Source organism: Bombina bombina, chromosome 4 (assembly GCF_027579735.1).
Source record: "Bombina bombina isolate aBomBom1 chromosome 4, aBomBom1.pri, whole genome shotgun sequence".
Lineage (NCBI taxonomy): Eukaryota > Metazoa > Chordata > Amphibia > Anura > Bombinatoridae > Bombina > Bombina bombina.
The window spans coordinates 317,337,534-317,604,099 of NC_069502.1; the positions used below are offsets into that span (position 1 = coordinate 317,337,534).

General features: G+C 38.5%; 1 protein-coding gene across 1 annotated transcript; it reads right to left on the minus strand.

Annotated features, from left to right (window-relative positions):
• Positions 1-99,180: 99,180 nt before the first annotated feature.
• MINDY4B (MINDY family member 4B) lies at positions 99,181-208,872 on the minus strand. The gene is made up of 12 exons (XM_053711725.1): positions 208,760-208,872; positions 208,612-208,639; positions 205,755-205,904; positions 193,057-193,176; positions 191,294-191,388; positions 179,967-180,132; positions 161,275-161,340; positions 160,786-160,856; positions 140,355-140,427; positions 138,849-139,022; positions 138,579-138,759; positions 99,181-99,323 (listed from the first exon to the last, which is right to left on the minus strand). The coding sequence occupies exons 1-12, from the start codon at positions 208,870-208,872 to the stop codon at positions 99,181-99,183; spliced, it is 1,380 nt and encodes a 459-aa protein (XP_053567700.1).
• Between the last annotated feature and the right edge of the window lie 57,694 nt (positions 208,873-266,566).

Sequence of the window (266,566 nt, forward strand, 5' to 3'; positions counted from 1 at the left end):
CTGTCATTAAATTAACTAAATAAATTAATCCTATATAAAACTAAATACTTACCTGTAAAATAAACCCTAATATAGCTACAATATAACTAATAGTTACATTGTAGCTATTTTAGCATTTATATTTATTTTACAGGCAACTTTGTATTTATTTTAACTAGGTACAATAGCTATTAAATAGTTATTGACTAATTAATAGCTACCTAGTTAAAATAATTACAAAATTACCTGTAAAATAAATCCTAACCTAAGTTACTATTAAACCTAACTCTACACTATCATTAAATAAATTAACTACAAGTACCTACAATTAAATACAATGAAATAAACTAAACTAAAGTACAAAAAAAACAAACACTAAATTACAAAAAATAAAAAAAATTACAAGAATTTTAAACTAATTACACCTAATCTAAGCCCCCTAATAAAATAACAAAGCCCCCCAAAATAAAAAAATGCCCTACCCTATACTAAATTACAAAAGTAATCAGCTCTATTACCTTACCAGCCCTTAAAAGGGCCTTTTGCGGGGGCATGCCCCAAAGAAAACAGCTCTTTTGCCTGTAAAAAAAAACACAATACCCCCCCCCACATTACAACCCACCACCCACATACCCCTACTCTAACCCAAACCCCCCTTAAATAAACCTAACACTACCCCCCTGAAGATCTCTCTACCGTGTCTTCACCCAGCGGGCCGAAGTCTTCATCCGATGGGGCAGAAGAGGACATCAAGACCGGCAGAAGTCTTCATCCAAGCGGGGCAAGAAGAGGTCTTCCATCCATCAGAAGTCTTGATCCAGGCGGCATCTTCTCTGTTCATCCATCCGGAGCGGAGCGGCAGCATCCTGAAGACATCCCACGCAGAGCATCCTCTTCTTTCTTGATCCGACGACTAGGTGACTGTACCTTTAAGTGACGTCATCCAAGATGGCGTCCCTTGAATTCCGATTGGCTGATAGGATTCTATCAGCCAATCGGAATTAAGGTAGGAAAAATCTGATTGGCTGATTTAATCAGCCAATCAGATTCAAGTTCAATCCGATTGGCTGATGGAATCAGCCAATCAGATTGACCTCGCATTCTATTGGCTGTTCCGATCAGCCAATAGAATGCGAGCTCAATCTGATTGGCTGATTGGATCAGCCAATCGGATTGAACTTGAATCTGATTGGCTGATTGAATCAGCCAATCAGATTTTTCCTACCTTAATTCCGATTGGCTGATAGAATCCTATCAGCCAATCGGAATTCAAGGGACGCCATCTTGGATGACGTCACTTAAAGGTACAGTCACCTAGTCGTCGGATCAAGAAAGAAGAGGATGCTCTGCGTGGGATGTCTTCAGGATGCTGCCGCTCCGCTCCGGATGGATGAACAGAGAAGATGCCGCCTGGATCAAGACTTCTGATGGATGGAAGACCTCTTCTTGCCCCACTTGGATGAAGACTTCTGCCGGTCTGGATGTCCTCTTCTGCCCCATCGGATGAAGACTTCGGCCCGCTGGGTGAAGACACGGTAGAGAGATCTTCAGGGGGGTAGTGTTAGGTTTATTTAAGGGGGGTTTGGGTTAGAGTAGGGGTATGTGGGTGGTGGGTTGTAATGTGGGGGGGGGATTGTGTTTTTTTTTACAGGCAAAAGAGCTGTTTTCTTTGGGGCATGCCCCCGCAAAAGGCCCTTTTAAGGGCTGGTAAGGTAATAGAGCTGATTACTTTTGTAATTTAGTATAGGGTAGGGCATTTTTTTATTTTGGGGGGCTTTGTTATTTTATTAGGGGGCTTAGATTAGGTGTAATTAGTTTAAAATTCTTGTAATTTTTTTTATTTTTTGTAATTTAGTGTTTGTTTTTTTTGTACTTTAGTTTAGTTTATTTAATTGTATTTAATTGTAGGTACTTGTAGTTAATTTATTTAATGATAGTGTAGTGTTAGGTTTAATAGTAACTTAGGTTAGGATTTATTTTACAGGTAATTTTGTAATTATTTTAACTAGGTAGCTATTAATTAGTCAATAACTATTTAATAGCTATTGTACCTAGTTAAAATAAATACAAAGTTGCCTGTAAAATAAATATAAATGCTAAAATAGCTACAATGTAACTATTAGTTATATTGTAGCTATATTAGGGTTTATTTTACAGGTAAGTATTTAGTTTTATATAGGATTAATTTATTTACGGCTAGATTTGGAGTTTGGCGGTAAAAGGGCTGTTAACGCTCCGCGGGTTTTTTTCTGGCCGCACCATAAATTTAACTCTGGTATCGAGAGTTCAAACAAATGCTGCGTTAGGCTCCAAAAAAGGAGCGTAGAGCATTTTTAACGCAAATACAACTCTCGATACCAGAGTTGCTTACGGACGCGGCCGGCCTCAAAAACGTGCTCGTGCACGATTCTCCCATAGGAAACAATGGGGCTGTTTGAGCTGAAAAAAAACCTAACACCTGCAAAAAAGCAGCGTTCAGCTCCTAACGCAGCCCCATTGTTTCCTATGGGGAAACACTTCCTACGTCTGCACCTAACACTCTAACATGTACCCCGAGTCTAAACACCCCTAGCCTTACACTTATTAACCCCTAATCTGCCGCCCCCGCTATCGCTGACCCCTGCATTACACTTTTAACCCCTAATCTGCCGCTCCGTAAACCGCCGCCACCTACGTTATCCCTATGTACCCCTAATCTGCTGCCCTAACATCGCCGACCCCTATGTTATATTTATTAACCCCTAATCTGCCCCCCACAACGTCGCCGACACCTACCTACAATTATTAACCCCTAATCTGCCGAGCGGACCTGAGCGCTACTATAATAAAGTTATTAACCCCTAATCCGCCTCACTAACCCTATCATAAATAGTATTAACCCCTAATCTGCCCTCCCTAACATCGCCGACAGCTACCTTCAATTATTAACCCCTAATCTGCCGACCGGAGCTCACCGCTATTCTAATAAATGTATTAACCCCTAAAGCTAAGTCTAACCCTAACACTAACACCCCCCTAAGTTAAATATAATTTTTATCTAACGAAATAAATTAACTCTTATTAAATAAATGATTCCTATTTAAAGCTAAATACTTACCTGTAAAATAAATCCTAATATAGCTACAATATAAATTATAATTATATTATAGCTATTTTAGGATTAATATTTATTTTACAGGTAACTTTGTATTTATTTTAACCAGGTACAATAGCTATTAAATAGTTAAGAACTATTTAATAGTTACCTAGTTAAAATAATTACAAATTTACCTGTAAAATAAATCCTAACCTAAGATATAATTAAACCTAACACTACCCTATCAATAAAATAATTAAATAAACTACCTACAATTACCTACAATTAACCTAACACTACACTATCAATAAATTAATTAAACACAATTGCTACAAATAAATACAATTAAATAAACTATCTAAAGTACAAAAAATAAAAAAGAACTAAGTTACAGAAAATAAAAAAATATTTACAAACATAAGAAAAATATTACAACAATTTTAAACTAATTACACCTACTCTAAGCCCCCTAATAAAATAACAAAGACCCCCAAAATAAAAAATTCCCTACCCTATTCTAAATTTAAAAAGTTACAAGCTCTTTTACCTTACCAGCCCTGAACAGGGCCCTTTGCGGGGCATGCCCCAAGAAGTTCAGCTCTTTTGCCTGTAAAAGAAAACATACAATACCCCCCCCCCAACATTACAACCCACCACCCACATACCCCTAATCTAACCCAAACCCCCCTTAAATAAACCTAACACTAAGCCCCTGATGATCTTCCTACCTTGTCTTCACCATGCCAGGTTCACCGATCCGTCCTGGCTCCAAGATCTTCATCCAACCCAAGCGGGGGCTAGACATCCACTGAAGAAGTCCAGAAGAGGGTCCAAAGTCTTCCTCCTATCCGGCAAGAAGAGGACATCCGGACCGGCAAACATCTTCTCCAAGCGGCATCTTCTATGTTCTTCCATCCGATGACGACCGGCTCCATCTTGAAGACCTCCAGCGCGGATCCATCCTCTTCTTCCGACGACTAGACGACGAATGACGGTTCCTTTAAGGGACGTCATCCAAGATGGCGTCCCTCGAATTCCGATTGGCTGATAGGATTCTATCAGCCAATCGGAATTAAGGTAGGAATTTTCTGATTGGCTGATGGAATCAGCCAATCAGAATCAAGTTCAATCCGATTGGCTGATTGGATCAGCCAATCAGATTGAGCTCGCATTCTATTGGCTGATCGGAACAGCCAATAGCATGCGAGCTCAATCTGATTGGCTGATTCCGATTGGCTGATAGAATCCTAAAAATAAATGTAATTTATATTGTAGCTATATTAGGATTTATTTTACAGGTAAGTATTTAGCTTTAAATAGGAATCATTTATTTAATAAGAGTTAATTTATTTCGTTAGATAAAAATTATATTTAACTTAGGGGGGTGTTAGTGTTAGGGTTAGACTTAGCTTTAGGGGTTAATACATTTATTATAGTAGCGGTGAGCTCCGGTCGGCAGATTAGGGGTTAATAATTGAAGGTAGCTGTCGGCGATGTTAGGGAGGGCAGATTAGGGGTTAATACTATTTATGATAGGGTTAGTGAGGCGGATTAGGGGTTAATAACTTTATTATAGTAGCGCTCAGGTCCGCTCGGCAGATTAGGGGTTAATAAGTGTAGGTAGGTGTCGGCGACGTTGTGGGGGGCAGATTAGGGGTTAATAAATATAACATAGGGGTCGGCGATGTTAGGGGCAGAAGATTAGGGGTACATAGGGATAACGTAGGTGGCGGCGATTTGCGGTCGGAAGATTAGGGGTTAATTATTTTAAGTAGCTTGCGGCGACGTTGTGTGGGGCAAGTTAGGGGTTAATAAATATAATATAGGGGTCGGCGGGGTTAGGGGCAGCAGATTAGGGGTACATAAGTATAACGTAGGTGGCGGTCGGCAGATTAGGGGTTAAAAATTTTAATCGAGTGGCGGCGATGTGGGGGGACCTCGGTTTAGGGGTACATAGGTAGTTTATGGGTGTTAGTGTAGTTTAGGGTACAGTAGTTAAGAGCTTTATAAACCGGCGTTAGCCAGAAAGCTCTTAACTCCTGCTTTTTTCAGGCGGCTGGAATCTTGTCGTTAGAGCTCTAACGCTCACTGCAGAAACGACTCTAAATACCGGCGTTAGAAAGATCCCATTGAAAAGATAGGCTACGCAAATGGCGTAGGGGGATCTGCGGTATGGAAAAGTCGCGGCTGTAAAGTGAGCGTTAGACCCTTTAATCACTGACTCCAAATACCAGCGGGCGGCCAAAACCAGCGTTAGGAGCCTCTAACGCTGGTTTTGACGGCTACCGCCGAACTCTAAATCTAGGCCTTAGTTAATTTAATGACAGTGTAGTGTTAGGTGTAATTGTAACTTAGGTTAGGGTTTATTTTACAGGTAAATTTGTATTTATTTTAGCTAGGTAGTTATTAACTATTTAATAGCTATTGTACCTAGTTAAAATAAATACAAAGTTGCCTGTAAAATAAATATAAATCCTAAAATAGCTACAATGTAACTATTAGTTATATTGAAGCTATATTAATAGCTAGTAGGGGGCTTAGATTAGGTGTAATTAGTTTAAAATTATTGCAATATTTTATTATTTTTGCTAATTTAGTGTTTGTTTGTTTTTTTGTACTTTTCTGATGGATGGAAGACCTCTTCTTGCCCCGCTTGGATGAAGACTTCTGCCAGTCTGGATGTCCTCTTCTGCCCCATCGGATGAAGACTTCGGCCCGGCTGGGTGAACACGACTCAAGGTAGGGAGATCTTCAGGGGGGTAGTGTTAGGTTTATTTAAGGGGGGTTTGGGTTAGAGTAGGGGTATGTGGGTGGTGGGTTGTAATGTGGGGGGGGGATTGTGTTTTTTTTTACAGGCAAAAGAGCTGTTTTCTTTGGGGCATGCCCCGCAAAAGGCCCTGTTCAGGGCTGGTAAGGTAATAGAGCTGTTAACTTTTGTAATTTAGTATAGGGTAGGGCATTTTTTTTATTTTGGCGGGCTTTGTTATTTTATTAGGGGGCTTAGATTAGGTGTAATTAGTTTAAAATTCTTGTAATATTTTTTTATTTTTTGTAATTTAGTGGGGGGGGTTGTACTTTAGTTTAGTTTTTTAATTGTATTTAATTGTAGGTACTTGTAGTTAATTTATTTAATGATAGTGTAGTGTTAGGTTTAATTGTAACTTAGGTTAGGATTTATTTTACAGGTAATTTTGTAATTATTTTAACTAGGTAGCTATTAAACAGTAAATATCTATTTAATAGCTATTGTACCTAGTTAAAATAAATACAAAGTTGCCTGTACAATAAATATAAATGCTAAAATAGCTACAATGTAACTATTAGTTATATTGCAGCTATATTAGGGTTTATTTTACAGGTAAGTCTTTAGTTTTATATAGGATTCATTTATTTAGTTAATTTAATGATAGTGTAGTGTTAGGTGTAATTGTAACTTAGGTTATGATTTATTTTACAGGTAAATTTGTATTTATTTTAGCTAGGTAGTTATTAAATAGTTATTAACTATTTAATAGCTATTGTACCTAGTTAAAATAAATACAAAGTTGCCTGTAAAATAAATATAAATCCTAAAATAGCTACAATGTAACTATTAGTTATATTGAAGCTATATTAATAGCTAGTAGGGGGCTTAGATTAGGTGTAATTAGTTTAAAATTATTGTAATATTTTATTATTTTTTGTAATTTAGTGTTTGTTTGTATTTTGGTACTTGTATGATGGATGGAAGACCTCTTCTTGCCCCGCTTGGATGAAGACTTCTGCCGGTCTGGATGTCCTCTTCTGCCCCATCGGATGAAGACTTCGGCCCGGCTGGGTGAACACGACTCAAGGTAGGGAGATCTTCAGGGGGGTAGTGTTAGGTTTATTTAAGGGGGGTTTGGGTTAGAGTAGGGGTATGTGGGTGGTGGGTTGTAATGTGGGGGGGGGATTGTGTTTTTTTTTTTACAGGCAAAAGAGCTGTTTTCTTTGGGGCATGCCCCGCAAAGGGCCCTGTTCAGGGCTGGTAAGGTAATAGAGCTGTTAACTTTTGTAATTTAGTATAGGGTAGGGCATTTTTTTTATTTTGGGGGGCTTTGTTATTTTATTAGGGGGCTTAGATTAGGTGTACTTAGTTTAAAATTCTTGTAATATTTTTTTATTTTTTGTAATTTAGTGTTTGTTTTTTTTTGTAATTTAGTGGGGGGGTTTTGTACTTTAGTTTATTTAATTGTAGATAATTGTAGGTACTTGTAGTTAATTTATTTAATGACAGTGTAGTGTTAGGTTTAATTGTAACTTAGGTTAGGATTTATTTTACAGGTAATTTTGTAATTATTTTAACTAGGTAGCTATTAATTAGTCAATAACTATTTAATAGCTTTTGTACCTAGTTAAAATAAATACAAAGTTGCCTGTAAAATAAATATAAATGCTAAAATAGCTACAATGTAACTATTAGTTATATTGCAGCTATATTAGGGTTTATTTTACAGGTAAGTATTTTGTTTTAAATATGATTCATTTATTTAGTTAATTTAATGATAGTGTAGTGTTAGGTGTTAGTGTAACTTAGGTTAGGATTTATTTTACAGGTAAATTTGTATTTATTTTAGCTAGGTAGTTATTAAATAGTTAATAACTATTTAATAACTATTGTACCTAGTTAAAATAAATACAAAGTTGCCTGTAAAATAAAAATAAATCCTAAAATAGCTACAATGTAACTATTAGTTATATTGCAGCTATCTTAGGGTTTATTTTACAGGTAAGTCTTTAGTTTTAAATAGGATTCATTTATTTAACTATAGTAAACTTATTTCGTTTTATTTAAATTATATTTAAGTTAGGGGGTGTTAGTGTTAGGGTTAGATTTAGGTTTAGGGGTTAATAACCTTATTATAGTAGCGGCGACGATGGGGGCGGGAGATTAGGGGTTAATAATTGTAGGTAGGTGGCAGCGATGTTAGGGAGGGCAGATTAGGGGTTAATAAAATGTATTATAGTGTTTGCGAGGCGGGAGTGCGGCGGTTTAGGGGTTAATACATTTATTATAGTGGCGGCGATTTGCGGTCGGCAGATTAGGGGTTAATACTTGTAGTTAGATTGCGGCGACGTTGGGGGGAGGCAGATTAGGGGTTAATAACTATAATGTAGGGGTCGGCGGTGTTAGGGACAGCAGGTTAGGGGTTAATAGCTATAATGTAGGCGGCGGCGATATCGGGTCGGCAGATTAGGGGTTAATACTTGTAGTTAGATTGCGGCGACGTTGGGGGGAGGCAGATTAGGGGTTAATAACTATAATGTAGGGGTCGGCGGTGTTAGGGACAGCAGATTAGGGGTTAATAGCTATAATGTAGGCGGCGGCGATATCGGGTCGGCAGATTAGGGGTTAATACTTGTAGTTAGATTGCGGCGACGTTGGGGGGGGGCAGATTAGGGGTTAATAACTATAATGTAGGGGTCGGCGGTGTTAGGGACAGCAGATTAGGGGTTAATAGCTATAATGTAGGCGGCGGCGATATCGGGTCGGCAGATTAGGGGTTAATACTTATAGTTAGATTGCGGCGACGTTGGGGGAGGCAGATTAGGGGTTAATAACTATAATGTAGGGGTCGGCGGTGTTAGGGACAGCAGATTAGGGGTTAATAGCTATAATGTAGGCGGCGGCGATATCCGATCGGCAGATTAGGGGTTAATACTTATAGTTAGATTGCGGCGACGTTGGGGGAGGCAGATTAGGGGTTAATAACTATAATGTAGGGGTCGGCGGTGTTAGGGACAGCAGATTAGGGGTTAATAGCTATAATGTAGGCGGCGGCGATATCCGATCGGCAGATTAGGGGTTAAATAATGTTATTATAGGGTTTGCGATGTGGGGGGGCCTCGGTTTAGTGGTTCATAGGTAGTTTATGGGTGTTAGTGACTTAGTGTACTAAATGGGTGTTAGTGTAGTAAAAACATACCGAATTTCGGAACGGAATAGAACCGAATTCAGCCGAATCCGAATAAATCCGAAACAAATTTATTCGGATCCGAATAAATCCGAAACGAATTTATTCAAATTTTGCCGAATCAGATTCGATCCGAAACGAAATTCTAAAAGTCCGAATCGATCCGAACCGAAAACGAACCGAATTTTTTAGCGGTGCACATGTCTAATTATTCCTAACCCCCCCCCCCCCCGGTTAGCCAGGTTAAACAGATTTCCTAGGAGATATCTATCTAAATATGGATGAGAATCATTATCATACAATTCAAGACCTCTTGGCCAATTTGGCTCAACAAATGGACAGCAACTATACCCATTTATGATCTCTAATTAAACTCCAGCCTCAGGAATGTGGGAAATCGGAACCTAATATGGCGGCTGTTACAGAGCAAGACAAGCTACGCAGCAAATTGCAGTCCTTGTGCGAGACGTAGCCTGTTCAAAATTACTCGATACCTACATAGTTGGCATACGTGAAGCAGCAGGGTGCTGATCGTGACACTGGGTGCTTTGAAATACCTCATTCCACAGTCATTCAGCTTTGGCTTGTGAGCACAGCGGAGGTGACACCACTCCTGGATCGTGCGGATGCGGCCGACCCCCCGCAACATAGTATGGACCGACGCTTTAATCCGGGGCTGACCTGTACATGGGAACTCTCCCTAATAAATACCGGAACCCTATCTAAGGTGACATCAAGTCCTTACACTCATCTCCGCTCCTTGTTCCAGGGAGATGGGTTACAGATGTGCATTCTTACCCGCTGGTATTACTTCCTACATTGCCCGACCACCATCCTATCTATTACAGCCCTGCATCTGCGGCCAATCATTTTGGGATTGGGTAATACAGCCATTGCTCCTATATATGATCCACATGGAAAGGACTATGTAGAATTTGTATTCCCTATTTACGCCTCCCAATGATGACTTTTTAGTCTGAAATCTATGTGTTTGGGGGTACTAATAGACTTGAATAGTCGGTGTTTGGTAAAGCCCAGTATACAGGACATTAGTAAGCTCACCAACTCTCCCTTGAAATGTGCTTTTCTTACATCTTATGTTTGGTATTGTCCCCTAGGCTGTTCTGAAACATTTAGATATTTGTTGTCTTTTTTATTGTGCTTTATAGATCTATTAACCTGTGAACCTATCTGGTTAGCGCTTATACAGCTCAACCTTACAGCTGGCTAATTACAATAGCTTTCATCCTAAGTTTAATCTATATGCATAACATTGTATGATTAGCTCTTGTTTAATTTTAGAGAACACTATATTCTTAGAGTGGCCAGAGTTGGGGTCCCAATCGAGAGGAGGATTACCCCTTTCAGCCCCTTTTTTAAGCTGTTAGAACCATACTGAGGATCTGCATAGTCAGACACCACTAAATGTACATTCTCCAGAGAGGGAAACCCCTAGCTCACCCATTATCACAATCTTAAATGGGAGATCCTATTGCTTACCCCATTATAGAACATTAGGGTTATATTTCCTCTCTATTGAAGCCATTACCTTCATCCCCATCTTATAATAAGATTGACGATAGCTAGAAAATTCAGTCAGAATTACACTACAAAGCTGTAGTCCCCAAGAGAGGTCTCCAAAAAGACAATTCCATTAGGAGTAAGTGTAACACCTACCATCTAGTCAAAACCTATAATTGATTTAGTACGCCCCTCCATAAAATTTACCTTTTTCGTATTTAATTGTTCCATGGTTAGGAGGGACCAAATATCTATAATACTAAATTAGCTCCATAATTATCCTCACCACCCCACATTTTTATATCATTTTATATTTGACAATATCTGCTTAACAGTACTACGGTCCATAAGTGACCACTTTAACTCAAGCAGTGCTTACCCGCTGAAAAACTATTTTGCTCCTAATATAAGTTTATATCCTACTACTATATTTTTTAATTCTAATAAGTGTCAGTGGGCCCAATAGGGTCCTTGATATGACTACCATGGCCCATCAGTTTTTCTTACATCAAAGGGTCCATGAGTGACCAGCTAACTAGTCTTTCATGAAAACTATTAAATGTATAAAATAGAGGTTTCAGGTAATATTTTACTACTTATTATGTTTATTGTTTTTTCTTTTACTCATCTCATTGTATTGTGGTCTATGACAAACTGTTGTCACTTACGGCATGTGTCATTTATTCTATGTTTTCTTTTCTGCAAAACCTCAATAAAAGATTATTAAAAAGGAAATGTTATTTTAGCTACAAACTGTATACCTGATTGTAATGTTACTACCAATTTTTTATCCCATCAAGGATGAGTAAATTATTCCTTACAGGTTTGCATATTTCATTTTATTTGTGCTGTTCTTAGGAAATAGTCTGCATAATCATTAATTAACTTGTTTATTCTATTACCTCTCTCCCTTTAGATTTTAGTGACTCCATATTTAACTTTGACTAGGTGTTAAAATTATTTTTTTGTTACATGCACATTCAAGATAAGTTTTTTGTAAGGTTTCAGCATGATCTGTGTTTGTTTGAATTCTGTTGTATTGACACTTAGGGATTCCCTTCTTGGGGGGCGATTTATCAAGCTCTGTATGGAGCTTGATGCTAGACATGTGCGTTTTGATTCGTTCCGAATCCAAATTCGGACGAATTTGTTAAATTCGTAGATTCGGATTGATTTGAATGTATGGGTTACACCTAATATACAGTACATAATACTAGTCTAATACACAACACATCCCACCTAACACATACCGAAATTCCGAATTTCCAAATCGAAACGAATCCAGACGAATTTATTCGAATCCGAATGAATCCGAAACGAATTCATTCAAATTTTTCCGAATTCGAATCGATACGAACCAAAATTAGAAAAAATACGAATCGATCCGAAACAAAACAAATTTTTCGACCATGCACAAGTCTACTTGATGCCCCTTGTTTCCGGAGAGCCTTTAGCTCGCAAGAAACAGAAGTTATGAAGCAGTGGTCTAAAGACCGCTGCTCCATAACTTGTCCGCTTGCTCTGAGGCGCGGACAGAAATCAACCCAATCGAATACGATCGGGTTGATTGACACCCCCTGCTAGCGGCTGATTGACCGCAAATCTGCAAGGGGCGGCATTTATCGATGTGCAGATACGCTACATCGTATCATGTCTGCTCGCACTATGATAAATTTACCCCTTAGTGTGTTTTGGAAGACACAAAGATACTGTGTTTCTTGCTAGCATCTTCCTTTACATTTGGGTTGTAATTAGATTATCCCAATTCAAATAAAACATCTAAAAATTCAATAAAAATGTTTTCTGAATGTATAGGGGGCATTACAGTCATTCATATATAAATATTCTATAAACTTGTGTTGCTATGAGGTTTCAAAATAAGCATCTGGTCATCCATAAAGTAGTCATACATGAATATGTGTTCACAAGTAGCCTCTATCCATGCTAGAAGGATGTTGAATAAGAAACTCAATTAAATTAATGGAATGAGATGCATGATTGTATATTATAAATTAAATTTGTTGTTATCCTGGTTCATGTGAAATACTGGGCTACAGTGCAGTAATATATTTTTGCTTCAAAAAGCCTGAGATGTTGCATTTCTTATTTGCATATCTTACCCTAGATTCCTCTTGTGCATTGGCAATAATGTATATGGATTTTTACCTGGGTAAAGGCAAGTGGGGATACTTGCCTAGATGTGCTAATTGCCTGTGCAATCATTTCTATTGATTTACTTTTGAGATATAGAGGATTTTAATCTCATGCTTTCTAACTCCACCATAATGTTAATGAATATATATATATATATATATATATATATATATATATATATATATATATACATACATATATTTCTATTCATTCACTAAGTTCCATGCTCACACTTAGGAAAAATCATGCACTTGGGTGCATAATGTAAATTGTATAAGTAACTGTAGCAATCACCAGATTAAATTAAAATTTCAATTGCTTGTGTTTATGGCTGCAACTTCATATCTCAATATACTGGTTCTTTAATTTTTCAGTCTGATGAAGAATGTCTCTTTGCTCATCTTGGTTGAAAAATCATTATGCTATTATGTTTCATTTTGTTTCCTCATGCTTCTTGAATATGTACAATATCTTCTAAGCACCTTGTCTTAATCTTTATGGCTCATCAGAAAAAAATCATCTACCCAAAGATATAATTAGAAACAAAAGAAATGCAAGATCTATTACATAGAACACACTAGGCTGACTAAAAATGAGTTTCATAAGCTTTAACCTCTGTAACAGTGCATTGCAATATAGCCATAAAAGTAATCACGATAATACTTGCCCGCAGCTGCTTACTTAACCTTAGAAGAAAGCGTATTAGAGCTGATTCAGTTACCTCAGGAGGGAGAAGAACATAATAAAATTCAGGATGATTAGAATGTTGATGAGAGGAATTCTGCAGATATCTAGGCCTGAAGAAATCTAAGAATAATGTGTTCAAGGTAACACATCAATTATTGACTTATTATTTATTTTAGAATTGGTTTTAAATAAAACTAGTCTACACTAATACTTTTGCTCTGCAATTTGGCAGGTTATATTTAGAAGACTTACAATATCACATATCTGGCACTACAAGGACTATATAATAATGTAAGGAGAAAAAAAAAACATCTAATGTAAAATATCAACAATATTGTTCTATTGGTCTAAAAGTTAACTCAAAATATCCATAAATAAAAATTCATAAATAAAGAAATGTCAGTGTACCAGCAGAGTTTATTTTTCCATACAAATTAGCTGTGTTGATGTAATTTAAACAAAAAAACTATTTTCTGTAAGGTTACAATACAAATTATGGTTATAGCAGACCAAGCATTTTTAGAAAATAACTTTAGATTGTACAAATATCCTTACATGGGAAAATGCCACTATATGAATTGCAAAAATGTAACATTTTTGTGTAATTTTCTATTGTTGTTTATGGTAAATAGCAAAATGCAAGTCTTTATTTCCTAAATAATTCAAACACAGATTTTATTATCCCACATTAAGGACTCAATGTACTAAACGTCAATTTGCTCGACACTTGAGATGCAGATAAACTCGCTTTAACTCACAGCGAGAGAAATGATGTCCGCTACCCCTATGTACTTTATTTTATTATTATACTTTATTTATGAAGCACCAACATATTCCGCAGCTCTGTCCATGGGTACAATTCATTTAAATAAAACAATGATATAAAACTTGTAAGAGACAAGACAAAATTTGAGAAACAGGAGGTGAGGACTGCAAGAGTGAGAAAGATTTTAATACAGAGTTAGATGAGGGAAATGTTAGGTAACCACTGCGGAATCTGTTGGCGCTCTACAAATAGCTGATAATAATAATAAGAGGAATTAATTTATTACTGAGTTGGGTGGTAGGCTTCTCTGAACAAAAAAGTCTTCAGGGAGCATTTAAAATAAAGATTAGGGCAAAGCCTGACAGCACGAGGGAGAGTGTTCCAGAGGTTAGGTGCTGCATGACAGAAGTCCTGCAATCTAGCATGGGAAGATGTGAGGACTGCAAGAGTGAGAAAGATGTTAATACAGAGTTAGATGAGGGATATATTAGGTAACCGCTGTGGAATCTGTTGGCGCTCTACAAATAGCTGATGATAATAATAATAAGAGGAATTAATTTATTACTGAGTTGGGTGGTAGGCTTCTCTGAACAAAAAAGTCTTCAGGGAGCATTTAAAAGAAAGATTAGGGGAAAGCCTGACAGCACGAGGGAGAGTGTTCCAGAGGTTAGGTGCTGCATGACAGAAGTCCTGCAATCTAGCATGGGAAGAGGTGATAGTCTAAGATGCAAGGAGCAGGTCATTGTTAGAGCTTAGTGGGATGGAGTATACTGGCTCATTAGAGAGGATAGATGGTGGGGAGTGTCGGTGATAGCTTTGTATGTAAGGGTGAGAATTTTGAATTTAATTCTGCTGTGAATGGGGAGCCAATGAAGGGGCTCGCAGAGAGGTGCAGCAGATACAGAGCGACGGGAAAGGTGGGTTAGCCTGGCAGAAGCATTTAGGATGGATTAAAGGGGGAGAGAGGCGGGAAAGAGGAAGGCCAGTAAGTAGGTTATTGCAGTAGTCAAGTCAGGAAATAACAAGGGAGTGGATTATTTGGTTTGTGGTGTTAGTGCTCAGAAAAGGACAAAATATTGCATAGGTGGTTGTGGCAGGATGAAGAAAGCAATTAGATGTAGGGGATGAAGGATAGATTTGAGTCAAGTGTAACTCTGAGGCAGCGGACTTGGGAAGATGGTGATGCCGTCGACAGGGATAGAAAAGTCAGAAGTCAGCGTAGAGCTGGGGGGGGGGGTTAGAAGGAGCCCAGTCTTGGACATGTTAATATTTAGGTGTTGAGAGACCATCAAGGAAGAAATACCAGATAAGTAGTTGCTGACATGAGAAAGGACAGAAGGAGTGAGAGCAGGGGTGGAGAGGTAGATCTTGGTGTCATCAGCATAGAGGTGATATTTGAAGCCATAACTGTTGATAAGTTTATCCAGTGAAGAAGTATAAATGGAGAAGAGTAGAGGACCCAGGACAGATCCTTTAGGTACTCTAACAGACAGAGGCATTGGAGAGGAGGAGTCACCAGCAAATGACACAGAAAAAGACCTGTGAGAAAGATAATAGTGCATCCAAGAAATAGTAGTGTCACAGAGGCCAAAAGAGCTAAGGGTCTGTAGGAGGAGGGGGTGGTCAACTGTGTCGAAGGCAGCTGAGAGGTAAGATAAGTATAGAGTAGTGGCCATTACTTTTAGCAGAAAGAAGATAGTTAGTAACCTTGGAAAGGACAGTCTAAGTTGAGTGTTTGGGGTGGAATCCATATTGCAGGGGGTCAAGCAAGGAGTTGGTGGACAGGAAGTGGGTTAGGCGGTTGTAAACTAGTTTCTCCAGGAGTTTTGATGTTAGTGGAAGCAGTGATATGGGGCAGTAGCTTTCAGGAGAATTAGGGTCAAGGGAGGGTTTTTTGAGTATGGGAGTGACCTTTGCATGTTCAAAAGAAGATGGGAATGAACCAGAAGTGAGAGATAGGTTGAAGATCTGAGTAAGATCAGGAGTGAGGGTAAAAGACAGGGAGGGTATTATATGGGAAGGGATAGGGTCAAGCGGGCAGGTAGTGAGGCGTGAGGAAGATAGTAACAAAGAAAATTCAACATCAGTAGCTGGATGGAAGATGCAGACGATGGCAGAGGGAGTAACTGGGCCTGGAGTTGGAAGATTGCAGGTTGGTGTTGGGATGTTGCTTCGGATTGTACGTGTTTTGTTTAAAAAGTAATCTGCCACGTCTTGAGCACTAAAGACAGAGGGGGGGGGGGGAGCAGGTGGGTAGAGGAGAGAGTTAAAGGTGGAGAAGAGTCTTTTAGGGTTTGAGAAAAATGTTGATATGAGAGAAGAGAAGTAGGTTTGCTTGGCTAAGTGAAGGGCAGAAGTGTATGAAAGCAGAATAAACTTATAGTGGATGAAATCAGGTTCAGGGGCCGATTGAACAATGTGCGGATGGACATGATCCGCTGCACATCGATAAATGATCTGCCACACAGCATACAATGTCGGCATTTATCATTGCACAAGCATTTCTTGTGAAATGCTTGTGCAATACTGTCCCCTGCTATTCGCAGCCAATCGGCCACTAGCAGGGGGTGTCAATCAACCCGATTGTATCTGATCAGGCTGATTGCTGTCCGCTGCATCAGAGGTAGTGGACGAGTTAAGGAGCAGCAATCCTAAAACCTGAAGGGTCGCACGGAAACAGATGCATTAAGATGCATACGGGGCATGATAAATCGGCCACATAGAGTGAGTTTTCCTCCAGACACGCTCAGCAATACGGGAACATTTTGCTGAGAGTGCCAAGGCTGTAACTGATGGCATGATGTTTTGCGCAGTTGGGGAAGAGCAAGTGTCTAGTGCAGAGCAGAGAGTTTTGTTATAGTGGGCTGTAGCGAGATCAGAGCAGGTTATAGTAGAAATGTGAGGGAGGAGATCTTGAATGATTTTTGAAAATTGGAACGGATCCACAGCGTGTAGATTTCTGCAGGGGCAGGATTGAGAAGTGGGTTTAGCTGTTGCATTAACGTTATAGGTGACCAGGTGATGGTCTGAAATGGTAAAAGGTCAACAGGTGAGGTCAGATATAGAGCAGAGGTAGGAAAATACCAGGTCGATGGAGTGTCCATCATGGTGAGTAGGGAATAGGGTGGATTTGAGAGACTGAAGGAGGATGTGAGTGAAAGAAGTTTATAGGCAGCAGGGGCAGATGGGTTGTTAACCGGAATGTTGAAGTCACCAAGAATAAGTGTTGGTATATTTGTAGAGAGAAAGTGAGGAAGCCAGGTGGCAAAGTTGTCAAGGAATTGTGATGTTGGTCCAGGAGGGCGATAGATAAATGCCACTCTGAAGGAAAGAACAGGCAAATACAGTGGACTTTAAAGGAGAGAGATGGGATTAGAGGTAGGTACTGATAATTGCAGGAGAGGGAGAGCAGGATCCCAACACCACTGCTATGTTTCTCACCTGGCCTTGGGGTATAGCTAAAGTGGAGACCACCATGTGTGAGAGCGGCAATGGAAAAATGGTGTCAGAAGAAGATAACCATGTTTCGGTAATTGCAAAAAGGGTTAAAGAATTTGAAATAAACAGGTTATGAATGGTTTTAAGTTTGTTGCAGACAGAACGAGAGTACTAAAAAAAAACTCCTAAAAAATGTTGCGTCTAATCCGCTGTGAGCAGTGGCGGACGACTGATAACTTTGACGCCTCGCTCACCACGATTAATCTAATGTACTATTCTGTTTGGAGAATTATAAAGCCAAATATTTGATAAACTTTGTAAGCTGCATGATTTATTGAAAAATATAATTCACTGTTATGGTTTCATCTGGATCTGAAACCTAACCAACAAAATCAAAGAACCCACATTTTTCTTACAAGCGGAATGTGGTTCTAATTGATATGATTCTAGAATCCTGACTATCGTTTTGGTTGTCGTGTAAGAAAGACAAATTTTGCATCTAAATTATGTTAAAGTACTGTACGTCTCAGAAAACATATTTTTATGGCCCATGAAGGTTACTTCGCAGATAGGCTGCATGTATTTTGTAGCATTACAATAATGACGCACTTTTTTCATGATTGCATTGCAATGCTTAATTTTTGACATCTAAATTATTATTTAACTTAATAAAATTATATTAGAACATGTTTTGATATCTATTTATATTAATTTAAACTTATATGATAGGCTATTTCAGCTGTAAAATTAAAATCAATTGTGTAATTGATATGCTTTAAATTAATCATGTATCTCCTTGGCTTACTCAATCAATAATTTAAGTAAATAGAGAGGTATGACCCTCTTATATAGCTATTGACAGGCGTCTTTGTTGTACCTCTTACTGTTTTGTATTGTGCTCACCACCTAAAAGGTGCAGAGGCAAAATACACGAGGTGGATGCAAGAAAAGTATCAAGCGGATAAATTGATTTATTAGTAAATTTGGATTATTGCGAGTTTGGTGTTGAACAATGCTTTTTTCATTACAAAAAAACGGTGAAATAAATTGGGAGACAAGTTTGCTCACAAGTTTAAAAATGCGGGTTTTGACATAGTTGATTACTTTGTAAATACGATTTTTTATTTGTGCATGTATATTTATGCGAAAAAACTCGTTGACTGCTTAGTACATGAGGCCCTAAGAATCAATTCACCTTCACAAAATTTTTTTTTTTTTAGGATTTTATGCCTATATTGTTTCATAAAAATCAGAAGATAAAGAGCCAGATTACAAGTGTCACACTATTTAGTGCTTTTGCTTTAGCATAAACTTTACTTTGCTAGAAGTAAACTTTTTGTGTGCGTCAGGTTGTGCACGTATTACAAGTTGAAAGTATAAGTTTGAGTGTGAGCAAAACTGATGTGTGGGTGGGAGCTTACGTGGGAGGCGGGTGGGCGGCCATCGATGCTCTGTGTGGAGTGGAGGGGGCGGGATCGTGGGCGGGACCTACGGGGGCGCGCACGGGAGCGCGCGCGTGCACGCGGGGTGGTGGGCGGGCGGGCGCGTGCACGGGGCGGGAGCGGGTGGGAACCGCTACACTACAAAAAAAAATAAAGTTAAAAGTAAAAAAAACTAATCATTTTTTAAGTATTAAAAATGTAATCTAAGGGATCTGGAAGGGGTTGGGGGTTGGTCTTGGTGGTGGTGGGGAAAGCTACACTACAGAAAAGGGCATTTTTTTTTTAAAAAGGCACATTTTTTACAAAACTGGGTACTGGCAGACAGCTGCCAGTACCCAAGATGGCGCCCATTAAGGCAGAGGGGAAGGGTTAGAGAGCTGTTTGGTGGGGGATCAGTGAGGTTGGGGTCTAAGGGGGGATCCTACACATCAGCATATGTAAATATGCTTTTTTTTTTTTTTTTTTTTAAAAAAAAAGGGCCAAATACCTTTTATTTTAGTACTGGCAGAGTTTCTGCCAGTACTTAAGATGGCGGGGACAATTGTGGGGTGGGGGAGGGAAGAGAGCTGTTTGGGAGGGATCAGGGGGTCTGATGTTTCAGGTGGGAGGCTGAGCTCTACACTAAAGATAAAATTAACCCTGCAAGCTCCCTACAAGCTACATAATTAACCCCTTCACTGCTAGCCATAATACATGTGTGATGCGCAGCGGCATTTAGAGGCCTTCTAATTACCAAAAAGCAATGCCAAAGCCATATATGTCTGCTATTTCTGAACAAAGGGGATTCCAGAGAAGCATTTACAACCATTTGTGCCATAATTGCACAAGCTGTTTGTAAATAATTTCAGTGAGAAACCTAAAATTGAGAAAAATGTAACGTTTTTTTTAATTTGATCGCATTTGGCGGTGAAATGGTGGCATGAAATATACCAAAATTGGCCTAGATCAATACTTGGGGTTGTCTACTACACTACACTAAAGCTAAAACTACCCCAAAAAGCTCCCTACATGCTCCCTAATTAACCCCTTCACTGCTGGGCATAATACACGTGTGGTGCGCAGTGGCATTTAGCGGCCTTCTAATTACCAAAAAGCAACGCCAAAGTCAAATATGTCTGCTATTTCTGAACAAAGGGGATCCCAGAGAAGAATTTACAACCATTTATGCCATAATTGCACAAGCTGTTTGTAAATAATTTAAGTTAGAAACCTAAAGTTTGTGAAAAAATTTGTGAAAAGTGAACGATTTTTTGTATTTGATTGCATTTGGCGGTGAAATGGTGGCATGAAACATACCAAAATGGGCCTAGATCAATACTTTGGGTTGTCTACTAAAAAAAAATATATACATGTCAATGGATATTCAGAGATTCCTGAAAGATATCAGTGTTCTAATGTAACTAGCGTTAATTTTGAAAAGAAATGGTTTGGAAATATCAAAGTGCTACTTGTATTTATGGCCCTATAGTTTACAAAAAAAGCAAAGAACATGTAAACATTGGGTATTTCTAAAATCAGGACAAAATTTAGAAACTATTTAGCATGGGTGTATTTTGGTGGTTATAGATATGTAACAGATTTTGGGGGTCAAAGTTAGAAAAGGTGTGTTTTTTTTCCATTTTTCCCCATATTTTATAAACAAATTATAGTAAATTATAAGATATAATGATAATAATGGTATCTTTAGAAAGTCCATTTAATGGCGAGAAAAACGGTATATAATATGTGTGGGTACAGTAAATGAGTAATAGGAAAATTACAGCTAAACACAAACACCTCAAAAATGTAAAAATAGCCTTGGTCCCAAACGTACAGAAAATGGAAAAGTGCTGTGGTCATTAAGGGGTTAAAACAGTTTTTATTGAGGTTATACAGTATATAAACAGCAGTAAGGTTACAATGTAATCAGTGACATATGCATAGTAGCATCTTAATGATACAAATGGTCACAAATGTACAACCAGTACATTATAAATAAAACATGGGTTCGAGGATCTAATAGGGGTTATGTAACAAATAAAAGGTATATAGAGTCACTCTTGGACCCTTAGTAATATGATACATAATTGTGACTTAACTAAAATATGGAACAGCAAAGTAATAAGGAAGCAGCTTGTCACATGAGATAACAATTATAGATATCAGTATATGTGTATCAATATATTTTATAATATAAGGTAAAATTTCTATAGGGTGCATTTCCCTTTGCTTACGAAGTAAGCACTATGGAGTGGGGGGGGGGGGTTCTGGGGATATTTGAATAAAACATTTAGCAAAGATTACATTAACCAAGTAGCGGGATTTCCTAGCTATGAGAGAGGAACTGTGTTATAATAATAAGAATTGAAGGGAGAACCAACTACTTATTTATATAATGGGTGATTTTCTTGGTACTGTGATATTGAGCAGTGGGCTAATCCACACCTCAGACATGAATGTCTGAAGCCAATAAAGCTACTAGATAGCAAGCGAGTGCAAGAATACACAACCTATGTGGCTTTGAATATTATCAAATTAGTTGGATAACCTGAAAAATATGTTGGGCATCTATACTAGGGTACCATAATAAAGATTAAAAAATAATATTTAGTCCCTATGGGGGTGGTAAAGTCGGTCGGTAGTATCTATCCTCCAATAAACTACTGTATAGTAATATGAAATCAAATTGGACCTTCATCAACAATTGTGTGGCTTACACTTACAGTATAATATAAAATAGGACGGATGCTTATCCATAGTAGTGCGGGTATATGAATGAGGTTCCAATTTGACTGACCATTAGCCAAACATTAGGGAACATATATTGAGAATATTTACCTAGGCGATATTAGGGTCTAGTGAAACCTATATTGACTTATAGTTGCACATTAGCCTTCCCAATAATACATTAGGTCCCACCTCCCAGGTATGGGCCTTCTACCTAGGCAGCAGGCAGTTCAGGCAGAATAGTAAACCGGCAATTCCCAACGTTGGGTTGCCAAAATATTGGTAGCGACTAAGACTATAGAGCTTAGAGTCAGGTCACCAGCCCCATAAACTAGGTATCATTATTAATATGGAGAAGCAGTAGTTAAGAGTGTAATACTCTTAATTGGGGATGTATTACGTCCATTAAAACAAAGAATAGCCAATATAAATCATAAGGTAGGCTCCAAGAGATGAATAACAGCTGCGTGACTGTAGCCTATATATATATATATATATATATATATATATATATAGAAAGTTAACCGAAAACATAGGGCCATATTTACCTTCTTTGGGGATACTATAAGGAAACTCTGTTAAAAAAATATAGGTTCAATTATACTTATTTAGTTACTAGAAACCCCTAATAGAAGGTGACAAAGATATAGTAAAGCTTAAACCTGTATAGTCATAAAATGTAAATAGGAACCCATGTCCTGGGACTGGACTCTTAAAGGGCAAGTGATCTGAAGACCCACTTCAACAGTGCTTTGTGCGAATGCTAGTTATAATATTGAGTAAATATTGTTGTAATGATAGTGAAAAATATATCAATAAGGCATTAGCTGTATAGAGTTCAAACAATAAAAGTTGCGGTATTAAACACGGAATCTCACAAAATAGATTAGGTAGCAATGACAATTATGTCCCATCACTACTATACTGTGACTATCATCAAAACTAGACATGTACTAAATCATGGGAGTAGCATGCGAAGACTAGGAAGTACTAGGTAACAGGCTAGCAGCAGTATAAAAAAGAAAAAGATTTTACAAACATACATTTCTGGCTGTAAGAGACTATTTCCCTGGTCTTAAGGGGAAGCAGTGTTGTATATACTAACTGTAAACATGGGGATCTACAAATGTGTACACACACTTCTCCAGGGGTTAGTAACCCTGTTGTACCACATTTAGAGTATTTATATAGAAAGGAGCTCCGAATGAACTCTTAATGTCAAGCCAGTTTAACATAAAGTTTAAAGGGAACATGAAATGTAAGATGTCATGTACTATAAAACGTACCAATTTGGAAGTGCACCATAAAAAGCAAGGCTGAGCAGGAAACATCCTTCATTGTTTCCCAGCTAAACCCCATGTATGACTCTTTATATAGAGCGTTGCTGTCCCCCAGTGGAGAAGAGTAATCTATGCAGTAGTCTCCTATGTAATCTATTTACGATGCAATGCAAATTTACCTACATTTACAAAGTAAGTATAGAGGGATAGGTGTGAGTCTCCAGTTATGTAGCATGTAGGTCATCTAAGGGACTGGGGTTAAATGAAAGGTATAATAGAAGAGCTATGCCCTTAGGTGATAATATTCTAAATTATCATACAGTGCCCAAGTCGTTTCCAATTAGGGTCTATTGGCCTAACCCACGTCGGTACTCAAGTCCACTTGACTCTCTTGATAAAAGATCTCCGGTGCAGTAGTCTCTTTCTTCATCCCCTGCACAGCTATTAATATGCGGCTGCTCATCGCCTGGCTGTAGTAGGTAATGAGCTCAGTTGTTGCAGTAAATGGGAGGAGTAGCCATACCATACCATCTCTGAAGCCTTTTCTTCAGGTGAGTTAGCTCCCCTCACAATCAGGCCACTCTGAAACTGCATGATCATATCAGGATCAAGAAATCACTTGTACCTGGTGGGCGCTTCAGCTGTCAGGTTTATCAGATGCTAAGCCTTCCTCGGTCTGTCTGCTCCGTTATTGGGTGGGGTGATTGAGGTAGCAAGAGATGGCTTAATCTCCTTGTATGTATTAAATGTGATGTTTGTGCTCACCGCCTCAATAGTGGCTTGAGTCTCGTTGGTCTCCGTTGCTGTGATCCTCTTGAGGGTCAACTCCCACAACTGAGTTTTACGCCGTCCAGATAATAGTTTGGGCTCAGTATCAGACAATGTGAGCTCTAGGATCAATCTCTCCACTACCTGTAGTAATCACTCAAGGAGGGTGTCCAGGAGACTTCCCTTATGGAAAGTCATGTCTAATAGTAATCCTCTACGTGGGCCCAAAAATGGCCGCTCCGGAGAACCCCCGATCATAAGCTCCTTGAGGAGTATGTGAGTCCACACTACTTGGCAGTGTCCTTTTCAGTCTAGAGCTACAATTTCCAATTATATGTGCACTCAGACGAAGTAATTACACAGAGAAAGTTAAACTGAACGGTCAAATTTGCGTTAATTTGTGCTGTATAGCTGGAGCTATGGTAATATGCGACCGTTCAGTCTCAAAGCAGGCTCCGCCCCATCATATTTTTCAATATTTTACATGTAATATTTTAAGAATGCGCATTGAGGTTAGCAGTTCTTCATGTGTGCTAACCCGACACCATGTTAGACCTAAGCTTGCGGTAGCAATTAGCGCTCAAAAAAGTCCCCCAATTGCCTCCCAAAAAATGTGTGATGTATCCCTTTTTTATTATTATAAATGTAGCATTTAAGGAAAGAAAAAATCAGCACAAAGCAGTTTTTGGTGCTAAAGTTGGTGGGTGTGGGGTGTTAGAAAAAAGATAGCGCTGAAAAGTGCCTTTACATTACGGTCTATGGGGAACTATCGGCTAGATTTGGAGTTTTGTCGGTAACGACCCGAAAATCTAACGCCGGCTTTTTTCTGGCCGCACCATAAAAATAACTCTGGTATTGAGAGTCCACATAAAGGCTGCGTTAGGCTCCAAAAAAGGAGCGTAGAGCATTTTTAACGCAGCTTCAACTCTCGATACCAGAGTTGCTTACGCAAGCGGCCAGCCTCAAAAACGTGCTCGTGCACGATTCTCCCATAGGAAACGATGGGGCTGTTTGAGCTGAAAAAAAACCCAACACCTGCAAAAAAGCCGCGTTCAGCTCCTAACGCAGCCCCATTGTTTGCTATGCGGAAACACTTCCTACGTCTGCACCTAACACCCTAACATGTACCCCGAGTCTAAAAACCCCTAACCTTACACTTATTAACCCCTATTCTGCCGTCCCCGCTATCGCTGACCCCTGCATATTATTATTAACCCCTAATCTGCCGCTCCGTAAACCGCCGCTACTTACATTATCCCTATGTACCCCTAATCTGCTGCCCTAACATCGCCGACCCCTATATTATATTTATTAACCCCTAATCTGCCCCCCACAACGTCGCCTCCACCTGCCTACACTTATTAACCCCTAATCTGCCGACCGGACCCGAGCGCTACTATAATAAAGTTATTAACCCCTAATCCGCCTCACTAACCCTATAATAAATAGTATTAACCCCTAATCTGCCCTCCCTAACATCGCCGACACCTAACTTCAATTATTAACCCCTAATCTGCCGACTGGAGCTCACCGCTATTCTAATAAATGTATTAACCCCTAAAGCTAAGTCTAACCCTAACACTAACACCCCCCTAAGTTAAATATAATTTTAATCTAACGAAATTAATTATCTCTTATTAAATAAATTATTCCTATTTAAAGCTAAATACTTACCTGTAAAATAAATCCTAATATAGCTACAATATAAATTATAATTATATTATAGCTATTTTAGGATTAATATTTATTTGACAGGCAACTTTGTAATTATTTTAACCAGGTACAATAGCTATTAAATAGTTAAGAACTATTTAATAGCTACCTAGTTAAAATAATTACAAAATTACCTGTAAAATAAATCCTAACCTAAGTTACAATTAAACCTAACACTATACTATCATTAAATTAATTAAATAAAATACCTACAATTACCTACAATTAAACCTAACACTACACTATCAATAAATAAATTAAATACAATTCCTACAAATAACTACAATGAAATAAACTAACTAAAGTACAAAAAATAAAAAAGAACTAAGTTACAAAAAATAAAAAAATATTTACATAAGAAAAATATTACAACAATTTTAAACTAATTACACCTACTCTAAGCCCCCTAATAAAATAACAAAGACCCCCAAAATAAAAAATGCCCTACCCTATTCTAAATTACTACAGTTCAAAGCTCTTTTACCTTACCAGCCCTGAACAGGGCCCTTTGCGGGGCATGCCCCAAAGAATTCAGCTCTTTTGCCTGTAAAAAAAAAAACATACAATACCCCCCCCAACATTACAACCCACCACCCACATACCCCTAATCTAACCCAAACCCCCCTTAAATAAACCTAACACTAAGCCCCTGAAGATCTTCCTCCCTTATCTTCACCATACCAGGTTCACCGATCCGTCCTGAAGAGCTCCTCCGATGTCCTGATCCAAGCCCAAGCGGGGGGCTGAAGAGGTCCATGATCCGGCTGAAGTCTTCATCCAAGCGGGAGCTGAAGAGGTCCATGATCCGGATGAAGTCTTCATCCAAGCGGGAGCTGAAGAGGTCCATGATCCGGATGAAGTCTTCTATCAACGGCATCTTCAATCTTCTTTCTTCCGGATCCATCTTGCAGACCTCCGACGCGGAACATCCTCTTCTCCCGACGCCTACTAGCCGAATGACGGTTCCTTTAAGGGACGTCATCCAAGATGGCGTCCCTCGAATTCCGATTGGCTGATAGGATTCTATCAGCCAATCGGAATTAAGGTAGGAATATTCTGATTGGCTGATGGAATCAGCCAATCAGAATCAAGTTCAATCCGATTGGCTGATCCAATCAGCCAATCAGATTGAGCTCGCATTCTATTGGCTGATCGGAACAGCCAATAGAATGCGAGCTCAATCTGATTGGCTGATTGGATCAGCCAATCGGATTGAACTTGATTCTGATTGGCTGATTCCATCAGCAAATCAGAATATTCCTACCTTAATTCCGATTGGCTGATAGAATCCTATCAGCCAATCAGAATTCGAGGGACGCCATCTTGGATGACGTCCCTTAAAGGAACCGTCATTCGGCTAGTAGGCGTCGGGAGAAGAGGATGTTCCGCGTCGGAGGTCTGCAAGATGGATCCGGAAGAAAGAAGATTGAAGATGCCGTTGATAGAAGACTTCATCCGGATCATGGACCTCTTCAGCTCCCGCTTGGATGAAGACTTCATCCGGATCATGGACCTCTTCAGCTCCCGCTTGGATGAAGACTTCAGCCGGATCATGGACCTCTTCAGCCCCCCGCTTGGGCTTGGATCAGGACATCGGAGGAGCTCTTCAGGGCGGATCGGTGAACCTGGTATGGTGAAGATAAGGTAGGAAGATCTTCAGGGGCTTAGTGTTAGGTTTATTTAAGGGGGGTTTGGGTTAGATTAGGGGTATGTGGGTGGTGGGTTGTGGGTTGTAATGTTGGGGGGGGTATTGTATGTTTTTTTTTTTACAGGCAAAAGAGCTGAATTCTTTGGGGCATGCCCCGCAAAGGTCCCTGTTCAGGGCTGGTAAGGTAAAAGAGCTTTGAACTGTAGTAATTTAGAATAGGGTAGGGCATTTTTTATCTTGGGGGTCTTTGTTATTTTATTAGGGGGCTTATAGTAGGTGTAATTAGTTTAAAATTGTTGTAATATTTTTCTTATGTTTGTAAATATTTTTTTATTTTTTGTAACTTAGTTCTTTTTTATTTTTTGTACTTTAGTTAGTTTATTTCATTGTAGTTATTTGTAGGAATTGTATTTAATGTATTTATTGATAGTGTAGGTATTAAATATAATATAGGGGTCGGCGGTGTTAGGGGCAGCAGATTAGGGGTACATAAGTATAACGTAGGTGGCGGTCGGCAGATTAGGGGTTAAAAAAATGTAATCGAGTGTCGGCGATGTGGGGGGACCTCGGTTTAGGGGTACATAGGTAGTTTATGGGTGTTAGTGTACTTTAGAGCACAGTAGTTAAGAGCTTTATAAACCGGCGTTAGCCCAGAAAGCTCTTAACTACTGACTTTTTTCCTGCGGCTGGAGTTTTGTCATTAGATGTCTAACGCTCACTTCAGACACGACTCTAAATACCGGAGTTAGAAAGATCCCATTGAAAAGATAGGATACGCAATTTACGTAAGGGGATCTGCGGTATGGAAAAGTCGCGGCTGAAAAGTGAGCGTTAGACCCTATTTTGAGTGTTTACGAATACCGGAGGTAGCCTAAAACCAGCGTTAGGAGCCTCTAACGCTGGTTTTCACGGCTAACGCCAAACTCCAAATCTAGGCCTAAGTGTTCTCTATAAATATATATGTATATGCTTATATACATAAATATTTATATTTGCTGCCCACAACATTAGAGGAATGAATTGTTTTTTGAATATTATTTTTAATCATGATCTTGTCACATAAAACATTTTAATATTTGTTGGGATATCTTGTAAAAATTGCAAAATAATAGAAATTAAAAAGGGACTTGGCATGGAGCCACATATAATTTTTCATCCTCCTCTCTGTATGAGAGAGAAAGGCCATTTTAAAAAGGGTGGTATGGTATATGATTGTCATGCTTTCACCTATCCTTGCTTTCCCTTTAATAGGAGGTGTCTATCATCAGGTATAAAAGTTCCTCCCACAGTCTAATAGTTGCTTGATTATTTTGTTCTACTAGCTCAGAATTATCCAGCTCCTGCATATTCTGGTATCTCTGTTGTGCAGACCTCACCTCTCTCACCAGCTATCACCTTTTGAGCATCCTCTCTCACTTACCATCTCATTGGAGTAATTTCTAAGGATCAATCTGTCTCCCTGAAACTCCTGCTCTCCCAGAGCTGACAGTTTCACACTTCCGGTTTCGGTAACACTGCAGGTGTGACGTCACACGCCGGAGCTGCACACAGACTGTCTCAACTCCAAAGGATCTCCTCCTGTTACAGAGTATCTGGACTTCCACTAAATAGTAAGAATTCTTACCTAAATACTCCTCTCTAATGTTAATAATTACCTGGTACCTAAACTATAACTTGTTAACAATCTTTACTAATATTGTGCTGCATTTGTCTGTATCTTTTATATTGGTGTCCTACACTTAGTATCTCTGTCATAAGCTGCCATCCTCCTGACTATAGATTTACTTGTGTAGATTTCCACCATATATCAATGCAAGGTTTATTTCTAATTATGAACAAGTTTTCATATGTTGCCACCTATTATTTAGGAATAAATCTTCTACACACCTATTAAACAAAACTCATAGAAATCCTTATTAGTTAATTTATATTCTACTACAGTTGGATTCAACTAAAGGATAAATATTTCTTCCTACAGGAATTAGGAAATTCAGCAATTCAGGTGAATATCCTGACATAATAATCAAGCCACAATAATGAATCCAGTAGACTTAGTTACTCATGTGCAGACCTTAACAGATAAGGTAGAAAACATTACTCAAGCCTTAAACTCACTCCAGCAAGAGAACACCACTTTAAAAAATTATATTAAAGAGATTGCTGAAAAACAAAAGGTATCCCATACCATTGAACCTAATGTAAACCCACCTGATGTCTTTTCAGGGGATAGAAAAACATTCAGGGAATTCAGAAATGCCTGTTATCTGCTCTTTACTCTTAAGCCTCACACTTATCCTACAGAGCAGGTAAAAGTCCTTACAACAATCTCATATCTTAAGGGTGAACCCCGCAGTTGGGCTAACAGTTTCTTTGAAACTAACGACCCCATTCTACAGTCCTTGGACACCTTCTTTCAAACCATGTCTCAGCTATATGATGATCCTTATCTCCAGTTAACTGCTGAGAATTCAATGAGAGCCCTGAGACAGCATAAGAAACCTGTGGAGGACTATATAGCTGAGTTTAAGAGGTGGTCCAAGGATAGTGGATGGAACGAGTTATCCTTAAGAAACCAATTTAGGTTAGGTTTGTCTGACTCACTCAAAGACGAGTTAGCGAGAGTTGAGTTACCCCACACATTAGATGCATTAATTAATCTAAGTATTAGCTTAGATAGGCGTCTTCGTGAACGAAGGCATGAACGAGGCTCAGTTGAATTCACTACAAAACGTCCCATCACATCTGGAGCCTCACATTCTTACAATAGACCAGTATCACAGTCTACTCCTGAAGCTATGGACATTGGCGTAATAAGAGGTCCCTTGAACCCACAAGAAAAGCAAAGAAGAAAAAATAACAACCTCTGCTTGTACTGTGGTGCCGCTCAACACACTGTCAAGGACTGTCCTCTTCTGATTCGTCAAAGGAAGGGTAAGAACATAGACATTACCTACTGTTGTAGTTCAGAACAATCTTCAACCACTCATTTCCTCTTACCCCTTGTTTTACAGTGGGAGAACCATCGGCTAACCAGTCAAGCGATTATTGATTCTGGAGCAAGCGCTAATTATATTGATTCACATTTTGTCACTGTAAATAAAATTCCACTAATTAAAAAGCAGAATCCTGTTTTAGCTCGTGTTATTGACGGAAACCCTATTTCCTCTGGCCCAATTCTTTTTCAAACCATTCCACTGTTGTTAGCCATACAATCCTCACACATAGAATATGTTTCTTATGATGTAATCGACTCCCCGCTTTATCCAGTAGTTCTGGGATTCTCCTGGTTAAAATTGCATGATCCTGTAATATCTTGGTCTAATTCTACTATTCATTTCACATCACCTTATTGCACTACAACCTGTAACACTAGCCATCATATATTACATACTCAAGAAAACGAAATACCCACAGAGTATTCAGATTTCAAGGATGTATTCTGTAAAAAGGAATCTGAAAATCTTCCCCCACATAGGAAGTATGACTGCCCGATAGAGTTAATTCCAGGTGCAGACATCCCTTGTGGGCACATTTTCCCTTTATCCAAAGTTGAACTTGATTATTTAAAAAGTTATCTTGAAGACAATTTGAGAAAGGGCTTTATCAGACCCTCCTCCTCTCCTGCGGGGGCTGGTATGTTCTTTGTAAAGAACAAGGATGGAACTATCCGTCCCATAGTGGATTATAGGGAGTTAAATAAACGCACAGTAAAAAATCGCTACCCCCTTCCACTTATACCCGAGCTTATTGAACGTCTAGAGGGAGCTACTTGTTTCACTAAGTTGGATCTAAGAGGTGCATACAACCTCATTAGAGTTAGAAAAGGGGACGAATGGCTCACGGCATTCCGTACTCGTTATGGTTTATATGAGTATGTCGTGATGCCATTCGGCCTCTGTAATGCTCCAGCAACGTTTCAATATTTAATTAACGACATATTTAAAGACCTATTAGATGTATTTGTCGTCATCTATCTAGACGATATCCTTATATATTCAAAAAATCAGACCGATCATATTAAACATGTAAGAACAGTACTCTCTAGATTAAGACAACATCACTTATACGCTAAGCCTGAAAAGTGTATATTTAATTCTAAAACCATCACATTCTTGGGTTATGTAATTTCAGCAGAAGGTATTAACATGGAAAATTCTAAGATAAAAACTATCCTTGACTGGCCCGTACCCACTACCAAGAGACAAATACAACGCTTCATGGGTTTTGCGAACTTTTACAGAAAGTTCATCAAGAACTTTGCTCAGTTAGCAAAACCTCTCACTAATCTAACAAAAAATAACGTTAAATTCCTTTGGACTGAATCAACTCAGGAGGTATTTGATATATTGAAAGAGAAATTCACAACAGCTCCCATATTATCCTACCCTGATCCATCACTCCAGTTTGTCTTGGAAGTAGACGCCTCAGACCATGCTGTAGGAGCGGTACTTTCCCAACGTAAAACCTTAAAGCATCCTCTCCATCCAATTGCCTATTTCTCCAGAGTTATGAATAATGCAGAGCTTAACTATGCAATTGGGGAAAAAGAACTCCTGGCGATAAAATCAGCATTTGAACACTGGCGACACTTATTGGAGGGAACTGAAATTCCTATATTGATCTATACAGATCACAGGAATTTAGAGTTCCTGAAAACCAATCGCACCTTAACATCCAGACAGGTGCGCTGGAATCTTTACTTTAGTAGATTTAATTATGTCATCACTTATAGGCCGTGTAATAAAAATCAAAAGGCAGATGCCTTATCTAGAATTTATGAAAAGCCAATGGAAATTCAAGGTCCCCAAACTATCATACCAGCTGAACATATTATAGGTCTCACGGATGACTCCGTAACACTCTTTAAAAGACACCAACTAAGTGATAATGAAATACCATCATCTCAGGTATCTCTATCCAATGATGGCCTTCTTTATCATGGACAATTAGTTTATGTTCCAAAAACATTAAGGTCTCAAATTCTTAAAACCAACCATGACAACCCCTTGGCTGGACACCCAGGAATAAAAAAGACCTCCGAAATGATAGGCAGATACTTTTGGTGGCCTAATATTAACAAGGACATCAAAGAATACGTCCTATCCTGTAGAATTTGTACTGTGTCAAAACCCAGACACCAAAAACCAGATGGTGAGTTACAACCTCTACCCACTCCTAAACGTCCTTGGACGGATATAGCTCTCGACTATATAGTGGATTTGCCTAAATCATCAAGTTATACTAATATTATAGTTGTCGTTGATTTGTTCAGCAAGATGGCTCATTTTATTCCATCAACCAAACTACCCACAGCTTCTGAAACAGTTCATCATTTGATTCAACATGTCATAAAACTTCATGGAGTTCCTCTCAGTATAACCTCTGATAGAGGCTCCCAATTCACTAGTAGATTCTGGAACCAACTCTGTAAAGCACTTAATATACAAAAACGCCTAAGTACCTCATTCCATCCTCAGTCGAACGGACAGACGGAACGAACCAATCAATGGTTAGAACAATTTCTACGCTGTTTTACTAACGAACACCAGGATGATTGGTCGTCTTTACTTCCATATGCAGAATTCTCTTACAATAACTCCGTACATTCCACAACTAAACATTCTCCTTTCTATATCAACTATGGATTCCACCCCCACTTCCACTATGACGCTCTCAAGAATGGTTCAAGTCCTCTAGTCAACCAATTTGTCAACACCATTGCTGACACCTTTCTTTCTATTGAAAATAATATCAGACAGACGAAAGAATATCAAAAGTTTTATTATGACCTCAAACATTCACCTTCTCCTTCCTATGCCATAGGTGACAAAGTATGGTTGTCAACAAGGAATCTTCGACTTCCTTACCCATCACGTAAGTTGACTCCTCTGTTTATTGGACCGTACGAAATTGAGTCAATAATCAATCCAAATGCTGTTAAGCTTTCCTTACCGGAAAACTTCAGGATACACCCGACATTTCATGTCTCTCTTTTGAAACCGTTTATACCTATAAGGGAGCAGGAAACCCCCTCTGTATCAGTCCCTTCACCTCAGTCCACGGAACAGGAATATGAAGTAGGGTCTATTAAGGATTCTAGATGGATGAATGGCACTCTCCAATATCTGGTCCATTGGAAAGGTTTCCCAGCTGAAGATGATACTTGGGAGCCTGCCTCTAATTTATCTGCCAGACGTCTGGTTTCTCGTTTCCATCGTTCTCATCCTGATCGTCCTGGACCTTGATCCTCGGTGTGGATCCTTGGGGGGGGAGTACTGTCATGCTTTCACCTATCCTTGCTTTCCCTTTAATAGGAGGTGTCTATCATCAGGTATAAAAGTTCCTCCCACAGTCTAATAGTTGCTTGATTATTTTGTTCTACTAGCTCAGAATTATCCAGCTCCTGCATATTCTGGTATCTCTGTTGTGCAGACCTCACCTCTCTCACCAGCTATCACCTTTTGAGCATCCTCTCTCACTTACCATCTCATTGGAGTAATTTCTAAGGATCAATCTGTCTCCCTGAAACTCCTGCTCTCCCAGAGCTGACAGTTTCACACTTCCGGTTTCGGTAACACTGCAGGTGTGACGTCACACGCCGGAGCTGCACACAGACTGTCTCAACTCCAAAGGATCTCCTCCTGTTACAGAGTATCTGGACTTCCACTAAATAGTAAGAATTCTTACCTAAATACTCCTCTCTAATGTTAATAATTACCTGGTACCTAAACTATAACTTGTTAACAATCTTTACTAATATTGTGCTGCATTTGTCTGTATCTTTTATATTGGTGTCCTACACTTAGTATCTCTGTCATAAGCTGCCATCCTCCTGACTATAGATTTACTTGTGTAGATTTCCACCATATATCAATGCAAGGTTTATTTCTAATTATGAACAAGTTTTCATATGTTGCCACCTATTATTTAGGAATAAATCTTCTACACACCTATTAAACAAAACTCATAGAAATCCTTATTAGTTAATTTATATTCTACTACAGTTGGATTCAACTAAAGGATAAATATTTCTTCCTACAGGAATTAGGAAATTCAGCAATTCAGGTGAATATCCTGACAATGATTTTGGCTCTTTTAAGAGAGCAGATTAACTAGATAGCTGTGACTCTTGTTAATAATAGTCTGCTAATTGTGGAGACAGATATGGTGTATTCTGTTTAAAGTATACCCACTGGACATTAATACTATTGTGTCTGTTACATGCAATTATTTCAAGTTTAGCTTCATTTTCAGTTTCATTATTTTTATATATCAATTTAAAGGGACAGTAAGCATTAAAAATATTATTGTTTAAAAGGATAGATAATCCCTTAATTTACCATTCCCCAGTTTTACATAACCAACACTGTTATATTAATATACTTTTTACCTCTATGATTTACCTTATATCTAAGCTTCTGCAGACTGCCTTCTTATCTCAGATCTTTTGACAGACTTGTATTGCAGGCAATTAGTGCTGACTCTTAAATAACTCCACGGGCTTGAATACAATGTTATCTATATGGCACACATGAACTAATGCCCTCTAGCTGGCATTCAGATAAGAGGTTGCCTTCAAGGGCTTAGAAATTAGTATATTAGCTTTCAACTAAGAATACCAAGAGAACAAAGTAATTTTGATGATAAAAGTAAATAGGAAAGGTGTTTAAAATTACATGCCCTATCTGAATCATGAAAGTTAAATTTGGACTTTACTGTCCCTTTAAGGTTGATAAGCAACTGAAAACACAAAATGTTAGTTATGACTAAGTACCTCACGTTAGCAAAGAGATGGTGTCGCCTATGTTGAGGTGCCGCTCTAGGCCTTAGTTGTCTTTGTCAGGTCTCCGGTATAAAAAATACAGTGTTTGATAAAGTTTTAAATGGCCCCTCAAGTGATGGAGGACTTCAGCTTTCTAAAAAAGGAGGTTTTGCTGTAAATGTGCCCCCTTAATCTGCAGTTTATAGAAGATTCAACTGGAGCTCTGAGAAGTGCGACCGCTCTGCATCGTTGTGAAGACACGCCCCCCCCTTATAACTTTTTTTATGCAATATTTTTTTTAAAAAAACTTTAAATTGTATTTTTGATGTGTTTTTTCCCCACTTTTTAGTATCCAGAGCTCTGAAGTTGCGATGGATATCCCAACACACCTAAATTAAATTGCACTGAAGCAAAAGAGCATTTACTTTCAACTCGCAATACGTGCTCTACTTATCACATGCGCAAAGAGCTGTGATAAACCACTTTTTGCTTGCATGCAACAGTTAGCGCGCCACTCGTAACCTACTCCTAACTCAGTAAGCTAGCTCAGAGTGACTTGCTCAAACTGTTTCCCTGTTAAAGTGTTAAAGTAAGTTTCTCTGTTTAAGTAAGAAGTTTGAATACAAAGGAGTTAAAGGGACATTGTACACACATGAAGAAACAGTTTATTAAAAAGATATTGCATAAAGTAAATAAATGACCATATTTACTCCCAAAATTACAGTTATAAACTTTGTATTATTTACTCTCTAACTTTTCGATGGTAGCCTGTTTGCCACGTGATGCAGGCCCTGCAGCCAATAGGCTAAAAAAAAGGCAAATTAACTATCCGGGAGTACATGTCCATACACAATGAAACCAGTAGCCATTCAAGACAAGGGGATAGTGTGCCCTCAATGAAAAATAAATATTAATCAATGGGGCTACTAATAAAAAGTAGTTATTGTTCAGGTGCTCTGTAGCTGTGAATGAACTTATATAGAGCTTAGCATAGCTTTCACTCTAGTGGTGAGATCATTGGGATTCCAAGCATGCACAGAATGTACAGACACATGGGAAGTGAGCAGGGCTATGTAAGTAAACACTCTTACAAAAGTGATTTTTAAGCCTTAGGGTTTGGTTATGGGGTTAAAAATCAGTAAAAGTTCATTCAAAGTATTGAAAAACAGTGCAATTTTACTGAATTGCACCCAGAAAGACTGTGTACACAAGTACTTTACAAAACAAGGAGTAACGGAAAGAGACCGGCAACATCTGACCTGGGTATACCCCAATAGATTTCGAGTTTGAGCGAAGATTTTGGCGATAATGATTCAGGTGTGACAATATCAGGGAGAGCTGTACTGCCTAACAATCTAATGAACAGTTCTCCAGTCACAAGTCTGGGCCCAAGACAGATGCTAATTGTAAGAGACTCTATCTTAGGGTAATATATTATTCAGATCCCTTAAATAGAAGAGTTTGCTGTCTTATAGGTGATTGTATGAGGCATATTGTAGAGCATATTAATAAATTGCTTTTGGGATCTGGGTCTGATCCAGCATTCGGTGCATATAGGTTGCTTTCAGTCCCTTGCGTGGACCTGAGGAATTGATTAACAGGGAAGAAAAATGTCTGAATTCTTTAGCTGCTTGAAGATAAAATTTCAAGGCCCAGATCACTTCCAAGCTATAATCACTCTTTAGCATTTTATGGCACCGGACAAATGAAATGGGACTACAATTTCCTGATTGATGTTTTCTTAAAAGACAACATTAGGGAGGGTTTAATCTTCAAACTACTTTATCATTAGAAAAAAATCTGTTAAGGATAATCACAAGAGAGAGCAAAAAGTTCAGACACCTTTTTGGTCAAGGAAATGGCTAAGAAAAAGAGAACTTTCCAAAACAACAGTTGAATGTCCAAACCATGCATAGTTTCAAATGGCTGAGCTTAAGGAACCCTCAAAACCAAGTTAAGGTTCTCCAGAGAGGAATCAGGCTTGATAACAGAACTTATCCTGACCAAAGCTTGAACAAAATCTTAAATATCAGGAAGTCTCAAAATCTTCTTGTGATACAAGATTGAAAAGGCAGAAATTTGACCTTTAAGCGTACTGGCTGAAAAAAATCTATTCCATACCATCCTGCAGAAACGGAGAAATTTGAAGAATTATAAAATAATAATTCTTAGATTCACACCAGAAAAAGAAAACTAAAATTCTAAATGAGTCCCAATGGAAAATTCTTAGATTACACCAGGAAAGGAAAACTTTCCAGACTTTGTGATAAATTCTTCTTGTAGCAGGATTTCTGGTCTGAATAAAATTGTCTATCACTTGATCTGAAAAACCTCTCTAAGACAAAGTCATGCATTCAATCGCCCTGTTGTAAAATTGAGAGATTTGAGGTATTGATGGAATAAGGGACCTTGAAATAGAAGGTCTTTGCTGAGAGGAAGATACCAAGGGTGACTGGAGGACATTTGTACCAGATCTAAGCACCAAGTCCTGCAAGGCAATGCCAGAGCAATCAAAATCAATGAGGCCCATTCCTATTTTATCCTGGCTATCCTGGATGAACAATGTAAATCAGACTAAATTATCAGGGAATCACAAGTGCATCTATTAGAGTCAAATCAGAACCCATGAGGTCTTCCCCAATGATTCACAATCTGATGGAATACCTACTGATTCAAGGACTGTTTACTGGAGCAAAGATATTGAAATGACTGAGGAGGTCCGCTTCTCAATTGTCTACACCTCAAAAGTGATTTTTTAAAATCATGCAATGATTGTGCTTTGCCCAAGTCAGAATGTATGCTAGCTATCTCTTTTATTGCCAATTATTATTATTATTATTGGTTATTTGTAGAGCGCCAACAGATTCTGCAGCGCTGTAAACAAAGCGGGAGTACAACAAAACAATTATAGGGATCAAATGGGTAGAGGGCCCTGCCAAGAGTTGCACTGTTGTAGTCAGCTCTTAAGAAGGTGATCTACAAACAGCTGGACTCTTAGGCTTACATGCTAAGGGGGTTCCGGGGATAGCAATAGAGGAGTGGAACTGGTATAAAGTAAGGTTAGCATAAGCCAATGAGCTTTGTGTGCTAACTTGATGATTGATATAAGCCACCTCTGTGACACTGTCGGACTGAAACCTCAGAAAAGACTCCAGTCATAACAGGGGCCGACTCTGGAGAGCTCTGAAGATTACACGGAATTCAAAGATGTTGATCAGTAACCTGGCCTCCCATGAACCCCATATTGTATATTTGATGTTAAGCAATTTAGGAGAGTTAAGCACATCCCAGATACAATATATTTTGAAAGGCATAGTATTCATTTTGTAAGCTATTTTTTTTGTGTTTAATTATGAGTTTTACTTACAAATAGGGCGAGCGGCGATAGGTACACATTTTGCCCCTAGTTATGCCAACCTTTCTATGGCGGTTTCGGAGGAGTCGTTGATGTATGGGTGGCATGACTGGGGGGCTGAAAATTGTATCATATCGTTGCTATATTGACAATATTTTCTTTATATGGAATGTGTCATTAACATATTTACAAACTAATTATTGGAATATCGTTTTTTCTTGGGAATTCAGTCAACAAAAACTATTTAGATCTTGAGATATATATATATTGAAAATAATTAGATAAAATGCAAAAAATTAAAATGATTGATGTAAACAATTATATTGGTTAGACAGTTGCCATCATAGAAGATGGATAGAGAATGTACCTAAGGGACAATTTCATAGGATTAGACCCAATTGTAATGATGACCATATTTACTACGAACAAGCCCTTTTCCTAAAGGGTAATTTTTTTGGAAAAGGGTTTTGAAGATATTAAATTGGATTCTTTAATTGAAGAAGCAAGGAAACTAAACAGAGGTGAGATGTTATGATAGAGAAAGAAAAGGAATTGGGATAATAAGAATAATTACAATAATCAAAATAAAGAATTTAGAGATATTATTGAAAGACATTGTGGTATACATAAAAGGCATTCCATACTTAATACTCTATTAACAGTCAGACTGCATTTAATATTTAAAAAAGCCTTAAATTTGAAGGACCATCTGACTAATAGTTTCATTAGGGATAAAGCTCCAGGAAATTGGTTGACTGATATAAAGGGTTTTAAATACTGTAAAGATTGTATAGGATGTAATACTCTCCTTAACAAAGAACAACTTATTAATAATAAATTAAATACTTTTATTTCAAAGAGGGTAACAAATGCTACAAGATTGATCAATTGATAACTTGTAATAGTAAATATGTGGTATATCTTTTAATATGCAGTTGTAATTTGTTTTATGTAAGGAAAACGACTAGATTTCTTAAGACTATAAAATACTTCATGCTGAAAGCTTCTTTTTTTTTTTTTTTTTTAATTAAATTTTTATTGAGGTGCTCAAAATAGGCATACAAACAGCATAAGTAAATAGCGAAAATAACGTACATATAACATGTTACAGAATCAAAAAACTTAAACAGTACTATAGAGTTAGTTTGTAATGCCTATATAAAGGGGAACCTTCTCAAATGAACACTAGAGGTCCACCAGGGACCGAACATAAGGGAAATAGCTAGGAGTAAGGGAAGGTGAAAGAAAAAAAAGAGAGACCACTCTTGGATCTCTCTATTATGACCTCAGGTTTTGCAAATTAAGTTTCTATCCACTCTTTGTTAGGGACTATACCAGAAGAAAAGCATACAGGCGTTAAACAGGCCTAATCCCTCCAAGTTGTCATTCAAGACGATTTATCTGTGGGGAAGTGATTGTTATAATATTATATTGAAATATATATTCATAAACAAGCTAGTTAGGGTGCGGTACACTGAGGGTTGTTGTTGAAGAGCTATGAGTGAAATGCGGCATAGGCAAGACAAGCCGCGTAGTTAGTACTCCTAGAAAAGGAGGCACATTATGGTGGTGGCGGGGGGGGGGGGGGAGGTGGTAATAAAGTAATATCAATGAAGTAGGTATCTTTAAGGACTTAGAGGTTTGTTGTGAATGAAAAGGAGGACAGATACATATATAAAACAGGAGCCAGGCATTCAGTGTACTGAGTGGGTTGGCTTCAGCATTATAGGGTAGTACAGACATGCATACCTTTATTAAAACATATAGCCCACAGGATGTATAGCATAGTTATATCTCACATCGAGTGCACATAAATAACCAACATTAGTAACCAAGTACTGGGTCTATGAAAGTGTGTAGCGGACGTTAAGCTGTATACAATTCGGAGAAGTAACTGGGGAGCAAATGGCTAAGCGTAGACATTTTAAATAAAAAAGAGGGCAAATGGTAGTCAGATATTTGGGGAGCCAGTATAATATATTCTAAACACTAAGAAATGGAATGACGTACAGAACTCTGCCTCGGCCGCTGACAGGTCCTGTCATCAAAAAGTATGTTGTAAAAGTGTGTGATAGTCATACATGACTTCCCTAGGCTAATTAAAGAATTGAAATAACTATACCCCTGATATAATCAGATTATATTGATAATAGTATTAATATTAATAACAGATCCAGATCTGTGACAGAGATTACTCCGCAGATGTGTCATGATAAATATTGTCTAGTATACCACGCGGTAGTTAGTAATTAAGTAAGAACATAAGCCCCAGCACTTATAGAAAGATATATGGTATAATAAGTTTAACATCGATTTAGATCCTAAACCCAGCCTTTAGTTCCAAAATATATATATATCGTAATGATACCTGGTACTACTGGGGAGTATAACATATAAGAACTTTTGCAAACAAGGTCCTCAAACAAGCAGGACAGGAGCATCCACATGAGCATAACAATGGTTATCTTTCTGTGTATGTTATTATAGGATGACAAAATATGCATGCATAACATCATAAGAGTACATTGCATCAAACAAACTAGGGAATAAATCTGTGAGACATTAGTAAATAACAAAGGAGCTTGAAGGTAACAGCCAGTTCAAGCCAACTCATGGTGGAGAGCTCAGAAATAATCAAACACATCACCTCCATAGTCAGCGTCTCTCAAAAGCTCTCAGGGTTCTAACCAATGCCTGTCCTGTGCAGCCTGGTTGTGATGCCTGGCTGCTGCTGTTCGCGGCTGAGAAGGGCCGACTGAGCTCCTCCAAAGAAAAAGCAGTGTAAGTCCTCAAACCTCTGAGACAGTGTATTGCGGACCTCTGCGCTCGGGCAAGTCCAAGTAGAGCAGCCTAACGATGCGGAGGTTACATCCGAAGTAAGGTGTATGCCTCTCCGGGTTGTTTTAGTTGCAGGCGATGGGAACTGCGGATGGCTGCTAGTGACAGTAAGAAGTGTTTGATGTCGCAGAATGCCGGAGCTCCTAAACGTACCCGGCGAGAAGCCGGTAGGGGCAGATCCATTCCCCGCTTCCAAGGCAATATGCTCAGGGGGCGAGGGACGCCGGGGCCCCACAGCGCCGCCACCCCCCGGCATGGTCATGCAGCTGGGCACTTGTGTAGGACAAGCTAGAAGCTCCCGGGATGCATGATAGAAATGTCCAAGATGACCGACTCCACAGCCTCTTGTTTGCAGGATGCCCGCAGGGTTTTTGAATGTCTATCACACTGGCAGAGCTTTTAGTATTAGGAATAGGTGCGCAGATCTTTGGTATTAAGCAGACTTCATTATAAAGCAGAAATTAAGGCTGAAGCAGACCCATAGATTAACTTTTGTATGCAATGTAGCCAGAGCTGCTGAAATGTGCGTCCTCCATGTTACTCTGCTGGCTCCGCCCCCCCATGCTGAAAGCTTCTTTATTTGTTTGCGGTACTGAGCTGCTCAGGCAGCCCACGGCAGGACGCTATTTGGCTGAGAGGTGACGTTTCCATCTCTTAGCCAATAGCCGTGCGGGAAATCCCCTTTATACCCTTGAAAAAGCCACATGAGCTTGGCTAAACGTACGTTGGGAATACACGCAATCAGTGACGTCACAGTGATGGGCCTTGTCCTGGGACGGATCGGCTTTTATACGAACAGACTGTTACTAGTAACAATCCCCTGCCATCCTTATTGGAGACTATGTATACAAAGCAATTGGTTTAACCCTTTCATGAACGGGTTAAAAAGTCTACATCGGAACAGCGTTCCGATGTAGACAAATTGAAATCACGCGATCGTGCAAAAGATTGCTAGATTTCAAATATGGGATCGGATCTGGGGGGCGGGGGGGGGGCGTCCCTAAAACGCTAGGAACACCCTCCAGACCGTGATCAAATCTTGCAAGCCTAGTAGGCTTCAGGACAGCCGTTTGCGTTTCTGTTGTATTCTGTCATAACGGCTTTAAAGCCCAGTGCCGTTGTGACGGAATGCAGCGGCATAACGGCATTAAAAGGTTAATTGTTACATTGTATCCCAGTGGGACTAATCATCCTGATGTGTATTTTTATGTTTTTAAGCTTTTTAATAAATAAAAAATATTACAAGTGGCATTAAGTGTGCAACTTGTAATCTGACCCTTAGTTTCTCTTATCTATATGAATTAATTTTTTTAACCCCTTAACAACCAAGAAAGTGCAGTCCTTCAAAAACCCTGGTCGTTAATTACCAAGGATGTACCCTGCACGTCCTCAGGGTTTTCAAGTGCTGGAAGTGATTGTGATTGCTTCCAGTAGCTTTTAGGGTATTGCAGTGATGCCTCGATATTGAGGCATCCTGCAATACCCTTTTTTAAGCATCCGATGCAGTGAGAGCCACTCTGTGGCCCTCTCTGCATCGGCCAGCAATGGTGCCGATCGTTGGTGGTGTGGGAGGTATATGAGGGAGGCGTGTGGGCGTCTCATCACTAGAGCAGTTCCAGCCAGCGGGGATCTGAGTTCTGGGAGTGCACGGAAGCTGGAATGCACGCGCGCACAATTAAAAACACAGCAGAACAGCAAGTGTAAGGGGAGGGTATTGAGGGGGGGGGGGGGGCAGCTACACTACGGAAAAAGTGGATTTACCTAAAAAAAGAAAAAGCCCAATTTTATTGCAAAGTGGGTACTGGCAGACAGCTGCCAGCTGTCACGCCGCTGCCATGCCACTGCTCACTATGGTTGTTGCCATAGATGCGACAGTGGTGACTCATTACTATGGCCATGGCCATAGATCCAGCGGTGGTTGTGAGCGTGTGGTGATGACGTCGTCGCCATACGCTGTCTCTCTCTCCTGATGCTGCTTCCCCATACACCTGGGAGGTCTCCTTGGCGCGAACAGGTGCCTATGTAAGTACCTCCTTCACTTCATCTCATTGCCCAAGTATAGGTGTTACTGTGTGTGCTCCTGGGTGCTGTATTACTTATATTTCTGGATTGCCATATCGTTACTGAACTCTGCCTGTCTGACCATTCTATTGGTTTACCCCTGAACTGTTATACTGCTGGATTTCCTTTGTTGCTGACACCTGCCTGTTCTTGACCATTCTATTAGTTTACCCCTGAACTGCTATTCTGCTGGATTGCCTTCCTATTGCCGGATCCTGCCTGTCTTGACCATTCTCTGCCTTCATCTTATTGCTGTGAAGGACTACCCTGTTTACCGTGAGTACTGCTTACCTCATTTCATAAACTCACTCTGTTCTGAGATATTTCCTATCCTTCCACTTGACGCCGGGATAAGAAGACTACTGGTCAAGTTTGGTCTGATAGAGAAATATCCCACGAGCATTACACTAGTACCCAAGATGGCAGCAATTATGTAGATGTGTCAGGTGGAAGGCTGATTTCTACACTAAAGCTAAAATTAACCCTACAAGATACCTAATTAACCCCTTCACTGCTGGGCATAATATGTGTTGTGCGCAGGGGCATTTAGCAGCCTTCTAATTACCATAAAGTAATGCCAAAGCCATAAATGTCTGCTATTTCTGAACAAAGGGGATCCCAGAGAAGCATTTACAACCATTTGTGCCATAATTGCACAAGCTGTTTGTAAATAATTTCATGGAGAAACCTAGTTTGTCAAAAAGTTAATGATTTTTTTTATTTGATCGCATTTGGTGGTGAAATGGTGGCATGAAATATACCAAAATGGGCCTAGATCAATACTTTGGGTTGGCTACTAAAAAAAATTAAATACATGTGAAGGGTTATTCAGGAATTCCTGACAGATATCAGTGTTACAATGTAACTATCGCTAATTTTGAAATTATAGTTAATTTCAAAAGAAGTTATATTGTCATATAACTTGCAAAAAAGCAAAGAACATGTAAACATTGGGTATTTCTAAACTCAGGACAAAATTTAGAAACTATTTAACATGAGTGTTTTTTGGTGGTTGTAGATGTGTAACAGATTTGGGGGGGTGTCAAAGTTAAATAAAGTCTGGTCACTAAGCGTTTAAAATTGTCATTAGGTGTCTTTTCTCTCTATAGGGGTTACACAGCTTTACTTCATATATCTCACCATTTACATGTTCTCCTCCTCCTTTGCTTATCATACCTGTCTAAGGGATTGTTTCCATTGAACTGTAATTAGGTTTGCGCAAGGTCGCAAATCGATAAATATGCTGTTGGAAGCAATTTTCTTTATCAACTGCTTCATATGGCGCGTTATACCACCATGGTTTGGCTGCCGAAAATATTTTTGCGTCCCATAGAAAGTATTAAAAGCCGTTAATTGCTAATTAACACCAGGTTTCCAAGGAAAGCGCGAACCGTTAATACACTGTCAGAGGCCGTTGATACATTGAAAAAATTACACCCAGCCCAACAAATTGTAAAAAGAGGAAAAATTTGCTTTTTGAGGCCTAGTTCACATTTAAAACTTGCAAATAATGCATTGTTGTCCTATGCATAGAAATAGTTGCACATACTTTCTTATGGAAATATCAATATATTTTTACATATAAAAATATATGCAAGCACATATCTACAAAATTCAAACTAGACCTATGCCTAGGCTAGCAAAAATATTACATATATTAATAAAGTTAAAAAAAATGTAATTATAATTAAAAGTAGTAGTTGCTTATATTTTAAAAAAATATGTATTATAAATATGTAAATATTTGGTTTTGTTTCCCTTTAGAGGTGATCACATGTAAGATGCGCAAACATTACGTGTACATTTTATAGTGCAAGGTGAGGTTACCATAGCAACAAACTTGCGCCTAGATTACGAGTTTTGCGCTATAGAGGGTGCGAAACGGACGCAACAAAAGTTGCGTTATTTCACCCTTCATAGCGCTGCCATTACAAGTTTCTGAAAAGCGGCCTTGTGCATGCGATATGGTGGTGATAAGCTCCATGCCGCACAAAATCCAAGAGTTGCTTTAATGTGCTCGTGCACACTTTCCTCATAGACATCAATTGGGAGAGAGTGTTAGAAAAAAACACCTTAAGCGCGGAATGAAAAGCTCCGTAATGCAACCCCATTGATGTCTATGGGGGAAAAAAAGTTACGTTTAAACCTAACACCCTGACATAAACCCCCAGTCTAAACACCCCTAATCCACCACCCCCGACATCGCCAACACCAAAATAAAGTTACTAACACAAAAAATCCTGTTAGAATCTTAGCGGTGGCAACCCTAAATAAATTTAATCCCACAATTCTACTTAAATAAATTAATTAATAACAACAGTAAGGGTGCGCTAAATGAAGCAGCTAAGAGAGGTTAAAAGGCAGTGAATGAAATACAAATACAAATTAATGAAAAATACAATTGTTAACAGTTTAATAAACATAAAAACATATCAAATTAATGAAAAAAAAAACATGTGAAATGACCACCGGTGGAACATAAAAATGCTCAGAAAAAAAAAAAATGGATTGAAAAATGAAATGTAAAAAATGAATGTAAAAAATATTACATGTAGACAATATAATTCTAATAGTGTGTCCCAAAAAAATACGATAAAGTTCAAATGAAAATAGGAAGCTAATATTGTTTATAATTGATATGTCCACAATAACCAATGAATTTGAAGCAAAAATCCTGATATACTTTTCGATGGAGGTATGGGGGTAAAAATATGTTTCAGTTTACGTGCCAATAATAGATGTTTGTTTGAAAGTCACCACTCACCCAGGATGCAAAAGCTGTATTTAGTCCGGTCTTACCAAACTTTTCTTATCCACGGAAAACACCACGTCTCGACCCTCCGTTGAGCCCTTGTTTCATGCAGGTTTAGCGTTGTAGCGTGTAAAGATTTTTTTCCCTATCTGAAAAACCAGTCGCTCTGTAGAATAAAACCTTAAAACAGGCACATCAGTACTGAGTAGGCAGATTTTGGCAAACAACCAGATTACCCATATAGGATCACTTCTGCCCTCCGTCTGAGTGATACATCCAATCAGCAATATTCAGAGCAATGGATCCGGTCAGCACAGTTGAAGTAACAGATGAGTATTCTTCCTTAGAACTTAGGTGTCACCAGCAATCACACCCGAATCATAGAGAATATAAAGTTAGAGAAAATAAAGTTATTAACCCCTAATTTGCCACACCCGACATCGCCGCCACTAATAAAAGTTTTTAACCCCTATTCCGCAGCTCCCCGACATCGACGCCACTATAATAAAGTTATTAACCCCTATTCCCCCTCACCCCAACATCGCCAACACTATAATAAAGCTATTAACCCCTATTCTGCCGCTCCCTGACATCACTGCCACTAAATAAAGTTATTAACCCCTAAACCTCTGGCCTTCCACATCACCGCCACTAAATAAACCTATTAACCCCTAAACTGCCAGCCCCCCACATCGCAAAAAACTAAAGTAAACTATTTACCCCTAAACCTAACAACCCCCTAACTTTAAATTAAAATTACAATATCCCTTTCTTAAAATAAATAAAAACTTACCTGTGAATTTAAAAAAAACTAAGTTTAAACTAACAATTAACCTAACATAACTATTATACTAAAATGAAAATAGCTATGAAAAAAAAGGGCATTTGTGTGGGCATTCAGCTCTTTTACATTGCCCTGAAAAGGGCATTCAGCTCTCTTACATAAAGCCCAAACCCTAATATAAAAAACCCACCCAAAAAGATTTTAAAAAAACCTAACACTAACCCACGAAGATCCACTCACAGTTTCTGAAGTCCGGACATCCAGGCGGCAAGAAGTCGTCATCCAGGCGGCGAGGTCCTCATCCATCCAGGCGGTGTCTTCTATCTTCATCCCAGCGGGTCCATCCTTGAAGACATCCGGCGCAGAGCGCCCTCTTCATATGGTCACCGCCGTACAGTGAATCTTCAATGCAAGGGAGCCTTTTCAAAATGGCGTCCCTTGCATTCCTATTGGCTGATTTGATTTTTTAAATTCAAATCAGCCAATAGGATGAGAGCTACTGAAATCCTATTTGCTGTTTAAATCAGCCAATAGGATGAGAGCTACTGAAATCATATTGGCTGATTTGAATAGCTAATAGAATTGTTAGTGTTAGGTTTTTTTAAAATCTTTTTGGGTGTTTTTTTTTTTTTTAGATTAGGGTTTGGGCTTTATGTAAAAGAGCTGAATGCCCTTTTCAGGGCAATGTAAAAGAGCTGAATGCCCTTTTAAGGGCAATGCCCATACAAATGTCCTTTTCAGGGCAATGGGTAGCTTAGTTTTTTGATAGAGTTAGGTTTTTTTTATTTTGGGGGGTTGGTTGGGTGGTAGGTTTTACTGTTGGGGGTCTTTGTATTTTTGTACAGGTAAACGAGCTGATTTCTTTAGGGCAATGCCCTACAAAAGGCCCTTTTATGGGCTTTTGGTAGTTTATTATAGGCTAGGGTTTTTTTTATTTTGGGGGTCTTTTTTATTTTTATAGGGCTATTAGATTAGGTGTAATTGTTTTTATTTTTGATAATTTCATTTGTTATTTTTCGTAATTTAGTGTTTGTTATGTTTTGTAATTACGTATTTTTAATTTTTTGTAATTTTAGTAGTGTTAGGTTTTTTAATGTGTAATTTAGTTTATTTAATTGGTAGTTATTTTAATTTTAGTAAAATAGTTATGTTAGCTTAATTGTTAGTTTAAACTTAGGTTTTTTTAATTTCACAGGTAAGTTTTTATTTATTTTAAGATATAGATATTGTAATATTAATTTAGTTAGGGGGTGATTGGTTTAGAGGTTAATAGTTTAATTTATTGGTGGCAATTTGGGGGGCTGGTGGTTTAGGGGTTAATCGATTTATTTAGTAGTGGCGGTGTGAGTGTCTGGTGGTTTAGGGGTTAATAGGTTTAGTTAGTGGCGGCGGTGGCGGGGAGCGGCGGAATAGGGATTACTAACTTTATTATAGTGGCGGGGATGTGGGCGGACGGCAGATTAGGGGTAAATACGTTTTAAATAGTGTTTGCGATGCGGGAGGGCCTCGTTTTAGGGGTTAATAGGTAGTTTATGGGTGTTAGTGTACTTTGTAACACTTTAGTTATGAGTTTTGTGAAACATTTTTGTGGCTCAAAACTCATAACTTCTGGTCTCAGATAACGGAATGGATCGTGTCGGTAGGCTGTAACGGAAGCATTTTAGCCTCACTGCACAGCTTGTAATACCGGCGCTATGGAAATCCCATGCAAAAACTTCATTTTTTTGGGTGCGGGATTGACGTTGCGTTACAGGCTAAAATGCTATTTTTTTCAGCGTTAAAACCGTACTGCAAAACTCATAATCTAGTTGTTGTTATGGCACAATTTTCGAGAAATCCGATGTCAGATGGAAGCGTTAACACAACATTAACTTACATCTACACAAAAAGAGAGACTGCATGCACTGTGCACAATATTTCAGTGGAAACCTGGTACTAAAATGGAGCCGTAAATTACTTTTAGCTGTCGGCAACTTTGGTAGCTTACTGCTCCAATTTTTACGTCTCAATGCAAACGAGTCCTAAAAATTTTCAAAATCTTGTTTTAATTAAATGTTTGATATTTGTCTATTCAGAACCTACAGTGTGCATAGCTACCATTATCTATCTCCATTGAGAACAAATGGGTGTACAATGGCACTAAGGCTAGCCCCCCTGAAATTTAAATATATTTTTGGGCGTAAGCCAGTGATCTAAAGTATAGATAGGTGTAAGGTGCTGTGCAGCAATTTTAAAAGTGACAAGTTGGTGAGTGAAGAGCCGCCAGAAGGCTGCACTCAAAATAACATTATATATAATATCATAATAGCATTCAAAGCTTGGTCTAGAAAATAGAGAAACTAGAAAAATTAAAATTTAACTTTTATTCTGGTTATGTTAAAAATATGGGACCCAGTGTGTGTGAACACTTTAAAAACCATTAAAGATCCATTGCCTGGATTCCTGTTAATCAATAACTAACTTTGATAGATATTTAATCCAAACAGGAATCCCACTGAACGGATGATATCTAGAGTAGAGACTTATTGTTATATCACTTGTTGGATAAAGTTACAATAATATTGTAGCCTAAAGAGAGGCTGTAATAGGTCATTTGTACGCTGGATGAGTTTTGTACCATACCATACACTCTTATATTTAACAGATGTGTATGATTTATATTACCATCTTCATTTAGTTAAATATGAATATAGAGCCTTAGGGAAAAACCTGTTATGTTGGTGGATTGGATAGTGTGTTATGCTTCAACACATGAATATATGCTTTTGTGTATCACTTTAAATTACTGAAGGTAATAGTTACATTTTTGGTGCATTTGTGTTCCCTTGTTAAGTTGCAGCAAAGGATTTAAGTCACCGCCACAATTCCTATTGGAAGTTATTAACAATAACATTTAGTTAGAGTATGGATACACCTTATAGTTCCTTATACCTCTAGCTTCCGTACTATAATTCTACAGCAGCTGCCATGTCATTTTATATATGTTTGACAATAATCTAGACAAGTGATGTGCCGTCATAGGAGGTAGGTGAGGCAGCGCCTCCCCTGTCAAATGAGAGAAGAAAAACATTTTAAGGACGTTTAACATTTTTTAAAAAAAATTTGGTCTCATTTGGACAAAGCAATATGGCTATGTTTATGTTTGCTAACTTGGCTGAATCTGATAGATTTGTAATGAGCCACGAAAACCAGCACCACCCAGTGGTGCTTTTTCACAGCTCATTATGCTGAGTTCTCCCAATAGAGGCGGACGGGTCTCCAGCCGCCTATTTTTATCCCCATGGCTATGTTGGCTGATTGTAATGAGCCGCGCTGAAAACCAACGCCACCCAGTGGTTCTTCTTCGCAACTCATACGCTCCCAATACAGGCGGACGGCTCTCCAGCCGCTTCTTGTTATGGAGCCAATCAGCGGAGTGCACTGTGAAAATTAATGAGTCACATGGACTGGAGGGAAGAAGCTAACCTGTAGAGAGTCACGTGTGATGGAGAAAGACACGGCATGGCAGCAAGAGATGACTCAGGACAGGAGGAGAACTACTTGGATAGTGGACTAATTAGAGAGGAAAAGATCTGATTGAGGCTGTCGAGTCTGTGTCGACTGTGTGAGTGAGGCCGAGGACCTTCCCTGGACGGTAAGTGAGTAATTTTACTTTTAGTACAGTTAGCAAAATTCCCTACACATCGTCTCTGGACTAGTGGACTTTGAAGCTTCACCTGTTCAGCAATAGACTGAAAGACTGCCCTGGTGTTAGTGAATCTGCATTGGCGCAAGGAGAAGCGGGCACTGCAAGGATAAAGCCCAGCTGGTACCAGTTATTATTTGTAAAACTGACACTCGTGGTATCCCCTTCACTATAGCTTTAGCACATGTGAACTGACTGGTTGTTACAGGTCAGGAGTGCCGTACTCAGGGGCATAATTTATTTTAGTTTGGATAAAAGTTTGCATACCGACATTTTACATTTTTACTGTGTACTTTCGAGACCAGTCATTTTAATGCAAGTGCTTGTATATATTGCACTTGTTTTCATTTTTAAATCTTTTTGAATCAGAGTTGCGCTCTTCTTGTTTGTGTTGTATGCCACATTCATCATTGGACTGTCACTTCAGCAGCTAAACTATAGATAGATGATGTTATTACAGCACATTTATATAAATTAGTAAAACACATTTTTTTCTCTGATTATCCTCTTGGCTCAGCCTCTCACACTTTCAGATATAACGTCTCCTTCCTTTGCTTTTGGACACTAAGTATATAGAAAAGTTTTTAACCTATTCACCTCTGTGCTTTATAAATTAATATTTTACTGGGATGGATATTAAAACACTTTTTCATATAACCATTGTAAAATAACTTAATCATGAGACATAACAGTAAACAAACTACAGCATTTCAGTCAACAAGCTTATAAAGAATACATAATATTATGTGTGCTGTTGTGCACACTACAGTACAGTGATAACATTAATAATAATAATAATAATAAAAAAAACATTAAACACCATTCAGTGAGTTACCATTTTGTATACATACACAACTAGTGTTGAGTGATAATATGCACTGTGCTGTATGTGGTTTGGTACAGTCATTATTTTCTGTAGTAAACTGAACCATTGCAAATGAGACCAGTAACATGAATTCCACACAGCTTTTCAAGAGCTGTATCCATGAAATTATTTAATTTTCAAATGGTGGCGTTACATGATTGTCAAATATTTTTTCTGCATGGAGATATTTTGCTTTCCTGCACCTATTTGCTGATATTTACAGTGCATATATAAACAAACATTAACTGTGTGTGCAGAGCAGACCTTTTATAATGAAGCGCTTAATTACTGATATATACTGTGTGTACGGTGTATATAAACATTTATTGTAATGCAGAATTTGCAAGGTTTTCAAATAGATGTTAATGTGATCAAATGTATATACTACATGAACAATCATGCTATGCACCATGTAAGGGAACTCTATAGTTGCAAGGGACATAATGTTCTAATAAAATGCTCTAACAAATCTAGCACTTTAATTTTCTTTTCTTTTAACCCACTAGTAGGTATTATCTATTGCTTACATAAAATAGCTAGATAAGATTGATACCATTTTTTAATAGCTTATCCATTTACGCATTGGTATCACTCATCTGGCTTCTTTTCTAAGCACTATTTGTTTTTTTAAATGACATAGAAATGGTATATTATGTGTATTATGTCCTGGAAATATTGCCAATCTCAATGTTTGTGGGTCTGTCTGTGTGTGGGGGTCTGTCTGTCTGTCTGTGTCCAGTACTTGTGTTATGTGCTATTTACCATGATGCTCAGCATGCATTTCAGCTGGATGAGCATCATGAGAAATGTAGTTCCAAAACCTCTGTAGGGCAACTATTGTTGACCCCAGTGCTATAGGTTAACATAACTAACTCTTTTCAGGTGTGAAATACTTGTTGGTGCCAGTAATTTAGTGATATGTATATGTATGTATGTGTGTGTGTATATGTATATATATATATATATATATATATATATATATATATATATATATATGTGTGTGTGTGAATCTTGTGTGTATTATTGCCAGTGCCTCACCAGCCTCTGACTTCACCGCACGTCAGTTGTATTTGTAATTATGGGTAGCCGTTGGTGTTTGCTGCCCCAGATTTCACTGTTACTTAGTCTGAAGGCACTATCTATGTATATGCTCTATTGTATTTGAATTGCTTAGCACGGTACACTCCAATGTTGTGTGTATGACAGAGCTTAGGAGCTCAGTTGAAATGCCGGGTTAATCCCTTTATGCAGTTACTGTGAAGCAACTCTATGCCTCTTTCTCTATTGTATGCGTTGCTGGAACAATTTTCACAGCAGCGTTAGGACTACAAAAATAAATGTCTCTACGGTCTCACTATATTATCACTATGTTTGGTTATTCGTGCATATAGTTTATAGATAATAGGTTAAATAGTAAGAGGTACTCTATCTCATAATATATACTCTTCTGGATATAATTAAGTGCTCAAGCAGCTATAATATAGGAGCCGTTAAATGGCTACCGCCCTTGCGGTCAACGGATCTAAAGAAACATTTAAAAATTGGAGCTCCCGTGTGCTCCTACCCCCCCTTAAGCGTTTCGCCCACAAAGGGCTTTTTCAAAGGCGGAGAGCCGCCGGATGTGCGGGTTTAAGTGCTAACACTAAGCCCAGTCGATAGTTTCTCTGTTAATATGATTCAATAGCAGATCTGTCACTCCCATTGTGTAAACCAATAGGGGCCATGACAGCTTTCATGTAATTCGTTAGATACATTGTTAATAAAAGGTGTCTGTTTTGTAAACATAACTTTGAATTATGACATTATACAGGCTTAGGGGCAGTAGGTTGATTTTAATAATGGTCTCTATGCAGCTTATCTTAATCTGCATTCATCCTTTCACTTCAATCTATTACATTTTGTCTGTACTACTAGTGTTATATCAAGGCTGTATTATAATCCTACCCAAAAGTCCACAAAAAGCATTTATCTTTAATTTCAGCTGCAGAATCCATTATGTATTTAGGCTTACGGTATAAAATTCTAATGCGATGGATGAGTTGTAGCTTCCTATTAGAATATGACTTTAATGTATTAAAACAGTTATTTTACTCATTATTATGACTTCTAATCATTCATGCAGTTTAACTATGTGTCTCATAGCTAACAGCACCCGTTAGTTCTTGGTTCCAAAACGGGGGTTCATTTGTTAGGATGTGTAAAATTTTAATTCTGTTTTAATTTTAGTGTATAGTTGTGATGTGATTGGTCAAAGTTTCGACCTGATGAAATGTCACTGTGATGTGCATACAAAAAGAGGGCTATTTGCATAAAGGAAAAAACATGCAAACAGCCTCTGTGAAAACAAATTCTTATTTGAAATACAGACCAAATGTGAAAGTGTGTGATATTGTGAAACGTATGTGTATTTTAAATCATAAACAAAAACAGAGAAAATAATTTATGTAGTGTGATCCTGTGGATACTTTGTGTAATCCCAGGAATTAATGCATTACTGATTATATATAACTAGAAATATCTGAGTATTTTTAAGAGTGACAAATGATTATTGTGTTAAAGAGAGTGCAGTAAAAGTGAATTACTGTGGTGATTACAAATTAAACTAAAAAATGATACTAAACTAAACTAAATAGTGGTAAACAAATACCACTCCCATTTACTATATTAAATCTAAAATATATTAAAGATACTAGAGAAAAGCTGTGCAAAATATGTTTTTCTGGTGTTCAGTCATTAACTTGAACTTGGTTGTATTAGTGATTTTATTCCTAGAATTGTATTTAAAGATGGACATAATAGTTGTTATTTTCATTAAGTCCATATGGTTGGACTGTATTTAGAAAATATATCCATCTACTTTCTGTTTTTAATAGTATTTTTTCTAGGTTGCCACCTCTAATACCAAGGCTATATCCACTACTAATAATCTTCTGCCCTCTACTGGATATAGGCGTAATTACATCCTCAGATTTCTTCAGCCGACTCACAAACAAAATACTTTGAAGTAACAAATGAACTGACTACTGACAGAATAGATGTTATACTTAAGTGTGAGAGGCAGCATTAGGGATCCAATGCTAATTTGCTTAGGATAAAATGGAATAGTTATTTTTAATTCTACCACCCTTTCTTGTACATTACTGTATTTACACTGGATTCATCCTAAACTGAATCAGGGCCAGTGTCAGAAAAGGGCACTTGCTTATAGATGTAGGTTTACTATGAGGGAGATTACAAGTTGTGCAGTACGGCTATACCGCAGAAATATTGGCCTTTGCAAGCGGAATAGGCAGTTAATCCGTATTACAAGTCGCGGCGGTACGGCTATACTGCTAGCGTTTTAGTCTATACCACAACGATCCATTCCTCACTCAAAAAATGGCTTTTGAGTGTGGAATATTCAGCTCACCCGTATTACAGGTTGTGCGGTCAGGCTATTCTGCTAGCGTTATAGCTTATACCATAACGATCCATTCCGCAATCAAAGACCGGTAGTTATGGATTTTGTGAAACAAAAATGTTTTACAAAACTCATAACAAAAATGTTACAAAGTACCATAACACCCATTACCTACCTATTAACTACTAAACCGACATCCCCCCCGCATTGCAAATTCTATAATAAACCTACTAACCCCTAATCCGCCACCCACCCACATCGCCAACACTAAATTAAAGTATTAACCCCCAATCCGCCGCTCCCCCTGCATCGCCAACACTAAATAAACTTATTAACCCTTAAACCGCCAACCCCCACATTGCGAATACCTAAATAAACCTATTAACCCTTAGTACCTATTTCGAGGTTAGTGTAAGGTTTTTTTTTTTTTGTTTTTTTTTAGATTATGTTTTTTTTTGTTTTTTTAATGGGCACAAAAGAACTAATTACCCTTTTAAGGGCAATGCCCATACAAATACCCCTTTAGGGTCAATGGGTAGCTTACTTTTTTTTAGAGTTAGGTCTTTTTTATTTTGGGTGGGGAGTTGTACTGTTAGGGGGTAATTTGTATTTTTTAATGTAAAAGAGCTATTAAACTTAGGGCAATGCCCTACAAAAGGCCCTTTTAAGGGCTATTGGTAGTTTAGTGTTAGAGTAGGGGGTGATTTTATTTTGGGGTGGCTTTTTTTGTTTTTATAAAGGTATTAGATTAGGTTTAATTTTTTTATTTTGGATAATTTTAGACTTTGTTATTTTTTGTAATGTTAGTTTTTTTTCCTTTCCTAAGATATGATGAGTCCACAGCGTCATCATTTACTGTTGGGAATATCACTCCTGGCCAGGAGCAAGAGCACCACAGCCAAGCTGTTAAGTATCACTCCCCTTCCCACAACCCCCAGTCATTCTCTTTGCCTTGGTGCATGGAGGAGGTGAAGTTTTGGTGTCTAGAGAAAAATTGGATTTCTTTCGCTACAAGCAAGATTTTAACTACTTTAGAAAGCCAGAGTAGGTTTACTCTGTTCTTTTCTCCTTTTCAAGGATTGGGTCTAGCCGTACTCCACATTAGCCTCTTCAGTAGGTCAGTGGTGGCTTTCAAGCAGTTAGGAACTTGTAAGGTGGGCCTTGCTGCGTTTTCCTAACATTGTGCTGCCCTAGTATAGAAAGTAGGTTTACTCTGTTCTTTCTTTTTCTACAGTTCTCTGTGAGGAATGGCGTCCTCTCACACCGGGTAGGCTGTCCTCCTGTCGGACGGCTAGATGCAGGTAAGTGCCTTTTGTCTTCTAAGTATGGGATGCTAGTGCACTTTTCAGGATCTGTAAGCATTATTTGGGACATTATATATCCGAGCTGGGATATTTATTATGGCAGAGTGCAGGCACTTAAAGAGGTGACACAGAGAGAGACTGCTTTCCTTTTTTATCTTTTTTTTTTTTTATAATATTTTTTTTTATTTGAGGTTGCAGAAGTAATACAGGCAAACAGAAAAAAAAAGCAAAACATAGTTTCAATGACATAGGAAAATCACTGTACCATGTACATGTTGAGTGTCATTAAGTAAACAATCGCCAAGTCATGCAAATAGAAGTTAACCTCTTAGTTTTCAATTAATAGATAAATAAAAATCCCCTTACAACATAATAGAAGATCAGGAACAATAATTCCCCTTAATGAAACATAGAGGTCTCTCTTGTACCTCTTGGAAAATAATTTAAAACAGGGTAGGGAATTTTAGGGGAAAGAAATAAAATAACAAAATGGGCCATTTTTGGAGCCCAATTGTAGACAAGTAGCTTGTAATGTAGAATTGAATAAACACAAAATAGTTTGCAGAATACTCTGTTAATAAGGAAGGGAGAACTTTTAGAGGGTCTGACATCTATGAATAAATATGAAATGCAGCTGCAATATTTAGGTACTCAGCCTAATATATAGTGTTGACACAGCTATGGATGGAGTTAGAGACATGGACTTACTCTAAATGTCCCTTTGAGACTATATGGGGGAATAGAAGTGGGTCTATTAGAACCTAATGGGGCCTTTGTAACAGTAAAGCTGTGTATCCGATATGTGGAACTTTACTGACATCTAGTGGTGAGAAGTGGTATCTATGAAAGATAGCTTACTTGCAATACCATCTGCCTAAGGATTGAGAATATAACGGTAGTTAATGCATATGAAAGTCTTGTCATATAATCTACTCAATTTTAAAGTTCAATGGCAGATTTGAACACATATGAAGGTACAGTCAAGATTGTAAAAAATTTACAACTATGTCTGAATGGAAAATGCTATGTATATTTTCAGGACAGACCTAGCTTTGATTAGATTAAAAAAAAAAACAGAAAGCAAAGGTTCTATATATGGCTAAAGAGCCAGTAAACAAAAACAGAAACCAAGTAGATGTCATAAAGAACTAAATACTGCTAATTTGGTATAACTCTGTGTTTCCTATCAAAACTTAGCGAGCGCAAGTTAACTTTAAGCAAACCAGTGGTATGACTTAGCAATATAAACACGTAGACATCATAAGTCCCGTTGATAGATACCTATTAGTAAAATCTCAGACACAAAATTCTCATAAACTTATGGGTACATTGTCTATAACACGGTTTATGCCAATACAGTTTTCAATAGTTCTTTTCAAATAAAACAACCCTAACTAAATACCCAGGATATCAGTCCTTGTCTTCTCGCCTCATCTAGCCCACGGATGGCACTCTCTAGGAATCCACCGGGATCCCAGTAGAACAGTGGCAGGATCCACATTAGTTCAGGCCACCATGCAGGCAGGGTCTGTATCCCCCGATCTTCAGGGTGCTGGGAGGAAAGTCCAGTCTGCGTGTTCAGGTTAGGGAGCATGGCGCTTTGCATCCAAGTTGGGAATGGAATCACGGTTTCATATCCCACACCTAGCAGGGTATTCTCTAAGATATGTTGCCTCAAGTATGGAAGGTGTTGCTGCCAGTATTTGTGTTCCAGTAGCTGGCTTGAATACCCCAACTTTGTGTGTGCAGAGGTGGGGCCTAAAACTTCCGTTACGGGTCCTCCGGTTCTAATTATAGGTAAGGAAGGGCAGCCAGCATCGATCACTTCCTGCTGTAGAGCGGAATCTGGGGCTGTAAAGACGGTAAATGTCTCTCTTTGCTCAGTCAGGGTAACGCTGTTTGCCTTCTGCGCAGTTTAGAGGGAGGAAGTCTTGCTATTAACTGCTGTGATGTAGCCCTTAGTGTTAGCGTCCCGAGTGCCTGATTTCCCCAGGTCAGCATCAGACCTCATATTTTCACCTCCTCCATTAGCATATGGTGAGCGCGTTACACAAGAGGTTTCTCTCTGGGTAGTGCCATGAATCGTCGACTGGGGGATGAGTGTACTTGCATTTTCATGGCTGGGTGGGCTAATAATGCCACTAAAGCACTTATTGAATAACAAATGGAGGCTTTGGAAGTGTTCATCAAGCATACGTAGCAGGGTTTCATCTAATATCTGTGTCTCCATTTGTAGGTGAAGCTGTCCAGTTTCAATTGAACTGGTTTGATGACCCAGGGACCTGGGGGGGTATATATGCGGTAGCTTTAACCACACCAACATTCAGTCAAGAAGCCCTCACAACCTCATGGCTAGTCGTAGTGTAGTCAGCTGAGGAACATAGGTAGGTCCGTTTTGTGTCAGAAATCTCCAGACTCCTCTTGAACAACACAAGATGAAGTGGCTTATGTTTTCCAAGCAAACAATATAGTGAGAGTTAAGAAATAACTCCAAAATAATAGATTAAAATCAGGAGCTCCCCACACACATGTCCTACCGCAACAGCTATAGGCTCCGCCCCCCAAGACTGCTTTCCTTTTATTGAGGACTGATTATGTGGGGTTCATTTTTATTTCAATATAAATGGCAGATATGGCAGACTTTTTTGTTTGCACTTCTAAGTGTACTTTATGAGGGTTAAGTCGATCTGGTGGTACCAGGTTTCTCTGTTACTAGGGGGCCTTATACTAATGCAAATGTTGCATTGTTAGCTTTGACATCTGAAACGAGCAGTGTCTCAGCTATGCAGGTCTGAGAGGGATCAGTATGGATGAGTGAAATAATTCATGTCCTTTTCACATAAGCGCATGGCAGTGCTTCGTTATTAGGCACTGTGCTCTCTCAGACCGCAGTTGTACCTTTTTCCCTTTCCGCTTTTTGTCTTGAATGGTTGTGTCTTCTAAGTTGGGCTGTTTGGTTAATTGCAGGGTAAATCCATGCTGTTTGTTATTTGTTAGAGTGTATTTTCAGGCACCATTTTGACTCTGCCTTTCTTCTGAAACTAGATCGGAGTGGCGCCATTTTCATCAGCTGTCTGATTTTGGCCACGTGACACTGCTTCTTCTCCGTCTGAGAATGGAGCAATGTTTATGGCTGTTGCCCCTTAATTTCGTGACCGAGTATATGTTTAGTCAGTGTGCAATTCAGATGAACTGTATGTCAGTCAAGCCCTACAGACACTATTGCTTTTCAAATCATTAAACCATTCTTAAAGTGACAGTAGTTATATTAATTATTAATGGGAGCTCTTAAAGTGACAGCGCAAAAGCCCTTAATATATCCTATGGGAATTTTTTCTCATACTCGAAACATGTTTTTGTTTCTATATATTTTGGATTCACGCCTATTTTCTATGGTTCATAGTTAAGTCACTTTTTAAATTTTAAAGGGTTTCATTTTTTCACGGAGCTAGAGCTCTGCTCCTAGGAATATATGTCTGCTCTGCCTTGATTTATAAAAGTTCCACTGCCTGTGGCATAGTGGACATACCTTCCTCTTTGATTTATAAAATATTTAATTAAATATTTTTATTTTAAAGGAAAATTCTTTCTTTTTCTTTTTTTTAATCTCATGTCTCTCAAGATGATGCTGTTCAGGCAATGTCACAGCTTTCTCCTTATGCATCATAAGCCTTCATGGCATCACATGCAGTGTCCTGTGGGTCCTCTCAATCTCCTGGAGGAGTGTATTTGCCTGCAGAATTTGCAGCTCAGGTATTCTCTGCGGTATCTGTAGCTTTATATGCTTTTCCTTTCCCACAGAGGAAACGCAAGAGGACATTTAAAGATTCAGATAGTGAGGTTTCTGCTCCACATTCTGCTCCACAGGTTACTCTCTCCCCTAAGTTTGGTGAGGAGGATTCACCGGTAGCTTCTGAGGGTGAAATGCTGAAGTAGTCTCCTTCAGATGTATGATTGAACACCTCGTGTACTGTTAAAGGAGGTTTTAGCCACTGGGACGATAACAATATCCCTGTTGTTATCAACCCTTGGAAGTTTTGTAAACTTTCTCATTTTTATGATGTTCCTTCCTATGAGGAAGTGTTTCCTCCTCTAAAATGCACGGTGCCTTAGGTAGAAGGGAGCTTTTCTACTATGGCTCAGATAATTTTGATCCCTATAGAGGCTAGCTGTCCCTTTACGTATCCATGTATAAGAAGCTGGAGGTTTAGTTGTTTATCTAGAACGATGCCTTGTCTAATCTGACTTGCTGTGCTAGTCCGCGGGGTGTTGCGGCTGAATCTTGCCAGCTGAGAAGCCTACCTGTGGCTTAGTAGCACAGTCTAGGCTTTATAACATGCAAATGCAGGTCTCCTATCAAATTTGACCATGTCTTGTGTCAATATATTTAATGTTTCTTCCAAGTCCAAGCTTCTGGCACTTCCTTACAAGGGTAAGACCTTGTTGGACCTGGTCTGGCAGATTTTTCCTCTGACTTGGAGTGGAAAAGGGTCTTTTCTACCACACATCGAGTGGAACAGACTAAAAGAAAGTTTTCCTTTCCCTCTTTCTGCAGGGACAGTCCAGTTGTTGTTTTTTGGGAATCTCAACCAGTCCTGGTCCAGGGGGTAGCAATCTGGGTTTTCCTCCCAGGGGCAGATTTCTCCTTTCTAGAGTATCTGTACTCCAGGTATGATGAGAGGCATTCTTGAGCTGGGTTCAGGACCTTCCTCTCTGGGAGTGATAGTTCCAGTTCCAGTCGGCAAACGGGATCTAGATGTTTACCTTAAGTTTCTCAGAGTATCCTCTACTCCTTTGATTCAAGAGGGTATGTTCATGACAAACTTGTCCTGAAGGATGTATATCTGCTTGTTCCCATTATCTGGGATCTTCTCAAGTTTCTGAGATTCATCAGGTACCAGGATACTGAGTGGTTGAGGCTTTGAGCTTAACACCCAATGGATGTATATTCACGTGGGTTTGCAATCCACTTCTGGAAGACATTTTTTCCTTGAAAGACTCTTTTAGATCTTAGGAAATTGCTAGAGTGGCCTCCTGTACAATATATGGTTCAGGTGTCATCCTTCTTTCGAGCAATCTCTCTTTCATAGATCTTGTCTTTTTTACGTTCCCATGGATGGGAAGTGAATCTAGGGAAGAATTCCCTTGTTCCACTACAAGGGTCATTTTTTGGGGACCTTATTAGATTCTCTATTTATGAGAATATTTCTAACGAAGGTCAGACAATCAAAGATTTACTCCTCTTACCTCTCTCTACAGTCTACTGTTCGGACAACAGCAAGCTATAAGGATCCAGTAGATAGTTTAGCCATCTTGTAACCAGAGGGTTGGGAGTTTCAATCCAGCTGCTGCTGATTTTCCCTTCACTTTTATGTGGCTCAATGTATGGAGGTAATTGGTCTGAAGGTCCCAGGGATGTCATCCCTTTTCTCGTGCTCATTTGAGAGCTCTGTAGTTTTACATGCTCAGTCAATGGAGTGGTGACCATCTCTCTGAGGATAGATCTGGTTCGGCTTTAAGAGACTCTAGTGGTTTCTTAGGAGTATCTCAGGGCTCAGGTTTCTGGAGACATTCCTGGCTGATTGTGACCACAGATGCCAGCCTGATGGGCTGGGGAGCAGTCTGGTACTCATTAAAGGCGCTAGGATTTTGAACTCATGAGGAGTCTGCTCTCCCCATCAACTTCTTGGAGTGGAGAGTGATTTTTAAGGTTCTGAGGGCTTGTCCTCAGTTGTCCTTAGCTGGTTTATCAGGTTCCAGTCGGACACTATCACCTCAGTGGCTCGAGGAGGAACTCGGGTTCCTTAGCCATGAAGAAGTTGGCTCGACTTTGTTCAGTGGGCGGTAGCTCACAATGGCTGTCTATCTGCCATCCACATTCTAGGAGTGGACATTGGGAAAGAGGATTCCTAAGCAGAATTAATTTTCATCCCAGGGAGTGGGTTCTCCATCTGGAGGTGTTCTCCAGGTTAACCCTTAAATGGGGGAGGGGGCTGGAGTTGGATCTGTTGGCACCTTAGCAGAACTCCAAGCTTCCAAGGTACAATTCAAGGTCAAGAGATCCGCAGGCCACCCTGATAGTTGCGCTGGCGGTTCCTTGGGATTTTAGTCTAGAATACCTGTTCCTTTCTTTGCTCTCCTTCACAAGTCATTGTTCATATCAAACGGCTTTGAGCATCAGTATTTCTATTAGCTCCTGCGTGACTTTGCAGGACTTGGTATACAGACCTAGTGAAGATGTCATCTTTTTCACCTTGGAGGTTTCCTCTGAGGAAAGACCTTCTAACTTAAGGTCCATTCCTTCATCCAGATCTCGTTTTTCTGAAGCTGATTGCTTGGAGATTGAACGTTTAGTTCTATCTAAGCGTGGTTTTTCTGAGTCGGTCATTGAGACCATGTTTCAGGTTCGGAAGTCTGTTACTAGAAGGATTTACCATAAGATATGGCATAAATATCTTTATTGGTGTGCATCCAAGGGCTACTCTTTGAGTAGGGTCAGGATTCATCGGATTTTGTCCTTTCTCCAGGAAGGTCTGGAGAAGGGTTTGTCAGTCAGTTCTCTGAGGAGTCAGATTTCTGCATTATCTATTTTTCTGCACAAGCTTCTGATTGACGTACCAGATGTGCAATCTTTTTGTCAGGCCTTGGTCAGAATCAGGCCTGTCTTTTAGTCTGTTGCTCCTCCTTGGATCCTTAACTTTTTTCTTAAAGTTTTGCAGCAGGCTCCGTTTGAGCCATTGCATTACATAGATATTAAAGTTTTGTTTCTTGTTGCTATCTCTTCTGCTTGGAGAGTCCCAGAACTTTCAGCCTTGCAGTGTGATTCACCTTATCTTATCTTTTATGCGGATAAGGCGGTTCTTCATACTAAGTTAGGTTTCCTTCCTAAGGTGGTTTCGGTCAGAAATATTAATCAGGAAATTGTTGTTCCTTCTCTATGTCCTAATCCTTCTTCTCATAAAGAACGTTTGTTGCACAACTTGGATGTTGTGCGTGCTTTAAAATTTTATTTGCAGGCGACTAAGGATTTTCGCCAGTCTTCTGCCCTGTTTGTTTGTTTCTTTGGGAAACGTAAAGGTCAGAAACCGACTGCTACTTTTCTTCTCTTCTCTTTATTTTGCTTATGAGACTGCTGGTCAGCAGCCTCCTGAGAGAATTACGGCTCATTTCATGAGAGCTGTTTCTTCTTCTTGGGTTTTCAAAAATGAAGTTTCTGTGCAGTAGATTTGCAAGGCTGCACCTTGGTCCTCTTTACATATTTTTTCTAAATTTTACAAATTTGATACTTTGGCCTCGGCTGAGGCTTCTTTTGGGAGAAAGGTTCTTCAAGCGGTGGTGCCTTCTGTTTAGGTCGGCCTGCCTTGTCCCTCCCTAGTCATTTGTGTCCTCTAGCTTGGGTATTGGTTCCCAACAGTAAATGATGACGCCGTGGACTCACCATATCTTGGGAAAGAAAACAGAATTTATGCTTACCTGATAAATGTATTTCTTTCTGGATATGGTGAGTCCAAGGCCCCGCCCTTTATTTTAAGACAGTTATTTTTGACTAAACCTCAGGCACCTCTACAGCTTGTGTTACTCCTTTTTTCTCCATTTCCCTTCGGTCGAATGACTGGGGGTTGTGGGAAGGGGAGTAATACTTAACAGCTTGGCTGTGGTGCTCTTTGCCTCCTCCTGCTGGCCAGGAGTGATATTCCCAACAGTAAATGATGACGCCGTGGACTCACCATATCTGGAAAGAAATACATTTATCAGGTAAGCATAAATTCTGTTTTTTTGTAGTGTTAGAATTTTTAAATTTTTTAATTTAGGCTTTTTATTTTTGGTATAGTTTTTTTTTAAATAGTAATGTTAGGTTTATTTATAGCTTAAGCTTAGTTTTTTTTTATTTCACATAAGTTTTTATTTATTTTAAGGTAGTTATATTGTAACTTTAATTTAAAGTTAGCGGGTGTTAAATTTAGGGGTTAATAGTTTAATTTAGGTAGTAGTGAGTGTTTTGCAGTTTAGGGGTTAATAGGTTTAGTTAAGTATTTGGAATGTGGGTGTTTGGTGGTTTAGGGGTTAATAAATAGGTTTAGTTGAGTATTTGTGATGCGGGGGGCTGCGGATTAGGGGTTAATATTTTATTTAGGTGTTAGCGATGCGGTGGGCGGCGGATATAGGGTTAATAGGTTTATTTAGTCTTGGCAATGCAGGTGGGCGGCGGATTAGGGGTTAATAGGTTTATTGTAGTGTTAGCGATGCGGGTGGGCAGCGGATAAGGGGTTAATAGGTTTATTCAATGTTCGTGATGCGAGTGGGCGGCTGATTAGGGGTTAATAGGTTTTTTGTAGTGTTAGCGATGCGGGTGGGCAGCGGATAAGGGGTTAATAGTTTTATTTAGTGTTGGTGATGCGGGTGGGTGGCGGATTAGGGGTTAATATGTTTGTTTAGTGTTGGGGATGCGGATAAGGGGTTAATAGGTTTTTTGGTAGTGTTGGCGATGCGGGTGGGCAGCGGATTATTTGATAATAGGAGTAAATTAGAAAGTTGCTTAAAATGTCATGCTCTATCTGAATCACGAAAGAAAAAAATTGGGTTCAGTGTCCCTTTAAGTTTAATTTTGACTTCACTGTCCCTTTATCAAGTTGCAAAAGCAGCTCCGGAGCCCAGGCATTTCAGGCTTGCCTGAAATGATTGTTAAGTAGAAGCCACCTAAAAGGTGGCTTATTGAAATCATCTTGATCCATCTGATCAGGATGATTGACAGTCCCTGCTGGCAGCCGATTGGCTGCCAGCAAGCAGGGGGCGGTATTGCACAATCATGTCTGTCTGACCTATGATAAATGGAATGAGATGGTGGAAGGTCTGCTAGCATATGACTACAGGGTTGATTCCAATCTTTTTTATTGTGTTTATCGGCTGTTTTTTGGCTCCCAATACGCATTTTCTATATTGGAGAAATCACATCAAAACAATTTCTGTATTTAAAAAATATCAGAGCAGAGAGGAGCATATAAAAAAGTCACCCATATGATGTGTATGGGTCACAATTCACCCGACCACAAGTTATCGACTAAATATTAACAACAAAATGGACCATAAAAACAAAGGCACTTTATAAATGCTAAAAAACACAGATACTGTCTGATAACACACATCTGATAAAAGCTAAAGATATGTTCAGTGCTTTGTATTGTTTAGGTTCGAAGAACAAGATGGCAACAGAGGTTACCACCCTTTCTAATGACGATTAAATCATGCCAAACAAAAAAGTAACATCATCATCATCAACTACATGAATTGTAAAATTAAATATAAAAACGGGAATAAAACATATCTACAAGATATTGACAGTTGTGAAATTGATATAGATATCAGTACCAATTTATACCTATTAGTAAATAACATTTTAAACATATTTTAATAGAAAATAAAACCATTCTATCCAATTGCAAAAACATGCACATATACTCATTTAACCCCATTAGAAATCACTCACTGATAGAGACCATTTTACTTGTGAGGAGTGGACAAGGTGCAAAGAAAGCACACTGTTGTATTTTTTTACGTGGTTGACTCACAGCCATTATCATTCATTAAAGGGGCATAATACTCATATTTAAATCACTTGAAAGTGATGCAGCATAACTGTAAAAAGCTGACAGGAAAATATCACCTGAACATCTCTATGTAAAAAAGGAAGATATTTTACCTCACAATTTCCTCAGCTCACCAGAGTAAGTGTTCTATTAAAAGTTATCTTTCAGTTACTGTCCAGCTGCAAGTAAAAAAAAAAAAAGTAAAAAATGAACAGCAGCCAATCAGCATCAGCAGTGCTGAGGTCATTAATTGTTTTACTGTGATCTCATGAGATTTCATAGTAAACTTCCTTGAACTGAATAGGAAAATACACTGAATAGGGAAATAACATGAGTGTGCATGAGGCACGCTCCATTGCAGGTCCTGGGACAGGCATATTTTTTTTTTTATATATTTTTTTATTTCACAAAAAAAGGTATAGTCATGAGTACAAGTGACACATAACCCATCGACAGGGCAACATAAAATACAAGTTACATCTTTGCATCTGTTTCGTCATGAGAAAATAATTACATTCAATAACTTTACATGTCAGATCTATATTCACTTAATTTTTACAAACCCATACAGAGAGAAAGAAAGATATAAAAAATATATAGATAGTGACTGTAATCGAGACCAACATTGCTCAATATAACACCTTTGTTGACATTTTCTCTTTCCCCCCTCCAAAATGAAACAAGACATACATATAGCTTATAAAAAAAAAAAAACATAGCATAATATCTTCCTCTCTCCCCAGACATCAATCACGTAAAATTTAGTACCATTCAACCGGTAACATATTCCTTAAAATTAATTATTCAAAATGTCTTGTGAAATTGTCACGTGGGGATAAATTGAATCAGCAAGGGATTAAGTATTATAACTCCTAGCCATTTCTTGAAAAATACTTGGATCTGTTTGCTATGTTGAGTAGATATATTAAACTGTTTTGATTTTTTTGAATTAGTTGACAGTAAATAGAATGTATAAAGACAGCTAGAGTGGGGTCAATTTATTTTTCCAGTATTTCAAGATCAAACTACGGCCCAGAATAATGGAAGTATTTATTAATTTAACATTTTCCCTGTTAGAGTTTGTAATTAGGAAAAAAATAGGTTTAGATTTAAGTTACAGTCTATTCTCTAGGCTCTTATTGAGCCAATATTCCACCTTTCACCAGAACTAATTAATTTTGTGCAGGATCAAAAACAATGCAATAAATCTGCTAAAGGATTATTACATTTAGGGCAATTACTTGATGTACTTAAGTTCCATTTGACCAGTTTCAGAGGTGTAATGTAAGCTTTAAGTACTTTTATATGGGACTCTTTCCAGGCGATAGAGGTGGAAGCATTCTGAACCCACTTATAACTTGCTTTGATAGTGTCCAAAGATATATCACTATATTTAGTGTTCCATTTCCCCAATAAGTTGTTTAAATTTAATTGACCCTGTTTAGGTTACCTGCTCTATAACTAGTCATATAGATATTGATTTTTCCCCACCAGCCTGAATCCTGATTTGTCCTTCTAATTTCTCTTATATAGTGTGTAATTTGAAGATAGGCATAAAAGTTTTTGTATGATAGACTAAATTCTCTATAGATGCTTTTAAAAGATCTCATTTGACACAGGCTATCTAATATTCTTCTCTATAATAAGGTGATAATTATATCCCCTTTAAAAGTTAGATAGCCTTTAGCAAGATGTTCCACCCCTCTATATCTATACAATGGCAATAGTTTACAACAGGATGACGGTTATCTGTACTCATTGCATAGGAAATAATTGTAAGATAGTTTCTGGTAACCCATTTATTAGATGATCTAGTCCTTTAATTTAGGTCCTGCTCTCAAAAGCAAAGTGATGCATCTCAATTCAGTCAAATGTAAATACAGTAAATTTGAACTTTTAGTGAAAAGCAGTTATACTATCAATATGAAATTATATTATATTCTACACTCTGTACTTATGTAAATATGCTCATTTGTTAGGAATTGTAAATATGTTAAATTTGATTGCCCTCCTTTTCTGTGACTCACCTGACTTAACAATTGCACCTGTAATGGGGGAGGGGTTAATACCTTTATTAAGGAAGAGTCTATAGGTGTTGTTAGAGGTCACTGAAGAAGTTACAACTATGAAACGCGTCTGACCTATGTTACTTTGCTGGCGTGTATGCCTTTTAGTGTATTTCAAATAAAGGAGCTTTTTATCTTAAGCTACAGGACTGGCGGTACGTTTTTTGATATTCACCCTTTACCTACCCATATGTGTGCAAGGATTTGGCTGCTTTAAAGTTGTTTTCTTGAGGGAAGAAGGTGAAGTTCCCTGTACTTATCCCCTTTTGCACCAGTCAGACCGGAACCTTTGTTCAAGCTACAGCTCCCATGGGGAGCGCTGAGGAAGTGAGACAGAGCGGTGCTGCAGAGGCAGTGAAGACACAGCGCGGCACACAGAGGAGAATGGAACCGCATACATATTGAGTGCTTGCTAACGGATTTTGGGATTGGATATCTAAAAACTGGTGTACATAAAGCAATCTCTTTTGTGCCCAATTTATAAGCACCTCTGAGTGTAGACCAGGAACACATTTTGGGTTGCCTAGAATAGGATGGAAAGGGGATCTCATAGTTCACATCTAACACTGAGCTATATTTTTACCAGCCGTTAATAACATTTTGCAGTACGTTTACATTTTAATATAGTCTGGCAACTGAGACAGTGGACAATGTAATACTGCTTCCAACAGTGGAAAGACCAATCCTTCTTCCAGAAAAAGAAACGTAAGATAGTTTCCTACAGTTAGCCAATCAATTGCAAAATGTGCCAGTATTACAATATTATACCTTTTAATATCAGTGAAAGCTAGGCCACCTTCTTCTCGAGTTAGTGATCATTTCAATATGTACAGCATGTGTCTTTTCTCATTCCATAAGAATTTGGCACAGTCTTTAGTAAAGTCCTTTATATCTTTATTGTGAATAAAGATAGGTAAGTTTTGCATGATGTATATTAATTGTGGAAATAAAATTGCTTTTATGATTATAATTTTAGCTGACAAAGAGATGGGAAAAGCACTCCATCTTTTACATAGCTTCCTTTTCAACTGTTACTCACAAGCAAATGCATAATGAGAGCTCACAGTCTGTTTCCAGGAAAACTTTCACCCTCTGGTAACAGAGGGGGGAGAGAAAAAAACACATCTCTATCCACTAAACTCCTTTTCCTCCTCTTTAGGTGCCTTTCAAACCTCTAAGGTTGAACTAATTCCCCAATGAATCCCATCTCCTATTGGGAGTTTGTTACAGGGAATTTTTGTGTTAAATTGTATTTTGTTTTATTGTTTGTAAATTGGTTTTGTTGTCAATGCCGAATTATTAACACTTATGTACTTTTGATCCAAGACTTAGGCATGGGTAGGGGTATCCTACTCCTCTGCAGGCCTGCAACCTCTACTCAACTTCTTCATCTGCACGGAGGTGAGACAAAACATCACACAAAGCTCACGCATAATACTTTTTGGGGGACCATGACTGATGACCATAGTTACTTCTCAGATGTGCAATTCTGATACGGTAAGGTAAATAAGCATACCACACAATACACACACAGGCACGCCACATAAAGAAATTAGATTAATTTCCCAAAATTGTAAGGGTCTAAACTCCCCAACTAAGAGATCTATTGCACTTTATTGGTGTAAAAGAGAAAACGCAAACATTATATTTTTCCAGGAGACGCACTATGTAACTAACAAAGAACCTTCGTTCCATTCAAGGGAATTTCCTACGTTGTTCCTCCACTCTAACACAAAAAAAAGAATGGGGTGGGAATTTTATTCCACAGAAACACACATTTTCAGTTACTGGAAAGGTATGTGGATAGGGAAGGACGTTACATCATCTTAGTGGGTTTACTGTTCAACAGACCGGTCACTTTGGCTAATATGTACGCTCCTAATGTAGACCAAGCCCATTTTCTAAAAACAATCAGTTATAAACTGTTGGAAATACAGAAAGGTGCACTCATATTAGGAGGAGACCTTAATAGGCGTTATTTCCATCGTTAGATTGCTCCAATGGTCACAGTGTTACAAGATCCAAAACTAGAAACTTAATTATTAACACGCTGCGAAGCCTCACCCTTATGGACACATGGCGCACACTTCACCTGAACGCACGTAATTATACATTTTATTCTAACCCAGCTAAATCATATTCACGTATAGATTACTGGTTTATAAACCACAGTAACCTGCCCCTCATATCAGAGGCTACCATTTTACCAATAGCATGGTCTGATCATTCATCGATTTCGATTACAATGATCTGGCCATCAATTCCAACTCACCAATTTCTCTGGAGACTAGACGAATCTATGCTACATGACCCTATGGTTGTGACACCAACCAAGGAATCTATATTGGAGTATTTCAGGTTAAATGCTAACAATCAGACTAGCGCCCCAGTGACTTGGCTGGCCCACAAGGCAGTCCTCAGAAGTATACTGTTGAAACAGAAAGCTACTAACAAATGTTTGTCGCTAGCAAAGTATAAAACTCTGCTACAGAATTTGCAAAATGATGAGAATGCACACAAACGCCACCCTCAGAGGCAGGACTTATTGCATGCATTAACCACATCCAGACTTCACCTCCAAAACTATATACACAAAGAAGCATGCAGAAAAGCCCTTTATCTCAAAAATATCTACTTCCACAGGGTTAATAAAGCAGGAACATTACTTGCTAGGGCACTAAAACGCAAATCTCTACATAACTATATATTAAGCATAACAGAGGAAAATGGAAGGGAGGTAGTAGACTCGATCCTGATAGCTAAATCCTTCAGGGTCTACTATGGGGAGCTCTATAATCTTCCTAGTCATGACACTACAAACCACACAGGTTTGTTAGCTCCATATCTTCAGAGTGCAGACATGAACAAAATCCAGGTGACTGATAAAGAAAAATTAGACGAACCAATCAAACTTGAGGAAATTATAAAAGCTATAAATGACCTTCCCTTAAATAAGAGCCCAGGCCCTGACGGGTTCTCGGACAAATATTACAAAACATATAGAGATATATTAGCGCCTCACCTCTTGGAACAATACTCACATATTGATGGAACAGGCCACCTTCCACCAGAATACCTTGAAGCCCAAATTTCAGTAATTCCTAAAGCGGGTAAATTTCCTAAGCTTGTTAGTAATTACAGACCCATATCATTACTAAATACGGACCTAAAAATCTACGCTAAAATATTAGCCAATAGATTAAATAAAATTCTACCCCAAATTATTCGCTCAGACCAGGCAGGCTTTGTGCCTGGTCGTGAGGCCAGGAACAACACCATTAGGACCCTTCAATTAATAGGTCACACTAAACACACAAATACGGACATGGTAGTTATATCCACAGACGCGGAGAAAGCGTTTGATCGCCTAAATTGGGAATTCTTATTTGCCACTCTATGGGAAGTGGGGTTAGGAGAGGGAATGCTTCCCAGAATTGAAAGTCTTTACAAAACACCCACAGCAAAAATTAGAGTCAACAACATGGTTTCAGATCCCTTCACAATACATAATGGAACTAGGCAGGGCTGTCCGCTTTCACCCATATTATTCATTATTAGTATGGAAGTCCTAGCTCAAAGAATAAGATTAAACTCACTAATATCAGGGATTAAAATTCGCCCACTAGAGTATAAACTCTCACTATATGCTGATGATGTTCTTTTTCTCTTTCCTCCCCCAAATCCTGAGTACAGATAGTCTTACAAGAACTCAAACAGTTTGGAGAATTCTCCAATTTCAGAATTAATGAGCAAAAATCTGAAATCCTGAACATTTCCCTCCCAGCATCGGAATTCCAGTTGCTTCTACAATCCTTCCCCCTCAAACAACAGCCAAAAGCGATAAAATATTTAGGGATATACCTTACTCCAACCACAAAATCTCTTCTAGATCTTAACTTCAAAAGTCTCCTTTACACAGTGATATATTTTATGTCTGTGTGTCTTATACCTTTAAGTGGGTTGGAACAACTCTCCCTTTATAAGCTCCTTCTGATCCTTAAACATTGCTTGTTATTCCGTTTTGGACCTTGCTTCCAGTGTTGAACTACAAGCCCCAGCATCCTCTGCTGCTACTTCCTGTCCGGATTCTATTGTGCTCTCAGAGCTTCCTGCAGTCCCACTTCTCAGCGTGTACTCTTTGCTGCTTTCTCCTACCGGATTATCGTGTCCTCTCAACCAGATCCTGTCCTCACTTGCAGTTTTTCCGCATCAGGTACGATCGTTCCTGCAACTCATATGTATGCATACAAACAACTTCTTGTCGTTACTCACTAAGGCCTAGATTTAGAGTTCGGCGGTAGCCGTCAAAACCAGCGTTAGAGGCTCCTAACGCTGGTTTTGGGCGCCCGCTGGTATTTGGAGTCAGTGATTAAAGGGTCTAACGCTCACTTTTCAGCCGCGACTTTTCCATACCGCAGATCCCCCTACGCCATTTGCGTAGCCTATCTTTTCAATGGGATCTTTCTAACGCCGGTATTTAGAGTCGTGTCTGAAGTGAGCGTTAGAGCTCTAACGACAAGATTCCAGCCGCCTGAAAATAGCAGGAGTTAAGAGCTTTCTGGCTAACGCCGGTTTATAAAGCTCTTAACTACTGTACCCTAAAGTACACTAACACCCATAAACTACCTATGTACCCCTAAACCGAGGTCCCCCCACACCGCCGCCACTCGATTAAAATTTTTAACCCCTAATCTGCCGACCGCCACCTACGTTATATTTATGTACCCCTAATCTGCTGCCCCTAACCCCGCCGACCCCTGTATTATATTTATTCACCCCTAACCTGCCCCCCACAACGTCGCCGCCAGCTACTTACAATAATTAACCCCTAATCTTCCGACCGCAAAGCGCCGCCACCTACGTTATCCCTATGTACCCCTAATCTGCTGCCCCTAACACCGCCGACCCCTATATTATATTTATTAACCCCTAATCTGCCCCCCTCAACGTCGCCTCCACATGCCTACACTTATTAACCCCTAATCTGCCGAGCGGACCTGAGCGCTACTATAATAAAGTTATTAACCCCTAATCCGCCTCACTAACCCTATCATAAATAGTATTAACCCCTAATCTGCCCTCCCTAACATCGCCGACACCTACCTTCAATTATTAACCCCTAAACTTCCGATCGGAGCTCACCGCTATTCTAATAAATGGATTAACCCCTAAAGCTAAGTCTAACCCTAACACTAACACCCCCCTAAGTTAAATATAATTTTTATCTAACGAAATAAATTAACTCTTATTAAATAACTTATTCCTATTTAAAGCTAAATACTTACCTGTAAAATAAACCCTAATATAGCTACAATATAAATTATAATTATATTATAGCTATTTTAGGATTAATATTTATTTTACAGGCAACTTTGTAATTATTTTAACCAGGTACAATAGCTATTAAATAGTTAAGAACTATTTAATAGTTACCTAGTTAAAATAATAACAAATTTACCTGTAAAATAAATCCTAACCTAAGTTATAATTAAACCTAACACTACCCTATCAATAAAATAATTAAATAAACTACCTACAATTACCTACAATTAACCTAACACTACACTATCAATAAATTAATTAAACACAATTGCTACAAATAAATACAATTAAATAAACTAGCTAAAGTACAAAAAATAAAAAAGAACTAAGTTACAGAAAATAAAAAAATATTTACAAACATAATAAAAATATTACAACAATTTTAAACTAATTACACCTACTCTAAGCCCCCTAATAAAATAACAAAGCCCCCCAAAATAAAAAATTCCCTACCCTATTCTAAATTAAAAAAGTTACAAGCTCTTTTACCTTACCAGCCCTGAACAGGGCCCTTTGCGGGGCATGCCCCAAGAATTTCAGCTCTTTTGCCTGTAAAAAAAAACATACAATACCCCCCCCCCAACATTACAACCCACCACCCACATACCCCTAATCTAACCCAAACCCCCCTTAAATAAACCTAACACTAAGCCCCTGAAGATCTTCCTACCTTGTCTTCACCATCCAGGTATCACCGATCCGTCCTGGCTCCAAGATCTTCATCCAACCCAAGCGGGGGTTGTCGATCCATAATCCGGTGCTCCAAAGTCTTCCTCCTATCCGGCAAGAAGAGGACATCCGGACCGGCAAACATCTTCTCCAAGCGGCATCTTCGATCTTCTTCCATCCGGTGCGGAGCGGGTCCATCTTGAAGCAGGCGACGCGGATCCATCCTCTTCTTCCGATGTCTCCGGTTCCTTTAAGGGACGTCATCCAAGATGGCGTCCCTCGAATTCCGATTGGCTGATAGGATTCTATCAGCCAATCGGAATTAAGGTAGGAATTTTCTGATTGGCTGATGGAATCAGCCAATCAGAATCAAGTTCAATCCGATTGGCTGATCCAATCAGCCAATCAGATTGAGCTCGCATTCTATTGGCTGTTCCGATCAGCCAATAGAATGCGAGCTCAATCTGATTGGCTGATGGGATCGGCCAATCGGATTGAACTTGATTCTGATTGGCTGATTCCATCAGCCAATCAGAAAATTCCTACCTTAATTCCGATTGGCTGATAGAATCCTATCAGCCAATCGGAATTCGAGAGACGCCATCTTGGATGACGTCCCTTAAAGGAACCGTCATTAGTCGGGAGACATCGGAAGAAGAGGATGGATCCGCGTCGCCTGCTTCAAGATGGACCCGCTCCGCACCGGATGGAAGAAGATCGAAGATGCCGCTTGGAGAAGATGTTTGCCGGTCCGGATGTCCTCTTCTTGCCGGATAGGAGGAAGACTTTGGAGCACCGGATTATGGATCGCCAACCCCCGCTTGGGTTGGATGAAGATCTTGGAGCCAGGACGGATCGGTGATACCTGGATGGTGAAGACAAGGTAGGAAGATCTTCAGGGGCTTAGTGTTAGGTTTATTTAAGGGGGGTTTGGGTTAGATTAGGGGTATGTGGGTGGTGGGTTGTAATGTTGGGGGGGGGTATTGTATGTTTTTTTTTACAGGCAAAAGAGCTGAAATTCTTGGGGCATGCCCCGCAAAGGGCCCTGTTCAGGGCTGGTAAGGTAAAAGAGCTTGTAATTTTTTTAATTTAGAATAGGGTAGGGAATTTTTTATTTTGGGGGGCTTTGTTATTTTATTAGGGGGCTTAGAGTAGGTGTAATTAGTTTAAAATTGTTGTAATATTTTTATTATGTTTGTAAATATTTTTTTATTTTCTGTAACTTAGTTCTTTTTTATTTTTTGTACTTTTTGTAGTTTATTTAATTGTATTTATTTGTAGGAATTGTGTTTAATTAATTTATTGATAGTGTAGTGTTAGGTTAATTGTAGGTAATTGTAGGTAGTTTATTTAATTAATTTATTGATAGTGTAGTGTTAGGTTTAATTATAACTTAGGTTAGGATTTATTTTACAGGTAAATTTGTTATTATTTTAACTAGGTAACTATTAAATAGTTCTTAACTATTTAATAGCTATTGTACCTGGTTAAAATAATTACAAAGTTGCCTGTAAAATAAATATTAATCCTAAAATAGCTATAATATAATTATAATTTATATTGTAGCTATATTAGGATTTATTTTACAGGTAAGTATTTAGCTTTAAATAGGAATAAGTTATTTAATAAGAGTTAATTTATTTCGTTAGATAAAAATTATATTTAACTTAGGGGGGTGTTAGTGTTAGGGTTAGACTTAGCTTTAGGGGTTAATACATTTATTAGAATAGCGGTGAGCTCCGGTCGGCAGATTAGGGGTTAATAATTGAAGTTAGGTGTCGGCGATGTTAGGGAGGGCAGATTAGGGGTTAATACTATTTATGATAGGGTTAGTGAGGCGGATTAGGGGTTAATACATTTATTATAGTAGCGCTCAGGTCCGCTCGGCAGATTAGGGGTTAATAAGTGTAGGCAGGTGTCGGCGACGTTGAGGGGGGCAGATTAGGGGTTAATAAATATAATATAGGGGTCGGCGATGTTAGGGCAGCAGATTAGGGGTACATAGGGATAACGTAGGTGGCGGCGTTTTACGGAGCGGCAGATTAGGGGTTAAAAGTGTAATGCAGGGATCAGCGATAGCGTGGGCGGCAGATTAGGGGTTAATAAGTGTAAGGTTAGGGGTGTTTAGACTCGGGGTACATGTTAGAGTGTTAGGTGCAGACATAGGAAGTGTTTCCCCATAGGAAACAATGGTGCTGCGTTAGGAGCTGAACGCTGCTTTTTTGCAGGTGTTAGGTTTTTTTTCAGCTCAAACAGCCCCATTGTTTCCTATGGGAGAATCGTGCACGAGCACGTTTTTTATGCCGGCCGCGTCCGTAAGCAGCTCTGGTATCGAGAGTTGCATTTGCGGTAAAAATGCTCTACGCTCCTTTTTTGGAGCCTAACGCAGCATTTGTTTGAACTCTCGATACCAGAGTTAAATTTATGGTGCGGCCAGAAAAAAACCCGCGGAGCGTTAACAGCCCTTTTACCGCCGAACTCTAAATCTAGGCCTAAGACTGCTCCATTTTTGTATAAGGCATTTATTTCACACTGTCACCAATTTTGTATCTACCATTTTCCATCATTAGCAATCCGTTTTTGTATTTTACTTTTTGTAACCTAACATTTATATTTTTCTATTTCAAATTTGTTGGCACATATTAATAGTAACCATACTCCAAATCTGTGATCACAATAACATAATAGGGGGATATATAACTTTAAAGTATTAAGTTATAATCCCCTAACTTTGTCATATTAAGGTGCTTTATCCTTATTACAACTTCTACTAGTAATTAGATGTTGTCTGAAAGGAAAGAGCTACACATCTTAATTTATCATATACTGGGTGTCATTCTCTTTAACCGACTGAGTTCTTCATTTTCTTGGTTCGCTTTTAGTGAACATAACATAATAACAAGCCAGAAAACATGGACCAAGCAGAACTCTCCAACCACGTTGTTAACCTGTCACAAAGAGTGGATCACCTCACTCAGGGACTCCGAGAATTGCAGGTGGAGAATCAACACCTCCGTGATATCCTTAAAGGTACAGTAACAATTAAACATGTATGTCCAGATTCTGTACAAGAACCAATAGTATCATTACCAGAACTGTTCTCAGGAGATAGAAGATCTTTTCGTGACTTTAAAAATGCTTGCACTCTGTTATTCTCCATGAGACCTAAAACTTATGGTACAGATAGACAGAGAGTTCTCACTGTAATTTCTTTTTTGAGAGCTGAACCTAGAACCTTGGCGAACACTTACTATGAACTGAATGACCCTATTCTATATTCCCTGGACGCTTTTTTTTTCAGGCTATGGCGCTCCTTTATGATGATCCCTGTAAGTAAATCACTTCTGAAACCGTGATGCGGACATTAAAACAAGGGAAAAGACCCGTAGAGGATTTTATTTCAGAAATCAAAAGACTTTCAAAAGATACCCAGTGGAATGATATTTCACTTTGAAACCAATTTCGCCTAGGCTTATCAGAAGGGCTCAAAGATGAACTCTGCAGAATTTATATTCCTGAAACCCTAGATGGCTTAATGGCCTTAGCCATTAATATAGACTGTAGACTTAGGGAACGCAAGAAAGAAAGGTTCCAACATGACAATATTGTTATGAGAAGTGTACCTAAGGTAATTCAGACACCTAGGGTAACAGACAAAGCAATGGAAATTAACTTTATCAGAGGGCCACTAAAACTTGAGGAAAAGATAAGAAGAAGGGCCAACAACCGCTGCCTTTACTGCGCTTCCAAGAGTCATGAGGTTAAAGATTGTCCCACTTTGGCCAGAAATAAGAAAGGTAAGCCATATGTACCAGCTTACAAAGATTATATTGTTTCCAGTTTTAATACTTACTGTGAACTTCCTCTTTGCTTACAGTGGGAATCCAAACTGATAACGCTGAAGGCCATTATTGACTCTGGGGCTTCCGGAAACTTTATTGATTCAAAGATTGTGTTTGCAAATAAAATTCCTATAATTAAAAAGGAAAACCCTCTTGTACTTCGTTTATTTGATGGGTCTCATGTATCTAATGGACCAATCACACACCAAACCCAACCTATAAAAATCCCCACACATAATGGCCATACAGAACAAATTGTGTTTGATGTTACCCCATCACCTCTTTTTCCAATAATACTTGGATTAAATTGACTATGGGTTCATCAACCAATATTAATTGGTCTACTTCAAATGTTTTATTTGATTCAGATCATTGTACAACAAATTGCTTTTCCACTATATTTCCCTTGCAACCAGTGGTTTCTAGTACTCCGCCTGTTCAATCCATTCCAAAAGCATACCAACAATATGCTGATGTCTTTGATAAAAAGGAGGCAGAATCATTGCCTCCTCACAGACCTTTCGATTGGCCGATTGACGTTATTCCTGGTTCAACCATACCTGTGGGTCATGTTTACCCATTATCTCAGCCAGAGTTAGTTTTCCTCAAGGAATACTTAGAGGAAAATTTAAAAAAGGGGTTTATAAGACCCTCTACTTCACCTGCGGGAGCTGCTATATTCTTTGTTCGCAATAAAGATAATACTATTCGTCCCATAGTAGACTATAGGCAATTGAACAAAATTACAGTGAAAAATCGTTATCCACTTCCGCTCATCCCTGAGTTAATAGAGAGATTGTCTACAGCTACCATCTTCACTAAACTCGATCTTAGGGGTGCGTACAACCTCATTAGAATGAAAAGTGGAGACGAATGGCTCACAGCATTCCGCACTAGGTACGGACTTTATGAATATTGTGTAATGCCATTCTGCTTATGCAATGCCCCCGACACATTTCAAAACTTTATTAACTCAATTTTCCGTGATATTCTAGATGTATATGTTATCATATACCTTGATGACATCTTCATCTACTCAAACAACCTTGCTGAACATCTAGAACATGTTAAAACCGTTCTCACTCCCCTCAGACATCATCAATTATATGCTAAACCAGAAAAATGCATATTTCACACCCAATAGATCTCATTTTTAGGATATAGAATCACCCCAAGGGGTTTCTATGGAAAATAATAAGATATCAACCATAACAAATTGGCCACAACCAAACAATTAAAAAGAACTACAAAGTTTTCTAGGTTTTCAAATTTTTATCGAAAATTAATTAGAAATTTCTCTTCCATCACAAAACCTTTAACCAGTCTTACTGGCAAGAACACTACATTTCTTTGGTCAGCTCAAGCTCAACATTCATTTGAGTATCTGTTAGGTGTCTCCCCAGGGGGGTAAGTGTCAGGTCAGGCCGAAGCCACGGGGCCAGTGTACCACCTGAGACATATGTAGATCATCTGATAAGGGCCCCTTAAAATGACTCAGACCACACAGCATTATGATCTAAAGCCAATTATGTTTATTGCACAGTGCAAGCATTTCTTATAACAGCATACAGGGTTAAGGGGATGACACGTTAGGACCGCGTCATCTTACACAGTTATACAGAGCAAAGTACAATGTGAAGCTGGAAAATGAGTTTCTCATAACAAGAATTACATAGTCATAATAGGCTAACATCTGCCGAGACAACAAGGTTTCTGAACCACCTTATTGACATTATCTTATTCTGGGCGAATAGCCAGAATACATTGTCAAGGCCGAACAGCTAAGGAAACTATCATAACATGCACATAGTTCGCCCTACATAATAACCCATTATAATAAAGTTTAATCATTACAAAATGGCTACTAGGAACAAGATGGCTGCGAGGAACAAGATGGCTGCCATCAGGTTCATATTACCCCTAACATACCATCCTTTTATTCTAACAGAATAACATAAAAATAGACAGGCATAGAAAATTAGTAAAGCCTTATATTATGGTAACAGAACTCTATAAGAATACTAAAGAGAAAAATATTCCTATGTCGTGATATACTTTTATAGGCTAATTGTCACTGCATATAGGTACAACCCCTCCAATACCCTCCATCTATCTTCCAGCCTTCCCAAAACTACCGGTCTACCGGCACAGAGACCCAACCAGCCCCCCATCTACCCCCAAACAACGCTGCATTGTTTATTTCTCCACCTGCATTGCTAGCACCCCCCAATATGTCCAACAGTTCCTTTTCCACAGTAAAGCATGACATAGCAACAGCACAACTGTCTCTAGGTGGCCTCTGAACACTTTAGGAACAGTCTTTGTCCATTTGAGAGCGCTGCACCTTGACACTTTGCTATAATACAGTTCTCCAACAGTTCATTTGCAGTAGGGGTGCTTATCCACGTTTCTTCCGCAGGGAGATACTGGAAATCTGATGGTTTGTTCATGGGGTAGACAAGGCAACCAGTGGATACCCATGGCAAGCAAACACTCGAGTCACAGGGAGTCTAGGAAGCAAACAGAAACAGTACAGGATGAGTACACACCGTAATACAATCACAATTATGTCCAAATAAAATGTCACTTTCATCCTATGTCATTTAAAATCAAACAAAACATTGTTGATATATAATACAAACTAAATACATTGATATTTCTCAGAGAATAATTTACAACTTCTCTATATACTTTTAAATGATACTTCTTGAATACTACGCAAGTGAAAACCTGCCAGACTTCATCAAGGGCCTGAAGGGTTATGCCAAAACTTATGCTAAGGCCTGCCCTGTAGCAAAAATGGAAAAAAAGAAAACAGTCAATAAAAATAAATGAATTTCTTTACAATGTCACTTTGAACTTCTAAAAATAAAAGAACCTTGTGTTGCTTTATTCTGGATGGCTGCTATCTATAATGTTTATAATTCTCCAACCATGATCCTAATATTCAACAATCTCATCTGATATAAACACTACTAGTTTACTAATTATTTTATGCAACCTAAATTCTCTCACACTCCTGTATGAGGAAAGCATACAAACAGAACATCATTTAAAACTACAAGCTCTTTTAAAGGTAAACACATCTTTATGGTAAGAATTACTCTCTTTGACAAACATCAGGAATGACCAAATTCACTTTGCAGATACCATACTAATTAATAAAAGGGGAAAATACATGTGCTTTCATAAACTATAATTATGCTATTCCCTAAACAAACATTTCTCTGTATATTTACTATAAACTTCTAGCTTAGACGTGTCCTCCTTATGTTCTAAAGGGTGAAGGGTCTAAAATATTATGATATGTTCCAGCATTTTCCTTAAACATATTTTTTATACTCAGTGGGCCATTCAATAGGGTACAATACTGCGAAGTTCACAGTTACATTTAGCTAAAGGGTTACGTTGTTAAACACATAAACTACAATGTGCACTAATACCAATAAAGCATATGATGTCTTATACCCAATATGATCAATAAAAATAAAACAAATACAAGAGAATACAAGTTAAACAATACTCCCCTAATTTAATTGGTTGACCCTGTAACAGCATAACAGGACCTCCATATCGAGCGGTAAGGCACAGTCCAGAGAAGGATAGTCTTTATGTCCTGAAGACACACATCAGAGGAAACAGTCATGGATTACCCAGAGTCCAGTTCTGGGGCTGGTACCAGCATGCAAAGCAAAGAATGGATCCAAAGATAGTTCAGCAACTTTTACTGCAGTATGGTGGTTAAAACAAGCTTGACAAAAGGTCTTTCATCTTCATCTTTTATTTCTTTAAAGTTTTACTTGCTTTCAATCTTTAATCTTTTGAAGAGTGCACTTATGGAATTTTGCCTGTACAGATTTGACCTTAATATGGGAACTCAGAAATAATTCAGTTAGTGTCTTTCAATCTCTGAATACAGCATACTCTCATCCTGTAAATACAAATATAGTGTTAAGAACCACATAGAAAAATAAAACATTTTAGGCATCTGAAATTAACACAGAAAGACAATAAAAAGATCTAATCCACCAGGGAGGGAAAAAAAAGGAGTGGGGTCTGGGTGTACAGGCTACGACCGGGGTGGCCATCAAGGTAGATGCTTTCCGTGGCCATATTCCCAATGAAGGAAAGTTCTAGACAATCCTAGGGACGTAGTGCATCCTGCATAGGGGTAAGACAAGGAAATTTAGGGCACAGCTGGTGGTTAGACAATAACATTGTAAGAGGAGATTCAAAACGTTTTAGGTTCACCTCCTAAAAACAATCACCCCCATTACATAAAGATATTCATCAATACTCATCAATACTTCCACCATGTTTGCGTGAAACATCTCATGTGACACGCAAACACAAGATAACAAGAAACTAAACGACAAATCATGCACTCCACTCATGCAGAGACAATTCTCAATAGCAAGCAAAATGAAATACACTTCACTATTCACTATGCTGTCCATACAGCATGCTTCCACACGTAGTCACAAAAGAGAAAAACATAACAAACAAACAGTGAAAACCAATCGTTCTTGTCTTTCACAAAAGAAAACATTAGCTGCTGACACAAATTTCAAACAACCACAAGTAACCTAAAATTCAACACATTTTCTGACATTCACTGGAATGCAACACTCTCAGAACACTACAAACAATTAAAAACATCCACTATGTACAAAACTTTGATATCACACAAAGAAAGCAATCACAGCAGATGCCCAAGAAACTTCAGTTGCAGATTGCACAAATAAAATTGCGCTTATTTGAGAACGATCAGATAACCACGGTAGCCACTGTTAAAGGGACATTCTAGGATAAATGAAAATTTCATTATTCAGATAGGACTTTTAATTTTAACCAACCTTCCTAGATTAAACCAAACATAGGTAGGCTCATATGCTAATTTTTAAGCCTTTGAGGGCTGCCTCTTATCACAGGCTGTATAAATCTCATTACAACACCAAGAGACAAAATACACGTAAGCCATATAAATAAAACTAAAACTGTGATCAGATAAATTAGCAAGTTTTATAAATGCAGTAGAATCAGATAAAATGTGCATCATTTGTTTGCCGTCCCGTATCGCCTTAAGTAGGGGTGTTTATTGTAGACACATTATAGCCCACGGCTTAGCTGTTAAGCAGCAATCCAAGTCATTGCAATAATAGTGGTAGACTAGTTAATAACCAAATAACTATATATATTTTAAAGTGTCACTGAAATCACTTCATTAAATAATATCTCATTTATTTATTGAACGCAGTGGGGGTTATTTTAAATAACAAAGAGTTCTGAAATATCTGTGAGATACAGTTTGACAGCCACAGAAATAAAATTATCATTTTTAAGCTATATTCTGTGACAGAATATAATATAAATACTTGTTTTTTTGTGTAGTTAGCAATTTATAGTTATCATTTTTTATAACATAGAACACCAGTACTGCCGCTTTAAATGTAAAGTGCAAATCGTTCTCTCTGCAACAAAGCCAGAGAAACCTTTTTTTTTTTTTTTTTTAAAGAAAAGCAAAACATGCACAGTGTTATCATTCCTCTCAAAGATAGTAAGGCAAGCTCAAAGTTTCATTTTTACTTAAAGGAGAAACACTGTTTACTGCTGAAAAATATAAAATTCACACTAAAACTTGATAAATGCTAATTAGTTTAACCACAACAACAAAATTATTGGATTTAACATTATGTATAATTTGATATTCACCATTCTGCAGCTCTCTAGCCAAATATAATCAACCGCATATAACACAAAAAATAAGCTTTCTACAAAAGAATACTAATACAATTTCCCCTTTAAATTATTCCCAATGATCCTTATAATAAAAAATGTATACTGACGTTCATTAAATAGCCTAAACAAGCATAAGCAGCATAAGAATGCACTCACAGCGGGATGCAGACTAGTTAAAGGGACATTTTACCCAAACTCAAAAATAATCTTTAATTGAAACTGCTAACACAGTGAAATATACTAGTGTTAGGCTCACAGTAAACCTCATTGTCTTTTCTGTAAATATTCCCTTAAATTCTCAGATGTTATATCAGTTTGACTGTATCCCTTTAAATATTTTCACTCCTCTGTTTTTTTCGGGTTTTTTTTCTGTCCGCTAGTCTCACGGATCCCTACACTAAAATTGTAGACAACTTATCACTTCAGTTTGCATTACAGAGAGAATTAAGTTATGCTGCAAAAAGAAATATCTGCTATCTAAAGAGCAGATTTAAAATAAATATATACAAAGAAAGGTCTCTTAAAATATATTTAGCAAACTACTAATACAGTGTTATTGCACTGGTCCATTAAATAATAAAATGACAATTTTCTATTGCTCCGTCTACGCACTGAGCTCTGATTTTACAGACAAATATAAGATAATGAGATATTCTTATTATCTAAAATTCAACCCATCGCAATCAACTGTGTTTTGAAAGCATAAAACCAGCTACTTCATATATATACAAATAAACTTGCAAATGCAATTTCTCCTATATGTTATACTATGCAGCTTGTATAACAAGTCATGGACAATACATTAATAGCAACACCTTGTTACAGTGGACTGTCCCTTTAAGGACTAACCATTCATCACATAAATCTCATATATATATATCCCAACCATAATTTAGGCTGCTTGTATGATTTACCACACAAATTTCACCTCTGTACTGTAGCATGACCTGCAGATTAATTTACTTGCAACAAAAACGGACGCACTTTTAGATACATTTTCAACTACAGCCTAAAACTATATCTCATTAGGTGCACTAACTCCGTGCACAGACCTTACAAATACAACATACGTTAACCCATTAATCATACCGGAAACAGTTTCATATTTACCAGAGCGTGACAAAAAAATCACACACACCATCGCACTTTCAAAGCCACTTTCAAAGCCGTTACTTCACTTGCAAAAACAATATCATATCTTTACATGCCGAAAAACAATTATCACTTAAAACTAAAACTGCATATGAATACCACATATTTAAAACATGCTGGTGACTTTAAAATACAGGTATATAAAATAACATTACCGAATATCTTCTAAAAACGTCTGATTTCCCAGCAGAGAAACAGAAAGAAACAGTTTTACATTTTTACAGCGATACAGACAAGCTCATTTCATCTCGCATACCAGAGATTCACTCCCTTTTTTCCTTTCTCAGAAAAACATCTATTGCATAGCGTACGAGATACATATATATATATATATAAAAACCCACAAGATTAACTTGCCACCAAGTCCAAAATGTATTTTATTCAGAAACCCCGCAAAATGGCCACTTTTGCACGGCTTGGGACAATCATTTTCAAATAACACATTCTGTTTTTGGTTTAAAGTAAATCTGTTACACGCATACCACAGTGAGAACCTACAGACCATCACACATTATGCATCTCAATATACAAAATTTCCTTACTGCAAGCAAACAAAAAGTCTTACAAACGGAGCTGCTGTAACAGTTTCTTTTCTTTCTTTTTTTTTTTTCTTCTGATCTATGTGCGCGCTCAGTGGTGGCCCCCCTTCTTTGCCTGCTACATTTTTTAACACAGAGATTTCTCTATTTATCACACAGCAGTACTCACTGACAGTGTTTTAAAAAAATATTTCTGTCTTTTGCAGAAACTATTAACTCTCCTTTTCTTTTACCTTATACATGTAATTTTCTCTGTGCATTCTTATCTATAAACACAGGTCAAATACAGCAACGTTTCGGGCTAACAATAAGCCCTTTCTCAAGCCTGACATAAATTAAACAAACCATCATTTAAATAGCCATAATGGCGCCAAACAATTGTGAAAAAATTGCACATATATCGCCCTCCAGTGGTGGACTTGAATATTGCATGTCAAAATACATTTTCTTGCAGTTACAAAAATACAAATGTGTTACAAAATATTATACATTGTATATATTGCAAAAATCAACTTCATAAATAAAGTGCCAAGTGATCCTATAAAAATAAAAATAGAAAGTAAAAAATTAGAATTGAATAATATTTGTGACAACTAAATTCAATGTGAATATACTAGTGAAAATAGGTATATTAGAAATATTCAAATATATTAAAATTTAAAATTAATCACAATACTCATATCAGAATCTCTTAATTACCATATATATATAGAACCACAATCAACCGAATGGACTATATATAGAATAAAAAATTGATATATATGGGAATCCTTCAACAAAGGATACCCATATAACAATAAGTCAGAAATTAAAAACTAATGGATACTCAGTATATAGATAGATAATGCCAAAAATATATGTCCAATAATGTCACTCAAATGACCTTTTTGACTTACTAATTAAGGCATAATCCATTATGATGCTAGATTTAAATATATAACCAAGGAAATTGAATTTATATCACAAATATTATTCAATTCTAATTTTTTACTTTCTATTTTTATTTTTATAGGATCACTTGGCACTTTATTTATGAAGTTGATTTTTGCAATATATACAATGTATAATATTTTGTAACACATTTGTATTTTTGTAACTGCAAGAAAATGTATTTTGACATGCAATATTCAAGTCCACCACTGGAGGGTGATATATGTGCAATTTTTTTTCACAATTGTTTGGCGCCATTATGGCTATTTAAATGATGGTTTGTTTAATTTATGTCAGGCTTGAGAAAGGGCTTATTGTTAGCCCGAAACGTTGCTGTATTTGACCTGTGTTTAAAAATAAAAAGTCACTTTGCTCACTGCTGGAGACTACCTTCTTTTGCTTGAATCGTCTGGGCTTGGTCAGCCCTCTCCGTGCACTAGTGAGTGGTGGGTGCTGTATCCATTCCTATTTCATTTGAAGTATATACCTGACCATTGGAATACCTGCACCACTATGGCTTTTGAAAATGCAAACACTATAAAGGGTCCTAACACTTTTGGGTACTCAGCAGAGGATGCACAGGTGATATTTTCCTCAGTGATGGGGTCTAGTGACTTTCTAAATGTTGCCCCTAAAGAGAGATCCAGCAAATGCTTGGAGAAGGACAGCGTGAAGCATATGGTTCTACAGTTACATGCTGTTACTTTGTCTGAATATTTCAAAGTCAAGCGGATACCTAGAGGCTTGCGTATGTCTACACGTCCAACCCTGTTTGCAGACAAGCCTGAATATTGTGAAAGATTCGAGAGCATCTTAAATAAATGCTCGTTTGACATAATCACCTGGACTGTCGAGTATGCACAGAAGGAAATTACAAGATATAAGGGTGAAGTAGAGAAGGCGAAACAAGAACTACAACAGAGTATACCCCTTGAAGAATATAAAGCATTACTGGACAAGATTACCAAATCTGTGGGTGAATACAAGAAAATCTTGGAGGAGGGTAAACGTACCAAATTTATGCGTGATGAGCAGGACTATGCACAAGGTAACATTTACCGGTGGTCCCAGAGAGGAGATGGAGGCGGACCCCCCAAGCCGAGATTCCAGCGTCAGAGACGTGAGAAGCGTAGAGCACCAGGTGACACTCAGAGTGAGTCGGAATCGTCAGCTTCTTTTTTTACGGTTTTTCGGATTCGGACGCAGACACCGGAGGGGTGGTAGGAAACACCGGAAGCGTTCAACCATCCAATCATGGAGCGAAGAAAGCCAAACAAACCCGGTGGAACAGCCGTGGCAGAGGCCGGAATCCCAACTAAGTATAGCACGGGGCGCTGTGAGTACTAGATCACATTCACAGAATTCAGTAATTCAACATTTGAATCTCTGTCAACATCAAAGTCCGTTACATTATATGTATCAGAAATACAAGAGTCATTTACCAAAAGTCCGCTTGTAAGCGGACTTTTGGTAAATGACTCTTGTATTTCTGATACATATAATGTAACGGACTTTGATGTTGACAGAGATTCAAATGTTGATAAATTAACAACTAAGAGCGAATATGCAGGTTATATTAATAATGACAGTTGGGCTGATGCTCACGCTAAAGATGTTAATATTGTCCACAACATCTCAGGGGTTAATTTAACGAATGAAGAAGTCACTCTCCTTAATAAAGGGCTATCATACTGCCCTATTAACAAAGGGAATTTATTCCAATTGAAACATGAATTACATGCTTTTTTTCGCAGGATTAAACTGAAATTGTTTTTTCACAAAAAAGGTAAAATTGATAATGGGGTAACCCCTTCTAAGAGCAATGAGATGCTTACTTGCCAGACAGTGGGTCTTAGAAAAAATAGCAATTTTAACCCTGTCATTACTGATAATGGAGCCAATACATTCTTTGATTTGGTGCTTAGGGATGTTGAGCAATTATTCCAGACACCTGATATTATGTTCCAAAAACGATTGATGGAATATAAAAATGACTCAGCATCCTTGAAGTGCTTGAAGCAGAGAAAGGAATTGGCTATTAAGGCAGCAGACAAGGGTGGGGCCTTGGTAGTAATGAACCAGGAGGCATATATATCTGAAATTGAGCAACAACTTAGTGATACCTCTGTATACAGCAGGATTGGTTATGACCCCACACATAAGATTCAGAGAGAGATTACCAGTATTCTGGGTAAAGCTAAAAATAATGGATTGATTTCCAAAGATTTGTATGATTTTTTACAGGTTAAACATCCAGTGAGACCTGTTATCTATTGTCTGCCAAAGATCCATAAGAATGAGTTAGAACCACCTGGCAGACCAATAGTAGCAGGATCAGGATCTATTTTCACTAATATTTCTATCTTCTTGGACAAGATTTTACAACCATATGTGGTTAAATCTACATCTTATATCCAAGACACATATGATTTTTAAAAAAAAATTGAACAACTGGATTTGGAAAATACTAAGGTAATTCTGTTTACACTTGACGTGTCCAGTCTATACACGTCTATTAAACACACAAGTGGGATAGAATCAGTTGCCAAGGTTTTGAAAAATGACAATAGATTCAGTTTATCTCAGATACAATTGTTTCTAGAATTATTAGAGGTTATTCTCTATATGAATTATTTCCTTTTCAAGGATGAATTTTTCTTTCAAAAGAAGGGTACTGCAATGGGATCCAATGTCGCCCCAACATATGCCAACATTTTTATGAACAATTTTGAAGAAATTTTTGTCTATGAACATACATTATTTAAGAAATTTGGTGCCACATGGTGGAGGTTCATTGACGATGTGTTTGGCATATGGTATGGCGACATTGGATCCCTACTCTTATTCATTGATGATCTCAATAAGTCTGTTAATGGCATTAAATTTTGTTTGACATGGAATGAGCAGTCTATTCAATTTCTAGACACATGCATCTATAAGGTGGAACATGGATTAAAGGCGGATATTTATTCAAAGCCCACAGACAGAAATAACACTTTGCTGTATGGCAGCTTTCATCCACCTTCCACCTTTAAAGCAATACCAAAAAGTCAATTATTAAGAGTGGATCGCATTGTGTCTGATATTGAATTAAAAACGAAAAGACTGGAACAGATGTCAAACAAATTTGTACAAAGAGGTTACCCGTTTGAACTTGTGAATAAAGAAAAGCAAAACATTATTTCAAGAATTGGAAAGTCTGAACCCACTGAAATTAAGAGGAATAGGAATAAAGATAAGACCAATAGGCTATTATTTGTATCACAATATAGTACCAGGAGTAGTCAGGTGAATAAAATTATACGGAAGTATTGGCACATTCTACAGAAGTGTCATCCTGACATTAATGCATTCCATGAACCACCAATGCCGGCTTACAAAAGGAGTCCAAATATTAAAGATCAATTGGTTAGAGCTGATGTTGGTAGTCATAAGTATCACCAGAAAACTATTACGGGTAAGCGACGCACTGGTTGTTATCCTTGCCTTTCCTGTATAAATTGTAATTCTATGATTAAGGGAGGAGAATTTTTTCATCCCTATACAGGTAGAAAATACTGAATTAAAGAATATTTGACTTGTAGAACAGAGTTTATCATTTATGCCGTTAAGTGTCCATGTTCATTGGTATACATTGGACAATCGACAAGAGAGGCACGTGAGAGAATATCTGAGCACAAGTCAAATATCAGATGTGGCAAGGATGCTCCAGTGTCTGCGCATTTTTTACAAGCAGGACACAGTATTAGCCAATTACGTTTTAAGATCTTGGAACATATACACATGCCTAGGAGAGGGGGTGATAGAGAGGCCTTATTGAATAAAAGGGAGGCCTTTTGGATTAATGAACTTAACACCTTATGGCCTAAAGGCCTTAATAGGGAGTGTAATTGGACAACATTTAAAATGTAAAAAATCATAATTTAATATCAAGCAAGATAAATTGGTTAATCCTGTTAGTAAGCTTAGGGGTTTGCATTTCCTTGGTTATATATTTAAATCTAGCATCATAATGGATTATGCCTTAATTAGTAAGTCAAAAAGGTCATTTGAGTGACATTATTGGACATATATTTTTGGCATTATCTATCTATATACTGTGTATCCATTAGTTTTTAATTTCTGACTTATTGTTATATGGGTATCCTTTATTGAAGGATTCCCATATATATAAATTTTTAATTCTATATATAGTCCATTCGGTTGATTGTGGTTCTATATATATATGGTAATTAAGAGATTCTGATATGAGTATTGTGATTAATTTTAAATTTTAATATATTTGAATATTTCTAATATACCTATTTTCACTAGTATATTCACATTGAATTTAGTTGTCACAAATATTATTCAATTCTATTTTTTTACTTTCTATTTTTATTTTTATAGGATCACTTGGCACTTTATTTATGAAGTTGATTTTTGCAATATATACGATGTATAATATTTTGTAACACATTTGTATTTTTGTAACTGCAAGAAAATGTATTTTGACATGCAATATTCAAGTCCACCACTGGAGGGCGATATATGTGCAATTTTTTCACAATTGTTTGGCGCCATTATGGCTATTTAAATGATGGTTTGTTTAATTTATGTCAGGCTTGAGAAAGGGCTTATTGTTAGCCCGAAACGTTGCTGTATTTGACCTGTGTTTAAAAATAAAAAGTCACTTTGCTCACTGCTGGAGACTACCTTCTTTTGCTTGAATCGTCTGGGCTTGGTCAGCCCTCTCCGTGCACTAGTGAGTGGTGGGTGCTGTATCCATTCCTATTTCATTCTTATCTATAAGCAGTTCCTATTTCTCAACACAATAATAGCCACAATAATAACATGCACAGCCACTTAATATTTTCTACGCACAGCCTCATTTTATATAGCAGCAAAAGCAAGCATCAGATATCAAAATGAGCTTCAGGTGGGTAACAAAACTCTATTATGGGAATGAATATGGGAAACTTTAACACACGTGAGACTCACTCACTGCCACCTTGCCCGGAGGAGCTTATCTTAAAAGCTCTCCGTCAACTGGCATTCATATATTTCTTGCGCGCTTATCACAGACAGGACTCACAATACCTGTCGTATCCCAGCACAGGACTCTACACCTGTCTGGAGGGGTATCACAACTGCCGGCAGGACTATAACCTCCGCAAACCTGTGCTTCAACCACAGGAACCCCTTTAACCCTTTATCATATATTATCAACACCTATTAACAGACTAAATTTAGGTTCAGATTCACAGAAGGAAAGCATGGTACAAGCACTCATACTTACCCACGGCGAATCCCACAAACTGACATCAAAATTGTTAGGTGTCTCCCCAGGGGGTAAGTGTCAGGTCAGGCCGAAGCCATGGGGCCAGTGTACCACCTGAGGCATATGTAGATCATCTGATAAGGGCCCCTTAGAATGACTCAGACCACGCAGTATTATGATCTAAAGCCAATTCTGTTTATTGCACAGTGCAAGCATTTCATATAACAGCATACAGGGTTAAGGGGATGACACGTTAGGACCGCGTCATCTTACACAGTTATACAGAGCAAAGTACAATGTGAAGCTGGAAAATGAGTTTCTCATAACAAGAATTACATAGTCATAATAGGCTAACATCTGCGGAGACAACAAGGTTTCTGAACCACCTTATTGACATTATCTTATTCTGGGCGAATAGCCAGAGTACATTGCCAAGGCCGAACAGCTAAGGAAACTATCATAACATGCACATAGTTCGCCCTACATAATAACCCATTATAATAAAGTTTAATCATTACAAAATGGCTACTAGGAACAAGATGGCTGCGAGGAACAAGATGGCTGCCATCAGGTTCATATTACCCCTAACAGTATCTTAAGAATGCATTCACTACCGCACCAATATTACACTATCCTAATCCTGAACTCCAATATATACTGGAGGTAGATGCCTCCGAATTCGCTATCGGAGCGATCCTGTCCCAAAGAAAATCCCTTAAAGAACCAATGCATCCTGTAGCTTTTTATTCTCATTCTTTATCATCTTCATAAATTAACTACCCAATCGGGGAAAAAGAGTTACTCTCCATCAAAACTTTGTTGGAACATTGGGGACATCTCTTAGAGGGAACAAGTCTTCCTATATTAATATACACAGACCACAAAAATGTACAGTACCTTCAAGCCAACTGAACTCTGTCTAGATTTCATTATCTCATAATGTACCGTCCTGGTTCAAAAAACGGAAAGGCGGATGCCCTCTCCAGGAAGGATTTGAATCCTTATTCTAATGTTACTCACACAACAGTTATACCTCCTGATTATTTTGTGGCATTAACAACCAATCTTTTGCAGACCATAAAACAGTCACAAGAACAGGATCCGCTCATACTCGACCTTAACCTGCAGAAACATGAGAATGGTCTACCACAAAGACTTGTTATACATCTTTCCCATGACTCAATCTTATGTGGACACCCTGGTATACAAAATACCACAAACCTTCTCCAAATAACTATTTGGTGGCCAAACATATCATCGACTGTTAAAGATTATATAAAGGGCTGTTCAACATGCACTATATCCAAGAAAGATCATTCCAAACCCTATGGTTTGTTTATGTCTCTACCAGTACCCAGTCGTCCATGGAAAGAGATAGACATGGATTTTATTGTAGAATTACCTAAGTCCACCTCATTTACCACTGTTTTTTTTGTCAACGACCTTTTTACTAAAATGGCTCATTTCCTCCCTTTACCAAAGATTCCCGCGGCCTCTCAAACAGCAGAACTGTTTTTGAATAATATTGTCAGAATTCATGGTCACAGATAGAGGTAGTCAATTCACCTCTCGATTCTGGACTTCTCTCTGTCAAAGACTTAATATTGATAGGAAACTTACAACTTCATACCACCCACAAACAAACGGTCAATGTGAACGAACCAATCAATCATTAGAACAGTATTTAAGAATATACTGCAACCAACAACAAGATAATTGGGCCAATTTACTAAGTACAGCAGAATTTGCGTACAATAACACTGTCAATCAATCAACTCGGATTTCTCCATTCTACGCTAACTATGGTTTCAACCCAGATTTCCAGCTTATTCCTAATATTCAGACTTCCTGTCCAAAAGTCAATGATGTCGTTAATACCCTGACACAAACATTTCAAACATTGCATGACAACATCATCGAAGCCCAAAAACGACATAAATACTATTATGATCTCAGACATAGACCAGCTCCATCATACAAGGTGGGAGACAAAGTCTGGTTATCAACATCCCATCTCAAGTTAGGAACACCGTCTCATAAATTCACGCAATTATATGTAGGACCCTTTCCAGTTCCGAGGGTTGTCAATCCTAATGCCCTTACTTTACAACTCCCAGATCACTATCATATACATCCCATGTTTCATGTATCTTTATTGAAACCGTACAACGCAAATAGTAGGTCACTACCCACATCCAGTAATGCCGTGCCTCAACCTCAGCCCACGGAAAGCTATGAGGTCTCCAGTATTCTTGACTCCAGATACCACAGAGGCTTATTACAGTATCTTGTCCATTGGAAAGGTTACGACCACGATGAAGACTCTTGGGAACCATCTACCAATGTCTCGGCACCCCGTCTGGTTTCTATTTTCCATCAACGGAATCCGGACAGACCCTCTCCTTAAAACCCTGGAGGGTTTTCCTTTAGGGGGGATACTGTTAAATTTTATGTCTGTGTGTCTTATACCTTTAAGTGGGTTGGAACAACTCTCCCTTTATAAGCTCCTTCTGATCCTTACACATTGCTTGTTATTCCGTTTTGGACCTTGCTTCCAGTGTTGTTGAAATACAAGCCCCAGCATCCTCTGCTGCTACTTCCTGTCCGGATTCTATTGTGCTCTCAGTGCTTCCTGCAGTCCCACTTCTCAGCTTGTACTCTTTGCTGCTTTCTCCTACCGGATCATCGTCTCCTCTCAACCGGATCCTGTCGTCACTTGCGGTTATTCCGTATCAGTTAATATGCAACTCATATGTATGCATACAAACAACTTCTTGTCGTTACTCACTAAGACTGCTCCATTTTTGTATAAGGCATTTATTTCACACTGTCACCAATTTTGTATCTACCATTTTCCATCATTAGCAATCCATTTTTGTATTTTACTTTTTGTAACCTAACATTTATATTTTTCTATTTCAAATTTGTTGGCACATATTAATAGTAACCATACTCCAAATCTGTGATCATAACATAATAGGGGGATATATAACTTTAAAGTATTAAGTTATAATCCCCTAACTTTGTCATATTAAGGTGCTTCATCCTTATTACAACTTCTACTAGTAATTAGATGTTGTCTGAAAGGAAAGAGCTACACATCTTAACTTATCATATACTGGGTGTCATTCTCTTTAACCCACTGAGTTCTGCATTTTCTTGGTTTAGTGAACATAACACACAGTAACGATTGATTTAAAGGCCTGGAAAGATCGTCCCTTTTCATGGTGGGGTAGACTTCAAATTTAAAAAATGAACATTCTCCCCAGATTACTATATGCTATTCAGGCTGTCCCAATCACTTTACCACAGAGCTTTCTTACACAGGCACAGCACACCTTAAACTCTTTTGTATGGGGAAACATAAAGCCCAGAGTTAAAAAATAAACTATGTTACGTCCAGTAAGAGAAGGAAGCTAGGGACTACCTAACTTGGAAGCATATTACCAAGCCACATGCTTACAGAGAACCATAGAATGGCACAGAAATAGGGATTCTAAGGCTTGGATTCCAATGGACTCACATATTCTACATTCCCCATCCCTGGGTGCCTTATGCTGGATAGCAGGCCAAAATCGTCCTCCTTGGCTGAAGGCGTACCCTCTTTTACACCATATATTTGAGCTATGGGACTCTCTTATTAAAAAATATCCAGGAATTTTAACACTGAGATCCCCCATGTCCCCCATCTCCCCGAACGCCGAATTACTGGGAGGTGTAAGGTTTGATCTACACAACCTGACTAATTGGGAGATGGGATACACAGTTCCATTATATACACTGACCAGTGACGGTAAACTTAGAGACAGACCAGAATTAACAGAAATACTGGGAGGGGGGGGCTTTTGCTAAATGGCTAAAATACAACCAGATACACCATTTCTTACACACTCATCCATTTAAGCAGTCACTCACAAGAAACCTAACCCCATTTGATCAAGTATGCTCAGGGAAACTTCCGGCACAACACACACTATCTTTGGTGAGAAAACTTCTAGCTAAAGCTCAGAACCCAAAACACCCAGACTATACTGAATGGTGGCACAGGGATTTGAATAAAATGCTTACTGACACTGAGTGGAAGCACATCTTTAATAATACAAGGAAATCCTCTTCCTCCACAAGATTCTTAGAGACAAATCACAAACTATTGGCCAGATGGTACTTGACACCAGCTAGACTGAAAAGTATTTTTCCTGCCTCCTCAGACCTGTGTTGGAAAGGATGCGGGAGGAGGGGGACGTTGATGCACATTTGGTGGGAATGTCCAAAGCTGAAACCTTTTTGGGAGAGCATTCAAAATATTATAAAACTCATAATGGGACAAAAGGAACAATACCAACTTGACCCAATGACAGCACTACTTAACCTATTGCCTGTATGTAAATGTAGATTACTACTGGTGACTAATCCAATTGACTTTGAATTCTGCTAGATCCTTAATAGCTAAACTTTGTAAGTCACAGTCTTGCCCGACGGCGACTAGCTGAATCACCCACATGACTGACACATTGAGGTTAGAAGAATATGGTTACTTTAAAGCTAATAAATTGGAATTTTTCCATGATCTAAAATTTATTTAGGAGGATATTCAACATGATCCACAAATTGACATAAGGAGTTATACACAGGACTCTGTGGTGACATGAGGAGCTTATACCTGCATTTTAACTTATTGAGGAAATCTTACCTCCGCCCATCATTCTCATCATTCCCATACTTAATCCCTAGACCAACGCATTAATTATCTTACATATACATAATGATAAGTTTGAAGGGTATGGGAAGAGCTAAAGATGTATACAATTACATTTTCTTGCATCGTGAGATTTGGTATTGTTATAGTTATTGTTATATGTTTATTTGTTATTTCAGTGATACTGTTTATCACTGACTATTTGAATGTGTTCTTTTTAACTGCTGCGAGCCTACTGTTATCAGGCAGGACCACTTTGGACATTTAGATTGAATAGACTTTGCAGCTGGTTGTGACTTACCACATAACAATGTGATGATCTGTACTATCTTGAAAATAACTGTATTGTAACAGCATTGTTGTTTCACTGTATCAAAAGACTAATATAATAATAAAAAATAATAAATATAAAAAAAAAATTAAACACGTACGGGCTTGGAAGAGCGAGAAAGGAGGGGGGAAAAATGGAAAAATGACCATATAAAAACATTGCAACCAAAGTCTCATAGTAAATTTCATCAGCTTAGAGTATTCATATAAATATATATGTAAACCTGTCCACTGCTATGCTATTTGTGTCCATCAAGTAAAGGACATATTATATTTTTCAAAAAACTCTTTAGCTTCTTCAGTGCTTGCTATGTTAACCAAACTCCCATTTTCTTCAACTAGGTATACTGGGTATAGAAGTTTTGCCTTATATCCAGCTTGAATTAATTTTGTGCAGAATGGTACCATTTCTTTCCTCTTAGATGCAGTATCGCTGGAATAATCCTGGAAGAGCAATATTTTGGCTTATCGGGTTGACACCCCCTGCTGGTGGCTGATTGACCACAAGTCTGCAGGGGGCGGCGTTGCACCAGCAGCTCACAAGAGCTGCTGGTGCAATGCTCAATACAGAGAGCGTATTGCTCTCCGCATTCAGCGTTGTCTGTCGGACCTGATCCGCACTGTCGGATCAGGTCCGACAGACACTTGATAATTCGGCCTCTAGGAGTAAATTAGAAAGTTGCTTAACATTGTATGCTCTATCTGAATTGTGTTTTAGTATCCCTTTAATCTGAGAAATACAATCAGGGATTTGTACCTCAGCATGGGCATGATGACCAAAACCTTGCTGGCATGGACAGATTCTGTAAACTTTTGGGGGGGCTTTTTTGAGCATTTTATTTTAATCTATGTTTTTGCCCTTTACATACAAAACCTTACATGGCTAGTTAAACAGCATTCAAGCTAAAATTCTTTTAGGAATCTCACATTACCATTGAGACATTTTAGATAATCTCGCCAAAGTGGAGAGATTTAGATCAATGGGCCCCATATCTTGATTAATAAATACACTGTAAATAATCTAGGACTTCCAGAAATTAAAAAAAAAAAAAATTACACTGGTTGCAGATAAACCAGGTTGTAGAAACCAGGTAACTTGGGAACCAGGCTTATTTAATCACAGAACCTTGTTCACATTAGATGCCTGTTTAAAAGTTAATAATTTCTTAGGTTAGTTATAAAGGGACAGTAAAGTCAAAATTAAACTTAAATTGACTTAATGGAGCATGACATTTTAAACAACTTCCTAATTTACTTCTATTAAATTTTGCTTTATTCTCTTGGTATCTTGTGGAATGATGTATCAGGTACAGGAATATTCTCAGGGCTGTCTTTAATATTGACTGGACCCAGGGCAAAAAAATTCTTGGGCCCGTCCCCCATGCAATTTCGCTCTCCACCCCAACGTCCCAAAAAACAACTAAATCAGATTATTATTTTTAATTATTAGCCCAGCAGTGGATTATCCACTGCTGAGCTAATCATTTAAAAAAATTAAATAAATTGCAATATGTGAAACTGGACCTAAGCAGTAGTAATAAGTAAATAAATATATAAATTCCTCCACTGTGGATTCATTTAATATTCTTTTGAATGTGATTCTGGTGTGAGGTTAGCTGGTTAAAGAGATTTAGGGCAGCGAACAGGAACAAAGCAAGGTAAAGACTGAGGAGGATGCATGGAGGTGCAGTATAAGTTTACTGACTGGAACAGCAGAACTACTATGGGAAGCTGTAAAATCTGAGACAGAGAGAAAACAAAAACTATAAAAATAAACCTTACATTAATGTGTGAAGTATCAGCATGACACTATACATCAGCCACAGCAGCACATGTCACTTCTTTGCTAGGAACAAGTTCCCTCTCACCCTGCACTAGACAATGCTGCATGGGGAGGGGTGTGTGTGCACTCACTTATTCTTCCCACTGACACCTTTCTACAAAGCACTGTTCCCCTAACAAACTTCAGTTAGTTGATCTTAGGGCCACAGCAGAAAGAGCAGGGCTAAGGGGACCAGCAGACTGGATGCTGTCTGTCCAAGGCTGCATGGATACAGTGTGAGATGAGTCACACAGCCTCAAGACTGAAGAGAGTAGTGTATGCAGCTACACAGATGCTCAAATCATCACGTGCTTGCTGCTCCAGCTTTCTGCTGCATGCGCCTACAGTCAGCCCTACCCAGAAACAATCCCTACCACCAGAGCAGTTACCTGGTAACAGTGGTAACCCCAATAAGACCTTTTATGATGCAGTGGGAATGGCTGGATGCCGAGTTAGGGCTTTGCATTCAGTGCTGCACAGTGCACATCTAAAACAGCACATGGCAATAGCTTGGCATGTCACATGACACCGGCACGGTCTGGCACAGTTTTTTTAAAAAAAAATATATAAGCAGAGTACTTTTGACTGTGATAGTATTAGGATTGAATGTGTGTGTTCCCCATGTCACATCAGCAGTCTGGAATGAACCATAAAAAAAAAAAAAATGTTTTTTTTTTTGGACTCTTGGGCCCCTCAACAGAAACTGGGTCCTGGGCAGCTGCCCCTTTTGCCCTGTGTTAAAGACGGCCCTGAATATACTTATATGAAGGGAGTTTTAAACCATTATGCTTCATTATATTTCTTTAAATAGTAAGTTAATCAAAGCTAAATATAACAAAAGTAATTTTAGCATAATTTAGTACCTGCATTTTTACTTGTTTCTTTGTCATTATGTGACTCTGAAGAGTGACTCATTCAGTTAATTCTAGTTTTTCTCACACTGCTAAATATGCAGTTACTAGGTTCTGATCTCATATTTAATTGCAAGGTTTATATTCAGTCATATAAATATGTTTAGTCACATTATGTGAAAAGTTTATTATTCATCTTTATTTAAAAGTTGGGATTTAAATATTAATGGACCTTCCATCCAGCAATACACATAATTAAATATATTCATGATAATGATGTGAATTATATGTGATAACGTGGGTTATAATGATAAAAATAAATAAATAATAATCAACTATGTCAGTCAAAGTCAAAAGCTGAGTAAAAAAGTGTGTTTAAAAGGTGAAATCAAATTGTTAGGATGCTGTAAACTAGACTTGAGTCTTTAGTTTCTTGAGCAAATTAGATAAATGGATAATCCTTAAAAGAAAGGAACAGTAGAATTCCAGTTAATAGCTGCTCCGTCCCATTTAGTTCTGATAGTCATTTCCAGTGAGGGGAACTTCTTTTCTGGATCACTTCCATCTGATTTATACTTTCCTTCCCAGTGATGTGAATGAGTATCTGAAAAAAGATACGATTAATGTTGATTTTCTTGAAACAGTCTACACAATAGAATAGTTTTAGAAATATGTGTTATGCTATTGTTCTTGCTAGAATGTGTTGTTCTTTAATGATAATCATTATATCATATGTGTATTAGCTTATATTAATTTATTATTATTATACTTTATTTATATAGCACCAACATAATCCAAAGCACTGTCCATGGGTACAATTTGTTCAAATAAAACAATGATACAAAACTTGAAAGAAACAAGACAAAATGTGATAAAAATTCAGGAGGAATTGAGGGCCCTATTCTAATGGGAATTTAACATCTAGAAGGGTAGGCGGGTAAGAAACAGGAGGTGAGAACAACTTCTTCTATATCTAACAGACGGCTAGATTACAAGTGTTGCGGTACGGCTTTTAACACTGAAAAAATGGCCATTCGAGCATTATGGCCAGGAACGCATATTACAAGTCGTGTCGGTATAGCTATACCGCAAGCATTTAAGCCTGTAACATAACGTCCATTCCACACTCAAAAAAATGACGTTTTTGTATGGAGTTTTCATAGCGCCGGCATTACAGGTTGTGCGTTCAGGCTAAAAAGCTTGCGTTACAGCCTATACTGACACGATCCATACCGCCATCTGAGACCAGTAGTTATGGATATTGCGGAGAAAAAAAAAGTTTAATAAAACTCATAACTAAAGTGTTACAAAGTACACTAAAACCCATAAACTACCTATTAACCCCTAAACCGCCACCCTTCTGCATCACAAACACTATTTAAAACATATTAACCCCTAATCTGCCGCCCACCCACATCGCGACTATTAAATAAACTTGTTAACCCCTAATCTGCCGCCCACCCACATCACCAACACTATTTAACCTGACATCTCCCTGACATCGCCGACACTATAATAACGTTATTTACCCCTAAACCTCCAGCCTTCCACATCGCCACCACTAAATAAACCTATTAACCCCTAAACCTCCGGCCTCCCACATCACCGCCACTAAATAAACATATTAACCCCTAAACCTCCTGCCTCCCACATCGCTGCCACTAAATAAATTGACCCCTAAACCGCAGGCCCCCCACATTGCAAAACACTAAATTAAACTGTTAACCCCTAAACCTAACACCCCCTTACTTTAAATTAAATTAAATTACAATATAACTATATTTAAATAAATAAAAACTTACCTGTGAAATAAAAAATAAGTTAAGAGAAAGCAGGAGTTTAGAAGTGCGCTTAGGAACTAATACCAAACACCTCTCTAAGAGACACTATCCCTAAAAAGTGTCAAGATGTGATAGAAATGGTGTGTTAAGCTTTTTAGGGCTTATAGATAGAGAGGGCGCCTAGGGCTAAAGGTATCAGACACCAATATAGTGTAAAAAATTATTTAATAAAAATCAAACTATAAACATAAGAATCAACATATAAACATAAAATCAACTAATCTAAATAGGGACGTCTCCCTAGGTATTTATAAAATCCTATGTAACGGCTAGTTGCTAAAATGTATTAAATATAAGAGTTCAGATAAATAAAAAATACATGTATGATCTGTAAACTTGCATAAATCAGTCAATAGCTAAAACTCAAGATAGATAAAACAAACACCTTTGCATAGGTTAAAAAATTAGATAAGCATATGCCCAAAGGATACAGCAGATATTCACTGTATGATATAGATTAGCGTGTTATTTTCCAATAGAGGAGATTAGTCCTGTATATGTCCAGTATATTTGAAAACGTAAAGTGCTTAGTGTCAAAGTTATAACATTGATGAAGCAGTATTTTACTTTACTTTACCGCCTGTGAAGTCTTCAGTCACACCAGGGACCGCTGCGGGAGCCAAGACAGTCTCTCCCGAATTGCAAACACAGATCTCACACGTGTGTATGGACGGCCGTTTACGGACGGCGTCTGACGTGACGCCTGGTCCGTATTGTTTCTTATGTAGGCTGTATAGTAGCGTACTGATATTCAGTGTAACCAAATTGTAGATTTTTTCAGCTTCTTCGATGCCCAAGCCCCCTATTCACAGGTTTAAGCTTGCAGGTACAGTTGGATATTCAGATTCATCCACACTGTCAGAAATTTGTAGTGAAGAAATTAACCCGGGTTAGAAATAGCGATCTTGATCATCTTGATAAAGCCCACAGGTGGGTGAAACGCGTCGATTACCTTGTGACTTTGTAGCAGCTTACTAAGAGTGAATAAAGTTCACCCCATCTAGGAACAATATCGCTATTTCTAACCCGGGTTAATTTCTTCACTACAAATTTCTGACAGTGTGGATGAATCTGAATATCCAACTGTACCTGCATGCTTAAACCTGTGAATAGGGGGCTTGGGCATCGAAGAAGCTAAAAAATCTACAATTTGGTTACACTGAATATCAGTACGCTACTATACAGCCTACATAAGAAACAATACGGACCAGGCGTGACGTCAGACGCCGTCCGTAAACGGCCGTCCATACACACGTGTGAGATCTGTGTTTGCAATTCGGGAGAGACTGTCTTGGCTCCCGCAGCGGTCCCTGGTGTGACTGAAGACTTCACAGGCGGTAAAGTAAAGTAAAATACTGCTTCATCAATGTTATAACTTTGACACTAAGCACTTTACGTTTTCAAATATACTGGACATATACAGGACTAATCTCCTCTATTGGAAAATAACACGCTAATCTATATCATACAGTGAATATCTGCTGTATCCTTTGGGCATATGCTTATCTAATTTTTTAACCTATGCAAAGGTGTTTGTTTTATCTATCTTGAGTTTTAGCTATTGACTGATTTATGCAAGTTTACAGATCATACATGTATTTTTTGTTTATCTGAACTCTTATATTTAATACATTTTAGCAACTAGCCGTTACATAGGATTTTATAAATACCTAGGGAGACGTCCCTATTTAGATTAGTTGATTTTATGTTTATATGTTGATTCTTATGTTTATAGTTTGATTTTTATTAAATAATTTTTTACACTATATTGGTGTCTGATACCTTTAGCCCTAGGCGCCCTCTCTATCTATAAGCCCTAAAAAGCTTAACACACCAAATAAAAAATAAACCTAACTTTAATCTGTAAATTAACCTCACATAACTATTCTAATAAAATAAAAAAATTACCAATTCACAAATCTAAATTACAAATTTAAAAAAGCCTAACACTACGAAAAAAATAAAAAAATCTAAAATTGCAAAAAATAATAAACACTAAATTACGAAAAATAAAAAAAGCTAAGCTTACAAAAATAATAAACGAAATGATCAAAAATAAAAACAATTACACCTAATCTAATAGCCCTATAAATATAAAATACCCCCCCCAGCCTACAATAAACTACCAATAGGGCCTTTTGTAGGGCATTGCCCTAAGTTAAACAGCTCTTTTACCTGTAAAAATATACAAAGTCCCCCCAACAGTAAAACCCACCACCCAAACACCTAAGCTTACCATTGCCCCTAATGGGGCATTTGTATGGGCATTGCCCTTAAAAGGGCATTCAGCTCTTTTTCACTGTCGTTAAAAGGGCATTCAGCTCTTTTACAAAAGCCCAAAGCCCTAATATAAAAAAAAAACACCCCCAAAAAAAACAAAAAACCTAACACTAACCCCAGAATATCTACTCACGGTTCCTGAAGTCCGGACATCCATCTTCATCCAGGCGGCAAGAAGTCTTCATCCAGGTGGCGACACCTTCATTAATCTTGGGGACGTCTTTTATCCTAATCCCGGCGGCGCGGAGAGGAGCTATCCTGGAAGCCAATCCCATCCTGAGTGGAGCGTCCTCTTCATACGGTCACCATCGTACACTGAAGTTGAATGCAAGGTAGCCGTTTCAAAATGGCGTACCTTGCATTCCTATTGGCTGATTTGATTCTTCAAATTCAAAACAGCCAATAGGATGAGAGCTACTGAAATCCTATTGGCTGATTTGAACATTTCAGTTTTTTGAGTGTTTTGTTTTTAGATTAGGGATTTGGGCTTTTGTAAAAGAGCTGAATGCCCTTTTAAGGGCAGTGAAAAAGAGCTAAATGTCCTTTTAAAGGCAATGCCTATACAAATGCCCCTTTAGGGGCAATGGATAGCTTAGGTTTTTTTTAGAGTTAGGTTTTTTATTTTGGGGGGTTGTTTAGTAGCTGGGTTTTACTGTTGGGGGGACTTTGTATTTTTTTTTACAGGTAAAAGAGCTGTTTAACTTAGGGCAATGCCCTACAAAAGGCCCTTTTAAGGGCTATTGGTAGTTTATTGTAGGCTAAGGGGTGTTTTTATTTTGGGGGGCTTTTTTATTTTTATAGGGCTATTAGATTAGGTGTAATTGTTTTTATTTTTGATAATTTTGTTTATTATTTTTTGTAAGCTTAGTGTTTTTTATTTTTCATCATTTAGTGTTTATTATTTTATGTAATTTTAGATTTTTTTTATTTTTTTTCCGTAGTGTTAGGTTTTTTAAATTTGTAATTTAGATTTGATAATTGGTAGTTTTTTTAAAATGTTATTAGAATAGTTACGTTAGGTTAATTTATAGTTTAATGTTAGGTTTATTTTTATTTCACAGGTAAGTTTTTATTTATTTAAATATAGTTATATTGTAATTTTAAATTAAAGTTAGGGGGGTGTTAGGTTTGCAGGAGAATAAGAATCAAGGGAGGGTTTTTTGAGTATTGAAGTGACTTTTGCATATTTGAAAGAAGAGGGAATTAACCTGTAGAAAGGGATAGGTTGAAGATGTGAGTAAGAGCAATAGTGAGGTTGGAAGACAGAGAAGGTATTAGCTGGGAATGGAGAAGGTCGAGAGGACAGGTAGTAAGGTGTGAGGAAGATAGTAAGGAGCAAACTTTATTCTTAGTGGCTGGAGAGAAGGTGCAGAGAGTGGCAGTGGAAGTGACTGAAGGTAGAGTGGGAAGATTGCAGGTTGGTGTCAGGAGGGTACTTCGGGTTGTATGTGTTTTGTTTAAAAAGTAGTCTGCCAGGTCTTGCATACTAAAGACAAATAGAGGGGGGGTGCAGGCGGGGAGAGGAGAGAGTTGAAAGTAGAGAAAAGTTTAGGAAAGAGTAGATATAAGAGAAAAGAAGTAACTTTGCATGGTATTTTGCGCAGTTGGGGAGGACAGGTTAAAATGGAAGTGAGAGGGAGGAAATGTTTAATTTGGTTGGAAAATTGAAGCAGATCAACCTCACTTGTCCAAACTACTGCCAGTTAATCACAAATCAGCACACAGGCCTGTATTAATATGACTCATATCTTATTTCTTTTTTTTTAAGTTCAGTTATTATTATATACATACAAACTAGTTGCATTATACATTTTCTTAACAATTGAATTGATTATAATCTTTCTAAAATTCTCATTTGATATGGTAAAAAGAGAATTGGACAATATCTTTTACAATCTTTCTGAGTCAAACACAGCTAAGGTTGATGAGTCACATGATATTACATCTCTTTTTCCCCATAACAGCAATGTTAACAGCTAATAAGGGCTGTTGCTCACCGAAATAAAAATCCAAAACCTCTATGGGCTTCAACAAACCTGTCAGCCTGGGATCACTTGTGCAATGCTGCCCCCTGCTCACACTAGCCCAAAGGCGCGTGAGTAGGGGCTGCCAATCACCCTGGGCGAACTTGTCTGGAGTGCTTTGAATCCGCCAGCTGAGAGCTGGCGTAAAGGTTTGGAAGCTTCTTCTTCTTAACTATTGACTGCAGGTCTGATTTAGCCTGTAGCGAACGGTCTCCAAAGCTGCATGCACAGCTTGATAAATGAAACCTGTGAGTGGTGCTTCTGATTAAGGGCTTGATTATGGGGGCTGTTTCCAACCAGTGACCAAGATGGCTGCTTGCCTTCCTGCAAGGAATCTACCTGTGTACTCTAAGCTGTGTAATTATCAGTTTGCATTTAACCTCCTGCTTGCCTTCCAAGAAAGAATCTACCTATGTACTCTTGGCTGTGTGAATATCAGTTTGCATTTAACCCTGCTTACCAGTGTTCAACATTCTTATACTGGTTCTCTGAACTTCACTTTCAATATTGTTTTTGAGAGTAGATTTGGTTCAGTAAACCTACCTCTCACCTACTGTAATTTTTCCTAATTTATTGTGACCTATTCTCACTATAATAATTATTAGGGGTGTGCATGAATAATATTTTTACTATCGACTAGTTGACATCTGTTGCTGTTGACTAGTCGGCCCTACCCCGTCTTGCCAGAAAATCGGTATTAAATGCGAAATATTTTTAATGTAATTGTAATATGTAATGTTCTTTTTTAATTTATTTTTAAAACCTAGCCAACAACCCTAATACATTTTAGGTTAAAAATTATGCTAGATCTACTTTTACTCAGGAGACATTCAGATTCATGCGAGTTACGGTATTTTGCCTTTGTAGGGCAGAAGAGCCGGAAGCATGTCAAGTCGTAAGTATTTATCCCAAGTTTTTCTATCAATTACAATTGCAAATTACCTGTAAACGTTGTAAAAAAATTGCGTATTGTCTCCCATTAATTAACGCATAAATATATTAATGTCATGAATATAGCCTTACAATAGATAATGTCTTTGCCCCACTATGCCAGGAAATATATGTTTCCTGGCCATAACAACAAAATACATTAGACCATTTATTAACCAGTTCGTTTTTTTTATTTACAGCACGTAAAACTACTCAAACAAAACTACACTCGATACTTAGACTACCAATCTTACAGTAAGCCTACACTCTGCGGAAACTCACACAAACCTTTGTGTGTTAAAAATTCCAGTGAATAAAAAAATAGGCATGAGTTAGTATAAATAAATGAACAAAAAACAAAATCTGCAAAGCGCGTCCATGCAAGTTAACAAAAACATCAACTATTTGGCAATCTCCATATTATTTTAATTAATTGTTCTTGTTAAGAAAAATGAGCATGTCCACATGCTCCGGGAGTAGACAATTACGTAGTCTGTTGACTATCAGGCCCGCAGCTGAGAAAACTTGTTCAGATGGTACAGATGTTGCCGGGATGCACAGGTATGCTTTCGCTAGCCGTGATAATTTCCTGTACTTGCATTCATTTGCCTTCTACCATGCCAGAGGGTCTTCAAATGGAGGAATTCAGTTGCACTCATCTTGCATGTATTTGTCCAGCTCGGGTTTGCAGAGACATCATGTCCTCTGTGTAGTAGTCATCTCCGAATAATGTTGCCATAGCAGTAACAGTGCGACGTTGCTTTTCGGCTGGTCCGCTTGCCACTGTACTTGGTTGATTTTCCAAGCAGGACTTTTTGTTGAAGATGCTATTTTTTTCGGTTAGCAAAATGTATTTCATCTACAAAATAACACGTCATAACTGCTGCCAAGTGAGACAATCCACAATCGGTAGTACTCTACGGCTAATAGGCTACGGGCTGTTTTTGACTGTCAAAATATAGCGTAATTTAATATATCATTAATCGACTAATGCCATACTAGTCGAAAAATGCAATACTTATCAACTAATCGATTAGTCGACTAGTCTGTCTCAGCCCTAATGATTATGTGAAGTTATATGGAATGATTCAGTTAATATTCCTTCTCCTTTTATCTTTACATTACAGTTGATCATATTCTGCCTATATACTTAAGAAGAGATCAGTACTTCTGTTAATAGTGATAGAATGTGATAGATCTCCTGTTATTTACAAGACCCGTTACCTAGCTTAGAATTAACCCCCACCTATAGTTTAATATTTTATTAACTAGTTGTGTATTTTGCATTACAAGTTTAGCATAAGCCTAAAGCCTAATACACTAACTTCTGAGCCGTTTGTAGGCTTATATTGAAATGTGTATATGCAATGTATTACCATGTTTATATTCTCAGTATGTATACGTTGAGGTGGGTACTAACTATCATCTGTAAATTCAGGCAAATAATGGTTTGCAACTTGCTTAATAGTGTTGAAGCTCTTATCTTGCCATCTATATTTCTAGAGGAGTTTTCTTCCCATACTTGTATATTTTAGTTTAAGCCTGTGATTTTAATGCAGGAATGTGTAGAACCTAGACAGAACATAAATAGAGATATATATAACAGAGATAAATAAATTTTGATATTTCAAACAAACAGGGATAAATAAATTTTGATATTTCAAACAAACAGAGATCAATGAATTTTGATATTTCAAACAAACAGAGATAAATAAATTTTGATATTTCAAACTATAATTTTTGCATTGTAAATCTTTCCTTATGGGGTATTAGCTTAAAGCGCTTAAGAGTCTTATCCTTTCTAGAATAACAGAATTTGGTATTTGTACCTATTTATAATTACTCTTAATAATTACTCTTAATGCAGTTTTGAAACCCTAGAAAATATGTCCCTAGGTGGATGGTAGATTTTGTGTACATTTTTCTGGAATCTCACAAACATACTAGATTTATCCACTAGGTGGGAGTAGAACCACAACTTTAGATTTACAAGTGAGGAAGGTTTTCTTTTTTTGGCTGTATATACACTAGAAAAGGAATTTGATTTTGGAGATAGCTTACTGTAAAGATATAGGCATCTACTTATCAAGCCGTCAACTTACTTGCATTCAACGGCACCAATACGCTCGCCTAAGATCACCTAACATGCCGCATTCTCCAAAGTTACCAAAAAAGCTGTCAAAAAGCCACGTACCAAGTAAGGGGCGATGAGCAGCGGACTGTTGTTAACTAACAGTCATCGATCTCGCTGCTCTTCAGCTTTTTCCCAGCTTTATTGGTACCCTGCCACTAAACACTGCCACTATACTACACTGTTTACCCTCTAAACCGCCGCTCCCCGACCCCAGAGCAACTCTAATAAATGTATTAACCCCTAAACCGCCGCTCACGGACCCCGCCGCAACTCTAATAAATGTATTAACCACTAAACCGCCGCTCACGGACCCCACCGCAACTAAATAAAGTGTTTAACCCCTAAACCGCTGCTCCCGGAGCCCACCGCCACCTACATTATACTTATTAACTCCTAATCTGTCACCCCCTACACCGCCGCCACTATATTAAATTTATTAACCCCTAAACCTAAGTCTAACCCTAACACCCACTAACTTAAATATAATTTAAATAAATCTAAATAAATATTCCAATCATTAAATAAATTATTCCTATTTAAAACTAAATAGTTACCTATAAAATAAACCCTAAGCTAGCTACAATATAACTAATAGTTACATTGCAGCTATTTTAGGGTTTATTTTTATTTTACAGGCAAGTTTGTATTTATTTTAACTAGGTACAATATTTATTAAATAGTTATTACCTATTTAATAACTTCCTAGTTAAAATAAATACAAATATACCTGTAAAATAAAACCTAACCTAAGTTACAATTACACCTAACACTACACTATAATTAAATGAATTCCCTAAACTAAATACAATTACATACAATTAAATAAAATTAGTAAAAAAACAAACAAACAAACACTAAATTACAGAAAATAATAAACAAATTACAAGATTTTAAAACTAATTATATCTAGTCTAATCCCCCTAACAAAATAAAAAAGCCCCCCAAAATAAAAAAAAGCCCTACCCTACACTAAATTACAAATAACCCTTAAAAGGGCCTTTTGCTGGGCATTGCCCCAAAGTAATCAGCTCTTTTACCTGTGAAAAAAAGTACAAATGCCCCCCAACATTAAAACCCACCACCCACACAACAAACCCTACTCTAAAACCCACCCAGTACCCCCTTAAAAAAACCTAACACTAACCCCTTGAAGATCACCTTACCGGGAGAAGTCTTCACCCAACCGGGCCGAAGTCCTCAACGAAGCCGGCAGAAGTGGTCCTCCAGACGGGCAGAAGTGGTCCTCCAGATGGGCAGAAGTCTTCATCCAGACGGCATCTTCTATCTTCATCCATCCGGCGCGGAGCAGCTCCTCTTCATCCGACGTCTTCTTGAACAATGACGGTTCCTTTAAGTGACGTCATCCAAGATGGCGTCCCTTCAATTCCGATTGGCTGATAGAATTCTATCAGCCAATCGGAATTAAGGTAGGAAAAATCCTATTGGCTGATGCAATCAGCCAATAGGATTGTAGTTCAATCCTATTGGCTGACCCAATCAGCCAATAGGATTGAGCTCGCATTCTATTGGCTGTTCCAATCAGCGGTGTAGGGTGGGCAGATTAGAGGTTAATAAATATAATGTAGGTGGCGGTGGTGTCAGGGGCGGCAGATTAGGGGTTAATAAATATAATGTAGGTGGCGGCAATGTAGGGGGGGCAGATTAGGTGTTAATAAATATAATGTAGGTGGTGGTGGTGTAGGGAGGCAGATTAGGGGTTAATAAATATAATGTAGGTGGCGGCGGTGTAGGGGGGCAGATTAGGGGTTAATAAATATAATGTAGGTGGCAGCGATGTAGGGGGGGCAGATTAGGGGTGTTTAGACTCGGGGTACATGTTAGGGTGTTAGGTGTAAACGTTACCATAGGAATCAATGGGATATCGGGCAGCAGCGAACATGAGCTTTCACTGCTTTCAGACTCCCCTTGATTCCTATGGCATCCGCCACTTCCAGGGCAGCAGATTAAAAACCAGGTACACTGGGCCGGAATAGTGGCGAGCGTAACTGGTAGGTATTTGATAACTAGCAAAAGTAGTCAGATTGTGCCGAATTTGCATTCGGAACATCTTTAATGACGTAAGCATCGATCTGTGTCGGATTGAGTCCGGCGGATCGTATGTTACGTCACGAAATTCTACTTTTACCAGTCTGTAGCGTTTGATAACTAAGGGGAATCAGGCTCGCCACAAATTCGTTGCGGAATTCCAGAGTATTTCCGGTTGGCGGCTTGATAAACAGATGCCATAGAGTAGCCTTAATAAAGACTGTAACATTTCCTCCCTACAATTTGGAATTTTATTACTATGGTTGATAGTATATCAGAATTAACCATAGACAATCCACACAATAGAGGCAATAATCGTTTACTACCCTATTTACTTGCTTGCTGTTTAATATGTTACTATAGGGATTGTTGAATATAGATACTTGATACAAGCTATAGTTGGCTATTTGAGGTATATGATTTTTCTTTACTCCACAAAGTTATTATGTCTTATGCTAGTTTACGTAATTTATTCTTGTTTACAACCACAGTCCAGAGGGTCCAAAAGTGGCCCTATATGTTTCGTTCATTCTACATATCCCCTATCACATCCCCCTATAGGTAGAATTGAAAATGCAGGGTCCAACAGAGGCTACTACATTCTTTCTGGGGATCCCCTCTGTACAAGTCATGATGATCAACAACTGGGGTTAATTGTATTATGTATGCTATAAAGTAAAAATAAAAATTTGGGGGTTCATTATTTGGGACCCAAGAGTGGTCCCCTTTAGTTTATTGTTGCCTTCTGTAGTTTTACACTGTCTATGGTACTGCAAGGGTGCTGCCCTTTTGATCGTTAAGGTCCAAAACTGGCCTTATATAATATTCGTATAATCTGGGCGTATAATCTAACCGGCAAACATTATGTCTAATGATAGCCCTGTATCTTGTCATATATACAGTAGATGTTATATTTATGTTGTTTATACTGATTGTACACCTGGAAACAATATAACTGTATAACTTTGTTGCCATTTATAGTGTGTATGCCTTAAATTGAACCTCAATAAAAATATAATTAAAAAAAAGGGCTAGATTATGAGTTAAGCGCAATTTATTGCTCTTGCTCGCGCGTTAACTGCGCTAGAAGTAAGCTTTTTGTTTTCACAAAAGCTTTTAATCCCTCCCACCTCCTTTCCCTATTTAGTTAGTTCTTGGCCGCCGAGGAGGGAGGTTGAAAGAGGTGCTCTGCGAGCAAGCTTTTATTATTTTCTATCCAATCATTTATTGAGAGCTCAGACCTGACGTAAGACCTAGTACCTCCTTCTATCTTCACTCTGGGAAGACTGAAAGATAATTTCTCCAAGATTCCGAGTGAAGTGGGGGTGAATGAATACCTTGTCCTTTAGCCTCCACCGGAAGGGTTGCAGGTATATCCACATGTATCATCTGCAGTATATTTATTTGCAATAGAGGGGCTCTCTACTGGATCAGCATTCTATGAGGAAGAAAGGCCTCAGCAAGCTGGTAAGACACAGTGGAGGGGTGCTGCTAAGTTTTCTGGAATATATCTTTATTCCCATCTACTCTCAGTTTTGCTTAGCATTTTGGAGTCATGTCTACCCCCATCTGGCACCTAGCAGACATTTAGTGCCCATGCCTATTTATTTGGCTCAAGGGGATTTCACTGATTTTTTCTACACTTCAAAATACTATTTACATGGGGTCATTTGAACAACAATTTATTTATGACTCAAAGTTTGGGGCGAACCTGGTATACTATGGCCGCTTTATAGATGATTTGATTGTCGTCTGGAAAGGCGACAAATCATCAGCAGAAAATTTTGTTAAACACTTAAATAATAACAATAGAGGTTTAAAATTCACTAGCACAATAGATGATAGTGGTGTTGTATTTTTGGATTTATCTTTACGTTTTGATAACAATAGAATTATTACTAGTACCCATTTTAAGCAAGTTGACTGTAATAGTTACCTTGACTATAGGAGCAATCACCATCGCCCATGGAAGACTAATGTGCCCTATAGGCAATTTAAACGAGTCCGTAGAAATTGTAGTAACATAATAGATTATGAGTCTCAGAGTCAAATTCTTAAAAAAAGATTTAGAGAAAAAAGGTATCCAGAACATATCATCAATAGTGGGTATGAGAGAGCCAAAAATGATGATAGAAATTCATATTTCTCTAAAAATCCTAATCTATCCCAAGAGAGTCGACAAAACCAAGTTATGTTTATCACAGAATATAATTGTAATCATGATATGATCAAAAGGAGCATAGACAAACATTGGAAAATCCTACAGTAGTTTTCAAAAAAGCACCAAACTTAAAAAGGATTTTAGCACCCAGTAAAATAGTTAAGAACAAGGTTAAACCCATGCAAAATAAAAATAATGGAGAAAGACTAAACCATCTTGGGAATAAAAATACCATCAGTGAACGACTAAGAAAAGGTAGTTTCAAATGTAATAATAAGAAATGTAAGATGTGTGACCATATAACCAATAATGTGAACACATTTCAATCTAATGTTACTTCCAAAATATTCAGAATGAGTAGTCGAATGACATGCGCATCCAACTACATAATATACTTGTTAACCTACATCTGTGGATATCAATATATAGGACGCACCTGCAGACGCCTAAGTGTGAGATGGTCCGAACACTTTCGTAATATTAAAAAGAATTATAAATTACACAGTGTATCTAGACACTGTAATGTAAAACATGATGGGAACCCTTGCTGTTTAAAAATAACTCCAATAGAACATATCTCCAAATCTGATTTTTACAACCGTTTCTTCAGATTAAGGCAAAGAGAGACCTTTTGGATATACAGGTTACAAACCTTACATCCACTAGGTCTAAATATGAATATTGACCTTGCAGCCTTTAAATAATAAAATAACTAAATGATTAAATAAACAAAATAATGACTATATATCATATAGGGTTCAATAATCAATGGGTAATAAGACACTCAGGCACGATAATATGAATAGGATTGGGTGTGAGACACAACATTACAATATTTTTTTGCTTATAATAATCATAGCTAGTCTAATATTGACATCTACTAATAACGACACAATGGATTATTTTTGAGAAATCTATAATTGAATATATAAGATCTAAAATAAAATAAAACAATGAACAAATATGTCATTTAGGTAAATTGTTAAGGAATATGTAATGGATGATATAGTTTGTATAGACACCTTTTGTTTTGATGTTATAATATTTATATCATAAAACCATATGAGGTAAATTTGAGGTTACAATTAACACATTTATAGGTCCTTAATATTATTTATTAGAAAATGCCATATAATGTGATGGTAGAGTTTGTGAATCATGTTTATAATGGTGTCCTTGTGGCATAACGAATGTTATGGGTAACAGCATTAGTCCCAATGGTGTTTAAAATAGATGCAATCATTGAGAACAATATATCCGTCCCCCTTAAAGGTGTGTTAGGTAGAAACTGTTGTGATTGGTTAGAAGAGGTACTTAAGCAGCGGGAATGTTACACTGTGTATTAAAGCCTGATGAAACGGCCCTGCGTGGCCGAGAAACGCGTTGCTGATTTTAAAGACATTTTAAATAAATTGTTTTTATAGTACCTCGTTGGAGTGGGTTTCCTCTTTACCCCTATATCATAACCAATCAATTTCCAGAGATTGCAGTGTATGGGACACCTGGTTTGTCTACACTGTTGCTGTTTAGCTCATTCGGAAACTTGGAAGAAAGGTGTGTGAGCCTAAGGGTTCGTGATTGGCCATACTACTCACGTGACTGCGGGAGGCTTGGTGCACACCATTGGTTGGTCTTCCGGGCGACGGTTGAGGTCCCGGTCTGTTTTGCTAGGCACATTGTGGTGCCGCTGTGTTTGTAAGTATCCATTCTATCTGTTACCCGAGTGTGCATCCAGTTAGAGACGATATCACCCTATGTTTGGCGCCTTCTTATCTCCACTATAGATCTCCTCAAAATACTATGGCCCGATGATCGAAAGTGCTGCAAGGTGGCAATATATTCAAAAGGGATCTGATGCAATGTCAAGAATGCCGGCAAAATATATAAAAATCGGTGACATTACTCTTTAAAGGCAGCATTGCAGAGGGGCGTTTAACTTTATATCGCAATGGGTGGTGATGCTGGCGAAATGTTCCATGCAGTATCGGCACCGACATTGGTGATGTAAAGTAAAGGATCCCTTTTAAATATATAGCACACAACCTAATAACTATACCTATATACCCCTTAACTACCATAACCCACCACCGCAAATTAATCCTGCACTAACTAACCTCTAAACTGCCAATGGCCTACCACAATAAACTTCCTAACCTATTAACCCCTACACCACCAATAGCCTACCGCAAACACCACCTACACTACTTAACCCCTATACTGCCAATACCCCATAACCTATTAACCCCTATACCGCCACAACCCCCAAATGCAATAAGCCCCTCTAAACAATTAACCCCATATACCACCACAACCCCCAATGCAATAAGTCCCCTAACCTATTAACCCCTATACCACCAAAAAAAACCAACGCAAACTACCCCTACACTACTTAACTACCTAACACCCCCCCACCTCTAAGCTAAAACCGCTTAAGTTAAAAAAAAAACCCAACAGAATTACTAAATTTACCTAAAAAAAAAAACTAACATTGCAGAAAACAAAAAAACAACACTACCAAATATAAACACAGTTATGCCTGGATTAAAATTAAGAATCCCTTTTAAAAAAAAACAAAAAAAAAAAACCCAAAATAAAGAAAACCTAAACTAACACTAACTCATGGCTAGATTACGAGTTTTGTGTTATGAGTATAACGCTGCTTTTTCACTACCGCTGCTATTACGAGTCTTGTAGGTACAGCTGTACCGCACACTTTTTTGGCCGTCACGCAACGTAACTACTGCACCTTTCAAAAAGTCCTATTTCAATGGGACTTCCACAGCGCCAGTATTACGAGTTTGCCTGTCCGGCCAAAAAGTGAGCGGTACAGCCTATAACTACAAGATCTGTACCGTCACCTGAAAGGCAGTAGTTATGCGTTTTACGTTACAAAGCTGTAGCATAAAACTCATAACTAAAGTGTTACAAAGTACACTAACACCCATACACTACCTATTAATTCCGAAACTGAGGCCCTCCCACATCGCAAACACTAAAATAAAATTATTAACTCCTAATCTGCCGCTCCGGACATCGCCGCCACTATAATAAACATATTAACCCCTAAACCACCGAACTCCCACATTGTAAACACTAGTTAAATATTATTAAACTCAAATCTGCTGCCCCCCAATGTCGTCGCCACCTACATACACTTATTAACCCCTAATCTGCTGTCCCTAACATCACCGCAACCTACATTACTGTTATTAACCCCTAATCTGCTGTCCCCAAAATCGCCACCAGCTAACTACACTTGACCCCTAATCTGCTGCCCCAATGTCGCCGCCACTATACTAAAGTTATTAACCCCTAAACCTAACCCTACGTCTAACCCTAACACCCACTAACTTTAACATAATTAAAATAATTGCAAATAAAAATTACAATTAATACCTAAATTATTCCTATTTAAAAGTAAATAAATACCTGTAAAATAAAACCTAAGCAAGCTACAATATAACTAATAGTTATATTGTAGCTATCTTAGGTTTTATTTTTATTTCACAGGTAAGTTTGTATTTATTTTAACTAGGTAGACTAGTTAGTAAAATAGTTTACTAACTACCTAGTAAAAATAAATACAAATTTACCTGTAAAATAAAACCTAACCTTTCTTACAGTTAAACTTAACATTACATTAAAATTAAATAAATTAAATTAAAAAAAATACATTTATCTAAATTACAAAAAATAATAAACACTAAATTACACAAAATAAAAAAGAAATGATCAAATATTTAAACTAATTACACCTAATCTAATAGCCCTATCAAAATAAAAAAGCCCCCCAAAATAAAAAAAACCCTAGCCTACACTAAACTGCCAATGGCCCTTAAAAGGGCCTTTTGCGGGGCATTGCCACAAAGAAATCAGCTCTTTTACCTGTAAATAAAAATACAAACAACCCCCCAACAGTAAAACCCACCACCCACACAACCAACCCCCCCCAAATAAAAACCTACCTAAAAAACCTAAGCTCCCCATTGCCCTGAAAAGGGCATTTGTATGAGCATTGCCCTTAAAAGGGCATTTAGCTCTTCTACGGTGCCCAAAGTCCCTAATCTGAAAATAAAACCCACCCAATAAACTCTTAAAAAAACCTAACACTAACCCCCGAAGATCCACATACAGTTTTTGAAGACCGGACATCCATCCTCATCCAGCCGGGAGAAGTCTTTATCCAAGCGGCAAGAAGTCCTCAACAAAGCCGGGAGAAGTCTTCATCCAAGAGGCAAGAAGTCGTCCTCCAGGCGGGCAGAAGTTTTCATCCAGACGGCATCTTCTATCTTCATCCTTCCGACGCGGAGCAGCTCCATCTTCAAGACATCCGGTGCGGAGCATCCTCTTCATACGGTCTCAGCCTTACACTGAAGGTTCCCTTTATGGGACGTCATCCAAGATGGTGTCCCTTGAATTCTGATTCTTGAATCCTGGACCTAAAGACTCTGAACAAATTTGTTTCTGTACCTTCTTTCAAAATGGAAACAATATGTTCCATTTTGCTTCTAGTTCAGGAAGGTCAATTTCTGTGCTTATCTACACATCTTTTGGGCAGCAAAAATCCTGTGGGCACTGCCCTACCAAATGCCCTTCTAAGGGCAATGCCCAGCCAAATGCCATTTTAAGGGCAATCTTTTTTAGTATATGGATTTTTTTGGGCAGCAAAAGAGCAGTGAGCACTGCCCTACCAAATGCCTTTTTAAAGGCAATGCTCAACCAAATGCACTTTTCAGGGCAATCTTTTTCTAGGATCAGGATTGTTTTTAGTTTTGCCTCTAGTTCAGAAAGGTCAATTTCTGACAACCATAGACTTAAAGGGACACTGACACTGCATAGAGCATGCAATTTTAAGCACCTTTCTAATTTACTCCTATTATCAATTTGTCTTCGTTCTCTTCCTATCTTTATTTGAAAAAGAAGGCATCTAAGCTTTTTATGAGTTCATAACTCTGGACAGCACTTTTTTTATTGGTGGATGAATTTATCCACTAATCAGCAAGAACAACCCAGGTTGTTCACCAAAAATGGGCCTGCATCTAAACTTACATTCTTGCATTTCAAATAGATACCAAGAGAATGAAGAAAATTTGATAATAGGAGTAAATTAGAAAGTTGCTTAAAATGTCATGCTCTATCTGAATCACAAAAGAAAAAATTTGGGTTCAGTGTCCCTTTTAAAGGATGCTTATCTACACATCCCAATTCACAAGGACCATTTCCAGTTTCTAAGATTTGCATTTCTCAACAAACATTACCAAGTTGTTGCCCTCCCCTTCAGATTGACCACAGCCCCTCCCATCTTCATGAAGGCAGTGGCGTCACTAGGGTTGGTGTCACCCGGTGCGGTAAGTTATGGTGTCACCCGCCCCAGAAAGCAGACACACACAAAAACACAGGCACACACACATACAAACACTCAGACAAACTTAAAAACATACTCAGATGCACACACAAACACTCGGAAACACACTCAGACACACACACAAAAACACACACACAAAAACACTGAGACACACACACACACAAAAACTCGACACACACACATACAAAATATGTAAACTGCACTGCATTAATTATGAAGCTCATGCCTAGAGCTGATCCCTGGCTCAGCAGAGCATCAAATGAAAGATAAACAAAGCATCTAAAAATAAATCACTAAAGAAAAGGTTTAGGTGCGCAAACTATGAAAATTCTGCTCTCTGACTCTGTTCCAAGTCTGTCAGTGCACAGCCCCGGGCCGCGTGTCTACCGCTTCTTATGGCCAAGCACCTCTGCTCTCTGCCCACCCCCAGACCCCCGTCTGCACTCCCCTCCTACCTCTTCAGTGTGAACTTAGTGTACCGTAACCGTACCGGTCTGGTGGGCATCATACGTGTCTCTTTCACTTTAGAGACAGTGCCAGACAGTCATGCGGTCAGGTGCCAGGCATCCCCCTCACGATTTCCCGGTTCCCATTTAGAAAGACAGCACAGCAGTGAGTGACTCCACTGCTCCACACGTCACTGAGCAGTGAGCACAGATAGGCAGGCAGGTTTAGGCTAGCAGCGCAACTTCGCAAGCCCCACGGCACGCCCACAACATTCATATTGAAATTGGGCAGGTGGAGGAGCAAAGTACAAACAAGCAAAAGCAGCCGGGAAAACTATTTGTTGAAATTGCAGCACTGGCTCAACAAAAAAATTGTGTGTCTACAACTTCCCCAGTCCCACTAATGTTCACAAATGCCAGCCCCTCTAATAAAAAAAATCTATGCATCTCAACATTGTATTTCTTTTAATACACCCGCACCCCCCTAGTGACGCCACTGCATGAAGGTATTAGGGTCTCTCGTTGCAGTGATTAGAGCACAGGGAATTTCCATTGCCTCTTATTTGGGGATATTTTGATACAAGCTGCATCTCTTTTTCTGGCTACTGCTCATACCCACAGAATATTTTCTTTCGATCAGGAAAATGGATGGAAAAATCAATGTTCCCAAAAGTTCCTTATCTCCAGTCACAAGGGTGGTTTTTGAGGGAGTGATAATACACTCTGTTCAAATGTGTATTTTTCTCACAGATACTCTCAGAAGCAAACTTCAGACTGCCTGTTGTTCTCTACAGATGGTTCATTCTCCATCTGTAGCACAATTAATGGAAGTAGTGGGTCTTATGGTGGCACCGTTAGACACCGTACCTTTTGCTAGCTTTCATCTTTGTCCTCTCCAATTGTCCATGCTTCAACAGTGGTCAAAGGATTGTTTTCAACTGGAACAGCAGATAAATCTCATTTCTTCAATCAAACTATCTCACTCATGGTGGAGGGGAAGTCTCTTTTTGCCCCTTGGAGGTTCATTTCTTCGGCCCATCTGGACTGTGGTTACTAAGGACACAGGTTTGATGGGTTGGGGTGAAGTTTTGGATTTTTTCCTATCAACATCCTAGAACTTCAAGCAAATATTTGGGTTCTTCACTCTTGGCCCCTTCTCAAGCAGAAAAAAAATAATTTAGCTCTGGTCAGACAATGTCACTGCCGTAGTGTACATCAATCATCAGGGAGGGAGTCGAAGTCTCTTACTTATGTGAGTGGTATATCACATTCTGTTTTGGGCAGAGGAAAACCAATGCACTCTATCGGGTATTCCCATTTCCGGAGTGAACATTTGGGAGGCAGATTACCTAAGTCATTAGTCCAATCATTCAGGAGAATGGACTCTTCATCAGGACGTCTTCAATCAATTAGTCATGAAATGGTGTCTTCCGGAAATAGATCTAATGGCATCCAAATTGAACCACAAACTTCCTAGTCTCTTCTCTATCCTTGGAATTGTAAACTGGCCTATCTTTTTCCCCCCGTTTTTTTTTTTTTCTTTGAAGAATCACTGCCAGAATCAAACTTGGTATGCTGACCTAATTTAGATGTCATCTCTTCCTTCATGGTCTCTACCCCTAAGGAAAGATCTGCTGTCTCAAGGACCTTTGTTTCATCCGGATCTCAGGTCTTTTAATTTGACGCCGTGGAGGTTGAACGCCTAGTTCTCAAAAACAGAGGTTTTTCAGATTCTGTTATCTCTTCTTTACTACAAGCCAGAAAGCCCGTCACGCAAAGGATTTATCATAAGATCTAGAAAGCTTACTTTCTTTGGTGTTCTATAGATTTCCCTTGGAAATATTTTAGAATCCCCAGAATCTTTCAGTTCCTTCAGGATAGACTGGATAATGGTCTGTCGGCTAGTTCTTTAAAGTGTCAGATTTCAGCCTTATCTGTTTTGTTTCATAAAAAACTGGCTAAGTTGCCTGATGTTCAAACTTTTGTGTAAGCCTTGGTGAGAATGTATCCTTTTATTAGGTCCATTTCTCCCTCTTGGAATTTTAATTTATTTATGTTTTGTAAGGTTCCCCCTTTGAACCGATGCATACTTTGGAACTGAAGTTATTGGGGGGTAGTTATCAAGCTGTCTACTTTTCTGACTTCGCCGGCCCAATACGCCCGCCTAAGCTCGCCTACCTTCGCCGCCGCGGACCTTGAATACGTTCGCCTAAGTTATCAAATAAAGCTGTCAAAAAGCCGCGGGGCGATGAGCAGCGGACTGTGAGAGTTATCACTCATCCGATCTCGCTGCTCTTCGGCTTTTTCACAGCTTTATTGCTAGCCTGTCACTAAGCACTCACACTAAACTACACTGTTCTACCCCCTATACCGGCGCCCCCGGAGCCCCCCGCAACTAAATAAAGTTACTAACCCCTAAACCGCCGCTCCTAGACCCCGCCGCAACTCTTATAAATGTATTAACCCCTAAACCGCCGCTCCTAGACCCTGCCGCAAGTCTTATAAATGTATTAACCCCTAAACCGCCGCTCCCGGACACCGCTGCCACCTACAGTATACCTAGTAACCCCTATCCTGCCCCCCCCATACTGTCGCCCTCTATAATAAAATTATCAACCCCTATCCTGCTGATCCCGCACCTCGCCGAAACTAAATAAATAGTTTAACCCCTAAACCATCGCTCCCTGAACCCGCCGCAACCTATATTAAACCTATTAACCCCTATCCTGCCCCCCTACACCGTCGTCACCTATAATAAATTTATTAACCCCTATCCTGCCCCCCACTACACCGCCGCCACTGTAATAAAATTATTAACCCCTAAACCTAAGTCTAACACTAACCCTAACGCCCCCCTAACTTAAATATTAATTAAATAAATCTAAATAATATTTTTATTATTAACTAAATTAATCCTATTTAAAACTAAATACTTACCTTTAAAATAAACCCTAATATAGCTACAATGTAATTAATAATTATATTCTAGCTATTTTAGGATTTATTTTTATTTTACAGGCAACTTTCAATTTATTTTAACTAGGTACAATAGCTATTAAATAGTTATTAACTATTTAATAGCTTACCTAGCTAAAATAAACTGAAATTTACCTGTAAAATAAATCCTAACCTAAGTTACAATTACACCTAACACTACACTATACTTTAATAAATTATTCCTATTTAAAACTAAATACTCACCTGTAAAATAAACCCTAATATAGCTACAATATAAATAATAATTATATTGTAGCTATCTTAGGATTTATATTTATTTTACAGGTAACTTTGTATTTATTTTAGCTAGTTAGAATAGTTATTAAATAGTTATTAACTATTTAATAACTACCTAGCTAAAAGAAATACAAAAAGATCTGCAGGAAATGGGAAAAAAAAACAAAATTATGACCACAATATCTAGAAATGGCGTGTACCAATTACATTTTTGTGTTTGTAATTTACAGTAATTTAGTGTTCTTAAAAGGGATTTATATTATATTTAACACTGTTTAATATCAACTGAGATCTTTTGCATGGGCTTTTCACAGAAAATAGAAGTCCCAAAAATCGTGTTTTCAATAATTGAAATTTACAACACTAGAACCTAGTATCACCATCTTTTTTACAGTAATAGAAACCTGGCAAAGACTAATCTTCTGTACAGTGAGATTTCGAATTGTTGGTAATATTTTAAACCTCATAACTTAGCAATTTAACAATTCAATGTATAAGAACTGTTAACTGTTAAAATCCCTGTATAGAATATGATATAACTTGTGACCACTTTATTCTTTAGTAAAATAATCTCCCACAGCATTCTTGAAAACAAGGCTTTCTCAATTAATGATTGATAATACCTTTAAAAATATTAAACATTTAAAAACATTATTGAGCAAACATACCCAGCATACCCATCATGTCTTTGTATAAATGGTGTTTAGATTGTTTAACACTTAGGGCCAGATTACGAGTGGTGCTCACGCAAGGGATATTAGGTTTATTGTGGCTGTTTGCGCGCATCAGAATAAGTGTTCATGTTACAAGTTGAAAGTAAATGTGAACGCGTGAGTGCAGTCACGATTTACGTTAGAATGATTACTACTACCTCAGAGCTCTAGGTAAGTGTTATGCAAGACAAAAAAGTGTCACAAAACACATCAAAAACAGAATTTAAACGTAATGATAAATTTCTTTCTTTCGAGCATCCATAGGTGTTTATAACATGTGGGATATATTTCTCATCACCAGGAGGAGGTCAAGAACCCCCCACAACAACTTTTAATCCCGCCTACCTCCTCTTCCCACTCAGTTTACATATAGCCGAGTAGAGGTGAGAGACATAAAAGGTAGGGAAGACAGTAAGCAGGGTTAAGAGGTGCAAATAAGAACTGTTTCCCATATAGCAAAAAATTCCCAGGTAGGTCCTATGGACTCCTATCATAGGTGCCCATAACATGTGGGGTACAATACGCAAACTGAGAGTCCAAGTTGAGGATGGGTGGGACAAATGATGGCAGTTCCTATTTGCCTGATTTCCTGCAAAAGCAGCTTTGAAAGAAGAATAAATATTAAAATGATAAAATTTAGAAAAGGTATAGCGTGAAGACCAAGTTGCTACCTTGCAAATTTCTTCCAAGGAAGTGTCATTTTTGAAGGCCCAGGAAGTAGATACAGATCTAGTAGAATGAGTAGTTACTCTTTTGGGAGGCAGTTTCCGGCAACCAAGGAAGCCTTAGGAATAGTTGGCTTCAGCCATGAAGCCAAGGCCACCGCAGTAGCTTTTTTACCCTTTCTGGAACCTGAAAAGTGGACAAAAAAGTTAGAAGTCTGTCGAAAAACTTTAATAGCCTGAAGATAAAATGTTAAGGCTTTGGCCACATCCAAATTGTGTAGTAGGCATTCCTTGGAGTTTGAAGGATTTGGACACAGCAAAGGAAGCACAATTTACTAATTAATATTCTCTGTAGACACTATCTTTGGAAGAAAATCATATTTAGTCTGAAAAACTGCTTTATCCTGATGAAAAAAAGGGGGTATCAGAATACAGCACTGATAATTCAGAATCTCGTCTAGTGGAAGAAATGACTAGAAGAGAAACTTCCATGACAATGGGGCCTAGTTATCAAGCCATCAACCTCAAATACGCTGGAATTCCGCAGCGTATTTGTGGCGAGGCTGATTCGCCTTAGTTATCAAAGGCTCGAGACTGGCTAAAGTAGAATTTAGTGACGTAAGCTTCGATCCGCCGGACTCAGTCCGACACAGATCGATTCTTACGTCACTCCAGATGTTCCGCACACAAGTGCGGCACATTCTCACTACTTTTGCTAGTTATCAAATGACTAGCAGGTACGCTCGGCACTTTTACGGCTCAGCGTACCTGGTTTTCAAACCGCCACCCCTGGAGGCGGCGGATCCCATAGGAATCAATGGGAGTCTGACCATAGCGAAAGTACAAGTTCGCTGCTGACAGACATCCCATTCATTCCTATGGGAGCTGTCTACACCTAACACCCTAACATGTACCCCGAGTCTAAACACCGCCGCTCCCTGAACCCGTCGCCACCTATAATAAATTTATTAACCCCTAATCTGCCCCCCCTACACCGTCGCCACCTATAATAAATTTATTAACCCCTATCCTGCCCCCCACTACGCCGCCACCACTGTAATAAAATTATTAACCCCTAAACCTAAGTCTAACACTAACCCTAACGCCCCCCTAACTTAAATATTAATTAAATAAATCTAAATAATATTTTTATTATTAACTAAATGAATCCTATTTAAAACTAAATACTTACCTTTAAAATAAACCCTAATATAGCTACAATGTAATTAATAATTATATTCTAGCTATTTTAGGATTTATTTTTATTTTACAGGCAACTTTCAATTTATTTTAACTAGGTACAATAGCTATTAAATAGTTATTAACTATTTAATAGCTTACCTAGCTAAAATAAACTGAAATTTACCTGTAAAATAAATCCTAACCTAAGTTACAATTACACCTAACACTACACTATACTTTAATAAATTATTCCTATTTAAAACTAAATACTTACCTGTAAAATAAACCCTAATATAGCTACAATATAAATAATAATTATATTGTAGCTATCTTAGGATTTATATTTATTTTACAGGTAACTTTGTATTTATTTTAGCTAGTTAGAATAGTTATTAAATAGTTATTAACTATTTAATAACTACCTAGCTAAAAGAAATACAAAATTACCTGTAAAATAAATCCTAACCTAAGTTACAATTAAACCTAATACTACACTATCATTAAATTAATTAAATAAACTACCTACAAATAACTACAATTAAATACAATTACATAAACTAACTAAAGTACAAAAAATAAAAAAAGCTAAGTTACAAAAAATAAAAAAATAAGTTACAAACATTTTAAAAATATTACAACAATTTTAAGCTACTTACACCTAATCTAAGCCCCCGAATAAAATAACAAACCCCCCCAAAATAAAAAAATGCCCTACCCTATTCTAAATTAAATAAAGTTCAAAGCTCTTTTACCTTACCAGCCCTTAAAAGGGCCATTTGTGGGGGCATGCCCCAAAGAAAACAGCTCTTTTGCCTGTAAAAGAAAAATGGAATCAGCCAATCAGATTGAGCTTGCATTCTATTGGTTGATCGGAACAGCCAATAGAATGCAAGCTCAATCTGATTGGCTGATTCCATCAGCCAATCAGATTTTTCCTACCTTAATTCCGATTGGCTGATAGAATCCTATCAGCCAATCGGAATTGAGGGGACGCCATCTTGGATGACGTCCCTTAAAGGAGCCTTCATTCGTCGTAGTCCGTCGGTGAAGAAGGAGGTTCCGCGTCGGCGGGAGGAAGATTCAAGACCCGGCTTGGAAGATGACATCGCCCGGATAGAAGACATCTTCAGCGCCTCTTGGAAGATGACATCGGCCGGATCAAAGACTTCTTCAGCGCCGCCTGGATGATGACTTCATCGGATGGAAGATTTCTTCAGCGCCGCTTGGAGGATTAACTTCTTCCGCTCCGGATGTCCACTTCGGTTCCATCGCTGCTCGGCTGAGTGAAGACAAGGTAGGATGATCTTCAGGGGATTAGTGTTAGGTTTTTGTAAGGGGGGTTTGGGTTAGATTAGGGGTATGTGGGTGGTGGGTTTTAATGTTGGGGGGGTGTTGTATTTTTCTTTTACAGGCAAAAGAGCTGTTTTCTTTGGGGCATGCCCCCACAAATGGCCCTTTTAAGGGCTGGTAAGGTAAAAGAGCTTTGAACTTTATTTAATTTAGAATAGGGTAGGGCATTTTTTTATTTTGGGGGGGTTTGTTATTTTATTCGGGGGCTTAGATTAGGTGTAAGTAGCTTAAAATTGTTGTAATATTTTTAAAATGTTTGTAACTTATTTTTTTATTTTTTGTAACTTAGCTTTTTTTATTTTTTGTACTTTAGTTAGTTTATGTAATTGTATTTAATTGTAGTTATTTGTAGGTAGTTTATTTAATTAATTTAATGATAGTGTAGTATTAGGTTTAATTGTAACTTAGGTTAGGATTTATTTTACAGGTAATTTTGTATTTCTTTTTGCTAGGTAGTTATTAAATAGTTAATAACTATTTAATAACTATTCTAACTAGCTAAAATAAATACAAAGTTACCTGTAAAATAAATATAAATCCTAAGATAGCTACAATATAATTATTATTTATATTGTAGCTATATTAGGGTTTATTTTACAGGTAAGTATTTAGTTTTAAATAGGAATAATTTATTAAAGTATAGTGTAGTGTTAGGTGTAATTGTAACTTAGGTTAGGATTTATTTTACAGGTAAATTTCAGTTTATTTTAGCTAGGTAAGCTATTAAATAGTTAATAACTATTTAATAGCTATTGTACCTAGTTAAAATAAATTGAAAGTTGCCTGTAAAATAAAAATAAATCCTAAAATAGCTAGAATATAATTATTAATTACATTGTAGCTATATTAGGGTTTATTTTAAAGGTAAGTATTTAGTTTTAAATAGGATTCATTTAGTTAATAATAAAAATATTATTTAGATTTATTTAATTAATATTTAAGTTAGGGGGGCGTTAGGGTTAGTGTTAGACTTAGGTTTAGGGGTTAATAATTTTATTACAGTGGCGGCGGCGTAGTGGGGGGCAGGATAGGGGTTAATAAATTTATTATAGGTGGCGACGGTGTAGGGGGGGCAGATTAGGGGTTAATAAATTTATTATAGGTGGCGACGGGTTCAGGGAGCGGCGGTGTTTAGACTCGGGGTACATGTTAGGGTGTTAGGTGTAGACAGCTCCCATAGGAATGAATGGGATGTCTGTCAGCAGCGAACTTGTACTTTCGCTATGGTCAGACTCCCATTGATTCCTATGGGATCCGCCGCCTCCAGGGGTGGCGGTTTGAAAACCAGGTACGCTGAGCCGTAAAAGTGCCGAGCGTACCTGCTAGTCATTTGATAACTAGCAAAAGTAGTGAGAATGTGCCGCACTTGTGTGCGGAACATCTGGAGTGACGTAAGAATCGATCTGTGTCGGACTGAGTCCGGCGGATCGAAGTTTACGTCACTAAATTCTACTTTAGCCAGTCTCGAGCCTTTGATAACTAAGGCGAATCAGCCTCGCCACAAATACGCTGCGGAATTCCAGCGTATTTGAGGTTGACGGCTTGATAACTAGGCCCCATTGTCATGGAAGTTTCTCTTCTAGTCATTTCTTCCACTAGACGAGATTCTGAATTATCAGTGCTGTATTCTGATACCCCCTTTTTTTCATCAGGATAAAGCAGTTTTTCAGACTAAATATGATTTTCTTCCAAAGATAGTGTCTACAGAGAATATTAATTAGTAAATTGTGCTTCCTTTGCTGTGTCCAAATCCTTCAAACTCCAAGGAATGCCTACTACACAATTTGGATGTGGCCAAAGCCTTAACATTTTATCTTCAGGCTATTAAAGTTTTTCGACAGACTTCTAACTTTTTTGTCCACTTTTCAGGTTCCAGAAAGGGTAAAAAAGCTACTGCGGTGGCCTTGGCTTCATGGCTGAAGCCAACTATTCCTAAGGCTTCCTTGGTTGCCGGAAACTGCCTCCCAAAAGAGTAACTACTCATTCTACTAGATTTGTATCTACTTCCTGGGCCTTCAAAAATGACACTTCCTTGGAAGAAATTTGCAAGGTAGCAACTTGGTCTTCACGCTATACCTTTTCTAAATTTTATCATTTTAATATTTATTCTTCTTTCAAAGCTGCTTTTGCAGGAAATCAGGCAAATAGGAACTGCCATCATTTGTCCCACCCATCCTCAACTTGGACTCTCAGCTTGCGTATTGTACCCCACATGTTATGGGCACCTATGATAAGAGTCCATAGGACCTACCTGGGAATTTTTTGCTATATGGGAAACAGTTCTTATTTGCACCTCTTAACCCTGCTTACTGTCTTCCCTACCTTTTATGTCTCTCACCTCTACTCGGCTATATGTAAACTGAGTGGGAAGAGGAGGTAGGCGGGATTAAAAGTTGTTGTGGGGGGTTCTTGACCTCCTCCTGGTGATGAGAAATATATCCCACATGTTATAAACACCTATGGATGCTCGAAAGAAAGAAATTTATCATTACGTTTAAATTCTGTTTTTGATGTGTTTTGTGACACTTTTTTGTCTTGCATAACACTTACCTAGAGCTCTGAGGTAGTAGTAATCATTCTAACGTAAATCGTGACTGCACTCACGCGTTCACATTTACTTTCAACTTGTAACATGAACACTTATTCTGATGCGCGCAAACAGCCACAATAAACCTAATATCCCTTGCGTGAGCACCACTCGTAATCTGGCCCTAAGTGTTAAACAATCTAAACACCATTTATACAAAGACATGATGGGTATGCTGGGTATGTTTGCTCAATAATGTTTTTAAATGTTTAATATTTTTAAAGGTATTATCAATCATTAATTGAGAAAGCCTTGTTTTCAAGAATGCTGTGGGAGATTATTTTACTAAAGAATAAAGTGGTCACAAGTTATATCATATTCTATACAGGGATTTTAACAGTTAACAGTTCTTATACATTGAATTGTTAAATTGCTAAGTTATGAGGTTTAAAATATTACCAACAATTCGAAATCTCACTGTACAGAAGATTAGTCTTTGCCAGGTTTCTATTACTGTAAAAAAGATGGTGATACTAGGTTCTAGTGTTGTAAATTTCAATTATTGAAAACACGATTTTTGGGACTTCTATTTTCTGTGAAAAGCCCATGCAAAAGATCTCAGTTGATATTAAACAGTGTTAAATATAATATAAATCCCTTTTAAGAACACTAAATTACTGTAAATTACAAACACAAAAATGTAATTGGTACACGCCATTTCTAGATATTGTGGTCATAATTTTGTTTTTTTTTCCCATTTCCTGCAGATCTTGGGCCAGATTACAAGTCACACGCTATTTAGCAGTTTTGCTTGCGTGCAAACACTGCAGGAAGTAAACTTCTAACGCACGCATTTTACAAATTGAAAGTAAATGGTTTGCCTGCAAGCGAAAACACAAATATCAGGACTTCAGATATTGTGATCACGTTAAGTTTTTCTCCCCATGGACTTCAATAGAGCACACTATTAATAAAACGAACACATAGTGCTTCCACGCTAACCCGACACCGCATTAGACCAACTGCGCTAAAGTAGGTAGTTATGCATATTTTACATATTTTACATAAATACCCATGTATAGACATGGGCAAACTCAGAGGGACACACACACACAGGTACACACACACACACACACACACACACACACACAGGTACACACTCACAAAGGTACACACACAGAGGTAAACACACACACACACACAGAGGTACACACACACACAGAGGTAAACACACATTCATGCAGAGGTACACACACATTCACGCAGAGGTACACACACACACAGAGGTACACACACATTCACGCAGAGGTACACACACATTCACGCAGAGGTGTACACACAGAGGTAAACACACATTCACGCAGAGGTACACACACACACAGAGGTACACACACACAGAGGTAAACGCATACATACACACAGAGGTATGCACACTTACACACACAGAGGTAAACACACACAAAGGTACACACACACAAAGGTACACACACACACAGAGGTAAACACACATACACGCAGAGGTACAGACACAAAGAGGGACACACACACACACAGAGGGGGACACACACAGGCAGACAGACATACATATAAACACAGAGGGACACACATAAACAGAGGGGGACACATACAGAGAGGGATACACAGAAGGACACACACACATGGGGGCATACAGAGAGGGACACACTTACACACACAGAGGGACACACATACATACACAGAGGGGGACACACATACACAGAGGTGGACACACATACACAGAGGTGGACACACATTCAGAGAGGGACACACATTCAGAGAGGGACACACACACAGATGGAGACACACATACACAGATGGGGACACACATACACAGGGGGACACACATAAACAGAGGGTGACAGACATACACAGATGGGGACACATACAGAGAGGGACACACACAGAGGGACACACACACATGGGGGGCATACAGAGAGGGACACAGAGGAAAACACATACACACAGAGGGACATACACATACACAGAGGGGGACACACATACACAGAGGTGGACACACATTCAGAGAGGGACACACATTCAGAGAGGGACACACACACACAGATGGAGACACACATACACAGATGGGGACACACATACACAGAGGGGGACACACATAAACAGAGGGTGACAGACATACACAGATGGGGACACATACAGAGAGGGACACACACAGAGGGACACACACACATGGGGGCATACAGAGAGGGACACAGAGGAAAACACATACACACACAGGGACATACACATACACAGAGATGGACACACATTCAGAGAGGGACACACACACACACACACAGACACACAGTGGGGGGCAGACATACACAGATGGGTACACCCAAAAAGAGAGGGACACGCAGAGGGACACACACACATGGGGGGGACATACAGAGAGAAACACACAGAGGGATGCACACACACAGAGGGACACACATACACACACATAGAGGGGGACACACACAGGGGTAAACACATACACAGAGGTGGACAAACATACAAAGAGGGACACACAGAGGGGGACACACACAGAGGTCGACACACAGAGAGGCACACACACATACACACACACAGAGGTACACACATTCACGCAGAGATACACACACACAGCGTTACACACACAGAGGTAAACATACATACACACACAGAGGTACGCACATATACACACACAGAGGTACACACACACACAGAGGTAAACACAAATACACGCAGAGGTACAGACACACAAAGAGGGACACACACACAGACAGACACACATACACACAAACACAGAGGAACACACATAAACAGAGGGGACACACATACACAGATCGGGACACATACATAGAGGGACACACACAGAGGGACACACACACACATGGGGGGCATTCAGAGAGAGACACAGAGGGAAACACACAGAGGGACACACACAGGGGGACACACACACAGGGACACACACACACACACCGAGACACACACACAGAGGTGGACACACACACACAGAAGGGGACAGACATACACAGATGGGGACACATACATAGAGGGACACACAAAGAGGGACACACACACACACGGGGGGCATTCAGAGAGAGACACAGAGGGAAACACACAGAGGGACACACACAGGGACACACACACACAGGGACACACACACACCGAGACACACACACAGAGGTGGACACACACACACAGAAGGGGACAGACATACACAGATGGGGACACCCATACAGAGAGGGACACGCAGAGGGACACACCAGGGGGGGACATACAAAGAGAAACACACATAGGGACACACATACACACACAGAGGGACACACATACACATACAGAGGGACACACAGGGGAACACACATACACAGAGGTGGAAACACATACAAAGAGGGACACACAGAGGGGGGCACACACACAGAGGGGGGGGACACATACACACAGAGTGGGACAGACATACACAGATGGGGACACACATACAAAGAGGGACATGCAAAGGGGCACACACGGGGACATACAGAGAGGGACACACAGAGGGAAACAAACAGAGGGACGCACGCACACAGGGGGACACATACACACACAGAGGGACACACACACGCAGGGGGACACATACACACACAAAGGGACACACATAGGGGGACACACATACACAGAGGGGGACACACATACACAGAGGGGACACACACATACAAAGAGGGGGACACACATACACAGAGGGACACACACACACAGAGGGGGACACAAGTATAAAAACACTATCCATTTTAATTTGTATGTAATATTTAAACAAGCAAACACCGCAGATTTATACCTGCTGCAGGTGAACATGTAAGATTACCAAATAGCAACATGAATTGCTATGCAAAAAAGTGTTGTTTCATTTTTACCTCAATTGCGGCCTTTTAAACTATGAATAGTTCTATAGATCTGTTAACATGAAGTAACATAAAAATATAAACTAAACAAAACACATGAAGAGTAGTAAAAAATAATACTGACACAAACACAACGTGGTCTATTACAATCCACAAAAGCCCTAAATAAAAGTTATTTTCCACAACACAAGGCCATTAAATGGATTCTAGCGATAGAGTTTTCTAAAGGGAACTGATTGTTAAAACGATTGATTGTTTGTGAAAGGCACACTCTCACAGAAGTGTACAGAGTACTGTTTATCTTGATATATGAATGTTTTATTATAAACATGTGGGCAGATTATATATAAAGTTAACCTGAAGAGCTTGGTATTGCGGCAAACTGTACCTCTGCAAGCAGCATGTTTTAAAAAGGTAGAGTTTATTTAAACCAAGTGAATATAGGTTCAAAATAAATAGCGCTAAGTCCAGCAGATTGTAAATAATGAATAACCATTCAAGGTTAGATATATATACATATATATATATATATATATTCTGCTGGACTTAGCACTGTTTATTTTGAACCTATATTCATTTAATTTTGTTTGTTAAAAACAACTGCTTACGTTTATTCCAGTGTTGTAAAATTATAAAATTGTTGACACTAGGTGGCGCTATTTTATTAACCAAGTATTCACCTAGATTACAAGTTTTGCGCTATAAAGGGTGCGAAACGAACGCAACAAAAGTTGCGTTATTTCACCCTCCATAGCACTGCTATTACAAGTTTTTAAAAAGCCGACTTGTGCATGTGATATGGTTGCAATGAGCTCCATACCGCACAAAATCCAAGGGCTGAGAATACGTGCTTGTGCACGCTTTCCCCATAGACATCAATGGGGAGAGCGTGTTAGAAAAAAACCTAACACCTGAAGTGCGGAATGGAGATCGCCGTAATGCAACCCCATTGATGTCTATGGGGAAAAAAAAGTTTAAACCTAACACCCTAACATAAACCTCAAGTCTAAACACCCCTAATCTGCTGCCTTTGACATCGCCGACACCTACATAAACTTATTAACCCCTTATTTGCCGCTCCCGACATCGCCGCCACCGAAATAAATTTATTAACCCCTAATCTGCCGCTCCGAATATCCCGATAAACTTACCTGGGAAATTAAAAAAACCTAAGTTTAAACTATAAATTAAACTAATATTACTATTTACTAAAATTAAAATAACTATCAATTAAATACATTCAATTACACATTAAAAAAACGTAACACTACTAAAAAAAAATAATCTACAATTACAAAAAATATAAAATGCTAAATTACAAAAAATAACAAACGAAATTATCCAAAATAAAAACAATTACAACTAATCTAATAGCGCTATAAAAATAAAAAAGCCCCCCCAAAATAAAAAAAAGCCCTAGCCTACAATAAACTACTAATAGCCCTTAAAAGGGCCTTTAGTAGGGCATTGCCCTAAAGAAATCAGCTCTTTTACCTAAAAAAAAAACAAAGAACAAACAGTAAAACCCACCACCCAACCAACCCCCCAAAATAAAAAACCTAACTCTAACAAAAACCTAAGCTATCCATTGCCCTGAAAAGGGCATTTGTATGGGAATTGCCCTTAAAAGCTCATTCAGCTCTTTTTCTTGCACTGAAAAGCGCATTTAGCTCTTTTAAGAACGCCCAAATCCTAATCTATAAAAAAAAAACACCCAAAAAAAGTAAAAAAAAAAAAACCTAACACTAACCCCCGACGATCCACTTACAGTTTCTGAAGTCCGGACATCCAGGCGGTGATAAGTCTTCATCCAGGCGGCGAGGTCTTCATCCTCCCAGGCGGAGTCTTCTATCTTCATCCAGGCGGCATCTTTTATCTTCATCCTGGCGGCGCGGATCGGGATCCATCCTGAAGACATTCAGTGCAGAGCTTCTTATTCATACGGTCACCACCGTACACTAAATCTTCAATGCAAGGGAGCCTTTTCAAAATGGCATCCCTTGGATGCCTATTGGCTGATTTGATTTTTTAAATTCAAATCAGCCAATAGAATGAGAGCTACTGAAATCCTATTGACTGTTCAAATCAGCCAATAGAATGAGAGCTACTGAAATTCTATTAACTATTCAAATCTTTTGAGATAGAACCCCAGAGCTTCACTCCATACGCAAGATGAGGTTTAACCAGGGATTTATTTATATAGTGAAAGAATTATGCTTTTCTCCCTTGCATCAATGTCACTTTTATTATTAGAAGCCTCTGCCCCACATTGTGCACCCATCTTTAGCTTGTTATCTATTACTATTCCTAAATCCCTTTCCTCCTCTGTTTGACTAAGTCTAGTCCCATTTAAATAAAACATTGTTTATTTTTACTTCTAAAAAGTAGAGCCTTGCATTTTCCAGTGTTAAATCTCATTTACCATTTACCTACCCATTCTTACAATTTTTGTAGATTCCCTTGTATAGCAGCCTTTCCTGACCTAATGACCTTACACAACTTTGTATCATCTGCAAAAATAGAGATGTTGCTATTTAATATTTGCTCCAAGGCATTAATAAAAATATTAAAAATAACAGGATCCAGTAGTGACCCCTGAGGGACTCCACTGATTACCTTTGTCCAATCTGAGTATGAACTGTTACTACTATTCGTTGCTCCCTGTCTTTTATCCAGTTATTTATCCATGAGGTAACATTGTCAGATATTCCTAGTCCCTTAATTTTGTACATTAATCTCTCACATGTATATAAGTATATCACATCAACTGATTCCCATTTATCTACATTTTTACTTACTTTCTCATAATAAAACCATGCTGATTTGAACTCATAACCTTGTTTACAGGAATATACTTATCTATATAATCCCTTCAAGTATCTTCCCCACTATTGATGTCAGACTAACTGGTTTATAGCTTTCTGGATCAGCCCTGTTTGCCTTTTTAAAAAAGTGGCACTACATCAGCTTTACGCCAGTCCAGGGGTACTATGCCTGAAGATAAGTTATTAAGAGTAGAGGTTTGGCTATAACAGTGCTAAGTTCCTGTAAAACCCTTGGGTGTATTCCATCTGTGCCTGGAGTTTTATTTACCGTAATATTATCCATTTTTTTCCCGATAGCCTCTAGAGATAACCCAGGTAATGGTATGGGCTTGTATGTTTTAGTTTGTTTCAAAGTATCTCCCATTGTTTCCTCTCTTATGTACACTGAAGAAAAGAACTGGTTTAGTACCTCAGCCTTCTCCCTGTCACTATTAATCATGCTACCCTTCACACATTTTAATGTACCTATATTGTCCTTCTTACATTTTTTTGCCATTTATGTACTTAAAAAAACTGTTAGGGTTTGAATGCTTTGCAATTAATCATTCATTTTCATTTTTGGATAATTTGATAGCTTTTTTGCATGCTTTGTTACATTCCTTATATACTTGGTATTTAGCCACATTGGCTTGGATTTATTTATTTTACTTTTATAACCATATGTGTTGATATGTGTATTTATTTAACAAAGTTTTACATGTTATCCATTTATCCTTTTTTGTTTTTTATTAGAGAATACTTTGTCCCAATATATCTTATTTAACGATTTCCTTAAATCGTTGAATTTTGCTTTCTTAAAATTTAAAGTCTTAGTTGAACCCTTATAGCACTTATTATGGAAAGTGATTTCAAATGTGACCATGTTATGATCACTGTTACCCAGATGTTTTTTTACTTCTATGTTTGATATTATATCTGTATAGTTTTTTATTTATTTTAAGACTTTAAAAATGCATGGGACAAGCATAAGCCTATCCTACGAACTAGATAAGTTTATACTGTTAGGTAAGGTCGGGCAGACTTGCTGGGCCTATGGCTCTTATCTGCCGTCAATATCTATGTTTCTATGTTTTATAGCAATAAATCAATATAGCTTTATTCTTTGTTGGCTCCTCTATTAATGGTAACAAGAAGTTATCTCTGAAAACATTTAAAAATCTATTTCCCTTAGCTGTACACTAATTTCATTGGCCCAGTTTATGTTGGGGTAGTTAAAATCTCCCATAATTACAGCACTGGCATTATTAGCAGCCTTTACTATTTGCATTAGAAGTTGAGTTTCCTCCATGTCACTAATGTTGGGGGGCTTGTAGCATGTTCCTAGTAATATTTTTTTAAAATTTTTTCCCCACTCCTTATTTCAACCCATGGGGTCTCTACATTATCACCTGTATCATCATAAATATCTTCATTTATTGTAGGTTTAAGGTTTTTAATATAATGCACATTCCTTTACCTGTTTAATTATTCCAGTCCCTCTGAAGTAAAGTATAAACCTCTAAGATAACTGCTCAGTCATGTGAATCATCCCACCATATTTCAGTTATGCTGATAATATCATAATTCTCTTCTGCAACTAAGAACTCAAGCTCCCCCATTTTAACCGACATGCTTCTTGCATTTGCTGTCATACATTTAATTTTCATGTGCTTTCTGCTGCTACTTGGTACACTTTCCTCCAAACTTTCTAATGTGACATTTCTTAAGTGTACCCTTATGTCATCCCTTCCTTGAGATATTCTAGGTGTGATGCAATGATAAATGGTGTTTTTTATTTTTCATAATTTTAGTGTTTATTATTTTTTGTAATATTAGATTTGTTTTATTTTTTTGCAGTATTAGCTTTTTTTAAATTTGTAATTTAGATTTTGAAATTGGTGTTTTTTTTATTTTATTAGAATAGTTATGTTAGGTTAATATATAGTTTAATCTTAGTTTTTTTTTATTTTACAGTTAATATTTTTATTTATTTAAAGATAGTTATAATTTATTGTTTAGGGGTTAATGGTTTAATTTAGTATTTTGCGATGTAGGTAGCCGGCGGTTTAGGGGTTAATTGGTTTAGTTTAGTAGTTACAATGTGGGGGCTGGCGGTTTAGGGGTTAATAGGTTTAGTTTATTAGTTGCGATGTGGGGGGCCGGCGGTTTAGGGGATAATAGGTTTATTTAGTGTCGGTGATGTCGGGGGACGGCAGACTAGGGGTGTTTAGACTAGAGGTTTATGTTAGGGTGTTTTTTTCTAACACTCTCTCCTCATTGATGTCTATGGGGGAAAGAGTGCACAAGCACGTAAACTCAGCCCTTGGCTTTTGTGCAGTATGGAGCTTAACGCACCATTTTTATTTTTATAGGGCTATTAGAGTAGGTGTAATTGTTTTTTATTTTTGATAATTTCGTTTATTATTTTTTTGTAATTTAGTGTTTATTATTTTTTGTAATGTTAGATTTTTTATTTTTTCTCGTAGTGTTAGGTTTTTTTAAATTTGTAAATTTAGATTTTTTAATTGGTAGTTTTTTTTCATTTTATTAGAATAGTAATGTTAGGTTAATTTATAGTTTTTTTTTTTTTTTTTTTTTAAGTTTTTATTTATTTTAAGATAGTTATATTGTAATTTTAATTTAAAGTTAGGAGGGTGTTAAGTTTAGGGGTTAACAGTTTAATTTAGTGTTTTGCGATGTGGGGGGCTGGCGGTTTAGGGGTTAATAGGTTTATTTAGGTGTCGGCGATGTCAGGGGGCGGAAGATTAGGGGTTAATAACTTTTATTAGTGTCAGCGATGTCGGGGAGCGTCGGATTAGGGGTAAATAACTTTTATTAGTGTCGCCGATGTCGGGGAGAGGCGGTTTAGGGGTTAATAGGTTTATATAGTGTCGGCGATGTGGGTGGGCGGCAGATTAGGGGTTAATAAGTTTAATACAGTGTTTGCGATGCAAGAGGACGGTGGTTTAGGGGTTAATAGGTAGTTTATGGGTGTTAGTGTACTTTGTAACAGTTTAGTTATGAGTTTTGTGAAACATTTTTGTTTCGCAAAATCCATAACTACTGCTCTCAGATGGCGGTATGGATCATGTCGGTATAGGCTGTAACGCAAGCATTTTAGCCAGATTGCACAAGCTGTAATACGGTGCTATGGAAAATCCCGCACCCAAACGTCATTTTTTTGAGTGCGTAATGGACGTTGCGTTACAGGCTAAAATGCTTATATATAGCTATACCGTCAAGACTCATAATATGCGTTCCTGGCCATCCAGCGTAATGGCCAATTTCTCAGTGTTAATAGCCGTACCACAAAACTCGTAATCTAGCCATCTGTTAATAAATGCGAAAAAAGGATCATCAGAAGGGCAAACACTTGGAGCACATAAGTGTAACAACAAGCTCCCGGAAAAGCAGGTATTCACCTGACAAAGCCCCAATGCCAGCCCAGTTAAGGGGAGGGGCAAAACGCATCATATCTGGCGCTCAAGTAATCAGCATTTTTTGATGAGAGCCTTGGAATACCTGCTTTTCCGGGATATCTTGATCCACCCTGATTGACAGTAACAGCAGTGTGGTTGATTGGAATTATCCATTACGAGGTACCAGTACAAGATTTTCCGGTACACTTGGTGGCCACAGTGGTGAGAATTTGGAAAGTTGTTTTGTATCTAGATATTCAGCAGTACCTGTAGTTAGTGTATGCTGCACTGTGTGAGTGAAGTTGTATCGGAAGCATGTTGTGGGTAAATTATTTATTTTTTGATTTATTATAGCTTATGACTGCTAGCACCAATTGTGAGTGCACACATTCTTTTGAATAATTATAGCTATTATATTTCTAATAAATTGTATGTAATAAAGGGAATTTATTTTCTCAATCATTATAGATAAAATAGTTATCTATAGCTGCTTAATACATCACTAGAACCTTTTGTTAAGTAGCATTAATGGTAGGGTATATGACTTCTTCAGGGAGAAGGGGCAGAAAAATGTGTCTTTGCCTGTGTAGCCAAAAATTCTAGCACTGGCCCTGTACACACACCACAGTGGTACACTGAAAAAAATAAAAAATAAGTTACTGTTATTTTTCACAACAAAAAGGGGCAAGGAACAGCCAGGTGCACAATGGCAGTGCGAAGACTTATTGTGTAGTCCTATATTTTAAACAACTATACACATTTGCATATATTTATGTACTCTCACACATAAGTACTTTCAATTTCTGTACAAGGTAATTGTATTATAACTTTTATTTAAACGTGTGATGGAGAAAGTTGAAATAATTGCAACCAATACATACCAATTGTTAGATGCACTGTTTTGTCCTGAGATAACTGCCCATTGTAGAAATAAAGGTCAAAGATATGTTCCATTTTCCAGTCATGTAAAAGGGAGGTCTTCATACCAAAAAGCACACTGTAAGTACTACTAATGTTACAAACCCAAATAGGAAATTTGGGAGTTTTCAACATACTTCCCACCTGAAATACAAATGCTATAAAAATTAATTCTTCATTAAACGTTTTAAATGGACTTCTAATACTTTCCAGGTCTTTAAGAGTGAAGTTACCTGGGGAAGTTTGTTTTTTTCCATTTCCTCTCTACTCCAGTGCAAGTATCCAACATCACTTCGGCTCTGAACCCCATGCAGTATTTTTGGTGCTAGCTCTGATTCTTCCAGCATTCGATCTCCATTAAACAAATGTGGGCTTGCTCTTCCTGTTAACATCATGTTTAAAATAGCCTGAAAATTAAGCAAATCCTTATGTAATACTTAGTAATAAACAGTTGCAACCTCATATTCAGCAGACGTCTAGGTTTTAAATGGATCCTGTTAAACATCATTGAAATATATTTTATCACTTTTAGCACTTGTAGGGCTACATTAGGGTTCCCATTTTTAGGATAGGCAGATGTATTTGACCTTACATTTTTGTCACAAAGCTTAGCAAATGACAACAAAATGCCTTGACTGATAAGAAGCTGCAATTCCAAGACCACCAAAGTAAAACTCCTAAGGTCATTTGAAGACACTTTAAAGATAACAACAACAAAAAACATGATCAGTTTTTAGAAAGTAGTCATTCAGCTGTACAGTTTATTTGCCTTTCAGATTACACAATATCCATGACAGTAGTTATCAACCAATGTGTTATCCTCAAATGTGGATGCACATTACAAGTGGTATCTTTAAGCATAGATATGGAAGATTTCTATGGCTACCCATTTAAGAATTGCATATGTAAACACAATGGGCCAGATTAGAAGTGGTGCGCTAACAGTTGCGCGTAAGCGATATTGGAAGTAGCGCTCGTATTACAAGTTGAAAGTAGACATGATCGCATGTGCAATTAAAGTTTACATGCATCAGGTTAGTGTGACGTCAAAGTTCTAGTTAACTGTATATATGTGTGTACATATGTATTTATATATTTAAATGTGCATATATGTATTTATGTGTACATAAATACATATGTACAATACATATATATATATATATATATATATCAAAATAATATATATATATGTGCATTGGAGCCCTTTTAATCAAGTAGATGAAAACCATGTATAAAAGCATATTTATGCAATATTCATATTTGATAAAGGTTTTAATTATGTATTTACTGTAAATATTTCACATTCCAATGTTCTTCACATAGCAGAATATGTTTTATGCACTTATAAATGGATATTCCTATATATATATCTGTATATATCTATACCTATATAAAATCATGTATGTCTCTAAAATATTTTTTTCCACTTTGTTTGTTACATTGACTTCTAGCACGGAAATGGGAGTGCTAAAAAGCTCTCCACTCGTAATCTAATCCAAAATGTTATACGAAAGATATATGTAAATATAAACAATCTAATTTCTTACTAATGCACTAAAAGGATTTCAAGTCCTTTAGATACATATACAGACACATAAACAGACATTACATTACTAAACATTACTGAGCTGTCACAATTCAAGTGCGTCATATAAAGTTCAGAAACATATTAGGGAGGTTACCAATCTACGCAAACAACTTATTAAGCAACTTATTGGATGGCTAAACAATTACTGTACCTGCCTTGGTGTGTAGTTTCCAAGATTAAAATGCAAAAGATGGGTTGTTGTAAAGTCTAAATCTTCCCAAAGTCTTTAAAAAACAAACATATGTTATTATAAAATATATGCTAACAAAAGTAAATTAAATAACATGAATGTATGTTCTCTAAATTATATAGATAACACACTATTCTAGCCAATATAAGCTCTTGTTTTTCAAGAATGGAGTTACTCTATAATGCAAATTGGTGAATTTGCATGAGAATGTGCAAAATCACTTCTTAAAATCAGCCATTTTGTCAAAAGTTAGCTCCCAACTTGAAGTAGATCTTGTTGAGAGTAACTAATCAGAAAAATGCTAATTTATGGCTTTGCTTTAAGGTGCATTGGTGAAGGTAGGTGTGGAGAAATTATGTAAGATATCCTTTCAATTATCCCACTTGCTTGTTTTCTAGACTGTAAATGACATGTCCCATTTAGCTCTAGAGGAAGCTAATATGTATTTAATACATTTCAAAGTAAAGAAAAATACTTCTCAAAGACAAACTAAGGCCTAGATTTAGAGTTCGGCGGTAGCCGTCAAAACCAGCGTTAGAGGCTCCTAACGCTGGTTTTGGCCGCCCGCTGGTATTTGGAGTCAGTGATTAAAGGGTCTAACGCTCACTTTACAGCCGCGACTTTTCCATACCGCAGATCCCCCTACGCCATTTGCGTAGCCTATCTTTTCAATGGGATCTTCCTAACGCCGGTATTTAGAGTCGTTTCTGCAGTGAGCGTTAGAGCTCTAACGACAAGATTCCAGCCGCCTGAAAATAGCAGGAGTTAAGAGCTTTCTGGCTAACGCCGGTTTATAAAGCTCTTAACTACTGTACCCTAAAGTACACTAACACCCATAAACTACCTATGTACCCCTAAACCGAGGTCCCCCCACATCGCCGACACTCGATTAAAAATTTTAACCCCTAATCTGCCGACCGCCACCTACGTTATACTTATGTACCCCTAATCTGCTGCCCCTAACCCCGCCGACCCCTGTATTATATCTATTAACCCCTAACTTGCCCCCCACAACGTCGCCGCAAGCTACTTAAAATAATTAACCCCTAATCTTCCGACCGCAAATCGCCGCCACCTACGTTATCCCTATGTACCCCTAATCTGCTACCCCTAACATCGCCGACCCCTATGTTATATTTATTAACCCCTAATCTGCCCCCCTCAACGTCGCCGACACCTGCCTACACTTATTAACCCCTAATCTGCCGAGCGGACCTGAGCGCTACTATAATAAAGTTATTAACCCCTAATCCGCCTCACTAACCCTATCATAAATAGTATTAACCCCTAATCTGCCCTCCCTAACATCGCCGACACCTACCTTCAATTATTAACCCCTAATCTGCCGACCGGAGCTCACCGCTATTCTAATAAATGTATTAACCCCTAAAGCTAAGTCTAACCCTAACACTAACACCCCCCTAAGTTAAATATAATTTTTATCTAACGAAATAAATTAACTCTTATTAAATAAATGATTCCTATTTAAAGCTAAATACTTACCTGTAAAATAAATCCTAATATAGCTACAATATAAATTATAATTATATTATAGCTATTTTAGGATTAATATTTATTTTACAGGCAACTTTGTAATTATTTTAACCAGGTACAATAGCTATTAAATAGTTAAGAACTATTTAATAGTTACCTAGTTAAAATAATAACAAATTTACCTGTAAAATAAATCCTAACCTAAGATATAATTAAACCTAACACTACCCTATCAATAAAATAATTAAATAAACTACCTACAATTACCTACAATTAACCTAACACTACACTATCAATAAATTAATTAAACACAATTGCTACAAATAAATAAAATTAAATAAACTATCTAAAGTACAAAAATAAAAAATAACTAAGTTACAGAAAATAATAAAATATTTACAAACATAAGAAAAATATTACAACAATTTTAAACTAATTACACCTACTCTAAGCCCCCTAATAAAATAACAAAGCCCCCCAAAATAAAAAATTCCCTACCCTATTCTAAAATACAAATATTACAAGCTCTTTTACCTTACCAGCCCTGAACAGGGCCCTTTGCGGGGCATGCCCCAAGAATTTCAGCTCTTTTGCCTGTAAAAAAAAACATACAATACCCCCCCCCCCAACATTACAACCCACCACCCACATACCCCTAATCTAACCCAAACCCCCCTTAAATAAACCTAACACTACCCCCCTGATGATCTTCCTACCTTGTCTTCACCATGCCAGGTTCACCGATCCGTCCTGGCTCCAAGATCTTCATCCAACCCAAGCGGGGGCTAGACATCCACTGAAGAAGTCCAGAAGAGGGTCCAAAGTCTTCCTCCTATCCGGCAAGAAGAGGACATCCGGACCGGCAAACATCTTCTCCAAGCGGCATCTTCTATCTTCTTCCATCCGATGACGACCGGCTCCATCTTGAAGACCTCCAGCGCGGATCCATCCTCTTCTTCCGACGACTAGACGACGAATGACGGTTCCTTTAAGGGACGTCATCCAAGATGGCGTCCCTCGAATTCCGATTGGCTGATAGGATTCTATCAGCCAATCGGAATTAAGGTAGGAATTTTCTGATTGGCTGATGGAATCAGCCAATCAGAATATAGTTCAATCCGATTGGCTGATCCAATCAGCCAATCAGATTGAGCTCGCATTCTATTGGCTGTTCCGATCAGCCAATAGAATGCGAGCTCAATCTGATTGGCTGATTGGATCAGCCAATCGGATTGAACTATATTCTGATTGGCTGATTCCATCAGCCAATCAGAAAATTCCTACCTTAATTCCGATTGGCTGATAGAATCCTATCAGCCAATCGGAATTCGAGGGACGCCATCTTGGATGACGTCCCTTAAAGGAACCGTCATTCGTCGTCTAGTCGTCGGAAGAAGAGGATGGATCCGCGCTGGAGGTCTTCAAGATGGAGCCGGTCGTCATCGGATGGAAGAAGATAGAAGATGCCGCTTGGAGAAGATGTTTGCCGGTCCGGATGTCCTCTTCTTGCCGGATAGGAGGAAGACTTTGGACCCTCTTCTGGACTTCTTCAGTGGATGTCTAGCCCCCGCTTGGGTTGGATGAAGATCTTGGAGCCAGGACGGATCGGTGAACCTGGCATGGTGAAGACAAGGTAGGAAGATCATCAGGGGGGTAGTGTTAGGTTTATTTAAGGGGGGTTTGGGTTAGATTAGGGGTATGTGGGTGGTGGGTTGTAATGTTGGGGGGGGGGGTATTGTATGTTTTTTTTTACAGGCAAAAGAGCTGAAATTCTTGGGGCATGCCCCGCAAAGGGCCCTGTTCAGGGCTGGTAAGGTAAAAGAGCTTGTAATATTTGTATTTTAGAATAGGGTAGGGAATTTTTTATTTTGGGGGGCTTTGTTATTTTATTAGGGGGCTTAGAGTAGGTGTAATTAGTTTAAAATTGTTGTAATATTTTTCTTATGTTTGTAAATATTTTATTATTTTCTGTAACTTAGTTATTTTTTATTTTTTGTACTTTAGATAGTTTATTTAATTTTATTTATTTGTAGCAATTGTGTTTAATTAATTTATTGATAGTGTAGTGTTAGGTTAATTGTAGGTAATTGTAGGTAGTTTATTTAATTATTTTATTGATAGGGTAGTGTTAGGTTTAATTATATCTTAGGTTAGGATTTATTTTACAGGTAAATTTGTTATTATTTTAACTAGGTAACTATTAAATAGTTCTTAACTATTTAATAGCTATTGTACCTGGTTAAAATAATTACAAAGTTGCCTGTAAAATAAATATTAATCCTAAAATAGCTATAATATAATTATAATTTATATTGTAGCTATATTAGGATTTATTTTACAGGTAAGTATTTAGCTTTAAATAGGAATCATTTATTTAATAAGAGTTAATTTATTTCGTTAGATAAAAATTATATTTAACTTAGGGGGGTGTTAGTGTTAGGGTTAGACTTAGCTTTAGGGGTTAATACATTTATTAGAATAGCGGTGAGCTCCGGTCGGCAGATTAGGGGTTAATAATTGAAGGTAGGTGTCGGCGATGTTAGGGAGGGCAGATTAGGGGTTAATACTATTTATGATAGGGTTAGTGAGGCGGATTAGGGGTTAATAAGTGTAGGCAGGTGTCGGCGACGTTGTGGGGGGCAGATTAGGGGTTAATAAATATAACATAGGGGTCGGCGATGTTAGGGCAGCAGATTAGGGGTACATAGGGATAACGTAGGTGGCGGCGGTTTACGGAGCGGCAGATTAGGGGTTAAAAGTGTAATGCAGGGGTCAGCGATAGCGGGGGCGGCAGATTAGGGGTTAATAAGTGTAAGGTTAGGGGTGTTTAGACTCGAGGTACATGTTAGAGTGTTAGGTGCAGACGTAGGAAGTGTTTCCCCATAGGAAACAATGGGGCTGCGTTAAGAGCTGAACGCTGCTTTTTTGCAGGTGTTAGGTTTTTTTTCAGCTCAAACAGCCCCATTGTTTCCTATGGGAGAATCGTGCACGAGCACGTTTTTGATGCCGGCCGCGTCCGTAAGCAACTCTGGTATCGAGAGTTGCATTTGCGGTAAATATGCTCTACGCTCCTTTTTTGGAGCCTAACGCAGCATTTGTTTGAACTCTCGATACCAGAGTTAAATTTATGGTGCGGCCAGAAAAAAACCCGCGGAGCGTTAACAGCCCTTTTACCGCCGAACTCCAAATCTAGGCCTAAGATACTCAGATATTTGCAGTCCGTACATACATATATACAAATATTCAGTAAAGCAATAATTGAGATGAGTCACAGGAACACATAAAATATAAGAAATAACTCAGGAATAAGTGATTAAAACTAAATCTGACTAAACATTTCAAACTTAAAGCGTAGCAGGGAGCAGACACCTTAAACTTTAAGCTTGGTGAGTAAGCTGACATTCTATACTTCAAGTTTGTCAGGGGGCAGACAGTTTAGACTTGAAGTTGGCATTCAACAGGAGTTCTTATCTCCCTCAAATTTGAACTAGAAGGACAAATGACCCCTGCTTTAAAATAGGAGAAGCCACTTTTTAGAACTCATCACATAAGGATGCAGGTGATCACTGCCAACATGTCCCGCTGAGTACTAGAGGTATTCTCTATGGAGGGACATTATTGCAGAGACCCTATCTCCCCTTCTGATTTACTTAAAGGGGATAAGGGGGGACTTTTAATTTGAAAAACGTTAATTCTCTCTTTTGAATGAGGGGTCACTTGTCGCTAGAAGTTACCACTGTGGTAATGGTAATCACCTGCCCCGCTTAGTACAGGAAGCTTTGTTGATATGTCCCCCATAAAACATAAATATGACACCCATGATATGAGGGTAAGGAGCAACCTTTTTCTATAAGGCATCCCATGAAACTGCCATCTATAGGTGATTGCTGTATATGGCAATAAACTACCTAAAGTATTTTTGGTATATTCCAGATGAGTCTCTGCACCCTAAAAGAATATACTCCACAATACTTGCTCCAGTTTGAATTGAGGTATCACATGAACATTTTAATAAAATGATCCCAATGGCAAACATAATGTAACCATGTGCATATGGAACAAATTAATTGGGTGTCGTATACCCCTCTTTCCCAGACATGACATAGAAAGACATGAGACTTCTTCATTAAAAGAAACAATCTGCTTTTCATTGACTTGCACCGTGTCTGTCGAGTTGCCAGCTGACTGTCATGAAAATGAACAAAACAGTATAGACCTGCACAGCTGACGTGTTTCCTGCCTCTAGGGCCCTTTCTCAGAGCTACAGAACAGGTGGATCTCACACATATAAATTCACAGGAGAGGTAACCCAACAAGCCAATCAGACTTGTTATTTGAATTACGCCCCTGTGAACCTTTTGTTTACATTCAAACAAATGACATGCAAATACACATATATATATATATAAAATCAATAAGGAATTGAAGCTGATTCATATCTTGAAATTCTCAATACATATTCTAAATTGATAAACAGTGTTAACAAATACGTCACAAACTTGGATCATTTTGTATAAATAAATAGGATTCAATGGTAATATATACAATGACCTCTATTTAACAAAGGTCTTTCGGACCTGATCCGACAGTGGGGATCAGGTCCGCAAGACCTCGCTGAATGCGGAGAGAAATACACTCTCCGTATTCAGCATTGCACCAGTAGCTCACAAGAGCTGCTGGTGCAACGCCGCCCCCTGCTGACTCGCGGCCAATCAGCCGCCAGCGGGGAGGTGTCAATCAACCCGATCGTACACTATTGGGTTGAATTCCGGCGATGTCTGTCCGCCTGCTCAGAGCAGGCGGACAGGGTTATGGAGCAGCGGTCTTTGTGACCACTGCTTCATAACTGCTGTTTCTGGTGAGCCTGCAGGCTCGCCAGAAACACGGGGCGTCAAGCTCCATACGGAGCTTGATAGATAGGCCCCTGTATATAAATTTATAGCGAGGTTAGATCGTATGTCTGCTTAAAGGGGAAATCAATAGCATGCATTCAAGTAAAAACTTCAGGCCATCTGGTAGAACCTGTTGCCATTATACAAAGTATTAGAATACACTATAGAAGCCTAAATTACCCCTCATATATAAAAGATAAATGCAAAGTTAGAGTAGGGTAAGCTCCCAATTACGTATATAGTTAAAAAAGACCAAAGTGCCTAGACCACAACAACAGTATAAAACCAAATATACTCTAGAAATTCATAGTTAGTATACATATCTGGGTCAAAAGAAAAAGGGAAAAAAAAGAGGCGGACATTTCAAAACTAAGATAAATACTCAGTTTTCAATATACAGCATTAAGTTTTATCAATAAAAAGTTTTACATTGCTAATTTCATTAATTCCTGTAAGGGACCCTGTTTGGAGAGTGTATATCCAAAAAACTTACTTTTTATATAGCACTTTTAACCCATTATCGTTCCCTCCTACTTTGAAATTGTGTCTGCTGAGTATGCTGTTTTGTTCAGTTTGATTTACTTGGATTCAAGTCAGGGGTTTGTGGAGAACCCTTAAGCATCTTGGAAAATTTGACCGTTACCTACAATAACGGTTTTACAGAGTAATTGACGTATCCACCATGGAACTGTGAGTATACTGCTACGATTTGTAGTTGGTTACATTGTATTTACTATGTTACGGATCCTTGGGCTGCTTGAATATTCAATTGTGAACACACAGACTGTGAGCGGGAACTTGTTGGTGCCGGTGTTCTGTTATATTTGCCTACTGTGTTACGTTATCCTACCTATGTAACACGTATGGGCAGATTGAGCACTTTCATATCCGCCATTTTAGTTTGAAACGGAGGCTGATGTCAAAATATTGATCGGATGGTGATATTTGGCTGTTTGGAGTGCAGATCTCGCTCAAACATAAAACATTAAAACATAAACACAAAATATTATGTATGTTATTAGCTTGTGATGATAGCATTCATTTTATAACTGTATTTTTTTCAGGGTACCGATATGTTTCCATTATTTTTTGTTACATAGCCTGAAAAATACATCTATAAAATGAACACTATCATCACAAGATAATAACATACATAATATTTGGTGTTTATGTTTTAATTATTTATGTTTGAGCGAGATCTGCACTCAAAACAGCGAAATATAAGGTGATAGGAAAAGTATACAGAATACGATCACTATTTAAACATCAGCCTCCTTTTGAAACAAATATGGCGGATATGAAAGTTCTCTATCTAGATGTAGGCTTGGCCGTACGTGTTATGTTAAGTAGGACAACGTAACAAGGTAGGGAAATATTACAGAACACCAGTAAGAAAAGTGATACAAGTCTGTGTATTCTTTGAGTCAGGGATGTTATACAATTTTTCTGCACCTATATTGAAACACCCATTGAAGATATTTGGGGTTTCTAAGTGACAGCATACATATTACTAGGTGAGAAAGTTTTTATAGATGCACTAGCACTTTTTGCAGATTTTACAGACTGGAACTAAAAATGAAAATGACCTAACAGCACTGGTCCTTTTCTATGGATCTATTGATATTAAAGAAACCCTTATTACCTCCTTTAACATAGAAATATATTTGAAAGAAGGTGTCTGACTAATCAACTAAAGGATTTCATGACCTTATAGCTTCAAGTAGTTGTCATAGTGATAACGATCAGTTGGCAGCAACTCCTTGCCTCCTTTGTAAGTGTTGTTGATATTAGTACTTAGAGATTCTAGATTATGTGAGCAAATATACATTTGCAGGTAAATAAATTAATGGGAGAACTGGATGATTGTAGGTATAGGTGAGATTTTGTGTAGGGTACTTTTTATACTTATGTTTTACTATGCTAATTGAGTTTACACAGAGTATAATTGTGATGCGTTAATATTTCTATTTTTCTGCATTAAATACAAGATGTTGTGACATAAAAAATTCTTTTTATCTTCTGATTTTCAGTTAATAATGATTCCCAGTCTGGTGTTTAATATATATATATATATATATATATATATATATATATATATATATATATATATATATATATATATATGTATATATATATATATATATATATACTGTATATATATATATATATATTTATTTATTTATATATATGCTATAAAAAAGGACATGTGATAAGGGAGCTGTTAGAAGAGGCTTAGATACAAGGTAATCACAGACGTAAGAAGTATATTAATATAACCATGTTGGTTATGCAAAACTGGGGAATGGGTAATAAAGGGATTATCTATCTTTTAAACAATTACATTTTTGGAGTTGACTGTCCCTTAAAGTAGATGAAAGCATGAAAAAACATACTATACATAATATACATGCAATATTAATTTTTAATAATGATTTTAACTATGTATTTACTGTAAATATTTCATATTCCAATGTTCTGAACATAGCAGAATATGTTCTAGCTATTTTTAAATAGCTATTGCTACATATATACTGTGTATATATATATATATATATATGTATATATATAATCAAGTCTATATATAGGTATACATATATATTGTAACAAAAAACTATTATATATATATATATATATATATATGAATAAATAGAGCATATTCTTCTATTTGAAGAATATTGGAATCTGAAATATTCATATTTTCATGTCGGGTTAGCACACTTGAGAATATGGTGTGCGCGCGAATAAGGTGTTTTTTTCCACTCTTTTTGTTCTATTGACTTCTTTTGGGGAATAGGTTATCGTGTGCATGATATTCTAAGTTGGGCTTTTTGCGTGCATTAAGTTAGCACATGAGCCAAAACAGTTTACTTTCAACTCATAATACAAGCGTAGCCCGACACACGCAAAAACTTCTTGCACAGTTAACGCTTGAGCGGGAGCATTAAAAAATGTTCCACTTGTAATCTGGCCCATAATATTATAATATACACACCTATTTATTATATATGTATTCTATCTATCTATCTATCTATCTATCTATCTATCTATCTATCATCTATTTATCTATCTATCATCTATCTATAAAAATAAAAAGAGAGAAGTGTTCAACCTGGGAGCAAACAATAGCATAATAGCTTGTTCTATGGTTAGTTACCACCCTCGGAGCAGCAACTTTTAACTCAACATGTGCCTTTTACAGAGAAGAATTTTCCTGTAGCATATAAGTCTGATCCCGACTAAACAGTGTAGTCCAGTCCTGAAATACCAGGCAATGCCTCTCTGAATGGGAGAAACAGCAAAACCCCAGGCGTATATTTCGGCCTAGTGTGTGACTCATTAGTTAGGTGCAACCATATCCCTCTAGGCAGACTGAGCAACAGATCCACGTCTGGTTTCCCATAGGATCATAATTTGCATAAATAAAAAGAGAGAAGCGCTGGAGAACAAGCCACTGAGCTGTTGTTCCTTCCTGGTAGAGCGCTTCTTTCTTTGTATGCATTTGTATTATGACCCTGGGGAGGTCTCCCTGAGGGTGATGGGGAAACCAGACGTGCCCAGTGTGCTTAGAGGAATTTGGCTGCACCTCACTGAGAAGGCAAACAGAAGTACAAAACGATCATCTGGGGTTGTCATGTTCCTTGTTTAGAGGAGAATTGCATGGCATTTTGGGCTGGACTGACCTTACTCAGTGGCATCAGACTGATATACTTCTTGAACCTTTTCCTTTGTGAAAAGGACAACTGGGCTAAAAGGGCTGGGCTACTCCTGGGTAGTAACTTGCCATAGAACAAGCTACTGAGCTGCTTTTCGTTCCAGGTGGGGTGGTTATATCTTTTTTTTTTATTACAGTTTTGAGCTCCCCTTATAGCCATGTGAAAAATGTCAGATCTCAATTCAGTAGTACCCTAGGGAGAGTGTGTGAGAATGTGTCTGCATGTGTGTGAGAGTACGGGTGTGTGTTTTGTGGAGTGGGCGTCATCTAGGGGTGGGGCTTTTTTCAAGTGGGCTGTAGTGCCCCACCTGCTTCATAATTTACCAGCCATCACTACTGCACACACATATTGCTTCCATATAACACATGCTTTGAAATTAAATGTACTGTTTGACCCATTTCTAGTACTGTATTTGTGTTTGCTTTTTCACCTATAAAAAAAAAATCCTGTTTTGTGTAGTTTTGGTTGGCTATCTATTTTCTGGAACACATCTGCAGTGCTAAACTGTGTCTTACTGTATTGAAAAAACTGAATGAATTCCTTATTACTTAGAAAATTATATATCTTGCAGCATACTTACATTCCTGTCACTCTCTTAAACTGATTTGAAATGTATTTTCTTGCTTCACGATGTTAAAAACTTTGCAGATTATATAAAGGCAATCATTAATGCTATTTTTAATAAACAAGAAAAAATAATGTAAGGAACATATTTTAAACATGACTTACTTGTTTTCTACAAAGAAAATTATTTCAGTATTTTTGTATTTATTTGGGCCAGATTACAAGTGGAGCGCTAAATATCCCTTTCAAGAAAGCAATATTATAACTTTTAACTTGATCCTGTGTGGACACAATAATAGTCAAGGGATCTTTTGTTTCGTTACTCATGTGACAATGCGGATAATGACCTATATTAAGTGTCAGCCCTAAATACTGATATAATGGCTATATAATAATTGTCTTGGTACAAGGAGCCTTGGTGTTAAATTTGGAAATACTTTTATTATTTTTTAATCAAACAATTTTATTTTTATATTCTATCTATTTTAATTACCTTAGTAAAAGTTGATTTTTAACTTGATTACACATGGGGTGTAGTCTATACTGCATATTGGTTACATATTTTTGTATGGGATCTTTTGTTTCGTTGGTTGGTTTCCCACTCAATGACAATATTATTTTGCTGAAATCAAAATTCAATATATAATTTTATTTTTGAAAATTAATAAAAAATGAAGGGGTGGACTTATCTGTTCTTACGTGTCACTATGTGGTAATTATTAAAAAAAACCTGTGTATTATCATGTAAGCCCGTGATCGAGTCCAGCTCCTCCCAGCTGCTACTTCCTACTTTTTCTCCCTGTGACTTATAGAGCGGTCCCACCAGCTCTATACGTATTGTCAAAGCGCGCTCCTGCAACAGCACATGCGCGACAAGGCGATTTCGTAGACTAGCTACATAGGGGCATATTTATCAAGCTCCGAATGACCGCTGCTTCATAACTGCAGGCTTGCCAGAAACAGCAGTTATGAAGCAGCGGTCACAAAGACCGCTGCTCCATAACCTGTCCGCCTGCTCTGAGCAGGCGGAGAGACATCGCCGGAAATCAACCCGATCGAGTACGATCGGGTTGATTGACACCCCCCTGCTGGCGACCTGTACCTTTAAGTGACGTCATCCAAGATGGCGTCCCTTCAGTTCCGATTGGCTGATAGAATTCTATCAGCCAATCGTAATAAGGTAGAAAAATCCTATTGGCTGATCCAATCTGCCAATAGGATTGAAGTTCAATCCTATTGGCTGATCCAATACCTTTAAGTGACGACATCTTGGATGACGTCACTTAAAGGTACCGTCATTTAGTGTTAGTCGTTGGAAAGAAGAGGATGCTCCGCATCGAATGTCTTGAAGATGGACCCGCTCCACTCTGGATGGATGAATATAGAAGATGCCGCCTGGATGAAGACTTCTGGTCGTCTGGAGGACCTTTTCTGCCCGGATAGGATGAAGACTTCGGACCGTCTGGAGGACCACTTCTGCCCGGTTGGGTAAAGACATCTCAAGGCAGGGTGATCTTCAAGGGGTTAGTGTTAGGTTTTATTAAGGGGGGATTGGGTGGGTTTTAGAGTAGGGTTGGGTGTGTGAGTGGTGGGTTTTAATGTTAGGGGGTATTGTATTTTTTTTTACAGGTAAAAGCTGATTATTTTGGGGCAATGCCCCACAAAAAGCCCTTTTAAGGACTATTTGTAATTTAGTATAGGGTAGGGATTTTTTTTTATTTTGGGGGGCTTTTTTATTTTATTAGGTGTAATTAGTTTAAAAAAAATTGTAATTATTTTATTATTTTCTGTAATTTAGTGTTTTTTTTCCCGTACTTTAGTTTATTTAATTTAATTGTAATTAATTGTAGTTAATTTAGTTAATTTATTTAATGATAGTGTAGTGTTAGGTGTAATTGTAACATAGGTTAGGTTTTATTTTACAGGTATATTTGTACTTATTTTAGCTAGGTAGCTATTAAATAGTTAATATCTATTTAATAACTATATAATATATAATATATAATATATATATATATATATATATATATATAATAATAAACTATTAGTTATATTGTAGCTAGCTTAGGGTTTATTTTAAAGGTAAGTATTTAGTTTTAAATAGGAATAATTTTGTTAATTGTAGTAATTTTATTTATATTTATTTAAATTATATTTAAGTTAGGGGGGTGTTAGGGTTAGGGCTAGACTTAGGTTTAGGGGTTAATATATTTATTATAGTGGCGGCGACGTTGTGGGCAGCAGATTAGGGGTTAATAAATGTAGTTAGGTTGCGGCGACATTGGGGACAGCAGATTAGGGGTTAATAAATATAATGTAGGGTTCAGCGATGCTGGGGGCATCAGATTAGGGGTTAATAAGTATAATGTAGGTGGCGGCAGTGTCCGGAGTGGCAGATTAGGGGTTAATAATATTATGCAGATGGCGACGATGTTGGGGGCGGCAGATTAGGGGTTAATAAGTGTAAGATTAGGGGTGTTTATACTCTGGGTTCATGTTAGGGTGTTAGGTGTAGACATAAATGTATTTTCCCATAGGAATCAATGGGGCTGCGTTAGGAGCTGAACACTGCTTTTTTGCAGGGTTTTTTTTTCAGCCGAATCTGCCCCATTGATTCCTATGGGGAAATCGTGCACAAGCACATTTTGCCAGCTCACCGCTACCGTAAGCAGTGCTAGTATTGAGGTGAGATGTTGAACTAAACTTTTTTGCGGCTAACTCCGGGTTTAAAAAAACCTGTAAATACCAGCGTTGTTTGTAGGTGAGCAGTGAGCTGAAACTGCTCGTTAGCCCCGCAAGCCTTACCGACAAAAACTCGTAATCTAGTCGAAAGGCTGTATAACATCACCCAAATGGTATATAAAAAACAATGTTATAATAGATTGCAATGCGTTTCTCAGCACAAAGTGGCTGTTTCCTCCGGTATCTGTTTAGCTAATGGAAGCACTGACTTTTATTCCTGAGATTTTTTGCAGAATGTATAGTGTTTTGTATTACAAATTCAGGTCATGGACAGATAATCAATTGTTAACTTAGTTTAATTGCAGACATATGGTTTGGGAGGAGTCATCAGGTCTAACCACAGGTATAAAAGTCAGTGCTTCCATTAGCTGAACCTGAGGAAACAGCCACTTTGTGCTGAGAAACGCGTTGCAATCTGTTATAACATTGTTTTTTATATACCATTTGGGTGATGTTATACACCCTTTTGTTTTTTAATCTGATTTTAAAATAAATATATGTTTTACCATATGGAAGCCTGAGCCTGTCCTTTCTACCACACCATCTGGATATCCTGGATCCCCACATCCTATTGCAGGATCAGGGTAGCTGGGTCATTGTGAGTCCCCATCTTGTACCATTTAGCACATTTGGTGCTGCTCCTTTTGTGAGTATTATTTCAGATTATAATCTGTTACATTTTCCATCATACCAGTGTTTCACTAGGAGGCGCCCTCTGTCTTTGTGATTCTATTCACAGATTTCTGGAAAGTCAAAATTAAACTTACTTGATTCAGATAGCAGTGGCACATGTAATTTTAAGACGCTTTTAAATTCACTTCTAATTTTATTCTTTTTGTATCCCTTGTTTACAAATAATATGAACATGTCCTACACTAGTGGGAGCTAGCTGCTGATTGGTGCCTTAACATCGCCGGAACAGCCAATAGAATGCAAGCTCAATCTGATTGGCTGATTGGATCAGCCAATCGGATTGAACTTGATTCTGATTGGCTGATTCCATCAGCCAATCAGAAAATTCATACCTTAATTCCGATTGGCTGATAGAATCCTATCAGCCAATCGGAATTCGAGGGACGCCATCTTGGATGACGTCCCTTAAAGGAACCGTCATTCGTCGGGAGACAACGGAAGAAGAGGATGGATCCGCGTCGCCTGCTTCAAGATGGACCCGCTCCGCACCGGATGGAAGAAGATCGAAGATGTCGCTTGGAGAAGATGTTTGCCCTGTCCGGATGTCCTCTTCTTGCCGGATAGGAGGAAGACTTTGGAGCCTCTTCTGGACCTCTTCAGCCACCGGATGATGGATCGCCAACCCCCGCTTGGGTTGGATGAAGATGTTGGAGCCAGGACGGATCGGTGATACCTGGATGGTGAAGACAAGGTAGGAAGATCTTCAGGGGCTTAGTGTTAGGTTTCTTTAAGGGGGGTTTGGGTTAGATTAGGGGTATGTGGGTGGTGGGTTGTAATGTTGGGGGGGTATGGTATGTTTTTTTTTACAGGCAAAAGAGCTGAAATTCTTGGGGCATGCCCCGCAAAGGGCCCTGTTCAGGGCTGGTAAGGTAAAAGAGCTTGTAACTTTTTTAATTTAGAATAGGGTAGGGAATTTTTTATTTTGGGGGGCTTTGTTATTTTATTAGGGGGCTTAGAGTAGGTGTAATTAGTTTAAAATTGTTGTAATATTTTTCTTATGTTTGTAAATATTTTTTTATTTTTTGTAACTTAGTTCTTTTTTATTTTTTGTACTTTAGCTAGTTTATTTAATTGTATTTATTTGTAGGAATTGTGTTTAATTAATTTATTGATAGTGTAGTGTTAGGTTAATTGTAGGTAATTGTAGGTAGTTTATTTAATTAATGTATTGATAGGGTAGTGTTAGGTTTAATTATATCTTAGGTTAGGATTTATTTTACAGGTAAATTTGTTATTATTTTAACTAGGTAACTATTAAATAGTTCTTAACTATTTAATAGCTATTGTACCTGGTTAAAATAATTACAAAGTTGCCTGTAAAATAAATATTAATCCTAAAATAGCTATAATATAATTATAATTTATATTGTAGCTATATTAGGATTTATTTTACAGGTAAGTATTTAGCTTTAAATAGGAATAAGTTATTTAATAAGAGTTAATTTATTTCGTTAGATGTAAATTATATTTAAGTTAGGGGGGTGTTAGTGTTAGGGTTAGACTTAGCTTTAGGGGTTAATCCATTTATTAGAATAGCGATGAGCTCCGGTCGTCAGATTAGGGGTTAATAATTGAAGGTAGGTGTCGGCGATGTTAGGGAGGGCAGATTAGGGGTTAATACTATTTATGATAGGGTTAGTGAGGCGGGTTAGGGGTTAATAACTTTATTATAGTAGCGGTGCGGTCCGCTCGGCAGATTAGGGGTTAATAAGTGTAGGCAGGTGTCGGCGACGTTGAGGGGGGCAGATTAGGGGTTAATAAATATAATATAGGGGTCGGCGGTGTTAGGGGCAGCAGATTAGGGGTACATAGGGATAACGTAGGTGGCGGCGCTTTGCGGTCGGAAGATTAGGGGTTAATTATTTTAAGTAGCTGGCGGCGACGTTGTGGGGGGCAGGTTAGGGGTTAATAAATGTAATACAGGGGTCGGCGGGGTTAGGGGCAGCAGATTAGGGGTACATAAGTATAACGTAGGTGGCGGTCGGCAGATTAGGGGTTAAAATATTTTAATCGAGTGGCGGCGATGTGGGGGGAGCTCGGTTTAGGGGTACATAGGTAGTTTATGGATGTTAGTGTACTTTAGGGTACAGTAGTTAAGAGCTTTATGAACCGGCGTTAGCCCAGAAAGCTCTTAACTCCTGCTATTTTCCTGCGGCTGGAGTTTTGTCGTTAGAGCTCTAACGCTCACTTCAGAAACGACTCTAAATACCGGCGTTAGGAAGATCCCATTGAAAAGATAGGATACGCAAATGGCGTAGGGGGATCTGCGGTATGGAAAAGTCGCGGCTGAAAAGTGAGCGTTAGACCCTTTAATCACTGACTCCAAATACCAGCGGGCGGACAAAACCAGCGTTAGGAGCCTCTAACGCTGGTTTTGACGGCTACCGCCGAACTCCAAATCTAGGCCTAATGTAGCCATGTTATGGGCACTTTAAAAAATGTTTTTCTATGTATCTTGTTATATATGGCCATGCCCTGGGACAGATTCTTTTTCACTATTCGCTTGCCTTTGTGCACAGAGGCTTTCTTGGCGCGCTTTGTTTTTTGCGAGTCGGCCTTATGTGCCCTAAGACCAGGGATACTGTTATGTCTTCAGATGGTTAAGTTTCCTCTGGGGATGAGGATTCCTCATCTGAAGTTGAAACTGATTTTCCTCATTTTTATTTGAAGTTGAAAATATTCATTCTCTTTTAAAAGAGGACCTAGTAACTTTAGGAGTTAAAGATCCAAAAAGTTTCTGATGATAAACCTTGTAGTCGTTTAAATTAAATTTTTAGAACTGTTGTTAATCTCCCTGAGGGTTTTCCTGTGCCTGATGCTGTCTCTGACATGATCTCTATTGCATTTTCTAAGCCAGGTATGTATTTTACTCTTTACTGCAAGGTTTAAAAGTTATATCCTGTACCTGCTGCTTAGATTTCACTTAGATTTATGGGAAAGAGTTCCCAAGGTGGATGGGGCCATTTGCACTCTGGCTAAACGTACTACTATTCCTTTGGAAGACAGTACTTGTTTTAATGACCCTTTAGGCAGAACACTAGAATCTTTTCATAGAAAGACCCCTTTAAATGCAGGTTATATTCTCAGACCAGCTATTTCTATTGCTGATATAGCTGCTGCTTCTACTTACTGGTTGTCTAGTCTTTCAGATCAGTGTTCTGATGACCCAGTTAGTGCAAATCTATTGGGTTTGCTTCAGAGTGCCAATTATTTTATGTGTAATGCTGTCTTTGTTATTATGAAGATTAATGTCAAATGCATGTTGTTGCCAATTCTTGCCAGAAGGGCCTTCTGGCTTTAATCCAAGTCTACTGATATGATGTCTAAATCTAGATTATTGTCTCTTTCCTTTCAGGGAAAGAAGTTATTTGGTTCTGATTTAGATTCTATTATTTACACTATTACTGGAGGTAAAGGGGCTTTTCTTCCTCAAGACAGAAAGTCTAAAGGGAAATCCAAATCTTCCAATTGTTTTTGTTCCGTTCATCAGAATAAGGAAGAGAAAACTGACTCCTCTGCTCAAAAGCAAGGTTCCTCTGATATAGTCTGGAACTGGAACAATTCAAAGCAGGGTAACAAATCTATCGTTACTTCCAAAACTGCTTGAAGGTTTGGCCCCCAATCCAGAAGTTCTGGTGGGAAGCAGATTACACCTCTTTCAGGAGGCTTGGTTTCAGTTTGTTCCAGAACCTTGTCCAATGGAAATGATTGTTCCTTTCCTTTGATGGAACAGGGGATGGGATTTTATTCAAATCTCTTAATTTTTCCAAAGAAGGAAGGTACTTTCAAACCATTTCTGGATCTAAAGGCTCTGGAAAATTTGTAAGGATTCCATCTTTCAGAATGGAAACTATCAGGACTATTCTGCCTTTTGTTCAGCTAGGTCAGTTTATGTCCACAAAAGATTTAAAAGATGCTTACCTTCATATTCCAATTCACAAAGAACATTAACAGTTTCTGAGGTTTGCATTTCTGGACAAGCATTTTCAGTTTCTTTTGCTCATCCTACCTGGACTGTGATCACTACAGATGCACGTTTTTCAGGTTGGGAAGCTATTTGGGGGGTCTCTGACAGCACAGGGGGTTTGGGATTCTTGGGAGATGAGGCTACCAATTAATGTTCTAGAAATCCATGCAATTTTCACGGCCCTTCAAGATTGGCCTTTGTTGAAAATGTAGTCTCATCTCTGTTTTCAGCAGACAATGTCACAGCAGTAGCTTATATCAACCATCAGGGGGGAACTCGCAGTTCTCTGGCAATGATGTAGGTGACCCAGATTCTCTCCTGGGCAAAAGCCAATTATTGTCTAGTTTCTGCAACTCACATCCCATATACCTGGAAGGCCTTTATTTCTTGGTGTATAAATAATGTTTTTTTCTGGTATTCTTTCAGGACTCCTAGGATTTTGCAGTTTTTGCAGGATGGTCTATATAACGGCTATCTGCCAGTTCTCTAAAAGGGTAGATGTCAGCTTTTTCAGTTTTGTTCCACAACAAGATTGCTAATCTTCCTGATGTTCATTGTTTTGTTCAAGCTTTGGTATATATCAAACCTGTTTTCAAGCCTATTTCTCCTCCATGGAATCTTAACCTAGTGTTAAGGATTTCGCAAGCTCTTTTGAGCCCATGCATGAATTAGACATTAAACTTCTTTCTTGGAAAGAGTAGTTTCTTTTGCCTATTTCTTCTGCTAGAAGACTTGTCTGCTCTTTCTTGTGAACCTCATTATCTGATTTTTCATCAGGATTAGGCTGTTTTAAGGACATCATTAATTTTTTTGCCTAATGTTGTTTCTTCAGACATTAGCAGCGACATTGTTGTTCCTACTTTGTGTCCTAATCCTAAAAATGCTTCTTAAAGATCTTTGCATTCTCTGGATGTTGTTAGGGCATTAAAATATTATTTTTATGCTTTTAAGGATTTTAGACAAACTTCTAGTTTGTTTGCTCTTTTTTCTGGCCCTAGGAAAGGTCAGAAGACCTCTGTTATTTCTTTAGCCTCTTGGTTAAAACATTTGATTCACAGAGCTTATTTGAAGGCAGGTCAGACTCAACTGCAGCGGGTTACTGGCCATTCTACTAGGTCAGTTGCCACTTCTTGGGCTTTCAAGAATGAGGCTTCAGTTGATCAAATTTGCAAGGCACCTACTTGTTCCTCTTTGAATACCTTTACTAGATTCTACAAATTTTATGTTTTTTCTTCTTCAAGCAGTTGCCTCAGTTTGATTTCCTCGCCTGTTTACTTGTTTTAAGTGCATTTAAAAAAAAAGAAATTTATTGGGGTTGTGGATTTATTCTCTTAGTGAAACAATATGTTTTAAAATCCCTCCCTTTATGTTAATAGTCGTGGACTCCACAGCTTGGATATTAGTTCCCAAGAGTAAAGGATTATGGACTCCCACCACCTGTAATGAAACATAATTTATTCTTACCTGATAAAATAATTTCTTTCAGAGTGGTAAGAACTCACAAGACCCCACCCTTGTTTTTTCCTGGGATTAGTTTTCTCTTCAGCACATCTTTTTCCCTGCTCCTTTTTTGACTCTTATTTCTATTTCTTACCTCGCTTGCTTGACTATTTGTTAGATTGAAGTATTTGGGAGGTGGGATGGGTTTTATAGAATCTTTGCCTCTTCTGGTAGAGAAGAGTAATTCCCAAGATGAAGGACTGTGGACTCTCACTACCATAATAGAAATTAATTTATCAGGTAAGCATAAATTATGTTTTTACGCTTTCACCCACAAAACTACATCACAGGCTCGCTTGAAGTAGTTGGTTTGTTACATATGTTTTGTTGTTTTGTGTTCAAAAGTCATCTGAAAAAGACCAAAAATGGGGCTGCACATATTGATAGTGAAGGCTCACAGTTGAAAAAGGGCTCATGGGGGAAACAACAAAAATGTCCAATTATAAGATTGGCAAAACTGGAATGTAAACCAATTTATTGCACATGATTTAACTTTATGGGGCCGATTTATGAAAGTGTGGACGGACATGATCCGCTGTAGCAATCACGTCTGCCGCACCTAAATGCCAAAAGCATACGCTGTCAGCATTTACCATTGCACAATTAGTTCTGGTGAACTACTTGTGCAATGCCGCCCCCTGCAGATTTGCGGCCATTCGGGTGTTAATCAACCCGATCTTATGCGATTGGGCGGATTGCTGTCTGCCGCCTCAGAGACGGAGGACGAGTTAAGAAGCAGCGGTCTTAAGACCTCTGTTTCTTAACTCCTGTTTCCGGTGATGAATCGCCCCTATATTTGCTCCTTTGTAAATGTCATCATTACATACCTTGAAAATGTCCTAGAGAACAGCAAGCTGTACAAAAATAATATCACACCATGGCTTCCTTCATTTTTGAACTGAGAAAAAAAAATTGCAACCAAACAGTTAATGAATTTGCTTATAGAATCTGATAAAACAGACACTTTAGAAACCTTCCTGGAAGCACTAACGGAAATAATAAATTTGTTTTAAACCTCCGCTAACAGCAGATGACATAGTCCTTGTTCCAAGTAAACAGAATTGTATAACACAGAACATGCATAAATTACTCATAAACTAGCATATTATCAGATATATTACAATTGCAACCTATGCTTACAGCAGGTGACAAGATCCTTTTTTTCAAGTAAACATAATTGTATAACACAGGACATACATAAATTACTCATAAACTTGCATATTATCTGATACACCCTTTCGTGCCTGAGCTCTCGTGCAATAGAAGAGATATATTTCAAAGAAAAACATTCTAAATTAAATATAGAATGTACTCACACAGCGTATGTGTGCAAAGATGAATTTCTCCAGTTTTTCTTTGTTCATAAATTCAAATAACTGAATCTGTTAAAACAAGAACATTATAATTTCATAAACTATGGTCATACAAACAGTTCCTTCTAAGATATTTTTAGTAAATATTCATACTAATTGTTTGGCTCCTTTTCATTTTAAATTACTTTAAACAATATTGTTTTATTAGAAAAGCATTTTAATATCTGTTTTATGGAAATCTTGGTTTTCTGTATATTAAAACTAAAAATGTTAATATATCTAGGATTGATATGTGCCTTCCAACCTGGTAGATGAACTCTTTAAAGAAATGTTAAACAGTCTGGGGTCTATTTATTAATGTGCGAGCGGACATGATCCGATATTGCGGATCATGTTTGCTGCACATCGATAAATGCAGACAGCATACGCTTTCAGCATTTATCATTGCACCAGCAGTTCTTGTGAACTGCTGGTGCAATTCCGCCCCCTGCAGATTCGCGGCCATTCGACCGCTAGCAGGGAGTGTTAATCAACCCGATCGTTTTCAATCAGGTTGATTTCTGTCCGCCGCCTCAGAGCAGGCGGACAGGTTATAAGAGCAGCGGTCTTTAGACGGGGCATCAAGCTCCGCACGGAGTTTGATAAATATGCCCCTCTGTTTCATTGCAGTAACAAAACAATATCACTAAGCAGGGGCTTATACGTAAAAGGAATCATTGCAATATGTATTATTCATAATTTTAAAAGGATTTTAACACAATCTTTTTCTTTTTATGTTTACTTTAATCTAAATAAAGTAATAATCACTGTTGTTACTAAATAAGTACTGTTTTATTTCCCTTTTAAAAAGCTTTGGGAGTCCGAGGTCATTGTAATCCATGAGATTTATAAGATCCAGTTTTTGCGTATTTTTCTAAAGGTTTGTGTGAAACTGGTACGGTATTAACTCCATCAATGGAATTATAAACCATAAGAAAATTACTTTTGCAGTTGTTCTCAAATTACGAGTGGAACGCAAACATTTGCACCCTAGCGATAAGGGGTTTATCAGAGGGGTTTGGGCTTGTCAGGTTTACCGCTGGTATTACAAGTTGAAAGTAAAAGTGATCGTTTGAGCGCAATCACGATTTACCCTAGAATCATTACCGTGACTTCAGAGCTCTTGTTAACTGTTTCATGCAAAATAAAAGTTACCCAAAAACATAAAAATACATTACAAAGTACACTCACACTCATAAAAACACCATTTAATATAAAAAATTTTTTTTAAATTGCACACAGAAGTTATAGAGGCTCAAACATATGAGATCTCAGGTGTAAGAAAAAAAAAAAGGCAGGGATTTAACATAGACATACATACATATACATCTCTCAAGATAGATATGTATGTATACCTGTATATATATCTATATATGTGTACATATGTATTAATATGTGTATTTATGTATTTACAGAAATACATATGTACACATATACAGATATATATATGCATTGGAGCCCTTTTTAGTTAAGTAGAAGAAAACATGTAAAAGCATATTTATACAATATTTAATTTTAATAAAGGTTTTAACTATGTATTTACTGTAAATAATTCACATTCCAATGTTCTTCACATAGCAGAATATGTTCTATGTATTTGTAAATAGATATTCCTATATATACTGCAGGGCTCAAAATTTCAGGTCGTAAGCTACTAGCCATTCCAAAATTTTACTCGCCACTTCTGATCCTACCAACTGCCTGCCCACACCAGACACCACAACCACTACTCTACCCCTTCTTTGCATATCTTTAGCCATTGTGAAACACATTATTGTGCAGTCATTTTTTTTTATACCAGAACAAATTAAATAATGCTACATACAGTAATAGATTATCAAACATAAGTGCAATGCAGTTAGCAACATCAACTTGGTGGTTCTGGGTAAGACAACAGCTGGATAGAAATAGGAAGTTGTTGAAGTGAGAAAGTAGAGAAAGTGCTGACAGTCATGGAAGGTGATAGCAGACATGGAGATTTTCTTTTATTAATTATAATCTCTCCCTTAACTATCTTATCCCCTCCCTCTTCTTTTCAATCTCTCTTTTTACCCTCTCCCTTATCTCTCAACATTCACTCACTAACTTTCACTCTCCACCATTAAATGTCCACTCGCCAATGGCTAGTAAAGAGTGGAAATTTGTATATATATAAATTTATTACCCCCTAAGCCGCCGCAACTATAATAAATGTATTAACCCCTAAACCGCCGCTCCCGGACCCCGCCGCCACCTATATTAAACTTATTAACCCCTAATCTGCCCCCCCCTACACCGTCGCCACCTATAATACATTTATTAACCCCTATCCTGCCCCCCCTACACCGCTGCAACTAAATAAATTTATTACCCCCTAAACCGCCGCTCCCGGACACCGCCGCAACTATAATAAATGTATTAACCCCTAAACCGTCGCTCCCGGACCCCGCTGCCACCTATATTAAACTTATCAACCCCTAATCTGCCCCCCCTACACCGTCGCCACCTATAATACATTTATTAACCCCTATCCTGCCCCCCCTACACCACCGCCACCTATATTAAACTTATTAACCCCTAATCTGCCCCCCTACACCGTCGCCACCTATAATACATTTATTAACCCCTATCCTGCCCCCCTACACTGCTGCAACCTATAATAAATTTATTATCCCCTATCCTGCCCCCCTACACCGCTGCAACTATAATAAAATTATTAACCTCTAAACCTAAGTCTAACCCTAACCCTAACACCCCCCTAACTTAAATATTAATTAAATAAATCTAAATATTATAACTCTTATTAACTAAAACTAAATACTTACCTTTAAAATAAACCCTAATATAGCTACAATATAAATAATAATTTTATTGTAGCTATCTTAGGATTTATTTTTATTTTACAGGCAAATTTCAATTTATTTTAACTAGGTACAATAGCTATTAAATAGTTATTAACTATTTAATTGCTACCTAGTTAAAATAAAGAGAAATTTACCTGTAAAATAAAAAAGAACCTAAGTTACAATTACACCTAACACTACACTATACTTAAATAAATTATTCCTATTTAAAACTAAATACTTACCTGTAAAATAAACCCTAACGGCTAGATTTAGAGTTTGGCATTAGCCGTCAAAACCAGCGTTAGAGGCTCCTAACGCTGGTTTTGGGCTACCGCTGGTATTTAGAGTCAGTCATGAAAGGGTCTAACGCTCACTTTGCAGCCGCGACTTTTCCATACCGCAGATCCCCCTACGCCAATTGCGTATCCTATCTTTTCAATGGGATCTTTCTAATGCCGGTATTTAGAGTCTTGGCTGAAGTGAGCGTTAGAAATCTAACGACAAAACTCCTGCCGCAGAAAAAAAGTCAGGAGTTAAGAGCTTTCTGGGCTAACGCCGGTTTATAAAGCTCTTAACTACTGTGCTCTAAAGTACACTAACACTCATAAACTACCTATGTACCCCTAAACCGAGGTCCCCCCACATCGCCGCCACTCTATTAAAAATTTTTAACCCCTAATCTGCCGCTCCGTACACCGCCGCCACCTACGTTATCCCTATATACCCCTAATCCGCTGCCCCTAATACCGCCGACCCCTATATTATATTTATTAACCCCTAATCTGCCGCCCCCGCTATCGCTGACCCCTGCATATTATTATTAACCCCTAATCTGCCGCTCCGTACACCGCCGCAACCTACGTTATCCTTATGTACCCCTAATCTGCTGCCCCTAATACCGCCGACCCCTATATTATATTTATTAACCCCTAATCTGCCGCCCCCAACGTCGCCTCCACCTACCTACAATTATTAACCCCTAATCTGCCGACCGGACCACACCGCTACTATAATAAATGTATTAACCCCTAAAGCTAACTCTAACCCAAACCCTAACACCCCCCCTAAGTTAAATATAATTTAAATCTAACGAAATAAATTAACTCTTATTAAATAAATTATTCCTATTTAAAGCTAAATACTTACCTGTAAAATAAATCCTAATATAGCTACAATATAAATTATAATTATATTGTAGCTATTTTAGGATTAATATTTATTTTACAGGCAACTTTGTAATTATTTTAACCAGTTACAATAGCTATTAAATAGTTAATAACTATTTAATAGTTACCTAGTTAAAATAATTACAAAATTACCTGTAAAATAAATCCTAACCTAAGTTACAATTAAACCTAACACTACACTAGCAATAAATTAATTAAATAAAATACCTACAATTACCTACAATTAAACATAACACTACACTATCAATAAATTAATTAAATACAATACCTAAAAATAAATACAATGAAATAAACTAACTAAAGTACAAAAAATAAAAAAGAACTAAGTTACAAAAAATAAAAAAATATTTACAAACATTAGAAAAATATTACAACAATTTTAAACTAATTACACCTACTCTAAGCCCCCTAATAAAATAACAAAGACCCCCAAAATAAAAAAATGCCCTACCCTATTCTAAAATGAAAATAGAAAAGCTCTTTTACCTTACCAGCCCTGAAAAGGGCCCTTTGCGGGGCATGCCCCAAAGAATTCAGCTCTTTTGCCTGTAAAAAAAAACATACAATACACCCCCAACATTACAACCCACCACCCACATACCCCTAATCTAACCCAACCCCCCCTTAAATAAACCTAATACTAAGCCCCTGAAGATCTCCCTACCTTGTCTTCACCACACCGGGTTCACCGATCGATCCAGAAGAGCCTCCGATGTCTTCATCCAAGCCCAAGCGGGGGCTGAAGAGTGACGTCCATCCTCCGGCTGAAGTCTTGATCTAAGCGGCAAATGAAGAAGTCCATCTTCGGGCAGAAATCTTCATCCTATCCGGGCAGAAGAGGACATCCGGACCGGCAAACATCTTCATCCAGGCGGCATCTTCTATGTTGTTCCATCCGATGACGAGCGGCTGATCTTGAAGACCTCCGGCGCGGATCCATCCTCTTCGTTCGACGTCCAACTGAAGAATGAAGGTTCCTTTAAGGTTCATTCAAGATGGCGTCCCTCGAATTCCGATTGGCTGATCGGAACAGCCAATAGAATGCGAGCTCAATCTGATTGGCTGATCCATTCAGCCAATCGGATTGAACTTGAATCTGATTGGCTGATTCCATCAGCCAATCAGAATTTTCCTACCTTAATTCCGATTGGCTGATAGAATCCTATCAGCCAATCGGAATTCAAGGGACGCCATCTTGGATGACATCCCTTAAAGGAACCTTCATTCTTCAGTTGGACGTCGAATGAAGAGGATGGATCCGCGCCGAAGGTCTTCAAGATCAGCCGCTCGTCATCGTATGGAACAACATAGACGATGCCGCCTGGATGAAGATGTTTGCCGGTCCGGATGTCCTCTTCTGCCCGGATAGGATGAAGATTTCTGCCCGAAGATGGACTTCTTCATTTGCCGCTTGGATCAAGACTTCAGCCGGAGGATGGACGTCACTCTTCAGCCCCCGCTTGGGCTTGGATGAAGACATCGGAGGCTCTTCTGGATCGATCGGTGAACCCGGCGTGGTGAAGACAAGGTAGGGAGATCTTCAGGGGCTTAGTGTTAGGTTTATTTAAGGGGGGTTTGGGTTAGATTAGGGGTATGTGGGTGGTGGGTTGTAATGTTGGGGAGGGTATTGTATGTTTTTTTTTACAGGCAAAAGAGCTGAATTCTTTGGGGCATGCCCCGCAAAGGGCCCTTTTCAGGGCTGGTAAGGTAAAAGAGCTTTTCTATTTTAATTTTAGAATAGGGTAGGGCATTTTTTTTATTTTGGGGGTCTTTGTTATTTTATTAGGGGGCTTAGAGTAGGTGTAATTAGTTTAAAATTGTTGTAATATTTTTCTAATGTTTGTAAATATTTTTTTATTTTTTGTAACTTAGTTCTTTTTTATTTTTTGTACTTTAGTTAGTTTATTTCATTGTATTTATTTGTAGGTATTGTATTTAATTAATTTATTGATAGTGTAGTGTTAGGTTTAATTGTAGGTAATTGTAGGTATTTTATTTAATTAATTTATTGATAGTGTAGTGTTAGGTTTAATTGTAACTTAGGTTAGGATTTATTTTACAGGTAATTTTGTAATTATTTTAACTAGATAACTATTAAATAGTTATTAACTATTTAATAGCTATTGTACCTGGTTAAAATAAATACAAAGTTGCCTGTAAAATAAATATTAATCCTAAAATAGCTACAATATAATTATAATTTATATTGTAGCTATATTAGGATTTATTTTACAGGTAAGTATTTAGCTTTAAATAGGAATAATTTATTTAATAAGAGTTAATTTATTTCGTTAGATTTAAATTATATTTAACTTAGGGGGGTGTTAGTGTTAGGGTTAGACTTAGCTTTAGGGGTTAATACATTTATTATAGTAGCGGTGAGTTCCGGTCGGCAGATTAGGGGTTAATAAGTGAAGTTTGGTGTTGGCGATGTTAGGGAGGACAGATTAGGGGTTAATAATATTTCTTATAAGGTTATTGAGGCGGGAGTGAGGCGAATTAGGGGTTAATACATTTATTATAGTAACGGTGAGGTCCGGTCGGCAGATTAGGGGTTAATAATTGTAGGTAGGTGGAGGCGACGTTGGGGGCGGCAGATTAGGGGTTAATAAATATAATATAGGGGTCGGCGGTGTTAGGTGCAGCAGATTAGGGGTTCATAGGGATAACGTAGGTTGCGGCGGTGTACGGAGCGGCAGATTAGGGGTTAAAAAAATATGCAGGTGTCAGCGATAGCGGGGGCGGCAGATTAGGGGTTAATAAGTGTAAGGTTAGGGGTGTTTAGACTCGGGGTACATGTTAGGGTATTAGGTGCAGACTTAGGAAGTGTTTCCCCATAGGAAACAATGGGGCTGCGTTAGGAGCTGAACGCTGATTTTTTGCAGGTGTTAGGTTTTTTTTCAGCTCAAACTGTCCCATTGTTTCCTATGGGGGAATCGTGCACAAGCACGTTTTTGAAGCTGGCCGTGTCCATAAGCACCGCTGGTATTTAGAGTTGCAGTGGCGGTAAATTATGCTCTACGCTCCCTTTTTGGAGCCTAACGCAGCCCTTCTGTGAACTCTAAATACCAGCGGTATTTAAAAGGTGCGGCCAGAAAAAAGCATGCGTAGCTAACGCACCCCTTTGGCCGCAAAACTCTAAATCTAGCCGTTAGATAGCTACAATGTAATTAATAATTACATTGTAGCTATTTTAGGATTTATATTTATTTTACAGGTAACTTTGTATTTATTTTAGCTAGTTAGAATAGTTATTAAATAGTTATTAACTATTTAATAACTACCTAGCTAAAAGAAATACAAAATTACCTGTAAAATAAATCCTAACCTAAGTTACAATTAAACCTAACACTACACTATCATTAAATTAATTAAATAAATTAGCTACAAATAACTACAATTAAATACAATTAAATAAACTAACTAAAGTACAAAAAAAAAAGCTAAGTTACAAAAAATAAAAAAATTAAGTTACAAACATTTCAAAAATATTAAAACAATTTTAAGCTACTTACACCTAATCTAAGCCCCCTAATAAAATAACAAAGCCCCCCAAAATAAAAAAATGCCCTACCCTATTCTACATTAAAAAGTTAACAGCTCAATTACCTTACCAGCCCTTAAAAGGGCCTTTTGCGCGGCATGCCCCAAAGAAAACAGCTCTTTTGCCTGTAAAATAAAAATACAACCCCCCCAACATTAAAACCCACCACTCACATACCCCTACTCTAACCCAAACCCCCCTTAAATAAACCTAACACTACCCCCCTGAAGATCATCCTACCTTTAGCCATCTTCAGCCAGCCGACCACCAATGGAACCGAAGAGGAGATCCGGAGCGGCAGAAGTCATCATCCAAGGGGCGCTGAAGAAGTCTTCCATCCGATTGAAGTCATCATCCAAGGGGCGCTGAAGAAGTCTTCCATCCGATTGAAGTCATCATCCAGGCGGCGTCTTCAATCTTCATCCATCCGGAGCGGAGCGGAGCCATCTTCAGACGAGCCTACGCGGAGCCATCTTCTTCCACCGACGACTGAACGACGAATGACGGTTCCTTTAAGTGACGTCATCCAAGATGGCGTCCCTCAAATTCCGATTGGCTGATAGGATTCTATCAGCCAATCGGAATTAAGGTAGGAAAAATCTGATTGGCTGATCCAATCAGCCAATCAGATTGAGCTCGCATTCTATTGGCTGATCGGGACAGCCAATAGAATGCAAGCTCAATGTGATTGGCTGATTGTATCAGCCAATCGGATTGAACTTCAATCTGATTGGCTGATTGGATCAGCCAATCAGATTTTTCCTACCTTAATTCCGATTGGCTGATAGAATCCTATCAGCCAATCGGAATTCGATGGACGCCATCTTGGATGAAGTCACTTAAAGGAACCGTCATTCGTCATTCAGTCGTCGGTGGAAGAAGATGGCTCCGCGTAGGCTCGTCTGAAGATGGCTCCGCTCCGCTCCGGATGGATGAAGATTGAAGACGCCGCCTGGATGATGACTTCAATCGGATGGAAGACTTCTTCAGCGCCCCTTGGATGATGACTTCTGCCGCTCCGGATCTCCTCTTCTGTTCCATCGGTGGTCGACTGGCTGAAGACGGCTAAAGGTAGGATGATCTTCAGGGGGGTAGTGTTAGGTTTATTTAAGGGGGGTTTGGGTTAGAGTAGGGGTATGTGGGTGGTGGGTTTTAATGTTGGGGGGGGTTGTTTTTTTATTTTACAGGTAAAAGAGCTGTTTTCTTTGGGGCATGCCCCGCAAAAGGCCCTTTTAAGGGCTGGTAAGGTAATTGAGCTGTTAACTTTTTAATGTAGAATAGGGTAGGGCATTTTTTTATTTTGGGGGGCTTTGTTATTTTATTAGGGGGCTTAGATTAGGTGTAAGTAGCTTAAAATTGTTTTAATATTTTTGAAATGTTTGTAACTTATTTTATTTATTTTTTGTAACAGCTTTTTTTTTGTACTTTAGTTAGTTTATTTAATTGTATTTAATTGTAGTTATTTGTAGGTAATTTATTTAATTAATTTAATGATAGTGTAGTGTTAGGTTTAATTGTAACTTAGGTTACGATTTATTTTACAGGTAATTTTGTATTTATTTTAGCTAGGTAGTTATTAAATAGTTAATAACTATTCTAACTAGCTAAAATAAATACAAAGTTACCTGTAAAATAAATATAAATCCTAAAATAGCTACAATGTAATTATTAATTACATTGTAGCTATCTTAGGGTTTATTTTACAGGTAAGTATTTAGTTTTAAATAGGAATAATTTATTTAAGTATAGTGTAGTGTTAGGTGTAATTGTAACTTAGTTTTTATTTTACAGGTTAATTTCTCTTTATTTTAACTAGGTAGCTATTAAATAGTTAATAACTATTTAATAGCTATTGTACCTAGTTAAAATAAATAGAAATTTGCCTGTAAAATAAAAATAAATCCTAAGATAGCTACAATAAAATTATTATTTATATTGTAGCTATAGTAGGGTTTATTTTAAAGGTAAGTATTTAGTTTTAAATAGGAATAATTAATTTAATAATAGTTAAATGTATTTAGATGTATTTAATTAATATTTAAGTTAGGGGGGTGTTAGGGTTAGGGTTAGACTTAGGTTTAGGGGTTAATAATTTTATTATAGTGGCGGCGGTGTAGGGGGGGCAGGATAGGGGTTAATAAATGTGTTATAGTTGGAGACGGTGTAGGGGGGGGCAGGATAGGGGTTACTAGGTATAATGTAGGTGGCGGTGGGCTCCGGGAGCGGCGGTTTAGGGGTTAATACATTTATTATAGTTGTGGCGGTGTCCGGGAGCGGCGGTTTAGGGGTTAATAACTTTATTTCGTTGCAGGGGGCTCCGGGGGCGCCGGTATAGGTGGTAGAACAGTGTAGTTTAGTGTGGGTGCTTAGTGACAGCTTGTCAGTAAAGCTGTCAAAAAGCCGAAGAGCAGCGAGATCGGATGAGTGATAACTATCACAGTCCGCTGCTCATCGCCCCGTACTTGGTGCACGGCTTTTTGCCAGATTTATTGATAACTTTGGCGAGATTTTTCAGGTCCGCGGCGGCGATGGTAGGCAAGCTTAGGCGGGCGTATTGGGCCGGCGAAGGTAGGTAAGTAGACACGTTATTAACTAGAGGCCATAGAAGATGACTATGTGAAAGGCACTTAAACACCAGTGGCGTCACTAGGGGGGTGCGGGCCTCACCCGGGTGACACCCTCCAGGAGGTGATACCACCAGAATTTATTTCTTTCTTTACATTTTATTGAAATTCAAAGAAATACAATGTAGAAATGCATAGAATTTTTTCTCTTGTAAGGTGTATCCAGTCCACGGATCATCCATTTCTTGTGGGATATTCTCCTTCCCAACAGGAAGCTGCAAGAGGATCACCCACAGCAAAGCTGTCTATATAGCTCCTCCCCTAACTGCCACCTCCAGTCATTCTCTTGCAGCTTTCGACAAGGGAAGTAGCTAGAGATATGTGGTTACTTAGTGTAGTTTATCTTCAATCAAAAATTTGTTATTTTTAAATGGAACCGGCGTTGTACTGTTTTTACCTCAGGCAGAAATTAGAAGAAGAGTTTTGCCTGAGGTTTTTGATGATCTTAGCAGGTTGTAACTAAGATCCACTGCTGTTCTCACACTTAACTGAAGAGTATGGGAAAACTTCAGCTGGGGGAACGGCTGGCAGAATTAACTGCCCTGAGGTATGTTCAGTATATTTTTTTCTAGAGAGATGATAAGAAGTCTAGAAAATGCTGAAAGTGCCTGATATATTTAAGGTAAGCCTGATTGCAGTGATTTAATAAACGACTGGCATCATGCTTGCAGTAAAGGGTAATATTCATGTTACTTGCTCTTATGGCTTAGTATGTTAAACGTTTACAAGATTTATAAAGAACGTTTTTTACTAAGGGTGATAATTATTTATTTGGGGGCCTAGTTTTCCACATGGCTGTTATTTTACTCTTAGGAGTAGTTTTTAAGGCCCTCTGACTTTGAGTGCATGGTGGGAGGGGCCTATTTTCGCGCTCTAATTGCGCAGTTGTTTTTACATTCTGAGACATCCAGCTTCTCTGAAGGAGTCCCCTGACATATTGGACCTCTGTAAAGGGTTTTTGTGACTACAAAAGTCGTTTTATGGGAAGGTAGGAGCCACAGTAGAGCTGTGGCAGTTTGCTTTTGACTGTTATAATGGTTTTACCATTTTTTTTGCTTCGTTTTTGAGCCTGAGGTGTTAATCATCCATTTGCAAGTGGGTGCAATGCTATTTTAGTCTAGGATATACACTGTAAAAAATTTCATAGAGTTAACTGCTTTTTTCACTGTTTTGCAGTTTTTGTGTTTGTTTTTTTCCCTTAAAGGCACAGTACCGTTTTTTATATTCTGCTTTTTCACATTAATTAAAGTGTTTTCAAAGCTTGCTGGTCTCATTACTAGTCTGTTAAACATGTCTGACATAGAGGAAACTCCTTGTTCATTATGTTTAGAAGCCATTGTGGAACCCCCTCTTAGAATGTGTACCAAATGCACTGATCTTACTATAAGTTATAAAGACCATATTCTGGCTTTAAAAGATTTATCACCAGAGGAAATTGACAAGGGGGAAGTTATGCCGACTAACTCTCCCCACGTGTCAGAACCTATAACTCCCGCTCAAGGGACGCCAAGTACATCTAGCGCGCCCATAGCGTTTACCTTACAAGACATGGCGGCAGTTATGGATCATACCCTTACAGCGGTATTGTCCAAACTGCCAGGGTTACAAGGAAAGCGAGACAGCTCTGGGGCTAAGAAAAATACAGAGCTCTCTGACGCTTTAGTAGCTATGTCTGATATACCCTCACAATGTGCAGAAGCTGAGGCAGGAGAGCTTCTATCTGTGGGTGATTTTTCTGACTCAGGAAAGACACTTCAACCTGATTCTGATATGTCTACATTTAAATTTAAGCTTGAACACCTCCGCGTGTTGCTCAGGGAGGGTTTTGCAACTCTGGATGACTGTGACGCCATTATAGTCCCAGAGAAATTGTGTAGATTGGATAAATACTATGCAGTGCCTGTTTACACTGATGTTTTTCCAATACCTAAGAGGTTTTCAGAAATTATTACTAAGGAATGGGATAGACCAGGTGTACCGTTCTCTCCCCCTCCTGTTTTTAAAAAGATGTTTCCCATAGATGCCGCTACATGGGACTTGTGGCAAACGGTCCCTAAGGTGGAGGGAGCAGTCTCTACCCTAGCCAAGCGTACAACAATCCCCATCGAGGACAGTTGTGCTTTTCTAGATCCAATGGATAAAAAATTAGAGGGTTACCTTAAGAAAATGTTTATTCAACAAGATTTTATTCTCCAGCCCCTTGCATGCATTGCCCCTGTCACTGCTGCTGCGGCCTTCTGGTTTGAGTCTCTAGTAGAGGCAATACAGGTAGAAACCCCATTGGATGATATCCTTGACAAGCTTAAAGCTCTTAAGCTAGCCAATTCATTTGTTTCTGACGCCGTTGTTCATTTAACCAAACTAACGGCTAAGAACTCAGGTTTTGCTATTCAGGCGCGTAGGGCATTATGGCTTAAATACTGGTCAGCTGATGTTACTTCAAAGTCTAAGCTTCTCAACATTCCCTTCAAGGGGCAGACCCTATTCGGGCCTGGACTGAAGGAGATCATTTCTGATATTACTGGAGGAAAAGGTCACGCCCTTCCTCAGGATAGGTCCAACAAATTAAGGACCAAACAGACTAATTTTCGTGCCTTTCGAAACTTCAAGAGTGGCGCAGCTTCAACTTCCTCTAATACAAAACAAGAGGGAAATTTTGCCCAGTCCAAGCCGGTCTGGAGACCTAACCAGGCTTGGAACAAAGGAAAGCAGGCCAAAAAACCTGCTGCTGCCTCTAAGACAGCAAAGATCAGCCCCCGATCCGGTAACGGATCTAGTAGGGGGCAGACTTTATCTCTTCGCCCAGGCTTGGGCAAGAGATGTCCAGGATCCCTGGGCGTTGGAAATTGTGTCCCAGGGATATCTTCTGGACTTCAAAGCTTCTTCCCCAAAAGGAAGATTTCATCTCTCACAATTATCTGCAAACCAGATAAAGAGAGAGGCATTCTTACATTGTGTTCAAGACCTCCTAGTTATGGGAGTGATCCACCCAGTTCCAAAGGAGGAACAGGGGCAAGGCTTCTATTCAAATCTGTTTGTAGTTCCCAAGAAAGAGGGAACCTTCAGACCAATCTTAGATCTCAAGATCCTAAACAAATTTCTCAGGGTCCCATCCTTCAAGATGGAGACTATTTGAACCATCCTACCTATGATCCAGGAGGGTCAATATATGACTACAGTGGACTTAAAGGATGCTTATCTTCATATTCCGATACACAGAGATCATCATGGGTTTCTCAGGTTCGCCTTCCTAGACAGGCATTACCAGTTTTTGGCTCTTCCCTTTGGGTTAGCTACGGCACCAAGAATCTTTTCGAAGGTTCTGGGGTCACTCCTGGCGGTCCTAAGGCCGCGGGGTATAGCAGTAGTCCCTTACCTAGACGACATTCTGATACAGGCGTCGAATTTTCAAATCGCCAGGTCCCATACGGACATTGTTCTGGCATTCCTGAGGTCTCATGGGGGGAAAGTGAATGAAGAAAAGAGTTCTCTATCCCCTCTCACAAGAGTTTCCTTCCTAGGAACTCTAATAGATTCTGTAGAAATGAAGATTTACCTGACAGAGGCCAGGTTGTCAAAACTTCTAAATTCCTGCCGTGTTCTTTATTCTACTTCTCGCTCTTCAGTGGCTCAATGTATGGAAGTAATCGGCTTAATGGTAGCGGCAATGGACATAGTGCCGTTTGCCCGCCTGCAACTCTGCATGCTCAGTCAGTGGAATGGGGATTACACAGATTTGTCCCCTCTACTAAATCTGGATCAAGAGACCAGGGATTCTCTTCTCTGGTGGCTATCTCGGGTCAATCTGTCCAAGGGTATGACCTTCTGCAGGCCAGATTGGACAATAGTAACGACAGATGCCAGCCTTTTGGGCTGGGGTGCAGTCTGGAACTCCCTGAAGGCTCAGGGCTCATGGACTCAGGAGGAGGCACTTCTTCCGATAAACATTCTGGAACTAAGAGCGATATTCAATGCTCTTCAGGCTTAGCCTCAGCTTGCTGTGGTCAGGTTCATCAGATTTCAGTCGGACAATATCACGACTGTAGCCTACATCAACCATCAAGGGGGAACAAGGAGTTCCCTAGCAATGTTGGAGGTTTCAAAAATAATTCTATGGGCAGAAGTTCACTCTTGCCTTCTATCAGCTATCCATATCCCAGGAGTAGAGAACTGGGAGGCGGATTTTCTAAGTCGACAGACTTTTCATCCGGGGGAGTGGGAACTCCATCCGGAGGTGTTTGCGCAGTTGATTCAACTTTGGGGCAAACCAGAACTGGATCTCATGGCGTCTCGTCAGAACGCCAAGCTTCCTTGTTACGGATCCAGGTCCAGGGATCCCAAGGCAGCACTGATAGATGCTCTAGCAGCGCCTTGGTCCTTCAACCTGGCTTATGTGTTTCCACTGTTTCCTCTGCTCCCTCGTCTGATTGCCAAGATCAAGCAGGAGAGAGCTGTGGTGATTTTGATAGCACCTGCATGGCCACGCAGGACTTGGTATGCATATCTGATGGACATGTCATCCTTTCCACCATGGACTCTGCCGCTGAGACAGGACCTTCTACTTCAGGGTCCTTTCAACCATCCAAATCTAATTTCTCTGCGTCTAACTGCTTGTAGATTGAACGCTTGATTTTATCAAAGCGTGGTTTCTCCGAGTCGGTCATTGATACCTTAATACAGGCGCGAAAGCCTGTCACCAGGAAAATCTATCATAAGATATGGTGTAAATATCTTCATTGGTGTGAATCCAAGGGTTACTCATGGAGTAAAGTCAGGATTCCTAGGATATTATACTTTCTCCAAGAAGGATTGGAGAAGGGTTTGTCAGCTAGTTCCTTAAAGGGACAGATTTCTGCTCTGTCTATTCTTTTTGCACAAACATCTGGCTGAGGTTCCAGATGTTCAGGCGTTCTGTCAGGCTTTGGTTAGAATCAAGCCTGTGTTTAAACCTGTTGCTCCGCCATGGAGTTTAAATTTAGTTCTTAAAGTTCTTCAAGGGGTTCCGTTTGAACCTTTGCATTCCATAGATATTAAGCTCTTATCTTGGAAAGTTCTGTTTTTAGTAGCTATCTCCTCGGCTCGAAGAGTTTCGGAGTTATCTGCATTACAATGTGATTCCCCTTATCTCGTTTTCCATGCAGATAAGGTAGTGTTACGTACCAAACCTGGTTTTCTACCTAAGGTGGTATCTCATAAGAATATCAATCAGGAGATTGTTGTTCCGTCACTGTGTCCTAATCCTTCTTCAAAGAAGGAATGTCTATTACACAATCTTGACGTGGTTCGTGCTTTAAAGTTTTATTTACAAGCTACTAAAGATTTTCGTCAAACATCTGCATTGTTTGTTGTCTACTCTGGACAGAGGAGAGGCCAAAAGGCTTTGGCAACTTCTCTTTCTTTTTGGCTAAGAAGTATAATCCGCTTAGCTTATGAGACTGCTGCCCAGCAGCCTCCTGAAAGAATTACAGCTCATTCTACTAGAGTGGTAGCTTCCACATGGGCTTTTAAGAATGAGGCTTCTGTTGAACAGATTCGTAAGGCGGCGACTTGGTCTTCGCTTCATACTTTTTCTAAATTCTACAAATTTGATACTTTTGCTTCTTTGGAGGCTATTTTTGGGAGAAAGGTCTTACAGGCAGTGGTGCCTTCCGTTTAAGCGCCTGCCTTGTCCCTCCCTTCATCCGTGTCCTATAGCTTTGGTATTGGTATCCCACAAGTAATGGATGATCCGTGGACTGGATACACCTTACAAGAGAAAACAAAATTTATGCTTACCTGATAAATTTATTTCTCTTGTGGTGTATCCAGTCCACGGCCCGCCCTGTAATTTTAAGGCAGGTGTTTTTTATTTATTTTTAAACTACAGTCACCACTGCACCCTATAGTTTCTCCTTTCTCTTGCTTGTCTTCGGTCGAATGACTGGAGGTGGCAGTTAGGGGAGGAGCTATATAGACAGCTCTGAGAAGGAGAATATCCCACAAGTAATGGATGATCCGTGGACTGGATACACCACAAGAGAAATAAATTTATCAGGTAAGCATACATTTTGTTTTTTATTAGAGGGGCCAGCATTTGTGAACATTAGTGTGACTGGGGAAGTTGTAGACACACTTAATTTTTTTGCCCCTTGAGCCAGCGCTGCAATTTCCACAAGTAGTTTTCCCGGCTGCTTTTGCTGGTTTGTACTTTGCTCCTCCCCTGCCTAATTTCACTATAAATGTTGCGGGCGTGCCGTGGGGCTTGCAAAGTTGCACTACTAATCTAAACCTGCCTGCCTATCAGTGCTCACTGCTTAGTGACGTGTGGAGCAGTGGAGTCACTTACTGCTGTGCTGTCTCTCTAAACGGGAACTGGGAAATCATGAGGGGGATGCCTGGCACCTGACCGCATGACTGTCTGACACTGTCTCTAAAGTGAAGGAGCCACATATGATGCCCACCAGACCGGTACGGTTACGGTACACTAAGTGCACACTGAAGAAGTAGGAGGGGAGGGCGGGCGGGTGTCTGGGGGTGGGTAGAGTGCAGAGGTGATTGGCCATAAGAAGCGGTAGGCACTCGGCCCAGGGCTGTGCACTGACAGACTTGGAACAGAGTCAGAGAGCAGATTTTTCATAGTTTGCGCCTAAACCTTTATTTTAGTGATTTATTTTTAGAGTGCACTGTTTATCTTTCATTTGATGCTCTGCTGAGCCAGGGAGCAGCTCTAGGCATGCACTTTATAATTAATACAGTGCAGTTTACATATTTTGTATGAGTGTTTTTGTGTGTGTGTCTAAGTGTTTTTGTGTGTGTGTCTGAGTGTTTTTGTGTGTGTGTCTAAGTGTTTGTGTGTGTCTGAGTGTTTTTGTGTGTGTGTGTGTGTCAGAGTGTGTTTGTGTGTGTCTGAGTGTTTTGTGTGTGTGTCTAAGTGTGTTTCCGAGTATTTGTGTGTGCATCTGAGCGTGTTTTTAAGTGTGTCTGAGTGTTTGTATGTGTGTGTGCCTGTATTTTGTGATTGTGTGTGTCTGCTTTCTGGGGGGTTGGGGGTGACACCATAACTTACTGCACCGGGTGACACCAACCCTAGTGACGCCGCTGTTAAACACTATGCTTACCGCAGTTCATGAGCCCTCGAGTAGCTGATGCCCCACTGCTGTAAGAACTGTAAGCTAGCAGGTGTGCTATCAGATGAAGTTTTGCTTTTGCTAAAGCCAGGAGCCATGTTAAGTGAGGTTGGATTGGCACAGCCGGTTCTCTAGATGCTTCCCTGCAGGTACTGTGTATTGCATTTTAGTTTGTGCACTATTCTTAGGGATTCTATATATTCTTTTACATGGAAGTGACCTTGGCCATGTTCCTGGCACCAAGCCTGAATGGGAGTTGTTAAAAGATCATCACAGACTCCCACTCAGTTCTTGGTTTGTATGGAGATGAAAGCATTCTTTTTCCTGTCCTGTTTCCCTGATCTTGACCCTGGCAAAGTTTCCGGACGATGCTACCTGCCTGATCCTTATACTAACATACGCTACCTGAGGATTGCTTTGCTGGCTTATGAACTTCGGAATTGTATCCTGCTTTCCACACATGGAGTTAAATCTAAAGGTGCCTTGTGGCTATTAGGAATGAGTGCTGAACTATAGTTTAGCTTTTCTAAGTCAGTGAATAGAACACTGCTCCATGTATATCATGGTTTGCTTGTTGGGACTCCCATTGTGTTAAGCTGAATTTGCTGCTTTGAGACTTGTGTCTGTTTCTGTAACGTGAATTGTCCAGACATCAACTCAGTCAATGGAATCTTATGTATTGAATTACTATCTGACTTTATATATTAGGTGTGACACTGCTTTCATTTATTTGAGTTGATAACCTTTGTCACAGTAAAATTATTTAAAATTTACTGCTGTGATATACCAAAGTATGTATGTTGCTGACTGGATTAATTGCTATTACAGTCTACATTATCTTATCTAGCAGTGGATATATCTTTATTTACCTAGTTGCGTGTAATACACTTTAGGCACTTGTCATTGTATAATTAGTATTGTCTGCATACTATTCATCAAAGCCCTGGTTAATAGAAGTGGGATCTCCCATAGTAAATATCTGGAAATCATGAGGAATCTAAACAATTGTGTTTTTTTAACGTAGTATGTTCATGTTTTCTATTGGTAATGTTTCTTTGCTTCCTTAACAATCCCTTGCTGTTCGGTATCATAACCACTCTTTCTTTTTCACACAAATTTGATGAAATGACCAAAGAACACTGAGCAGTGCTACAGGGCTGTTGGACATCTTGAGGCTGGGGTGCAATGATGATGATTGGGGGGTTATAACTGCCAATTGTTTGTTTGGTAAAATCTGAGTCCCTGAAGAGTTTAAAGTGACTAAAAAGTCAATTTTTAATGACCATCCATGTTGTTGCTTTTATTTGACCCACTTGTGACTTTTACCACAGCAAGAGAATTGATATATTGAATGATCTGGTTTTACATACCCGTTCTGTAAAATTGTCAGCTTTGTAGTCTGTACTCTCAGTGACATAGCAATCACTTGTGATGAGGCAGACCTTGGCTTTTCCCCCCTCTCCTGCTGTCCAAAGGATATCTGCCATTGCTCCTGCCAGTGCCCTTTCCTGCTGTTTCTGGCCTATTTCACGTAAACTGATATAAGAAGATCAATGATTAAGCATACAATAAAATGCATTTGACAATCCTACATAGTAATATTGTTTCAAAGAACCAGAGATCTCAAATGTAACCTGCAAATATATTGCTTGGGGTTGCAACATTATGAAAATATCATGTTATTAAAGGACTACTAAACATAGAAGAATACCATAATCAATAAAGGCATAATAATTTCATATGAGTAGTAGATTTTTTTTCTAGCAAAAATGCATCATGCAACAGCCATTAACCAATCACAAAATGCATCCTATGAATCTTGAATTGGAAAGTTGTTTAAAATTAAATACAGTAGAATTGCTTGTCAAGTGCATAATAAAAAAATAATGCAATAACACTTAGAGCTCCATGTACTAAACCGTCAATTTATTCGACATTGGAGATACGGATAAACTCGCTTAAAATCGCAGTGAGATAAATTATGTTCGCTGCCAATATGTACTAAAAGACATCTCAGAAAATGTTGCGTCTAATCCACCGCGTGCAGTGGCGAACGATTGATAACTTTGACACCTCACTTGCCGCAAATAATCTAATGTACTATTATGTCTGGAGAATTATAAGGTCAATTATTCACACGTGACCTTCAAGGTGTCACAAACGTCATAGAAGTTGCGGGAAAAGAAGTCAGCTAATTTAAAAGTACAACATTTCTGCAGAAGTCTTAAATAGCTCAAAGTTGTTGAACAATTTTATTAGCTGCGTGATTCTTATAAAAATCGAATTCAACGTTCTTCATCTGGATCAGCAAAACGTGGTTTTAATAGATAGGATTATAAAATCAAATAACTATTTATTCGGTTGTCATGTAAGACAGACCAATTTTGCACAAAGGAAGATGATCTGGCAATAAATAAGTGATGCTGTTAGTGCCCAGGGTCCAGGCAAAAAAGACGTTGACCAGATAAAGAAAAGGTACAATGACATTAATTGTTTTGCCAAAGCAAAACTGGCCAAAGAAAAAAATTCTACCCGTGCTACTGGAGGTGGACCAGGATATGTTGTGGACTTGAATTATTACAAACAGAAGCTTGTCCAGCGGCTAGGGCCTGAGATCATTACCGGCATAATGGACTACTGTGACAGCGATTTGAGAGGTAATTTCATTACTCACAAATTTACGTAAAATGTTTAGAAAATAGTTTAGATTAGTTATTATTTCATGTAAAGTATTTGTATAATGTATATTCCATTTGCATATTAATGTATTGTATCCTAGTTATGCTGAAATTCTGTACTTGTCAGAAGAATATTTTTTAAGGTGCCGAGCGGATAAATTGATTTATTAGTACATTTGGATTATTGCGAGTTTGGTGTGGAATGAGGCTTTTTTCATTGCAAAAACCAGTGGTATCGAGGAGTGGTGGACAAGTCCACTCGCAAGTTTAAAATTGCGGGTTTTGGTATAGCTGACTACTTTGTACATACGATTTCCTATACGTGCGCGAGTTATGACACACAAAAAAAACACAGGCAGCTCGTTGACTGCTTAGTACATGAAACCCTTAGGACCTGATGTTGTAAGCATTGTAACATTAGCAATATGATGTTAAGGGATCCAGATTGGGATCAAGATTGCTGGTGAAATATACTAAATGGATGAAATCACTGTTAGAAGGCTGCCTTGTTTATATATACACATATAAACACATATATACATATATACACATATATAGACATATATAGAAGTGCATCGGAGCCCTTTGCAATTAAAGGGACAGTCAAGTAAAAAAAAACTTTCATGATTCAAACAAAGCATGTCATTTTAAACAACTTTCCAATTTACTTTTATCACCAATTCTCTTTGTTCTCTTGGTATTCTTAGTTGAAAGCTAGACCTAGGAGGTTCATATGCTAATTTCTTATACCTTGAAGGCCGCCTCTAATCTAAATGCATTTTGACCGTTTTTCACCACTAGAGGGCGGTTAGTTTCATATAGATAACATTGAGCTCATGGACGTGAATTTACCGAGGAGTGAACACTGATTGGCTAAAATGCAAGTCTGTCAAAAGAACTTAAATAAGGGGCAGCCTGCAGAGGCTTAGCTACAAGGTAATTACAGAGGTAAAACATGTTTTATTTTAACTGTGTTGGTTATGCAAAACTGGGGAATTGGTAATTAAGGAATTATCTATCTTTTAAGTAGATGAAAACATGTAAAAGCATATTTATGCATTATTCATATTTTGTTATAGTGTGTATTAACTGTAAATATTTATCATTCCAATATTCTGCACATAGCAATATGTTCCATTTATTTTTAGACATTCCTATATATATATATATATATATATATATATATATATATATATATATAAATGTACAAGGGGATAACAGCACTAACAAATCATTATAGCTATTGGAAAAATGTGAAATAAAAAAATGTGAAATAATAAAATGAATGAATGTAGTTTCAATACAAAACAGTGATTAGATGTAAAAAAAATTTTTTTCTCATGATCTTTAGTAAAGTGAATCCCCTTACCAGAATTTACCTCAATCATATGAGGTAAGTTGCCGCACTGGAAGGGGTAGTCAGTTGCTGATGTTGGTAGATCCGGAATGCCAATGTATGCTTTACCTACTTCATCAGAGAGTGGATCCACTTCCATCCTGGGTCTCCTTTTATTTTGGAGACCGGAAGTGCTTGCATTATTATCTGAACATATTGGCCATATAGTAGAAGTGTTTATTTTATTATCATATTTTGTAGTTAAAAAACTTTTGGAATATGAATAATCTGTTTGGAAATATTTATAGAATATGCATATGAATTGTAAACATAGAATGGGACAAATTTATTGAAGAATATGGAGGATCAGAAGGGAAAATATATATATATATATATATATATATATAAAAATGTGGAAAATGTATACAAAGTGTCATATTTAATAACACTAGATTAAAATTTAAAAATGTACAATTAAAAGAATATATATATATTAGAAACAGCACAATTTGGGTATGTCTCTAAACACAACTATTAAAAAATTATATCAGAGTGCAAAGTAAGAAGTTTAAAGTATAAAAGAAGTAAACAAATTTTGTGTATACTTGAGGAGTGTGTTTGTTTACTCACTCTCACGTGAATAGATAGTGGGTGGGTGGTTAAGAGAGGCGTCCAAAAATGGTGTAGGGCTGATAAATGTTGTTTATTTCATGTTTTTTTTTTCACCTGGTCCCCCCCCCCTTCCTCATAAAAAGGCTGCCAGGTCAATATCCCTGTTTAAACCATATGGTTCCCTAGTGTTTAAATAGTGGATCTAATACATTTCCCTTTTTCTTAATTGTAAAAGTCTCTAATTTCCCCATGTCTTTGATATCTGTTCAATCGCTTTTTGTCAGATCCTTCCTTTTTTCTCTGCTCACTGCCCCTTTAATGAATGCACCTGCCTATTTAAGACACACCTTTGCCTCTCTTCTATGCTGGATTATCTGCAATTCTCAGTGAACTGTGTGTGAAACTGAGCCAATCCGGCTCCACCTAATTTTCCCAGCATCTCAGAGCGGCACTCTCGCTCTCGCTACTAACCGCAGCTTGTACTTTCAGCTTGTCTCAGACCAGTATCGGCTGCTACCCGCTGACGTCATCAGCTACCGCCTGGAGCCATTCTCACACAGCTCCACGCTGCAAGCCGCAAACCTCCGCGGTCTCTCATATAACTTTGCACACCTCTGTTTCCAGGACTGATTAACAGGTCGTATGTTTACCAATACTATAACTTGAAACCTTATATTTCATTCGCTTCAGTATCTACCTTGATCAATATCTCACTGAATATCTGGACAGTATTATTGCATGAACCTGAACTTTAATCCTGCCTAATTAGTTTACTGCAGACTACAGTGTTTGTAGGATAAAACTATCTAGCTGGCAAATATTAATACAGATAGGTTAACCTAGCAAAAGTCTTATTCTGTTAACCAACCTGTAACACTATACATATTTTTTGTCAATTTCTATAATAATTGCTATAAGAAATCCTGTATGTTTCACTTCCCATAGTGAACAAACAAACAAGAAATATAATTATAACAGTATAATCCAGCCTCTAAATACAGGTATAGCACTATGGATATGACAGAAATTGCAAACCAAATTGCCACTTTAACTCAACGTATGGATTCTGTAAATTTAACTCTCAGAGATGTGCAAACTGAAAATCAGGTGCTCAAAGATTGCCTTAGAGATATGTATACTACTAAAACTGCACATGCAGAAGCACATCCTGAACCACAGGTGTCTTTTCCTGACAAGTTTAGTGGTAATAGAGCAATGTTTAAGGAATTTAGAAATGCTTGTCTTTTGATGTTTGAACTAAAACCCAGAACTTATAGCACTGATAGAATTAAGGTGTTGACTACTATCTCTTATTTAAGGGGTGAACCCCGTGTCTGGGCGGATAGTTTGTTTGAAAATCAGAATCCCATTCTAAACTCTATACAGGATTTTCTAAAGGCTCTATCCTCACTATATGAAGATCCTTTTAAACAGGAATCTGCCGAATCCTCTCTCAGGGCCTTGAGACAGGGCAGACAACCTGTAGAAAATTATATATCACAATTTAAAATCTATGCAATTGAATCAAAGTGGAATGAACCCTCGCTTAGACATCAGTTCAGGATTGGGCTTTCAGAAGACATCAAAGATGAGCTCTCCCGTACTGGTGTACCAGAGCATTTGGAGGATCTCTTCACACATTGTACTACAATTGATAGGCGTATAAGGGAACGCAAACAAGAGAGGGCAAACACCCCAACCTCATACAAGAGACAGAATACTCCGCCAGTACCCTCTAGGGAGAATGAGACTCCAATGGATATTGGATTTATCAGAGGTCCTTTATCACCTGAGGAGAAGGGCAGAAGACGCACTCATCGTCTGTGTATGTACTGCGCTGCCCCTGAGCATGACCTGACAGCATGTCCTCTCTTAAAAAAAACAAAAAACGGTAAGACTTCTTCAACATTTCTTAGCCTTTCAGTAAACAGACCAAAACAACCACATATTTCTATGTCTTTTACTTTACAGTGGGATCTACATTGCCTAAAGATTGATGCGATTATTGATACAGGCGCTTCAGGAAATTACATTGATTGTGATTTTGTAAATAGAAATAAAATACCCTCACAAGCAAAAATGTCTCCTGTTTCTATAAATTTGGTTGATGGGTCTTCATTATCTTATGGTCCAGTAACTCTTGAAACCACTCCCTTACTTATGTGCACCTCCACAGGACATAGAGAATCTATCAGCTTTGACATTATACCTAGTCCTCTATATCCTGTTATATTAGGTCTTACTTGGTTACAACTCCATAAACCTATCTTTGACTGGCACAAATTGACTATAGACCTAACGTCTTCCTACTGCTCTCAAACTTGTTTCCCTCTCAATAATATTCTTCTCTCATCTACTTCTCAGTTGCCATCCGAATATACTGATTTCCAAGACGTATTTAACAAGACTGATGCACAGACACTTCCGCCACACAGGACCTACGACTGTCCTATAGACCTCTTACCTGGCTCCACAATACCAGTGGGTCACATATACCCCCTATCTAAACCCGAATTAGATCACCTAAAATTATATCTACAGGAAAATCTAGCAAAAGGGTTTATTAGACCTTCCACCTCACCTGCTGGCGCAGGTATATTTTTTGTTAAAAACAAAGATCAGTCGCTCAGACCAATTATTGACTACAGGGAGTTAAACAAACGTACCAAGAAAAATCGCTACCCACTACCCCTCATCCCTGAATTGATAGAAAGATTGCGCACTGCCAAAGTCTTCACAAAATTGGACCTCAGGGGTGCTTACAATCTTATAAGAATGAGAGCTGGAGATGAATGGTTAACAGCTTTCAGAACTCGTTATGGCTTGTATGAATATACCGTTATGCCTTTTGGGTTATGTAACGCTCCAGCTACATTCCAATGTTTCATAAATGACATTTTTAAAGACATCTTGGACACCTTTATAGTAGTTTATCTTGACGACATCTTGATCTATTCTGATACTATACAACAACATGTGACCCACGTGAGAACAGTGTTAGCAAGACTTCGTCAACATAAGTTATACGCTAAACTAGAAAAGTGTGAATTTCATTGCAGTCAAGTCACTTTCTTGGGTTACATTATATCGAACACTGGTATTAAAATGGATGACTCTAAAATCCATGCTATCACTCAGTGGCCTACCCCAAAAAATCGCAAACAAGTACAAAGATTCCTTGGTTTTGCGAATTTCTATCGAAAGTTTATTCGTAATTTCGCCCAGACTGCTAAACCACTTACTGATTTAACAAAACACACAAACACTTTTAACTGGACATCTGACTGTCAGAGAGTCTTCCACCAGTTGAAAACTGACTTCACCACGGCACCTATTCTTAAATTCCCAGACCCAGATTTACAATTTATTGTAGAGGTTGATGCGTCGGATTATGCTCTGGGGGCAGTGTTGTCACAGAAACAGTCTCTTACTGATGTGATGCATCCTGTCGCCTATCTTTCCAGGCTCATGCTACCAGCTGAACGAAATTACCCCATAGGGGAAAAGGAATTACTGGCCATCAAAACTGCATTTGAGCAATGGCGACATCTATTAGAGGGAGCTTTACACCCTATTATCGTTATTACAGATCACAAAAATTTACAATATTTACAACAAAGTAGGACTCTCTCCTCCAGACAACTCCGCTGGAATCTCTATTTCTCACGATTCAATTATCTCATCACCTACAGACCTGGTAGTCGAAACGGCAAAGCTGACGCCCTCTCCCGCAAAGACATTAGACCGCTCAATGTGGAAACCCCGTCTACAGTTATACCCTCATCAAACTTTTTAGGTCTACTCGTTCATAAAGATCCTCAGTTCCAGAAAGCTCAAAATCAGGATTCCACAAAACCAACTCATCTTCTGCAAAGAAATCCAGATGGTTTATATTACCATGGTAAACATCTATACATACCACCTCAGTATAGAATTTCTCTTTTACGAGCTCATCATGATTCCCCACTCACGGGACATTTAGGCATACAAAAAACTCTAGAGCTACTTAAGCGTAATTACTGGTGGCCAACTATGCTTTCCTCTGTAGAAGACTATATTTCAAATTGTGGTATTTGTGCCACGTGTAAACCATCACATCAATCTCCGATGGGACTTTTACAACCATATCCAGTTCCAGAAACCCCTTGGACTCATCTCGCAATGGATTTTATTGTCGATCTACCAAAATCTTTGTCCTACACCTCCATTTTTGTAGTAGTTGATCTACTAACAAAAATGGCGCATTTCATACCAGCTATAGGAGTACCCACTGCACAACAAACTTGCGACTTGTTTATCAGGAATGTTGTTAGATTACATGGGTTGCCTATGGTACTCCTTTCGGACAGAGGATCACAATTCACCTCTCGGTTTTGGAGACATTTATGTAATACTCTACAAGTAACTCAAAAGCTCACAACTTCTTATCATCCACAAACGAATGGACAGGCAGAGCGCACCAATCAGTGGTTGGAGCAATACCTCCGTTGCTTTTGCTCCAACCAACAGGATCAATGGGCTGACCATCTAGCTCTGGCAGAATTCGCCTACAACAACGCTAAGAATTCTTCAACTGGCTTTAGCCCTTTCTTTCTCAATCATGGACTCCATCCCAGAATCAGCTTCCTTCCTTATGCACCATCTCCCTGTCCTAAAGTCAACGACACTGTGAATGACATCTCCCAGACCTTGTCTGTTGCTCGAGACAACATAAAACATGCACAAGCATCCCATAAACGTTATTATGACTTGCGGCATAAGCCTCAACCTGTCTACCAGGTTGGACAACTAGTCTGGTTGTCAACTAAAAATTTGCGCTTACATACACCCTCCAAGAAAATGAGTAAGCTATTTATAGGTCCTTTTCCTATAATTGCCGTTAGGAATCCAGCTACTGTCACTCTACAACTGCCACACTCATATAAGTTGCACCCGACTTTCCATGTCTCCCTGGTTAAACCCTGTCTTTCCGACAGATTTACCGTGGATTCTGTTACACATGTTCTTTCCCAGGATTTGGAATATGAGATAGAAGCTATTCTTGACTCCAGGAGGCGAAGGGGTGTTTTGGAATATCTAGTACGATGGAAAGGGTATGATCATTCTGAAGACTCATGGGAACCTGCTACTTCAGTCACGGCCCCCAGGTGTGTTTCACTTTTCCACCGTAGAAATCCGGATAGACCTTGTCCTTAGAACCCTCGCTGTGGGTGTTCTTGGGGGGGGGATATGTCAGATCCTTCCTTTTTTCTCTGCTCACTGCCCCTTTAATGAATGCACCTGCCTATTTAAGACACACCTTTGCCTCTCTTCTATGCTGGATTATCTGCAATTCTCAGTGAACTGTGTGTGAAACTGAGCCAATCCGGCTCCACCTAATTTTCCCAGCATCTCAGAGCGGCACTCTCGCTCTCGCTACTAACCGCAGCTTGTACTTTCAGCTTGTCTCAGACCAGTATCGGCTGCTACCCGCTGACGTCATCAGCTACCGCCTGGAGCCATTCTCACACAGCTCCACGCTGCAAGCCGCAAACCTCCGCGGTCTCTCATATAACTTTGCACACCTCTGTTTCCAGGACTGATTAACAGGTCGTATGTTTACCAATACTATAACTTGAAACCTTATATTTCATTCGCTTCAGTATCTACCTTGATCAATATCTCACTGAATATCTGGACAGTATTATTGCATGAACCTGAACTTTAATCCTGCCTAATTAGTTTACTGCAGACTACAGTGTTTGTAGGATAAAACTATCTAGCTGGCAAATATTAATACAGATAGGTTAACCTAGCAAAAGTCTTATTCTGTTAACCAACCTGTAACACTATACATATTTTTTGTCAATTTCTATAATAATTGCTATAAGAAATCCTGTATGTTTCACTTCCCATAGTGAACAAACAAACAAGAAATATAATTATAACACTTTTATTGTGAATTTGTTTGGATTCTTTTAATGAAACTCCTCAAAGTGTCTGCTAAGACGATACTCAGAAGTTTCTCCCTCTATGTTTTTAACATGTTCTAAAAGTCTTGTCTTGAGAGTTCTGCCAATATATGCTTTTTTACATTTACATTCAATTTGATATACCACATATTCAGATTTACAATTCATAAATGTGTGCATTGGTATTTGTTTTGAACTGTTGTTAATAATCCATTTGTTTTCTGTTTTGTTTTCACTGGTGTGTTTGCAACACTTTTTTCTCCCACACTTGTAGAATCCCTTTACTAATTTTTGGCTAACCTCACTTTGATTTTGGTTTTTCGTCTTTAGTTTTGTAGGAGCCAGAATATTTTTGAAGTTCAGATTTTTCTTGTAGGTTACCAGAGGTTTTTGGGGTAGATCTTTTCCCAGAATGGGATCTTTTTTTAGGAGGTACCAGTGTTCGTTAGAATTTTTTCAATCTGTTTCAGTGCATATTTGTATGTAGTAATAAACCTAGGGGTGTTCTGAATTAGTAGAGTTTGTTCTTTCTTGTGATTTTTCTTTGGTTGCAGGAGCGTACTTCTCTTCGTGGTTTTTACTTTATTGAAGGCTTCCACAATATCTTTTTCTTTGAAACCTTTCTCTCTGAATTTTTCTTTTTAAAATTGTGGAGGACGTTTCAAAGTAATCATTTTCTGTGCTGTTCCTTCTAATCCTCTGGAATTGGCCATATGGTATATATTTAATACAATTAGGATGATGTCCCCTTTTGGCATGTAGCTATCCGTTGGTGTCGGTTTCTTTTGTAAACAATTTCGGTCTGATCTTTTCATCTTTAATAAACACAGTAATGTCTAAAAAGTGTATTGAGTGTTTATTCCATTCTTTTGTGAAGCTTACATTGAAACTGTTAGAGTTGATCATGCCTACGAAGTCATTGAATATTGTTTGTTCTCCCTTCCAGATAATTAGAATATTGTTGATTAATCTATACCATTGGATAATATGTGGAGCGAAAAGATTATCTTCGAAATATCATCAAATCTTCAAACATCCCCATATATAAATTTGCGAGGTTTGGGGAAAACTTGGTACCCATGGCTGTACCGATCTTTTGTATGAAGATATATAGAAATATGTAATTATGAATAAATAGAATATATTCTTCTATGTGAAGAACATTGGAATGCAAAATATTCATAATCTCATGTCAGGTTTGTTAGTTGTTTTTTTTCCCATTGACTTCTTATGGGGGAATAGGTTAGCACGAGAGCTATCCATTTTTACTTTCAACTCGTAATACCAACGCAACCCATATTGTGCAACATTTTTACTTCTAGCGTAATTAGCACTCTAGCAAAAGCGCTAAATAGTGCTCCACTCGTAATCTGGCCCATTATTATGTATTTAAAGTAATTTTGTTATATATAAAAAAGTTATTAAAATCCTCAAAATCTTGTTCTGAAAAAGAAAGGAAAATGCTAAAAGTTAAAATTACTTTAAATACAAAGGGCCAGATTACATGTGGAGTGTTAATTAATGCTCCCGCTCAAGAGTTAACTGTGATAGAAGTAAGCTTTTTGTTCTTGTCGGGTTGCGCTCATATTACGAGTTGAAAGTAAACTGTTTTCACTCTCGCTCCAACTTGACAAGTGCAAAAAGTGGGAAAAAAACCTAACACCCCAATCTCGCGTAAACCTGATCGCATATTCTAATGTGCACTTTTTTATAACATTTTGTGGACAGATTGTAAGACTAGCAATACTGAAATTATATTTTTATGTGGATCTGATGATCCTTTAAACATCTGACCCTTAGTCTGAATTTTAAATCATGGAAGATATTTTCTGACAAGTTTCAATATTTAATTTAATTTGCTAACTCCCAATATCATGTGACAGCTATCAGCCAATCACAGACTCATATACTTATATACTGTAACTGCTTGCACATGCTCAGTACTAGCTGTTGCCTCTGACATTATACATATAAAAAGACCGTACACATTTTCATAATGGAGTATATTATAAAGTCTTTTAAAATGACAAGCTGTATCAAAATCATGACAGTTGAATTTTGACCTTAGTGTCCCTTTGAGAGTATTCTAATTAAGCTTTTATCCTCTCATTTTAAAGTACCTCTGAAGAGACCTGTGCTCATCTTTATTCCTTGTGAACAGCAGGTACTTAATGATGTGAGCCTGTACTGCCATCTGTATTGCTCTTGTTCCACCCTGTGGAGACAAAAAAAGGCAACTACAAACATGACACAAGTAACATAGTTTTTTTTACATCACTCCTAAATATGTGTTATTCTTTTTTTAGCCTACATCTGTGACCATAAAAGTGGTGCTAAACTTGTGGGCATGAGGGCTTATAGATTTCATAACCTTAGTACATATTTAATGCAGCTGGTCTTTACTGGGACTAGATAAATGTTTTCAACTAATGTAAAATATACACAGTACTTGATTTCTGTTACATTATCAGCATCATCACACTTTAAGACCATGCTGTAAAACACTAAGGCCCGATGATCTAAAGTGCCATGAGGCAGTGAGATATTCAAAAGGTATCCATCACCATGTTGAGAAAGCCAATGAACTATTCCAAGCGGCTGACATCAGTGTTTAAAGGCAGCGTCTCTGAGAAGCATATACATCTCAATGGGCGGTGATGCTGCCGATATATTCCAAGCAGCATTGTCACCTACATTGACGATGTAAAGTAAAGGATCCCTTTTAAATATTTATTTTCCAAATATGATTATGTTCTAAAAAGTCAGTAGCCACAACTTTTAACATTTACATAATGGCATTTGTTTAACTTTACAAAGTTAAAAATTATGCAGTTATGTAACACTATAAAGTTGAGGCTACTGTCTTTTATAACATATTTACAATAAGAAAGAACACAGAACAAAAAACAGCTGCTTAAAATCTATACAATACTGAAAATAGTATGCATTACACAAGAAATTGCATATATTTTAAACATTGTATATCCGTTTATCGACATAGCTCCTATTGTTATAATTTTTTTTTTGTCTTTATTAGTAAGGTAGATCGCAGACATGACAATGACATAGGCGTTCTGTGGGAGTTAGCTGGGTGTTCCAGGGGAGCAACCTGCTTTTCAATGGGCTAATATTGCCAGTATTGCAATATATTAAAAGCACTGCCTTGCAGGTTAGGTACAGGTTGTCAGCTATATTGGTCTTGCCACCTTTACAGTGGCGAGATTTTCCAGTGTGAGGCAGGTAGAGTAGATTTAGTTATAGTTAGGTTAAAATATATTTGAAGTGTTCTTGCACAGAAACCTCTTTTTGTTTCAGTGAACGCACTGTCTGTGCTGTGTTTGAACACTTCATATATAGTCCCCCCCTGCTGATAGTGCCAAGGAGTGGTGATGTCGGCTGAGTTTTGCAGAATCCGCGATCCCTATAATTTCCTATAGGAGACACATCGCCACTCATCAGCAGTTCATGGGTTAGCCTCCTTTTTGGAATATATCGACAGACTGACGAACTGCAAGCCTGGCAAACCCAAGCAAGCAGTTTATCATTGATGTTTCAATGTTAGGGATATAACTATTGTTTGGCTTAAACACTTGTATACAAAAGGGACTGCAAAAAAGAGTATATCAGACTAATTCATGCTAAATCCTGTTCTTTTCAACTGAGCTTTTTTGATAAGTGCGGTTTTGTCACCAAATTTCAGTAAGACTGTGGCAAAATGCACTCACTCTCAGAATGCTCATTTAAAAAAATAATAATAATTGGATAGTGAAAGATTGGAAGAGATATAAAAGATAGGAGAAAGAGCGAGAAATTGATAGAAAGTGTTAATTTCTGTAACATCTGAGTTCTAGTTAACCATTTATTGGTAAAACAGATAACTTACTTTCTCTGCTTCTAAACAGTAGGCCAGATCTGAAAATGGATCTTTAAATTTGAAGAATGATATTTTCCACTCATAGTTGAATGTATTGAAAGTGTTTCCAAACAACATTTTTCTCAGCTCCTTTAAAAAAATAAAAGCAGAAATCAAATAAATAATGACCAAAAATGATATACTGTATCTTCATTCCCTTTAGAGCACTGACCAAGGATCCCATTCACTGCTGAGTCATTTCATGCCAATGAGATTAAGCCATTTTCAGGTTTTATACCCATTAGGCTCAATTCATCAAGCGAGTGCAGACAGGGACGTACATATTCGCCCCTGTACACCCAGCTTGCCTCTGGCTGGCAGCAAAATGCTGACGGAATTTACCATTGCATGCGTGCGCTATTTTGCGCTCATCTGCAACACTGCCCCTGACCACGCACAGCCAACTACACAAGACCAGGGAGATTTAAATTTTCCACATTAGAGGTGGAGAATAGGGTAGGAAGCAGCAGTCTGATGACCATTGCTTAATAATTACTGACTGCAGGTTATCTTGTGAGAACCTGCAGTCATAGGGGCCTATCTATCAAGCTCCGAATGGAGCTTGATGCCCCGTGTTTCTGGCGAGTCTGAAGACTCGCCAGAAACAGCAGTTATGAAGCAGCGGTCACAAAGACCGCTGCTCCATAACCTGTCTGTCTGCTCTGAGCAGGTGGACAGACATCGCCTGGAAATCAACCCCCTGCTGGCGGCCCATTGGCTGCGAGCCTGCAGGGAGGGGCATTGCACCAGTAGCTCTTGTGAGCTGCTGGTGCAATGCTGAATTCAGCGAGGTCTGGTGGACCTGATCCACACTGTCGTATCAGGTCCGCCAGATTTTCTTAAATAGGGGCCAAAGTGGAGGAGAAGGCTTGATAAATCGAGTTCATTGTATTTGAACTTCAGCGCTTTACCTGTGAGTTATTCATATGAGTCATATGTTGTTTAATTGAATCACTTTTGGAAAATAACATTATACAAATACAAGCCACAATATGGGATACAAAAATTGGAATGGTATACATACATGGTAAACAATAGTCTTTATTTCCTTCCGCCTAGATTACGAGTTGTTCGGTAAGGCTGTGTGGTGCTAATGAGCAGGTTTCCCTCACCGCTCGCCTATAGACAACGCTGGAATTACGGGTTTTTAGAAACCCGGCGTTAGCCACAAAAAAGTGAGCGAAGAGCAAAATTTTGCTCCACATCTCACCTCAATACCAGTGCTGCTTACGGTAGCGGTGAGCTGGCTAAACGTGCTCATGCATGATTTCCCCATAGGAATCAATGGGGGAGAGCCGGCTAAAAAAAAAACTAACACCTGCAAAAAAGCAGCGTAAAGCTCCTAACGCAGCCCCATTGATTCCTATGGGGAAATAAAAGTTATGTCTACACCAAACACCCTAACATGAACCCCCAGTCTAAAGACCCTTAATATTACACCTATTAACCCCTAATCTGCCGCTCCAACATCGCCGACACCTATATTATATTATTAACCCCTAATCTGCCACTCCAGACACCGCCGCCACCTACATTATACTTATGAACCCCTAATCTGATGCCCCCAACATCCCCGACACCTACATTTTATTTATTAACCCCTAAACCGCGCCCTCCCGCATCGCAAACACTAGTTAAATTTTATTAACCCCTAATATGCCGTCCCTAACATCACCAACACCTACCTACATTTATTAACCCCTAATCTACCGCCCCCAACGTCGCCGCCACTATATTAAAGTTATTAACCCCTAAATCTAAGTCTAACCCTAACACCCCCTAACTTAAATATAATTTAAATAAATCTAAATAAAATTACTACAATTCACTAAATTATTCCTATTTAATAAACCCTAACGGCTAGATTTGGAGTTTTGTCGGTAACGACCCGAAAAGCTAACGCCGGCTTTTTTCTGGCCGCACCATAAAAATAACTCTGGTATTGAGAGTCCACATAAAGGCTGCGTTAGGCTCCAAAAAAGGAGCGTAGAGCATATTTAACGCAGCTTCAACTCTCGATACCAGAGTTGCTTACACAAGCGGCCAGCCTCAAAAACGTGCTCGTGCACGATTCCCCCATAGGAAACAATGGGGCTGTTTGAGCTGAAAAAAAACCTAACACCTGCAAAAAAGCCGCGTTCAGCTCCTAACGCAGCCCCATTGTTTGCTATGCGGAAACACTTCCTACGTCTGCACCTAACACTCTAACATGTACCCCAAGTCTAAACACCCCTAACCTTACACTTATTAACCCCTAATCTTCCGCCCCCGCTATCGCTGACCCCTGCATATTATTATTAACCCCTAATCTGCCGCTCCGTAAACCGCCGCTACTTACATTATCCCTATGTACCCCTAATCTGCTGCCCTAACATCGCCGACCCCTATATTATATTTATTAACCCCTAATCTGCCCCCCACAACGTCGCCTCCACCTGCCTACATTTATTAACCCCTAATCTGCCAAGCGGACCTGAGCGCTACTATAATAAAGTTATTAACCCCTAATCCGCCTCACTAACCCTATAATAAATAGTATTAACCCCTAATCTGCCCTCCCTAACATCGCCGACACCTAACTTCAATTATTAACCCCTAATCTGCCGACTGGAGATCACCGCTATTCTAATAAATGTATTAACCCCTAAAGCTAAGTCTAACCCTAACAATAAACACCCCCCTAAGTTAAATATAATTTACATCTAACAAAATTAATTATCTCTTATTAAATAAATTATTCCTATTTAAAGCTAAATACTTACCTGTAAAATAAACCCTAATATAGCTACAATATAAATGATAATTATATTGTAGCTATTTTAGGATTAATATTTATTTTACAGGCAACTTTGTAATTATTTTAACCATGTACAATAGCTATTAAATAGTTAAGAACTATTTAATAGTTACCTAGTTAAAATAATTACAAAATTACCTGTAAAATAAATCCTAACCTAAGTTACAATTAAACCTAACACTATACTATCATTAAATTAATTAAATAAAATACCTACAATTACCTACAATTAAACCTAACACTACACTATCAATAAATAAATTAAATACAATTCCTACAAATAACTACAATGAAATAAACTAACTAAAGTACAAAAAATAAAAAAGAACTAAGTTACAAAAAATAAAAAAATATTTACAAACATAAGAAAAATATTACAACAATTTTAAACTAATTACACCTACTCTAAGCCCCCTAATAAAATAACAAAGACCCCCAAAATAAAAAATGCCCTACCCTATTCTAAATTACAAAAGTTCAAAGCTCTTTTACCTTACCAGCCCTGAACAGGGCCCTTTGCGGGGCATGCCCCAAGAAGTTCAGCTCTTTTGCCTGTAAAAAAATACATACAATACCCCCCCCCAACATTACAACCCACCACCCACATACCCCTAATCTAACCCAAACCCCCCTTAAATAAACCTAACACTAAGCCCCTGAAGATCATCCTACCTTGTCTTCACCTCACCAGGTATCACCGATCCGTCCTGGCTCCAAAATCTTCATCCAACCCAAGCAGGGGCTGGCGATCCATCATCCGGTGGCTGAAGAGGTCCAGAAGAGGCTCCAAAGTCTTCATCCTATCCGGGAAGAAGAGGCGATCCGGACCGGCAATAGAATGCGAGCTCAATCTGATTGGCTGATTGGATCAGCCAATCGGATTGAACTTGATTCTGATTGGCTGATTCCATCAGCCAATCCGACTATTCCTACCTTAATTCCGATTGGCTGATAGAATCCTATCAGCCAATCGGAATTCGAGGGACGCCATCTTTGATGACGTCCCTTAAAGGAACCGTCATTCTTCAGTTGGACGTCTCCGGAAGAAGATGGGTCCGCGGTGGAGGTCTTCAGGATGGAGCCGGTCGTCATCGGATGAAGATAGAAGATGCCGCTTGGATCAAGATGGTTGCCGGTCCGGATCGCATCTTCTTCGCAGATAGGATGAAGACTTTGGAGCCTCTTCTGGACCTCTTCATCCACCGGATGATGGATCGCCAGCCCCCGCTTGGGTTGGATGAAGATTTTGGAGCCAGGACGGATCGGTGATTCCTGGTGAGGTGAAGACAAGGTAGGATGATCTTCAGGGGCTTAGTGTTAGGTTTATTTAAGGGGGGTTTGGGTTAGATTAGTGGTATGTGGGTGGTGGGTTGTAATGTTGGGGGGGGGGTATTGTATGTTTTTTTTACAGGCAAAAGAGCTGAACTTCTTGGGGCATGCCCCGCAAAGGGCCCTGTTCAGGGCTGGTAAGGTAAAAGAGCTTTGAACTTTAGTAATTTAGAATAGGGTAGGGCATTTTTTATTTTGGGGGTCTTTGTTATTTTATTAGGGGGCTTAGAGTAGGTGTAATTAGTTTAAAATTGTTGTAATATTTTTCTTATGTTTGTAAATATTTTTTTATTTTTTGTAACTTAGTTCTTTTTTATTTTTTGTACTTTAGTTAGTTTATTTCATTGTAGTTATTTGTAGATATTGTATTTAATTAATATACTATTTAATAGCTATTGTACCTGGTTAAAATAATTACAAAGTTGCCTGTAAAATAAATATTAATCCTAAAATAGATACAATGTAATTATAATTTATATTGTAGCTATATTAGGATTTATTTTACAGGTAAGTATTTAGCTTTAAATAGGAATAATTTATTTAATAAGAGTTAATTTATTTCGTTAGATTAAAATTATATTTAATTTAGGGGGGTGTTAGTGTTAGGGTTAGACTTAGCTTTAGGGGTTAATACATTTATTAGAATAGCGGTGAGCTCCGGTCGGCAGATTAGGGGTTAATAATTGAAGTTAGGTGTCGGTGATGTTAGGGAGGGCAGATTAGGGGTTAATACTATTTATTATAGGGTTAGTGAGGCGGATTAGGGGTTAATAACTTTATTATAGTAGTGGTGCGGTCCGCTCGGCATATTAGGGGTTAATAAGTGTAGGCAGGTGGAGGCGACGTTGAGGGGGGCAGATTAGGGGTTAATAAATATAATATAGGGGTCGGCGGTGTTAGGGGCAGCAGATTAGGGGTACATAGCTATAATGTAGGTGGCGGCGCTTTGCGGTCGGCAGATTAGGCGTTAATTATTGTAGGTAGCTGGCGGCGACGTTGTGGGGGGCAGATTAGGGGTTAATAAATATAATACAGGGGTCGGCGGTGTTAGGGGCAGCAGATTAGAGGTACATAAGTATAACGTAGGTGGCGGTCGGCAGATTAGGGGTTAAAAAAATTTAATCAAGTGGCGGCGATGTGGGGGGGCCTCGGTTTAGGGGTACATAGGTAGTTTATGGGTGTTAGTGTACTTTAGAGTACAGTAGTTAAGAGCTTTATGAACCGGCGTTAGCCCAAAAAGCTCTTAACTACTGACTTTTTTCTGTGGCTGGAGTTTTGTCGTTAGATTTCTAACGCTCACTTCAGACACGACTCTAAATACCGGAGTTAGAAAGATCCCATTGAAAAGATAGGATACGCAATTGACGTAAGGGGATCTGCGGTATGGAAAAGTCGCGGCTGAAAAGTGAGCGTTAGACCCTTTTTTGAGTGACTCCAAATACCAGAGTTAGCCTAAAACCAGCGTTAGGAGCCTCTAACGCTGGTTTTCACGGCTAACGCCAAACTCCAAATCTAGGCCTATGATAGCTAAAATTTAATTATTAGTTATATTTAAAATATTTAATTATTTAAATAGGAATAATTTAGTGAATGATAGTAATTTTATTTATATTTATTTAAATTATATTTAAGTTAGGGGGGGTGTTAGGGTTAGACTTAGATTTAGGGGTTAATACATTTAATATAGTTGCAGCGACGTTGGGGGCGGCAGATTAGGGGTTAATAAATGTAGGTAGGTGTCGGCGATGTTAGGGACGGCAGATTAGGGGTTAATAAAATTAAACTAGTGTTTGCGATGTGGGAGGGCGGCGGTTTAGGGGTTAATATATTTTTTATAGTGGTGGCGATGTCCAGTTCGGCAGATTAGGGGTTAAAATATTTTTATAGTGTTTGCGATGTGGGGTTGCCTCGGTTTAGGGGTTAATAGGTAGTTTATGGGTTTTAGTGTACTTTTTAGCACTTTAGTTAAGAGTTTTATACTACGGTGTTAGCCCATAAAACTCTTAACTACTAACTTTTAAATGCGGTATCAGTCTTGACAGGAGAGGCTGTACCGCTCACTTTTTTGCAGACTCGTAATACCCATTGAAAATATAGGATACGCAATTGACGTAAGTGGATTTGCAGTATTTTCGAGTCTGGCCAAAAAAGTGAGCGGTATACCTGTACCTGCAAGACTCGTAAAACCAGCGTTAGGAAAAAAGCAGCGTTGGGACCTCTCAGTGCTGCTTTTTAAGGCTAATGCAAGACTCGTAATCTAGGTGTAAGTAATTTAAATTTAATTTTTTTTTTCACTTTGCAGTATCTTGCAGTTTTTACAGAAAATAAGTAAGAATAAAATATTAAAGGGACAGGCTAGCCAAAATTAAACTTTCATGATCCAGATAGGACATGCAATTTTAAACAACTTTCCAATTTACTTTTATCATCAAATTTTCTTTATTCTCTTGGTATTCTATGTTGAAAGCTAAACCTATGTAGGCTCATATGATAATTTCTAAGCCCTTGAAGGCCGTCTCTTATCTCAGGGCATTTTCCCAGCTAGAGGGTGTTAGTTCATGTGTGCCATATAGATAGCATTGTGCTCACACACGTGGAGTTACCTAGGAGTCAGCACTGATTGGCTAAAACGCATGTCTGTCAAAAGAACTAAAATAAGGGGGCAGTCTGCAGAGGCTTAGAAACAAGGTAATCACAGAGCTAAAAAGTGTATTAAAATAACTGTGTTGGTTATGCAAAACTGGGGAATGGGTAATAAAGGGATTATCTATCTTTTTAAACAATAAAACTCTGGAGAAGACTGTGCATTGGGGCCATTTGCAATTAAGTAGAGGGAAACAGAAAATCATATTTATGCAATATTCATATTTAATAAAGTGTTATACTATGGGGCCTATCTATCAAGCTCCGAAAGGAGCTTGATGCCCCGTGTTTCTAGCGAGTCTTCAGACTTGCCAGATACAGCAGTTATGAAGCAGCGGTCACAAAGACCGCTGCTCCATAACCTGTCTGCCTGCTCTGAGCAGGCGGACAGACATCGCTGGAAATCAACCCGATCGAGTACGATCGGGTTGATTGACACCCCCCTGCTGGCGGCCGATTGGCCGCGAGTCTGCAGGGGGCGGCGTTGCACCGGCAGCCATTGTGAGCTGCTGGTGCAATGCTGAATACGGAGAGCGTATTGCTCCGCGTATTCAGTGAGGTCTGGCGGACCTGATCCGCACTGTCGGATCAGGTCCGCCAGACCTTGATAAATAGAGGCATATGTGTTTACTGTAATTATTTCACATTTCTAAGTATTTTTAAATAAATATATATATATATATACAATGCATATATAGCTGTATATACAGTATCTAATACCTATATATACAGGTGAAACTCGAAAAATTAGAATATCATGCAAAAGTTAATTTATTTCACTAATGCAACTTACAAGGTGAAACTAATATATGAGCTAGACTCATTACATGCAAAGCAAGATAGTTCAAGTTGTGATTTGTCATAATTGTGATGATTATGGCTTACAGCTCATGAAAACCCCCAATCTCAAAAAATTAGAATATTACATGCAATCAATAAAACAAGGATTGTACATAGAACAATATGGGACCTCTGAAAAATATAAGCATGAATACTGTATGTACTCAGTACTTGGTTTGGGCCCCTTTTGCAGCAATTACTGCCTCAATACGGCGTGGCATGGAAGCTATCAGCCTGTGGCACTGCTGAGGTGTTATGGAAGACCAGGATGCTTCAATAGCGGCCTTCAGCTCTTCTGCATTGTTCGATCTCATGTCTCTTATCTTTCTCTTGGCAATGCCCCATAGATTCTCTATGGGGTTCAGGTCAGGCGAGTTTGCTGGCCAATCAAGCACAGTAATCCCACGGTCATTGAACCAGGTTTTGGTGCTTTTAGCAGTGTGGGCAGGTGCCAAGTCCTGCTGGAAAATGAAGTCAGCATCCCCATAGAGCTCGTCTGCGGAAGGAAGCATGAAGTGCTCCAAAATCTCCTGGTAGATGGCTGCGTTGACCCTGGACTTAATGAAGCACAGAGGACCAACACCTGGAGATGACATGGCTCCCCAAATCAACACAGACTGTGGAAACTTCACACTGGTTTTCTGCACAACTGTCAGGTTAGCAGTCTTTCCCATGATTGTGATTCCTACTGAACCAGACTGAGAGACCATTTAAAGGCTCAGGACCCCTTTGCATGTGTTATGGCTTAATTAGCTGATTAGAGTGCGACACTTTGAGCCTAGAATATTGCACCTTTTCTGAATATTCTAATTTTCTGAGATTGTGGATTTGAGGTTTTCATGAGCTGTAAGTCATAATCATCACAATTATGACAAATCACTGCTTGAACTATCTTGCTTTGCATGTAATGAGTCTATCTCATATATTAGTTTCACCTTTTAAGTTACATTAGTGAAATAAATTAACTTTTGCACAATATTCTAATTTTTCGAGTTTCACCTGTGTGTGTGTGTGTGTATATATATATATATATATATATATATATATATATATATATAAAAATCATGTAAATATATATATATATAAATATAAAATCATGTAAATATAAGTATATATATATATATATATATATATATATATATATATATATATACTGTATGTGTGTGTACAGGGAGTGCAGAATTATTAGGCAAATTAGTATTTTGACCACATCATCCTCTTTATGCATGTTGTCTTACTCCAAGCTGTATAGGCTCGAAAGCCTACTACCAATTAAGCATATTAGGTGATGTGCATCTCTGTAATGAGAAGGGGTGTGGTCTAATGACATCAACACCCTATATCAGGTGTGCATAAATATTAGGCAACTTCCTTTCCTTTGGCAAAATGGGTCAAAAGAAGGACTTGACAGGCTCAGAAAAGTAAAAAATAGTGAGATATCTTGCAGAGGGATGCAGCACTCTTAAAATTGCAAAGCTTCTGAAGCGTGATCATCGAACAATCAAGCGTTTCATTCAAAATAGTCAACAGGGTTGCAAGAAGCGTGTGGAAAAACCAAGGCGCAAAATAACTGCCCATGAACTGAGAAAAGTCAAGCGTGCAGCTGCCAAGATGCCACTTGCCACCAGTTTGGCCATATTTCAGAGCTGCAACATCACTGAGTGCCCAAAAGCACAAGGTGTGCAATACTCAGAGACATGGCCAAGGTAAGAAAGGCTGAAAGACGACCACCACTGAACAAGACACACAAGCTGAAACGTCAAGACTGGGCCAAGAAATATCTCAAGACTTATTTTTCTAAGGTTTTATGGACTGATGAAATGAGAGTGAGTCTTGATGGGCCAGATGGATGGGCCCGTGGCTGGATTGGTAAAGGGCAGAGAGCTCCAGTCCGACTCAGACGCCAGCAAGGTGGAGGTGGAGTACTGGTTTGGGCTGGTATCATCAAAGATGAGCTTGTGGGGCCTTTTCGGGTTGAGGATGGAGTCAAGCTCAACTCCCAGTCCTACTGCCAGTTTCTGGAAGACACCTTCTTCAAGCAGTGGTACAGGAAGAAGTCTGCATCCTTCAAGAAAAACATGATTTTCATGCAGGACAATGCTCCATCACACGCGTCCAAGTACTCCACAGCGTGGCTGGCAAGAAAGGGTATAAAAGAAGAAAATCTAATGACATGGCCTCCTTGTTCACCTGATCTGAACCCCATTGAGAACCTGTGGTCCATCATCAAATGTGAGATTTAGGTGATTTAGGTGATGTGCATCTCTGTAATGAGAAGGGGTGTGGTCTAATGACATCAACACCCTATATCAGGTGTGCATAAATATTAGGCAACTTCCTTTCCTTTGGCAAAATGGGTCAAAAGAAGGACTTGACAGGCTCAGAAAAGTCAAAAATAGTGAGATATCTTGCAGAGGGATGCAGCACTCTTAAAATTGCAAAGCTTCTGAAGCGTGATCATCGAACAATCAAGCGTTTCATTCAAAATAGTCAACAGGGTCGCAAGAAGCGTGTGGAAAAACCAAGGCGCAAAATAAATGCCCATGAACTGAGAAAAGTCAAGCGTGCAGCTGCCAAGATGCCACTTGCCACCAGTTTGGCCATATTTCAGAGCTGCAACATCACTGAGTGCCCAAAAGCACAAGGTGTGCAATACTCAGAGACATGGCCAAGGTAAGAAAGGCTGAAAGACGACCACCACTGAACAAGACACACAAGCTGAAACGTCAAGACTGGGCCAAGAAATATCTCAAGACTTATTTTTCTAAGGTTTTATGGACTGATGAAATGAGAGTGAGTCTTGATGGGCCAGATGGATGGGCCCGTGGCTGGATTGGTAAAGGACAGAGAGCTCCAGTCCGACTCAGACGCCAGCAAGGTGGAGGTGGAGTACTGGTTTGGGCTGGTATCATCAAAGATGAGCTTGTGGGGCCTTTTCGGGTTGAGGATGGAGTCAAGCTCAACTCCCAGTCCTACTGCCAGTTTCTGGAAGACACCTTCTTCAAGCAGTGGTACAGGAAGAAGTCTGCATCCTTCAAGAAAAACATGATTTTCATGCAGGACAATGCTCCATCACACGCGTCCAAGTACTCCACAGCGTGGCTGGCAAGAAAGGGTATAAAAGAAGAAAATCTAATGACATGGCCTCCTTGTTCACCTGATCTGAACCCCATTGAGAACCTGTGGTCCATCATCAAATGTGAGATTTACAAGGAGGGAAAACAGTACACCTCTCTGAACAGTGTCTGGGAGGCTGTGGTTGCTGCTGCACGCAATGTTGATGTTGAACAGATCAAAACACTGACAGAATCCATGGATGGCAGGCTTTTGAGTGTCCTTGCAAAGAAAGGTGGCTATATTGGTCACTGATTTGTTTTTGTTTTGTTTTTGAATGTCAGAAATGTATATTTGTGAATGTTGAGATGTTATATTGGTTTCACTGGTAAAAATAAATAATTGAAATGGGTATATATTTGTTTTTTGTTAAGTTGCCTAATAATTATGCACAGTAATAGTCACCTGCACACACAGATATCCCCCTAAAATAGCTATAACTAAAAACAAACTAAAAACTACTTCCAAAACTATTCAGCTTTGATATTAATGAGTTTTTTGGGTTCATTGAGAACATGGTTGTTGTTCAATAATAAAATTAATCCTCAAAAATACAACTTGCCTAATAATTCTGCACTCCCTGTGTATATATATATATATATATATATATATATATATATATATATATATATATATATATATAAAATTATATAGGTATAGATATATATTATACCAAAATACCATCAAATATATGTAGAAGTACGTATTTAAGAATAAATAGAACATATTCTTGTATGTAAAGAACATTGGAATGCGAAATATTCATATATTAATATTTTCATGTCGGGTTTGCGCAAGTAGGGGGTTAGGTGTTTTTCCACTTTTTTTCTTCATTGACTTCTATGGGGGAATATATGAACGCACATGCAATATTCTAATTTAGGCTTTTTGCGCGTGTCAAATTTACTTTAAACTCATAATATGAGCACAACCCGATGAGCGCTAAATTCTTACTTCTAGCACAGTTAACACACAAGCGCGAGTGTTTATTAGTGATCCACTTGTAATCTGGCCCAATATAAGTAAACATTGCTAAATCAAATTGAGCTCTGTGCTTGTGGGACTTTACAATCTGTTTCTTGATAAGGGCATTTTTGATTAATGGTTGTCTGCTCATTGGCAGAGCATTGCAATAATATTGCTATGGTTCAACATATATGAACAGATGTAAAGTTTGCCTCATTATGGATGTGCCAGATTCTAGGGACTAAATTATTATCATATATGAATAAATAAGTATAACTAAAGACATTAATGTGAGGAAAATGTTATCGAAAGTTAAGTAGAGAATTACATGACAACTTTCTGTAATTGAGCAAGAATGAGGTAAGTTGTGAACTAAAAACAGGGCTAAGTATTGAGTATTTAAAAAATTAACATTAAAATATAAATGGGTCTGCGTAGGTAACGGCATTGTACTTTAGGGACATTATTTTGATCTTTAAAGTCAGTGAAGGGGCTGGCAAAGTGGAGCAGACAATGAAGAGCAATGGGTGAGACATATACCATGGACAGATGGACAGAAGAGAAAGTGGAAGACCATTTAATAGATTGCATAATTCATGATAGGAGATGATGGCAGAGTAAATTAGTTGTCTAAACCTTTTTAGAGTTTTGAAACAAGAGTTAAAAAAAAAAGAAACACAAAAATGATCTAAACAATTCCAACAGGTATTATATTGGCAACAACCATCATTTAACATCAAATTTAACAATGAGTGTATGTGCAATTGTATCTGTTTCTATTATTGTGTAACAATTGCTTTCTTCAACAACATCATCAATAAATAACTCTGGTAGTCTCTACTTTTTATCAAACATTCTACAGTAGCTCTGAGGCTCAGGTACACCATGATCTGTACAAAGCAGCATCTCATATTCCCCAGACTGTTTGTTAATGTCAGGTTAGGTTTCAGCTTATTGTTTATTTACTAGCTATGCTTACCATTGCCATTGCTATAGTGATGGGGTGGCCACCAAGGTCCGATGCTATGATCAGCTCTTTTGGAATTGAATACAGAATATTGGCTGGAAGCATCCCTTGCCTTTTGCTTCTTGGGGTTTCTTCATTGTTCTCCTCTTCTCTATTATTGTCCTGAATCAGCAGTGCATTTTATTAACATATGTGTCAGGAACAAGCTTCAATAATAATATTTATAAGGAAAACTATACATTGGTGATAACATTTTCAGATCTAAATTTCATAAGAAGAAGCTGATCATGCAACTTAACACCCTAATATATTTAGTATATACATATTTTATGTACTATAAATAAAAAATATATCTGCTTTTATACAACCAACGTTATCTGACAGAGGAAGGCATATCTACATTGTTTAACATCTAAAAATGCGGATTACTTGATAACTATGGTAATATTAATATCATGAAAAGCTGATAGGTTATTTCTTTGTTTACATAATGCAATTTTAATAATGTCTTAAATTGTTCTCTTTTTACATATACCACATTCAATTGCAGAGGTATATCATTTGTCTATAATAATACAATTTAAATCTCTATTGTTTTGATTCACACAAATAAACATTTCATGAGATTTACTATATTGCATTTTAGTCACTAGATGGATTTACAAGTAATAAGTGAATAACATCTTGTGCATGCAAGTATCTAATTGTTTAACTTTACATTTACCATGAACACAACACATTATTATTATTATTATTATTATTATTATTATTATTATTATTATTATCAGTTATTTGAAGAGCGCCAACAGATACTGCAGCACTAACACATTTTAATCTATGTTTATTAATCTACAATCATACTACATATGTATTTTAGTCTCTTTGTTAAAGATGAATTAAATTGTAAATGTTGAAATGATGTATAACACATTACACCAGGCGTCACTTACTAATTGTTGTTTTTTGACTTCTTCATTGAGTAATTCAATATAACTTAGCTTAGAATCCTCTTTCTTTAAAAGCACACTTGGGCAAATATTCATAGTCAGTTGTGAATGTAATAAAAGAAGCCTCTGATGAAATGAGTTTGATGATTGATATTGCAAATACAGCCTTTATACGCACATCTTCTGATGCACTGCTGCCCGGTCTATTCTCAGTTACCAGATAAGTTTTCCCTCAGGTAAGCCAAAGCAATACCATTAATGAAGGTGACAATCTATACTAGTGCTAAGGTAAAAGCTGTACCTACAACTGGACTAGTTCAAGGGAAAGTTATTCTTTTAAGCTGCGTTGTCCATGGCTATTTCTAAAGAGCTAGAGACAAATCAGATTTTCAAGACATTGCTGTATGAGTGCAGGTAAGTTAGAGGTATTGGCACACAATAGAATATACTAAAAATCTGGACTGTCTTCACCATTGGATAATCCTGCTTTGAAGATCTAAAAGTAATTATTTTTTTTTTTTTTTAAAAATTCTGAATTTATGTTTTAGGTATAGCACTTATTTGTGTAATGGAATGGAATGTTCCAACAGATTGCACATAGCTGGACAGCTGAACAGCAAATTGTCCAAAGGGACATTTTTTCTTTGTTTCATATCAAAGATGCCATTTCATAATCTATTTCATTTTTATGTCTTTTGGAAAATGTATGTTCCTGTCCTGAATAAATCAATATTTATTAATCTCCCTCTACCAGTAAAGCAGAGGCAGTTTTCCTTATCAGCCAGTGAGAATTATTAGGGTATAAAAAAAACAATACTGAAGTTTTAATTTAAATGTAAACAGATTTTAACCTAACATTTTTTTCATACACAACTATTTTTGGCAATTGTAAATGTCTCTTTCATGTGCAACACAGAAAAATGTTCAGTACAATGTCCTTTTAAATTCTGTACCTTTGCATTACAAAAATATGTAACACAGATTCAGCATTTAGGAAGGATGACAGAAAGCCTCGTTAAACACTTAGGGCTCGATTTATCAAGCCTTCTCCTGCTCTTCGACTGCAGGTTCTCACAAGAGAATCTGCAGTCCGTATTTATGAAGCAACAGACATCAGACTGCTGCTTCCTATCCTCTTCTCCACGTCTTAGGTGGAGAATTTTAATCTCCCCGGTCTCGTCCGACCGGGGAGATTGATAGCTCCTGCCCGGGCTTGATTGGGTGTGCGCTGGCAGGGGGCGGCGTTGCACAACAGCACAAAATAGCGCTCTTGTGCAATGCTTAATTCTGCCAATGGAATTCTGTCCGCCAGAGGTGAGCTGCGGCGAACAGGGGCGCATATGTACGCCCCTGTCCACCGTAGCTTGATAAATTGAGCCCTTACAGTCTAAATGAATGTGATCAAATGTTTTTATTAGTAACCCTCCTAAATTCATTAAGAGAGGAATGGCCTTTCAAGATGATATGTTATATTATGCAGTCTATTCACTAAAATAATTCTGAAATTAAACTGCGCACCCTATGGTAATGATAAACAGACTTTTCTTGCAATTACAATTAAATAATGAGACCACACATCCTTTCTTGCTTGAAAACTTATATAGCAAAGAGGAAACATGTTTGTTTTTGGGAAATAACAAATTGACTATTTTTTAAATGTATTGTGCTAAATCTCTCTCTTTGTGCTTGAAGATTTCTAAGTTTTACTGTTTGTACTGGAAAGTAACTGAATATATGCCTTTATTTAAATATATATATATATAGGTGTTCTATAAAACTACACATCTGTATGATGCATACACCATGCATAGTATCATCAAAAATGATTTACTGTTCGTATTGGAAAGTAAATGAAGACACTCCATTGTATATATACAATTTTGTTATAGTCAGTGTACAAAATGAAATAATATGAATATTACCTCAGATATTGATTTGCCTGCTTCCAACCTGCAAATTAAAAATCATCATTAGAAAGTTTTTTTCTATATATAAATAAACTATATTACAAAAATAATAGACATTGAATTTTAGTCTATATTCATAATCATAACAAAATAAAAACATCACCCCTGTGAGCTGAATATTGTCCTCCACTTGTCAAGGTCTAAAATTCTGTTCTCAATTTCATTTAATTCCATTGATTGCAAGCCAGGATTTTCATCAGAAAGTTCCTTCTCCATCTAAAGACAAAAAAGTGAATATGGAAATATTGAGGTCATTCTTGTCTTTTATAGGGCACATAACAATCCTGAAGTGACAAAATGTTACCATTCTGAATGTGCTGTAAACTCACACCATCACCTCATGATTAAACTTTTATCAGAGATGGACAAAGTTGTCTGCGTTATTCTTTCTACTGCACCTCATATAATACGTCATTTTTTTTTTAACAAAATACACATATTTAGATTTTGTCTGAAGTTACATATCTGTTTCCACCAGGTTTGAATAATTTAACTGTGCGAATTGTGCTCAATAAAGAGAATAAAAGTTTTCATTTCTTCATATAGTTCTTTCTTTATAAGAGAGACAAAATGAAGGTGAGGATTGAGTGGAGTGGTCTGATAACAGAGTCGACACATTCACCTTCCTAACTCACTAAGGATCTGATGACATATGCTCATGATCAAAGCAAAATACAATAGTATAGCGTATCTAACTTTGTAATAAATACTGATATAGATTTTTTATATGGTTTGTCTATTAGATTAACATAGACAAAATGAGAAATGCACAATATAATGAAGCTCACACAATACAGTTACTTCCATTGATTAATTCAAAGTATATAAATCAGTTGTCTCTAAACTCCAATATTATTACCACTAGTTTTCTATGATATCACCTGTACGATTGTTTGCTGTATTTTTGTTGTGGTCCAAAAAGGAAAATAGCTTGAGCAGTTGTCTTTCTCTGCTAGTTAGTAGATGTCTTTCTTTTCACATTCCTTGAGAGCTGCTGTGTGTATGCTTCAAGAAACAACTATTTCCCATTTTAGCCCTGAAAGTTTTAATTTTTAATGAGTCTTAAAGGACCAGTAAATTCAGTAGATTTACATAAACAACAAATGCATGATAAAAATACAATGCAATAGCACTTAGGGTCCCATTTATCAAGCAGTCTCGCCAGAAACACCAGTTATGAAGACTGTGCACATTTTGTTAATGGAAGTAAATTGGAAAGTTGTTTAAAATTGCTGCCATATCTGAATCATGAAAGTTTAATTTTGACTTGAGTGTCCCTTTAAGTACCCTTTCAGGAAACTGTGCCCATAATTTGATACAGGATTGATGCCTATGTTTGCTTGACTTTACTCTCACTGCCTTTCACACTGATGGCTGAAGATCTAAGAAAAGTCATGGAGATACACAAGGCACTTTCCACTTCAGAGGTCTCATCTGATATGTTTATGTGGTTGACAAAAGGGATACAGGGCTAGGTGTCTGATCTGATGGGAGTGTGGCTGAAAGAGGATCTACAAGGCCCATGGACTTATCTGTTGTTCATGTCTGACATAAGCATTACAAACACAGGGGTTTGACTTGATATTTAGGGGTCCATTTATCATTGTGCGGACAGACATGATCCGCTATAGCGAACCATGTCTGCCGCACATCGATAAATGCCGACAGCATACGCTGCCGGCATTTATCATTGCACCAACAGTTCTTGTGCACTTCTGGTGCAATACCGCGCCCTGCAGATTAGCGGCCAATTGACCGCTAGCAGGGGGTGTCAATTAACCTGATTGTATTCGATCGGGTTGATGTCTGTCTGCCACCTCAGAGCAGGCGGACAGTTTATGAAGCAGCGGTCTTTTGAACCTTCTGCAATTTTAGCACTTAGTTGTTCCTCCATCACCATCCATCAGCATATACCTGCGCTCTACCATCATTAATACTTATGTTCTTAAAGTGATAGTAACCAGGGCACTTTAATTCATTATAAAAAAGACGCCTCTTTTTTAAAATGTTTCCATTGAATTATGGTAAACATCACACCATTCCTGTGCCCTCATCTCATACTGTATTTAGCAGATCAATGACAAATCCGGCTTCCTCCAATCGTTGAGTTCTGCACGAGCTGGACACCTGATGAGCCACGCAATAATTGGAGGAAGCGGGATTCATCATCGATGTGCTAAATACAGTATGAGATGCGGGTGGAGGAACAGCGCAATGTCTACCATAACTCAATGGTAAATATTTAAAAAATTGATGAATTAAAGTGCCTCTGTTTTAAAGATCAAGTTTATATACAGGACAGTAATTGATTAAAGATTACAGTCACTTTAAAAAGAAAATAAGACAGGTTATTATTATTTTTTTTGCAATTTTTAACTTTCCTTACTTTAGTAACCACATAGGACTCCATTTATGAAGCTGAGAATGCAGCTTTAAAACCCTTAAGATGCAGATTCTTTGATGCACCTGTTTAAATTCCTTAGAGATACATACACATATCTGTATGGTTTTGGAGCACAAGACGTTAATAGCACACATGCCACATATTCACATCATTAAACACTATTAAAAGGGGTCATAATTGCTAAACCCCCTAAATCACCATTTTGTTTGCCGTTAATTGTGCGCATTTCATTTTTCAAATATGAAATTGCAAGATTAACCACACAGATAACTATTTTGTGTGTTTTTCCAGTAACTATTGATTTTGAGCTTTAGGGGTATTAATGGCAGAAACAGTTTGGGGTTATAATCCCTGGAAAAACACAATAACAATACTGGCCAACGTTCAGAAATGGTTATTTGATTAAAACACCCAAGTTTGTGATCAACCCCTATATCAGAAAGAATTTTTTTTTTTTTAACAAGATACCTTCAGTTTTTTTTTTACCTGTGGGTATGTTTGGTGACACAGAATATGTGTTTGGTATCAATAATTAGTATAAAACAGTGATTTGCTGTAGTGGCATGTGTGGTTTGTAGAAAAGGGTGTTCATGTGTTCCCAGGGTCTTAATATAGCTTTTTTTTTAATTAAAATAAATGATGGTGGCTAAACAATGAGGAAAATAATCATCAAACAGTGTTTTCACTGGAGCAGGGGATTCTGGGCACATATATGGACATGAGATTCACAATGCTTTCCTTCTTTGTTTTGAGTGTCACAGTATTGATAGTGGATGGAATTTTTCCTGATCATAACTTTGAGACTGGTTTGTTTGCCTTCATTAAGCAGCAAATATATCATGTGCAGTTGAGGAGATCTAATACGACTAACACAGCTGTTCACATATAAATTCTCTTGATGTAATTATTCTATACCTGTTATGAATTTAAGCTAGCACGGCACTTGCATGAGGGAATTTGTGTTTAAAACAGATATGGGAAGCAAAAGAGGTGAGGCATTGTAAAGTTCATTTGTATTCCATTACACAGAAACCCCTGCTCCAGTGGAAGCACTCGGCTAGATTACGAGTTGTGCGTTAGGGTAAAAAAGCAACGTTAACGCTGCTTTTTTATGCCCGCTGGTATTACGAGTCTTGAAGGTTTAGGGTCACCGCACACTTCTTTGGCCTTACCACAAAACGACTTACGTAAACTTCGTAAAGTCTTTTTTCTATGGGACTTCCATAGCGCTGATATTACAAATCTTTCCTGGGAGGCCAAAAAGTGAGCGGTGCAGCCTACCCTGTCAAGATCCCTAACGCATTTAAAAGTCAGTAGTTATGAGTTTTACACTACAACGCTGTAGTATAAAACTCATAACTAAAGTGCTAAAAAGTACACTAACACCCATAAACTATCTATTAACCCCTAAACCGAGGCCCTCCCGCATTGCAAATACTAAAATAAAAATTTTAACCCCTAATCTGCCGCTCCGGACACCGCCGCCACCTACATTATATTTATGAACTCCTAATCTGCTGCCCCCAACATCGCCAACACCTACATTATATTTATTAACCCCTAATCTGCCTCCCCCAATGTCGCCGCCACCTACACTTATTAACCCCTAATCTGCCGCCCCCAACGTTGCCACCACTATAATAAACATCTGGAAGAAAAAGAACGTGCAACAGCACTACACTAAGGTTAGGGAGTTGCTTAAATATAAGGAGAAATAGGTTATCCTGAGCTTGAGTGCTTATGCATAGACTAACTTGGAAAAATTGTCAACATAGAAGTTGGGCAAAAGTATGCATCTATATAGCACTTCACTCTCCCTTGATTAATTTTTTTGGAAACATCAGAATCGATGGATATAGTGAGGTGATGTGTTTAAAATTTAACCTTTATTGGTTTATATTAAAATTGCAAAACAAACACAACAAAACATTTAAAAAAACACAATAAAGTTTAGACCAGTAGGAAATTCACTCAGCTACCCCACCAAGAATAATGGGGGGAGATATACTCGTCCTAAGATATATTTAGATAAAGTTACCATATGATATTGGTACTAATTCCACGGATATATATCATAAGTATAATGAACCATCCATATAAATTTCATGAGGTCCTGCAAAGAGTGATATATCAAGGAATAGTGCAGGAGATATAGCTATATCTGCTCCTAATATAGGATACTAAAATACCCGTCTATAATATAGGTATGAGTGTACTTATGACTAGTAGAGACAAAGTCTGTTTATCAATAATATAGGTAGATCGGAAATATTTAATGTCTCACGCTCTGTATATACAGGGCAATAATTATAGTCTTGTGTTTCTTGTCACAGGCTCATATTGTCAGTTGCAGGATACCTATCTAGGCAACTGGAGTAATAATAAAAAATAATATAAGTTACACACTAGTTCTTGGGGGGTAATGTAATCTTAAGGTATGAGGTCCCACACCTCGATTAACCACCGCGTCTTTTATCAGTGGCTCTTAATATCACAGAGGAAGTATATAGTATCTATGAGTAATGTGGAACCCCCCAAATAAAATACTATCTAAAAAAACCTAAGCTCCCCATTGCCTTGAAAAGGGCATTTGGATGGGCATTGCCCTTAAAAGGGCAGTTAGCTCTTTTGCTGCCCAAACCCTAATCTAAAAAATAAAACCCACCCAATACACCCTTAAAAAAACCTAACACTAACCCCCTGAAGATCGACTTACCAGGAGACGTCTTCATCCAAGCCGACGAAGTGGTCCTCCAGACGGGCAGAAGTCTTCATCCAAGCCGAGGAGAATTGGTCCTCCAGACGGGCAGAAGTCTTCATTCAAACGGCATCTTCTATCTTCATCCATCCGGTGCGGAGCGGGTCCATCTTCAAGACATCCGACGCGGAGCATCCTCTTCTGGCGACGACTAAAACAGAATGAAGGTACCTTTAAGTGACATCATCCTAGATGGCGTCCCTTAGATTCCGATTGGCTGATAGAATTCTATCACTGATTGGAACAGCCAATAGAATGCAAGCTCAATCCTATTGGCTGATTGCATCAGCCAATAGGATTTTTTCTACCTTAATTCAGATTGGCTGATAGAATTCTATTAGCCAATCGGAATCTAAGGGATGCCATCTTGGATGACGTCACTTAAAGGTACCTTCATTCTGTTTTAGTCGTTGCCAGAAGAGGATGCTCTGCGTCGGATGTCTTGAAGATGGACCCGCTACGCGCCGGATGGATGAAGAATATGCCGTCTGGAGGACCACTTCTGCCCGGCTTGGATGAAGACTTCTGCTCGTCTGGAGGATCACTTCTGCCCGGCTTTGGATGAAGACTTCTGCCCGTCTGGAGGACCACTCCGTCCGGCTTGGATGAAGTCGTCTCCCGGTAAGTCGATCTTCAGGGGGTTAGTATTAGGTTTTTTTAAGGCTGCATTGGGTGGGTTTTATTTTTTAGATTAGGGTTTGGGCGGCAAAAGAGCTAACTGCCATTTTAAGGGCAATGCCAATCCAAATGCCCTTTTTAGGGCAATGGGGAGCTTAGGTTTTTTTAGATAGTATTTTATTTGGGGGGTTGGTTGTGTGGGTGGTGGATTTTACTGTTGGGGGGTTGTTTGTATTTTGTTTTACAGGTAAAAGAGCTGATTACTTTGGGGCAATGCCCCGCAAAAGGCCCTTTTAAGGGCTATTGGTAGTTTAGCTAGGCTAGGTTTTTTTTATTTTGGGGGGGCTTTTTTATTTTAATAGGGCTATTAGGTTAGGTGTAATTAGTTCACAAGAACTGCTTGTGCAATGATAAATGCAGACAGCGTATGCTGTCGACATTCATCGATGTCCACTCGCACTATGATAAATTGGCCCCCTCATATCTTATAACTTTTTTGTGCAGTGTTTCTAAAATAATTTTTATTAGATGGTGTTATTATGAGTGTAACTGTATTTTTTAATGTATTTTTTTATGTGTTTTCTGAAACATTTTTGTTTGGCTAAACAGCTTAAAGGGACACTCAAGTAAAAATTTAATGTTAATGATTCAGATAGAGCATGCAATTTTAAACAAATTCCCAATTTACCTTCGTTAACAAAATGTGCAGAAATTTTTCATATTTATACTTTTTGAGTCACCAGCTCCTATTGAGTGAGATGTCACAGAATATATGTATATGCATTTGTGATTGGCTGACGGCTGTCACATGATACAGGGGGAGTGGAAATAATTTGTCAGAAAAAAATCTACTACTCATCTGAAGTTCATACTAAGGGGTAGATTTAATAAAGGCGAGCTAACATGATTTGCTGTAGCGAATCATGTCTGCTCGACCTCGCTAAATGTAGACAGCATACACTGTCAGCATTTAACATTGCACAAGCATTTTTGGTGAAATGCTTGTGCAATGTTGCCCCCTGCCAATTGGTCGCTAGCAGGGGGTGTAAATCATCCCGATTGTATCGGATCGGGACGATTGCAGTCCGCCACTTGTTAAATCCGGCCCATAGTGCTATTCATTGTCTTTTATTCATGCATTTGTTGATTATGCAAATTTACTGTATTTACTGGTCCTTTAATGTGTCTGAATGCAAGTTTTTCTTCTTACCTGAAAATCTCAATTTATAATGTCTAGAAGGATATATGTTATACAGGAATAATATAGGTATTTATAAACCACTAGTCCTAAAGCCCGTATACACGGGCCATGTTTTGCAGTACAGCGGTCCCACCCCTTGCGCTCTCTCCCTCCCCCTCTCTTTTGCTCTCTCTCTCTCTCCCCCCTCTCTTTTGTTCTCTCTCTCCCCCTCTCTTTTGAGCTCTCTCTCTCTCTCCCCCCTCTCTTTTGAGCTCTCTCCCCTTCTCTTTTGCGCTCTCTCCCCCCTCTCTTTTGCGCTCTCTCTCTCCCCCTCTCTTTTGCGCTCTCCCTCCCCTATTTTGCGCTCTCTCTCCCCCTCTCTTTTGCGATCTCTCTCTTCCCCATATCTTTTGCGCTCTCTCTCTCCCATCTCTTTTGCGCTCTCTCTCCCCCCATCTCTTTTGCGCTCTCTCTCCCCCTCTCTTTTGAGCTCTCTCTCTCCCCCATCTCTTTTGCGCTCTCTCTCCACCTCTCTTTTGAACTCTCTCCCCCTCTCCTCTCTCTCCCCTCCCCCTCTCTCTCTCCCCCCTCTCTTTTGTGCTCTCTCTCTCTCTCCCCCTCTTTTGCTCTCTCTCCCCCCTCTCTTTTGTGCTCTCTCTCTCCCCCTCTCTTTTGCGCTCTCTCTCTCCCCCCTCTCTTTTGCTCTCTCTCTCTATCCCTCCTCTCTTTTGCGCTCTCCCCCCTCTCTTTTGCGCTCTCTCCCCCCCTCTCTTTTGCTCTCTCTCTCTCCCCCTCTTTTGCTCTCTCTCTCCCCCCTCTCTTTTGCACTCTCCCTCTCCCCCTCTCTTTTGTGCTCTCTCTCCCATCCTCTCTTTTGCGCTCTCTCCCCCTCTCTTTTGCGCTCTCTCCCCCTCTCTTTTGCTCTCTCTCTCCCCCCCTCTCTTTTGTGCTCTCTCACTCTCCGCCCTCTCTTTTGCACTCTCTCTCCCCCTCTCTTTTGCACTCTCTCTCTCCCCCTCTCTTTTGCACTCTCTCTCTCTCCCCCTCTCTTCGCACTCTCTCCCCCCCTCTTTTGCTCTCTCTCGCTCCCATCTCTTTTGCACTCTCTCTCCCCCTCTCTTTTGAGCTCTCTCTCTCCCCATCTCTTTTGAGCTCTCTCTCCCCCCTCTCTCTCTTCCCCCTCTCTCTCTCCCCCATCTCTTTTGCGCTCTCTCTCCCCCTCTCTTTTGATCTCTCTCTCCCCCCTCTCTCCCTCCCTCCCCCCTCTCTCCCTCCCTCCCCCCTCCTCTCTCTCCCTCCCCTCTCTCTCTCCCCACCTCCTCTCTCTCTCTCCCCCCTCCTCTCTCTCCCCCCTCCTCTCTCTCTCCCTCCTCTCTCTCTCCCCCTCCTCTCTCTCTCCCCATCCTCCTCTCTCTCTCCCCCCTCCTCTCTCTCTCCCCCCTCCTCTCTCTCCCCCCCCCCTCTCTCTCCCCCCTCCTCTCTCTCCCCCCTCCTCTCTCTGCCCCCCTCCTCTCTCCCCCCCTCCTCTCTCTCTCCCCCTCCTCTCTCTCTCCCCTCCTCTCTCTCTCCTCTCTCTCTTTTGTGCTCTCTCTCTCCCCCTCTTTTGCTCTCTCTCTCTCCCCCTCTCTTTTGCGCTCTCTCCCCCATCTCTTTTGCTCTCTCTCTCTCCCCCCTCTCTTTTGTGCTCTCTCCCCCCCTCTTTTGCTCTTTCTCTCTCCCCCCTCTCTTTTGCAATCTCTCTCTCCCCTTCTCTTTTGCGCTCTCTCCCCCCTCTCTTCACGCTCTCCCCCCTCTTGTGCTCTTTCTCTCTCCCCCATGTCTTTTGCGCTCTCTCCCCCCTCTCCTCTCTCCCCTCTCACTCTCCCCTCCTCTCTCTCTCCCCCTCTCCTCCCTCTCCCCCCCCTCTCCTTCTACTCTCTCTCCCCCCTCTCCTCTCTCTCCCCTCTCCTCTCCCCCCCCCCTCTCTCTCTCTCTCTCTCTCTCTCTCCCCCTCTCCTTTCTCTCTCTCCCCCCTCTCCTCTCTCTCTCTCTCCCCCCTCTCCTCTCTCTCTCTCCCCCCCTCTCCTCTCTCTCTCTCTCCCCCCTCCTCTCTCTCCCCCCCTCCTCTCTCTCTCCCCTCTTCTCTCTCCCCTCCTCTCTGTCTCTCTACCCTCTCTATCTTGCGACCGTGCCTGGCCACGCCCCCTTTACGCCGGCCACGCACCTTTCACTGCCATTCACGCCCGACCACGCCCCCTTCACGCCGACCATGCCCCACTCATGCCTGGCCACGCCCACTTCAGCCGTAGATGAGATCAGCTAGGGAGTAGGACTCTAAGGCCAGGTGTGTTTGTCCTCGTGCTGTCTCTACTGCGCATGACAGCTTCGGACAAATACACTTGGCCTTTTATATAATAGGATAAGTTGGTACACATACACTGGTATGTCGATATATATATATTGTTGTCATATCCCCACTTAGGTATATTGTTATAGTCTCATACCGCATTTGACTGCATTTGGCGCCCCCCATCTGGAGTCAGATGATTTTGACTTTGTGCAATATCAATTTATAATGTGTTCATTTAATTATTAATTTCATAATTTAAATGATTTTACATCTTACGTTTAAGATATATCGAAACACTTCATTGCAGTCATTAATTAATATTCCGATGTTCGTATATTTAGGTTGTATGCAAGGTTCATAATGTAAAAGTGATTTGAGCATTTTTTGTTTTAGTAAACAAAAAAATGTTTGTTAATATGTGAACTGTCATTCACGGAAACTTTAACTTCGAAAAAGCAACTTGAAACAAGTCAAAATGAGTTTTTAAGCGGGTAAAGCTGTTAATTTAGTTTTTTTAAAGTAAAAAAATAAATAAAATCCCTCACAAAAATATTTGAAAAGTGTTGTGTAATGAACTAGCATAGGATTGTCAAATCCTCTCAAAGTCTTGGCGAAATTAATGTAGCACAAAGCCTGCACAGTAACACGGTTTCCATTGCTTTTCAATAGATTGAAATGGCCTTAAACAATCCTTTAACAGCAACTAAAAGCTACAGTCTACTCCAGAATTTTATTGTTATAAAAGTTAGATATTCCCTTTATTACACATTCCGCAGTTTTGCATAACCAACATGGTTATGATAATACACTTATTACCTCTGTGATTATCTTGCATCTAAGCCTCTGCAGACTGTCCCCTTATTTCAGTTCTTTTGACAGACTTGCATTTTAGCCAATCAGTGCCCTCTCATACGTAACTCCACGGGCGTGAGCACCATGTTATCAATATGGCACACATGAACTAACGCCCTATAGCTGTAAAAACGGTCAAATGCATTCAGATAAGAGGCAGCCTTCAAGGGCTGAGAAATTAGCATATGAGCCTACCTAGACTTAGCTTTCAAAAAAGATTACCAAGAGAACAAAGCAAATTTGATGATAAAAGTAAATTGGAAAGTTGTTTAAAATGTATGCCCGATCTAAATCATGAAAGTTTAATTTTGAGTAGACTGTCCCTCTATTATAAAAAATAAATACCAAATGTATGCATGCATTTCATTGCAACAGCATTACAATACACTTGAGGTTTATCCAAAGTTTCCTATAAACAAAAGCAATGAGCATGACTTTCAAAAAGGCAAAGTAAACAATTATCAAGGGGCGCATGTGCTACAGGTGGTTCCTATTGCAAGTATTTATCAGTGCCTGGTTTACTCTGCTGGAAGATACTGGTAACAGCAAATTTGGTTTGAGTCTGTTTACCTATAAAGGATAAATATCTCAATAGCTGTAATAGGCAGCTATCCTACATGTCTCTTCTCCTCACTGTATTTAGTGAATGACTTTGATCCTAAGCCATTTGCAGTCCCATAATGTATAAGGGTTACTAACAGGATCTTATGGTGAGCCTTTCAGATGTAATACAGAAATAAGATGATACAGATCTTTAATGCAAGTTTAGAAAGTGTTCTGTCACAAACGTCTATGTAAAGGGGCAGATGGGGCATATTGAAATGCATCGCAAAAGAACAGAGTAATTTAGTAAATGATTACTAATTAGACCCATTACTGTCACTCTCTATAGAATAGTTTTAAATTAATAATATTATTCTTATCTACTAATAATATGTACAGAATTCACATTGACCTAGATTACAAGTTGTGCGGTACTGCTATACCGCTGAAAAATTGGCCTTTGCGCACAGAATGGTCAACTCACCCGTATTACAAGTCATGCGGTACAGCTATACCATTGGCGTTTTAGCCTATACCGTAACAGTCCATTCCACACTCAAAAAGTAATACAGCCATTTCATTATCTCTCATCCTATTGGCTGTTTTGAACTGCCAATAGGATTTTAGTAGCACTCGTCCTATTGGCTGTTTTGAACAGCCAATAGGATTTTAGTAGCTCTCATCCTATTGGCTGTTTTGAACAGCAAATAGGATTTCAGTAGCTCTCATCCTATTGGCTGATTTTAATTTGAAGAATTAAGCCAGCCAATTGGAATGCAAGGTACGCTATTTTGAAATAGTGTGCTTCAGTGTTAGGGTGTTTTTATTTTGGGGGGGGGGGATTTTTTATTTTTATAGGGCTATTAGATTAGGTGTTGTTTTTGTTTTTATTTTTGATAATTTCATTTATTATTTTTTGTAAGCTTAGTGTTTTTTATTTTTTGTAATTTTAGATTTTTTAATTTTTTTCGTAGTGTTAGGTTTTTTTAAATTTGTAATTTAGATTTTGTAATTGGTATTATTTTTTATTTTATTAGAATAGTAAGGTTAGGTTAATTTATAGTTTAATGGTAGGTTTATTTTTATTTCACAGGTACGTTTTTATTTATTTAAAGATATTTATATTGTAATTTTAATTTAAAGTTAGGGGGTGTTAGGTTTAGGGGTTAATAGTTTAATCTAGGGTTTTGCGATGTGGGGGGCCGGCGGTTTAGGGGTTAATAGGCTTATTTAGTTGCAGAGATGTGGGAGGCCGAAGGTTTAGGAGTTAATAGCTTTATTATAGAGGAGCAGCAGATTAGGGATTAAAAGCTTTATTATAGTGGCGGCGATGTAAGGTAGTGGCGGAATAGGGGTTAATAACTTTTATTAGTGTTGGCGATGTTGGGGAGAGGGGGAATAGGGGTTAATAACTTTATTTAGGTGTCAGTGATGTTGGGAGCGGCAGATTAGGCGTTAATAACTTTATTTAGGTGTTTAGACTTGGGGTTTATGTTAGGGTGTTAGGTTTAAACGTAACTTTTTCCCCCCCATAGACATCAATGGGATTGCGTTATGGAGATTTTTCATTGATTCATCAATGAGCGTAAATACAAATTTCTAGAGTCGCCAGTGACTTACGGCACTTTAGAAACTGCCGGCGCCTAAGAAAAGTAAAGAAAATAACAAATCTCCCATAAAAGTCTAACACGCCTCCCAAAAATAAGCCCGACACGTAAAACCCCTATATCCGCAATCCCCCCTCTCATTACTAATATTAAATGTATAAACCCCTAGACTGACAACCCCCCACAACGCAATATGCCTATTTAAACTATTAACCCCTATATCCGCCATCAAACCCACACTGCAAGTAATAACTAAATTATTAACCCCTAAATCCTCCAACCCCAACATCGCAAACTTCCTATTAAAACTATTAACCCCTAATCCGCCATTAACCCACAATGCAATAAACCTAATAAAGTATTAACCCCTAAACCGCCATAGCCCACAACGCAATAAATCTAACCCCTAACCTAACCCTCCCTAACCTAACCCCCCTAAATAAACTAAAATTACCTAATTTACAAAATACTAAAGTTACTATTAAATATAAAAAAAATGTACACTACTTTTAAAATACAAATAAACTAAGTATAAATTAAAGGGGCAGTCTAATCAAAATTCAGGAGTAGACTGTCCCTTTAAGCAAGAATTACAGAAAATAAAAAAATTCTAAGATTACAGAAAATAATAAATAAAATTACAAAATTTTAAATAAATTACACCTAATCGCTATGAAAATAAAAAAGCCCCCCCCCCCCCACAATAAAAACACCCCCTAATCTAATAAACTACCAGTAGCCCTTAAAATGACTTTTTGCAGGGCATTGCCCCAAGATAATCAGCTCTTTTGCCAAAAAAATACACACAACCCCCCCTACCAGTAAACCCCCACCCACCAACCCCCCCAAAAAAAACTAATACTAAAAATGCTAAACTACCCATTGCCCTGAAAAGGGCATTTGTTGGGCATTGCCCTTAAAAGGACATTCAGCTCTTTTGCTGCCTACCCTATCTAAATAAAATAAATCCCCCCAAAAACCCCTTTAAAAACCCTAAGTCTAACCCCCAAGTGGTCCTCACCTGTCCTGAAGTTCAGCAGAGAAGGTCCTGTTAAAGGCGGTGAAGTCTTCTTCCAAGCGGCGACCTCTTCTTTCTTCTTCCAGGAACCAGCCGGCGCGGGTGGAGTTGAAGACCGATGACCGCGGAGCTGAAGACAGGCGACTCTGGAACTGAAGACCGGCGACTCTGGAAGTGAAGACCGGCGACTGCGGAGCCATGGAGCGTAGAGGGTCCTCTTCATATGATCTCCGCCGTACACTGAATAGGAATTCAAGGTACGCGATTAAAAATGGCATCCCTTGATTTCCTATTTGTTGATTTGAGCCTTCAAATTCAAATCAGCCAATCGAATGAGAGCTACTGAAATCCTATTGGCTGTTCATATCAGCCAATATGATAAGAGCTACTGAAATCCTATTGGCTGAATTGAACAGCCAATATGATTTCAGTAGCTCTCATCCGATTGGCTGATTTGAATTTGAAGGCTCAAATCAGCCAATAGGAATTCAAGGGACGCGTACCTTGAATTCCTATTCAGTGTACAGCGGAGATCGTATGAAGAGGATCCTCCACGCTCCATGGCTCCGTGGTCATCGGTCTTCAGTTCCAGAGTCGCTGGTCTTCAGTTCCAGAGTCGCCGGTCTTCAGCTCCGCGGTCATCGGTCTTCAACACCGCCGACCACTCCGCGCCGGCTGGTTCCTGGAAGAAGAAAGAAGAGGTCGCCGCTTGGAAGAAGACTGTACCGCCTGGAACAGGACCATCTCCGCTGAACTTCAGGACAGGTGAGGACCACTTGGGGGTTAGACTTAGGGTTTTTTAAGGGGTTTTTGGGGGGATTTATTTTATTTAGATAGGGTGGGCAGCAAAAGAGCTGAATGCCCTTTTAAGGGCAATGCCCAACAAATGCCCTTTTCAGGGCAATGGGTAGTTTAGTGTTTTTAGTGTTAGTTTTTTGGGGGGGCTTTGGTGGGTGGGGGGGTTACTGGTAGTATATTGTGTGTATTTTTTTGGCAAAAGAGCTGATTATCTTGGGGCAATGCCCTGCAAAAAGTCCTTTTAAGGGCTACTGGTAGTTTATTAGATTAGGGGGTGTTTTTATTTTGGGGGGGGACTATGGCGGTTTAGGGGTTAATACTTGATTAGGTTTATTGCGTTGTGGGTTAATGGTGGATTAGGGGTTAATACTTGATTAGGTTTATTGCGTTGTGGGTTAATGGTGGATTAGGGGTTAATACTTGAGTAGGTTTATTGCGTTGTGGGCTATGGCGGTTTAGGGGTTAATAGACTTCATTAGTTATTGTGGTGGGGGCTTGCGGTTGACAGGTAGATAGACATTGCACATGTGTTAGGTGTTAGTTTATTTTTGCAGGCATTTTCGGGAGTTACGGTGCTCCCATACTCAGTGCAAGGCTTGCTGCGGCTGCCTTTTATGGCTAGGTAAAAATGGAGTAAGATTTCTAAATTTTCGCCACGTAAGTCCTTGTGCTGGATATTGGATACCGATTTGCAACGCGGTTCTATGTTAGCCTATGGGAGTAATAATTGCGAGCGACGGGTGAAATATACGCTCGTAACTTGTATGCTACGCCGTATATGTAATACCAAAATCGCGTAAAATCTGGCGGCGGTGGATTTTGCGGGCAACGCTGCATATGTAATGGAGTCCTATATCTGCACCATGAAAGAAAAAATTTGTGTTTTTGTGTCAAACTCTCCATGTCAATTTTAGGCAGATTTGATATTTGGGTAGATTCTATCTCAATTCTAAAAATTTACTTTATTGAAGGATTTGTAGAAAAACAATAAGTATTAGAAACTACACAATTGGCATATAACTGTCTAGGTTTACAGATGAAAATAAAATATACTATTAAGCTGAAAAAGCAACACAGAAAATGTCCGGGAAACAGAAACAATGTTGAATAAATTTAATAATAATAATAATCATAATTATAATAATAATATAATATAATGTACTTGCACTTAATAGTTTCAACAGAGATAAGAAGCTGTTACCAGGAAGGAGCTCACACTCTGCTTTTTGTTTATATTTTCTGCAGATATTATATTAAAAGCCATTCTCTACTAAAATATACATGTATTAAATGAATCAGGTTATAACAGGATCATTCAAATAAGATCTAAGTTTCACATATACATGCATACGTTTAAATATTAAATATCAATGCAAGGCCTGACTACATTATATCTTCAATGTTTGAAATAAAATGCATGTTCATGTATTATGCATATTAGTTGAAGTATTGAATATATAAATTAAAATGTAAATATTCTTGCTTGATGCATTTATTATTGTAATTATAAATATATATTTTGAAATAGATATTTATGTTATAAAAGTCTTGCATTATACTTATAGTATTACATAACTGCATGCCTGTTATCTAATAACACTATTGTAATACTAATGCATTTTGTAACATGAATATAAATGATAAAATATATATTTATGTTTATAATAAAAAACACAAGAAAAAAACTTACATTTTGATTTATATACAATAGTTAAAAGAATATGCATCATACATAAGAATGCATAATATTTTACAAATTGAAGATAAATGCACTATTAATCCCTAAGATGCACTAATCTAATCAACTAATCAACCACCATACAGGTATTGGGGATGGTTAGGAGATTGAGGCCTAATAAATACTAACTAAAAAAATCACCTAATCAACCCCCATCTAGATTGTAAGTTCCCACGAGAATAGGGCCCTCAATTCCCCCTGCATTTGTCTGTTAAATTTTGTCTTATATTTTAATGTCTTACCGTTGTACTTTTATCTTTGTACCCATGGACAGCGCTGCGGAGTCTGCTGGCGCTCTATAAATAATAATAATAATAATACAGGTATTGGGGTGGTTAGCAGATTAAGGCCTACTAAATACTCACTAACAATAATCACCTAATCATCCCCCATACAGGTATGGGGGGTGGTTAGGAGATAAAGGCCTAAACTGCCTACTTCCAACGCAAGCTAGTACTACACTAACGCCTACCCCCCTCTAAACTATCCCCCTTCTAAACTAAACCACCCTCTAAACTAACCCACTAAGTTACAAAAAAAAATAGCTAAGTTACAAAAAATAAATAAACTACTGTATCCAAAAAAAAAGAAAAAAAAGAAACAGCATTATACCTAAAAATAAACTACATGGCGCATAAACACCCAAAACAATCAAGAGGAGTTGGATTACCCAATAGTTATTACCACTTTTGGGGTTAGCTAAGGCTTGTTTTGGGGGTGGCTTTTTATTTTTAAGAATAGGGTTTTTATTTTAACTTTTATTTTCTTAGGCTAAGTTTTTTTAGTTGGATTTTGTTATGGGGGGGTTACTTGTATTGTAGAGGTTTTTTTAAGAGCTGATCACTGTAGGGCAATGCACAAAAGGCCTTGTCATTTATTTTAGTGTTAAAGTTTAGTTTTTATTTTCTGGGTGGCTTTTTTATTTTATTTTTATTTTATGGGCCATGTAGTTTAGTTCTAGGTATAATGGTGGGTTTTTATTTTGGATACTGTAGTTTATTATTTTTGTTACTTAGTTTTTTGTATTTTTCTGTAACATAGTTTTTTTTTTTTTTGTAACTTAGTGGTTAGTTCGGGGGGGGGGTATTTCAGGGGTTAGGTATTAGGTAGAGTAGGGTAAGATTGACTTTGGGGTTTGGCGGTTCAGGTTTAATATTTATTTTTATTTACTAACGGCTAGATTTAGAGTTTTGTCGGTAAGGACATATTTAACGCAGCTTCAACTCTCGATACCAGAGTTGCTTACGGACGCGGCCAGCCTCAAAAACGTGCTCGTGCACGATTCCCCCATAGGAAACAATGGGGCTGTTTGAGCTGAAAAAAAACCTAACACCTGCAAAAAAGCCGCGTTCAGCTCCTAACGCAGCCCCATTGTTTGCTATGCGGAAACACTTTCTACGTCTGCACCTAACACTCTAACATGTACCCCGAGTCTAAACACCCCTAACCTTACACTTATTAACCCCTAATCTGCCGCCCCCGCTATCGCTGACCCCTGCATATTATTATTAACCCCTAATCTGCCGCTCCGTAAACCGCTGCTACTTACATTATCCCTATGTACCCCTAATCTGCTGCCCTAACATCGCCGACCCCTATATTATATTTATTAACCCCTAATCTGCCCCCCACAACGTCGCCTCCACCTGCCTACACTTATTAACCCCTAATCTGCCGAGCGGACCTGAGCGCTACTATAATAAAGTTATTAACCCCTAATCCGCCTCACTAACCCTATAATAAATAGTATTAACCCCTAATCTGCCCTCCCTAACATCGCCGACACCTAACTTCAATTATTAACCCCTAATCTGCTGACTGGAGCTCACCGCTATTCTAATAAATGTATTAACCCCTAAAGCTAAGTCTAACCCTAACACTAACACCCCCCTAAGTTAAATATAATTTACATCTAACGAAATTAATTATCTCTTATTAAATAAATTATTCCTATTTAAAGCTAAATACTTACCTGTAAAATAAATCCTAATATAGCTACACTATAAATTATAATTATATTATAGCTATTTTAGGATTAATATTTATTTTACAGGTAACTTTGTAATTATTTTAACCAGGTACAATAGCTATTAAATAGTTAAGAACAATTTAATAGTTACCTAGTTAAAATAATAACAAAATTACCTGTAAAATAAATCCTAACCTAAGTTCCAATTAAACCTAACACTACACTATCATTAAATTAATTAAATAAAATATCTACAATTACCTACAATTAAACCTAACACTACACTATCAATACATTAATTAAATACAATATCTACAAATAACTACAATGAAATAAACTAACTAAAGTACAAAAAATAAAAAAGAACTAAGTTACAAAAAATAATTTTTTTTTACAAACATAAGGAAAATCTTACAACAATTTTAAACTAATTACACCTACTCTAAGCCCCCTAATAAAATAACAAAGCCCCCCAAAATAAAAAATGCCCTACCCTATTCTAAATTACTAAAGTTCAAAGCTCTTTTACCTTACCAGCCCTGAACAGGGCCCTTTGCGGGGCATGCCCCAAGAAGTTCAGCTCTTTTGCCTGTAAAAAAAACCATACAATACCCCCCCCCCCACATTACAACCCACCACCCACATACCCCTAATCTAACCCAAACCCCCCTTAAATAAACCTAACACTAAGCCCCTGAAGATCATCCTACCTTGTCTTCACCTCACCGGGTATCACACCGATCCGTCCTGGCTCCGATATCTTCATCCAACCCAAGCGGGGGCTAGACATCCACTGAAGAAGTCCAGAAGAGGGTCCAAAGTCTTCATCCTATCCGGGAAGAAGAGTAGATCCGGACCGGCAACCATCTTCTTCCAAGCGGCATCTTCTATCTTCATCCGATGAGGACCCTCTCCATCCTGAAGACCTCCACCACGGACCCATCTTCATCCGGCGACGTCCAACTGAAGAATGACGGTTCCTTTAAGGGACGTCATCCAAGATGGCGTCCCTCGAATTCCGATTGGCTGATAGGATTCTATCAGCCAATCGGAATTAAGGTAGGAATATTCTGATTGGCTGATGGAATCAGCCAATCAGAATCAAGTTCAATCCGATTGGCTGATCCAATCAGCCAATCAGATTGAGCTCGCATTCTATTGGCTGTTCCGATCATTCGAGGGACGCCATCTTGGATGACGTCCCTTAAAGGAACCGTCATTCTTCAGTTGGACGTCGCCGGATGAAGATGGGTCCACGGTGGAGGTCTTCAGGATGGAGCCGGTCCTCATCGGATGAAGATAGAAGATGCCGCTTGGAAGATGATGGTTGCCGGTCCGGATCTACTCTTCTTCCCGGATAGGATGAAGACTTTGGAGCCTCTTCTGGACCTCTTCAGCCGCCGGATGATGGATCGCCAGCCCCCGCTTGGGTTGGATGAAGATTTTGGAGCCAGGACGGATCGGTGAACCTGGTATGGTGAAGACAAGGTAGGATGATCTTCAGGGGCTTAGTGTTAGGTTTATTTAAGGGGGGTTTGGGTTAGATTAGGGGTATGTGGGTGGTGGGTTGTAATGTTGGGGGGGGGTATTGTATGTTTTTTTTTACAGGCAAAAGAGCTGAACTTTTTGGGGCATGCCCAGCAAAGGGCCCTGTTCAGGGCTGGTAAGGTAAAAGAGCTTTGAACTTTAGTAATTTAGAATAGGGTAGGGCATTTTTTTTATTTTGGGGGGCTTTGTTATTTTATTAGGGGGCTTAGAGTAGGTGTAATTAGTTTAAAATTGTTGTAATATTTTTCTATTTTTTGTAACTTAGTTCTTTTTTATTTTTTGTACTTTAGTTAGTTTATTTCATTGTAATTATTTGTAGGTATTGTATTTAATTTATTTATTGATAGTGTAGTGTTAGGTTTAATTGTAGGTAATTGTAGGTATTTTATTTAATTAATTTATTGATAGTGTAGTGTTAGGTTTAATTGTAACTTAGGTTAGGATTTATTTTACAGGTAAATTTGTAATTATTTTAACTATTTTAGCTATTAAATAGTTCTTAACTATTTAATAGCTATTGTACCTGGTTAAAATAAATACAAAGTTACCTGTAAAATAAATATTAATCCTAAAATAGCTATAATATAATTATAATTTATGTTGTAGCTATATTAGGATTTATTTTACAGGTAAGTATTTAGCTTTAAATAGGAATAATTTATTTAATAAGAGTTAATTAATTTCGTTAGATTAAAATTATATTTAATTTAGGGGGGTGTTAGTGTTAGGGTTAGACTTAGCTTTAGGGGTTAATACATTTATTAGAATAGCGGCGAGATTCGGTCGGCAGATTAGGGGTTAATAATTGAAGTTAGGTGTCGGCGATGTTAGGGAGGGCAGGTTAGGGGTTAATAAATATAATATAGGGGTCGGCGGTGTTAGGGGCAGCAGATTAGGGGTACATAGCTATAATGTAGCTGGCGGCTCTTTGCGGTCGGCAGATTAGGGGTTAATTATTGTAGGTAGGTGGCGGCGACGTTGTGGGGGGCAGGTTAGGGGTTAATAAATATAATATAGGGGTCGGCGATGTTAGGGCAGCAGATTAGGGGTACATAGGGATAATGTAGCTGGCGGCGGCGTGCGGACGGCAGATTAGGGGTTAATAAGTGTAGGTAGCTGGCGGCGACGTTGTGGGGGGCAGATTAGGGGTTAATAAATATAATATAGGGGTCGGCGGTGTTAGGGGCAGCAGATTAGGGGTACATAAGGATAACGTAGGTGGCGGTCGGCAGATTAGGGGTTAAAAAATTTAATCGAGTGGCGGCGATGTGGGGGGACCTCGGTTTAGGGGTACATAGGTAGTTTATGGGTGTTAGTGTACTTTAGAGTACAGTAGTTAAGAGCTTTATGAACCGGCGTTAGCCCAGAAAGCTCTTAACTACTGACTTTTTTCTGCGGCTGGAGTTTTGTCGTTAGAATTCTAACGCTCACTTCAGACACGACTCTAAATACCGGAGTTAGAAAAATCCCATTGAAAAGATAGGATACGCAATTTACGTAAGGGGATCTGCGGTATGGAAAAGTCGCGGCTGAAAAGTGAGCGTTAGACCCTTTTTTTAATGACTCCAAATACCGGAGGTAGCCTAAAACCAGCGTTAGGAGCCTCTAACGCTGGTTTTCACGGCTACCGCCCAACTCTAAATCTAGGCCTTAGAGCGCTATAGGGAAAGTAAAGAACTCCACAAAAGTGGTATTATGTAACCCCCTATAACCCTTGCCATTACAAGTTTTAAAAAATCCGGCTTGTGCGGGCGATATAGCTGCATTGAGCTCCATACCGCACACAAAATCAGCAGTGTTTTGACGTGCTTGTGCACACTTTCCCCATAGACATCAATGGGGAGAGCCAGCAAAAAAAAGTCTAACACCTGCGATCGTGGAAAGTAAACGTAACGCAGCTCCGTTGATGTCTATGGGGAAAAAGAAAAGACAGTTTAAACCTAACACCCTAACATAAACCCTACATCTAAACACCCCTAATCTGCTGCCTCAACATCGCAGACGCCTGCCTAAGTTATTAACTCCTAATCTGCTGCTCCCGATATCGCTGCCACTATACTAAAGTTATTAACCCCTATTCCGCCGCAACCCAACATCGCTACAGCTATATTAAAGTTATGAACCCCTATTCTGCCGCTCCTGGTGAAGAAATCTTACTCCATTTTCACCTCGCCACAAATTGCAGGCGTAGTAAGCCTTATGTTGTGTATTGGAGCCCCGTAACTCCCTAAACTGCCTGCAAAATAAAACCTAACACCTAACGCATGCGCAATGTCTATCTACCTGTCAACTGCAAACTGCAAAATAAAACCTAACACCTAACGCATGCGCAATGTCTATCTACCTGTCAACCTCGATCCCCCGCCGCAATCCCTAATAAAGTGTTTAACCCCTAAACCGCCGCTCCCGGACCCTGCCGCCACCTACATTAAATGTCTAACCCCCTAATGTGATCCCCCTACACCTCCGCCACCTACATTAAAATTATTAACCCCTAATGTAATCCCCCTACACCGCCGCCACCTATATTAAAATTATTACCCCCTAATGTGAGCCCCCTTCCCTGCCGCCACCTATTTTAACTATATTACCCCCTAATCTAATCCCCCTACACTGCCGCCACCTATATTAAATGTATTAACCCCTAATCTAATCCCCCTACACCGCCGCCTTCTATAATAAATGTATTACCCCCTAAAATACTAAAATGTCCCTACCCTAAACTAAATAAAAAATAGCCATGAAAAGGGATTTTTGCGTGACATTGCCCCAAAGTAACCAGTTCTATTACCAGCCCTTAAAAGGGCCTTTTGCAGGGCATTGCCCCAAAGTAACCAGCTCTATTACCAGCCCTTAAAAGGGCCTTTTGCGGGGCATTGCCCCAAAGTAACCAGCTCTTTTAACAGCCCTTAAAAGGGCTTTTTGCGGGGCATTGTCACAAAGTAATCAGCTCTTTTGCCTTTAATCTAATCCCCCTACACCGCCGCCACCTATAATAAATGTATTACCCCCTAATCTGATCCCCCTACACCGCCGCCACCTATATTAAAATTATTAACCCCTAATCTAATCCCCCTATACTGCCACCACCTATATTAAATTTATTAACCCCTAATCTAATCCCCCTATACCGCCGCCACCTATATTAAATTTATTAACCCCTAAAATACTAAAATTTCCCTACCACTAAACCTAAGTCTAACCCTACAAATAGCCCTGAAAAGGTCTTTTGCGTGACATTGCCCCAAAGTAACTAGCTCTTTTACCAGCCCTTAAAAGCGCTTTTTGCGGGGCATTGTCACAAAGTAATCAGCTCTTTTGCCTGTAATCTAATCCCCCTACGCCGCCGCCACCTATATTAAATATATTAACCCCTAATCTAATCCCCCTACACTGCCGCCACCTATATTAAATATATTAACCCCTAATCTGACCCCCCTACACCGCCGCCACCTATATTAACTATATTAACCCTAATTATATTAGGGTTAATATAGTTAATATAGTTATTATATTATATATATTAACTATATTAACCCTATCTAACTCTAACACCCCTAACTTAATTATTATTAAAATAAATCTAAATAATATTAACTAAATTATTCCTATTTAAAACTAAATATTTACCTATAAAATAAACCCTAAGATAGCTACAATATAATTAATAACTACATTGTAGCTATTTTAGGGTTTATATTTATTTTACAGGTAACTTGGTATTTATTTTAATAACTATTTAATAGCTACCTAGTTAAAATAATTACCAATTTACCTGTAAAATAAATCCTAACCTAAGTTACAAATACGCCTACACTATCAATAAATTAATTAAATAGACTACAAATATCTAAACTAAAATACAATTAAATACACTAAACTAAATTACAAAAAACAAACAAACACTAAATTACAAAAAATAAAAAAAGATTACAAGATTTTTAAGCTAATTACACCTATTCTAAGCCCCCTAATAAAATTACAAAGCCCTCCAAAATAAAAAAAATTCCCTACCCTAATCTAAATTACAAAAGTAATCAGCTCTATTACCAGCCCTTAAAAGGGCCTTTTGTGGGGCATTGCCCCAAAGTAATCAGCTCTTTTACCTGTAAAAAAAGAACAACCCCCCCATTACAACCCACCACCCACATACCCCTACTCTAACCCACCCAATCCCCCCTTAAAAAAACCTAAGTCTAACCCCCAAGTGCTCCTTACCTGTCCTGAAGACCGGCAGAGAAGGTCCTGTTCCAGGCGGAGAAGTCTTCTTCCAGGCGGCGACCTCTTCTTCTTCCAGGATCCAGCCGGCGCGGAGCGGAGGAGTTGAAGAACGATGACCGCGGAGCTGAAGACCGTTCATCTGGAACTGAAGACCGGCGATGCTGGAACTGAAGATCGGCAGCGCTGGAACTGAAGACCGGAGCCGGAGCGTGGAGGATCCTCTTCATGCGATCGCCGCCGTACACTGAATAGGAATTCAAGGTACGCAATTAAAAATGGCGTCCCTTGAATTCCTATTGGCTGATTTGAGCCTTCAAATTCAAATCAGCCAATCGGATATTTATAGTTTATTTAATTAATTTATTGATAGTGTAGGTGTATTTGTAACTTAGGTTAGGATTTATTTTACAGGTAAATTGGTAATTATTTTAACTAGGTAGCTATTAAATAGTTATTAACTATTTAATAGCTATGGTACCTAGTTAAAATAAATACCAAGTTACCTGTAAAATAAATATAAACCCTAAAATAGCTACAATGTAATTATTAATTATATTGTAGCTATCTTAGGGTTTATTTTATAGGTAAGTATTTAGATTTAAATAGGAATAATTAAGTTAATATTATTAATATTATTTAGATTTATTTTAATAATAATAAAGTTAGGGGTGTTAGAGTTAGATAGGGTTAATATAGTTAATATATATAATATAATAACTATATTAACTATATTAACCCTAAAATAATTAGGGTTAATATAGTTAATATAGGTGGCGGCGGTGTAGGGGGTCAGATTAGGGGTTAATATATTTAATATAGGTGGCGGCGGTGTAGGGGGATTAGATTTGGGGTTAATATATTTAATATAGGTGGCGGCGGTGTAGGGGGATTAGATTACAGGCAAAAGAGCTGATTACTTTGTGACAATGCCCCGCAAAAAGCCATTTTAAGGGCTGGTAAAAGAGCTGGTTACTTTGGGGCAATGCCCTGCAAAAGGCCATTTTAAGGGCTGGTAATAGAGCTGGTTACTTTGGGGCAATGTCACACAAAAGGCCCTTTTTAGGGCTATTTGTAGGGTTAGACTTAGGTTTAGTGGTAGGGAAATTTTAGTATTTTAGGGGTTAATAAATTTAATATAGGTAGCGGCGGTATAGGGGATAAAATTAGGAGTTAATACATTTAATATAGGTTGCGGCGGTGTAAGGGGGTCATATTAGGGGGTAGTACATATAATATAGGTGGCGGCGGTGTAGGGGGCTCACATTAGGTGTTAATATAGTTTAAATAGGTGGCGGCGGTGTAGAGGGATCATATTAGGGGGTAATATAGTTTAAATAGGTGGCGGCGGTGTAGGGGGATCATATTAGGGGGTAATATAGTTTAAATAGGTGGCGGCGGTGTAGGGGGATCATATTAGGGGGTAATATAGTTTAAGTAGGTGGCGGCGGTGTAGGGGGATCATATTAGGGGGTAATATAGTTAATGTAGCTAGCGGCGGTGTAGGGGGGTCAGATTAGGGGGTTTCTAAAGTCACTGGCGACTCCAGAAATTTGTACTTACGCAGATTTCTGGACATTGCTAGTTTGTCAGACTTACGGCACTTTAGCATCTGACAGCGCCATATATAAGATAGCTCGAGTTGCGAGCTGAAACTACGGACGGCGCAGGTTTCCACGCTTGCGCCGGAACCTGCGCCATATATCGGATCGCGCCCTAGGTACACAAGTTACTAAATAATTATTAACTACCTAGTTAAAATAAATACAAACTTACCTGTGAAATTAAACCTAACCTGCCTTAAACTAATACCTAACATTACAAAAAATAAAAAACCTACCATTACAAAAAAAACAAACAAAATTATCCAAAAAAATGTAAATTATTCCTATTCTAATACCTTTAAAAAAAAAAAAAAAAACACCCCAAAATAAAAAAAGCCTAATCTACAATAAACTACCAAGGGCCCTTAATGGGCCTTTTGTAGGTCATTGCCCTGAGATAAACAACTCTTTTGCTCCAAAAAAATACAAACACCTCCTAACACTACACAAACACCCCCAAAACTACCAAGGGCCCTTAAAAGGGCCTTTTGTAGGGCATTGCCCTGAGATAAACAACTCATTTGCTCCAAAAAAATACAAACACTCCCTAACACTATACAAACCCCCACCCCCCCAAAGTACCAAGGGCCCTTAAAAGGGCCTTTTGTAGGGCATTGCCCTAAGTCAAACAGCTCTTTTGCTACAAAAAAACACTCCCTAAAAATATACATTATACAAAATAAAAAATGAAATGATCCAAAATAAAAAAGAATTACACCTTATGTGGTATGTAAGCTGTAGATCTTTATAACCTTGTTACAGTATATGCCTGTTGTTCATGTTTCAAAGTCTTACAACTATAAAATTGAGCTAATTTAACCCAATTATTGGTAAAAGAAACGGTGGATACAAACTAATCATCAATGGATTAAACTCAGCCTCTCACACTTGGGCGAGATACGGACTCAACATCGAGTGCACTTAGATCTTATTCTGCAAACAATGAGTCGTATGTAAAAACATGTATAAGTATAAGATTAAGATTCTGTTTTTTTATTGTGAAAACCTTGAAATACATGTAATGATTTAAACTTTCTTTACCAATAAAGCTTGTTTGAAAATAAAAAAAATTAAAAAATTAAAAAACGAATTACACCTAATCTAACAGTCCTATCAAAATAAAAAAAACCCCACCCAAAATAAACCCCCCCTGGCCTACAATAAACTACCAATGGCCTTTTCTTTCATGTAATTAGCAAGAGTCCATGAGCTAGTGACGTATGGGATATACATTCCTACCAGGAGGGGCAAAGTTTCCCAAACCTCAAAATGCCTATAAATACACCCCTCACCACACCCACAATTCAGTTTTACAAACTTTGCCTCCTATGGAGGTGGTGAAGTAAGTTTGTGCTAGATTCTACGTTGATATGCGCTCCGCAGCAAGTTGGAGCCCGGTTTTCCTCTCAGCGTGCAGTGAATGTCAGAGGGATGTGAGGAGAGTATTGCCTATTTGAATGCAGTGATCTCCTTCTACGGGGTCTATTTCATAGGTTCTCTGTTATCGGTCGTAGAGATTCATCTCTTACCTCCCTTTTCAGATCGACGATATACTCTTATTTATATACCATTACCTTTGCTGATTCTCGTTTCAGTACTGGTTTGGCTTTCTACGAACATGTAGATGAGTGTCCTGGGGTAAGTAAATCTTATTTTCTGTGACACTCTAAGCTATGGTTGGGCACTTTGTTTATAAAGTTCTAAATATATGTATTCAAACATTTATTTGCCTTGACTCAGAATGTTCAACATTCCTTATTTTCAGACAGTCAGTTTCATATTTGGGATAATGCATTTGAATCAAACATTTTTTCTTACCTTAAAAATTTGACTCTTTTTTCCCTGTGGGCTGTTAGGCTCGCGGGGGCTGAAAATGCTTCATTTTATTGCGTCATTCTTGGCGCTGACTTTTTTGGCGCAAAAAATCTTTTCCGTTTCCGGCGTCATACGTGTCGCCGGAAGTTGCGTCATTTTTTGACGTTCTTTTGCGCCAAAAATGTTGGCGTTCCGGATGTGGCGTCATTTTTGGCGCCAAAAGCATTTAGGCGCCAAATAATGTGGGCGTCTTATTTGGCGCTAAAAAATATGGGCGTCGCTTTTGTCTCCACATTATTTAAGTCTCATTTTTCATTGCTTCTGGTTGCTAGAAGCTTGTTCTTTGGCATTTTTTCCCATTCCTGAAACTGTCATTTAAGGAATTTGATCAATTTTGCTTTATATGTTGTTTTTTCTCTTACATATTGCAAGATGTCTCACGTTGCATCTGAGTCAGAAGATACTTCAGGAAAATCACTGTCTAGTGCTGGAACTACCAAAGCTAAGTGTATCTGCTGTAAACTTTTGGTAGCTATTCCTCCGGCTGTTGTTTGTATTAATTGTCATGACAAACTTGTTAATGCAGATAATATTTCCTTTAGTAATGTACCATTGCCTGTTGCAGTTCCTTCAACATCTAAGGTGCAGAATTTTCCTGATAACATAAGAGATTTTGTTTCTGAATCCATCAAGAAGGCTATGTCTGTTATTTCTCCTTCTAGAAAACATAAAAAATCTTTTAAAACTTCTCTCCCTACAGATGAATTTTTAAATGAACATCATCATTCTGATTCTGATGACTCTTCTGGTTCAGAGGATTCTGTCTCAGAGATTGATGCTGATAAATCTTCATATTTATTTAAAATGGAATTTATTCGTTCTTTACTTAAAGAAGTACTAATTGCTTTAGAAATAGAGGATTCTGGTCCTCTTGATACTAATTCTAAACGTTTAGATAAGGTATTTAAATCTCCTGTGGTTATTCCAGAAGTTTTTCCTGTTCCTAATGCTATTTCTGAAGTAATTTCCAAAGAATGGGATAAATTGGGTAATTCATTTACTCCTTCTAAACGTTTTAAGCAATTATATCCTGTGCCGTCTGACAGATTAGAATTTTGGGACAAAATCCCTAGAGTTGATGGGGCTATTTCTACCCTTGCTAAACGTACTACTATTCCTACGTCAGATGGTACTTCATTTAAGGATCCTTTAGATAGGAAAATTGAATCCTTTCTAAGAAAAGCTTATCTGTGTTCAGGTAATCTTCTTAGACCTGCTATATCATTGGCTGATGTTGCTGCAGCTTCAACTTTTTGGTTGGAAACTTTAGCGCAACAAGTAACGGATCATGATTCTCATAATATTATTATTCTTCTTCAGCATGCTAATAATTTTATCTGTGATGCCATTTTTGATATTATCAGAGTTGATGTCAGGTTTATGTCTCTAGCTATTTTAGCTAGAAGAGCTTTATGGCTTAAGACTTGGAATGCTGATATGGCTTCTAAATCAACTCTACTTTCCATTTCTTTCCAGGGTAACAAATTATTTGGTTCTCAGTTGGATTCTATTATCTCAACTGTTACTGGTGGGAAAGGAACTTTTTTACCACAGGATAAAAAATCTAAGGGTAAAAACAGGGTTAATAATCGTTTTCGTTCCTTTCGTTTCAACAAAGAACAAAAGCCTGATCCTTCATCCTCAGGAGCAGTTTCAGTTTGGAAACCATCTCCAGTCTGGAATAAATCCAAGCCTTCTAGAAAGGCAAAGCCTGCTTCTAAGTCCACATGAAGGTGCGGCCCTCATTCCAGCTCAGCTGGTAGGGGGCAGGTTACATTTTTTCAAAGAAATTTGGATCAATTCTGTTCACAATCTTTGGATTCAGAACATTGTTTCAGAAGGGTACAGAATTGGTTTCAAGATGAGACCTCCTGCAAAGAGATTTTTTCTTTCCTGTGTCCCAGTAAATCCAGTGAAAGCTCAAGCATTTCTGAATTGTGTTTCAGATCTAGAGTTGGCTGGAGTAATTATGCCAGTTCCAGTTTCGGAACAGGGGATGGGGTTTTATTCAAATCTCTTCATTGTACCAAAGAAGGAGAATTCCTTCAGACCAGTTCTGGATCTAAAAATATTGAATCGTTATGTAAGGATACCAACGTTCAAAATGGTAACTGTAAGGACTATCTTGCCTTTTGTTCAGCAAGGGCATTATATGTCCACAATAGATTTACAGGATGCATATCTGCATATTCCGATTCATCCAGATCATTATCAGTTCCTGAGATTCTCTTTTCTGGACAAGCATTACCAGTTTGTGGCTCTGCCGTTTGGCCTAGCTACAGCTCCAAGAATTTTTACAAAGGTTCTCGGTGCCCTTCTGTCTGTAATCAGAGAACAGGGTATTGTGGTATTTCCTTATTTGGACGATATCTTGGTACTTGCTCAGTCTTTACATTTAGCAGAATCTCATACGAATCGACTTGTGTTGTTTCTTCAAGATCATGGTTGGAGGATCAATTTACCAAAAAGTTCATTGATTCCTCAGACAAGGGTAACCTTTCTGGGTTTCCAGATAGATTCAGTGTCCATGACTCTGTCTTTAACAGACAAGAGACGTCTAAAATTGATTTCAGCTTGTCGAAACCTTCAGTCACAATCATTCCCTTCGGTAGCCTTATGCATGGAAATTCTAGGTCTTATGACTGCTGCATCGGACGCGATCCCCTTTGCTCGTTTTCACATGCGACCTCTTCAGCTCTGTATGCTGAATCAATGGTGCAAGGATTACACAAAGATATCTCAATTAATATCTTTAAAACCGATTGTACGACACTCTCTAACGTGGTGGACAGATCACCATCGTTTAATTCAGGGGGCTTCTTTTGTGCTTCCGACCTGGACTGTAATTTCAACAGATGCAAGTCTCACAGGTTGGGGAGCAGTGTGGGGATCTCTGACGGCACAAGGAGTTTGGGAATCTCAGGAGGTGAGATTACCGATCAATATTTTGGAACTCCGTGCAATTTTCAGAGCTCTTCAGTTTTGGCCTCTTCTGAAGAGAGAATCGTTCATTTGTTTTCAGACAGACAATGTCACAACTGTGGCATACATCAATCATCAAGGAGGGACTCACAGTCCTCTGGCTATGAAAGAAGTATCTCGAATTCTGGTTTGGGCGGAATCCAGCTCCTGTCTAATCTCTGCGGTTCATATCCCAGGTATAGACAATTGGGAAGCGGATTATCTCAGTCGCCAAACGTTGCATCCGGGCGAATGGTCTCTTCACCCAGAGGTATTGCTTCAGATTGTTCAAATGTGGGAACTTCCAGAAATAGATCTGATGGCGTCTCATCTAAACAAGAAACTTCCCAGGTATCTGTCCAGATCCCGGGATCCTCAGGCGGAGGCAGTGGATGCATTATCACTTCCTTGGAAGTATCATCCTGCCTATATCTTTCCGCCTCTAGTTCTTCTTCCAAGAGTAATCTCCAAGATTCTGAAGGAATGCTCGTTTGTTCTGCTGGTAGCTCCGGCATGGCCTCACAGGTTTTGGTATGCGGATCTTGTCCGGATGGCCTCTTGCCAACCGTGGACTCTTCCATTAAGACCAGACCTTCTGTCGCAAGGTCCTTTTTTCCATCAGGATCTGAAATCCTTACATTTAAAGGTATGGAGATTGAACGCTTGATTCTTGGTCAAAGAGGTTTCTCTGACTCTGTGATTAATACTATGTTACAGGCGCGTAAATCTGTATCTAGAGAGATATATTATAGAGTCTGGAAGACCTATATTTCTTGGTGTCTTTCTCATCATTTTTCTTGGCATTCTTTTAGAATACCGAGAATTTTACAGTTTCTTCAGGATGGTTTAGATAAGGGTTTGTCCGCAAGTTCCTTGAAAGGTCAAATCTCTGCTCTTTCTGTTCTTTTTCACAGAAAGATTGCTATTCTTCCTGATATTCATTGTTTTGTACAAGCTTTGGTTCGTATAAAACCTGTCATTAAGTCAATTTCTCCTCCTTGGAGTTTGAATTTGGTTCTGGGGGCTCTTCAAGCTCCTCCGTTTGAACCTATGCATTCATTGGACATTAAATTACTTTCTTGGAAAGTTTTGTTCCTTTTGGCAATCTCTTCTGCCAGAAGAGTTTCTGAATTATCTGCTCTTTCTTGTGAGTCTCCTTTTCTAATTTTTCATCAGGATAAGGCGGTGTTACGAACTTCTTTTGAATTTTTACCTAAAGTTGTGAATTCCAACAACATTAGTAGAGAAATTGTGGTTCCTTCATTATGTCCTAATCCTAAGAATTCTAAGGAGAAATCGTTGCATTCTTTGGATGTTGTTAGAGCTTTGAAATATTATGTTGAAGCTACTAAGTCTTTCCGAAAGACTTCTAGTTTATTTGTTATCTTTTCCAGTTCTAGAAAAGGCCAGAAAGCTTCTGCCATTTCTTTGGCATCTTGGTTGAAATCTTTAATTCATCTTGCCTATGTTGAGTCGGGTAAAACTCCGCCTCAGAGGATTACAGCTCATTCTACTAGGTCAGTTTCTACTTCCTGGGCGTTTAGGAATGAAGCTTCTGTTGATCAGATTTGCAAAGCAGCAACTTGGTCCTCTTTGCATACCTTTACTAAATTCTACCATTTTGATGTATTTTCTTCTTCTGAAGCAGTTTTTGGTAGAAAAGTACTTCAGGCAGCGGTTTCAGTTTGAATCTTCTGCTTATGTTTTTCATTAAACTTTATTTTGGGTGTGGATTATTTTCAGCAGGAATTGTCTGTCTTTATTTTATCCCTCCCTCTCTAGTGACTCTTGTGTGGAAAGATCCACATCTTGGGTAGTCATTATCCCATACGTCACTAGCTCATGGACTCTTGCTAATTACATGAAAGAAAACATAATTTATGTAAGAACTTACCTGATAAATTCATTTCTTTCATATTAGCAAGAGTCCATGAGGCCCGCCCTTTTTTTGTGGTGGTTATGATTTTTGTATAAAGCACAATTATTCCAATTCCTTATTTTATATGCTTTCGCACTTTTTTATCACCCCACTTCTTGGCTATTCGTTAAACTGAATTGTGGGTGTGGTGAGGGGTGTATTTATAGGCATTTTGAGGTTTGGGAAACTTTGCCCCTCCTGGTAGGAATGTATATCCCATACGTCACTAGCTCATGGACTCTTGCTAATATGAAAGAAATTAATTTATCAGGTAAGTTCTTACATAAATTATGTTTTTGTGGGGCATTGCCCCAAATATATCAGCTCTTTTACCTGTAAAAAAATACAAAGACCCCCCCAACAGTAAAACCCACCACCAACCAACCCCCCAAAATAAAAAACCTAATTATAAAAAAACCTAAGGTACCCATTGCCCTGAAAAGGGCATTTGTATGGGCATTGCCCTTAAAAGGGTATTTAGCTCTTTTACTGCCCAGACCCTAAACTAAAAAATAAAACCCACCCAATAAACCCTTAAAAAAGCCTAACACTAACTCCCTGACGATCCACTTACAGTTTTTGAAGTCCCGCTTGAACGATCTTCATCCCGGAGTTGAAGCCCTAATTCAGGTGACGAGAAGTCTTCATCCAGGCACCTCTTCAATCTTCATCCAGGCGGCATCTTCTATCTTGATCCCGGAGGCGCGGAGCTGGTCCATCCTGAAGACATTCAGTGCAGAGCATCCTCTTTATATGGTCACCGTCGTACACTGAATTTTCAAGCAAGGTACGCGATCCAAGAAGGCGTCCCTTGCATTCCTATTGGTTGAAAAATTTGAATCAGCCAATAGGAATTAGAGCTGTTAAAATCCTATTGGCTGTTCAAATCAGCCAATAGGATTTAAGCAGCTCTAATTCTATTGGCTAATTCAAATTAGCCAAAAGAATGAGAGCTGTTTCATAGAGGCCTATTTATCAAGCCGTCAACTCTGATGCATTCGACGGCACCAATACGCTTGCCTAACATCGCCTAACATCGCGGCCGTGGACCTAAATACTCTCTCCTTATTTATCAAAAAAGCTGTCAAAAAGCTGCGCACCAAGTACAGGGCGATGAGCAGCGGACTGTTGTTAACTAACAGTCATCGATCTTGCTGCTATTCTGCTTTTTTCCAACTTTATACCCTGTCACTAAACACCGCCACTATACTAAAATGTTTAACCCCAATCCCGCCGCTCCCGGACCCCTCCGCAACTAAATAAAGTTGTTAACCCCTATCCCTCCACACCCGGAGCCCACCGCAACTCTAATGAAGTTATTAACCCCTATCCCTCCGCTCCCGGAGCCCACCGCAACTCTAATAAAGTTATTAACCCCTATTCCGCTGCTCCCAGAGCCCACCGCAACTAACTAAATATATTAACCCCTAAACCCCTGGCCTCCCACATCACTGCCACATACTAAACCTATTAACCCCTAAACCGCCAGTCCCCCACATCGCCATAAACTAAATTAAGCTATTAACCCCTAAACCTAACAACGCGCTAACTTTACTTTAAAATTACCTCATCTCTATCTTATAATAAATTTAAACTTACCTGTAGAATTAAAATAAACTATATTAAACTAATAATTAACCTACCCTAACTATTATAATAAAATTACATTAAATTAAACTATTAAGTAACCTACCCTAACTATTATAATAAAATTACATTAAACTATATTAAACTATTAATTAACCTACCATAACTATTATACTAAAATTACATTAAACTACAAATTAAATTAACTATCGGCTAGATTACGATTTTTGCGGTAAGTTGAAAAAGCAGCGTTAACAGGTCCTAACGCTGCTTTTTCACTACTGCTGCTATTAAGAGTCTTGTAGGTTTAGGGGCACCGCATACTTTTTTACCTTACCGCAAGCCGACTTACGTAAACTTTGTAAACCCTTTTTCTATGGGACTTCCATAGCGCTGGTATTACGAGTCTGTCCTGGGAGGCCAAAAAGTGAGCGGTACAGCCTCTACCGACAAGATCCGTAACGCATTCTAAAGTCAGTAGTTATGAGTTTTACACTACAACGCTGTAGCATAAAACTCATAACTAAAGTGCTAAAAAGTACACTAACACCCATAAACTACCTATTAACCCCTAAACCGAGGCCCTCCCGCATTGCAAACACTATAATAACATTTTTAACCCCTAATCTTCCGCTCCGGACATCGCCACCACTAGAATAAACATAATAACCCCTAAACCGCCGCACTCCTGCCTCGCAAACACTAGTTAAATATTATTAACCCCTAATCTGCCGCCCCTAACATCACCGCCACCTACATTATACTTATTAACCCCTAATATTCCGCTCCAGATATCGCCGCAACCAACATTATATTTATTAACCCCTAATCTGCTGCCCCCAACATCGCCGCCACCTACCTACATTTATTAACCCCTAATCTGCCATCACCAACGTCGCTGCCACTATTCTAAATTTATTAACCCTTTATACTTAAGTCTAACCTACCCTAACTATTATAATAAGATTACATTAAACTATATTAAACTATTAATTAACCTACCCTAACAATTATACTAAAATTACATTAAACTACCCCTAACACCCCCTAACTTAAATATAATTTAAATAAATCTAAATAAAATTACTATAATTAACTAAATTATTCCTATTTAAAACTAAATACTTACCTATAAAATAAACCCTAAGCTAGCTACAATATAACTAATAGTTACATTGTAGTTAGCTTAGGGTTTATTTTTATTTTACAGTTTGTATTTATTTTAACTAGGTAGAAAAGTTATTAAATAGTTATTAACTATTTAATAACTACCTAGCTAAAATAAATACAAATTTAACTGTAAAATAAAACCTAACCTAAGTTACAATAACACCTAACACTACACTACAATTAAATAAATTAACTAAATTAAATACAATTAAATAAATTAAATTAAATTAGCTAAATCACAAAAAAAACAAAACACTAAATTACAGAAAATAAAAAACAAATTACAGATATTTAAACTAATTACACCTAATCTAATAGCAATATCAAAATAAAAAAAAGCTCTCCCAAAATAAAAAAAAACCCTAGCCTAAAATAAACTACCAATAGCACTTAAAAGGCCCTTTTGTCAGGCATTGCCCCAAAGAAATCAGCTCTTTTACCTGTAAAAAAAAAATACAACAACCCCCCCAAAAGTAAAACCCACCACCCACACAACCAACCCCCAAATAAAAGCCTAACTAAAAAAACCTAAGCTACCCATTGCCCTGAAAAGGGTATTTGGATGGGCATTTCCCTTAAAAGGGCATTTAGCTCTATTGCAGGCCCAAAGCCCTAACCTAAAAAATAAACCCACCCAATACACCCTTAAATCCTAACACTAACCCCCAAAAATTCACTTACCGGGAGAAGTCTTTATCCAAGCGGCAAGATGTCCTCAAGGAAGCTGGCAGAAGTGGTCCTACAGATGGGCAGAAGTGGTCCTCCAGACGGGCAGAAGTCTTCATCTAGACGGCATCTTCTATCTTCATCCTTCCAACGCGGAGCGGCTCCATCTTCAAGACATGCGGCGCGGAGCATCCTCTTCAAACGACGTCCTCTTCGGAATGAATATCACTTTAAGTGACGTCATCCAAGATGGCGTCCCTTAGATTCTGATTGGCTGATAGAATTCTATCAGCCAATCAGAATTAAGGTAGAGAATTAAGGCTGTTCCAATCAGCCAATAGAATGCGAGTTCAATCCTATTGGCTAATTGGATCAGCCAATAAGATTGAAGTTCAATTCTATTGGCTGAATGCATCAGCCAATAGGATTTTTTGTACCTTAATTCCGATTGGCTGATAGAATTCTATCAGCCAATCGGAATCTAAGGGACGCCATCTTGGATGACGTCACTTAAAGTGATATTCATTCCGAAGAAGATGTCGTTTGAAGAGGATGATCCGCGCCGGATGTCTTGAAGATGGAGCCGCTCTGCGCCGGATGGATAAAGATAGAAGATGCTGTCTGGGTGAAGACTTCTGCCCGTCTGGAGGACCAGTTCTGACCGTCTGGAGGACCACTGCTGCCAGCTTCCTTGAGGACATCTTGCCACTTGGATGAGGGCTTCTCCCGGTAAGTGAATCTTCGGGGGTTAGTGTTAGGATTTTTTTAAGGGTGTATTGGGTGGGTTTATTTTTTAGGTTAGGGCTTTGGGCCTGCAATAGAGCTAAATGCCCTTTTAAGGGCAATGCCCACCCAAATGCCCTTTTCAGGGCAATGGGTAGCTTAGGTTTTTTTTAGTTAGGCTTTTATTTGGGGGGTTGGTTGTGTGGGTGGTGGGTTTTACTGTTGGGGGGGTTGTTTGTATTTATTTTATAGGTAAAAGAGCTGATTTCCACAAAAGGCCCTTTTAAGGGCTATTGGTAGTTTAGTTTAGGCTAGGGTTTTTTATTTTGGGGGGCCTTTTTTTATTTTGATAGGGCTATTAAATTAGGTGTAATTAGTTTAAAGATCTGTAATTTGTTTTTTATTTTCTGTAATTTAGTGTTTTTTTATGTGATTTAACTAATTTAATTTAATTTATTGAATTGTATTTAATTTAGTTAATTTATTTAATTGTAGTGTAGTGTTAGGTGTAATTGTAACTTAGGTTAGGTTTTATTTTACAGGTAAATTTGTATTTATTTTAGCTAGGTAGTTATTAAATAGTTAATAACTATTTAATAACTATTCTACCTAGTTAAAATAAATACAAACTTGCCTGTAAAAAAAAATAAACCCTAAGCTAGATACAATGTAACTATTAGTTATATTGTAGCTAGCTTAGGGTTTATTTTACAGGTAAGTATTTAGTTTTAAATAGAAATAATTTATTTAATTATAGTAATTTTATTTAGATTTATTTAAATTATATTTAAGTTAAGGGGTGTTAGGGTTAGACTTAGATTTAGGGGCTAATACATTTAATATAGTGGCAGCGACATTGGGGGAGGTAGATTAGGGGTTAATAAATGTAGGTAGGTTGCGGCGACATTGTGGGTGTCAGATTAGGGGTTAATAAATATAATGTAGGTGTCGGCAATGTTGGGGGCAGCAGATTAGGGGTTAATAAATATATTGTAGGTGGCGTCGGTGTCCGGATCGGCAGATTAGGGGTTAATAAGAATAATGTAGGTGTCGACGATGTTGGGGGCGGCAAATTAGGGGTTAATAAGTGTAAGGTTAGGGGTGTTTAGACTCGGGGTTCATGTTAGGGTGTTAGGTGTAAACATAAATTTTATTTCCCCATAGGAATCAATGGGGCTGCGTTACTGAGATTTACGCTGCTTTTTGGCAGGTGTTAGACTTTTTCTCAGCCGGCTCTCCCCTTTGATGTCTATGGGGAAATCGTGCACGAGCACGTACGACCAGCTCACCGCTCACTTAAGCAGTGCTGGCATTGAAGTGCGGTATGAAGCTCAATTTTGCTCTACGCTCACTTCTTGCTTTTTAACGCCGGGTTTGTAAAAACCTGTAATACCAGCGCTGCAGGAAAGTGAGCGTAGATAAAAAAACTGCACGGTAGCACCGCATAGCTCCTAACGCAAAACTCGTAATCTGGCCGTATATTACATATTTAAAAACCTAACCCTACTCAAGTTATTTAAATCTACAATAAAGAATTACTAAGTTACAAACAAATAACACTAAGTTACACAAAATAAAAAAGACTAAGTTACACAAAATAAAAAACACTAAATTACACAAAATAAAAAAAATAAATGATCAAATATTTAAACTAATTACACCTAATCTAATAGCCCTATCAAAATAAAAAAGCCCCCCCAAAATAAAAAAAAACCCTAGCCTACAATAAACTACCAATAGCCCTTAAATGGGCCTTTTGCGGGGCATTGCCCCAAAGAAATCAGTTCTTTTACCTGTTAAAAAAAATACAAACACCTCCCCCCAACAGTAAAACCCACCACCCACACAAAAAAAACCCCAAATAACACCCTATCTAAAAAACCTAAGCTCCCCATTGCCCTGAAAAGGGCATTTGTATGGGCATTGTCCTTAAAAGGGCATTTAGCTCTTTTTCCGCCCAAAGTCCCTAACCTAAAATTAAAACCCCCCAATAAACCCTTAAAAAAACATAACATTAACCCCGAAGATCCACTTACAGTTTTCGAAGACCCGACATCCATCCTCATCCAAGCAACAGAAGTCTTCAGCAAAGCCGGCAGAAGTCTTCATCCAAGCGGGCCAAAGTCTTCATCCAACCGGGCAGAAGTCTTCATCCAGACGGCATCTTCTATCTTCATCCATCCGGCACAGAGCGGCTCCATCTTCAAGACATCCCGCCCGGAGCATCCTCTTCTTACGATCGCCACTGAAGAATGAAGTTTCCTTTAAATGACGTCATCCAAGGTGACGTCTCTTACATTCTATCAGCCAATAGGAATTAAGGTGGAAAAAATCCTATTGAGCTTTCATCCTATTGGCTGATCCAATCAGCCAATAAGATTGAGCTTGCATTCTATTGGCTGATTGGAATAGCCAATAGAAACTGCCCTGCCCCCATGTTGCCCATTTCTCTTAACTGGCAGCATTGACACACATCAATGTGAAATATGGAGCTGCGCAATTACATGTTATATATTGATAGGAATTGTAACTATTACTTTGAGTTATCTGGGGGGGCAAACAAAATTCTTGCACCAGGACCCTCCTTTTAGGTCTGGTACTGGGTGGCATAGGGGTTAAAAGTTTGATACTTGAGGTGGGTATGTGGTGGCATAGTGGTTAATAGTTAGATACTTTTGGTGGGTATGTGGCGGTTTAGATGTTTATTAGTGTAGTATTAGTTTGCGATCATTAGGTACTTTGGTTTGGGGTATTAGGATTAGCGGTTAGGCACATGGCAGTTATATTCAAGGGATCCTTGCTGGGTGTTGTCTATAGCCAGCATCGCTGACCAATGACGTGTATACTAAACGTTTGTCGCTGATTCCGCTATGTTGAGAGCTTAGAATATTTCAACAGACTCGCTTGACATAGCAGCAGATCCCTTTGAATATTTTGCCGTCTCTTAGCACTTGTGATCATTCTAGCTTAAACGAGATCTACGTCATCATGATTATGGCCCGAGTCCACATTCTTGCAGGGCTGTCCCAAGAAACTAGAACTAGTAGCAGCCACAAATCTATTTAGAATTGTATGTTATCCCCAGAGAAATAAGTAACAGCAAGTTCTGAAGTATGTCCCTTTATTAGAATTTTTATGGAATGAATATACTGTGGATCTATTAGACATGCGCAATTAGTTGTGGCCGAATTTAGTTTTCAACCGAATTTGGGCCGATTCGGAGATTCGAATGAATCCCAAATTTCCGAATCGGCGCCATAATTAAAATCCTGAAAAATTCAGAAAATTAATAAATCAGTTTCCAAATTTTCAGATCCATTCTTTATTCATATTTGGAATTTGATATTGTTCTAATCTAAACCACAGTTCCCCGACATCGCCAACACTAACTAAATCACTAAATAAAGCTAGTAACCGCTAAACTGCCGTTGCCCAACATCGCTGACACTAACTAAACCTATTAACCCCTAAACCGCAGTTCCCCGACATTGCCAACACTAACAAAAAACCTATTAACCCCTAAACAACCATTCCCAAATATCGCCAACACTAACTAAACCTACTAAACCCTAAACTACCGATCCCAAACATCGTCAACTTGAGGTGGGTATGTGGTGGCATAGTGGTTAATAGTTAGATACTTTTGGTGGGTATGTGGCGGTTTAGATGTTTATTAGTGTAGTATTAGTTTGCGATCATTAGGTACTTTGGTTTGGGGTATTAGGATTAGCGGTTAGGCACATGGCAGTTATATTCAAGGGATCCTTGCTGGGTGTTGTCTATAGCCAGCATCGCTGACCAATGACGTGTATACTAAACGTTTGTCGCTGATTCCGCTATGTTGAGAGCTTAGAATATTTCAACAGACTCGCTTGACATAGCAGCAGATCCCTTTGAATATTTTGCCGTCTCTTAGCACTTGTGATCATTCTAGCTTAAACGAGATCTACGTCATCATGATTATGGCCCGAGTCCACATTCTTGCAGGGCTGTCCCAAGAAACTAGAACTAGTAGCAGCCACAAATCTATTTAGAATTGTATGTTATCCCCAGAGAAATAAGTAACAGCAAGTTCTGAAGTATGTCCCTTTATTAGAATTTTTATGGAATGAATATACTGTGGATCTATTAGACATGTGCAATTAGTTGTGGCCGAATTTAGTTTTCAACCGAATTTGGGCCGATTCGGAGATTCGAATGAATCCCAAATTTCCGAATCGGCGCCATAATTAAAATCCTGAAAAATTCAGAAAATTAATAAATCAGTTTCCAAATTTTCAGATCCATTCTTTATTCATATTTGGAATTTGATATTGTTCTAATCTAAACCACAGTTCCCCGACATCGCCAACACTAACTAAATCACTAAATAAAGCTAGTAACCGCTAAACTGCCGTTGCCCAACATCGCTGACACTAACTAAACCTATTAACCCCTAAACCGCAGTTCCCCGACATTGCCAACACTAACAAAAAACCTATTAACCCCTAAACAACCATTCCCAAATATCGCCAACACTAACTAAACCTACTAAACCCTAAACTACCGATCCCAAACATCGTCAACACTAACTAAACCTATTAACTCCTAAACCGCAGTTCCCCAACATCGCAGACTCTAACTAAAATGCTAAATAAACCTATTAACCGCTAAACCGCAGTTCCCCAACATCGCCGACACTAACTAAACCTATTAACCCCTAAACCGCTGTGCACCCACATCGCAAACACTAACTAAAACACTAAATAAACCTATTAACCCCTAGACCTCCGTCCCCACATCGCCAACACTAACTAAACCTATTAACCCCTAAACTGCCCCCCCCCCCATTGTATTAATTTTAAATAGGTATTTAGTTAATAATTGTATCTTTAATTTAGGTCTATTTTAATTATGTTAAAGTTAGGGGGTGTTAGGTTTAGGGCTTAATATAGTTTAATTTAGGGTGTTGCAATGTGGGGGGCGGCGGTTTAGGGGTTAATAGGTTTATTTAGTGTTTTAGTGTTGGCGATGTGGGTGTACAGCGGTTTAGGGATTAATAGGTTTAGTTAGTGTTGGCGATGTTGGGGAACTGAGGTTTAGGGGTTAATAGGTTTAGTTAGTGTTGCCGATGTCGGGAAACTGCGGTTTAGGGGTTAATAGGTTTAGTTAGTGTTGGAAATGTTTTTGAACAGTGGTTTAAGGGTTAATAGGTTTATTTTGTGTTTTAGTTAGTGCCGGTGATGTCTGAGAACTGCGGTTTAGGGGTTAATAGGTTTAGTTAGTGCCGACTATGTGGAGGGGGGGCAGCGGTTTAGGGGTTGTAATAGCTGATTATTTAACATGCGCCCGTAAACGTAATTTAGCCCAAAATGTTGCATAATGTACTATTATTAAAATATTTTTATAACTTTTTTTTTTTTTTTAAAGTAGGATATTTTATAATGAGCGGCTTAATAATACACAGTATATTTCAGTTTCTTAATACATTGGTTTATAAAAGATTATTTGGAGTTTGATTAATTAACTGAATTTGTGACACATTGTACACATAGTACTACACCACAATTCAATAAAACAAACACACTAATACTTTTTCTAAAATTGAACAAAGCAGTAATACAGGAAGTAGATTATGTTTGTTTTCTGTTAGAAGAGTTTTGAAATCTTTAAAAATTTGGCATTGATACAGGTAACAGACAATAAAATAAAAGTACATTTATTCAGTTACAAAGCAAACAAAATGTTTATAGATCTTTATACAAATCAAAGAAATATGCCTGAGCTTGCTTACAGGATAAATTACAATAACACAATACATTAAGGGCCAGATTACTAGTGGAGCACAAACGTTTGCGTGCAAGCGTTATCGGGTTTTCGCAATCGTTTGCACGCAGGTTAAATTGCGATTGTATTACGAGTTAAGCGTAATCACAATAACGTGAGCGCAATTGCGATTCATGCTAAAATCATTACAACAACTTCAAAGCTTTGGTTAACTATTTTGCGAAACAGAAAAGTTGCACAAAACTCATAAAAAATACATTACAAAGTACAATTGCACTCATAATAACACCATCTAATAAAAAATAATCATAAAAAAAATCACACAAAAGTTATAAGGGCTCAAAGATATGAGGTTTCATGTGTTAGAAAAAAAAAGGCAGACAAAGGACTTTAACATAGACATAAATGTATTTACAGACATATATACACATATAAACACATAAATACATATGTACACATATATAGACAGATATATAAGTGCATTAGAGCCCTTTGCAGTTAAGTAGATGAAAACATGAAAAAAACCTTGTTTAATAAAATGTTATACTGTGCATTTATTGTAAATATGTGACATTCCAATGTTCTGCACATTGCAAGTATTTCTAAATAGATATTCCTATTTATATCTGTATATATCTATACCTATATATAATCATACACATATATATATATATATATATATATATATATGTATCTATCTATCTATCTATCTATCTATCTATCTATCTATCTATCTATCTATCTATCTATATATATATATAGGTATATATATATTGTACTAAAATATATATGTAGAAATATGTATTTATGAATAAAAAGAACATATGTTTCTATGTGAAGAACATTGGAATGTGAAATATTAATATTTTCATGTTGGTTTAGCACACATTAGAATACACAGTTAGGTTAGCACATATGAGAATATGCAATCAGGTTAATGCATATGGGAATATGCGGTCGGGTTAGCTCATATGAGAATATGAGTTTGGGTTAGCAAACTCATATTCTCATTGACTTCAATGGGGGAATAGGATATATTCTTATTGACTTCTATGGGGGAATATGTTATCACAAGCGCAATATTCTAATTGCACTAGAAGGAAGGTGTTTGCGTGCTGCGGGTTAGGGCGAAAACGCAAACTTTTTACTTTCAACTCATAATACGAGCGAAAACGGGCTTGCGCAAAAATTTTACTTTTTAGCACAATTAGCACTCTAGCGTAAGCACTAAATACTGTTCCAATCTGGCCCTAAGATAATTAATATAACTAAAAAAAAAATGTAAAGAAAAATATGTCAGCACACAAATAACATTTATTAAAATGTAAAGAAATGTTCAATGATAACGTACAGTATATGCTTTACTTAGGAGGCTTATTATATATAATTTACCTCTAGAAAACATTTTACATAGTCTAGTTCATAAAACAATGTATATAATATAATAATTAAAAATAAAGGCAAAGGAATCAGGCTCCAGCTTCTGAGACTCACGTTTGCTCCAGTTGGTAGTGTGGGTTAGTTCAGACACTTGCTTCAGGTCTCCCTGCTGACACCTGTTCTTGCCTTCAATATTTTCTTAGATTATTTTAATATATGGCTCTTCCCATTTGATATCAAATCAATGTAAACATTTCCCATTACAGTCTACCCTATTAGAAAATGACAGCATGCTTTACTAGATTTCAAATGAATAGAGAAAGGTTACCCTCCCTCTGTCACTATGGAAATATAAACACACGAGTTTATTGCAACACAACTTGCTATCCTGTATGGAGAACATCAGTGAGTTATATGTAAATTGCCTGCTAAATTTACTGATAAATACAGCTTGAGGAACTTTGCTGCTGTTTGATCATGGTTTATTGTGTTTTTTTTTAATTTGTTTAGATATGTACAGACATCACTGGAAAAATACAGATATCATTCAATAAATGATGGTTAATGTACACCTGCATATAAAACAGGCTTTTTTATTGGAGTATAGAAATGGAAAAATATTTTACAGAGTTATTACCCAAAATATCTGGGTCAAAAGACAGTTTTAATCCTAAGTAATAAAAATAGTAAATATAATAGAACCTGGCCCCTGCAGCCGCTTTCAGCCACATACATATACCAAATTCAATATTAGACCCCATGGCCCCGTAGCCACATGCTCACATAAGAGAGCAAATCAGACCCCTGACTTAGTAGCTCCTGTCAGCCCTATACATATAACAAAGTTCAGATCAATACATAAAGGCCCATTGTCAGGCACATATCCACATAAGAGCATAGATAAGACTTCTAGCCCTGCTGACCCTTTGCTAGCTACATACTCACATAAGATCATACTCCAAGACACTGCAACCACATCTATATTTGGTGGTTAACCTACATTGTATCATCAGTGACATCACTACTGACATCACATTTAACATAATAAAGGTTATCTTTATAAGACACAAAGCTGTGTATACTTTTCCATAAATAGTTTATCTGACTGTAGGAAAATGTCAGTAGAGATGTGATTGATGATCTCAACAGTGAAATAACTAGTGATGTAATTGTTTGTGTCATGACAGGCAGGAATAGGTTATATTAGGAATTTCCTTGTTTTGTTTTTGATTTTTTGAAAGTGAACTTAAAGGGACACTCAATCAAAATTAAACTTTCATTATTCAGATAGAGCATGTAATTTTAAACAACTTTCTAATTTACTTCCATTAACAAAATGTGCACAGTCTTTTTATATTTAAACTTTTTGAGTCACCAGCTCCTACTGAGCATGTGCAAGAATAAGTGTGTATGCATTTGTGAATGGCTGATTGCTGTCACATGGTACGTGTATGCATTTGTGATTGGCTGATGGCTGTCACATGGTACAGGGGGAGTGGAAAAAGACATAACTTTTTAAAATTGTCAGAAAAAAATCTACTACTCATTTGAAGTTCAGACTAAGTGCTATTGCATTGTCTTGTTATCTTGCATTTGTTGATTATGCAAATCTACAATGTTGACTGGTCCTTTAAGCTCTGACCAAGGATGAAAATAGGAAAATAATTCCAGGCAAAAGAGCATTTTTTTTTCTTTTTCTTACTTTACAGCCTTCCTCATGGCATCAGGAATTATGGAGGCTTTAAGAGAAATTAGAAATAACTTGTCAGTACAGGACTGACCTCAATGAACACATAATAGCACTCACTTTCCCTAGAGGCTTAGGGGCCGAATTATCAAGCCCTGAGTGCAGCTTGATGCCCCTGTTTCCGTGCGACTGCACCTCACTGACGAGGCCCACAGAAGGCAGAAACGATCGTCTGGGGTTGTTGTTTCTTTTGTTCAGAGAAGAATTGCCTGGTATTTCGGTGCTGGACTGTCATTGGGCAGGGTCAGACTGATATGCTACAGGATATTTTTTCTCTGTGAAGGGGCATAGTGTGCTAAAAGAGTATGCACCCTGTGTGGCACCCTAAAATGAACAGGCACAGAAGTTTTTCTAGCTTTTGTTCTGTCTCAGCAGAGTGCATCTCTCTCTCTTTTTATATTTATGCAAATTGCTCTTGGGTCTCCCTAAGAGTAAAAGGGGAAACCAGACGTGGACTCCTTGCACACATGCGACTGCACCTCACTGACGAGGCCCATAGAAGGCCGAAACAATCGACTGGGGTTGTTGTTTCTCTTGTTCAGAGAAGAATTGCCTGGTATTTCGGTGCTAGACTGTCATTGGGCAGGGTCAGACTGATATGCTACAGGATATTTTTTCTCTGTGAAGGGGCATAGTGTGCTAAAAGAGTATGCACCCTGAGTGGCACTGAAAATGAACAGGCACAGAAGTTTTTCTAGCTTTTGTTCCGTCTCAGCTGAGTGCATCTTTCTCTCTTTTTATATACCTGTTTCCGTGCGGGCCTTTAAGTTTGCCAGAAACAGCAGTTATGAAGCAGCGGTCTAAAGATCGCTGCTCCATAACTTGTCCGTCTGCTCTGAGGCTGCGGACATCAATCCGCCCGATCCTATACAATCGGGCTGATTGACACCCACTGCTAGCGGGATATGTTTGCTTACACTGTTCTAGTTTAATTTATAAATAATTTAATTTATTTAAGTGCGAGCGGATATGATACGATGTGCGGCGGACACGCTACATCATATAATGTCCACTCGCACTTTAGTAAATCGGCCCCTTAAACTAGAACAGTGTTACCAAAAATAGAGATACGTTAAAATGTAACTTTTATTCAGTCAATTAAAACAATGGAAAAAATAAAAACACAAGAAAACCTTGCTGGAACACTAAATATTTGTGATTGGACAGATATACACACGGTTTGAAAAAGATGCTTTCTCTTTGACAGTCCTAGGATGTAGATTTTAATCCATGGTCTGTCAGATTATGTTTTAATAACTCATATTGCTGCTACTATTCACTATAATAGTACAATACAATGCCTCACTAACTTTACATTTATATCAAAGATCCACCATATATGAATCAAGCGTTAAGTTATACAGGTCAGAGACATATATAGTTTGGTTGATATATATACGTTGCAGTTATAGACAGGAAAGAAAGGTGAGCATCTATTTAAATATAATTGGAACCTTAGTACCCCTTGATATCTAAAAGACAAATAGTAAATTAGTAATGCGCTGGACTCATAGGCACCATACACCCCTAAAAGACACAACTCCCCTTGATATCTGACTTGGCCAAGTTATCTAGAATACAATTGTTTGTTAGCATTATCGGTGAAGCTGTAAATCTCTAGCTACTCCTTTATGCTAATGAAATATTAAGAGCATATTGGTCTCTAAAGATATCAACGGTGCTTTCAGTAAGTAGGTATCACTGAATCATATATGAGGTCCAGAGTTAGCTCGCTATTTAAAAACAATTGGAGAGCCTATTAATACTCCCAACCCTCCCCTGACATGTTTCGCCATGACCAGCTTTTTCAAAGGGAGCGGCGCCGCCGCTTTAGCGGGTATTTATGTGATTTTTTACTCTGCCTATCTCTCATGACGTGTCTGATCATTAGACCAATATAATTTTTTCTTTCATTAGCAAATTGTATCCCACATAGTGACTTCTTCTGACACTTCTTAGTTGGTTATTGGCTGTGTTTATTACATTATAGTAATTGCCTGTCAACGGATTGATTATCGTACTTTTGACATACGTTAATATTTTAAGGTAACTTAATTTCTCATATTGCAGCTTAAATCACTAATATTGTATGTTCCTATGATATGTCATTTGTCTGTATAACATAAAATTATCATTAATATAAATAATAAGAGTGACACCAGTGACTTAAATGGACATAATGTAGAGGATGTGAATTCATAAATGATGAATGAATATTAGAAAGTAATGGGTTATAAGAAAATGTAATTAACAATTGCTACCAGTGAGGATGTTGTGCCAGCGTATGACTATATGTGAAAAAAGAAAAAAGAAAAGAAAGTGTGTTTGTGGGATTACTCAAAAATATCAGTGACTTAATAATAATAGGATTTACTTAATACTAATAATGAAATGTTGGTGAGCTCTTATTGATGACGCCAATATAGATACTAATCTCTATAATCTAAATTATTATTATTATTATTATATAGATACTAATCTCTATAGACTAAATGGTGAGTGTTTGTGATACTCCTTATTTAAAAGAATGTGCACATACTATTAGCTTATTTATACTGAAGTATGCTCGTTGTAGTGTTATAGAGTCCCCATTCTTTATGTTCAAGCAGTTTGTAATAGCCTATATATTATGATTAATATTTATATTTTGTGCCGTATAATTTAATATTCCAGGATTACAATGAAGTTTGGGAATTATAACAATGTTTGGGAATTATTGTTATTACCCTTATTATTTTGGAAAAATATCTTTATACAAGTATTGGCAAATATTTTTCTGTTAAGATTATTTGTATTTCTATTCATTTTTATGGTTATTGTACCCAGTGCTTGTATGATGGGGTTAAATCCATTGGACTTATCATTACCCATTCTCCCTTTTAACATTATTGTTCTTCGCTATTGCCGTTGAAGTACTATTTTGTAATATTACATTTCCAATAAAAACTTAAAACTTTTATAAGTAAGCAAAATAATTATTATTTTCATTCAACCCATTATGTTGAACTGAATTTAATAAATATATCCACCTGCTCTCATTTTGGAGTAATATTTTCTCCATGTCACCACTTCTTTCTGTATATTTGTTTCGCCTTTGTCTGCACTGAACTGTAGGCTGGCTACTTGGTTGCTGACCATTGGAAGAGTACTTCAAATTATTCCTTCTCCCTTTTCCTGCAACAGTTGTTTCCTGTTTGCTTTCCTGGTATTGAACCCTGGTCTGATTGCTGACGCCTCTTTTGGTTAACTCTGCCTTGTACCTGACATAGGCCTGCAACACATATCCTATACAATATGTTCAAACAAACAATTTACCTTATATAATAACAAAGGCCAGGTGGATACAGCTGAGTTTGCACGTGTAATTAGTACTCTATCAGAGGAACTGCACTCTGAATCACACCATGCTAGAGTTACAAACCACTAAGCTGAAATCGAAACAATGAGTTGATTAACACAGACTTCATCTATAATGACTTTAACTGCTGCTGAGGGGGCTAATTTGCTGGCTGCTTCTGGTGAGGTTTGTCCTCACTCATCAGCAAATATACTCTAGCCTGCTCCCTAAGATCCAACAATGACCTGCTCCTTGCGTCCTCTACCATCACCTCCTCTCATGCTAGACTACAGGACTTCTCTTGTGCGGCTCCAACCCTCTGGAACACACTTCCTCGAGCCATCAGACTCTCACCTAACCTCTCCTCCTTTAAACGTTCCCTAAAGACCTTTTTGTTCAGGGAAGCCTATCACCCGACTCATTAACAAATGAACTTCACTAACCCAACAGTTGCCCTCATCTCTCCACTAATATCATTCCCACCTTTGCAGTCCCCACCTCCTGTTTCCCACCCTCCTACCCATCTAGATTGTAAGTTCCCACGGGAATAGGGCCCTCAATTCCCCCTGTATCTGTCTGTAAAATCTTGTCTTTTATTGTATTGTTTCTCCGTTGTACTTCTATCCTTGTACCCATGGACAGCACTGCGGAATCTGTTGGCGCTTTATAAATAAAGAATAATAATAATAATAATAATAATAATGGCAATTAGGACATTTGACATATTCCCAGATTCTATTCTCAGTTAAACCCAGTACTTATGCTACAGACTTTATAAAAGTTTGTGCTGCAGTTGTCTTACTGACAAGTACACCTAAGATTTGGGCTCATTATCTGATTCAAGGAAACTGTGACATACTTAATATTTGGGACTCTTTTGTGAATGCTATGGGTATATTATATGAATATGATTATTCACATTGTGTTTATTTTGCTATGACAGCCTTGAGAGCTTTAAGGCAAGTGAGAAGGCCTGCTGATGACTATGGGGACTATTTATCAAGCTCCGTATGGAGCTTGAAGCCCTGTGTTTCTGGCGAGCCTTCAGGCTCTAAAGACCGCTGCTCCAAAACCTGTCCACCTGTTCTGAGGAGGCGGACAGAACTCGAAAGAAATCAACCTGATCCAATATGATTGGGTTGATTGACACCCCTTGCTAGCGGCCGATTGGCCGCAAATCTGCAGGGGGCGGCATTGCACCAGCAGTTGACAAGTACTGCTGGTGCAATGATAAATGCAGACAGCGCATTTATCGATGTGCAGCAGACATGATCCGCAATATTGGATCATGTCCATCCGCACCTTGTTAAATAGGCCCCATTGTCATCACATTGCCAGTGATACAAATTGGAATGCACCATCCCTCCCAGATCAGCTCCATGTGGGCTTCTCTGAACAATTGTAGGATGAATTGACTTATGTGGGGCCACCTACTGATCTAGAGATTATGATCTCCTTGGGCAATCAAATAGGTATGAGACTACATAAGAGACAACAAGAATACTTGCTACACAGGCTACTTTTCCATCCCAAGTATATCCTGTTTATACACTTGCTACTGTTCAGTCACTGTCACCAGAAGATCCAATGCAGATAGTAGTAATCAAAGCAACCCACATAGAAACCTAAATCTGTGTTTTATTGTGGCAAGGCTGGTCATTTTCTATGCAACTGTCCTGTAAGACCCAAGACATCATCTATGGAAGGTAATAAAGATTTGTCAGCAATGTTTCTGAATACGTCATCTGCTTCTTCTGTATCCTGCTTATCCATACCCCTTTCTTTGCAGTGGTTCAGAATTGTTCACTCTTGTGCTAGTGGGTACTTTATTGATTCTACTCTGGCAAGCAACATTGATATTTCACTTCAAGCAAAGACCTCTCAGATTCAGTTATTTGTTGTGGGTGGTGGTCCTGTATTCAAGAAACTGTGCCAGTGTCTGTGACTACATACAGACAAGCTACAATGAGATGTGGTAGTATTGCTGTAAGGGCATGGTAAACAGAAGGCTGTGAAGGCAGCTGAAGTCCAGGGCTATGCTAAGAATCATGGGTGCGATCCGATAAAGATCGTAGTTTGCGGCGCAAGCGAGGGAACCCCCGCCGCCCGTAGTTTCAGCTCGCAACTCGAGCTATCCTATATACGGCGCCGTCAGAGACTAAAGTGCTGTAAGTCTGACAAACCAGCGATGTCCAGAAATCTGCGTAAGTACAAATTGCTGGAGTCGCCAGTGACTTACGCCACTTTAGAAACTGCCGGCACCTACAAAACCTGACTAAAGTTATAAAATCACCCGAACTGTCTAACACGCCTCCCAAACATAGCGCGACACGTCTAACCCTCTATCCGCTATCCCCCCTCACTATCCTAACAATAAAAAATGTATTAACCCCTAAACCGCCGCTCCCGGACCCCGCCGCCACCTAATAAAGTTATTAACCCCTAAACCGCCGCTCCCGGACCCCGCCACCAGCTATATTAAATATATAACCCCCTAATGTGAGCCCCTACCCCGCCGCCATCTACCTTACCTACCCCCTAAAGTGAGCCCATACCCCGCCGCCATCTACCTTACCTACCCCCTAAAGTGAGCTCCTACCCCGCCACCATCTACCTTACCTACCCCCTAAAGTGAGCTCCTACCCCGCCGCCATCTACCTTACCTACCCCCTAAAGTGAGCTCCTACCCCGCCGCCATCTACCTTACCTAGCCCCTAAAGTTAGCTCCTACCCCGCCGCCATCTACCTTACCTACCCCCTAAAGTGAGCCCCTTACACCGCCGCCATCTATTTTATAAATATTAACCCCTAATTTAATCCCCCTAAACCGCCGCCAGCTATATTAACTATATTAACCCTAATTATATTAGGGTTAATATAGTTAATATCATTATTATATTATATATATATTAAGTATAATAACCCTATCTAACTCTAACATCCCTAACTAAATTCTTATTAAAATAGATCTAATTAATATTAATATTAATATTATTAATTAAAATATTCCTATTTAAATCTAAATACTTACCTATAAAATAAACCCTAAGATAGCTACAATGTAATTAATAATTACATTGTAGCTATTTTAGGGTTTATATTTATTTTACAGGTAACTTGGTATTTATTTTAACTAGGTACAATAGCTATTAAATAGTTAATAACTATTTAATAGCTACCTAGTTAAAATAATTACCAATTTACCTGTAAAATAAATCCTAACCTAAGTTACAAATACACCTACACTATCAATAAATTAAATAAACTACAAATATCTAAACTAAAATACAATAAACTAAACTAAACTAAATTACAAAAAAAAATAAACACTAAATTACAAAAAATAAAAGAAATATTACAAGATTTTTAAGCTAATTACACCTATTCTAAGCCCCCTAATAAAATAATAAAGCCCCCCAAAATTAAAAAAAATTCCCTACCCTATTCTAAATTTAAAAAGTTCACAGCTCTTTTACCTTACCAGCCCTTAAAAGGGCCTTTTGCGGGGCATGCCCCAAAGAAAACAGCTCTTTTGCCTGTAAAACCCCCCCCACAATACCACCCCCCAACATTACAACCCACCACCCACATACCCCTATTCTAAACCCACCCAAACCCCCTTAAAAAAACCTAACACTACCCCCCTGAAGATCTCCCTACCTTGTCTTCACCCAGCCGGGCAGAACTCTTCATCCGATCCGGGCGATGTCCAATCAAGCGGCAGTGAAGTCTTCTTCCATCCGGGCGATGTCTTCAATCAAGCGGCAGTGAAGTCTTCTTCCATCCGGGCGATGTCTTCAATCAAGCGGCAGTGAAGACTTCTTCCATCCGGCGATGTCTTCAAGCAAAGCGGCATCTTCAATCTTATTTCTTCGCTCCTCCGCCGCGGAGCATCCATCCGGCACGAAGACTGAACGAGGAATGAAGTACCTTTAAATGACGTCATCGAAGATGGCGTCCGTCGAATTCCGATTGGCTGATAGGATTCAGCCAATCAGCCAATCGGATTGAACTTGAATCAGCCAATCAGATTTTTCTACCTTAATTCCGATTGGCTGATAGAATCCTATCAGCCAATCGGAATTCGACGTCTGCCATCTTGGATGACGTCATTTAAAGGTACCTCACTCCTCGTTCAGTCTTCGTGCCGGATGGATGCTCCGCGGCGGAGGAGCGAAGAAAGAAGATTGAAGATGCCGCTTTGCTTGAAGACATCGCCGGATGGAAGAAGACTTCACTGCCGCTTGATTGAAGACATCGCCCGGATGGAAGAAGACTTCACTGCCGCTTGATTGAAGACATCGCCCGGATGGAGGAAGACTTCACTGCCGCTTGATTGGACATCACCCGGATCGGATGAAGAGTTCTGCCCGGCTGGGTGAAGACAAGGTAGGGAGATCTTCAGGGGGGTAGTGTTAGGTTTTTTTAAGGGGGTTTGGGTGGGTTTAGAATAGGGTTATGTGGGTGGTGGGTTGTAATGTTGGGGGGTGGTATTGTGGTTTTTTTTTTACAGGCAAAAGAGCTGTTTTCTTTGGGGCATGCCCCGCAAAAGGCCCTTTTAAGGGCTGGTAAGGTAAAAGAGCTGTGAACTTTTTTAATTTAGAATAGAGTAGGGAATTTTTTTTATTTTGGGGGGCTTTATTATTTTATTAGGGGGCTTAGAATAGGTGTAATTAGCTTAAAAATCTTGTAATATTTCTTTTATTTTTTGTAATTTAGTGGGTTTTTTTTTTTGTAATTTAGTTTAGTTTATTTTATTGTATTTTAGTTTAGATATTTGTAGTTTATTTAATTTATTGATAGTGTAGGTATATTTGTAACTTAGGTTAGGATTTATTTGACAGGTAAATTGGTAATTATTTTAACTAGGTAGCTATTAAATAGTTATTAACTATTTAATAGCTATTGTACCTAGTTAAAATAAATACCAAGTTACCTGTAAAATAAATATAAACCCTAAAATAGCTACAATGTAATTATTAATTACATTGTAGCTATCTTAGGGTTTATTTTATAGGTAAGTATTTAGATTTAAATAGGAATATTTTAATTAATAATATTAATATTAATTAGATCTATTTTAATAAGAATTTAGTTAGGGATGTTAGAGTTAGATAGGGTTATTATACTTAATATATATATAATATAATAATGATATTAACTATATTAACCCTAATATAATTAGGGTTAATATAGTTAATATAGCTGGCGGCGGTGTAGGGGGATTAAATTAGGGGTTAATATTTATAAAATAGATGGCGGCGGTGTAAGGGGCTCACTTTAGGGGGTAGGTAAGGTAGATGGCGGCGGGGTAGGAGCTCACTTTAGGGGGTAGGTAAGGTAGATGGCGGCGGGGTAGGAGCTCACTTTAGGGGGTAGGTAAGGTAGATGGCGGTGGGGTAGGAGCTCACTTTAAGGGGTAGGTAAGGTAGATGGCGGCGCGGTAGGAGCTCACTTTAGGGGGAAGGTAAGGTAAATGGCGGTGGGGTAGAAGCTCACTTTAGGGGGTAGGTAAGGTAGATGGTGGCGGTGTAAGGGGCTCACTTTAGGGGGTAGGTAAGGTAGATGGCGGCGGTGTAAGGGGCTCACTTTAGGGGGTAGGTAAGGTAGATGGCGGCGGGGTAGGAGCTCACTTTAGGGGGTAGGTAAGGTAGATGGCGGCGTGGTAGGAGCTCACTTTAGGGGGAAGGTAAGGTAGATGGTGGCGGGGTAGGAGCTCACTTTAGGGGGTAGGTAAGGTAGATGGTGGCGGTGTAAGGGGCTCACTTTAGGGGGTAGGTAAGGTAGATGGCAGCGGGGTAGGAGCTCACTTTAGGGGGTAGGTAAGGTAGATGGCGGCAGGGTAGGGGCTCACTTTAGGGGATATGTAATGTAGCTGGCGACGGTGTAGGGGGATCACATTAGGGGCTTATACTTTTAATGTAGGTGGCGGCGGGGTCCGGGAGCGGCAGTTTAGGGGTTAAATACTTTATTAGGGATTGTGGCGGGGGATCGCGGTTGACAGGTAGATAGACATTGCGCATGCGTTAGGTGTTAGGTTTTATTTAGCAGGTAGTTTAGGGAGTTACGGGGCTCCAATAGACAGCGTAAGGCTTACTACGGCTGCATTTTGTGGCGAGGTGAAAATGGAGTACGATTTCTACATTTTCGCCACATAAGTCCTTACGCTGTATATTGGATACCAAACTGCGCTGGTTTGGTATACCTGCCTATGGCCCAAAAATCTACGGGCGAAGGCAGAAATATACGAGCGTAACTTCTAGGTTATGCCGTATATAGGATACCAAACCAGCGCAAATTTCGGCGTCGCCGGCTTTTGCAGGCGACGCTGCATATCGGATCGGGCCCCATAGGTTTAGCACTGCTGACAGCACAGGGGGAACTGTGTGCATCCCTATGTCATAGTTAGATCCAGGAAAGTGTGCTAAGTTTAGTGAACAGGACTTTCTGTCTTCTTTTAAGAGTGCCAACTGTGTTTTCTGCACTAAGGTTAGTGCTATTTGTGACCTTGATGTGACCCAGATGTGACACTGCATGTGTTTTGGCACCAAAGCCCATAGGGTAATTGTTAAAAAGACCCTGCTAATGGCAGGTGCTTAGTTATTCTCTCTTGTCTTTCTTGATTCTGGCCTGTAACTTTAATCCTGACTGATTTGTATCCTGGTTTATTCCCTTTGTCTTGCATTTGCCTGTACCTTGAACTGTGGACTGACTGAGTACTTGGTGGCTGACCTTTGGTACAGAACTTTGAATTACTCTGCTTACTCTATTTGCTGTGAAACTTGGTTCCTGTTTGGTACCCTTGTATTAAACCCTGTTCTGAGCTACTGACACTTCTTCTGGTTACCCCCTTACGACCAGTTTCTGCTGCTGTCCTCCTGGTGTTAACTCTGGCTTGTACCTGACTTGGGCCTACAACTCATCTCCTTCAAAATTGGTGTCAATAAACAATCAAGGTAAATTCCTGTTTACCCTATAGTCTGTTATCATATCATGTTTCATTGTATGTGTCCTTTCTGGTACCATAGAAAAGACCTTCCTATTACTCCTGATAAAGTCCTTGACCTCTTGCTTTTGACACATAGGGCTCCATGTACTAAGAGGCGGGCGGACAGCTTCTTAACTCGCAAAGCTGTCCGCCCGCCTCCGCTACACACGGGCAGCGGATCTATTGATCCGCTTGCCCGTATGTATCATTACACACTCAGCGGAGTGTGTAATGCCCGCCCCTTCAGTCGCGCGACCAATCACGCGACTGAAGGGGCTGTCAATCACCGAGAGCGAGCGAGCTCTCGGTGATTCTGCTTCGCCACCTAAGAGGTGGCGTAGGGTGTAGGAAGCAGCGGTCTAATGACCGCTGCTTCTTACATTGCGGGAAGCAGGCTCGCATATGCGAACCTGCCCCGCAAAGGCTCCGGAGCAGCTTTCGCTGCTTCGTACATGGAGCCCATAGATACAGTTTTAGATATATTTACGTCTGGTGCAGTATCAGGGAGGCTTCCTTATCCTTCCATGGTTTAAGCAAGTTTATGTGATATATGTGTTTAAACTTTCTCTTTCCTGTCTGGCTTTATTTGCAGCAAACACACCTACCTTCTCAATTATCTAATATGGACCCTGCCAAGTAGCCAAGAAGTTTTTCTCTACTGTAGGGACTAATACAAATAGTGTATCCCCAGAATGAAGCACTCTGACCCTAACATTATGGATATAACTGTGTTTTAGCACTTTTTACGCTTCCCCCTTATGTTCTCTGATTTATAGGCATGGCAGATTCTATACTGTCCTACTTATGTTCTCTGATTTATAGGCATGGCAGATTCTATACTGTCCTATATTTGTGATATATGATCAAAGACAATTTTGTAGGAAGTGGTTTTATGCTCCTAGGTCTCTTTAGCAATATCCAGTAATCCCCAATAGTGACCTCCATGTAATAATATAAAAAGGGGAAAAATCTGTGGTTAAACTTTTGAAATGGTGCAGCCTTGTTAGATGAATAAATCCAAGAATGGAATCTGAGCATGTACTGCAGAGGTTACTCAAAGGCATGCTAGAATTTCAGCTTTCAGCTTCTTATAATCACTAGGCCTTTTGAAATTCTCCACTCAGAAAAGGTGCCACTATGCTTGCCAGCTCAGCATCAGCCCATCCCTCTTTTTCTGTTGTGTGCTCAAAAGCCATGAGGTATACCTCAACATCATATGTTACAGTCATCTTTTGCAACTAATGACTAGCCTGGATCACATTGGAATTTTGACAGCCACCAAGCTAACTACAGTTTAGATAAAGCTTAATCTTACGATGCAGGATATGGGTGGCACTGTAAATTCCTCCTGAATGTGTCAGTCTTTATAATCATAAATTGTTGTACCAGGCTCTCAGTACTCTTCTTCTTTGCTTTGGCCATCTTATGAAACACTGGACTGTCTTCTTGCCTTTGGTAACAGGCCAATCCAGGACTGCTTATACCTTGTAAGGATCCAATTTAATGTGACCAATATCACATATGCCAGCATCAAAGTCGTGATGTTCTATTCTGCCAAGTCTACTAGTGACAACAGAATGGTACCCAGCGATGCAACAGAGATGGAGGCCCAAACTCCAACTCCAGAAGCGTAGACAGCCGCAGCATGGTGTTGAGGACACAAAATAATAAAAATAAACCCACAGGCAGAGCAGATTGAAACTTACAGGCAGGGAAAAATAGTAATTTTTGATCATTTTATTTAAAAAAAAAAAAATTGAATTCAAAAGTTTGGATTTCAGAATAAGTTTGGATTTTGGAATTCTGGATATGGGGATTTGAACCTGTAATAATAATAATAATAATTATTATTATTATTATTATTATTATTATTATTATTATTTAATTAATAGTTAATATTTCACGCTGCCTTTTTTTCTACACCTTATTTGTTTATTCATCTGGTGGCAGATAATCTTATACTATGCTATGATCGGAGGAGAATGAAGCTTAAAAAAAAAAGGTTCTTCATGGTTATTTAGCCACATTATTTACTGACATCTGTGTAGACAAATGTTTGCCTCTCAGGTGGTGGCTATCTAAGAAGGTCCCCCACCCCCTGGATGGAAAGGTGTTGCACATTATGTAATACTTATTATAAAATATATCACAATACAGTAGGTGATAGAGGCTTCCTTGGACCTTGATTAACACACATTACCCCTACAACTAGAAAAACATAAAACAAAGGATGCACACAAAAAAAAAATTAAAAAGAAAATACAATACAATAAAATAATCCTTACATAACCAGGACATCACCAGGACATCACCAGGACAGATGGGTAATTTCCTCTCCCTGAAAACTGAGCTCTAACATAGTACATTTTCAGAAAAGATTAGGGCTAGTTTTGCATTTCATTTTGATTTACTTTTATACAGATTATAATTTACAATTCAAGCATCGTTATCATTTGGTAGCTGTATTTCTTTATTGTTTGGCACATTTAAATTCAAAGTTTATTACATAATCTTAAATATTTATATTCTGACATTTTCTCATGTTGAGTTCCATATTTTTAATGAATTAATTTGTTTACATTTGCCATTGTTTGTTCTGATATATTTT

Excerpts from the sequence above, each read along its gene's own strand:
- MINDY4B (XM_053711725.1), bottom strand. The coding sequence starts at position 208,872 with ATGGAGAAGGAACTTTCTGATGAAAATCCTGGCTTGCAATCAATGGAA. Across the intron at positions 193,177-205,754 it reads TCACTATAGCAATGGCAATG|GAGCTGAGAAAAATGTTGTT; the intron begins GTAAGCATAGCT and ends ATTTTTTTAAAG. Across the intron at positions 140,428-160,785 it reads TTCTCTAGGACATTTTCAAG|ACTTTGGGAAGATTTAGACT; the intron begins GTATGTAATGAT and ends TGTTTTTTAAAG.